Genomic DNA, 288,358 nt, shown 5'->3' with positions numbered 1-288,358 from the left:
AGAATATATAGAAAATAAAGATGGACATTAATAAATTAAAAGAAAAGATAATACATTAAACCCTTATGGTTGTGTTGTGAGTCAACAGGTAAGGCAAAGTACAGAGTCAGCAGGAGACACAGAATCAGCAGAAGAGACAGAGTCAGAATGAAAGGCAGAATGCACAGTCAGCAGGCAAGACAGAGTACAGAGTCTGCAGAAAAGGCAGAGAACAGAGTCAGCAGAAGAGGCAGAGAACAGAATCAGTTGGAGAGGCAAGTTGCAAAGTAAATTGGAGAGGCAAAGTACAGAGTCAGTAGGAGAGGAAAAGTATAGAGTTAGCAGAAGAGGCAGAGTACAGAGTCAATTGGAGAGGCAGTATACAGAGTCAGCTGCAAAGACAGAGTACAGTGTCAATTGGAACGGCAGAGTACAGAGTCAATTGGAACGGCAGAGTACAGAGTCAATTGGAGAGACAGGGTACAGAGTCAATTGGAGAGGCAGAGTAAGCAGAAGAGGCAGAGTGCAGAGTCAGCTGAAGAGGCAGAGTGCAATGTCAGCAGGAGAGACAGAGTACAATGTCAGCAGTAGAGGCAGAGTACAGAGTCAGCAGAAGAGACAGAGTATAGCATCAGCAAGAGAGGCAGAATACAGAGTCAGCAGGAAAGGCAACATACAGAGTCAACAGAAGAGGCAGAGAACAGTATCAGTTGGAGAGGAAATGTATGAAGTCAATTGGAGAGGCAGAGTACAGAGTTAGCAGAAAAGGCAGAGTACAGAGTCTGTTGGAGAGGCAGAATACAGAGTCAATTGGAGAGGTAGAGTATGGTCTCAATTAGAGAGGCAGAGTAGAGAGGCAGCAGAAGAGGCAGAGTACAGAGTCAGTTGGAGAGGCAGTGTACAGAGTCAGCTGCAAAGACAGAGTACAGTGTCAATTGGAATGGCAGAGTACAGAGTCAATTGGAGAGGCAGAGTACAGGGTCAATTGGAGAGGCAGAGTCAGCAGAAGAGGCAGAGTGCAGAGTCAGCAAGAGAGGCAGAGTAAGATGTCAGCAAGAGAGGCTGGTAAGGCAACATACAGAGTCAGCAGAAGAGGCAAAGAACAGTATCAGTTGGAGAGGGAATGTATAAAGTAAATTGGAGAGCAGAGAGTCAGCAGAAGAGGCAGAGTACAAAGTCAGTTCGAGAGGCAGAGTACAATGTCAGCAGTAGAGACAGAGTGCAGGGTCAGCAGGAGAGTCAGAGTACAATGTCAGCAGGAGAGACAGAGTGCAGGGTCAGCAGGAAAGTCATTAGCTTGAGATTCCCTGCAAGATTTATGCCATAATTATTTTCTGGATGTGTGTTATCTGGGACCTCACTGAAAGGAGAAGGAAGCACAGAGTGTGAGCCATGATTGTTACATTGTAAAAAGTTAGGAACTGCTCCATTCTGATAACTCTGTGATGCTTGGGACTGAAAAAAGAATTCCCTTAATTTTTTTTTCTAAATTTACAATAAATCACCAGCAGTGGCTTTTCAGTGGGGACCCTATGGAGAGGTTCCAGTCCTGGCTGCGAAACTTTGCAGGACTCCCTTTGGCATTTTTACATGCAAATGAGTGACAGATTTGCCCAGGGGTAATGGGACAGATGATGAGGGCAATCACAATATCAGATCCTTTGATCCTGGTACAGTTATAGATCACCTCTTTATTGTAGGACAACACATTTGATGGAGCTTGGGCTATGGTTTTACACACATACCTATCTAATAGAGGTCGAATTTGCAAGTAGCATACGGAGACGTCATCGATGCCAAGAGCCCGGCTGGGAAACCGACTCCCAATGTATTTGCCTGGAATGTGCTCTGTCCTTGTTTCACCGACCTTTCTTCCGAGGCTTTTATCTGCATTGTACATTAGCTGTGGTAGACGGCTAAATAAAACCAATTATCCCCCGTACCCTACTCTACTTAGTCGTCTACCTCATTGACGTAGCTCGGCTATTACTGATAAATTACCTTGGCCAAATTATCAAGAAGTATTATCATCTGCTTATTATTTCAAGCTAAAAAAAAAAATCAGGATTTAGCAGGAAAGATAAACTGATACGAACATCTTGTATTCGACTACGTCCTGGGTTACATTACAATTGTATTTGAAGTCTACAAAAAGTCTGGGACTTTTCCATTCATCTTCATCGCATCCCAAAGTCATCCAAGGATATAATCCGGTGGAAACGTGCCCAAACGCATTAAGCTTTTTCCATGACCACATATGATTTGCTCATCCTAAGACATGTAGAGGGACCAAAAATAAATCAGCCCTAAAGGACAATTGTCTTTTTGGCAGTCATGGACTTTTGTAAAGACATTACCGAAACAGCCCAGGAATTCTGGTGGGCTTTGACCTAGGGTTTACACTTCCAAAATAACTTGACTTTCCTAAAGTGGTAATTTCATTTTCATGATAATGTTAAACTCAAGCCACATGTCTTCTAATGTAAAGCAGGACTCCTGTAACAAGTCCTGCCAAAATACAATAGAGTAACATGCTTAATCTACTATCCTAGAGGCTCTTACTGAGGAGAATTTTTAAAAAGTTTGGGCTGATGGGCAGATACAGTAAAAAAAAGTTTTTTGTCTCTATAACTTTTATGATTTTCATGGAACTAAATCTTTAATTCAATCCTGTCTGTTCCCTGGGGGTGGGCTAAGATAATCGGGAGATCATGGGGACATGTTGTTTGCAAACATCACAGGTCTAATATAAAAATACGTAGAAAATACATGTTAAAGGACATCTATCACCACATTTAGGGGTGGTAGACTGTCCCCAACGTATACTTGTTACCTTAGGGGTGACGGGGGACCGCCGCTGGCATGCTTCTCTATTGAAATATGTGCTTTAAAGTTTATGCAAATGAGCTGGAGGCGCTCATCGTTCAGCAACCCGCGTGTCTCCTGGCTCCGTCGGAACATAATTTTTGCAAATATTTGTCAAATACTGTATGGGGCACATTTACTTACCCGTTCCCCGATCCGGAATGTCTGACCAGAATGCACATCTGCCGCGATTCAAGAAGATTGTGCGCCCGTTTTCCTGTATGTGTCGCTTCCCCTATCAATAAGGCACACCGGATTATAAGGCACATCTTCAATAAATGGCTTCTAAAATGTCTAGGTTCATATATAAGGTGCACCTGATTATAAGGATGAATGACCAGCAGGGGGCAGACCTGTGCACAGTACAAGGCAGCTGTTGTCTGTAAGTACGGTTCATATATAAGGCGCGCCGGATTATAAGGCGCACCTGATTATAAGGATGAATGACCAGCAGGTGGCAGACCTGTGCATAGTTCAAGGCAGCTGTTGTCTGTAAGTATGGTTCATATATAAGGCGCACTAGACTATAAGGCGCACCTTTGATTTCTGAGAAAATCAAAGGATTTTTTGTACGCCTAATAGACCAAAAAATATGGTAAGTGCTTGATCTTGCTACACAAATGGAAAGTTAAATCCCGCACTCAGTCCGAATAAGTGGGATCGTCCAACGGCATGCCTCCCGATTTCTGTCGCATCAAAGTCGGCGCCGATGTGCCAAAATCCGATCGCCTGCGACACAATCCCGCTCTAAATCACTGTCCTGGTGGCGCGATCCCCGAAAAGTCGGAAAAACCAACGAAAATGCGGCCGCAGAACCCTTAGTAAATAAGCCCATATTTGCCCTGTGGTGGCGCTGCGGGGAACTTGAAAACTTAATTCAAGCTATTTCATAATTTGAAGCTTTTTCATGAGATTCTAGCTGGGTTCAGGCTTATCTTGGAGAACTCTTCAGCTGGGAATTTGTAGACTTTTCTCCTCTAATGTTAACCAAGGAAAAAAATTACTTCAACTAATTACTCTAATAAGTTACTTATCGAATGTTTAATAATTATACAGTTCCTCGACAATGGAAAGTAAATGTAAAGGCTATGATTTGTGTTCATTTTTTTTTTTTCCCGGCATAGTAACCGATATGTTCTGTGGCAACAGCTATTACGACTAATTGCGTAACAATTTCCCAACGAGGATTTATTTAATTAGAATTTGCAATGAGTCAAGACTGATGGAAATGAGAGTAATTCTGCGGTGACATCCATGGATTTAGCCATAATTATTCTATTACAATTATAATTATTCCATATAATATTCCACAAGTTGGTTTATTTAATATCAGTCAGGGTGAGCGGAATAATTCAGGGATAACTGGTTGCTAAAGAAGGATTTCACATGAAAATGCAGAAAATGTATCTTCTAGAAGGTCCAATCTTTTAATATTAGAATTCCTAATGGTATGATAGAGGGTCTCAGTAATCAGCTTTGATTGATATAAATATTCCATTTCCCTACAGTGCCTCCAAAGGAGATATGAAGTATTACATGATGTTTAGTTAAATCCATGTGTAATACAAGCAGTCCCTGGGTTACATACAAGATAGGTTCCATAGGTTTGTTCTTAAGTTAAATTTGTATGTAAATCAAAACAGTATATTTTATAATTGTAGTTCCAGACAAAAACATTTTTTGTCCCAGTGACCATTTGAGTTTAAATTTTTTTTTTCTGTAATGAGACTAAGGATTCTCAATAAAGCTTCATTACAGACACCTTACAGCTGATTATTGCAATCTGGGACTATAGTAACATCCAGAGAGCTTCATCAGAGGTCACAGGGGGCAGAGGGGTCCGTAACTAGGGGTTGTCTGTAAGTCGGGTGTGCTTAAGTACGGGGCCGCCTGTATACAGATAAAGAAGTGCTGCCAAAAATGGGAAACTCCTTTCCCTTTAAAGTTATCGTCAAATAGAAGTTTTTCAATCTGAAAAATGATGCTCGGCCATAGTTACATCTCTCCAAAGAAAAGCATTATGGTGCCCATGGTGTCTCCACAGATGTTAAACCAACCTTTTCCAGATCTTGAATAGAAATTTTATTTAACCTGGTCACATGAAACTTTCCTGGCAAATCAGCTGATTGCCTAGAAGCCACTTTTTTAAGAGATTGGGGCACATTTACTAAGGGTCCGTCGGACACATTTTCGTCGGGTTTCCTGAATATTTCCAATTTGCTCTAAATTGCACAGGGGTTTTTGGCGCACACGATTGGATTTTGGTGCATCGTCGACGGCTTGCATGCGACACAAATCGGGGGCCTGGCTGTCGGACAACCTGACTGATTCGGACAAACCGCAGAATTTAATTCAAATTGTGTCGCAAAATCAGCACTCACATGCACCGGGAAGAAGATGGTGAACTCCGGCGGACCTGAGCGGGGAAGCGACACATTCAAGAAATCGGGCGCACGCTATAAGTGAATCACGGCAGCTCTGAATCCTCGCCGGACATTCCGGATCGGCGGCATCAACGGGACGGGCAAGTAAATGTGCCCCATTGTCTCCGATAAGGCAATCCCCTTAAGGGTTGGATGACCATTTAAACCTTCAGAAGTATGGTGAAACAATTGCTGTGGTGTCCAGGACCTGCATTAATCACTATTTTATAACATTAATTCCTAAGAGCTGCAAAATGAGGAATGAATTACAATGAGGACATGTGGAGAGATAATTTGCATCAAGGAAAAAATCTTTCAGGGCCAAATCCAGGAAATCTGTCTAATGGTTTCTGGCCAGAAGCTTTAAATTACGCATATTTGTTAAACTATACACACAGTAGTAAATTAAATTGTATTACTCTGCTCTAGACCTTCCCTAAAACCTCTTGGCATCCACAAAACTGAAGGAGTCGAACTCCAAACAGGGACAAGCAGATGTTTGCCAGTGATATACATATGCACGGTATAGACTAAATGTCTGGAGAACAAGGGTGTCTAGGGGAAGTTAAGCTTTGAGTAAGAAATGGTGGCTACTTTCATCTAAAAACAGCGCCAAATCTGTCTGCAGGTTGTGGCTAGTATTGAAGTTCATCCCTTTTCACTTTGTTTTTCGGGAATTGCCTTGGGCTGACGTCATTGGGGCCCGCTGATGCCAATATTTGGACACGGTGGGTCCTAGATTGCCAACACTCAGTAAGCAGATGGCTGTCCCAACACTGCAACGGAGAGCCAGAGTAGAGTAAGTACTTTTTTATTTCTTCTTTCTATTCGGCACCATGGGGTTTTCCAAAATTTGTTAGGACAGTCCATCTTTTTAATTGACGTGACGGCAAAAGTTTCCCAAAAAAGACCTTTAAAGTATTGATTAATACCCTACCTCAAAGTGAGTTGTTATTTCCTATTGATGGATGGAATTGGAGCAGGACATAAATATCCTGATTCTAAATGTCTAATTATAGCGTTAGTAACTATGAATTGTGCCTCGTAGTAAGTTCTTGTATTCTACAAATACTCTCTGTGCACCTTTTCTCTACACCCAACTTCCATGGACACCCAGATCCAAATTCCACACTGCTTTAATGTTATATATTTAGGGAAATTAATAATAAAGATACATGTGGGATCTGCACCTACTCCTCCTGGTCATCACCCAATTTTGCCAGAATGAATTTGAAGAAATAATCAGTTAAATGGGGGGCTACCGGCTCCAAACCCAACCCACAAGCAAAAGCCTCATTGTGTAGGAAGATTAATAAGCTTTCTATAACATACAGTGGGTTATGACACATCTAAACAGTCTGGTTTGGGCACATCCCAAGAATGTTATTTGCGTGTCCACATCAGTTTTCAGACTTTAAACCCAATACTGGATCTGGAATTCACTGTGACGAGTATACAAGCGCGCTACCTCTTGGAGTAGTCACAGGGTAGCTCACAGACAAAGGTCAGGTCAGAGGACGTCTGTGCAAGGCACCAGAGTGCGGACTAAGAATAGTCACAGATAGTCCTGTTTCGAAGCAGGCAGGGATCAAGTCCGAGTCCGAGAGTAAAACCCTAGGTCGGGGGAGGCCACAGACAGGTGGAATACATGATAAAAGTCAGAGGTTGCGGGCAGAAAGATATGAATCAGAAACAGGCCCCTTAAATCTTATATGACACTTAGAACCCAGATGCTCTTGGCCTGTGGCAGGGTGTTGAGTGCGGAGCTGAAGGGGAGGCAGCCTTACCAAACAAGAAGGGTGACACACCAATAGGTGCAGACCGACGCCATTACACTATCTATACCTTTCCTCTTCATCAATCTGTAATTTCAGGAAAAAATTCAACCTGCCGCTTGGTGGCCCAGGGGCCTGGCTGTGCCTGGGGGTGGCCCCATGTATTTTCTTTCTATGCTTCTGTGCACATTACAGCTCAGCTTTTGATACCACGATTGACATCCTTTGAAAAAAAGAAGGGCGTAGAAAGAAGAAAATGGGTGCACCAGAAGCCATGGCCCTGCCCTTGGTGCACCGAGAAGCTAATTTGCATAAACTTTATATGACAGATTTCTCTGAAACAATGGGGCAAATTTGCTTGCCTGGTCCTGTCGCGATCCCCGATTCGGACGCCCCACGCGATTCATGAAGCTTGTGCGCCCGAGTTCCTGCATCCGTCGCTTCCCTGCCAAGGTCCGCCGGAGTTCACCTTCTTCTTCCCGGTGCTTGTAGACACAATTCTGAGTGTGAGGTGATGTGGGAGTTGGAAAACTCCCTTTAAGGAGAAACTTTTGACCATATTGAAGAGGACATCTGAAAGATTCTTCTCCTCCCTAAATACAATCTTGTCTTATGACTTTTCTGCATGTGAAGGCTCATGGGATGTGTGTCACGTGTGTCAGGGATCGGATTTTACGTGGTAACTGTGGGTGTAAGTCATCTTTCCGCCTGCCCCGTGCAGCTTCACCACAACTTAAGGAAACTTTGCAGAAACTGTTTGTCCTCAATGTTCTTACAAATTCTCCAAGTCTTTGGCGGTTCCCTCATTGATTCGGCTGAGAAAGGGGCTTGGAAAAGTCAAATAATTGGTTTAACCTGATCCCCTGTGGCTAGGCTCTACCTTGTGAAAAGACTCTTGTAATCTTATTGTAAACATCATTATCCTAAGTAAGGTTTTCATTAATCTTAACCTAAACCACAGGCTGACATGCAGGGGGCTTGTTGTGTTCCTCCCGCACCTGTACGATCCGGCACTTGCCATAAACTTCTCATTTGTCTGCTTGGAGAACCCACAAACGCTGCAGCGTCCCCTCTGAATATTTATACCAACATTCCCCATAGGCATCAGATCTCTATCCATCTGCCTGCTGGGACAAGGGTGCAGGGTCAGGGTCAAGGGTAAGGTGAGGTGAACGCCACGTGAAATCTGCAATTAACCACTTATTAGTCACGGACTGGGGGCGAAATTGATGTCAAATGTAGCCGTGCTCATGAATATTAATGCGGAAGAGAAGAAATCCAAGTGTTTCAGATTGGATCACAGCAGAGGGTTTGTTGCAATGTAACAAATATAGCAGCAGTATAAATCTTTCTGTTATGCTGCCCATTAATAGTAACTACAGTACAGTACACCACAAAACCACATACGGTTTTACCACAATTTGCAGTTTTAATGAAATCCACCGGTGCGACGCTCCTGTGCACAAAATGTCTAGTTAGACGGTTAGAAAGTATTTTTTTCTTCTTCAGTAAGTGGATTATTTCAATAATCTGAATAAAATAATGAATAAATAAAAATGCTCAATAAAAAAAATTCTGTGTCATCTCCTTCCAAGAACGTAAGATTTTATTTTGACATCGTTCATTGTTCATGACAAAAATAATGCAACCATTGATTTGTTCGGGAGCAGTTGTATCTATTATGTCCCACTGTGATCTTTATCTTCTGTATTGCAGTGTATTACAGTGTACAGGCGGTCCCCTACTTAAGGACACCCGACTTACAGACAACCCATAGTTACAGACAAACCCCTCTGACCTCTGGTGAAGCTTTCTGAATGCTTTACTATAAACCCAGGCTGCAATGATCAGCTGTAGAGTTTCTGTAATGAAGCTTTATTGATAATCCTTGTTCCATTACAGCAAAAAATGTTTAAACTCCAATTTTCACTGGGGCCAATTTTTTTTTTTGTCTGGCTCTACAATTATAAAGTATACAGTTTCGACTTACATACAAATTCAACTTAAGAACAAACCTCCAGACCCTATCTTGTACGTAACCCGGGGACTGCGTGTATTTTACACTGTCAGGCAGCCTCCTAGACAACTCATTGAATAAGGGTCCTATTAGGCCTCCCTATATGTCAGATGTATATATGGTTTGCCATAGAGACTGTTGGATACAATAGAGAACCTCCTCCCCCCCAAAGCATTTACAATGTAACCATCAGCATTGACCGCCGGATCTAACAGGTTGAACACTCCGGATCACATATTCCTTCGACCCGGAATTGTTAGAGCAAGTGGAACTCTTCTTTCTGGCACTGGAGACCCATGAAAAACTAAGATTAATCATAATAATAATTCTTTATTTATATAGCGCACACAGAATATGCAGCGCTGCACATATCTTGACAAATCAGTCCCTCTCACCATGGGGATCACAATCGAATCCACCTACCGGTGTGTTTTTGGAGTGTGGGAGGAAACCAGAGGACCCGGAGGAAACCCACGCAAACACGGAGAGAACATACAAACTCTTTGCAGATTTTGACCTGGGTGGGACTTGAACCCAGGACCCCAGCGCTGCAAGGCTGTAATGTTAACCACTAAGCCGCCGTGCTGCCCCCTAAAACAAAGCTAAGGTCCTTAGTGACCACTGTATAAACATGTATTGGCATCACTAAAGGGTTGAAGAGCTGCTAGATGTGGATCCCAGGAGCAGGAGTTGCCTGCAAGAGGGTGCAAAGGTAGATACGGAGATGGGGGCCAGAGGGGGGGGGGGGTGACTGTAGAAGGTGAGGGGAAATAGGTTGCTACAGGGGGTCATCAGGTGGCAGAGTGGGGGGGGGGATCTGACTGTATAGCGGGCACATAGTTTGGTACAGGGGGTCATCAGGTGACAGAGTGGGGGGGCTGACTGTATAGCGGGCACATAGTTTGGTCCAGGGGGTCATCAGGTGACAGAGTGGGGGGGGCTGACTGTATAGCGGACACATAGTTTGGTACAGGGGGTCATCAGGTGACAGAGTGGGGGGGGCTGACTGTATAGCGGACACATAGTTTGGTACAGGGGGTCATCAGGTGACAGAGTGGGGGGGGCTGACTGTATAGCGGGCACATAGTTTGGTACAGGGGGTCATCAGGTGGCAGCATGTGGAGAGGGGCTGACTGTAGATGGGGGGAATAGGTTGCTACAGGGGGTCATCAGGTGATAGCGGGGGTGGGGGGGATCTGACTGTATAGCGGGCACATAGGGGGGCTATGAGCATGAGGGTTCCAGAGGTGATTTGTGCCTTATCAGTTATGACTTTTGACAAAATAAACCACCCAAACACAAATCTACCAGAGAAACAAGACAACAGTGAGAAATGACAATGTGCGTGGATGGCGGACAGACAGCCTAGAGCTCGGAGCAGACGCCACACAATGATAAACGTCCCCCTGTGACTGTAGGAATTTGTTGCTGTCCTGTGCGGTTTTCTTCTGATATTTTGTTTCATGTTAAGTCCTTTTCCAGGAAATGACAGATCGTCTCTTCAAAATCATAATAATCCACGGAACTGGAGGGTAAACATGTTGCCAGAGTTTATATTTGGATACCAGGAACCTGCTGATTCCCAAAAATCTGCTCCTATTCCTGACCGTCAACAGTGGTAATTTTACACAGGAGCCTTAGTGAATGAAGACAAATTCTGTGATTTGCTCATCTTGTCCTCGTCTTCCTATAGATAGATATACAAGAAGAGACTATTATTCTATAGTTCCCGGCTGTAATAATTTTGGTTATGTCTTTGGACCCCCTAATGCACAGCTCCACTCAGAATGCAGAGCAACTCTTTAAACTCTGTTGAAGTCATGACCCCACTTGTTTGGGGTCTACCCATGGGGGTGTCATCTAAATACAACCCTTCTTAGATGTTCCGGTTGTGTGTCGTTCCATTGCCCAGAGTGCATAACATTGCTACGCAGAATAGTTTTACATGGATTTGTTTAGAAATGGGTCGACTCGTTCTGAAGATCCATCTGTTTAAAGAGCCACCAATCCAACAGGTCACTTCATAAAACTTTTTTCCTAAATATTACTGAAAAGTGGAAGCGCATATGAACCACAGAAACTCAGCCACAAATTAGAGACTACGTGAGGTTACATAGCCAGTGCTTTGGAGCATAGCGGTTAAAAGTCTCAAGAACGCTCAACACTTCAAGTCTGGTTTCAACATTCGCACAGTGTTACTCATGATATGGGTTCCCATGGTTGGGTAGCTGCCTTCCAAGCATCAGCTGGACGGAGGTAAAGTGCAATGCCACCATAGGACACTGGAACGGTAGAGTTTTGTTCTTTGGAGTGATAGATCACAGTTAGAGTCTATAGAGCTATAGGTGCAAAAAGTATTGAGCATTGAGGTAGTATAGTAGGTTCCTACCAACTTCTTGGGGACAGTTTGGAGAAGTCACTCATCTGTTCCAACATTTTTATACCCACTGTGCCCAAAACAAGGTCAATAAAGTCATGGGTGGGGGTGGAAATTCTTGATTTAAAGGACATCTACCACCAGATTACTGGTGGTAGAGTGTCCTAAATAGACTGCTCGTTATGTCTATGTGATGGGGGGACTGTTTTACATTTATTTCAAAATAATAACCGAAATAATATCTTTGTAAAAGTGTTGGAGGCCCTGAGGCTCAGTGCTTCTCGGCTTCCATGGACATTGATATATTCACGTGCCCCCGCTGCAAGCCTCCTCCTGCTGATGGCTGGGGAACTAGGAGAGAGCACAACCCCGCTCTCTCCACGCCCCGGCTCTGACGTCCCTATCCGGATCCTAATTCCCCAGCCGGCGGAAGGCGGAGTCTTGGAGCGGGGGTCGTGTATCAATTAAAGTCCCTGGAAGCTAATAGGCGCTTGGGTGCCGTCAGCCTGAACACCTCCAGCACTTTTACAAAGGTATTATTTTGGCAACAAAGAAGTCGAAATACATGTAAAACAGGGTCCCCCCCTTCCTTTAGACGTAACAAGCAGCCTATTTATGTAATCAGGTGGTAGATGTCCTTTAAACCAGGACCTCAATCTTTTTTAACATCTTTGAGATGGACTAGAAAAGCAATTGTGAGCCAGGACCTCTGAACCAACATTCAAAATTCTCACAGACTTCCCAAAAAACTGGAAGCAGTGGGGAGACCAACTCCATATTAATAGCTATGGATTTAGAATGGAATAATGTCAATAAAAAAGCCCAGTACTTGCATCATATACATGGTTCATATACACGTAGTATATGTATAGTGAATTCCTGGCTGTAAACCTAAGGCCCACTGGTGACAACCATCATCATTGTCAACAGTCCCATATTGGTCAGGATTGTGCTGATCAACAAAATATGAAACAAGCAATAGTTAGTGGAAACCTTGAAAAAAGTGTGAATTTTGGGGCATGTTGGGGAGCAATTTTACCAAATTTGTAACTGTGCAACACTTTAAATGGATGTCCATCAAATACTTATTGAGACAAGAGCTGGACCTCCTGACAATGAAAATATGAGACTTGGAATCAGACAACAGAGGGTTTGTTCGCAGTCTGTTCCCATGAAGACACATGTGGGGCACACCTGACTGTTTAAGGAAGGTACCCCTAGACTGGGGGCTGACGTTATTAGATGTAAAAGGTTTAAAAGTTTGGGTACTATTGCACTTTAATAGGGTTGGGGATTTGTGCCTTTAAGATGTGTTATCACCCCTCCCGTGTTGCTTACCTCATGATATCCTCCCCTCCTGTATGGGGGTTTATATGGCTGATGACTTAATGTTAATCTCCCTCTTTGAGGGGACACTCAAGCTGTCCCTCCCTATGTTATTGAGATGTTATTTATTTATTTTTTTGTAACGTTTTACCTTTGTATTATATAGTTAATTTCAAGTCACAGCAGGCGGAATGGTGGAAGATTTGAGAAGGTGGTTGCTCGGTTGGCCGACTTGCCGGCTGGGAGGCCAGCTGGGCATACATTTTCTAGAGCTTAAAAGTTTGTGATTCTATCCCAAGTGCCTGATTTTGGATATTACAGATTAATATATAAAAAAAAAATAGAGCTGTGACATAAATTTCCACCCAACAAGAAGTGTCTGTTATATTTTGGAAATTAACTTATATGTTTAAAATTTACTGATATTTGTGTTATGAGTAATTTTTTGAAGTGCCCTTACAGGTGGTTTACATAAGGTGTTCTGTTGTATGACCTTCAGTCTAGTTCACTATACTACACTATTCTTTAATCCGGACTATTTAAGTAGATTATTGTATTTCTTATTTCAGATGTATGTGAGCAATGAAACCTTGGTTACTATGATGTACACACTCTTCAAAGATGGCTAATAAAACACGCAGGATCGGGAGCCATGTTTGCATTTGTAGAATAAATAGTGATGGCGGCGCAGACAGGCAGGGCCTTTAATAAGGGGTCAGTACAAATAACACAGAGTAATAAAGGCGCACTTATAAGTGCGGGTGAGGACGTGCCGAGGAGTGTGATTGTATGCGGATAATTGCTCTCCTCCGGAGCGCTGACCTCTCCGACACTCCAGAGCAAAACGAAATTATTCACTGGTAATTACACATCCCTCAAGTGTTGCACTTGTGTAAGTGGAGCAGCCGGTGGAGAGAAAAATGACACATCCTCGAAAATACACGTGTCAGGATTTGTTTACATAGAACGGGAGGGAGCGCGGCTCAGTGGAGACATCTCATGGCAACTAGTGGTCAGTAGTGAACTTCCAGGACAGGATTTGAACTGTAGGATATATAGTAGCAAAAGATTGGAAATCCAGCAACGGCCAAGTCCATATGAGTGAAAAAAGTTAAAAACACACTTTAATGAAAGTTTTTTTTTTATTAAAGTGTGTTTTTAACTTTCCCATTTTTTCTACCGTGAATCCCTGACTCCAACTCAGCTTGTCCGTGCACGAGGCAACCATAGGCGTCTGGATTGGGTGGGCTGAACAACGTCTTTTTTCAGTTTTTCTGTAGGATATATAAGAATCCAACAAGACTAAGGGAGCTAAGATTCTAAGATTGTCACATGAAAAGTCGCAATTCCCCCCCCCCCCCCCCAAAAAAAAGTCTCAAAATAGAACCAGGGTGGGGACTGGTGTAAATTTGTGCCAAAACGGAAATTTGTACAAAATCGTAAAACATCATGAATTCGGTCGTATTGTGAAAGACTTTAATAAATGTGGGCCTGTAGCGACACATGCAGGATATCGGGCGCACAATCTTAGTGAATCACGGCACAGTACATTATCGTCAGACAACGCACTTTTGGTGAACCACGGGTAAGTAAATGTGCCCCATTGCCTTTAAAAAGGACCTTTCCATTTCTCCACCAACCCAACTTTTCCATACTTTTATGAGATCTGCTTTGCTGGTCTCTAGTCGCCACCATTCCCAAGCAATCAGGGCTCTCAAGCAGTCAAGTAGGTGGCCATTCACATGCACACAGAGCCTGGCATTGCCCAACTACACAGTAGAGAACATAACAGGCATATTAAGCGCCTATTTAAACTGTGGCACTAATTGCTTGAGAACGGGGGGTGGGGGGTGGGGAAACTCCAGTGCACCACTCCACTGCTAGAGCTCCGTTGCCTGGGAATAACCCCACTACCACGCCCTTCCATCGTCACCTCACTGCTCGGCTCTTCAACCTGTGCCCACAGATACATGATAACTTCCCGCTCACTGCCGGAGATCCAAGGAATAGTCGGAATTTATTGTGTGTTAGCCGGCATGGGGTGAAGAGCGATGCAGGGAAGTGCGTTGCGACTTTAGAAGCTACAGGGCCATGGAGTAGCATTTGCTTCCAGCTTTTGGCCGCTTTCCCGTGAAAACAGAGAACAGAGGTCTTTTGTAACATGCCCATAGCCCTTCAGACTCATTAGCATAATTTTAAAAATTGATTTTAGAAGGTAGATGCTAGATTTCCTTGACATCTAAATAACTTCAACCCCATACCAGAAACTAAAATGAAATAACTTGTGAACATAGCACTTTCCCATCAGCTTCCAATCTAATTGCTGCCGCTCGAGGCACTTGGTACCACAGTAATGTATGAACAAGCCCTTAACACTTTACACAAACAGGATGTCAGTTCCGACCTACACGAGTTCCTGACATTCTTTTCTGCATCATTATAACAGAACTGGAGCTTAAAGAAACAGTTATTAATGTAATAACCATGAATATTTTATAGGCTTCAGAGCAATGGCTCCCAGCGGTCCTGTTAGTGCCGGGGTAGGGCCGGCCATCACTCAGGGTCTCCGAGCCCCAGGGCTTCACTCTGTTCATTTGCCCTCATCGGCCTCCTGGGTTTCAATTAATAGACATTTCGTAAGGGCATTTTTTTTTAATGACTCTTATTTTTTTCCAGCATATTTTTCTAATTTGGAACTTGACTGCCAAAGTGAACGCGGGCACGACGCCCCCCTCCTGACTCTTTCCAAACACAGAGATGTCAAAATACAAGCTGTTCCCTGGTCAAACATAATTTAGTGTGATTTTTGACAAATTTTTGTTTAACATTTTCTTTGAGTTTGGATAGGATAATTGGACATGTGCTTCTGGAGAAGATAGACCTTATTCCATTGTTATTGTTAGCACTGGTATCCATTGACTTGTGCCAACAGGTCTTTTTACTAGTGTCAGACCGGCCCCTCAGTACCAGAGGATCCTCGGATGGACCTAACTCTGGACCCCAGTGATACAACAGAAGACAGACGAAGGTACCAAAGTCCTACATGATTAGCCCCATGTTGGAGAACTCCTGGCACAAATGTAACCAAAACAACCAAGGTTGTTTCCGACCTTGGTCCGAAGTGGTCATATGTTGTAGTAGGGTATGAATTGGCAGTTATGGTAAATGTGGGCGAGGATAGTAAATGGTTATTGCCGCTCCCTTCTGAGACATTGTAAATATACTATAGTCTGAGGTCTCCCACATAATACATTCAATTTGTTAAACTCTGCAGGGAACTATTGTAAAGAGTGACACTAGCTCTGGTGAATTACCTACTACTGAATGATATATCATTTCAGCTATGTCCTCCCTGACCCTTTTACGTGCTGGTGTCTCCCTTTTTTATGATGTTCTGGTCAAAAAAATGGACTTTTAAAGGGGTTGTCCAGAGGATAGGGGATGACAGTTTGATCAGTGGGGTCCAACTTCTGGGATTCCCAAGCAATCATCAGGACAGAGCCCCACTGTTCACATGGACAGAGTCCTGATCTAATGTAAAGGAGCCACAGGTCAAGCATGTTTTGGAAATGACCAAGCCCTACCATTAAGAGGCGTAACTAAAAGAAGCAAGGCCCCATAGCAGACTTCTGAATGGGGCCTCCTACCTCCTATAAAATATTATACATATTTGTATGCTCACACATTTATACGCTTTTACACACTTGATGACTACTTTTGGGAAACAGATGGCCAGATTAGAGATGAGAGATCTCCAGCCCTGTCGTTCTGCTGTAACCTTCTTCTTCCCCTACATTTGTTATCTGAGCTGCTGATTCAGTGTAACGCTTGTGGGGACAAGAGTGGGGAAAAGTCTCTTTAGGAAAAGTCTGTGGACCCTCTGGACCACCACGGGAGTTGATGCTAGCCGCAACCTGGGACCAGAGTCTAAGTGGCACCTGGTCTTTGCCAGAACCCGCCGCAAAGCAGGATGGATTTGCTGCGGCAGGGTGCCACCAGGTTGTTCCGCAGGTGCAACTAGTCCCACGGTGGCAGTTAAGGTGGGATGCAGTAAAAACGGAGGCATATGGGAACGCTGGAGGACAGGACACACCAGGAGCGTATGGGAATGCTGGAGACAGGAGACATGGAGGCGCCTGGGAACACTGGAAGACAGGAAACACCAGGAGCGTATGGGAACGTTGGAGACAGGAGACACGAAGGCGTCTGGAAACGCTGGAGCGTATGGGAACGCTAGAGACAGGAGTGTCTGGGAACGCTGATGGGCGATCACTTCAACAGGAACCGCTGTGGGAAGCGTGGTGTAGAAACCTTGGAAGTTCCATTAGAATGCTGAAGATCCAGCTGGGAGTGAAGGGAGGTGCCGGATTATAAGGGCGTGGCCGGATTAGCAAACTCCAATCAGGAGGACGCTGGCCCTTTAAGTTTTAAAGAGACGGCGCACGCACGGCCTGGACGGAACCACAGCCTGGAGCCTGGAGAGATAAGTACGGGCTGGGGGGTTGCCGTGCTGTACCGGAGGGCACGGGTGTTCCCACGATCCATACCGAGGATCACGGGCACGGCCGTGACAGTCATGCTGTTTACTGTGGATGATGTGCATCAGGTTGGATGCTGGGGCCCCCTGACTCTGCAGACCCCATAGCAGCTGATGTGGCTAATAATGCTGTAACTATGCCCTTGCTACCACTCACTGCCTATGAGAGCACCGGAGCAATTTCCAACCATACCCACAGCACTAAATGTAGCAGCAGGGAGCATGCTTAAGTTCTATACCCAATTTGCTTAAATTGCTATACCCAATCCTGAATATGCACACAGGAAACATTTTCTTTTGAGGTTTTTGTTTCAGTGAGTTCAAATAAACCTTGAACATAAGTTTGTTCAGGTATCTGACCCCGAACACCCACCAGTAACAACTGCGATCAGTGCTGGCACTGATCATTGTTGTTGACCATCCAAATGCCACCGGCTTTGCCGGTAGCATTTATAGGAGTGGGTGTACTCATCACTAGTTAAGAGAAGTAAATGGTGCGGCCATGTTCTTGGGATTGTAGCCCCTGGGGCATTTGAAAGGTTAACACCCTGGTACCCATTGCGGGTGTCCGATCTCAGGTTTATTAGGAATAAGGTAGAAAATAAAAAATACTGTATATATTTTCATAAACTCTATGGGTAAAAAAACCCACATGAGCAAATGTTGATCCAAGTATTTTTGTCTCATGATAATCTTCTACACACACAACGAAATTTCTGCCAGTGCAAACTAACATAAACTCCTCCAAGTGAGCGACCGGAGCGCGGAGCTGAAGCCACGAGTTAATAAATATATGAAAAGACATTCTTCACATTCACAAATTATTTTTATTGCATAATTTGGCCGGGGGCCAGTTGTACGACTTCCAGTCACTGAAACGGGGCACTTTTGTTTTCAGAATTATTTTTAGTGGAAAATGTTTCCATTTCAAGATATTTTTCTAAGTGTTAGGCGTGATGAATTAAAAACAGAAAAAAAAACAAGCGCATTCCTGTGAAAACTGGAGTATTCATTGTTTTTGGTAACCAACTATTTCCAATAACAAAAAAATATCTAAAAATACCCGGGTGGCGTTGTAGCGGAGGGTCAAAGTTATCTGATTGAAATCAGATTTCGCAGTCTGGGTCCGGCTGTAGAGCAGTGTGATGGGCCAGTTGTTTTAGTTGAATCAGAAGGCAATGTTCTACAATTTGTAGGAACGATACAGTCAAGTCCTTGTTACAGGAAAATCTGCTTCTGCCTAGAATTATTTCACCTTCTTTTCCCATAAAAATTGCTTTGAGACATTTGCTATACCCTATACACGGTCATCAATCTTAGAGCTCCTCAATACACTATACCAGGTCATCAATCTTAGAGCTCCTCAATACCCTATACCAGGTCATCAATCTTAGAGCTCCTCAATGCCCTATACCAGGTCATCAATCTAAGAGCTCCTCAATACCCTATACCAGGTCATCAATCTAAGAGCTCCTCAATACCCTATACCGGGTCATCAATCTAAGAGCTCCTCGATACCCTATACCAGGTCATCAATCTTAGAGCTCCTCAATGCCCTATACCAGGTCATCAATCTAAGAGCTCCTCAATACCCTATACCAGGTCATCAATCTAAGAGCTCCTCAATACCCTATACCGGGTCATCAATCTAAGAGCTCCTCGATACCCTATACCGGGTCATCAATCTAAGAGCTCCTCGATACCCTATACCGGGTCATCAATCTTAGAGCTCCTCGATACCCTATACCAGGTCATCAATCTTAGAGCTCCTCGATACCCTATACCAGGTCATCAATCTTAGAGCTCCTCAATACCCTATACCAGGTCATCAATCTAAGAGCTCGTCAATACCCTATGCCAGGTCATCAATCTTAGAGCTCCTCAATACCCTATACCAGGTCATCAATCTTAGAGCTCCTCAATACCCTATGCCAGGTCATCAATCTTAGAGCTCCTCAATACCCTATGCCAGGTCATCAATCTTAGAGCTCCTCAATACCCTATGCCAGGTCATCAATCTTAGAGCTCCTCAATACCCTATACCAGGTCATCAATCTTAGAGCTCCTCAATACCCTATGCCAGGTCATCAATCTAAGAGCTCCTCAATACCCTATACCAGGTCATCAATCTAAGAGCTCCTCAATACCCTATACCGGGTCATCAATCTAAGAGCTCCTCGATACCCTATACCGGGTCATCAATCTAAGAGCTCCTCGATACCCTATACCGGGTCATCAATCTTAGAGCTCCTCGATACCCTATACCAGGTCATCAATCTTAGAGCTCCTCGATACCCTATACCAGGTCATCAATCTTAGAGCTCCTCAATACCCTATACCAGGTCATCAATCTAAGAGCTCGTCAATACCCTATGCCAGGTCATCAATCTAAGAGTTCCTCAATACCCTATGCCAGGTCATCAATCTAAGAGCTCCTCAATACCCTATACCAGGTCATCAATGTAAGAGCTCCTCAATACCCTATGCCAGGTCATCAATCTAAGAGCTCCTCAATACCCTATACCAGGTCATCAATCTTAGAGCTCCTCAATACCCTATACCAGGTCATCAATCTTAGAGCTCCTCAATACCCTATGCCAGGTCATCAATCTAAGAGCTCGTCAATACCCTATGCCAGGTCATCAATCTTAGAGCTCCTCAATACCCTATACCAGGTCATCAATCTTAGAGCTCCTCAATACCCTATGCCAGGTCATCAATCTTAGAGCTCCTCAATACCCTATGCCAGGTCATCAATCTAAGAGCTCCTCAATACCCTATACCAGGTCATCAATCTAAGAGCTCCTCAATACCCTATACCGGGTCATCAATCTAAGAGCTCCTCGATACCCTATACCGGGTCATCAATCTAAGAGCTCCTCGATACCCTATACCGGGTCATCAATCTTAGAGCTCCTCGATACCCTATACCAGGTCATCAATCTTAGAGCTCCTCGATACCCTATACCAGGTCATCAATCTTAGAGCTCCTCAATACCCTATACCAGGTCATCAATCTAAGAGCTCGTCAATACCCTATGCCAGGTCATCAATCTAAGAGTTCCTCAATACCCTATGCCAGGTCATCAATCTAAGAGCTCCTCAATACCCTATACCAGGTCATCAATGTAAGAGCTCCTCAATACCCTATGCCAGGTCATCAATCTAAGAGCTCCTCAATACCCTATACCAGGTCATCAATCTTAGAGCTCCTCAATACCCTATACCAGGTCATCAATCTTAGAGCTCCTCAATACCCTATGCCAGGTCATCAATCTTAGAGCTCCTCAATACCCTATGCCAGGTCATCAATCTTAGAGCTCCTCAATACCCTATGCCAGGTCATCAATCTTAGAGCTCCTCAATACCCTATACCAGGTCATCAATCTTAGAGCTCCTCAATACCCTATACCAGGTCATCAATCTTAGAGCTCCTCAATACCCTATGCCAGGTTATCAATCTAAGAGCTCCTCAATACCCTATACCAGGTCATCAATCTTAGAGCTCCTCAATACCCTATACCAGGTCATCAATCTTAGAGCTCCTCAATACCCTATACCAGGTCATCAATCTTAGAGCTCCTTAAAACCCTATACCAGGTCATCAATCTTAGAGCTCCTCAATACCCTATACCAGGTCATCAATCTAAGAGCTCCTTAATACTCTATGCCAGGTCATCAATCTAAGAGCTCCTCAATACCCTATGCCGGGTCATCAATCTAAGAGCTCCTCAATACCCTATGCCGGGTCATCAATCTAAGAGCTCCTCAATACCCTATACCAGGTCATCAATCTAAGAGCTCCTCAATACCCTATGCCAGGTCATCAATCTAAGAGCTCCTCAAAACCCTATACCAGGTCATCAATCTAAGAGCTCCTCAATACCCTATGCCAGGTCATCAATCTTAGAGCTCCTTAATACTCTATACCAGATCATCAATCTAAGAGCTCCTTAATACTCTATACCAGATCATCAATCTAAGAGCTCCTCAATACCCTATGCCGGGTCATCAATCTAAGAGCTCCTCAATACCCTATACCAGGTCATCAATCTAAGAGCTCCTCAATACCCTATGCTAGGTCATCAATCTAAGAGCTCCTCAATACCCTACACCAGGTCATCAATCTAAGAGCTCCTCAATACCCTATGCCAGGTCATCAATCTAAGAGCTCCCCAATACCCTATACCACGTAATCATTCTAAGAGCTCCTCAATACCTTATGCCAGGTCATCAATCTAAGAGTTCCTCAATACCCTATGCCAGGTCATCAATCTAAGAGCTCCTCAATACCCTATACCAGGTCATCAATGTAAGAGCTCCTCAATACCCTATGCCAGGTCATCAATCTAAGAGCTCCTCGATACCCTATACCAGCCCATCAATCTTAGAGCTCCTCGATACCCTATACCAGGTCATCAATCTTAGAGCTCCTCAATACCCTATGCCAGGTCATCAATCTAAGAGCTCCTCAATACCCTATACCAGGTCATCAATCTTAGAGCTCCTCAATACCCTCTACCAGGTCATCAATCTAAGAGCTCCTTAATACCCTATACCAGGTCATCAATCTTAGAGCTCCTCAATACCCTATACCAGGTCATCAATCTTAGAGCTCCTCAATACCCTATACCAGGTCATCAATCTTAGAGCTCCTTAAAACCCTATACCAGGTCATCAATCTTAGAGCTCCTCAATACCCTATACCAGGTCATCAATCTAAGAGCTCCTCAATACCCTATACCAGGTCATCACTCTAAGAGCTACTCAATACCCTATACCAGGTCATCAATCTAAGAGCTCCTCAATACCCCATACCAGGTCATCAATCTAAGAGCTCCTCAATACCCTATGCCAGGTCATCAATCTAAGAGCTCCTCAATACCCTATACCAGGTCATCAATCTAAGAGCTCCTCAATACCCTATGCCAGGTCATCAATCTAAGAGCTCGTCAATACCCTATACCAGGTCATCAATCTAAGAGCTCGTCAATACCCTATACTGGGTCATCAATCTTAAAGTTCCTGAATACCCTATACCAGGTCATCAATCTAAGAGCTCCTCAATACCCTATGCCAGGTCATCAATCTAAGAGCTCCTCAATACCCTATACCAGGTCATCAATCTAAGAGCTAGTCAATACCCTATACTGGGTCATCAATCTTAAAGCTCCTGAATACCCTATACCAGGTCATCAATCTAAGAGCTCCTCGATACCCTATACCAGGTCATCAATCTAAGAGCTCATCGATACCCTATACCAGGTCATCAATCTTAGAGCTCCTCGATACCCTATACCAGGTCATCAATCTTAGAGCTCCTCAATACCCTATGCCAGGTCATCAATCTAAGAGCTCCTCAATACCCTATACCAGGTCATCAATCTTAGAGCTCCTCAATACCCTCTACCAGGTCATCAATCTAAGAGCTCCTTAATACCCTATACCAGGTCATCAATCTTAGAGCTCCTCAATACCCTATACCAGGTCATCAATCTTAGAGCTCCTCAATACCCTATACCAGGTCATCAATCTTAGAGCTCCTTAAAACCCTATACCAGGTCATCAATCTTAGAGCTCCTCAATACCCTATACCAGGTCATCAATCTAAGAGCTCCTCAATACCCTATACCAGGTCATCACTCTAAGAGCTACTCAATACCCTATACCAGGTCATCAATCTAAGAGCTCCTCAATACCCTATGCCAGGTCATCAATCTAAGAGCTCCTCAATACCCTATACCAGGTCATCAATCTAAGAGCTCCTCAATACCCTATGCCAGGTCATCAATCTAAGAGCTCGTCAATACCCTATACCAGGTCATCAATCTAAGAGCTCGTCAATACCCTATACTGGGTCATCAATCTTAAAGTTCCTGAATACCCTATACCAGGTCATCAATCTAAGAGCTCCTCAATACCCTATGCCAGGTCATCAATCTTAGAGCTCCTCAATACCCTATACCAGGTCATCACTCTAAGAGCTCCTCAATACCCCATACCAGGTCATCAATCTAAGAGCTCCTCAATACCCTATGCCAGGTCATCAATCTAAGAGCTCCTCAATACCCTATACCAGGTCATCAATCTAAGAGCTCCTCAATACCCTATGCCAGGTCATCAATCTAAGAGCTCGTCAATACCCTATACCAGGTCATCAATCTAAGAGCTCGTCAATACCCTATACTGGGTCATCAATCTTAAAGTTCCTGAATACCCTATACCAGGTCATCAATCTAAGAGCTCCTCAATACCCTATGCCAGGTCATCAATCTAAGAGCTCCTCAATACCCTATACCAGGTCATCAATCTAAGAGCTAGTCAATACCCTATACTGGGTCATCAATCTTAAAGCTCCTGAATACCCTATACCAGGTCATCAATCTAAGAGCTCCTCGATACCCTATACCAGGTCATCAATCTAAGAGCTCATCGATACCCTATACCAGGTCATCAATCTTAGAGCTCCTCAATACCCTATACCAGGTCATCAATCTTAGAGCTCCTCAATACCCTATGCCAGGTCATCAATCTTAGAGCTCCTCGATACCCTATACCAGGTCATCAATCTTAAAGCTCCTGAATACCCTATACCAGGACATCAATCTTAAAGATAAGAATGTTATCTTTCAGATCCCATTATGGTTTCCCTTATAATTCTGTGATCTACAGAACTGGACAGGCAGTTAAGAATACGCAGGAACTGGACTTATGTGCAGCTTGCATTTCCAATTATGTCTTTAGATGTTTGTATCACCAATTCTGTAGTTCACCAATCCATAAGTCTAATGTGACCTATCAGATGAGAATTTTATCTTTTCTATGACACAAAAAGCATATTTCCAGGTCCTATAGATCAGAAGATACTTGCTTCTGAAGTGACACTGCTCCTGCAACCCCTAAACTTGACTCATCCCATGTGAAAATGAGGTGATAAGAGTCATATTTGCCTGACTTTGAGGGAAATTTTTTATAGGTACATATTTCACTAAGGAGGCTGGGTGCAATGTCTGTCTATTGTCACAGCCTCCACAGCTGGGTGGGATGTCAGAGCCTCCACCCAATATATAGCCTGCCAGTCCCCTGTCCCCCAGAATATAGCTTCCAGCCCCCTGCAGCCCAGTGTATAGCCTGCATCCTGCCCCCCAGTGTATAGCCTGCATCCTGCCCCCCCAGTGTATAGCCGGCATCTTGCCCCCCCAGTGTATAGCCGGCATCTTGCCCCCCCCAGTATAAAGCCTTCCAGCCACCTGCCCCTTTTATTACATGGTGCACAGAACCTTCTCTTGGATTGACTCGTCCTTCGTCTCTTCCGCCCTATTTTCCCGGGTTTCCTCTGTCGAGTACACTCCTAGGGGTATCTCTGACCGTTCTTCACTCCTGGTGACTTTTATGAGAGACCCTCCTGCTGCCATTAGGCTTAGGCGCTTGTACTCTGGGTGGTGACCTCACCTGTAGTATTTGCTGCAGTTAATACAACACACGCTGAATACTGGGCTGTCCCTGAAGAATACCCTGATCCCTTGGAATGTTGGGATGCTGATAAGGCTACTATTAGGGATGTTTGGCAGGGGTTGGTGTTCAACATAAGGTACACAATGCTAAAGGACAAGTATTAGTGGAAGAGGTTCAGGAAGCAGAGTGCTTTTTTGGCTAACGCAGAGGTGTCCGGAGGTCATGATCAACGTAAGTTTCTACATTTTGCAACGAAGTGAACAAGGAAAATATTGCTTGCCACTGAAGCATCTATTTTTAAATTTTGTGACAAGAATGGGAAACTATTGGCCTCTCTCTCCCAATCCAGAATGGCCTTCTGCTGCGGTCCCCTTGGTGATAACCGATGATGGGAGGGGGGGGGGGGGCATACTGACCCTGCTTAGATGAATGTAGTTTTTAGTAACTTTTATGCTGATCTATATAGGTCCAAGTATTAAACCCCTACTATGCCTTTCTAGATGATCTGCCTCTGTGGCTCCTTTTTGATGCCCAAGTGTGTGAGTTAGATGCTCAATCTCCCTCTCAGCTGGGAAGACCCTGTGTCTGGATGGACTGGGCGCCGATTAGTACAAAAGTAGATGTGATTCTCTCTTTCCTTGGTTGAAAGATCTATTTGCGAAAGCGGTGGAGAGGGGGGTCCACCCAGATTGTGATCCTACTAAAACTGGGTAAGAACCCTTCCTCCCCCGACTCCTGGCTAAAGTTTTGGCGACTTGCTTAGATAAAGTTATCTTATTCCTAGTCCACCCAGACTAGACTAGGGAAAGGGACAATATTGCAGTGGTGGATCAGGACAGAGATTCTTGATTTCTATCCCTGGACACTTGTAAAGTCTTTGATTCGGTTGAGTGGGAGCACCTATGGCTCCTCCTTGCTCGGCTGCATATTGGACCTCACTTTCAGGCTTGGATTCATCTGCTTTATCATGCCAGGGTGCGAACACACCTACAAATCTCATATCTGAGGAGCCCATGATGCCATTCCTAAGAGGAGATTAAAATAGGAGAACAACTTGCAAGTGGCCACCTTACATACCTTTTCTCACGAAGTGCAAAGCTCAATGAGGTTACTAAACCAATTAAGTGCTTCAGTAAGTCTTTAAAAAGTAGGAGTATTCAAATCAAGCAAATGATAAGGGTACCCATACTTTTCCACCTGTCAAATTTTGTTTTAATGCATATTGCACATTTTCTTTTAGTACAATAAACCTCATTTCAATCCTGAACTATTACTGTGTCCATCAGTTATAAGATTTATCAAACTGAAATAGCTGTTGCAAAAACCCAAATTTTGATAACTTAAAATGATTAAGATTAATAGGGGTGCCCCGATTTTTTCATATGACTGTATTAAAGAAGTAGAAATATAACTTGTTTTTCACATTCTTTAACAATGAAAAATGGACCACTAGGTGGCGCTTTATACTTAGTGGATTGAATCTGATTCATAGATATGAGTACAAAGGGCCAAATCCTAAACTAATTAGTGAATCCGGGTAATTAACACCCATCCAGTAGCACAGTTTAGTTGATCAAGCCCCAGTTCTAGGATGTAGACTATTTAAAGCCTCGCAGTTCCTGTCCTTCCACATGTTTAGACTGAGGATCGGTTCCGCTCTGTAAAAGCAATATTTTTCTATGCTATTAATTTCCATCCAAAACAATGTTTGTAGCAATTGGATTCGTCGTGAGAGTGGAACTATTTACCACAAATAAGTCATCCTGGCAGCGGGCGGCCGCATCCAGCTCCTTCACATCCGCAGCCACAAGTATCTCTGGGGTTATGTCACTGCTCCTCCTAGCATGAGGTCACTTCTTCCCCGCAGACCCCTTCATCAGCATCTATTTCACTATGACGCCATCGCACTAGTATGTGGTCAGTGACGGTGGCCTGGAACGGGGAGAAAAGCTTAGAGCAGGGAAATGGGAAGAGATAGAGCAAGCTGCTCCGGGCCGGGGGTAACGTTACACTGTAATAAGACTGGAATTTTGTTAATGGAATAAAAGTGGAAGAATTGTAAAAATGTGACATGAAAAATGAAGACACATATCCTACTTTTAGCATAGATTACATTAGGTCATATGATGAGTGGTAATGTGAATTCAGATTGCATGTCATTCACAAGGTCACCACCAGAGGGAGCTAAAAGAGTGACAACCGAGAAATGTTTAAAGGGAACCTGTCATCAGAAATTGACCTAATAAACTACTACCAGTATGCTGTCAAGCAGCTGAACACCTTCCAGATCATGTTTCTTTCGTGACATCCAGAAAATCAACGTTGAAGTGAGATGTAAATTGGTTGTATAAAGTCAAGCCATGTGAGGGGTTATATACAGAAGAGGATACAAGCCATGTGAGGGGTTATATACAGAAGAGGATACAAGCCATGTGAGGGGGTTATATACAGGAGAGGATACAAGCCATGTGAGAGGGTTATATACAGGAGAGGATACAAGCCATGTGAGGGGTTATATGCAGGAGAGGATACAAGCCATGTGAGGGGTTATATACAGGAGAGGATACAAGCCATGTGAGGGGTTATATGCAGGAGTGGACACTACTGTTAATTTAGGATTTGAGGCTGTGTCCTGCATTTTTAAGCATTTTAGTCACACCCCAGGGAGATGATGACATATGAGGCTGGGGTCACACGTTGCGTTTTGATTGCGTTTTGAAACCTATTACAACATCTGAGGAAAGGTGATTTGCCTAATTTCGTTACCATATTTAACATTTGCATTTACAAAACGCATAGTAAACGCGATGTGAACACATGTGTTAACATCTTGTTAACACAAGTGTCAATGCAAGTGTTAACAGCTGTTTAATTACGCAAATCTGAGCTTTGGCAATGCGTTTGTATACGCATGCGTTAAACGCAGCGTGTTACTTCACCCTCAGAAGTAACCAATACATTTAAAAAAAAATGTAAATGCAAAATGTGAATTTTCAAATAACAGGTTACTGTGCAAAATGTTAAACATTTAAAGCATGTGAAATAATTCCAATTTACATGTTAAAACAGGGTCCATGAAAAAAATACTTCCTTTGCACCTGCCCTGGACCAGGTGCAGATTTGCGCCTTAAAAGTCGCAAAAATAAGCAAAAAAAGTGACAGGTAAGTCGGACGGAACATCTGGAAAACAAAGATACATAAGGCACAAGGTGCAGACCAAGCGTACTTAAAAAACGACAGAGTAAAAAGATGCAAAAAAGTCACAGAAACGACAAAAAATGAGACAATTTGACAAGCAGAAATAATGATTCATGTCCCCCTTTTTCTTTAAATAATTTTTTTGCATCAAATTTGTAAATCGTTACAATAAATGTAAACAAATCTGGTAAAGTCACAATCATCAGACATATAGAAATATAGAATAAGACTAAAGGGACACATTTTATTTAAAAAAAAAAAAAAAAAGATGGTAGAGTAGTATGTTCTCCATCATCCCACAAAAAATAAAATAATAAAAGTTAATCAATAAATTTAGCGTAGCCAAAAATAGTGCAAAATACAACTCATCCGGCAAAAAACAAGCCATCTCAGGGCTACCTGAACAGAATATTAAGAAAAAGTTAAGTTCATGATAAAAAAGCAAGATCCCAAAGTGCTAAAGTAGTCCAAAAGGAGTTAACCCATGGGTTTTCTGAATTAGACAATCCCTTTGAGAATGTTTTTTATATTTCCCCAGCACCCTATCAAAACTTTATTGTTCCTTTTCAGTGCCTTGTCCAGTTTTCTGTTGCGGCTGGCGTTGAGTCGGACCATGTGCCACATTTCTTGCCACGACTCCACAGAATTGTGTCGCTTGCTCTATGTTAAAACGGCACCAAAAAAAGTTGGTGCCCACTCCCCGAGCAGGGGCCCCAGATTAATGTAGAACGTGCACGTAGTAGAGACTGCACTACTTTTGATAAATGTCACCCATTGGGTGACACAAATCAGGGGGCGTGGCCGTTGGACAACCCGACTGATTCGGACAAACTGCAGAATTTGCTATTCAAATTGTGTCGCAAGATCAGCAGTCACATACACCGGGAAGAAGAAGGTGAACTCCGGCGGAACTGAGCGGGGAAGCGACACATGCAGGATATCGGGCGCACGCTGTAAGTGAATCGCGGCAGCTCTGAATCCTCGTCAGACATTCCGGATCGGCAGACGCAACGGGACTGGTAAGTAAATGTGCCTCATTGTGTCCATAAGGTGGCTGGTTGAGCCAAACCTTGCCGTCAAAAAGGCTTGGATGGGTCTAGCGGCGGAGTTTAGGGATCTCTATTTAAAGGGATTGTCTGGGATTAAAAAAAATGTTTCATTTATGGCTCAGTAGAGGGTAAGAAAATAATAGAACAGGGACTCCTCTCCTCTGGCTATCCCAATCATCCATGGCACCACCCAACACTGTCAATCTCTGTGGATAGCCATACACCTGCTACAGCCTGAAACTCCTGCTGTAGCAGTGACACAGATACAGATGCAACATTTATAAAAGTTTTTTATTCCCAGACCAGACCAAGAGGGGAAGAAATGAAGTTGTTGTGGTACTTAGAGACTGTATCAGAAGCTTTGGAACAATGTAACAGAAGTGGAGAATTCCTTTAAGGATTTCTACGGAATTAAATGCTATATTTATAGTATTTTTGGAAGAGTTTCAGAGTTTAGAATATTCCATATCAGATTTTTAAAACTTATGAAGAAATATAAATCTTGAAGTTCACTAAAAGGCCTTAATATAATGTGAACTAATATATGAGGGAATAAATTGGACGCCACTCGCCTCCCCCCCCTATAAGTGAACCCCCTCCTCGCCCTCTGATACAGGGGACTATAGGCAGTCATGGCCGATGCTCAAATCCATATATTCATTCCCGTGAACTAAAAGGTTTTCTTTTTCACTTAAATCCGTAATCTCGGCCTAAAACGTATGAATGGAGCGCGGTCCTGAAAGGGGAGAGACTTCTGTTATTCTTCTAAATCCCCGCACTATAAATTGTGCAGCAGAAATTTACAATGTAATGAACTGAGAGGTTTTATATGGTCGTCTGTACAGCGACACGGTGTCAGCGGGAGGCGCTGCCGAACACAACCGTGTGAAGGGCAATGCAGAGTGACAGTATACAAACAGCCTGCCTCTTACCATTACAGAGGAACGGGATCCGGGATATTGTATATTGTTACATAACCCAAAGTATGGGAGACTGCAGTCCTACACCGTACACCAGGGGGCAGCTCATATACAGGAATGTTACATACATGCTGCATCAAAGAGTAAGTATTCTAACAGTACATTGGGGGCAGTATTATAGTAGTTATATTCTTGTACATAGGGTGCAGTATTATAGTACCGTATATACTCGAGTATAAGCCGACCCGAGTATAAGCCGAGACCCCTAATTTCAACACAAAAAACTGGGAAAACCTATTGACTCGAGTATAAGCCGAGGGTGAGAAATGCATTGGTTACAGCCTCCCAATATATAGTCTGCCAGCCCCTGTAGCATACAGCCTACCCAACCCCTGTAGCATACAACCTGCCCAGCCCCTGTAGAAGGAAAACAAATAACACTGTACTCATCTTTCCGACGTCCCCCATAGGTCCTCTTCTGTCCCAGACTGTCTCAGACAGAAGAGGACCTATGGGTGACGTCAGAAAGGTGAGTTTTGTCTTTATGTTTTAGTTGACTCGAGTATAAGCCGAGTTAGGGTTTTTGAGCACAAATTTTGTGCTGAAAAACTAGGCTTATACTCGAGTATATAAGGTAGTTATATTCTTGTACATTGGGGGCAGTATTCTAGTAGTTATATTCCTGTACATAGGGGGGCAGTATTATAGTAGTTATATTCTTGTACATAGAGGGCAGTATTATAGTAGTTATATTCCTGTACATAGGGGGGCAGTATTATAGTAGTTATATTCTTGTACATAGAGGGCAGTATTATAGTAGTTATATTCCTGTACATAGGGGGGCAGTATTATAGTAGTTATATTCTTGTACATTGGGGGCAGTATTATAGTAGTTATATTCCTGTACATAGGGGGGCAGTATTATAGTAGTTATATTCTTGTACATAGGGGGCAGTATTATAGTAGTTATATTCGTGTACATAGGGAACAGTATTATAGTAGTTATATTCTTGTACATAGGGGGCAGTATTATAATAGTTATATTCTTGTACATAGGGGGCAGTATTATAGTAGTTATATTCTTGTACATAGGGGCAGTATTATAGTAGTTATATTCTTGTACATAGGGGGCAGTATTATAGTAGTTATATTCTTGTACATAGGGGGCAGTATTATAGTAGTTATATTCCTGTACATAGGAGTAGTATTATAGTAGTTATATTCCTGTACATAGGGTGCAGTATTATAGTAGTTATATTCTTGTACATAGGGGGCAGTATTATAGTAGTTATATTCCTGTACATAGGGGGCAGTATTATAGTAGTTATATTCTTGTACATAGGGGGCAGTATGATAGTAGTTATATTCTAGTACATAGGGGACGGTATTATAGCAGTTATATTCTTGTACATAGGGGGCAGTATTATAGTAGTTATATTCTTGTACATAGGGGGCAGTATTATAGTAGTTATATTCTTGTACATAGGGGGCAGTATTATAGTAGTTATATTCCTGTATATAGGGGGCGGTATGATAGTAGTTATATTCTAGTACATAGGGGACAGTATTATAGCAGTTATATTCTTGTACATACGGGGCAGTATTATAGTAGTTATATTCTTGTACATAGGGGCAGTATTATAGTAGTTATATTCTTGTACATAGGGGGCAGTTTTATAGTAGTTATATTCTTGTACATAGGGGGCAGTATTATAGTAGTTATATTCTTGTACATAGGGGGCAGTATTATAGTAGTTATATTCTTGTACATAGGGGGCAGTATTATGGTAGTTATATTCTTGTACATAGGGGGCAGTATTATAGTAGTTATATTCTTGTACATAGGGGGCAGTATTATAGTAGTTATATTCTTGTATATAGGGGGCGGTATGATAGTAGTTATATTGTAGTACATAGGGGACAGTATTATAGCAGTTATATTCTTGTACATAGGGGGCAGTATTATAGTAGTTATATTCTTGTACATAGGGGGCAGTATTATAGTAGTTATATTCTTGTACATAGAGGGCAGTATTATAGTAGTTATATCCCTGTACATAGGGGGCAGTATTATAGTAGTTATATTCTTGTACATAGGAGCAGTATTATAGTAGTTATATCCCTGTACATAGGGGGCAGTATTATAGTAGTTATATTCTTGTACATAGGAGCAGTATTATAGTAGTTATATCCCTGTACATAGGGGGCAGTATTATAGTAGTTATATTCTTGTACATAGGGGGCAGTATTATAGTAGTTATATTCTTGTACATAGGGGGCAGTATTATAGTAGTTATATTCCTGTACATATGGGACAGTATTATAGCAGTTATATTCTTGTACATAGGGGGCAGTATTATAGTAGTTATATTCTTGTATATAGGGGGCGGTATGATAGTAGTTATATTCTTGTACATAGGGGTTAGTATTATAGCAGTTATATTCTTGTACATAGGGGGCAGTATTATAGTAGTTATATTCTTGTACATAGGGGGCAGTATTATAGTAGTTATATTCTTGTACATGGGGGGCAGTATTATAGTAGTTATATTCTTGTACATAGGGGGCAGTATTATAGTAGTTATATTCTTGTACATAGGGGGCAGTATTATAGTAGTTATATTCCTGTATATAGGGGACAGTATTATAGCAGTTATATTCTTGTACATAGGGGGCAGTATTATAGTAGTTATATTCTTGTACATAGGGGGCAGTATTATAGTAGTTATATTCCTGTACATAGGGGACAGTATTATAGCAGTTATATTCTTGTACATAGGGGGCAGTATTATAGTAGTTATATTCTTGTATATAGGGGGCGGTATGATAGTAGTTATATTCTTGTACATAGGGGTTAGTATTATAGTAGTTATATTCTTGTACATAGGGGGCAGTATTATAGTAGTTATATTCTTGTACATAGGGGGCAGTATTATAGTAGTTATATTCTTGTACATAGGGGGCAGTATTATAGTAGTTATCTTCTTGTACATAGGGGGCAGTATTATAGTAGTTATATTCTTGTACATAGGGGCAGTATTATAGTAGTTATATTCTTGTACATAGGGGGGAGTATTATAGTAGTTATATTCTTGTACATAGGAGGCAGTATTATAGTAGTTATATTCTTGTACATAGGGGGCAGTATTATGGTAGTTATATTCTTGTATATGGGGGACAGTTTACATATGTTATAACAACTGAAAAAAAGAAAATGGTAACGGCTCACCCCTGGAAGACTGCAATATCCTCCATAATGGATTGGCTGGGTGCATGAAATTCCCAAAAACGCTGGTCCAGAGATCCAGAGTAGAAAATGCTTGTAGCAAAAAAGAATGAAGAAACACATGGACAAACTGGAAATCCATCATCCAAAAAACATAACAAAAAGCTGTTAATACATAGCCAAAAATGTAATCTTCATATTTAAAACATATACATGGTGGATAAGACATGGACACAAGAAAAAAAAAACAACAAAATTACACAAGACAAAAAATAGCAGTGGTAACGCGTTGTGGACCAGTTATGATTAAGGACTAAGATGCAATAGTCCGAAACGCGTTAGCGCTGCTATTTTTTGTCTTGTGTATTTTTTGGGCGTTTTTTTTGTGTCCATGTTTTATCCACCATGTATATTTTTTAAATATGAAGATTACATTTTTTCTGTCTTAACAGCATTTTGTTATGTTTTGTTATGTTATGTATTTCCCATTTTTCCATCTGTTTCTTCATTTTGTTTTTGCTACATTACAGTTGTTGTATTCTTCTCTATAGAAGGCATCTGATGGTTGTTTAACCCAATAGTGCACACAGTAAGAAGGCCGCCCATGCACCAGAGCAGTACACAGACCTATTCTTACCTCCTATTTCCTCATAATGCAAAAATTCCTCTGTCTATATATAATCTAATTAGATTGACATTTTTTAGACATATCCATACTAGACAATTAAAAGTATGAATCCACTTTAAGGTGACTGAGGCCTCAACTGCACAGGTTGCACCAAAAGAATGGTGGTACAGGCAGTCCCTGGGTTATGTACAAGATAGGTTCCATAAGTTTGTTCTTAAGTTGAATTTGTATGTAAGTCGAAACTGTATATTTTATAATTGTAGATCCAGACAAAATCTTTTTTTTGCCACGGTTTGCCATCTTTTTGTTTTGCTGAAATGGGACCAAGGATTATCAATAAAGCTTCATTACAGACACCTTACAGCTGATCATTGCAGCCTGGGACTAACGTAATGAATCCAGAGGTCACAGTGGATCAATCTTTAACTAGGGGTCGTCTGTAAGTTCGGTGTCCTTAAGTAGGGGACTGCCTGTATTATAATAAAGTTGTAACTAGCTGCAAATGGTTCTCCGTTTTGCAGTAAATTGAACCGAGCTGTAATACCACACAAAACCAATAGGGTGGTGCTGTTTTTGAAAGGAAGCTGGATCATCTTGTCCTCTGGTGCCCTCTTTGAAAGATTGTAGGAACTACAACTTTTGCAAAATCTCAACATACCGTACTCAAGTTACCGTAATAAAGAATATATAGCAAAAATAATGGATATTAAGGCATTTGTATAAACACAGCAGCGCCGGGCAGCGATGGCTGGTAGCAGTGGAAATATACGGGAATGTGTTTACTTTCTCCAAAATTCATTTGTCAGGCCAAGACTTCAAGGGCAATTTAAGCTACATTCAACAAGACAGAGTCAAGAATCTGTCTCTCTTTGTACTTCCCCTCAGCTCCCGTGATCCAGTCTTTTTGGCAATGGCTCCAAATTTTTTAGAAAAACCTTACGGGGAGAGCGTAGACCCCCGGGCCAGGAGAAGGTTCTCGTTTAATAACGGCCTGTACAAAACGTGAAAGTGTTTTATGCATAAGATTAATAGGGATTGCATATTGTAAACTGAAAGGAAAAACACCGGCCAGAAATTACAAACATATGGAACTTCTCCGAATGGAAGAAATATCCAAAGCCGAGCAAGAATAACGTAGTCTTCATGGAGTTTTCAGCTTCGGGGGCAAGACTCTGTTTGGTAATCTGTCTCTAGCAAATACTGACACATACCGTACATACTCGAGTATAAGCCGACCCGAGTATAAGCCGAGGCCCCTAATTTTACCAACAAAAACCTATTGACTTGAGTATAAGCCGTGGATGGGAAATGCATTGGTCACAGTACCCCCAGTATATAGCCAGCCTGCCCCCAGTAGTATATAGCCAGCTAGCTCCCAGTAGTATATAGCCAACCTGCCCCCTGTTGTATATAGCCAACCTGCCCCCTGTAGTATACAGCCAGCCTACCCCCTGTAGTATACAGCCATTTTGCCCCCTGTAGTATACAGCCAGCTCCCTGTAGTATACAGCCAGCCCCCAGTAGTATACAGCCAGCCCACCCAGCACTTAAAAAAAAAAATTATATACTCACCCTCCGGCGGTCCCGATGCACAGCGTGGCTCCTCTTCTGTCTTCCCCGCGGCCCTTCTTCTTTCTTCTGTCTTCTGTAACAGCCAGCAGAGACGCAGCCATGTGCTCTGCCGGCAGGCACATACTATGACGCGGCCGCTGCTGACGTCATAGATGGCCGTGCCTATGCTGGCTGTTACCGAAGACAGAAGAGGAGCTGCAGGGAAGACAGAAGAGGAGTCGTGCCGACATCGGGGAGCCGCGCTGAGCATTGGTGCACCGGAGGGTGAGTATATAAGTTAATTTTTTTCATTGACTCGTTTATAAGCCGAGGGGAGGTTTTTCAGTACATTTTTTGGCTTATACACAAGTATATACGGTACTTACTTCCTCATTGTCTATTTCTAAAAATAGTTTAAAAAAAGCAAATACCAATTAACCCTCTGAAGACCAATGACAACTTGTGTAGAACTCGCTAAAAGAGAGAGAAGCGGAAGGAGGAATCACATGATCTGACGTAGCCGGAAAGTCCATCCATATGCCCATGATTTGCACTGAACTTGCACTGCTGGTAGCTATTACTCTATTAGTCTATGAAGAGGAAGACTAATTAGTTCATGGTTCCTGTAGCCCATGTGGGCTTCAGAATTGTACACGCAATAGATTTTAGAATACAGCAGGTATGATGATAACTTTGATGAAGCCTTGTGGCCATGTCCTAGCTACATTTCAAGTAGGAATTCCTTCCTCACCTATGGCCTTTCACCAAACCAGTTTCCTTTTGTGTACTGATGAGATGTAATTGCATTGAAACAGCACTGTCTACAGTGTTCTCCATTGATGGGGAGCGATAGCCCAGGAGTTCAGTGGTCTTGGTACTGCATGGTGGCTTACACATCCATTGGGACAAACAGGGATGCCTTAAAAAGGCGACCCTGCAAGGGTTCCCCTGGTGCACTACCAGCCGGTCAATTGGTGCGTAAATTACAGTAGTAGCAGCCACAATGGGGCCCACAGTGTGAGGGGGCCCTTGCATATGGGGTATGGGATTTGTGTGGTGTGTATATAATGTATGTGTGTATAAGCTGTATGTCTGTATATGGTATTGTATACATGTGTGTATGTATATGTGGTGTGTGTATACTATATGTTTGTTTATGCTGTGTATCTATATACTGTATATATAAGTATATTAAAATGTTTTTATATGTGTGTATACTAAGCATATTTTTTAAGTGTGGAAAGGGAGCCCGATTCAGAAATGTGCTATGGGGCCCAGGTTCTCTCATAGTTATGCCCTCTGGTCAAACGTTCCTGGCTGGTGCCACAAGAAATGTCTGTGATGGCCAATGCAAGTAGCCCAGAGACACAAGTAGAGACAGATGATTCCAACTTACAGTTCTTTATTCCAATACCAGAATATAACAGCAGCAACAATGATGCAACAAGTGCAGAATCTGTCTCTGGTAGAAAGTTGTGCTTAGGTAAAACTGGCTGCTTACAGGCCGTGGACTAGACCTTCTTCAGACTTGAATCACACAAAATCTCACAAAATCTCCCCTTCACTATGTGGCTGGATTAGTCTCCAGCTGTGAAAGTATGCTTGCTGGCTCTCTTAGTGTCCACACCAACTCTCCACAGCTCCTCTTCATCACTCCTCTAACACCACCGCCACGGAGGAACCTCTTTTACTAACCTTAGCTTCTCCCTTCTAGAAGGTTCTGGGAGGCCAGCCAATCAGGACGCCTGCCTGCAATAAGGTGACAGTTATAAATATTAATCAGCAAACATGATGGTTATGATGGCCAAAAGATGGCAGTGGTACTCACTCTGCTAGTGGCTTTGCGCTGAAATATCCTGGATGTGCTGACAGTTATTGTCAGGTGTGGGTAGATCCGGCTCCCTTCCCTGACACTTAGGCCGCAAGGGTTAGGCCTACAAGATCCCACCAATCTGTCTTCCAGGACATTGACAGTAGCACAATGATGGCCTTCTATATTCTGAAAAAGTCTCCTCCTACCTTCATTGATGTCTCATAGGCAATAAGTGTGTAGTTAAGAAAAATATGTGGACTGAATGCAGAGAATTCACATTTTTAATTTATATGCAAACAAGAATTGTGTTGGAACATGGGCGTGGCCACAGATCTGGAAAACCATGGGCGTTGCCACTTATCTGGAGAACCACGGTCGTGGACACAGATCTGGAGAACCACGGGCGTGGCCACAGATCCGGAGGTCACCCATGGGCATGGCCACTAATCTTGAGATCCACACTCTCTTCTACAGTTACAGTTACAGTTCACATCTGAGTGGATGCTGATTGGTGATGAAGAGAAGGTGCACTGGAACTCAGGGCCACACCCATGGGGCACTAAAGGTCAATTTGCATAAAAATTAAAGTGGAGAATTCTTAGCATTTAGTGCCAAAATTTCTCATGATTTGTTTATGCTATAGGACATATCACTTCCAGTGTTTAAGTTATGTGTGACCCAGTAGCTGACAGGTTCCCTTAAAGGGATATTGATCCATAGTTTATTCTCTACAGCAGAAGATGGTTTTGTAGCCATCAACATTTCGGTCCACACCATATGTTACCCAATGTTTAGTCTGTGGCACGAGCATGATGGGTAGAAGCAAAAAATAATAAATTCAACAAAACAAAAAAAATCTGAACCATAACCGCGGAAGAGAATAGGAAGCATGTGTTGTGCATTCATGGCTTCCATTCGGAACCTGTGAACCCTGAAAAGACACTATTTATCTTGACAGACAAACAGCGTTTTCCTACATCTTGATCTGCGGGACCATCAAGCGCTGGGAACTGTCCGCTTTCATCCGATGTGGCGTGCTCCAGCGTTGACGGTGCAGAACTCGTAAACCAAAACCAAGTATCAATATCCGTCCTAATGTGAGGGTAAACAGCGCTAATTTGACTTTGCAGCTGTTTATTGATTCAGCCATCGAGCCCAGTACACAGAACAGTAGCCAGTGTATCGGGGGCTTATGTTCTTTCCAGGGGGGGATGCATCGTACCGCCGCCAAACCGTGCACATGTTCTCAATACAGGAATGATACACACCATAAATAAGCCCAGGCGGACTGAAACCAGAACCAAAAAAACAAAAGCTCGCCTTATTCCACGTGTCCGCTGCTAACCCGCAGCCTAACAAGCTCATCCGCTGTGAATTCTCCTGTTTGGGGGTCTCCGTAGAGCCGTACGTCAAGCAGGCATATCATTTGTGTCAAAGCTTGTTACTACAGGAAAGGTCTTACCATATTGTGGGCCAAGCTGGCACCGGTCCTTCTTCCCCCACGCTTGCCAGACCGGTGTTCTGTGCACATGATGTGACTTTATAGGAAATTGCAAGAAAAATTAGAACGCAAATGTAAAAATGAGGAAGAAGGGGAAAAGTTATGAAAATATTGGTAGACCGATGTTCCATCCTGGTGTATGGATAGATAAAGACTGGCGTATGGATAGATAGGGACTGGTGTATGGATAAATAGGGACTGGTGTATGGATAGATAGGGACTGGCGTATGGATAAATAGGGACTGGCGTATGGATAGATAGGGACTGGTGTATGGATAAATAGGGACTGGTGTATGGATAGATAAAGACTGGTGTATGGATAGATAGGGACTGGTGTATGGATAGATAAAGACTGGTGTATGGATAGATAGGGACTGGTGTATGGATAGATAGGGGCTGGTGAATGGATAGATAGAGACTGGCGTATGGATAGATAGGACTGGTGTATGGATAGATAGGGACTGGTGTATGGATAGATAGGGACTGGTGTATGGATAGATAGAGACTGGTGTATGGATAAATAGGGACTGGTGTATGGATAGATAGGGACTGGTGTATAGATAGATAGAGACTGGTGTATGGATAGATAGGGGCTGGCGTATGGATAGATAGGACTGGTGTATGGATAGATAGGGACTGGTGTATGGATAGATAGGGACTGGTGTATGGATAGATAAAGACTAGTGTATGGATAGATAGAGACTGGTGTATGGATAGATAGGGGCTGGTGTATGGATAAATAGGGACTGGTGTATGGATAAATAGGGACTGGTGTATGGATAGATAGAGACTGGTGTATGGATAGATAGGACTGGTGTATGGATAGATAGGGACTGGTGTATGGATAGATAGGGGCTGGCGTATGGATAAATAGGGACTGGTGTATGGATAGATAGGGACTGGTGTATGGATAAATAGGGACTGGTGTATGGATAGATAGGGACTGGTGTATGGATAAATAGGGACTGGTGTATGGATAGATAGGGACTTGCGTATGGATAGATAGGGACTTGCGTATGGATAGATAGGGACTTGCGTATGGATAGATAGGGACTGGTGTATGGATAGATAGGGACTGGCGTATGGATAGATAGGGACTGGCGTATGGATAGATAGGGACTGGCGTATGGATAGATAGGGACTGGTGTATGGATAGATAGGGACTGGTGTATGGATAAATAGGGACTGGTGTATGGATAGATAGGGACTGGTGTATGGATAGATAGGGACTGGTGTATGGATAGATAGGGACTGGTGTATGGATAGATAGGGACTGGTGTATGGATAGATAGGGACTGGTGTATGGATAAATAGGGACTGGTGTATGGATAGATAGGGACTGGTGTATGGATAAATAGGGACTGGCGTATGGATAAATAGGGACTGGTGTATGGATAGATAGGGACTGGTGTATGGATAAATAGGGACTGGTGTATGGATAGATAGGGACTGGTGTATGGATAAATAGGGACTGGTGTATGGATAAATAGGGACTGGTGTATGGATAAATAGGGACTGGTGTATGGATAAATAGGGACTGGTGTATGGATAGATAGGGACTGGTGTATGGATAAATAGGGACTGGTGTATGGATAGATAGGGACTTGCGTATGGATAGATAGGGACTTGCGTATGGATAGATAGGGACTGGTGTATGGATAGATAGGGACTGGCGTATGGATAGATAGGGACTGGCGTATGGATAGATAGGGACTGGCGTATGGATAGATAGGGGCTGGCGTATGGATAGATAGGGGCTGGCGTATGGATAAATTGGGACTAGTGTATGGATAAATAGGGACTGGTGTATGGATAAATAGGGACTGGTGTATAGATAAATTGGGACTGGTGTATGGATAGATAGGGGCTGGCGTATGGATAGATAGGGACTGGTGTATGGATAAATTGGGACTAGTGTATGGATAAATTGGGACTGGTGTATGGATAACTAGGGACTGGTGTATGGATAACTAGGGACTGGTGTATGGATAAATAGGGACTGGTATATGGATAGATAGGGACTGGTGTATGGATAAATTGGGACTGGTGTATGGATAAATTGGGACTAGTGTATGGATAAACTGAGACTGGTGTATGGATAGATAGGGACTGGTGTATGGATAAATTGGGACTGGTGTATGGATAAATAGGGACTGGTGTATGGATAAATAGGGACTGGTGTATGGATAAATTGGGACTGGTGTATGGATTGATAGGGACTGGTGTATGTATAAATAGGGACTGGTGTATGGATAAATAGGGACTGGTGTATGGATTGATAGGGACTGGTGTATTGATAAATAGGGACTGGTGTATGGATTCATAGGGACTGGTGTATGGATAGATTTGTTTTCCATGGAAAAAATTAAAGGGGTTTTACAATTGTACTAGAAAACCCCTGGCCAGCCAGAATGGGGGTCTGTAGAAGAATACAACGTTCCCTCCTCACCGCAGCTGAAGATGTCAACAAGACAGGGGTGAACTGCTCTGCAGGAGAAATGTTCATCCAGCCTCATTCCTGATATATAAATCTGGAAAGCTGAGTTAAAAACTATGATTTTACAAATGCATTATTTTTTTTAAAAGGGGTATTCTAGCACTCCCACAATCAGCTGTTTGAGCTTCGTTGGCCAAGTATGACACCCACGTGTGTGCCCCGCAGAGGGTTAATAGATGCTAGTCAGGAGCTAGGAATGTGTGAGCACATGGTCTTGTGTGTGTCCGGTCACTGCATATATTCTATTTACTCCCAAATGCAGGCATCTGTCTTCTGGCTCTTTTTCTATCCATAAACTGCTTTTTCTATGATTCTTGCTTGTACTATTTGACTATTCTACTGCCTTACAATTTTGTACCTCGTTGTCATCTTGGTTTTCAATCATTTTGACTGACCTTGCTTTTTGTCTGTCTCTCTTATTTGTTTGTGTTACTGTTATGTGCACCAAGGGTAGGGACCGCCACCCAGTTGTCACCTGTAGTTAGAGTAGGGCCAGCAATTAGGCAGGGTTTTAGGTTGTGGGAAGAGCAGGACCCACATTTGACAACTTTAGTAAAATGAGTCCTCTGGCATCTACAAAGTCTACATCACACAGTGCTTTATGTTGTACAGTGGCTGTGCTTGGTATTGCAGCTCACTTGAAGTGCAATAAGATGTTAAAAGACCATGTGACCAATAGATGTGACATCACAGGCCTGGATAGCAGAAACCATACTCACAGATATGATATAGATCACCAGTTTTGAGGATAGAAGATCAGTAAGTAAATATTGGATTACCCCTTTAACTATGTTTTTATTTTTTATCTCAGTTATGAACACGGATGCAAATCTCCGACAATTACTTGCAGCAATTGAAGATCAACTAATAGAAATCCTCCAAACTTGTGCAGCTATTGTTGGCATAGTTGTATTTCTATGTACGTAATATTATATATTGGGGCAGATTTACTTACCCTGCCCATTCGCGATCCAGCGGCGCGTTCTCTGCGGTGGATTCGGGTCTTCCGGCGATTTACTAAGGTAGTTCCTCCGCCGTCCACCAGATGTCGCTGCTGCGCTGAACTTCCCTGAGGCCCACCAGAATGCCCTGAAATTCACCGGCCTATTCCTGGTGAAGGTAAGTGCAAGTTTCGCAACACATTTTTTTTTTTAAATGCGGCGGTTTTTCTGAATCCGTCGGGTTTTTGTTCGCCCACGCCCCCCCCCCCCCGATTTCCGTTGCGTGCCTGCCGGCGCCGATGCGCCAAAATCAGATCGCGTGTGCCAAAATCCCGGGGCAATACAGGAAAAATCAGCGCAAATCGGAAATATTCGGGTAACACGACGGGAAAACGCGAATCGAGCCCTTAGTAAATGACCCCCATTGTATTGTGCTGTCATATCTGCAATTCTGTATTATTAATTCATTCCTGTATTTTATTGTTTAATGTCATTGTTTGCATTTTTATATTATTATATATTGTTGCAATGTTATGTGTTGCAATACATTTGCGTTATAAGAATTTCTACTCAGATGTATGTTCAAGTATATTGCGATACATCTACGTATTATTGTCTTGTATTGTTACGGGTTGTACTATAATTTAATGTTCTTGTATTGATACTGTATGTGTTGTATAGTTCTATATGGCTGCATGATGTGTTGTACTAATTTGTATTGTTGCGCTGTTATATGTATTATAATTTTCTGTATATTGTTATATATCGTAAATATATACGTCAGTGCTGAGCATTGATCACATCATACATGTGATCACGTCATACATATTTTCCTACTCATAAGCTACTCCTGTTCACTTAAATCAGTTCTTTATGCTCATTATGTACTTTTAGGAAAGTGCTGACATCAGATACTACATGACAACTATTGAGCATAGAGGGGTCTGATTGCTCCACCATGCTATTCGATTAGAACTGAGCAAAGCACAAACCATAATTTACACTGAGAAGAGTTTTCACCCATTAATTCCTCATATGTCTGTTCCTGTTCTCAATACACATGTACAGCAGAGCCATTTCAGGACCTTTGAAGGTCCTCCAAAGGTCCTGAAATCACAGATTGCAAGCAGTTCTCTATTCCTCAAGGACCATTGATTCGAGACTTGTTGGAGCCATAATATTCATACAGCCCAGGGCCCTTAATCCACCCCTGGACCACCATAGTAACAGAGGATCCTGCTCCAGACTTATGATGTTAGGTAAATTTTTTGGATTTTGATTAACTACAGAATCATATTATCTGGTAAGCCCAACCAGATAGACCCTAGAGCCCAGCAATACCCTCCATATCCAGACATACGTGGCAATTACTGATGTTCTTTGCCTTTTTCACTCCCTTGATCTGTCCAATCTGTGGACAATATGATTGTGCCAATAGGCCCCAGCGTGTGAAGCAAGCCAGGAAGTCATCTGTTACCGGGCCAGGATGAAGCATGAGGGTGATTAGATGCAAATAGGAGCAGTTGGCAGAATTCACTCCACGTCTCCTCTCAGATGACAATTTGTTTTCAGTTCACTACAGTAAAAAAACAATAGTTTACAGAAATGTGTACGAAATAATGTAACACACATGAGAGACGTATAGTGCAGAGAAATCCAAGAATATAGGAGAAGGAACACAGAGAAAGTCTGGACATCTCTCTGCCGAAAAGGAGATAAGAAAGTATAAAGCGAAAGAAATATTTTTGTACATAGGGGCAGTATTATAGTAGTTATATTCTTGTACATAGGGAGCAGTATTATAGTAGTTATATTCCTGTACATAGGGAGCAGTATTATAGTAGTTATATTCTTGTACATAGGGGCAGTATTATAGTAATTATATTCTTGTACATAGGGGGCAGTATTATAGTAGTTATATTCTTGTACATAGGGGGCAGTATTATAGTAGTTATATTCTTGTACATAGGGGCAGTATTATAGTAGTTATATTCTTGTACATAGGAGGCAGTATTATAGTAGTTATATTCTTGTACATAGGAGGCAGTATTATAGTAGTTATATTCCTGTACATAGGGGGCAGTATTATAGTAGTTATATTCCTGTACATAGGGGGCAGTATTATAGTAGTTATATTCTTGTACATAGGAGGCAGTATTATAGTAGTTATATTCTTGTACATAGGGGGCAGCAATATAGTAGTTATATTCCCGTACATAGGGGGCAGTATTATAGTAGTTATATTCCTGTACATAGGGGGCAGTATTATAGTAGTTATATTCTTGTACATAGGGGGCATTATTATAGTAGTTATATTCTTGTACATAGGAGCAGTATTATAGTAGTTATATTCCTGTACATAGGGGGCAGTATTATAGTAGTTATATTCTTGTACATAGGGGGCAGTATTATAGTAGTTATATTCTTGTACATAGGGGGCAGTATTATAGTAGTTATATTCCTGTACATAGGGGGCAGTATTATAGTAGTTATATTCCTGTACATAGGGGGCAGTATTATAGTAGTTATATTCTTGTACATAGAGGGCAGTATTATAGCAGTTATATTCTTGTACATAGGGGGCAGTATTATAGTAGTTATATTCCTGTACATAGGGGGCAGTATTATAGTAGTTATATTCCTGTACATAGGGGGCAGTATTATAGTAGTTATATTCCTGTACATAGGGGGCAGTATTATAGTAGTTATATTCTTGTACATAGGGGGCATTATTATAGTAGTTATATTCTTGTACATAGGAGCAGTATTATAGTAGTTATATTCCTGTACATAGGGGGCAGTATTATAGTAGTTATATTCTTGTACATAGGGGGCAGTATTATAGTAGTTATATTCTTGTACATAGGGGGCAGTATTATAGTAGTTATATTCCTGTACATAGGGGGCAGTATTATAGTAGTTATATTCCTGTACATAGGGGGCAGTATTATAGTAGTTATATTCTTGTACATAGAGGGCAGTATTATAGCAGTTATATTCTTGTACATAGGGGGCAGTATTATAGTAGTTATATTCCTGTACATAGGGGGCAGTATTATAGTAGTTATATTCCTGTACATAGGGGGCAGTATTATAGTAGTTATATTCTTGTACATAGGGGGCAGTATTATAGTAGTTATATTCTTGTACATAGGGGGCAGTATTATAGTAGTTATATTCTTGTACATAGGGGGCAGTATTATAGTAGTTATATTCCTGTACATAGGGGGCAGTATTATAGTAGTTATATTCCTGTACATAGGGGGCAGTATTATAGTAGTTATATTCCTGTACATAGGGGGCAGTATTATAGTAGTTATATTCTTGTACATAGAGGGCAGTATTATAGCAGTTATATTCTTGTACATAGGGGGCAGTATTATAGTAGTTATATTCTTGTACATAGGGGCAATTTTTATTAGTAAAAAACAAACATAAATACAGAAATACTTTTTCCATCAAAATAAATCATACATATTCATAAAAATAAAATGTATATTAAATATAACTTAAGAGTCCATTTTGGCTGAAAGGGAAACAAAGAAAAAACAGAAAAAAAACAAAAACAAATGCATCCACATTATATAATCGGACATATTTCAGTCTAGATGGATGTTCCTCCAGAGTGTTACATTCTCCCCCTTTTTCCTGACCTCTAGTGACCGGATCCACCTGAGCTCGGACATTATGAGGCTTATGGCCTTATTATGATGGAATGGCTCGCTATGGATGGACACTCTGGTTCTCATGTGCCAGTGATAGTACTTGATGACCTGGATCACTATGTACATGGTCTCCCGGTCGATGTTACTTACAGTAGGTGTCACACCATAGAGGATCTCTGGGTACCTGAGGGACTGCAGTGATGGGATTCTTAGCTTGTTGGAAATGTCCTGCCAGATGTTCCGTCCACCCCAGCACTGAGAGATAAAATGGACCATAGTCTCCTCTGTCTGACACCCGAGGGGACACATACGATCAGTCACACTTAGGAACTTTAGATTTCCCCTGACAAACAGTTTCCCCTGTAATGAGAGCCAGGCGATGTCCCAGAACTTATAGGGCAGCCTCCGACCATTCATAAACCTCAAACTGTCCTTTAGGGTGGTGGTTGGACAGTCTGGAAGTGCCAGCTGCAGAGAGTAGAAGGTCCTACAGACTCTGGAGTACAGATCTTTCCTGGTCTTACTTTCAATAAAAGACTTGTCTATCCCCCATTTCCTTAAACACCTCAGACCATACTCCAGATACTGGGGGAGGAAGCCAGGAGTCCATCGGCCCCTCTTGAGACTGCCGCCTCGCATCCAGGATTCTGCAAAAGGCAATATCCAGTCCCTGACACTACTTACCCACAGGAGACCATTATTTGAGTCCAGGCTTCCAAAATTTACTTTCAGAAACATGGAGTCAAAAAAGACCCTTGGATTTAACATATCCAGTCCACCCTCTCTCCTCTGCAGGTAGGTGATCCCTCTTTTTACTGGGTTCAACCTGTTCCCCCATAAAAGCTGGAAGAACAGGCTAAAGAGCCTAGCGGAGAACGATTCTGGCAAAGGAAAGACAACAGAGACGTAGAGGAAGACAGGGACCAGGTAAGTCTTCAGCAGAGTAACCCTTTCTCTATAGGTCAGCCTCCAGTTCTTCCATCGCTGAACCTTTACATTTCCAGCTTCCAACTTTTTCTCCCAATTTAGTATGGAATTATCTTCCCTCCCAAATTTAACCCCAAGGATTTTAATATGGGTGGAGGCCTTGGCAAACTGTGGCAGATCAAAGCCAGGAGCAGTATCCAATGTCCAGAAAGCTTGACTCTTCTCAAGGTTAACCATAGACCCGGAGGCCTCTGAGTAACTTCTGATGGCTGCAGACAACATCTCCACCTCACGAGGTTCAGATATCACCACAGTCACATCATCCGCGTAGGCAACAACATCCAGGGGCAAGCAATGGGGGACCGGCACCCCCCGAAAATCACACCGCTGCAGTGATCTCAGGAACGGATCGATAGCGAACACATACAGCAGTGGACTCAGGGGACAACCCTGTCGCACCCCTGCCTCTACCCTGAAAGTGTCCCCCTGCCAACCATTGATCAGAGGAAAGCTCTTCGCCTCTCTGTACAAAGTCCTGAGCCAATCCACAAATTCTTCAGGAATACCGTACTTTGATAAAGTGGCCCATAGATAGTCGTGATCAACCCTGTCAAAGGCTTTAGCCTGGTCCAGACCTACAACATATCTCCCACACCTCAGAGCTTTACATCTCTCAAACATCTCTCTAATCGAGATGACTGCTCCAGAGATGTTCCGCCCTTTTACCGTGCCGTATTGAGAGCCTGCCAACAGTGCTGGGGACAAACAGACTAATCTAGAAAACAGAATTTTTGCCAAAATCTTCCTGTCAACATTCAAGAGGGCGATCGGCCTCCAGTTCTTGATGTCAGTAGGCTCTTTCCCTTTGGACAGCAGGATTAACGATGAGACTCTCATGGATGGAGGCATCAGGTGATTTTCTAGACAATTTCTGTAAACATCCACAAGGATTGGAGCTAAGAGGTCTCTGAACTTCTTATAAAATTCAGCTGTAATACCATCAGGACCTGGTGCCTTCTTCAGATTTAACTTATCAATGGCCTCTTTTATCTCCTCCACCGTTATTTCTGCTGTCAAAGGAGAAAAATCCAAATCTCTAGTATCAGGGCCTGGAGTTGCCTCCAAGAATTGGGTCACTTTTTCCTTATCCAAAGCTTTCTTCTGAAACAAGTCAGTATAGTAAGATCTCACCACCCCCAGGATACCCTCCCGAGACTCTTGTAAAACACCCTGGGAGTCAGTGAGACCTGCGATCAGTTTCTTCTCCACACGCTCCCGGCAATTCTCAAATGGATCCGGTGCCCCTCGGGTTCCATAGTCCCTTTCCACTACCAGGGAGGTGTACCTACTGTACTGATACTGCCTTATCTCAGATTTCAGCCGGTCAATCCTTTGTTGGTCATCCCCACCCGCCGAATAGAGTGACTCCAATTCTTTCCGCAGTCTCAGATACTGGCTGTACTTACTTCTCCCCTTCTTAATTGACAGTCTCTGCAAGAGGGACCGGATCTCCTCCTTGACGTCCTCCCACCAGTCGGCCATGTTATTATAAAAATCTACTCTGTCCAGTTGATGCTGAAAGAAAGAGGAAATGTATTCCTGGACAGAATCATCATCTAACAGACTAGAATTTAGTCTCCACAGCCCTCTACCAACATCAGGATACTTAGAGGCACCCAAACAAAAATATAAAGCTGAGTGATCGGAGTATGGGACCGTTCTTTCCCTTCTTTCTCCAATGGCTTCAGTAGGACTTACCAGAGCTAGATCTATCCTGCTGCTGCGTCCTGCACAGGTGTAAGTGAACTTGGGACTCCTACCACCCTCTACAAAAACATCGGACAGGCCAGCCTGCTGAATAATACTATTTAGGACTTTACAGTCCCTGGTAAGGGGTCTACTGTTCCTGTCCCTGGTGGTAGTGGTGGCATTAAAGTCCCCAGCCATGATGACTGGAATAGACGTGAACAGATAAGGCTTTACATCATTAAAAAGCTGAGTCCTTTCGGTCACTGTCTGTGGGCCATAGATGTTAATGAGCCGGAGTCTTCTACCTCTGATGGTGACCTCTAGCAGCAGGCACCGTCCCATCGATACCTCGGTGAGTCTGTGGACGGTGACATCATGGGTGTTAAACAAGATGGAGACTCCGGCATAAGGCTCCACAGCCAGCGACCAAAAGGACGGACCAGACTGCCAATCTCTCTCCGCCTCTCGTATGAGACCCAAGGTGTTTAATCGGGTCTCCTGTAAGAAGAACACATCGGCCTTGAGATACTTTAGATGATCATACACAACATGCCTGGTCCTTCTAGCTCTAATGCTATTCACATTACTGGTGACCACAGTAAGATGGAAGTGCGCCATCATAAAAAGAAATAGAAAGACCATCCCCATCATCATAGATCAGAGTCAGAGTTGTTTTCCTGACTACAAGTTTCCATATCCCAAACTGACTGAGACTCGGCATTAAGCGGTTTCCTTTTTGTGGGAGGATCTCCCCCTGGGTCGTCATCATATTCCTCCATCATACGTTGCAGCTCTCGATCTATCTCCTCCTCTCCATCTGACTCAGACAGTACACTGTACCTATTAGTGGTTACAGTAACATCAGCCTGACTCTGCACTTTCATTTTTGAGGGTTTTTGGACGGTGGTCCACGCACTCTCAGGTTTTCTGGTGCTTTTATCCTTCTTCCTCTTTTTAACACTATTATTTTCCCTTGTGGTTGGTATCAGTTCAGGGGAAGAGACGGGCGCTGGCTGCACTACAGGCTGCTCCACTACCTCCATGTCTCCCTCTGTGTTACCTGTCCCTGGATGGTCCGGGGCAGCACCACTAATATCTGGGGTCTCTGGTACTGTGCACACTGACCCTGACAATAGGGCCTCCTCCTCCTGCTCCTCCTCTGGTACATCTGCCCCTTCCATCAGGTCTTCATCGGGGAGGTCCCTACAGATGTTGTGCCAGGCATCAGGGCAGTCCCTATGGGGGTGACCGATCTGACCACAAAGGTTGCACCTGATGGTCTTGCAGTTGGCGCTCACATGGCCGAGGTCCCCACACAGGGTGCACTTCACTGCGGTGCAGTTACTCGCCACGTGACCGGATCTTCCACACTTAAAACATAACCTGGGCTGACCAACGTAGAAACACACACCCTTCTCTCTGCCGATAAAGAAGGAGTTGGGGAGGTGATGGGTGACGTTCTGGTTCTGATGTAATTTAACCAGGACCCTCCACCCCCCGGTCCAGATCCCATCCTCATCCCTGGTCTTGGTCATGTCTGACATGAGGGTGCAATGTCTCTTAAGCCAGGTAATGATATCCTGAGGGGGGACAGACTCGTTCCAGAACAGGATGGTGACAATTGCAGTATCTAGTTTGGAGATGGGAATAAAACTAAACTTACTCCATCCCTCAGTATCTCTGTAGCGGGGTTGTTGAGCCCAGAAACGGTCCAGATTAGACATCAGCTTGAAACTAATGTCATACCCCTGTCTGTCAGGCAGATTTATTACAGCCAGAATGTCGGCTGGCTGGAAACCCATCTGGGTGCACAACATATCCCTGACCACATACCTCCTGTCAGGCAGATCCTCCTTCGCCCCTCTATGCCTAAACCTGACAACATTCCTCCTCTTGAAGGCCTGGCCGGTGTAATGGGTGCTGGAGGAGAAAAATGGGGAACCGCGACTCCAAGCATTCCCCGATGACTGACCCCTGTCCTGCTGTGGGGGTTGTGTGGGCTGTGGACCATCTGCATTAGGGCCTTGCTGACCACCCGGACCATGGGGCTCTGCTGCCTGTGGTGTGACTAGTGGGGGGAATTCCTCAGCTGTAGATTGTCCCTCACCCTCCACAACAACATCAGTGCTATCTGTGTCACCAGCTGCCATAGACTGCACTGGAGATGACTCCTCAGCTGGGACATTATTATGCACAGAAACATCAGACATATCAGAAACACCAACCACAATATTAGGCACATCAGCAGCATCATTAGTATCAGCATTAACCCCTTGCACATCACAGTCCTGAATGTCCTCCCCAGAAACATCCTGCACAGCAAAGTCCTGTGGAGAAACACCCTGAGGTGCCATGGTGTTACCTTCAGGTGCGAGTCCTGAGTCCTCCTGCAGTTTGCCTTGTGGTGTTTGCACAACTTCACTGCTGTCATCAGGTCTGCTTACTGCTGGGACTTGTGGTGCCTCACCAAGGGTTGCTGGGACTTGTGGTGCCTCATCAAGGGTTGCTGGGTCTTGTAGTACCTCACCGTGTTGATATCTTCTTTTGTATACTTCTCCCTCCTCAAAAAGAAGAGTTGCCGGCTGCAGTACTGGCCTTACATGGGACTGCTGGGTCTCAGACCTTGATGTTGACGCAGACATCTTGTCAAACCTCTGCTGGTTCCTGTAGGTCTCTCCAACTGGTCCCATTTGGTCAATAACAGACTCCATCTCCCTCACAATGTCAGAGAGCTGTTTGGCCAGGGAGTCCAGCTTGTTATCCAGCAGGGCCTGCTTCCCCGGGTTTGCTGTCTTTAGCATATATGTACAATCTATTTGTTTTTGCAGGTACAGCTTTTGTTTTTGTAAAGCGTCCATCTTCCTCACCAGTGCTGGGATCTGAGCGGCCAGCTGGAGCTCCGGTGATGGCTCTGGGGGCTGCAGTTTGCTGCTTTGGAGTTGTTCTGACTTGGTTGCAGGCCTGGATCCTGTAGCCGCACTACCACCGCTCTTTCCTGGTAACAGACCCTGTGACTTTGGTGCAAAGTCCTGTGACTTCTGGTGTTTGGAAGCTGCTGTTACTGCTCGTGGGTCACAATCTCTTGCTGGGTGACTGGGTCCCAGAGGTCTTGCAGACACAACACTGGTAGCACCTTTGGGTCTTTCCTCATGGCCGCCTTGCATCTCCTTCCCAGCCTGCATTCCCCCAGACCTGGTGCGCTCAGCTGGTAACATCACTCGCTGCTTCAGGTTCTCCTGGATGGTCTGTCTCTCCAGCGATGTCCTCCTCTGCCTGCCCGGGGTGGAGGTGGATTGTCCACCTGAGGCCTGGGATGGAGGCTGCTGCACACTCTGCATGTTCCTTGCTTTTGGACTTTCAGGCACTTTAGCTTTACTCACAGGTTCTACAATCATACTTGCAGGTTGTTTCACCAAGTTCTGACCTGAAACTGCTGGTTTTTCCACATCAAATTTCTTTGTAAAACTGGGACTGTTCACATTTGTTCCTTTCACGGAGTCTTTTGAAATCACATTGGTTGCTTGCACTGGCTGAGTAGTATTCACCAGATTAGGCCTAGAAGCCTGGGCCTTGCATGGGGAGCTTCCCCACCCAGGGTGGCCCCGCCCTGGGCTAGCTCCAGACATCCAGAGAGATCAGGAGCTCAACTAGCACACAACCTCACCTCTAGGAGGCAGGATTATAGTAGTTATATTCCTGTACATTGGAGGCAGTATTATAGTAGTTATATTCTTGTACATATGGGGCAGTATTATAGTAGTTATATTCTTGTACATATGGGGCAGTATTATAGTAGTTATATTCTTGTACATATGGGGCAGTATTATAGTAGTTATATTCTTGTACATAGGGGGCAGTATTATAGTAGTTATATTCTTGTACATATGGGGCAGTATTATAGTAGTTATATTCTTGTACATAGGGGGCAGTATTATAGTAGTTATATTCTTGTACATAGGGGGCAGTATTATAGTAGTTATATTCTTGTACATAGGGGGCAGTATTATAGTAGTTATATTCTTGTACATAGAGGGCAGTATTATAGCAGTTATATTCTTGTACATAGGGGGCAGTATTATAGTAGTTATATTCCTGTACATAGGGGGCAGTATTATAGTAGTTATATTCCTGTACATAGGGGGCAGTATTATAGTAGTTATATTCTTGTACATAGGGGGCAGTATTATAGTAGTTATATTCTTGTACATAGGGGGCAGTATTATAGTAGTTATATTCTTGTACATAGGGGGCAGTATTATAGTAGTTATATTCCTGTACATAGGGGGCAGTATTATAGTAGTTATATTCCTGTACATAGGGGGCAGTATTATAGTAGTTATATTCCTGTACATAGGGGGCAGTATTATAGTAGTTATATTCTTGTACATAGAGGGCAGTATTATAGCAGTTATATTCTTGTACATAGGGGGCAGTATTATAGTAGTTATATTCTTGTACATAGGGGCAGTATTATAGTAGTTATATTCTTGTACATATGGGGCAGTATTATAGTAGTTATATTCTTGTACATATGGGGCAGTATTATAGTAGTTATATTCTTGTACATAGGGGGCAGTATTATAGTAGTTATATTCTTGTACATATGGGGCAGTATTATAGTAGTTATATTCTTGTACATAGGGGGCAGTATTATAGTAGTTATATTCTTGTACATAGGGGGCAGTATTATAGTAGCTATATTCTTGTACATAGGGGGCAGTATTATAGTAGTTATATTCTTGTACATAGGGGGCAGTATTATAGTAGTTATATTCCTGTACATAGGGGGCAGTATTATAGTAGTTATATTCTTGTACATAGGGGCAGTATTATAGTAGTTATATTCTTGTACATATGGGGCAGTATTATAGTAGTTATATTCTTGTACATATGGGGCAGTATTATAGTAGTTATATTCTTGTACATATGGGGCAGTATTATAGTAGTTATATTCTTGTACATAGGGGGCAGTATTATAGTAGTTATATTCTTGTACATAGGGGGCAGTATTATAGTAGTTATATTCTTGTACATAGGGGGCAGTATTATAGTAGTTATATTCTTGTACATAGGGGGCAGTATTATAGTAGTTATATTCCTGTACATAGGGGGCAGTATTATAGTAGTTATATTCTTGTACATAGGGGGCAGTATTATAGTAGTTATATTCTTGTACATAGGGGGCAGTATTATAGTAGTTATATTCTTGTACATAGGGGGCAGTATTATAGTAACAAACATATAACACTTTAACTACTTGGTAGAAAAAAGCGAAAAAAATGCAGGCTCACCCAACCTTAGGATCATCTGGGCTGTACACCTTCTGTGTGAATCTTCTGGTGCACGGAAAGACTAGTCTATAGCCGTATAGCACGTGCAGGAAGAAAATGGTAGTAGACCGGCACAACACGGAGACCATCACTTGGGTACGATGCAAAAAATATCCTTCTTTATTGTTAAAAATGTCACAAACACGGGAAGAAGATGGGTTAACGCGTTTCGACGGACACCGTCTTAATCATAACCTGTCTAACATATCAAAACAGCCGCCTTTTATGCTACTCAGCTGAGTAATAGAAGGGAGGGAACTCCCTCTTTACCTGACGTCACTCGGCTCCGGTCGCGCCCCCGAATCACATGATCACGACTCCTCCCCCTAAGTCACATGATCGGAGGTGCGTCTCGGAGCCGTACGATAGAGGTAAGTAAACAATCAGTTAAAAACACTTGTAAATACATAAAATAGACAATATGCTAGTGCTTAATACAAATTTTTGTATACAAAAACTGCAATGTTTAGGTACAAAAATAGAAATGTACCAGTGGGAACAAAACTATACTAAAAAATGGACTGAAACTAGAGCATCATAATGTTACAACATAGGACATATGCTTCATAACACAAGAATGCACTTGATGCCTGTTATAAAGCTAATATTAGGTGAATACCGAGGAGAATTCCAAATACAACAAACATTAATAACGCGTGATATTTTACGTATATAGAATGTCATATATGAATGACACGAGATATAACATGATGTGTGTATACACGATATGGTGCGGAATAGCACAAGATATACTATAATGTGTGATACAGAGTACACACAAACAACACATAATATCTTAGTACGTTAATATGATGTCCTGTCTTTTGTTCATACCTTGTGGTGTTCTACTTTCCATTACAAAAATCCAGTAACTTTCTCTATTTAAAAGTTTTCTCTTGATGCTACCCCCTCTAATTGGATATGAAACCTTCTCAAAGCCAGTCCATATGAAATGAGATGTAGACTTATTATGTATTTCTCTAAAGTGCCTAGAAGCCGCTGATATGCCACTTGATTCGTTGGTGATGTCTGACAAATGGCGGCGTATCCTGATTTTGAGAGGACCTGTGGTGTGGCCTATATATTGAATGTTACAACTTGTGCACTTGATGGAATAAATGGCATTGCTGGTATTGCAGTTGAGATATGATCGAATGGGATAACTTCTATTAGTGCTACTGTGTCACGTAATGCTTTGTGTCACGTAAGAAGGATGGGGTGACTCTGGTGATAGGCTGAAGGAAATGATCTAACCATTCGCCCAGTCTCTCTCCCACTCCTCCTATCCCTGCCACAATAGGTCTTAAAGGTGGCGGCAAGATGTTTTTATGAACTTTGGGGAGCGAATGAAAGACCGGCGTAATGGGGTCCTCCACAAACAAATAATCTTTCTCTTTCTGTGTGATAACACCCAGTGTTAGACCTTCTTCTAATATTTTAGACAAGCATTTTTGAACTAAACTAGTGGGATTAGACTCTAAGATACGATAGGTGTTACTATCACTCAACATTTCCTCATTGAGGAGCTTATAGAGGGCGGCATCCATAACTACTATGGCCCCCCCTTTGTCCGCCGACCTGATGATCAGATCTGACTCCTCTTTAAGCTGTTGCAGTGCCTCTCTCTCCCCTTTAGATAAATTCTGATGTCTATAATGAGGACCTTTTTCCTTAACCCTCTTGTGAAGAGCTACCAGTTCTTTCTCCACTATATCTTGGAAGTTATCCAGAACCGGAACCCGGGAGTTGATGGGATAAAAATCTGCATTAGAAATATGGTATTCACTGTTAACTGAATTATTAACTTCATACTGTTCACATGAGAGAGACCTTAATGTTAATATACTACCCTGATCTTGAAAGTTGCTGATATTTACATCGGATCTCATCAGGTCTGCTATGTAATCATTATTTTTATTGTCTACGGATACTAGATTCTCCATTGGCTCCTCTATATTTACACATGGCATGATTGGATCACTAAAATGTCTCTTAACAGTGATGTTACGTGCTAGTTTATTAATGTCCAGTAGAGTATTAAATAAATTAAAGTCCACCGTGGGAGAGAACTTGAGACCTTTGGCTAATATTTTTAATTGGTTGTCAGAGAGGATCCTACTAGACAAGTTTATGACAGACTCTGTTATTTGTCCTTCTTGGCCCGAGTTTTCACACCCGTGTTTCCTATGTTTGCGTCCCGACCGTCTGATCCGTTTTTTGACGGTGTATTACATGGTTTTTGATTCACTGCAGACTTAGACTTATTTGTGTTGTCTCTGATTTTTGGTCTTGCTCCACTCGATTCTGCCCCCTTGTGAGAAGACGGGAACAAGGGTCTTATACCAACACAAGCACGCCCAGGTCTATTCTAAAAAACCGCAATAAAAGAAGTAAAAAGAGAAATTATAATCCTCGAGTGAGTTTTTCAGACACCGATGACTCTATGGACAGTCTATCCTCAAGCCAAACGTCTTCTCACAAGGGGGCAGAATCGAGTGGAGCAAGACCAAAAATCAGAGACAACACAAATAAGTCTAAGTCTGCAGTGAATCAAAAACCATGTAATACACCGTCAAAAAACGGATCAGACGGTCGGGACGCAAACATAGGAAACACGGGTGTGAAAACTCGGGCCAAGAAGGACAAATAACAGAGTCTGTCATAAACTTGTCTAGTAGGATCCTCTCTGACAACCAATTAAAAATATTAGCCAAAGGTCTCAAGTTCTCTCCCACGGTGGACTTTAATTTATTTAATACTCTACTGGACATTAATAAACTAGCACGTAACATCACTGTTAAGAGACATTTTAGTGATCCAATCATGCCATGTGTAAATATAGAGGAGCCAATGGAGAATCTAGTATCCGTAGACAATAAAAATAATGATTACATAGCAGACCTGATGAGATCCGATGTAAATATCAGCAACTTTCAAGATCAGGGTAGTATATTAACATTAAGGTCTCTCTCATGTGAACAGTATGAAGTTAATAATTCAGTTAACAGTGAATACCATATTTCTAATGCAGATTTTTATCCCATCAACTCCCGGGTTCCGGTTCTGGATAACTTCCAAGATATAGTGGAGAAAGAACTGGTAGCTCTTCACAAGAGGGTTAAGGAAAAAGGTCCTCATTATAGACATCAGAATTTATCTAAAGGGGAGAGAGAGGCACTGCAACAGCTTAAAGAGGAGTCAGACCTGATCATCAGGTCGGCGGACAAAGGGGGGGCCATAGTAGTTATGGATGCCGCCCTCTATAAGCTCCTCAATGAGGAAATGTTGAGTGATAGTAACACCTATCGTATCTTAGAGTCTAATCCCACTAGTTTAGTTCAAAAATGCTTGTCTAAAATATTAGAAGAAGGTCTAACACTGGGTGTTATCACACAGAAAGAGAAAGATTATTTGTTTGTGGAGGACCCCATTACGCCGGTCTTTCATTCGCTCCCCAAAGTTCATAAAAACATCTTGCCGCCACCTTTAAGACCTATTGTGGCAGGGATAGGAGGAGTGGGAGAGAGACTGGGCGAATGGTTAGATCATTTCCTTCAGCCTATCACCAGAGTCACCCCATCCTTCTTACGTGACACAAAGCATTTGTTACAGATCATGAATAATTTTGAATGGCATAAAGAATACAACTGGGCGTCGTGTGACGTTACCGCTTTGTACTCGTCCATACCGCACGAATTAGGACTGCTGTTCCTACGCAGACATTTAGACAGCTACAGCACTTACAGTACAACATTGAAAGAGTACATAGTGCTCATTACTGGTTTTCTACTACAAAATAATTTCTTTTACTTTTACTTTTACATATTACTTGCAAGTGGAGGGGGCCCCGATGGGGGCCAAATTCTCCCCCTCCCTTGCTAACATATATATGTCACAATGGGAGGAGGCATATATCTTTTCATCTTCCAACCCACACCAGGCGTCTATAGTGTGGTTCGGTCGGTACATAGACGACCTGGTGTGGGTAAGGAAAGGGTCAGAGACATCCTTTGCAAATTTTGTAAGCTATCTTAATGACAATCACATGAATTTAAAATTCACGTCCATGTTTGGGGGAAACTCGATTCCATTTTTAGATGTAACTCTAATAGGAGAAGATAATAGGGTTAGAAGTATACCCTATAGGAAGGAGATGGCTAGAAACACCACCCTGTTGGCTTCCTCTTGTCACCCTCCCCATGTAATACAGAACATTCCGTATGGGGAACTGATACGTCTAAGAAGAAATTGTTCTGGCAATAACGATTTTGAAAAAGAAAAAACCAGACTTAGGGCTAGACTCCTTCAGAGAGGTTACCAAAACTACATTGAGAAGGCTGAGAGTAAGATTTCGAACATATCACAACAGGATTTACTACTAGACAAGAAAGACATAAAACATAAAGAAAACAAGGGTAAAAACGGGAGGGGAAAGGATATCTCAATAACACGAAAGCCGAAGGCCCCCATAATTTTCTCTACAGCCTATAGCAGGCAATACAAAGAAATTACTAAGATAGTTCAAAAATTCATTCCCATCTTATTACAAGATCCTAGCCTATACAAAATATTGGAGGGTGGCATCAAATGTGTAGCTAAGAGGGCTCCCATTTTAGGTAATGCTCTTTCACCTAGTCTTTTTAGAAGCCAAAACTCTGGGGGGACATGGTTAAACACTAAAGGCTGCTATAAATGTGGCCACACACAATGTAAAGCATGCAAATTTGTTGCGGTAGACACAAGCATTACATCCAGTAGCACCAATAGAAGTTATCCCATTCGATCATATCTCAACTGCAATACCAGCAATGCCATTTATTCCATCAAGTGCACAAGTTGTAACATTCAACATATAGGCCACACCACAGGTCCTCTCAAAATCAGGATACGCCGCCATTTGTCAGACATCACCAACGAATCAAGTGGCATATCAGCGGCTTCTAGGCACTTTAGAGAAATACATAATAAGTCTACATCTCATTTCATATGGACTGGCTTTGAGAAGGTTTCATATCCAATTAGAGGGGGTAGCATCAAGAGAAAACTTTTAAATAGAGAAAGTTACTGGATTTTTGTAATGGAAAGTAGAACACCACAAGGTATGAACAAAAGACAGGACATCATATTAACGTACTAAGATATTATGTGTTGTTTGTGTGTACTCTGTATCACACATTATAGTATATCTTGTGCTATTCCGCACCATATCGTGTATACACACATCATGTTATATCTCGTGTCATTCATATATGACATTCTATATACGTAAAATATCACGCGTTATTAATATTTGTTGTATTTGGAATTCTCCTCGGTATTCACCTAATATTAGCTTTATAACAGGCATCAAGTGCATTCTTGTGTTATGAAGCATATGTCCTATGTTGTAACATTATGATGCTCTAGTTTCAGTCCATTTTTTAGTATAGTTTTGTTCCCAATGGTACATTTCTATTTTTGTACCTAAACATTGCAGTTTTTGTATACAAAAATTCGTATTAAGCACTAGCATATTGTCTATTTTATGTATTTACAAGTGTTTTTAACTGATTGTTTACTTACCTCTATCGTACGGCTCCGAGACGCACCTCCGATCATGTGACTTAGGGGGAGGAGTTGTGATCATGTGATTCGGGGGCGCGACCGGAGCCGAGTGACGTCAGGTAAAGAGGGAGTTCCCTCCCTTCTATTACTCAGCTGAGTAGCATAAAAGGCGGCTGTTTTGATATGTTAGACAGGTTATGATTAAGACGGTGTCCGTCGAAACGCGTTAACCCATCTTCTTCCCGTGTTTGTGACATTTTTAACAATAAAGAAGGATATTTTTTGCATCGTACCCAAGTGATGGTCTCCGTGTTGTGCCGGTTTACTACCATTTTCTTCCAGTATTATAGTAGTTATATTCATGTACATAGGGGGCAGTATTATAGTAGTTATATTCCTGTACATAGGAGGCAGTATTATAGTAGTTATATTCTTGTACATCGGGAGCAGTATTATAGTAGTTATATTCCTGTACATAGGGGACAGTATTATAGTAGTTATATTCTTGTACATAGGGGGCAGTATTATAGTAGTTATATTCTTGTACATAGGGAGCAGTATTATCAGGGCCGGATTATAGGCGGGGCTCCCGGGGCTCGAGCCCCGGGGCCCCCACCATCTTGCCCCCCCCAGGGGGCCCCCACCAGATCACGCCGCCTGGGCCGTGGCTCCTCAGCCGCCACCTCCCAGAGCTGTCCGCCCGACCACGGCACAGGTGACCGCCTCCCCGCATATCCCCCTGCATGGCCGAGGCATCCGCCCCCCGCACAGGTTCCCACCTCCCTGCCCGCCCAACTCGCTGCATGGCTAGGCCTCCCCGCCCGCTCGTAACCCTGCTCGCGCTCGTCCTCCCCAGCCCGAACAAGCGGCCACCCTCCGCAACCCCCCCTCCCCCGCCTGAACAAGCGGTCGCCCTCCGCTCCCCAACCCCCCCCAGAAATGTGGCCGTCCTCCGCTCCCCAACCCCCCCAGAAATGCGGCTGTCCTCCGCTCCTCCCCCCCCCCACCAGCGGAACAAGCTCCCTTCCTCCGCTCCAAACCCCCCACCCCCGACCGAACAAGCGCCCGTCCTCCGCTGCAAAACCCCCGTCCCCTTCCCCCACCCCGAACAATCGGCCTTCCTCCGCTCCCCAACAACGCCCGAAAAGCGGCCGTCCTCCGCTCTCCTCCGCCCCACCGGCGGAATAAGCAGGCGTCCTCCGCTCCTCGCACCCCCCCCCCTCCACCGGCGGATCAAGCGGCCTTCCTCCGCTCGCATCCCCCCCCCCCCCCCCGCTGTAAGAAGCGTTCATCCTCCGCTCCTCTTCCGCCCCGGCGGAACAAGAAGCAGCGATCGCCCTCCGCTCTCCCTTCCCCCCCCCCGGCGGAACAAGCGGCTGCCCTCCGTTCGGACCGACAACCCCCCCCCCCCCCACGCTGGAAGAAGCGTCCATCCTCCCCCCGGCGGAACAAGCAGCAGCGGCCGTCCTCCGCCATTCCCCCCCCCCACCCCCGGCAGAACAAGCAGCTGTCGTCCTCCGCTCCCCCCCCACCTCCCGCGGAACAAGCGGCTGCCCTCTGCTCCTACACCCCCCCCCCCCCGGAACAAGCGGACGTCCTCGGCTTGATCCCCCTCACCCCCCCCCCTCTCCCGTCCAAACCAGCAACCGACCGACCCCACCACGCCGAAGACCCGCCTGACCCGACAGCCAGTCATCCTAAAAGGGTAAGTATACACTACATATGTATTTATCTGTGTTTATATATGATGTATATACTGTGTATATGTGTATATATGCATCTACTGTGTGTATATATGCATCTACTGTCTATATATTTATATACTGTGTTTATATGCATCTACTGTCTATATATGTATATACTGTGTATATATGCATCTACTGTGTATATGTGTATATACTGTGTATATGTGTATATATGCATCTACTGTCTATATATGTATATACTGTGTATATGTGTATATATGCATCTACTGTGTATATGTGTATATACTGTGTATATGTGTATATATGCATCTACTGTCTATATATGTATATACTGTGTATATGTGTATATATGCATCTACTGTCTATATTTGTATATACTGTGTATATGTGTATATATGCATCTACTGTGTATATGTGTATATACTGTGTATATGTGTATATATGCATCTACTGTCTATATATGTATATACTGTGTATATGTGTATATATGCATCTACTGTCTATATATGTATATACTGTGTATATGTGTATATATGCATCTACTGTGTATATGTGTATATACTGTGTATATGTGTATATATGCATCTACTGTCTATATATGTATATACTGTGTATATGTGTATATATGCATCTACTGTCTATATTTGTATATACTGTGTATATGTGTATATATGCATCTACTGTGTATATGTGTATATACTGTGCATATGTGTATATATGCATCTACTGTGTATATGTGTATATACTGTGTATATGTGTATATATGCATCTACTGTCTATATATGTATATACTGTGTATATGTGTATACATGCATCTACTGTCTATATATGTATATACTGTGTATATGTGTATATATGCATCTACTGTCTATATATGTATATACTGTATATATATGCATTTACTGTTTTTATACACACATATATTTGTATAAGCATATATATGTGCACATTTAAATATATATATATATATATATATATATATATATATATATATATGATGTATGTTTATGTTTATATGCTGTGTATATGGTATGTATGTATATGCTCCGTATACTGAATGTGTGTGAGGCGGCTGTATGTAGCTGTGTTACTGGAGAGGCATGTGTATGTAGCGGTGTTACTGGGGGGTGAGGCGGCTGTATGTAGCTGTGTTACTGGAGAGGCATGTGTATGTAGCGGTGTTACTGGGGATGAGGCGGCTGTATGTAGCGGTGTTACTGGGGATGAGGCGGCTGTATGTAGCGGTGTTACTGGAGAGGCATGTGTATGTAGCGGTGTTACTGTGGATGAGGCGGCTGTATGTAGCGGTGTTACTGGGGATGAGGCGGCTGTATGTAGGTGTGTTACTGGGGATGAGGTGGCTGTATGTAGCGGTGTTACTGGGGATGAGGCGGCTGTATGTAGGTGTGTTACTGGGGATGAGGCGGCTGTATGTAGCGGTGTTACTGGGGATGAGGCGGCTGTATGTAGCGGTGTTACTGGGGATGAGGCGGCTGTATGTAGGTGTGTTACTGGGGGCGAGGTGGCTGTATGTAGCTGTGTTACTGGGGGCGAGGCGGCTGTATGTAGCTGTAATACTGGGGGTGAGGTGGCTGTATGTAGCTGTGTTACTGGGAGCGAGGGGGCCGTATGTAGCTGTGTTACTGGGGGCGAGGCGGCTGTATGTAGCTGTGTTACTGGGAGCGAGGCGGCTGTATGTAGCTGTGTTACTGGTGAGGCGGCTGTATGTAGCTGTGTTACTGGGGGCGAGGCGGCTGTATGTAGCTGTGTTACTGGGGGCGAGGCGGCTGTATGAAGCTGTGTTACTGGGGATGAGGTGGCTGTATGTAGCTGTGTTACTGGGGGTGAGGTGGCTGTATGTAGGTGTGTTACTGGGGGCGAGGTGGCTGTATGTAGCTGTGTTACTGGGGGCGAGGCGGCTGTATGTAGCTGTGTTACTGGGGGTGATGCGGCTGTATGTAGCTGTGTTACTGGGGGTGATGCGGCTGTATGTAGCTGTGTTACTGGGGGTGATGCGGCTGTATGTAGCTGTGTTACTCGGGGTGAGGCGGCTGTATGTAGCTGTGTTACTGGTGGCGTTGCGTCTGTATTTAGCTGTGTTACTGGGGGTGAGGCGGCTGTATGTAGCTGTGTTACTGGGGGTGAGGCGGCTGTATGTAGATGTGTTACTACGGATGTAGCGGCTGTGTTACTACGGATGAGGCGGCTGTATGTAGCTGTGTTACTTGGGATGAGGCGGCTGTATGCAGCTGTGTTACTGAGGATGAGGCGGCTGTATGTAGCTGTGTTACTACGGATGAGGCGGCTGTATGTAGCTGTGTTACTGGGGGTGAGGGGGCTGTATGTAGCTGTGTTAATATGGATGAGACGGCTGTATGTAGCTGTGTTACTGGGGGTGAGGCAGCTGTATGTAGCTGTGTTACTGGTGAGGCGGCTGTATGTAGCTGTGTTACTGGTGATGAGGCGGCTGTATGTAGCTGTGTTACTGGGGGTGAGGCAGCTGTATGTAGCTGTGTTACTGGTGAGGCGGCTGTATGTAGCTGTGTTACTGGGGGCGAGGTGGCTGTATATAGATGTATTACTGGGGATCAGGCGGCTGTATGTAGCGGTGTTACTGCGTGGATAGTGAGCAGGAAGACGTGTATGCACACTGCACTCAGTGGGGGCCTCCACCAGATTTTGCGCCCAGGGGCCCCCACCAATCTTAATCCGGCCCTGAGTATTATAGTAGTTATATTCCTGTACATAGGAGGCAGTATTATAGTAGTTATATTCTTGTACATAGGGAGCAGTATTATAGTAGTTATATTCCTGTACATAGGGGACAGTATTATAGTAGTTATATTCTTGTACATAGGGAGCAGTATTATAGTAGTTATATTCTTGTACATAGGGAGCAGTATTATAGTAGTTATATTCCTGTACATAGGAGGCAGTATTATAGTAGTTATATTCCTGTACATAGGGGGCAGTATTATAGTAGTTATATTCTTGTACATAGGGGGCAGTATTATAGTAGTTATATTCTTGTACATAGGGGCAGTATTATAGTAGTTATATTCTTGTACACAGGGGGCAGTATTATAGTAGTAATATTCCTGTACATAGGGGCAGCATTATAGTATTTATATTCCTGTACATAGGGGGCAGTATTATAGTAGTTATATTCTTGTACATAGGGGGCAGTATTATAGTAGTTATATTCTTGTACATAGGGGCAGTATTATAGTAGTTATATTCTTGTACACAGGGGGCAGTATTATAGTAGTAATATTCCTGTACATAGGGGCAGCATTATAGTAGTTATATTCCTGTACATAGGGGCAGTATTATAGTGGTTATATTCTTGTACATAGGGGGCAGTATTATAGTAGTTATATTCTTGTACATAGGGGGCAGTATTATAGTAGTTATATTCCTGTACATAGGGGGCAGTATTATAGTAGTTATATTCCTGTACATAGGGGGCAGTATTATAGTAGTTATATTCTTGTACATAGGGGGCAGTATTATAGTAGTTATATTCTTGTACATGGGGGGCAGTATTGTAGTAGTTATAGTATTGTACATAGGGGGCAGCATTATAGTAGTTATATTCTTGTACATAGGGGGCAGTATTATAGTAGTTATATTCTTGTACATGGGGGGCAGTATTATAATAGTTATAGTATTGTACATAGGGGGCAGTATTATAGTAGTTATATTCTTGTATATAGGGGCAGTATTATAGTAGTTATATTCTTGTACATAGGGGGCAGTATTATAGTAGTTATATTCTTGTACATGGGGGGCAGTATTATAATAGTTATAGTATTGAACATAGGGGGCAGTATTATAGTAGTTATATTCTTGTATATAGGGGGCAGTATTATAGTAGTTATATTCCCGTACATAGGGGGCAGTATTATAGTAGTTATATTCCTGTACATAGGGGGCAGTATTATAGTAGTTATATTCCTGTACATAGGGGGCAGTATTATAGTAGTTATATTCTTGTACATAGGGGGCTGTATTATAGTAGTTATATTCTTGTACATGGGGGGCAGTATTGTAGTAGTTATAGTACTGTACATAGGGGGCAGCATTATAGTAGTTATATTCTTGTACATAGGGGGCTGTATTATAGTAGTTATATTCTTGTACATGGGGGGCAGTATTGTAGTAGTTATAGTATTGTACATAGGGGGCAGTATTATAGTAGTTATATTCTTGTATATAGGGGGCAGTATTATAGTAGTTATATTCTTGTACATGGGGGGCAGTATTATAGTAGTTATATTCTTGTACATAAGGGCAGTATTATAGTAGTTATATTCCCGTACATAGGGGGCAGTATTATAGTAGTTATATTCCTGTACATAGGGGGCAGTATTATAGTAGTTATATTCCCGTACATAGGGGGCAGTATTATAGTAGTTATATTCCTGTACATAGGGGGCAGTATTATACTAGTTATATTCTTGTACATAGGGGCAGTATTATAGTAGTTATATTCCCGTACATAGGGAGCAGCATTATAGTAGTTATATTCCTGTACATAGGAGGCAGTATTATAGTAGTTATATTCCTGTACAGAGGGGCAGTATTATAGTAGTTATATTCCTGTACATAGGGGCAGTATTATAGTAGTTATATTCGTATACATAGGGGCAGTATTATAGTGGTTATATTCTTGTACATAGGGGGCAGTATTATAGTAGTTATATTCTTGTACATAGGGGGCAGTATTATAGTAGTTATATTCCTGTACATAGGGGGCAGTATTATAGTAGTTATATTCCTGTACATAGGGGGCAGTATTATAGTAGTTATATTCTTGTACATAGGGGGCAGTATTATAGTAGTTATATTCTTGTACATGGGGGGCAGTATTGTAGTAGTTATAGTATTGTACATAGGGGGCAGCATTATAGTAGTTATATTCTTGTACATAGGGGGCAGTATTATAGTAGTTATATTCTTGTACATGGGGGGCAGTATTATAATAGTTATAGTATTGTACATAGGGGGCAGTATTATAGTAGTTATATTCTTGTATATAGGGGCAGTATTATAGTAGTTATATTCTTGTACATAGGGGGCAGTATTATAGTAGTTATATTCTTGTACATGGGGGGCAGTATTATAATAGTTATAGTATTGTACATAGGGGGCAGCATTATAGTAGTTATATTCTTGTACATAGGGGGCAGTATTATAATAGTTATAGTATTGTACATAGGGGGCAGTATTATAGTAGTTATATTCTTGTATATAGGGGCAGTATTATAGTAGTTATATTCCCGTACATAGGGGGCAGTATTATAGTAGTTATATTCCTGAACATAGGGGGCAGTATTATAGTAGTTATATTCCCATACATAGGGGGCAGTATTATAGTAGTTATATTCCTGTACATAGGGGGCAGTATTATACTAGTTATATTCTTGTACATAGGGGCAGTATTATAGTAGTTATATTCCCGTACATAGGGGGCAGTATTATAGTAGTTATATTCCTGTACATAGGAGGCAGTATTATAGTAGTTATATTCCTGTACAGAGGGGCAGTATTATAGTAGTTATATTCCTGTACATAGGGGCAGTATTATAGTAGTTATATTCCTGTACATAGGGGCAGTATTATAGTAGTTATATTCGTATACATAGGGGCAGTATTATAGTAGTTATATTCTTGTACAAAGGGGCAGTATTATAGTAGTTATATTCTTGTACATAGGGGGCAGTATTATAGTAGTTATATTCTTGTACATAGGGGGCAGTATTATAGTAGTTATATTCTTGTACATAGGGGGCAGTATTATTGTAGTTATATTCTTGTACATGGGGGGCAGTATTATAGTAGTTATAGTATTGTACATAGGGGGCAGTATTATAGTAGTTATATTCTTGTACATAGGGGGCAGTATTATAGTAGTTATATTCTTGTACATAAGGGCAGTATTATAGTAGTTATATTCTTGTATATAGGGGGCAGTATTATAGTAGTTATATTCCCGTACATAGGGGGCAGTATTATAGTAGTTATATTCCTGTACATAGGGGGCAGTATTATAGTAGTCATATTCCTGTACATAGGGGGCAGTATTATAGTAGTTATATTCTTGTACATAGGGGGCAGTATTATAGTAGATATATTCTTGTACATAAGGGGGCAGTATTATAGTAGTTATATTCTTGTACATAGGGGGCAGTATTATAGTAGTTATATTCTTGTACATAGGGGGCAGTATTATAGTAGTTTTATTCATGTGCATAGGGGGCAGTATTATAGTAGTTATATTCCTGTACATAGGGGGCAGTATTATAGTAGTTATATTCCTGTACATAGGAGGCAGTATTATAGTAGTAATATTCCTGTACATAGGGGCAGCATTATAGTAGTTATATTCCTGTACATAGGGGCGGTATTATAGTGGTTATTTTCTTGTACATAGGGGGCAGTATTATAGTAGTTATATTCTTGTACATAGGGGGTAGTATTATAGTAGTTATATTCCTGTACATAGGGGCAGTATTATAGCAGTTATATTCCTGTACATAGGGCCAGTTTTATAGTAGTTATATTCTTGTACATAGGGGCAGTATTATAGTAGTTATTTTCTTGTACATAGGGGGCAGTATTATAGTAGTTATATTCCTGTACATAGGGGGCAGTATTATAGTAGTTATATTCTTGTACATAGGGGGCAGTATTATAGTAGTTATATTCTTGTGCATAGGGGGCAGTATTATAGTAGTTATATTCCTGTACATACGGGGCAGTATTATAGTAGTTATATTCCTGTACATTGGAGGCAGTATTTTAGTAGTTATATTCCTGTACAGAGGGGCAGTATTGTAGTAGTTATATTCCTGTACACAGGGGCAGTATTATAGTAGATATATTCGTGTACATAGGGGCAGTATTATAGTAGTTATATTCTTGTACATAGGGGCAGTATTATAGTAGTTATATTCTTGTACATAGGGGGCAGTATTATAGTAGTTATATTCTTGTACATAGGGGGCAGTATTATAGTAGTTATATTCTTGTACATGGGGGGCAGTATTATAGTAGTTATATTCGTGTACATAGGGGGCAGCATTATAGTAGTTATATTCTTGTACATAGGGGGCAGTATTATAGTAGTTATATTCTTGTACATGGGGGGCAGTATTATAGTAGTTATAGTATTGTACATAGGGGGCAGTATTATAGTAGTTATATTCTTGTATATAGGGGGCAGTATTATAGTAGCTATATTCTTGTACATAAGGGCAGTATTATAGTAGTTATATTCTTGTATATAGGGGGCAGTATTATAGTAGTTATATTCCCGTACATAGGGGGCAGTATTATAGTAGTTATATTCCTGTACATAGGGGGCAGTATTATACTAGTTATATTCTTGTACATAGGGGCAGTATTATAGTAGTTATATTCTTGTATATAGGGGGGCAGTATTATAGTAGTTTTATTCCCGTACAAAAGGGGCAGTATTATAGTAGTTATAGTCTTGTACATAGGGGCAGTATTATAGTAGTTATATTCCTGTATATAGGGGGCAGTATTACAGTAGTTATATTCCTGTACATAGGGGGCAGTATTATAGTAGTTATATTCTTGTACATAGGGGGCAGTATTATAGTAGTTATAATCTTGTACATAGGGGGCAGTATTATATTAGTTATATTTTTGTACATAGGGGGCAGTATTATAGTAGTTATATTCCTGTACATAGGGGGCAGTATTATAGTAGTTATAATCCTGTACATAGGGGGAGTATTATAGTAGTTAAATTCTTGTACATAGGGGGCAGTATTATAATAGTTATATTCTTGTAGATAGGGAGCAGTATTATAGTAGTTATATTCCTGTACATAGGGGGCAGTATTATAGTAGTTATATTTTTGTAAATAGGGGGCAGTATTATAGTAGTTTTATTCTTGTACATAGGGGGCAGTATTATAGTAGTTATATTTCTGTACATAGGGGGCAGTATTATAATAGTTATATTTTTGTAAATAGGGGGCAGTATTATAGTAGTTTTATTCTTGTACATAGGGGGCAGTATTATATTAGTTATATTCTTGTACATAAGGGGCAGTATTATAGTAGTTATATCTTTGTACATAGGGGCAGTATTATTGTAGTTATATTCATGTACATAGGGGGCAGTATTATATTAGTTATATTCTTGTACATAGGGGGCAGTAATGTAGTAGTTATATTCTTGTACATAGGGGCAGTATTATAGTAGTTATTTTCTTGTACATAGGGGGCAGTATTATAGTAGTAATATTCATGTACATAGGAGCAGTATTATAGTAGTTATATTCTTGTACATAGGGGCAGTATTATAGTAGTTATATTCTTGTACATAGGGGCAGTATTATAGTAGTTATATTCTTGTACATAGGGGCAGTATTATAGTAGGTATATTCATGTACATAGGAGCAGTATTATAGTAGGTATATTCTTGTACATAGGGGGCAGTATTATAGTAGTCATATTCTTGTACATAGGGGGCAGTATTATAGTAGTTATATTCTTGTACATAGGGGGCAGTATTATAGTCGTTATATTCTTGTACATAGGTGGCAGTATTATACGTAGTTATATTCTTGTACATAGGGGGCAGTATTATAGTAGTTATATTCATGTACATAGGGGGCAGTATTATAGTAGTTATTTTCTTGTACATAAGGGTAGTATTATAGTAGTTATATTCTTGTACATAGGGGGCAGTATTATAGTAGTTATATTCTTGTACATAGGAGCAATATTATAGTAGTTATATTCTTGTACATAGGAGCAGTATTATAGTAGTTATATTCTTGTACATAGGAGCAGTATTATAGTAGTTATATTCTTGTACATAGGGGCAGTATTATAGTAGTTATATTGTTGTACATAGGGGGCAGTATTATAGTAGTTATTTTCTTGTACATAGGGGACAGTATTATAGTAGTTATATTCCTGTACATAGGGGGCAGTATTATAGTAGTTACATTCTTGTACATAGGGGGCAGTATTATAGTAGTTATATTCCTGTACATAGGGGGCAGTATTATAGTAGGTATATTCCTGTACATAGGGGGCATTATTATAGTAGTTATATTCTTGTACATAGGGGGCAGTATTATAGTAGTTATATTCTTGTACATAGGGGGCAGTATTATAGTAGTTATATTCTTGTACATAGGGGGCAGTATTATAGTAGTTATATTCCTGTACATAGGGGGCAGTATTATGGTAGTTATTTTCTTGTACATGGGGGGCAGTATTATAGTAGTTATATTCTTGTACATAGGGGGCAGTATTATAGTAGTTATATTCCTGTACATAGGGGGCAGTATTATAGTAGTTATATTCTTGTACATAGGGGGCAGTATTATAGTAGTTATATTCTTGTACATAGGAGCCAGTATTATAGTAGTTATATTCTTGTACATATGGGGCAGTATTATTGTAGTTATATTCTTGTACATAGGGGGCAGTATTATAGTAGTTATATTCTTGTACATATGGGGCAGTATTATAGTAGTTATATTCTTGTACATAGGGGGCAGTATTATAGTAGTTATATTCTTGTACATAGAGGACAGTATTATAGTAGTTATATTATTGTACATAGGGGGCAGTATTATAGTAGTTATATTCTTGTACATAGGGGGCAGTATTATAGAAGTTATACTGTGGTACATAGGGGGCAGTATTATAATAGTTATATTCTTGTACATAGGAGGCAGTATTATAGTAGTTATATTCCCGTACATAGGGGCAGTATTATACTAGTTATATTCCTGTACATAGGGAGCAGTATTATAGTAGTTATATTCCTGTATATAGGGGCAGTATTATAGTAGTTATATTCCTGTACATAGGGGGCAGTATTATAGTAGTTATATTCTTGTACATAGGGGGCAGTATTATAGTAGTTATATTCTTGTACATAGGGGCAGTATTATAGTAGTTATATTCTTGTACATAGGGGTAAGTATTATAGTAGTTATATTCTTGTACATAGGGGGCAGTATTATAGTAGTTATATTCTTGTACATAGAGGGCAGTATTATAGTCGTTATATTCTTCTACAGTACTATATTGTATAGTTGTATTATTGTATTTATAACTCGCCTCAGTTGCCCTGTTATACAGCCTTGGGGCAGTGGCTTGTCCTGAGAGTGATACCAGAAGTCTTAAAGCAGTTAATTGTGTGCAGGGCGATAACTTTGTCTGTAACAAAACTTTTGGCCGTTTAGGGGCTTACTACAGTGCTTTGTTCTGATTATTGTGTGGGTCCCATCAACTGGATTGTGTATTTAGGGTTCATGTTGTATATGGGGAAACTACTTTAGGATACAGTATTACATTTGCAAATGATAAAATACGGTACTACATAAATACTACATAAACAATTATTCTTCAGCCAATGATTTTATGACTATGAAAACTTGCAGCCTCTTTTCAGAGGGAGAGATTTCTGCATCTCATGCATCCTGGATGGAGTTTACAGGGCGGATGACAATAAATTCTGTAAATGCTCTAAACTTCAAGACTTGACTTTTTACAAAACACTTGAGGGTATCTCTAATTATCTTCCATATAGTGAAGCAATTGTGTAGACAACAACTTCAGGTATCTCTTGGCAATAGAATTATTATTGGTATTGCTCCCTAATATTGTAATAAGATCGCTGTCCGTGGTGCTGGAACAACAACAGCCTGTACATTAATCATAGCAGATCCACAAGAGACCATCATACAGAACATTTAAAGGAAACCTACCATTTGATGTTATGCATTATGAAGCAAACATACCTTGAGAATGCTGTAGCTACACTGATGCAGGATCATATGTTGGTAAATCCCTAAGCTGAGTTTTTTGCTGATAAACAGATATAACATTATAATAATTAAGCTCTGTCCCTTCTATATCTGCTCTGGTGCTTGCTTTGCCGCTTCTCATAGCAGGAGAGTTTCTCACTGATTGCATCATCATCCCCTACAGTTCTCTTCCTGACAGACAGAATAATCAATTGCTGCACCATCCCCCAGCTGCTGTGTATGAGTCATTCAGCTCAGGTTGATTAGTGCTTGACTAGTCATTGTTTACTTTCATCCATTTGTAATTCCAAGCTCCCGTATGATGTGTAAGCCAGTCTGTCCCAGCTTTCCCAAGGTTCTGAATGGTATAATTGTTTTTTTAGCAAAACCACTCAGCTCAGGGATTAACCAAGATATAATCCTGCATCAGTGTAGCTACAGTAGTCTCAAGGTATGTTTGCTCCATAATGTATCAAATCAATTGGTAGGTTTCCTTTAATAGACAGCATCATTGATGACTCTGTATTAAATATATTGGTCACATTTTTGGTGATAATTGTGCTTATTAATATCCTTAAAATTAGTTTCATGCTACAGACAGACTTTTGTGGGATTTCCCAAAATATTCAAGGAGCGGGCCATTAAATTTTCCATTGAAGTGAATGGAGAGATCTGCGCATGCGCAACCCCCTCGGAGCTCAGTCACAAATTAACGGTCAGCAGACCCCCCAATCTCAAAAGGGTCCCAGAGACTGAAGCCTTCTATTTATTAAATAATTTTGGCATTTTCTGGGTTTATGCCATAAATGTGTAAGAAAGGAATACCCCTTAAAGTTGGAAAAACTATTTATGGCTGGGCTTATATGGGTGGATGTAACAGTAATTGTAGGGCTCCCCAGTAATGCCACTGTTCATATAAGAGTAGTTACCTGGGAGACACCCTGAACTTCAGCAAAAGCCAATCACCGGCTGCTCAGGATGTTCTCTCCTCCTCCAGATCCGGATGATCCCACTGTATGAGCATAGGGTGGGATATGTCCTAACCATCCATACTTTGGGAATCCACCCCACAAATACTCACAACATAGGACTAAAACGAGATATGAATGTAGCCTTATAAGTGTTATCAGGGTGGAGGATCGATAGGGCCTTGGGGTCTCCCCAGCCGAGGGGATGTAATTACCTCTATGTTACTACAACCTTATAAGTAGAGATGAGTGGACCCGAACCACAATGCTCAGGATCGGGTCTGCAGAACATGAACCTCGAGTTCAATTAAAAGTCCGGGTACAGTTTACCCTCCACCAGTAACACCCGCGATTGGTGCTGGTGTTATCCTTTACATGGTACAGGAAAACCGCCTGCAGCCTGTAATTGCTGGCGGCGCATGTACATGCAAGTCAGTAGTTAACACCTGGTGCCAGCACCGACTGTGTGTGTTACTGGTGGGTGAGCAGACCCATTTAATCGGTTAACACCCGCTACTGATGTTCAAATTCTGGTTTGGCTGAACCCGAATACCAATGGGTTGTCACTATTATCACTATTTATAAGATGTATCTACATGAGCAACACGTGCACCCCCAATACGTTGGCCCCTGATGATGGATACATGAAGAGGCCATGAAGCTCCTCTACAACCTAAGAAGATGCCAGGAGCATAAGTCGCTCAGGGCTGTTACAGATTGTACATTGGGGCTTAGGAGCTTGGTGTTTCACTTCCCACTATGTTTTGGATGTGGTTTGCATGTCCGTGACCATAGCGGTTCTTTATCAGCTGCCCACTTCTACTATCAACACCCTCCACCTGCATCCTGGCTCTTTACTACCTGCTGTTATTTGTGCTCACCAAGACAATATAAGAACGTCTACAGGAGACATAAGCCAAGCTCTCACATAGACGCCACGTAGTATCTGCAGTGCCACGTCGTATGTGTAATACTGTATATGCTGCAATAACAAGATCTTCCATTATTAGATTTATCTCCCCTTCTATTAAATTATATGGACTAAAACCAGTCTCCTCGCTACATGAAGATCCTATGTTCCTACATAATGGAGCTCATCTACTAAGGGTCTGCTTAGGGTTTCCCAATGATTTCCGAGTTGTGCCGCATTTAGCAGGGGATTTTGGCTCTTGGGATCAGATTTTGGCGCATTGGCGCTGTCTTTCACGTGACACAAATCGGGGGGCGGGCCGCCGGGATTCGGACAACGTGCGGCATTTAACATTGGAAATTGTGACGCAAGACACGCACTTACAAGCACCGGGACAACTCCGGCGGACCTCGGCGGGGAAGCAATGGATGCAGGAAATCGGGCACATGAGCTACGTGAATCGCGCAAGACTTCATCTTCATCGGACTGTCCGAATCGGGCATCGCGACAGGACCGGGTAAGTAAATTTGCCCCAATGAATCAGAGATAATGGGGGAGTCATATGAGGGGTCACTGAAGAAGTGGACATATCTACCGCTATTCCTTTAGACAATGAAGACAATTCCTAAAAAGATAATAAAAAGAATGCAAAAATGTTAAAATTTTCCTTTCTCTTAAAACGGCAGAAATAATATTCTTTCTGAAGGGAAGGTTCTAGCTATGAAGGCTTTTTGTTTTGAAGATGGTTGTACTTTTAATCACACCAATGATTTTACCAATGTACCGGGAAGTGGGTAAAAATTATTTTTGGGGGAAAATTAGAAACTATGTCAATCCCTTCTTTCTGGGGTTGTTAACTGTTTGTGATAAAGTTGTCTCCAGTTACAGACAATACTGCCATATAAGAAAGCTACAATTGTGATTGAACCCATCAGCGAGTGTAAGATTTCCCTGTAGCGCCCCCACAGGGGATATGAAGAATTACACAGTTCCCATTTAATTGTATGGACATGTTGGGTTCTCAAGAATGAAGTTTATGTAACCAGCATAGACTGAATCTCCTATCATTTAAAGTAGTATAAGTGATTCTTATCCTCACACCCTGTGATCCAGTGACCACCCCGCTGTAATCCTTGTAGACATCCATGTGATTAATACTCCAGATACGTCATGTCTACACGTACCAGCCAGCGCTCCATAAAACCTTCACTCGCCCAGTATTGTTTATTGTCTTTTGTTACATGGCCTCTCCAAAATCATCAGTTTTTCTCTCAAACATCTTGAATGTGTTATGATTTGGTCATAAATACTTATATTGCACAGCGAAGAGAACATCCTGCAAATATATTCACTATGTTTATAAGATATCTCACAAACAGTAAAGCTTTGTCTCAGTCCATCAATATTCATCACCCACAGCTTTACTGTCAGGTTTACTGTAGCTCAGCTACCTATGTCTCCCATTGACAGGTTGCATGGTCTGGAGTGTCCATATAACAGTAAATTGGTCAAGTTGGCTGAACATTTAGTAACAGCAGTCTGGCTATGTAGTCTGGACCTCCCCCTATTACATCAGTCTGACTGTATAGCTTGGTCCTCCCCCTATAACAGCAGTCTGGCTCTGCAGTCTGGACCTCCCCTTATAACAGCAGTCTGGCTCTGTTGTCTGGACCTCCCCTTATAACAGCAGTCTGGCTGTGTAGTCTGGACCTCCCCCTATAATAGCAGCCTGGCTCTGCAGTCTGGACCTCCCCTTATAACAGCAGTCTGGCTCTGTAGTTTGGACCTCCCCCTATAACAGCAGTCAGGCTTTGTAGTCTGGACCTCCCCCTATTACATCAGTCTGACTGTATAGCTTGGTCCTCCCCCTATAACAGCAGTCTGGCTCTGCAGTCTGGACCTCCCCTTATAACAGCAGTCTGGCTCTGTTGTCTGGACCTCCCCTTATAACAGCAGTCTGGCTGTGTAGTCTGGACCTCCCCCTATAATAGCAGCCTGGCTCTGTAGTCTGGACCTCCCCTTATAACAGCAGTCTGGCTCTGTAGTTTGGACCTCCCCCTATAACAGCAGTCAGGCTTTGTAGTCTGGACCTCCCCCTATAATAGCGGGCTGGCTCTGTAGTCTGAACATTGCCTTATAACAGCAGTCTGGCTCTGAAGTCTGAACATTCCCTTATAACAGCGGTCTGGATCTGTAGTCTGGACCTTCCCTTATTACAGCAGTCTGACTCTGTAGTCTGGACCTTCCCTTGTTACAGCAGTCTAGCTCTGCAGTCTGGACATTCCCTTATAACAGCGGTCTGGCTCTGTAGTCTGGACCTTCCCTTATAACAGCAGTCTGGCTCTGTAGTCTGGACCTTCCCCTATAACAGCATTCTGGCTCTGTAGTCTGGACCTCCCCCTATAACAGCAGTCTGGCTCTGTAGTCTGGACCTTCCCTTATTACAGCAGTCTAGCTCTGTAGTCTGGACATTCCCTTATAACAGCAGTCTGGCTCTGTAGTCTGGACATTCCCTTATAACAGCAGTCTGGCTCTGTAGTCTGGACCTTCCCTTATTACAGCAGTCTAGCTCTGTAGTCTGGACATTCCCTTATAACAGCAGTCTGGCTCTGTAGTCTGGACATTCCCTTATAACAGCAGTCTGGCTCTGTTGTCTGGACCTCCCCTTATAACAGCAGTCTGGCTGTGTAGTCTGGACCTCCCCCTATAATAGCAGCCTGGCTCTGCAGTCTGGACCTTCCCTTATAACAGCAGTCTGGCTCTGTAGTCTGGACCTCCCCCTATAACAGCATTCTGGCTATGTAGTCTGGACCTTCGCTTATTACAGCAGTCTGGCTGTGTAGTCTGGATCTCCCCCTATAACAGCAGTCTGGCTCTGTAATCTGGACCTCCCCCTCTAACAGCAGTCTGGCTCTGCAGTCTGAACTTCCCCTTATAGCAGCAGAGGAACAAAAATAGAAATAGAGGATGGCATCTTGGGTAATAAAGTTAGGTACATGTATAAGATGTTCAGAAAATTGTTCACCTGGAGACTTCTTTGTTAGTTGCGTATCACCGTGTAAGGTTATGATAACGAGAGGGGATGTCTGATTCTTTAGCCAAGATCACTTGGATGGGTATCCTTGCAGCTGCCAGGCTCCAGTATACCAAAAACCATAGACAGCCTGGTAAAAGTAAAATGATTTGGAAGGGGAAAAAGTGCATTTTGATTAAAACAAATTTATTAATCCTTAAATTATGCATTTCGGGTCACTGAAACCCTTTTTCTTGTCCTTGTAGCAGCAGTCTGGCTTGATTGTCTTAGCCTCCCCCTATAATATCAGTCTGGCTCTGTAGTCTGAACCTCCTTCTATAACAGCAATCTGGCTGTGTAGTCTGGACCTCCCCCTATTACATCAGTTTGACTGTATAGTGTGGACCTCCCCTTACAACAGCAGTCTGGCTGTGTAGTCTGGACCTCTCTCTTTAACGGTGCTCTGGTTTTGTAGTCTGGACCTCCCTCTATTACAGCAGTCTGTCTGTATAGTCTGGACCTCCCTCTATAACAGCAGTCTAGCTGTGTAGTCTGGACCTTCCTCTATTACATGAGTCTAACTGTTTAGTCTGGCCCCCTCCCACTGTAACAGTAGTCTGGCTGTGTAGTCTGGACCTCCTCCTATTACATCAGTCTTTCTGTATAGTCTAGACCTCCCCTTATTACATCGGTCTGTCTGTATAGTCTGGACCTCCCTCTATAACAGCAGTCTAGCTGTGTAGTTTGGACCTTCCTCTATTACATCGGTCTAACTGTTTAGTCTGGCCCCCTCCCCCTGTAACAGTAGTCTGGCTGTGTAGTCTGGACCTCCCTCTATACCAGTAGTCTGGCTACATAGTCTGAACTTCCCCCTATTACATCAGTCTGATAGTGTAGTCTGGTCCTCCATATAACAGCAGTCTAATTGAGTTATATTAATCTATAACACTATTCTGGCTTTGTAATTAGAATGTGCACGGGAATTGCAGGATAACTGTGTAGTCTGGACTCCTTCTATTACACCAGTCCGAATGAGTAATCCATCCTATACCATACTGTGACTACAGTCAGAATTCTTTTATAGGTGGCGCTATTTAAGTTCAGAAATAGGCAGATTTTAAGTCCTTTCTTATGGCTCCTTCAAGTCCTCAGTGACTTCGGTATAGTTGCACAATCCGGCTGCACACATGATCGCCATCACCTCATCTTCCCCCGGCTCTATCAGCAGGAATTTCCTCCGATGAATTTTACAGCATCGCCTGAATACATGCTCCTTACAACTTCTTCACATTCTGTTGCGTAGGTGACCTTCATTTTAATACGTGGGCTGTTTTAGACTGTCGTAAGCAATTTCCTTGGGTCGTTCACAAGAAGGATGATGACTTTAACTCAGAGTGATAGGTCTGGAAAAAAATGGGATGTTTTGGCAGCCAGTCCTGGGCGTAATTCACAATAAGAATAAATAAGCCTCGGTGAAGGAAGCCTTGTTAAGAAAGAATGGGGTTTATAATGCAAACACAAGAAAAATATATTCCTCCAGCCGAATAAAAACCGCTCCGACTGGGATCTTCTTATATGTCCTGCCAGATTATCACAGACAATTATCTATTCTGTTGTATGGGCGCCAGACCGCCGTTTATTATTATAATTTCACTGGAGAGTCAACATCGGCAGACGGAGACAGAAGTTGGGAGTTACAGTTCATGCAAAGAATATGTGAAGCAAATTGATAAGACTTGTGTTCCTCTCATGTGATATGGTCTTCCTAAAGCAGGACCGAGGGAAACAAAAAAATAAATAATAATAAAGTGTACCTACCCTGCTCTGGCTCATGGTCCTAGTGTCATGGAGGTCTTCAGTTTCTTTCAACTCCCGGCTGGGCCATTCAGTGTGCTTAGGGGGACATGGTAACATAGATCAGGTGACATCAGCATGACCCCATGAAGCGCCATGACCACATGGTGACATAGATCAGGTGACATCAGCATGACCCCATGAAGCGCCATGACCACATGGTCGCATAGATCAGGTGACATCAACATCACCCCATGAAGCCCCATGACCACATGGTTACATAAATCAAGGGATGTCAGCATGAACCCATGAAGCACCATGACCACATGGTCGCATAGATCAGGTGACATCAGCATGACCCCATGAAGCGCTATGACCACATGGTGACATAGATCAGGTGACATCAGCATGACCCCATGAAGGGCCATGACCACATGGTGACATAGATCAGGTGACATTAGCATGACCCCATGAAGCCCCATGACCACATGGTGACATAGATCAGGTGACATCAGCATGACCCCATGAAGGGCCATGACCACATGGTGACATAAATCAAGGGACGTCAGCATGAACCCATGAAGCCCCATGACCACATGGTAACATAGATCAGGTGACATTAGCATGACCCCATGAAGCGCTATGACCACATGGTGACATAGATCAGGTGACATCAGCATGACCCCATGAAGGGCCATGACCACATGGTGACATAGATCAGGTGACATTAGCATGACCCCATGAAGCCCCATGACCACATGGTGACATAGATCAGGTGACATCAGCATGACCCCATGAAGGGCCATGACCACATGGTGACATAAATCAAGGGACGTCAGCATGAACCCATGAAGCCCCATGACCACATGGTAACATAGATCAGGTGACATTAGCATGACCCCATGAAGGGCCATGACCACATGGTGACATAAATCAAGGGACGTCAGCATGAACCCATGAAGCCCCATGACCACATGGTGACATAGATCAGGTGACATCAGCATGACCCCATGAAGCGCCATGACCACATGGTCGCATAGATCAGGTGACATCAGCATGACCCCATGAAGCGCTATGACCACATGGTGACATAGATCAGGTGACATTAGCATGACCCCATGAAGCGCTATGACCACATGGTGACATAGATCAGGTGACATCAGCATGACCCCATGAAGCGCTATGACCACATGGTGACATAGATCAGGTGACATCAGCATGACCCCATGAAGCGCTATGACCACATGGTCGCATAGATCAGGTGAAATCAGCATGACCCCATAAAGCGCTATGACCACATGGTGACATAGATCAGGTGACATCAGCATGACCCCATGAAGCGCTATGACCACATGGTCGCATAGATCAGATGACATCAGCATGACCCCATAAAGCGCTATGACCACATGGTCACATAGATCAGGTGACATCAGCATGACCACATGACCACATGATGACATAGATCAGGTGACATCAGCATGACCCCATGACCACATGATGACATAGATCAGGTGACATCAGCATGACCCCATAAAGCGCTATGACCACATGGTCACATAGATCAGGTGACATCAGCATGACCACATGACCACATGATGACATAGATCAGGTGACATCAGCATGACCCCATGACCACATGATGACATAGATCAGGTGACATCAGCATGACCCCATGAAGCCCCATGGCCAACCAGCAGAGCCAGAATATCAAAGACCTTAATGACCCCAGCATGAAAATGGGGTGAGTACACATTTTTTCTTACCCCATTGCTCGCCCCATGGATTTCTTGAAAAAACCTTACATACTAACTTATTCAAATTGGAGAATTCTCAAAAAGCTTGAAGAATGAAAAATCCACCAAAAATTCTCCAAATTTATCAAGTCAATAGAGGGTAAAATCAGTCAAAGCTATTGGCTGTTCAGGTTGACCACTCTTACTCATTCATACACCTACAGTACTCAAAGGGGCCAGGCAATAATGTATATGACGAAATTCTTATGGGAAATATGGGAAATTCTTCAAACTTTAAATCAGCACTGAGCCACCAATGGTTACAACCTCACTAATGGCCACCATTGGAGACTAGAGATGAGAGGACCCAAACTTCTGGTTCTGGCCCAGGGTTCAGGCGTGACATATTGCTGGATTGGCAGCCATGCAGCCAATCCAGCAAATTGATGCCCCACCTACTAGACATGCCTGTGATTGGTATCCCCATGGTCAATCATAGCCATGGCTAGTATGCAGGGGCCTCCCTTAGCCCTTATGACTTTGATCCTTATATGCCTGCCCCAACCTTTGGCCTTGACCTTGGAATCTTTCTACCTCTCACGTAAAGATATTTACCTGGATTCTGCTGAATTCCCACTTGACCTGACTACTAGACGGCCTTTGACTATGTTTGCCAGACCACCTGAGCCAGGTGCTATCTACACAGGACCATCACCAGAGGTAGTGGCCTTTCAATCTCTTAACAGCAAAGGGTTGAACGGGTAAAAACTGAGGTCCAGGGATAACGCCCTTATTGTGTGGCCTGAAGCCAAGCAAAGGGTTGTACGGGTAAAAACTGAGGTCTAGAGATAACACCCTTAGTGTGTGGTCTGAATCCAAGCAAAGGGTTGAATGGGTAAAAACCAAGGTCTTGGGATAACGCCCTTAGTGTGTGACCTGAAGCTAAACAAATGGTTGAACAGGTAAAATCCGAGGTCTAGAGATAACGCCCTTAGTGTGTGGCCTGAAGCCAAGCAAAGGGTTTCTATGGGTAAAAACCGAGGTCTAGGGATAACGCCCTTAGTGTGTGGCCTGAAGCCAAGCAAAGGGTTTCTATGGGTAAAAACCGAGGTCTAGGGATAACGCCCTTAGTGTGTGGCCTGAAGCCAAGCAAAGGGTTTCTTTGGGTAAAAACCGAGGTCTAGGGATAACGCCCTTAGTGTGTGGCCTGAAGCCAAGCAAAGGGTTTCTATGGGTAAAAACCGAGTTCTAGGGATAATGCCCTTAGTGTGTGGCCTGAAGCCAAGCAAAGGGTTTCTATGGGTAAAAACCGAGGTCTAGGGATAACGCCCTTAGTGTGTGGCCTGAAGCCAAGCAAATGGTTACTGACTACTAGACGGCCTTTGACTATGTTTGCCAGACCACCTGGGCCAGGTGCTATCTACACGGGACCATCACCAGAGGTAGTGGCCGTTCAATCTCTTAACAGCAAAGGGTTGAACGGGTAAAAACTGAGGTCTAGGGATAACGCCCTTATTGTGTGGGGCCTGAATCCAAGCAAGGGTTGAACAGGTAAAAACTGAGGTCTTGGGATAACGCCCTTAGTGTGGGGCCTGAAGCCAAGCAAAGGGTTGAACGGGTAAAAACCAAGGTCTTGGGATAACGCCCTTAGTGTGTGGCCTGAAGCCAAGCAAATAGTTGAACAGGTAAAAACCGAGGTCTAGGGATAACGCCCTTAGTGTGTGGCCTGAAGCCAAGCCAGATTGCTACTGCAGTGGGTCTACTACCTGCTGCTCGTAACACTATTTCTGATGACAAACAACAATTCATGTATTCTGAATTATACTAAATTATATGTAAATTATATCCTTATTCCATAAAGCCTTCCGTGTCTCTAAGGAATTCCATCCCATGCGACGCCTTCACAACCATCAGTTTCCAGTTGCCATTTTCTTGGACTTTGCACCTAGACTGAAGCGAAATGGCAGGAGCACTTGGGAAATCACGGTCTGTCGAGACATATTTGGAAGGCCGTACATAAACAGACGTTTTTCTGTGCCCCGACTCACAGATGCCTTTTTCTTCATCCCGACTTCTCTCCGGCAGCCTTTCCATACAAATAGTGTTGATATAATCCCAGCAGAGAACGCAAAACATATGGGCAGAATTCCCACCAAGAATCTTAATAACCGGCGCACATTGCTGACAGTTTAATAATGTGACAAAGTTCAGCTCATACAAAGTCCTGAGCACCTCGGCCTAACGCGGGGGCTCCCAAACCAATGGCGCGCTGGAACATAAACATTCGGCAGACGATTGTTCCCGTAGGTTCACCGCCAGGCGCACTGATAAAGACACATGCCACCATTAAGATGTTAAATTAAGTGGCACCACCAAACAAACCTCGAAGGGAGAACATTCATCTCTAGGAGATTTCTTTCCAGCAAATGTTTTAGGGGGGGGGGGATTTTGAAGATATTAAATTACGAACACAAATATACAGTCTGACCCAGCAGGGAAGGACGATATATCACACAGACACAGGGAAATCTCACGCAGCTTGTCCGACATAGAACCTTGGGCTCTCCTGCACATTTTTCAGGGAATATTATAAGAAAAATGCATAACTTTTATTTTTCCCATTTACAGAGCCCCAAGAGGGCTTGTTTTTTGCAGGGCATATTGGGGCAGATTTACTTACCCGGTCCATTCACAATCCAGCGGCGCGTTCTCTGCGGTGGATTCGGGTCCCGCCGGGAATCATTAAGGCAGTTCCTCCGACGTCCACCAGGTGGCGCTGCTGCGCTGAAGAGCATCGGAACGCACTCAAGTTCACCGGCCTATTCCTTGTGAAGGTAAGTGGAAGCTCCGCGACACATTTTTTTTTTAAATGCAGCGGTTTTTCCGAATCCGTCAGGTTTTTGTTTTGGCCACGCCCCCCAATTTCTGTAGCGTGCATGCCAGCGCCGATGCGCCACAATCCGATCGCGTGCGCCAAAATCCCGGGGCAATTCAGGGGAAATGGGCGCAAATCGGAAATATTCGGGTAACACGTCGGGAAAACGCGAATCGGCCCTTAGTAAATGACCACCATTGTGTTTCCTAGTGTCAGTATTTAATATTCCATGCAATGTACTCAGGGTCGATCCAGGTTTCAGTAGGCCCCTGGGTGACAGAGCCTCAGTGGGCCCCTTTGCAATGAACTCATGTGGAGGCATTAAAATTCTGAAACTAAAACAGTCTCCTGTTCCCTAAAATATTCCCTAGTTTATCATCCCAAACAGACCCTTTATATAAGCCCCCCTCATGGTTATTTAATATACAGCCCCCCTTACTCCGCAATGGATTCATTAGATACAGCCCCCCTCAGCCCCTATGAATTCATTAGATACAACCACCCTCATCCCTGGTCCCCAGCACTTGCCCGGGTATACATAGTACTGGTGCCGGCCTTGAATGTACTGGGACACTGTTTGCGCCATTTTCTTACAGGCTTTCTATTCCTGTGCGGTCAAAATGAGACCTAATCTTTATTTGTTTAAGTCACTATGATCACAGAGATACCCAATTTATATAGTTTTTGTATCTGATGCCTAAAAACCTTCAAATTTGTCAGAAATAACGGTGTCAAGAATTTTTTATACATTCTTTGGCAAGAATGTATAAGGTGTCACTTTTTGTGGGATGAGCTGATGTTTTCATTGTACAATCTTGTGATCACATGAAATGTTTGGTGTGGCCAATTGGTGGAAAAGTGACAAATTAGACATTTGTTTAATTCCCATTAGAGTACAGGGTTTCATTGCATAATTGCATAGAATAATAATTTAAACATTTTAATAGACCAGGCATATGGGAGATGGGAATATCCAACACGTTTATTATAATTTTTATTTGAAATTGAAATTATTAGAATTTTTTTTTTTTTAATTTAAAAAATAATTCTATTTTTAGGCCCCATGGGAGGGTTTGTGTCATATTGCACTATGTTAGCAATGTACTGGATTGGTTTTAGACCTTGCCTGTTGGTCTTATCATGTTCCTATACTAAAGGTGGAAGTGGCCTGAGTTGCAAAGATGTAAAACTAGACTAAAGACTCTTACATTATGCCAGCTTCATTATACATCATCACATTTATTATAAGTCATTAAAAGGACATCTAGCACCAGGATGAAGGATTGTAAACCAAGCACACTGACATACTGGTGCGTGCCCCCTCTTGCAGGATTCACTTTTCTTATGCCCTTGTTTTTAAGAATAAAAGGCTTTAAAAATTATGCAAATGAGCCAGAGAGGCTCCAGGCTTCTTTAACACCTATGAGGCCTGGATCCCCTCAGATCCCCTTTGCATAATTGTGTAACCTTTTGTTGAAACAACAAGGAAAGAAAGAAGAGCAGGTCCTGCCAGAGGGGCCGTGCACCAGTATGTCAGTGTGCTTGGTCTAGGATTCCTCATCCTGGTGGTAGATTGGGTGAATGTGTCTTCGAAAAATGAAAAAATACTGACAGCAATACTTTATGCATTAAAGGGATCGTCCACTTACAGCACATGATTGATATTGTTAATTAATGAAAAATTACATAATTTTCCAATATACTTTGTATATCAATTCCTCACAGTTTTCTAGATCTCTGCTTGCTGTCATTCTATAGAAAACTTCTTTGCTTACTTTCTGTTAAAAACTGGTACGTGGTCATGTGATGTCACACAGGTGCACGGCTTGTTAAATCGCTGGTCATGTGATGTCACACAGGTGCACGGCTTGTTATATCCCTGGTCATGTGATGTCACACAGTTGAGCGGCTCGTTATATCACAGAGAGTAATCAGAGCTCTGGGATATAACGAGCCGTGCACCTGTGTGACATCACATGACCAGGGATATAACAAGCCGTGCACCTGTGTGACACCACATGACCAGGGATATAACAAGCTGTGCCCCTGTGTGACATCACATAACCAGGTGTATATAAAAAGTTGTGCACCTGTATGACAACACATGACCAAGGACGTTGTAAGCAATGCACTTGTGTGACATTGCAATACCAGGAATATAAGAAACAGTGCATCTGCATAACATCACATGACCAGGAATAAAACAAGCTGTGCTCCTGTATGACACCACATGACCAGGGATATAACGAGTAACACACCCGAGTGACATCACATGACCATATAACAAGCCGAGCACCTGTGTGACATCACATGACCAGGGATATAACGAGCCGTGCACCTGTGTGACATCACATGACCAGGGATATAACGGGCCGTGCACCTGTGTGACATCACATGACCAGGGATATAACAAGCCGTGCATCTATGTGACATCACATGATCAGGGATATAACAAGCCGTGCACCTGTGTGACACCACATGACCAGGAATATAAGAAACCGTGCATCTGCATAACATCACATGACCAGGAAAAAACAAGCTGTGCTCCTGTATGACACCACATGACCAGGGATGTAACGAGTAACACACCCGAGTGACATCACATGACCATATAATGAGCCATGTACCTGTGTGACATCACATGACCAGGGATATAACGAGCTGTGCACCTGTGTTACATCACACAACCAGGATATAACAAGCCGAGCACCTGTGTGACATCACATGACCAGGGATATAACAAGCTGCACTCCTGTGTGACATCACATGACCAGGGATATAACGAGCCGTGCACCTGTGTGACATCACATGACCAGGGATATAACGAGCCGTGCACCTGTGTGACATCACATGACCAGGGATATAACAAGCCGAGCACCTGTGTGACATCACATGACCAGGGATATAACAAGCCGCACTCCTGTGTGACATCACATGACCAGGGATATAACGAGCCGTGCACCTGTGTGACATCACATGACCAGGGATATAACGAGCCGTGCACCTGTGTGACATCAAATGACCAGGGATATAACAAGCCGTGCATCTATGTGACATCACATGACCAGGGATATAACGAGCCGTGCACCTGTGTGACATCACATGACCTGGGATATAACGAACCGTGCACCTGTGTGACATCACATGACCAGGGATATAACAAGCCGTGCATCTATGTGACATCACATGACCAGGGATATAACGAACCGTGCACCTGTGTGACATCACATGACCAGGAACCAGTTGTTATCAACAGGAAGTAAACAACGAAACCTCATTTACAATGACAGCGCGCAGAGATCTAGAAAACCGTGAGGAATTGATGCAGAGAATATATTGGAAACTTGTAGAACTTTCAATGACACAAACAATATCAATTATGTGATGAAACTGGACGAACCTGTTTAGCTATTGTATAGTTACAATATGGTTCTCTTATCATAGTATCATAGTATATAAGGCTGGAAAAAGACGCAAGTGGAAATTATTGTAGTGGAAATGCTAGAAAACTGGAAAGCTAGAAAAATGACATCACAAAAAAATTACATTTAAGAAATCTGATATGTGCTGCCCTCTGGTGGTTATGCAAAATAACAATTTTTTGAACATTTTGCACTGTGGTATTAATAGAGGTGTGATGTTACTAAGTCATTAGGCAGCCGCCACCTCTATGGGGGGAAACAATTAGACGCTGATAATTTTAGGCTACAGATCTCTCTGGAAGACTTGCGGGGGTAGAACGAAACAGACGTGTAGGTTCTTTGTCCGTCTGTGTCGTACCTTGATATTGGCACATACAATGAATACCACCTGGCGGGGGGGGGGGGGGGGGGGGGGGGCTTATGATGAATAAGCTCATTCTCTCCCTCTCCCTGGCTACAGAATGTAAACCCAGGGCAAGAACAGGACTTGATCCGGAGCCAAACGACTGGGCCAAGAGGCTACATATGGAACCAGCAAATCACAGAGCCGTGAAGGATGTTAGTGATTTAAAGTTATGTATAGCAAAGTCCAAATGTTGAAAAGAATTCATAAATGGAAAGGTAAGTAACCGGGGGAGCAAAAAAATAGGAAAAAAAAGGGAATGACAGAGAAAAAGCTTCCCTCGTTTTTTTTTTTTTCCTCTCCCTTTCCCGAATTGCAGCGAGACCTGAGCCAAGATTCTGTCTCCTCGACTCCTGTGAGCACGACTCAGATCTCAGCGCAAAACCTTTCTACGTGAGAAAGAGAATTATTGTGTCAGCCTTACTTTTCCCTAATTTATTTCAAATCCATTTCTCTACAGGCTCTCATCCTCCAAAAAAAAAGAAAAAAAAAAGAAAGGGAGAAAAAAATTCTTTTCTAAAGTAAAAATAAACAACGTTTTAAATAGGAACATTCTATTTCAATTCTTTTTTCATTGTAAGGAGACTTTTTTAATGGCTTTTGGTTGCTGAAATCTGGTGAGTGATGTCCATATATTCATGAAATTAGGGCAAATAATAGTATTTAAAGAAATCTACCATCAAAATCAAAGTGACAGTGTAACAGCCTTCGAAGCTAAAGGACAGAGGGGCTTTGGTAACGCCCCTCAGGACCCTTCGGGTACAATAGAATAATTGTAAAAGTTGATTTTAGAAGGAAGGATGCCATAGATAACAACTATAAGAAGATACCACAGTCACGGTGTCTGGATCTATGAGTAATTTCCCTGGTTTATCAGGATGGATTTTGATGCTATATTTACTTTAAAGGAAATCTACCATTTGTTTTCATGCATTGCGAACCAAACATACCTTGAGAATGCTGTAGCTACACTGATGCAGAAACATATGTTGTTTAATCCCTGAGCTGAGTGGTTTTGCTCAAAAAACAATTATAAAATTCAGGACCTTGGGAAAGCTGGGTGGAGACTGCCTGCCGTACATGAACACATTACTCACAGGGCTTCCTGAACTGTCCAGACAGGACTAATCAACCTGAGTTGGATGACTCATACGCAGCAGCTGGGGGATGGTGCTGCGATTGATTACTTCTGTCTGTCAGGTACAAGACAGTGATGACGTATTCTCGGCTTATGCTGGGCAGGACAAGGCTGGAGCAGAGCCTCATTATCATAATTATTGTAATTGTTTTTTTTTAGCAAAACACTCGGTTCAGGGATTAAACAAGATATGTTGCTGCATTCTCAAGGTATGGTTTGTGTCATAATGCATAAAATCAATTGGTAGATTTCCATTAAAGTAAAGTTTCCTGTCCTAAGACTGGATATGCATTCATACATTTTCATCGTAAAAGACTACAAACAAATTCGGAAATTCTGGGGGACATTTATCATAATTATTTTGGGTCATTCTTGGCAGTCATTTTTTGGGCAATTTTGCAACTTTTTTAGGTGCACGCTAATCTACGGCACTTAGTAGTTTTGAGTCCCTGCGCCTTATCTGACGTAGTGAGTGGATGTGTTGCAGATGTGTGCGCGGCATCCATCACTATTTTACTCCTAGAAAGTCGCAAAAAAAAACCCCAAACTCACCTGCTCTGAGCAGCTGCACTTTAGAAAGAAAAAATCCCTGGATAAAAAGGTCTTCACTTCCCACGTAAAAAATTAACTGAATGTAACATGAAAAAATCCTTTAGCGCAGTTTTAAAATGTAAAATTTCTTAAGTAACGACTTCATCATTTTTTATAGGATGATATTTTCAAGTGGGATTATTGTCAATCTTATTGTACAGATGTGAGAATATTATCAGACTCCATTTCCTACACATTATAATTAAAAAGGCAAAAACTCATTTGAGCCTTTTAATTATTTTTTTTCCATATCTGTAACTATTAGTCCCTGCAGTTACATCACAATGTGGTCCGGAGCTTGTACAAGCTGAGACTTTATGTGCAGAGATGACGCCCTCTTCTCAGTCTCCTTTCATTATTGGTCACAAGTGAGATCTACTGTGTAGGGGAATTATTTGAGACAAATTAGGCGCAAAATTAGACGCAAAATTACATGACAAGAAAAGGAATGAACCAGGCGAATAAAAAAAGGCGAACCTGAGACACTGGGGCAGATTTACTTACCCCTCCCATCGCGATCCCCGAGGTGCGTTGTCCGACGAGGATTTGGATCTGCTGTGATTCACTTAGCTCGTGCGCCCGATTTCCTGCATCCGTCGCTTCCCCGCTGAGGTCCGCCGGAGTTCACCATCTTCTTCTCGGTGCATGTGAGTGCTTGTCATGCATCACAATTTGAATTTTAAATCTTGCGCTCAGTCCGAATCCATCAGGATGTCCGACGGCTACGCCCCAGATTTGCATCGTGCCAAAATCCGATCACGTGCACCAAAAACCCATGTTAAATGCGGCACAACACGGAAATTGTTGGGAAACCCGACGAAAATGCAGTCCGCAGACCCTTAGTAATTGAGCCCCACTGCGTGATTAATGTCCCCCTACGTGTCCCCAACTTCTTGCTTTCCTACAGAGAGTATGTTACTAACAAGTTAAGAAGAAATGAGATGGAAGGGATCTGTCTGATAACATGGGGCTTGTTTGAAGTCTATTACTCTAGAGCTTTACAGTAGATTTCCAAAAAAACGAGAGTAGATTTATTTTTATTTTTTTAAACTGGAGGTACAAAAAATAATTTTTTGGCCTTCCATTTAAAAGGAATGGCCACTTTACTTCATGTTTTTGTAATGTGAATATTAGGAAATTTACCGATATACATCTATTCATAGTTCTGCTCTGCTTTCTTGATATGTCTCATCAGACAGAGATTCCTGTCCATAAAATGGCCGCAGATGGAGGGTCATGTGATCTCTGACCATAAGCAACCGCCCTGCCAGGACCTAACATCAAGCTTCTGGCAGGGCGATTGTTCATGGACAGTTAGAGATCACATGACCCTCCATGAACAATCGCCCTGCCAGAAGCTTGATGTTAGGTCCTGGCAGGGCGGTTGCTCATGGTCAGAGATCACATGACCCTCCATCTGTGGCCATTTTATGATCAGGAATGTTTGGCTGATGAGGTAAAAGACAGGAAGACTTCACTGTACATATCAAGAAAGCGGAGCAGAACTAGTAATAGATGTGTATTGGTAAATTACCTAATATCCTGCCCCCACAACACTTACACACATATTGCAAATAATATAAGATAAAGTGGGCAACCCCTTTAATGCCTCAAGTGTAACAGACCTGACAGATTGTGCCCCTTTACTGCCCCCCTACATGCCTGGTAACCAATTGTAGCGAGTCCCCCGACTAAATTCTACCCCTGCCATGGATACAAAATAGAACAACAATCTTTGAAATAGAATTTATTAGTTGTACATCCTGCAATTTAACCAAGAAGGCGCAAACACTCTTTAATAAAAAAAAAAAAAGAAAGTGAATGCCTACAGATGGTTCTACAAGCCAGAAGGTCTCCATCTCCCGCAAGATCTTGAAGAAAATTGCAAAAAATAAGCAATAAAACAAGACACAGAGCACTCTGATGGATGGCAGAATCCTGGAGAAATAATCCTCTCGCCATAGATGTAAGAAGTAGCAATAAATCATATATATATATATATATATATATTATACAATTATCTATGATATAATACATTTTATAAATCACCTTTAAGGAGTGAGCTTACATTACAAAAATACTTCATATAGGATATTGCCTTCGGATCTCGGATGGAAATTATTGGCCGGTGGGCGTCGGAATCATTGTCTTTCATTTTAATATGATTGGAGAGAATAGCTTGAGGGTGGAGCTGCTTATCGGTGGGTATCTGGAAGCTCGGATCATGATGGCCAAACAGGAGGAGGTCCATCCTAAGGCTGCCAAGGGAGTAGTCTTTGTGTCAGAGAATACTATATGTGGTGGCGTGTCCTTAGTTGTTAGGATGTGGAGAGCCTCTTTGCTACGTCGGCGTAGGCCAGCTCTGTTTCTTTGTCCGCAGCGCATGTGTTGGTAAATTCGTCTCTGGCGTAGGCGTTCTTCAGGTATCGCCAAACTCCCGTCATCTCTGATGGGATTTCATACTTGCGGTACTTCTTGGCTACAATCTGAGAAGACAAGAGCATTATGGTATTACTTATTAATAGTAAAATATATATTTTAGCTCCTACTACAAATTTCCACAACTTCCTGTTTCCCACGGCTCCAGGTTCCTTCTGTACTGGTGTCCTGCTGCTGTCTATGCTAGTTGGGGGTGGGCATGCCACCTTCACCAGATTTCAAGGGCCAGTGCGCCTAAACAATGGGGGTAATTTACTAAGGGCCCGATTCACGTTTTCCCGACGTGTTACCCGAATATTTCCGATTTGTAACGATTTCCCCTGAATTGCCCCGGGATTTTGGCGCACACGATCAGATTGTGGCGCATCGGCGCTGGCATGCACGCGACAGAAATTGGGGGGCGTGGCCAAACGTAAACCCGACAGATTCGGAAAAGCCGCTGCATTTAAAAAAAAAAAAAAAGGGTCGCGGAGCTTGCACTTACCTTCACTCGGAATAGGCCGGTGAACTTGAGTGCGTTCCGATGCTCTTCAGCGCAGCAGCGCCACCTGGTGGACGTCGGAGGAACTGCCTTAGTGAATCCCGGGCCGGACCCGAATCCACCGCAGAGAACGCGCCACTGGATCGCGAATGGACCGGGTAAGTAAATCTGCCCCTATGTGTCCCCTGCAACCCGTGCCCGCTACTGGTGATGAAAGGCACCTCCCTATCTTCCAAAAGAAGATTACCAGTTCCCTAGTTTACCGCACAGGCTTGTCCTGCTGTCTGACCTCCACAATCCTGACCCCAGATTTTGGATGGTTCCATCACTGATCTTCATTCCTAATCTAGTAACTATTGTTGACTACCCAGCTTGACCTAACCTCAGCTTGTGCCTGACTATTCTCTGCCTGATCCCCTTGTACCCATGTAGGCCAGATGCCACCGACAGTAGGACAACTCCCAGATTCCTTATAAAAGGGTGTAAACCAACATTGTCATGCCCCATGCACACGCCGTATGGGGGCAGTGATACGGCCGAACAATTTCAGTTTTACAGCCTTGGAGGCCACAAGGTTCGGGCCTCACTTGGTAGTATCTGGAAGTCAACTTAGTTGGCAGAGTAGGGATACAGATGATTATTTATTGCCTTCCCTTTGACTTAGTACAAGCAAATTTAAGAGGACCTTGCTAGGAGCTCTAGGCCTTTGGTTTGGAAATCCCAACTGGATCCTCCATTACAGTCAAGTTGCACTATAAAATGAACAAGCTGGATCAGGTGAGAAGTCATTCCTGTTCTACTGACTACTGACTATTCCTGTTCTACTGACTAAAGGTGATGACCTGGATTGACCTGACCTTAAATCTATTCTGCCAACCTGTAGCTCGATTCCACCAGAACTTAGCCTGCCCTGACCTTGGCTTGTGTTTGACCATTCTCTGCCTGATCTCCTTCTACTTCCCCTTCTCTTGCTGCCACCTACAGCAGAACTATCCTCAGAGGTTGAGGCCTTGTGACCTGTCCCTGTACAGGGGCTATAGGGTGAAAACCAACTCTTGGATTGGCCGTAGCCAAAACACAATTCAGTAAGGTGCAAGAATGGATCCTCAACCGATTGCTTGTTACACTTCCTTCGTGCTGCAATTTCCTTTGACCAGAAGTCTCACTCCTAGTACAACCAGATTCGAAAGGAACCTGCCAGGAGCTTTGTGGCTGTAGCTTTTGTAGACACAGCATTGGCAAGCATGGTGGGAAGGAGACCATTACCTAATGGCTTCTTTTGATTTCAGATACATCGTTTCATTACTTGTCTGCTTGCACCACCATATCTCCCAAAATTTCTGCTAACACCCACTTTTTGCACATCTCAACTAACTTTGTGACAATCTTGTGCAAACTGGAGGCTTAGAAGTAACTCACCAGTAAGGAGAGTGCACTACATTATAGATTACATATATTAGCAAAGAGGGTTTAGAGCTCCACCTAGTGCTGGCTTCAGGAAATCAGAATTTGGAATTAGTTGCTTACTGGGAGGGCTGGGGATTGTGGGTGTATCAACAGTCTCTATTATCTTATGTTCCCAGGAGTAAAGTTAACTATACTACAAGTGCTAATTTCCCAGCAACACCAAGGCCTATTAAAAGCAGTGGTAATCCATTGACTTCTTCAGATACCGATGGTGGTCCGCAGCTTGGCCGTGCCAGACAACCCCTTTGATAAAGTTTCCCTTATTTTACTTGTACACTTGCTTTTTGCTATTTTTACACACATTGTGGAATACTCCCGAGATTTACATTTCCTAAATGTATCCAGGTCAACTGTATTTATAAAATAGTAGCAGTGCTGGGGGGGGGGGTGAACATAGGACTGGCCTGGGTGGTCTCAACCAGAATAAACACTTAAACATGTCACAAATCATATTTATTATTTGGCTAAGAAAATAGAAATGTTGGAAATAATGAAGTGTTTAATAATCTTCCCCGTCCCGCCGGTGAAAGCAAACATAGTTAACGCTTTAAGGTGAAGAGCCTGGAACCTGAGACTACTTTCTACTCTCATTAATTTGTCTTTTTTTAAATATTCCCTTAACCAGGGAGTGCAGTGTGACCTTCTCCATGACAACTTCAGCTCTGCTATGTCTGTACATACAATCATCCATGCAATGCTGACTCCCAATGACTCCTTTTAAAGGGAACCCATCACCAGATTTTACCCCTTTAAACTACTAGCCCACTTAGGTAGGGGGTGAAATGTCCTTTCTAGAATTCCCTCTTTTATGTGAAATCTCATTTGTTTCCCTTAAAAAAAAAATCTCTTCCAAAGTTGTGTGGAAATGAGAAGAGATGAGTCATATTTTGCTTGAGATGAGTCAAATTTAGTGGCTGCAGGGAGAGGGTTAGTTCAGAGATCCCTATCTTCAGTTCTATAGTTACTAGAAAAATTATACAGACGTTAAAGATAAGATAAGAATATCATCTTTTAGATTCAATCTGCTTCAATCTGCTTAACTCCTCCTGTTTCTGTGTTCTGTAATCTACAGAAACACTGGCAGTGAAGAAATATTGAGCTGCAGATAAATATCCAGTTCTCACTTTTATTCTAGGTGCTATAGAATCTAAGATTCTGAAATGACTCTCCCCCTGTAGCCTCCAAACTTGCCTCATCTCATACAAATGTGACTCTTTTTTGCTCACTGTCACTTGACTTTGGAGGAGATATTTTATAGGTAAATAGGTGAACCTTCACAAAATAGCGTCTCATATACAAATAACTTTGTGGTGACAAATCAATGATTTTATGGATATGCTTATCAGCCTGGAAGTGCACTAGGGGCGGGGCTGATTTGCAAGTTTTTCCGTCAGACAGGAAAGGCTGAAATGTGGATTAGAGCTAAAGGGAAGGGTGTTGGGTGGCAACTCTGTAGGAGACCAATTGTAGCTGTCTGTAAGTAAATATGGCAAATGAATCCCACCCCCAGTGCACTTGCAGACTCAATTGCAAGTCTATATGAAGATATGATGATATAGAAATCCATATGAAGATTATCCCTGCAGTGTCCCACCAGTATGTGGCAATCTCCATCATAATGAATGTGACTTTGGATGAACATATTGGGGGTTGTAGTCTTCTCTAGGTGTGTGTAACACTTATAATATGACTAGTTTCTAGCTTACATGAGACATATTTCGGCACAGTCATACCTTGACCACATGAAGCTTGGGTAGAAGATTGCAGTCGGCGAGGGTCAACTCATCTCCGTCCAGGAATTTCCTCCGAGACACTTTTTCTTCGTCTCGACTGTTCGCATCAATCTCCTCGGGGAGCGGGCTGTTCAGATAGTCATCCAGTTTCATCAGGGCTTTTGTCAACCCTTTCTCTAGAGCTGTAAGAAGACATACAAAGACCAACATGTCACTATAAGGTTCTGAAAATGCAAACTAACATTACAAGTAGAATGCTATAGAGCAGGAGGAGCCGTGGAGGCTGTACATAGTGTCCTATCTGCAGGCAGCATGTTATAGAGCAGGAGGAGCTGAGCAGATTGTACATAGTGTCCTATCTGCAGGCAGCATGTTATAGAGCAGGAGGAGCTGAGCACATTGTACATAGTGTCCTATCTGCAGGCAGATTGTTATAGAGCAGGAGGAGCTGAGCAGATTGTACATAGTGTCCTATCTGCAGGCAGCATGTTATAGAGCAGGAGGAGCTGAGCGGATTGTACATAGTGTCCTATCTGCAAGAAGCATGTTATAAAGCAGGAGGAGCCGTGCAGGTTGTACATAGTGTCCTATCTGCAGGCAGCATGTTATAGAGCAGGAGGAGATGAGCAGATTATACATAGTGTCCTATCTGCAGGCAGCATGTTATAGAGCAGGAGGAGCTGAGCAGATTGTACATAGTGACCTATCTGCAGGCAGCATGTTATAGAGCAGGAGGAGCTGAGCAGATTGTACATAGTGTCCTATCTGCAGGCAGCATGTTATAGAGCAGGAGGAGCTGAGCGGATTGTACATAGTGTCCTATCTGCAAGAAGCATGTTATAAAGCAGGAGGAGCCGTGCAGGTTGTACATAGTGTCCTATCTGCACGCAGCATGTTATAGAGCAGGAGGAGATGAGCAGATTATACATAGGGGGTAATTTACTTACCCGGTCCTGTCGCGATCCAGCGGCGCGTTCTCCGTCGAGGATTCGGGTCTTCCAGCGATTCACTAAGGTAGTGCGCCCGATGTCCACCAGGTGTCGCTACTGCGCCGAAGTCCGCCGAGGTTCGCCGGAGTTCACCAACCTATCCTGGGTGCATGTAAAGGGCGTGTCAAGCAACACATTTTTATTTTTTAAATACCACGGTTTTTCCAAATCTGTCAGGTTTTCTGATGGCCACGCCCCCCGATTTCCCTCGCATGCATGCCGGCGCCGATGCGCCACAATCCGATCGTGTGCACCAAAAATCCGGGGCAATTCGTTGCAAATCAGAAAAATTTGGGAAACCCGGCGGAAAAACGCGATTCGGACCCTTAGTAAATCTTCCCCATAATAGTGTCCTATCTGCAGGCAGCATGTTATAGAGAAGGAGGAGCTGAGCAGATTGTACATAGTGTCCTATCTGCAGGCAGCATGTTATAGAGCAGGAGGAGCTGAGAAGATTGTACATAGTGTCCTATCTGCAGGCAGCATGTTATAGAGCAGGAGGGGCTGAGCAGATTGTACATAGTGTCCTATCTGCAGGCAGCATGTTATATAGCAGGAGGAGCTGAGAAGATTGTTTATCGTGTCCTATCTGCAGGCAGCATGTTATAGAGCAGGAGGAGCTGAAAATATTGTACATAGTGTCCTATCTGCAGGCAGAATGCTGTAGAGCAGGATGAGATGAGCAGATTTTATACAGTGTTCTATCTGCAGGCAGCATGTTATAGAGCAGGAGGAGCTGAGCAGGTTGTACATAGTGTCCTGTCTGCAGGCAGCATGTTATAGAGCAGGAGGAGCTGAGCAGGTTGTACACAGTGTCCTATCTGCAGGCAGCTTGTTATAGAGCAGGAGGAGCTGAGGATAGTGTACGCAGTGTCCTTTCTGCATGCAGCATGTTATAGAGCAGGATGAGCTGAGCAGATTGCATATAGTGTCCTATCTGCATGCAGCATGTTATAGAGAAGGAGGAGCTGAGCAGATTGTACATAGTGTCCTATCTGCAGGCAGCATGTTATAGAGCAGGAGGAGCTGAGAAGATTGTACATAGTGTCCTATCTGTAGGCAGCATGTTATAGAGCAGGAGGGGCTGAGCAGATTGTACATAGTGTCCTATCTACAGGCAGCATGTTATATAGCAGGAGGAGCTGAGAAGATTGTTTATCGTGTCCTATCTGCAGGCAGCATGTTATAGAGCAGGAGGAGCTGAAAATATTGTACATAGTGTCCTATCTGCAGGCAGAATGCTATAGAGCAGGATGAGATGAGTAGATTTTATACAGTGTTCTATCTGCAGGCAGCATGTTAGAGAGCAGGAGGAGCTGAGCAGGTTGTACATAGTGTCCTATCTGCAGGCAGCATGTTATAGAGCAGGAGGAGCTGAGCAGGTTGTACACAGTGTCCTATCTGCAGGCAGCATGTTATAGAGCAGGAGGAGATGAGCAGATTGTACACAGTGTCCTATCTGCAGGCAGCATGTTATAGAGCAGGAGGAGCTGAGGAGATTGTACGCAGTGTCCTATCTGCATGCAGCATGTTATAGAGCAGGATTTGCTGAGCAGATTGTATATAGTGTCTTATCTGCAGACAAGATGTTATAAAGCAGGAGGAGCTGATTGCATATCTGCACCTCAGTTTTTAAAACTGCCCAGCTTCTGGTTTCAATCTTATGCCAGCTGGTCACCTACCGAGAATGGTTTTAAGTCTCTGGCATACAGAAGGTAGGTGACTGTGAGGTTCTCTATTATATACAATAGCCTGTGCTGACCACTGATAGTGGAAGCAACGGCCGCCAGCAGTCAGGACAAGCATTGCACCAGGCACAATACACTGACAGGTAATTACTAGAAAGGGGATGTGACTGCCAGGAATCTATGGGAGAGATCATGTAAGGAGACAATGCAGTGCGCGGGGATTGTGGGTGATACTGAATATTGTTTATCCACAGGATAATTATCCCCAGGAAGCTGAGGTTATGCCTAGAATTAAACAAATTTGCATACATTAAGCATTAAGTGTGGTCTGCATTCAGCAATATAAACGCCATCCCCGTACACTAACCAGATCTCCGACATTGTACAGGACCGGCCGCTACTCAGCACAATCATACACCGCATCACCGTTACACACCTACAGCTGTATACTGTTACTGAAGCAGAGAGACGCTGCAGCAGAGGTCTCCTACATAACATGTGTCTGATGGCTGTGCAACCCCTGTTCTTAGGGAAATAAATCACCAACATGCACCCTCAGCCAATCCAAATGTCTCTGTGTTCTGGGGACTCAAAGGAATAGCTGTTGGGGAAACAAACATTGTATCTATTGTAATTGTATTGTAACATTGTAATAATATATAGAAATAGATAGATAGATAGATAGATAGATAGATAGATAGATAGATAGATAGATAGATAGATAGATAGATAGATAGATAGATAGATAGATAGATAGATAGATAGATAGATAGGAGAAAGAGATAGATAGATAGATAGATAGATAGATAGATAGATAGATAGATAGGAGACTGGGAATGATGATCCCTGATCTCATCATCATCCTTTCTGTCTGGGATTGCACAGAGATAGAAGGATTGGAACAGTCTACATAGATATGAGATAGATAGATAGATAGATAGATAGATAGATAGATAGATATGAGATAGATAGATAGATAGATATATAGATAGATAGATAGGAGATAGATAGATATGAGGTAGATAGATAGATATGAGATATATAGATAGATAGATACTGGGAATTTTTCCCGTCCAAATCTCACTAGTGCTGAGATCTCTGCATTGGAGGAGCTGGCCCATGACGGCGACATTACCATCAAGCCCGCTGACAAAGGCGGTGCTGTCGTCGTCATGGATGCCAGCTCCTACCGGGCAGAGATCCACAGACAACTGTCGGATATTATGGTGTACCAAAAAATTTCCTCAGACCCTAAGTTTAATATAGCTAGAAAAATTAAGAACTTATTGGATACAGCAAGAATTGAGAACATCATTGATGAAGATATGTATAAATTCTTGGTCATCAAACACCCGACTACACCTGTGTTGTATACGTTACCGAAGATACACAAGAGCTTGGTCTCTCCTCCTGGGAGACCGATTGTCTCAGGGAGTGGATCAATCTTCTCTAACATCACCACTTTTTTAGATAAAGCATTACGACAATTTGCAGTATCAGGTCAATCTTATATACAGGACACAACAGAATTTATCAATAAATTGAAAGGGGCTGAGCCATATATTACACAGGACACCATTTTGGCGTCCTTCGACGTTGTATCGCTGTATACATCGATAGACCACCAACGTGGTATTAAAGCTATAGAACGGGTATTGGCTACAACAACATATGCACCCAGGACACAGAAATTTATTATAGATCTACTTGAACTTGTTCTTAGAAATAATTATTTTCTATTTGGAGATACTTTTTACTTACAATTAATGGGAGTGGCGATGGGTGCCAATATGGCACCCACGTATGCCAATATCGTCATGAGGGTGCTGGAGGAGGACGCCGTCTATGCCTCCACTCACTTCAGGCATTGCCTGCGGTGGTGGAGGTACATAGACGACGTCTTCCTCCTATGGACCGGTACTGAGCAGGAGCTTGCTGGATTTCATGCTTATCTTAACACAGTAGACGACTCAATAAAATTTACATTGGTGCATTCCAGGAAAGAGATCCAATTCCTGGATGTTCTTGTCACAATTGATGAGGGATCCTTGGAAACAAATCTCTATGTGAAACCAACAGATAGAAACACTCTGTTGAGGTATGAAAGCCATCATCCTCGGTCGATGGTATCTAAGTTGCCCTACAGCCAGCTGTTGAGGGTTAAACGTATTACGAGTGATCCCCAAAAGGTTGATACTAACCTACAAACTATGGCGGACAAGTTCTCCAAGCGAGGATATCCTCATAGGGTGATTAGGAATAACTTATTAAGAACACAACAGATAGATAGAGATGCACTTTTAACACCCACCAATAGGAGTCCTACACTAGATCGTATTCCCTTTGTATCGATATACAATGAACACAGTAACGCCATATCTAGCATTATCAGAAAACATTGGTCAAAGTTATCAGGCAGCCCGGTTCATGTTCCTGAATTCTGTAACCCACCTATTTTTTCTTACCGTAAATCACAAGCTATTAGGGACCGTATTGTTAAGTCGGATGTGGGCTCCATGCGGCCCAACAGACAAACTGGCATTTTTGGGCAGTTGAATAAGGGTTCATTCCCTTGTCGAAACTGTATTAATTGCAGACAAATGAACAAGGGTACATCCTTCATTCATAATGATATTGAATATAAATTGAAGCACTACTTGAACTGTGATAGTTGCTATGTTATTTACAAATTAAATTGCCCTTGTGGACTTTTATACATCGGGGAGACCACTCTTGAATTCAAAGTGAGATTTAATCAACACCGGTACACGATCCGTAGTGGTAGAAGAGACCTGCCTGTGTCCAAACACTTCTTACAAGCAGGACACACGGAAAGGGACCTTAAGTTCCAATTAATTGATCATGTCCCTCCCCTACGTAGGGGTGGTGACAGGGAACGGATTCTTAAAAGGTTGGAATTAAAGTGGATATATACCCTCGGGACACTCAAACCAAATGGCCTTAACGTTGATTTTAAACTGAGCAATCTCTGATGCATTGTGGTAATGTTGCCTTGATGTCCCCATTCTTGGGATCCCTCACGGGTCTATCTGTTGTATAGGCATGTAGTGATATTCCCCTATGAACATATTATAATTTTGTCTTTTTCTACTTTGTAGATCTCAAGATTACATTGAAGCCAGTCCGGGATGCCTCTCACCATCTCTACACCACCTGTGACATTGTTTCCATCCATGCGTACCACCACCAATTTTTTCCACAATGTTCTTGTCCTCTAGGTGATCACATCGCGAGTGTACTACCCTTTATTTCATTGGTGGCCATATTTTGTGCCAAGGGAGTGGCGACTTTATAGGTTCCGGTGGTTTCCACTAAGTGGTTGAACAGCACCAGCTTTAGAATCCCGTTGGGACCCAATGCGGTCATAGGGATATTAATGGTGCTATATGGGCTATACAGCCTTAATGATTCTGTTTATCTATTGTTCCACCCACACCTACATTATTGGAGAGCGTACTGCTACATGATACATTAAGCCCTCCTCTGTGCCATTGACCACCACCATTTTTACTATTTATGCTTGATCTAACCACTAAGATTCACCGCTATATAACGGCATACAGATACCCACAGCCGGTTAGGGAACGCTCTGGATGTCCGTGTTTTGTTTACACGTGACGTAGGCGATTCCCTTGACAACCGGACATGCGCATCGCTCTCTGGCCTGTTTGCGTTCCAGCTTTGCGGTTCATTGCAGCGGATGGTTGGCGCGCGCTCGGATGTGAGATCTCTGCCACAGGGACTCGTGTGATGGATGGTGAGACACCCGGTTCATTGTTTTAACTTGGTTTACAAAAAGCACAGTATGCACTTGTCACTTTATCCATATGCATTGCACTTGATGTTTAAGGATTAATAAAAAACAATGTTTTCTGCACTGGCACTTTATGATGATATGTCATATTTCTCCTGATTCTATGTATTTTGCACTTTTGTACAATGGAAATTGTTTTATATATATCATTACCATAACGGGATATGCTAATTAGGGGGTGGACACCACTTGGTCATGTGACTGTTTATCCATATGCATTGCACTTGATGTTTAAGAATTAATAAAAAACAATGTTTTCTGCACTGGCACTTTATGATGATATGTCATATTCCTCCTGATTCTATGTATTTTGCACTTTTGTACAATGGAAATTGTTTTATATATATCATTACCATGACGGGATATGCTAATTAGGGGGTGGACACCACTTGGTCATGTGACTGTTTGTATGAGTATATATATGTGTTGTTCACTGTTATCACTTGGCTTGAAAAAGGCTCCTTGGAGCCGAAACGTCGCTGTACTTCACTGTACTTTGAAGCATGGAATAAAAGAAACACTTTTTTCATCACTTAACCATTGCTGTTTTGGAGTGCTGCTTACTTTTCTGGAGTTTGCTATTGAAGGACCTGGGGCCTGGTCCCTGTGAGCGTGCACCCACTGCCCCTAGTGGACTTTACTTGAAGTGTGCTGTTTTTTGCATTTCCTGAAGTAGATAGATAGATAGATAGATAGACTTGGTCTCTGATCCCTGATCCCTGATCTCATCATCATCCTTTCTGTCTGGGATTGCACAGAGATAGAAGGATTGGAACAGTCTAACATCCACTGAAGATCTGTGCTTAGTCCTCCCAAATGTCTGGAACAACCTCCCTGCTGAGTTCCTCTGTGCAAAGGTTAAACTGAGGCTGTTTGAAGGCAAAAAATGAGGACACCAAATAATGATCCAAATTTAGATTTCTCATTTGTTCTTTGAGTTTCGTTCTTTGACTTTTACATTTCTTCCATACCTGCCTAAAACTTTTGCACGATTACCAAAGTCGATCAGATTACAAAGGCCATTAGGGAACATTACCAGACAGTCGTATTATGTTCTCAGCTCCATCTGAATGAACGTTTGTGTTGTGTCTATAGCTATAGTATTAGGCTCGTGCTGGTAGACTGGACCCCCACCCCCCATTATGTATTATCTGGAGACTGTCCGTTCCGAAATGTGCAAACATAACATGAAAACCCCATTTATCTTAACCTTATCCGTGACCCGTTCCAGATAGACCTGAGTTCTCTTGCCGCAGCAGACGTTTATCTAAGCGATATTAATACAAGAGCCGGGCTTGTACACAACTGGTTAATTTACAGCCCTCCGCTACATGTTGATTAAAGGGACGCGTAGCGATGCCAATAATTGCACGGCGCGAACAATGTCCGTACTGTGATTTCACACGTGCGCTCGCAGGGGTTACCTGTAATTACCCATAATTAGGTGTAGCAGAGAGGTTTTTTTTCGGTCTCTTGGCGCAGGCCGGCAATCATCTGTATACGAGTGGATGGATACACTCACCGATGAGAGCAGACAGGCCGTAAAGCAAACAACGCCGGGCGAGCCGCCTCCTGCGCGCACCACGCTAAAACAACACCGATTTCACGTCAGGAAGGGAAAACATTTCCTCCTCTTAAAGGGTTACAGGATCTCTGCTTATTTGTAAGAAAATACCGAGGAGGAGAACGAAAATATTAAAGGAACATTTCCAAAATATTTGTAGAAGGAGCTTTTTTTTTTTTTTTAATCATTATTTTTCATATTTTTTTTAGCATTTTTTAGCATGTTGATTTAAAAGAAAAAAATCTGAATCAAAGAAAGAAAATATTTGCCAAAAATTTTGACCTTTATTTTTTGAAAATATATTTCATTTATATATATATATATCTCATATTATTTTAGTCTTAGTAGCTGTGTAATATTTTGCAGGATTTTTTGACCTTTTTATGTATTTTATGAAAATTTGCGGGTTTTTGGGTGGAATATAAAGTGACTTCATAGACAATAAGGTAATTGTCCATTAGACAGTAACAATCTATATAATCAACCACTGATACCTGAAATATCAAATGTAACCCTTAACCAGAGCTGTAGTGTGTGTATTACTACCTGACATAAGCCACTTGACACCAGGGATATAACACACCTGAAATCTATGTAGACACCTTTAAAAAATCAACTCAGCTATATCTTATATCATCAGCAGTACAGAATACAACCTACACCACCAGGGCCTATACATATGTATATACTCAGATAAGATACAAGTCATACAAGTAAGTAGTAGTAATATCTGACATCATTAATCTTTACTCACAATCTACTACACATATCTCTTAAACCACTAGGAACCACAGATACACAGTATGTACTGAATCACTAGACACCAGGGTTATTGGTACTAAATTACTAGACCCTAGGGCTACATGTTCTGGATCACTGGATACCAGGGCTATCTGTAATGAATCACTAGATACCAGGGATATTTGTACTGAATCATTGGACCCTAGGGCTACATGTTCTGCATCACACCAGGGATATCTGTACTGAATTACTAGACACCAGGGCTAAATTTACTGAATCACTAGACACCAGGGATATCTGTACTGAAACATTAGACACCAGGGTTATCTGTACTAAATCACTAGACAGCACGGTTATCTGTAGTGAATTAGTAGACACCAGGGCTTAATGTACTGAATCACTAGACACCAGGGCTATCTGTACTGAATCACTACATACTAGGGTTATCTGTGCTGAATCAGTAGACACCAGGGCTAAATGTACAGAATCATTAAACCCTAGGGATACATGTTCTGCACCAGGCCTCCCTGTAAGGAATCACTAAACACCAAAGCTAGACACCAGGGATACTGAATCACTAGACACCAGGACTAAATGTATTAAATCACTAGGCACCAGGGATATCTGTACTGAATCACTAGACACCAGGGATATCTTTACTGACTCACTAGACACCAGGGCTATCAGTACTGAATCACTAGATACCAGGGATATTTCTACTGTATCACTGGACACCAGGTCTAAATGTAGTGAATCATTAGACCCTAGGGATACATGTTGTGCATCACTGGACATCGGCGATAAATGTACTGAATTACTAGACACCAGGGCTAAATGTACTGAATCACTAGACACCAGGGATATCTCTACTGAATCACTAGACACCAGGGATATCTCTACTGAATCACTAGACACCAGGGGTATCTGTACTAAATTACTAGACAGCATGGTTATCTGTATCAGTAGACACCAGGGCTAAATGTACTGAATCACTAGACACCAGGGTATCTGTACTTAATCACTAGACACCAGGGCTAAATGTACTGAATCATTAGACACTAGGGCAACATGTTCTGAATCACTAGACCCCAGGACTACCTGTTCTGAATCACTAGACACCAGGGCTATATGTATTGAATCACTAGACAACAGGGCTAAATGTACTGAATCACTAGACACCAGGGCTACATGTACTGAAACATTAGATGCCCTGGTGATGTGTACTGAATCACTAGACACCAGGGCTACATGTACTGAATCACTAATCACCAGGGCTACATGTACTGAAACACTAGATGCCCTGGTGATGTGTACTGAATCACTAGACACCAGGGCTACATGTACTGAAACACTAGATGCCCTGGTGATGTGTACTGAATCACTAGACACGAGGGCTACATGTACTGATTCACTAGATGCCCTGGTGATGTGTACTGAATCACTAGACACGAGGGCTACATGTACTGATTCACTAGATGCCCTGGTGATGTGCACTGAATCACTAGACACCAGGGCTACATGTACTGAATCACTAATCACCAGGGCTACATGTACTGAAACACTAGTTGCCCTGGTGATGTGTACTGAATCACTAGACACCAGGGCTACATGTACTGAAACACTAGATGCCCTGGTGATGTGTACTGAATCACTAGACACGAGGGCTACATGTACTGATTCACTAGATGCCCTGGTGATGTGTACTGAATCACTAGACACCAGGACTACATGTACTGAATCACTAGACACCAGGGCTACATGTACTGAAACACTAGATGCCCTGGTGATGTGTACTGAATCCCTAGACACCAGGGCTAAATGTACTGAAACACTAGATGCCCGGGTGATGTGTACTGAATCACTAGACACCAGGGCTAAATGTACTGAATCACTAGACACCAGGGATATCGCTACTGAATCACTAGACACCAGGGCTATCTGTACTGAATCACTAGATGCCCAGGTGATGTGTACTGAGTCACTAGACACCAGGGATATCGCTACTGAATCACTAGACACCAGGGCTATCTGTACTGAATCACTAGATGCCCAGGTGATGTGTACTGAGTCACTAGACACCAGGGCAGGACACATATCCCCAGCCCCATGCCCTGGATGAACCTGATGAATATGTAGCATGTATGTTATATTTTAGGACAAGTCCTCACATTTGCTATTAATTTTTTGTTACATTTTCCAAAAAGAAAAAAAAAACCCACCCTGACATCTCCCGACCGAGAGAAAGAGAACAGAAACTCCATTTGTATAAAAACTTGTGCAAGTAATTATATTCCTATTGATATATGTATATACAGGGAATTATAGGTGGCATGTACAATAAATCTGCGGAGCATGGCAGGGCTGATTAATCCCATATGTCCGCTCTTCCCAGGTTATGGGATTGACGAGATGCAGGGTTTAGGTTGCAGCTTACACGGGATTGTGTCTGTTCACACCGTTCCGTCTCTCTCCGTGCAGGTGTCACACACGGTAATGTTACGGGTTCACATCTGGGCAGCAGACGGGATTCTGAGAAAGGGCGAGGAGTGTATCTATATATTTACAGGACGGGGCGGGGGGCCCGGGGGTCTTTGGCTGCGGCTCAGAAGCCTGTGGCTATTTTGCACCATGGTGCTGCGTTGCTGACATGATTCTGAGAATTTCGCAGGATTCCACAGGTTTGATGAGTCTACAGTCTGAGCACAGTGCAGCCTTATAGATGCTATCCAAGGTTACAAGAGTGAATATACTGGAAAATGCTCTGTGAGCTAAACAGCCTGGACTGATACATTGTAGCATTGCATCACTAGACACCAGGGCTATCTGTATGAAATCACTTAACACAAGGGTTATCTGTATTGAGTCACTGTAGACCAAGAAATTTGACCGCACAATTATGAGAGTTGTAGTTACAGTGATGTAGTCAGAAGGGAGGGGGGATGGGGGAGCTGTGAGACTTGCAGCATACATTGTAGCCTTGAATCACTAGACACCAGGGCTATCAATACTGAATCACTAAAAACCAGGGCGATCTTTACTGAATCACTATAGAAAAAGGAATTGCTTCAACAGTTACAGTGACGTAGTCAGAAGGGAGGGGGCGATAGGGGAGCTGTGAGAGCCATTGCTGCATGATGTGCGGCATACATTGTAGCCTTAAATTACTACCATAGCTATCGGTACTGAATAACTAAACACCAGGGATACTTGTACTTACTCACTTAACACCAGGGTTATCTTTACTGAATCACTGTAAAAAAAGGAGTTGCTTAAACAGTTACAGTGTCGTAGTCAGAAGGGAGGGGGCGATAGGGGAGCTGTGAGAGCAGTTGCTGCATGACTTGCAGCATACATTGTAGCCTTGAATCACTAGACACCATGGTTATCGGTACTGAATTACTAAAACACCAGGATTATCTTTACTGAATAACTAGAGAAAAAAGGAGTTGCTTGAATAGTTACAGTGACGTAGTCAGAAGGGAGGGGGCGATAATGGAGCCTGATTGTTGCATGATACCTTGACTCACAGGATGGAAGGAAAGAACCACATGACTCAGGTTTTTGCTGGCAAGGATTGAGGCACTTTTTAAAATTTTTAACTTTTATGTGACAGTCACAATTGATTATTATTAGAACAGTGTCTTGGGGATTATTTGGAAAATTTCTGCAGGAACCTGTCATTAGGTTTCAAAGTGAAATCCTGACGACAAGTTTCCTTTAATGGAATATGACCATAGTTAAAAAAAATTTTACAATCCACTGAAATTCCTGGATTAATGGGGTTATGATGTCTAGTACCTACTACTGATGATGAGAATCGAGGTCTCATGTATATACAGTTCCGTAGTACTTTGGGGGCGTGTCCTCACACTGTTGTACTCTGTTCATTGTGCGGCTCTCCATAGCCCCTCCCCTCTGATTCTGATTAATTGCTGTAGTATTCAACCAGAAGCTTAAAAGATTTAAAAGAGCTTTGGAACAATTAAATGCAGAGAGCTAAGAGCAAAGCAGTGTGAGGGGCAGTAAAGGGGTTATCTTCTATGGATATTCCTTCCTTGCTAGAATGGGCTATTCAGAATAATTAGAATAAACTGATACTTTTTACTGCATAGAACCAACTTGGTTTCTACTCCTGCAGTTATTAGATCCTTTTTTGTGCATTTTTTCACTTCAGCGAGAAGAGAGAAGCCAGTATCACTCTATGAGGATATTAGGTATTCATTTTCCCTGCAGCGCCCCCCACTGGGGAAACTAAAGTATTACATCATGTCCATCCAAATCTGTTAAATCAGGTCTGACGGGTCTTCAAAACATGAGGCTCTGGTACAAGATTTCGGGATGGGAACTGGTTGATAAGTTGGATTTAAATAAAACTAAACTTTTCCCCAAAAATAATAAAAAAGAGTTATGTCCCGCAGATGAGATGTCTGTATATTGCGGTGCACAGAGAGGGTCCAGGTAGAGCTGTGCCTCTGGCTGCTCGCCGGGGTCCCCTGAGGTCAGGGGTATTTCTATGTACTATTTTCCACATGTTCTTCTGGGTAGATTAGGGTACCAGGCCCAGCGTCAGGAACGTGAACTTCTTGCTGGGGAATAGGATTAACTCTCTGAGCTATATAAACATTGACAAAACGCCTATCAGAAGGGAGCGCCGCAGCCAAAAAATCTCAGCCTGCACGATGCTTTATTACCAGAGCCAGAACAGACACATGCAGTCCAAGGCAGAAATCAAGTCCGCGCCATTGACCCGACGCCAAACGCGTGCCAGTCTTCATCCATTCACATCTGGGGCAATAACATGTGACAGCTGCCCGATTATAACAAAGCCTGCAGAGGGGGACGAGCAAACCCTCCCCGGGAGGGACAGATTCATAGAGAGACGTAACCCTGTATGTCCTGGCTGTGGCCACTAAACATAAAGTTACATGTAGTATACAATGTACATACAGACTGATGGTCTATATAGAGGTCATTGTACAGGGAGGGGGAGGAGATAAGCTGTGACATCATCTATTGTCAGTAGTGATGTAATGATGGGTCAGTGTTATCTATATAGAGGTCATTGTACAGGGAGGGGAGGAGATAAGCTGTGACATCATCTATTGTCAGTAGTGATGTAATGATAGGTCAGTGTTATCTATATAGAGGTCATTGTACAGGGAGGAGGAGGAGATAAGCTGTGACATCATCTATTGTCAGTAGTGATGTAATGATGGGTCAGTGTTATCTATATAGAGGACATTGTACAGGGAGGGGGAGGAGATAAGCTGTGACATCATCTATTGTCAGTAGTGATGTAATGATGGGTCAGTGTTATCTATATAGAGGTCATTGTACAGGGAGGGGGAGGAGATAAGCTGTGACATCATCTATTGTCAGTAGTGATGTAATGATGGGTCAGTGTTATCTATATAGAGGTCATTGTACAGGGAGGGGGAGGAGATGAGCTGTGACATCATCTATTGTCAGTAGTGATGTAATGATGGGTCAGTCTTATCTATATAGAGGTCATTGTACAGGGAGGAGGAGGAGATAAGCTGTGACATCATCTATTGTCAGTAGTGATGTAATGATGGGTCAGTCTTATCTATATAGAGGTCATTGTACAGGGGGGGCGGAGATAAGCTGTGACATCATCTATTGTCAGTAGTGATGTAATGATGGGTCAGTGTTATCTATATAGAGGTCATTGTACAGGGGGGGGGGATAAGCTGTGACATCATCTATTGTCAGTAGTGATGTAATGATGGGTCAGTGTTATCTATATAGAGGTCATTGTACAGGGAGGAGGAGGAGATAAGCTGTGACATAATCTATTGTCAGTAGTGATGTAATGATGGGTCAGTGTTATCTATATAGAGGTGATTGTACAGGGAGGGGGAGGAGATAAGCTGTGACATCATCTATTGTCAGTAGTGATGTAATGATGGGTCAGTGTTATCTATATAAAGGTCATTGTACAGGGAGGGGGAGGAGATAAGCTGTGACATCATCTATTGTCAGTAGTGATGTAATGATGGGTCAGTGTTATCTATATAGAGGTCATTGTACAGGGAGGGGGGAGGAGATAAGCTGTGACATCATCTATTGTCAGTAGTGATGTAATGATGGGTCAGTGTTATCTATATAGAGGTCATTGTACAGGGAGGGGAAGGAGATAAGCTGTGACATCATCTATTGTCAGTAGTGATGTAATGATGGGTCAGTGTTATCTATATAAAGGTCATTGTACAGGGAGGGGGAGGAGATAAGCTGTGACATCATCTATTGTCAGTAGTGATGTAATGATGGGTCAGTGTTATCTATATAGAGGTCATTGTACAGGGAGGGGGAGGAGATAAGCTGTGACATCATCTATTGTCAGTAGTGATGTAATGATGGGTCAGTGTTATCTATATAGAGGTCATTGTACAGGGAGGGGGAGGAGATAAGCTGTGACATCATCTATTGTCAGTAGTGATGTAATGATGGGTCAGTGTTATCTATATAGAGGAAAGGATAGTGTCATTTGCCATTTTAATTATCTCTGTGATATAAATTAAATGACAGCTACATAGAAATCCCCTATGGAATAATCGTGTTAATCTATTATTAAGTGGAGTTAGAATTTATTGACTTTTTATTAAACAAAGTGGAATGGAATTTAAAAAGTTTTCAATTTTTTTTCCAAAAAGTATTTTACTTAAAAAGAAAATATGGTAAAACCTTCCCTTTAACAGCTGTTGCTATCACATGTGACCACCTGCTTCTAGAATGTTTTGTCTCGGTTCTGATGTTCTTGATGGCTCTTCATACTCTTTATCTCACTTCTTTTTAGATGACCTTGTGCCAGACAATTCCTTGTCCCATTTCCTGACATCTGACAACCTTTCCCCAGATGATCTTATATATGACAACCTTAGCTTGGTATTACGACCCTTACAGATAACAACGGACATCATTAATGGCTCCAGACTAGACAACACTCTGAAGTCTAGAGTCTGGAGAAGTTGCTACACTGCAACAGATACTGTCAGCAAGCAGATGTACTGAACTAAGGCAACCATAGCCCCTGGATGGAAGCTACTATGAAGATATGCAGGGACTTATAGTTATGTATCATGTATGCAGACGTTTCTCTATGTACTGGTCATTGACTAAACATTTCTCAAACTTTGTAAACTGCAAATTTCATCCCTGTGTTACTGGTGGAGCGCTCCTGCCCTCTAGTGGCCAGAGTCGAGATTGCAGCCAAATTAACACATTACAGATAGTTGTGTTACTGGGACACCTAGGCACTTACTCATAGATCCAGGCACCGTGACTGTGATAATCTTCTTATATTTGTCATCCATGGCTTCCTTTCTTAGAAAATCAACTTTTAGTCCAAGGGGCTCTTGGAGTGTTACCAGAGCCCTTCCATGCTCTGGCTTCACAGACTGTTACACTGTCTCCACCACTACTACTACTACTACCACTACTACTACTACGGCCCGTTCCACACTTGCGAGTGTGATGCGATGAACTCGCATGCTGCCGGGAACGCCAAGCCGAACGCTGCACCACGGGAGTGAACTGACATGCTGAGTTCACTCCCGCAGTGCAGCGTTCGGGCCGTGCGTTCCCGGCAGCATGCGTTGCGAGTGTGATGCGAGTTCATCGCAACACACTCGCAAGTGTGGAACGGGCCTTCCACTACCACTACCACTACTACTACTACCACTACCACTACTACTACCACTACCACTACTACTACTACTACTACTGTTCAGGAAACAACAACAAAGTTACATTTAAGTGAATAAAGTGAATAGCGTTAAAGGGTAACTCTGACTTTTAATTGTTTGCTTATCCCTAGGAATGGTGACTACTAGTATCAGATTGGTTAGGTTCTACCACATAACACCTTACCTGATCAACCACTCCTACTTCCCACACTGTGATTAATGTTGAGTTGCAATTCTGAACACAGCCACTATACAAAGTTTGGCACTGTGCTTGCTGAGCAGTGCTGAATATGGGTTTTGGTAATAAGGAAACTAGGAAATAAGGCCCCTTCCCCACTTGCGTTGCAGATCACGTCAGACTTTGATCAGGGTGCGATCAGGGTTTGGTCAGTGAAAAACGCACATTTTGCATCAGAGTGCAATCAGTTTTCAGTCAGAGTTTGTTCAGTGTCTCAGTTTTCAATGCAATTTCAATGCGTTTTTCACGCACAGAAAATGCACGTGAATAGGACTCAGGGCTGAGCTCTATCTTTTCTATGGCAATTGATGCGTGAAAAACGCATTGCATGTGCATGTGTCTCAGAGTGCAATACGTTTTTGATGTGTCTCCATAGACTTGTATGGTGCGTTTTTCACGCGCGCGACTTGCAAAAGTAGAACATGTCGAGATTTAAACACGTGTGTGCGTGAAAAAAAATGCAAGTCTGAAAAGACCCATTGGTTACAATGGGTCAGAGTGCAATGCAAGTTCTGCACGTCAAAAGCACGCGCAGAAAACGCGCGTGAAAAACGCAGGTGTGAAAGGGGCCTAAGACAAGATGTCTCATCTACGTATAGCACATAACTAGGGCTATTGATAAGGAAGGGAAACTCCACTGCCAATGTGTCTCAAAAGGTAACCTGAAGGTGGCCTGGTCCTTTTAACTGTGGTAATCCGTATTATCTCCTTATATTATGTTTCCAAAATGATTGCAACTCTCCAGGACTCCAGTAAATCAATACTGATAACTGCCACTAGGAGGAGCCATGCGCTTATATATAAAAGCACCACAGCCATTGGTCTGCATTTTATATGCAGAACTGGTGAATTTGATCAATAATAATATTATAAAATATACATTAACAGCGAGGTGGCCGGGAGGGGGCTGCTAAAAAACCCAAAAAAGTGAACTTACCGAGGGGTCTGATGGGGTCCCAGTTACCTCAGTCTGACCCCTAGCTGCCCCGGGAGATTAAAGGGGATTTCCCACAAAGGCAAGTTAACCTTCTGAACAGTGGGGGTCTCAGTGCTGAAACCCCCGCAGATCGCGAGAACGCAGGGTCCGACCAACCCCTCGTCGCTCCTCAGACTAATGAAGAAGACGGCCACACATGACTATTCTGCTCCATTAATCTCTATGGAGCTGACGGAGATCACCAAGCGCGGTGCTCGGCAATTTCCATCGGCTCCATTGACAACCCGTTTAAAGGGGGTTTCCAACAAATCAAGTTAGGCCCTATCCACAGGACCCCTCGTTTTTGTGATCTGTGGGGGTCTCATAACCGATAAGCAAGTTAAGCCTTGTTAACTTTGATTGGGGTGGAAAACCCCTTAAAGGCTGCTGTGAGTACAGGCGGTCCCCTACTTAAGAACACCCGACTTACAGGTGACCCCTAGTTACAAACGGACCTCTGGATATTGGTAACTTACTGTACTTTAGCCGTAGGCTACAATAATCAGATGTAACAGTTATCAGAGGTGTCTGTAATGAAAATTTATTGTTACTCCTGGTTTTAATAACAATCCAACATTTTTAAAATCCAATTGTCACAGAGACCAAAAAAAATTTGGCTGGGGTTACCATGATAAAATATACAGTTCCGACTTACATACAAATTCAACTTAAGTACAAACCTACAGAACCTATCCTGTACGTAACCTGGGGACTGCTTGTATACACGTATCCCCTGAAGATAACATTGCATCGTCCCCCATAGGCGTCGTTTTTAAACCAGGACGTATATACAATATACTCCCCCAAAATTTGTAACCCCATTCATTGGAAAAATGTAAGCCCGTTTCTCAGTTGCCAGTCAATTCATATTAAAATATGACAATGACGCCTTCTTTTATGTAAATTCTGTCAATCCCCACCCACTTGGCAAAAAAAGGGACTATTAGGATAACGTGGGAGGACATCTATGTGGGACAGCGCAGCAGATCACGCTTTACTGCACAGGGTGGGTGATTACTGGTCACCCGGAGATATTTTACAATTAGACGCATGCATTCAATCAAGTATTGAAACCAGATGTAAAAATAAAGCCTTTCTGTAAAAAAAATTTGAATTCCCAGTGAATCAAAGTCATGTATTTTAGGCCTTTGAGGGTCTATAGTTGATGAACAGGATTATCGGCCATATTGTCTATAGTAGCCAATCATAGTTCAGCTTTAATTTCTACCTTGTGCTGAGAAAAGTGAAACTCAGACTCTGATTGGCTGCTATGAGAAAGAGAGTTTCCATTGGTTAAAACCCTCTGTACACAAACACAAAGTGAAAACTGTGCCCATAGCAACCAATTACCCAAATGCTTTAATTTTCTAATGGTTCCTAAAAAAAACTGGTTGCTATGGGAAACAAACACGGCTTCCTGCCTTATCCATGTGTTTTCCAATCTCTGACCTCACACATAACTGTCTTTCATCATTCCTCCAATGTTTCCTAAAAGACTCATCCAAAACAGACAAGACCGTCTCTCCGGTCACCAAAATGAAAAGACAGATAGTGTTCCTGAGGAAAGGGTGGGACACGACATTTTAGGAAAATCAAATTCCCTTAAAAGTTTATTTTCCAGGATGATGAGTCTTATACACGCTCCTAATAAATGCTGTACACACCAAACACAGATCTAACTCCCTTGACCGCACCCTGAACGGATTGCTACAACTGAAGGGAGATTTTGCCTAATTAAACAGCTGTTAACACCTGCATTTACAAAACGCATGTGTTAACCGCGATGTTAATGCATGCGTTAACAATGTGTTAACAACCACATGCGTTAACAATGTGTTAACACTTGCGTTTTGTAAACGCAAGCATTAACAGCTGTTTCATTAGGCAAATCTCCCTTCAGCTGTAGCAATGTGTTTTTAAATGCATGCAGTAAACGCGACGTGTGACCGCACCCTGAGGAAAATTGCCTGGATCATGATTGTTTTTGTCCTTAAAGGCAGTGGGATTGGTCTCTGGATACATGTTTCACTTTTATTTTTAGGAAAACATTAAAGGGGTTGTCCAGAGATTGAAAAACATGGCTGTTTTTTTCCAAAAAACAGCGCCACATCTGACCATGGTATTGAAACTCAGCTCCATTCATCTCTCTGCAGCTGCAATACCAGCACCAACCACAAAGTCAGGTGTGGCGCTGTTTTTTTTTTTTTTTTAAATAAGCAGCGATGTTATTGTGCCAAACTTATTGGAGAGAGTTGTTGGTGGCATGATTCCTGTCAAAGTTGCTTAAAGGGTAATGCCGCTCACAACACGTATCCTGTGGATAAGGGATAACTTGCTAATCGGTAGGGGTCCCAGCTATGGGACCTCACATATCATGAGAACAGGGGTGCATTGTACCTTAAAGGAATGGAGTCATCAGCTGTGCAGAGTGATAAGCTCCGTCCTGCTACATCTATACCATCCTATGCAGCACATAAATAATACTCCTACACTCTGCTTCACTCACCTGCATTATCCTGAGTCTTGGTATTTTTGATGTAAGCTGAGAATTTGGAGAAGATGTCAATTCCGGCTGTATTCGACTCCCGATGCTTTGCAGCAAGCTTGGGATATCTAAAGAATTAGAGATAAATCATGTATACTGTAAAATCTGAATATAGGAATGTTTGTATGATATGTACAGTATAGAAAGATAAAGGTCCTACAGGATCATCCAGGAATTCCAAATATTAAACTCCACAGCTATATTATACCCTGCAAATGTCACAATATGTATTCATGCATGTGACACACAAAGAATGGAAAGTGTTTCCAACGGTATTATAGTAATATATGTACATAGGGGGCTTCATTATAGTAGTTATATTCTTGTACATAGGGGGCAGTATTATAGTAGTTATATTCTTGTACATAGGGGGCAGTATTATAGTAGTTATATTCTTGTACATAGGGGGCAGCATTATAGTAGTTATATTCTTGTACATAGGGGGCAGTATTATAGTAGTTATATTCTTGTACATAGGAGGCAGTATTATAGTAGTTATATTCTTGTACATAGGGGGCAGTATTATAGTAGTTATATTCTTGTACATAGGGAGCAGTATTATAGTAGTTATATTCCTGTACATAGGGGGCAGTATTATAGTAGTTATATTCCTGTACATAGGGGGCAGTATTATAGTAGTTATATTCTTGTACATAGGGGGCAGTATTATAGTAGTTATATTCTTGTACGTAGGGGGCAGTATTATAGTAGTTATATTCCTGTACATAGGGGGCAGTATTATAGTAGTTATATTCTTGTACATAGCGGCAGTATTATAGTAGTTATATTCTTGTACATAGGGGGCAGTATTATAGTAGTTATATTCTTGTACATAGGGGGTAGTATTATAGTAGTTATATTCTTGTACATAGGGGGCAGTATTATAGTAGTTATATTTTTGTACATAGGGGGGGCAGTATTATAGTAGTTATATTCTTGTACATAGGGGCAGCATTATAGTAGTTATATTCGTGTACATAGGGGGCAGTATTATAGTAGTTATATTCTTGTACATAGGGGGCAGTATTATAGTAGTTATATCCCTGTACATAGGGGGCAGTATTATAGTAGTTATATTCTTGTACATAGGGGGCAGTATTATAGTAGTTATATTCTTGTACATAGGGGGCAGTATTATAGTAGTTATATTCTTGTATATAGGGGCAGTATTATAGTAGTTATATTCTTGTACATAGGGGGCAGTATTATAGTAGTTATATTCCTGTACATAGGGGGCAGTATTATAGTAGTTATATCCTTGTACATAGGGGGCAGTATTATAGTAGTTATATTCGTGTACATAGGGGGCAGTATTATAGTAGTTATATTATTGTACATAGGAGGCAATATTATAGTAGTTATATTCTTGTACATAGGGGGCAGTATTATAGTAGTTATATTCTTGTACACAGGGGGCAGTATTATAGTAGTTATTCTTGTACATAGAGGCAGTATTATAGTAGTTATATTACTGTACATAGGGGCAGTATTATAGCACTTATATTCTTGTACATAGGGGGCAGTATTATAGTAGTTATATTCCTGTACATAGGGGGCAGTATTATAGTAGTTATATTCTTGTACATAGGGGGCAGTATTATAGTAGTTATATCCTTGTACATAGGGGGCAGTATTATAGTAGTTATATTCTTGTACATAGGGGTCAGTATTATAGCAGTTATATTCTTGTACATAGGGGGCAGTATTATAGTAGTTATATTCTTGTACATAGGGGGTAGTATTATAGTAGTTATATTCTTGTACATAGGGGGTAGTATTATAGTAGTTATATTCTTGTACATAGGGGGCAGTATTATAGTAGTTATATCCCTGTACATAGGGGGCAGTATTATAGTAGTTATATTCTTGTACATAGGGGACAGTATTATAGTAGTTATATTCTTGTACATAGGGGCAGTATTATAGTAGTTATATTCTTGTACATAGGGGCAGTATTATAGTAGTTATATTCTTGTACTTAGGGGGCAGTATTATAGTAGTTATATTCTTGTACATAGGGGGCAGTATTATAGTAGTTATATTCTTGTACATAGGGGACAGTATACTATCCCTGTACATAGGGGCAGTATTATAGTATATTATTGTAACTATAGCTACTTTCTCTACACTTCTAGACTTGTCATTAATACAAGATAAACAAATACTTTGCTCCCTATGTCATTTGTGACACTGCTGCTCCCTCTCTGCGGTTTGTACTATTGGTGACATCTATGCAAAGCAGCTACATGACTACTCTATTTACACCGTGTAAGGTAACAAGGATGGAGGACAGTGTCCTATCCATCACATATTTAATTATAGTGTTGGAGTTATACATGACTTTCTTGTTTTACTGTTACATGGTATAATGTGAACAGCAGTGATGTGATGAAAGTTATAATATCAATATGTATTGAGGTGAAGGATTCAAAATAATGCACACAAAGTTATATATAGTGAAAAGGTAAGAACAATCGTGTCTGTCAACTGCAGGTGAGAACACAAAGCTCTGTATGCTTTACAGCTCAATAGAAGTAAAAAGGAGACACAAAGCAGCACCGAGCAAACATACAATAACAATATGTGACAATAAGAGGGTACACCTAGTGCACAGCTATAAAAAGAAGAGGCTACATCTGTACGGAAAGAATGGATAGATAGATAGATAGATAGATAGATAGATAGATAGATATGTATATATATATCATATCTATCTATCTATCTATCTATCTATCTATCTATCTATCTATCTATCTCATATCTATCTATCTATCTATCTATCTATCTATCTATCTATATATCTATCTATCAGCAGAGGTGATGTTGTATATTGCATGGCAGATACCTTGGTGGTGCCAGTGACTCCTCCAGAAATTCTTCTATCTTGTTGACATCTGTTTTTACCTCTCCATTGTAAGTCAGGAAAGGCGGGTGTGTGCCCGGGGCGAGGTTGTGCAGGTCCGCTGGTTTCCTATAATATGAATCAGATATGACATAAGAAGCTGGAGATACGAATGAAGCCCTTCCTAAATATATCATAAACTCACAAGACCAAAACTATTTGCAATTATTTAACACTAGGCTACAGGCATGACATCTATGTGACAATGTGACTTCTATTACCCTCTATGGACAGTAGTTTGGTCCATCTAGTGCTAAATATATTGGGGCACATTTACTAAGGGTCTGCAGACCACACTATCGTCGGAAAATACCCGATGATTTCCGATATGCGCCGCATTTAGAAGGGTTTTTGGCACACGCGATAGGATTTTGGCGCATTGCCGCCGGCTTTCACGCAATACAAATAGGGGGGGGGGACTGGCGTTGGACGATCCGACGGATTCGGACAACGCACGGGAATTAACATTCAAAATTGTGTCTCAATACATGCACTTACATGCACCGGGAAGAAGATGGTGAACTCCGGCGGACATGAGCGGGGAAGCGACACATGCAGGAAATTGGACGCATGATCTTAGTGAATCGCGGCAGCTCCGAATCCTCGTTGGACAACGCACCTCATAAGTAAATGCGCCCCATTGTGTTGTTGTGTCTAGGTTGAGTCCTGATAACCAACCATTACCATGTAGGATTGTGTTGGGAGGATCTTTACCTCTTCAGGTCCACTGTGGTCACATTGAAGACAACTCCTTTCAGCCAAAGGATCATGAAGAGACGCTGAGAGAAAGGACAATTCCCAATACTTTCTCCATCACTTCCAGCCTGGAAAATAAGACAAATTGATCTTCAATAGGAGTTTCATTTCAACCAGATGTAAAAAAAAATGTATGAATATTATGTACTGTAACTTCCATGGAAGAAAAGTACATTTCGATAGACTTAGATGTTTTCACCAGTAGAGCACCATATTTAAAGGTGCCACCCTTCCCGGCAACATTATGAGTTTAAATCTGGCAAAGCAATATGGCCTGATTCCCGACAGCAACCCGAAGTTGCTGATTGGCTGTTCACAACTAACTTCCTGTAATCTGATAGTGAAGAAGGAAGTATGTATAGAGCAGATTGGTGCCTCTTACCACCATGGGCTGTACACTAAGAATATGCTGAGAAATTGTAACTATAAAAATAAAAACTATGACTTAAAGGTTCTGTCTTCTCTTTGCCTTTCCGTGCACATGCCCATCTGATTTTGGCAGGGAATCTGTGACCCAACTAGACACTTTCTATGCAAAATAACAATATCAAGTGGTGGCTGTTCCAATGAAAGACCATCCATGCAGTACAAGGGTATCTTGATTTTGACAGAATAAGAGATGATTGTACAATTCTTAGGTGACCTCCAATCTGCGATGTCACCATATTTAAAGGTCTTTTCAACTCATTTAAAGTAGTTTACAAAGGATTTGAATTCTGATGGGTTATCCTTAAGATAGGTATGTATAATATACAGTCTAAAGAGTATATAGAGCTGGAAGGAGACGGACATACACTGTATGGTGGTCAAATCATGGTACTGCAGCTCAGCAGCATTCACAATGCATATAACAGTGCTGTGGCTGCTGATGTCAGCTGATTAGTGGCCAAGTCACCGGTGGGACCCCCACTGAGCTGATATTAGTGATCAAACCATTGGACATCGATAGTAGAACCCTGGAAAACCTATTAAAGTGTATGACTAAATTGAGTTTATATCACTTGTGTACACAGATTATGGGGCACATTTACTTACCCGTCCTGACGCGTTCCCCGGAAGTGCATTGTCCGACGATCATGCACTGTGCCGTGATTCACCAAGATCGTGCCCCTGATATCCTGCATGTGTCGCTTCCCCGCTCAGGTCCGCCGGAGTTCACCTTCTTCTTCATGGTGCATGTAAGTGCATTGTCTTCTGACACAATTTGAAAGATAAATCCTGCACTCAGTCCGAATCAGTGGGACCATCTGACAGCGCGCCCCCCGATTTCTGTTGCATGAAAGCAGCGCAGCTGCGCCAAAAAACGATTGTGTGTGACAAAATGCAGTCCCCTGTTAAATACCTGTCACAGCCGTACAAAATCTGAAAATGTCGGAAAGTCCTATGAAAGTGCATGCGCGGACCCTTAGTACATAAGCTCCTACATGTGGAATTGCATCTCGTTTCCCTTCAAGTCATTATGACTGGACTCAACCTGTGTATCTCCTGGGAACATGTTCTTGATCATTTCAAATCAATTAGAAGGCAAATAGGTTCTCTGAGATTTAAGGAGCCCCCTATGGCCAGTTACAGGTAAGTATTGACAATATATTGTTAATTGAGATGTTGAAAGTAACTTTAGGGCATCTTTCTTCACTACTCAACCCATTTCCTTCCAAAACATGGCAGAAATATCACAATCACCAGTGACAGGACTACAGGGTGTAGTCTCCTTAGGAAAAGAAAATCCAAATGTCACAATTGTTTTTAATGACTATTTTAGGTAACCTGTCAGAGTTATTTTCTTCCCTCCATCAGTCCCGCCCTTTCCTTGAAGGAAATTTACAATCAAAATCCATCATAATAAAGCAGGGGCACTTACTCCTAAATCCAGGCACAGTGACTCTGGTCATCTTCTTATAATTTCTATCCATGGCCTCCTTCTTTTTTTAAATCAACTTTTAAAATTATGCTAATGAGTCGAAAGGGCTCTAGGGGATTACCAGAGCCCCTCTGTGCTGCAGGGTGTTACACTGTGCAGGAGCCCTTTCCCCCCTCCCATGGTCCGCGGACTGCATTTCCATCGGGTTTCTCAACTATTTTCGATTTGCGCCGCATTTAACGGGTTTTTGGCGTACGCGATCAGATTTTGGCCCAATTGCACAAACTTTCATGCGACATAAATCGGGGCGTGGCCGTCGGACAACCCGACTGATTCGGACTGAGCGCGGGATTTAAAATTCAAATTGTGTCGCAAGACAATGCACTTACATATACCGGGAAAAAAATGGTGAACTCTGGTGGACCTGAGCGGGGAAGTGACACATGCAGGATATCGGGCACAGGATCTTAGTGAATCGCGCCGGACTTCATCCTCGTCGGACAATCCGGATCGCGACAGGACCAGGTAAGTAAATGTGCCGCCCCAATGATTACAGTACATTAGGTGGTGGTGATGAAGCAGAGGTTAGGGGAGACAGGGGGGGTAGTGTAACAGCCTTTTAGCTAAAGCATGCAGGGGCACTGGAAACACCCCCAGGAGCCCTTGAGACTCATTAGCATAGTTCTAAAAGTTCATTTTAGAAGGAGGCCATGGATAATTACAGTCATGGTGCCTGGATCTATGTGTAATTATCTTTGGTTTATCATGATGGATTTTAATGGTGGTTTTCCTCTAAAAGGAAAGTAGTAATGCAGGAAAAGAGGGACTTTCTGGGGGAACTTGTGCACCTCCAGTTATATACTTTAAGGTCAAGTCATTCCTGACTTCTATTCACTAAACCAATAGAGCATGATGGTAACATATCTGCAGAATTAGTCAATGCCCGACCTTTTACCAGGTCTTGCACTACAAGTGGAGAGCTGCAAAAAATTACACCCAACTCTGGCTGTGGTACTACAGGGTAAATGTACAAGCAGCTTTCTTTCCTGCAGAAACAGTGCCGCACTTATTCACAGGATGTATTGGGTATTGCAGCTTGGCTCCATTAATATGTTGCACACAGATTTACAATCCCTCACACAACCTCTAGGCAGGTGTGGCGCTGTCTTAGCCAAATAAGTAGCCATGCTTATATACAACCAATATGGCTCTTATAAAGCTCCAGTAAATGGGTAAAATCTCAATTTGTTTTTATTTCTGAGACGTTGTCTGACACATACTGGGGTTACACCTTATTATAGCTTGAAGTAGCAAATGTAGAATGATATGCTGACACTATGCTGATCAGTAGCTGGGAAAGCTGGGTAATGATCACTATAATATTGTTATATGGCAGCGGTTATTGTCACCATCTTACATACAGAGCACCTACAGTATGTGGGCACAGACTCAGCCATACAGAGGAGGATGCTCGTCAGGTGTTGAAAGTTAACCTCGCTGTGAAACACAAGACGCAGCTAAATTATTCATTGAAATTCCAATACTCCAACGTAGAAAAAGGGGAAAAGCTGCTGCGCTTGCAATTTGTTAACGTGCGTCCTCCTCCCCTGCACATCCTCCCTACATACATTACATATAATAACGTCATCTGCCCATGCAGCCGCTACCAGGAGCCTTAGGGGTTACATAAGGTTACTCGTCCCCATACCAGGAGACCAGTACTATAATACATTATAGATTTTGCACACCTATGTCGGCCGATCATGGGGGGTCATGATGTAGGAATCCTAAATAGTATTTAAGATTCCAACATCAGGACCCCCATGATCGACCGACATAGGTGTGCAAAATCTATAATGTATTGTAGTACTGGTCTCCTCGTAAATACTACGTATCAATATTCCAAAATGATTTGGATTTCACAGAAAAGTAATACAAATCTTCCAAGGATCCCCCCAGGAAATAAGGGAATCTTTCACCAGTTGCATCGACTCTACGTCATTGCATCCCGGCACCGATTCGGGCATAGTTGGAACTATTTCCGCAGCCCCCACTGTTTCTGAGTAATCAATATAATTGTGTACATACTGCCAGATGGGCGGTGCCAGACTGAGCCGGGACCACCCACCTGATAGCTGATTCCCTAATTAGCATACTGATCACTGAAACTATTCTCTTTTGTCAGATGGGTGGTCATGAGCTGCAGCATGGATTCGCCCATCTGACAGAAGAGACCAGAAAATAATTCAACTGATTAATGCATAAAGGAGGGGGTTATTATCAAGATAGAAGATCAATAAATAAATCATATTTAATTGTGGGAAAATACAAGTTTACAGTCTTTTGGCTAAAAAATTGTCACCATTTCTGGCACCTAGCATTTTACACCAAATATTGCAACCTATTCCTTTTTACACTTGAAGGGTTGAGTATTCCTATTTAAAAAAAAAAAAAAAATGGGGTGGGGCATAGGGAAGGGCTACAAAATTTTGATCAAATTCCAGACATAAAACATAATACATTTAAAGATTGCATAAATAATACCTGGAGACTAATTTCAATTAAGGCACAATGATGGGCACGGTGTGCGCCTCTGTTATTAGCACCACTACACTGCTTAATATTGGGGTAACATGTGACACCGGTGAGAATATTCTAAATCTTAGAGCAGTGATGGCGAACCTTTTGGAGACAGAGTGCCGAAACTACAACCAAAACCCACGTATATGTCACAAATTGCCAACATGACAATTTAAGCAGTAACTTATTGATCCCTGCTGTATCACAGCTTTTAATCGTATTGGGGTCCTGAGTTCACCAATACTATAGAAGGATGATGAAGAAATTTGGATTGAAGCTTTCCTCCAGGGTCTCCTGAAGAGGAAGAATCAGGGGACCCAGAGCAGGAGCTCCAATGACAATCCATCTCTATCCAGCCCTTCCCGCTCCTCCAGTAGTCCTGGCAGCCAAGGATGTCACTTTAAAAAAGCGCTGAGCTTGGCACGTCCTGGGCTGGCTTGGACCGCAGGAAGAAGCCTTGAGTCCTATCTGGCAAACTCTGCGCTGGGGTAAAGACCTGGGTGCCAACAGAAAGGGCTCAGAGTGCCCCCTCTGGCATAGGTTCGCCACCACTGTCTTAGAGTATATGGAGACTCCAGATTCTATGCTAGAAAAATTCCGGAATAAGAGAATGTTTGGATTATTGGATGCCAATGAAATGGGTAAGAGAAGGGTATGGAGTGAGGTAAGTTATAGCCCCCACCTCCACACGGCAAGCCGCCACTAGACGCGTTTCCTACCCTGATATTTAATCTCATGTGTCTGAATTAAGCTGCCCCATTCAGCCAGCAAAAGCAAAATAAAAGGAGTAACACAATACACCACTGGATCAACAAAGAGGCTTATGAGTCCAGAATATACAGGCAAACACAATGGAAATCATGTGGCTGTGGCTTTGCTACGCCCGGACTTTTATCTGCTTCATTGTCTGTAGATAATATACAGGTACTGTCACAACTGGCTGCAGTATTATCAGATACAACGTTACTAGAACATCAGCCCGGACACATCACAACATTGATACATAATAGCAATCCTGTGACCCATAGGGGTCATATAAAGCCCCAGAGCCACTTCTGTAAGTGCAAAATCTGTAAGAGGGAGCCACCTACCACTAATATTACTATTTATGAGGCTTTAGCACCCCCTCTGGAGGCAGAGGTTTGGAGTGGCTCCTAGGCACTATGGGATGCCTAGGGCTTCTTGGGACTCAGTGCTGTAAAAGCTACATGTAAATATTCCCTGACAGTGCCATTCATCAGGCCGCGGACATAAATCCTATTCAGTGGTAGCTTCCTAGTCCTTGTCTTGGACTGTTATGGTCCTGGGATCCCTGTGAGTATCTTACTGTCTAGCTCTTGCCTCGGACTGTTATGGTCAGGGGCATAACTTGAGGGTGCAGAGGGTACGGTCGCAACCAGGCCCAATACGCTTAGGGGGCCCTTAAGGAGTCACTTTCCCATATGAGAAGACTAGTACCATAAACCATACATTATAGTCAAGGGCCCAGCACAGACTTTGCACTGGGGCCCATCATCTTCAAGTTGTGCCACTTGTTATGGCCCTGGGGTCCCAGTCAGTATACTGCTTACTGCCCCCTGCTGACTGTCCCTTACTGATATGGCCCTTGGAACCCTGTAAGTAGCTTGTCAGAAACCTCCTGACTGGCACTCGCTTTGGACTGTTATCATCCTAGGATCCATGTGAGTAACCAGCTTTTTAGCCTTTGCCTCAGACAGTTAGGGTTCTTTAGTAACCTGCTGACTAGCTGTGGCCTTGGACTGATATGCTCTTGGGATCCCTGTCAGTATCTTGCTTACTGGCCCTTGCTTTGGACAGTTATGGCCATTTGATGCCTGAGAGAAACCTGCTGTCTAGCTCTTAGAGTTATGGGATCTCTGTCAGTAACAAGCTGAATACTCCTTACCTTGGACTGTTATGGTTCTTGTATACTGTTATTATTCTGCTGACAATCCCTTGCATTTAACTGTTATGGTCCTGCGATCCCTGTCAGTAAGTTGATGTCCACCCCTTGCCTCAGACTGTTATAGTTCAAGAATCCCTGTCAGTAACCTGCTGACTAGCCTTCACCTTGGACTGTTATGATCTTGGGATCCCTGTCAGTATCTTGCTGACTGGCCCTTACCTCCCATTTTATGGTCTTGGCACCCCTGTCAGTAACCTGCTGACTGGTCATTGCTTTGGACTGTTATTGTCCTGGGATCCATGTAAGTAGCCTGGTATGGAGTCACTGCCTCAGACTGTTAGGGTTCTGGAATCCCTGTCAATATCTTGCTGACTAGCCGTCGCCTTGGACTGATATGATCTTGGGATCCCTGTCAGTATCTTGCTGACTGGCCCTTGATTTGGACTGTTATGGTCATTGGATCCCTGTCAGTAACCTGATGACTAGCCCTTGCCTCAGACTGTTATGTTTCGAGAATCCTTGTTGGTAACTTTTGCCTCCAACTTATACCCTTAGAGCTCTGTGAGCTAGGAATACATGCCCACACAACAGCTGTCCTCCGACAGCAGCACGGTAATTGGTGATTAAGGCCCCTTGTTCTGATTGAGAAGGTTGGAGCCCAGAGACATTGCATCTAGATGTCATTTTTGTCATCCAATGTATCTACAGTAAAGAAAAATAAAATTGGAAGGTTGTTCCACAACCTCCCCATATTATTTTATGACTATTTAGGATGTTAGAAATGCTGTATACAGAATTTCTGTATGAAGTTCTCTGTGTGCAGCACTAAAGCAGACCCGGGGGCCCACCTAGCTGAGGGCCCAGTAATGCCTGCTGTCCTATTGGGGTGACATGCTTAATGATGGAGGACTCAGAATACTCATGCATTACACAGAAAGCCCATTGATTCCCATATCAGCTAATAGTTGGGAGTAGACATCCCACACCTTGGAGAATCACTATAAAACCATCTCCCTAATACCCAAACCTGTTCCCTTCTCTTGGACTAAAGTTCGCCCAGACATGGCAGCATAGACTCACACACAGAACCCAAATTAACGACCATAGTTAAAGTGGAATTACTAAATATTAAATAACTTAAACTTTTTAAAAAAGGGAGAACCACTAAAAGATAAAGAAAACAATGCAACAATGCTGTGCCCCACTCTAGATGTGCTTAGGCCCCTTTTCATGGTTTCATATACTTATTGGCCCACTTTCCCTGTACATATACAAACTTCCATGGCTACAGTGGACTTAAGTCACTGCCACTAGCTCCTGTGAGAACACAGGATGGGGCATGTTGAGATCAGCATGTCCATTCTTTCTTTTTTTATATGGTGCCATCATATTCTGTAGTGCTTTACATGATATCTTCAATTAGGGGAGAGACTCAGGACACCACTATAAACATTAGATGGGGAGTCCTTCAATATGACAGGCTATCAGGGCAACAGCTCCTTCTACCATAGACAAGCAGTGGTCTCCTAGATGGATCCTATGTGATGCTTTCATTGTAATGGATCACCCTCCATGCTCTTGCTGCATAATGACACTATGGTGGCTGCAATGTCATCATATTATTTCCTTAAGGGTCCAGAACACAAATACAGGCGGTCCCCTACTTAAGAACACCCAACTTACATACAACCCCTAGTTACAAACGGACCTCTGGTAATTGGTAATTTGCTGTACTTTAGCCTTAGGCTTCAATAATTAGCTGTAACCGTTAAATGTGTCTGTAATGAAGCTTTAGTGTTAATTCTGGTTCTTATGACAATCCAACATTTTTAAAATCCAATGTGACAGAGACCAAAAAAAATCTGGCTGGGATTACAATGATAAAGTATACAGTTCCGACTTACATACAAATTCAACTTAAGAACAAACCTAAAGAACCTATCTTGTATGTAACTCGGGGACCGCCTGTACAAGGGAGGCAACTAAGCTGCCAAACAGCCAGGCAACAACTAAAGGTGCATCATCTGACCCTTCTCCAGCCACAGGCATTAGGGGTCGGAAGTAGTAACCCAGATTTTTGGTGTTAGCAGACTGTCCATGGTAATGTCTCCATGCCTGATTCAATGATATTCATAGGGGGCCTTTGGGTGGTCTTAAAGGGAACCCATCATCAGAAATTGGCCTTCTAAACCACTAGCAGTACGTTGTCAAGCAGATGAGCAGCTTCTAGATGATGTTTCTTTCATGGCCTAGTGTGGTGGCATCATCCAGAAAATCAATTTTGAAGTGAGATCTAAATTAGTTTTATGAAGTCAAGGAGGCGGAGAGTTCAACACTGAAGTCAAGCTCTCCCTGCCTTAAAATGCTGCCTTCACTGTAATTGATGGTCCTGGTTCACCCATAGACATCATTGATCAGATCTCCTGAAGTCGGGTGCATGATATCAATCACATGGGAGGAGGTGTTTAGAGGAGGGGAGGGCTTGACTTTATTGTTAAACTCTCCGCCTCCATGACTTTATACATCTAACTTCAAAGTTGATTTTCTGGATGATGCCACCAAGCTGGGTCATGAAAGAAAGATGATCTGGAAGGTGTTCAGCTGCTTGACCACATATTGGTAGTGGTTTATTAGGCCAATTTCTCATGACAGGTTCGCTTTGGGGTGTTGGTCCAAATTAGTTGGATAAAATAGAATAGCTTTTACCTTTAATGCAGAGTAAACCTACTTGAATACCTTATAGCAGCTGTCTGTAATCTTTGGCCTATACTATAAATAGAGATAAGGGGATGTCCATCACTATTCCGCACGGCACAACTGAAGGGAACTTTAAACATCCCGCAGCAGATTTTGGAGCTGCCCAAACTGATTCCCAAGCCTTAATAATTTTTGGATTCGGAAAGGGATGACTCAGGATGTTTTCCTGAGCGGCTGGGAATATGTCACTGTTTAATCTGGCGTCATGCCTGACACGTTAATGAAGAAGCCATCACAAGACTTCCCGCCTCAGTGATACATTCCCACATTGGGAGATCATATGTTTTGTATGTGAAATTTTCCCTTGTGTTCAGCAGCTGACATCAGCATTTTTTTCTGACTCCCTCTCTTAAAGGGGTATTCCTGTGTCTTATCCACAAGGTTCCCTCTTGACACTTACATACATGTAGGAGAGGGTGAGCCAATGCTATATCACTCCATTCAAAGTCTATGAGACATGATGTTTTTATTCTTGATCATGGATGACATCACCTACTCATCTAAACCCCGTTTTAAGAAATTATTTTACTGCATGTATTACTATGTTTACACGCATGACATGATGTACTGTGCCCTTAAATGACTTGGGGCATAGAGATAACTGCAAACAATTCTGAGATAACATCAAAGATCCCAATGCCAATCCAGAAGTGGACCTGGACCTGGTCTCATTACTCACTACCACGAGTGGGATGTGCACACCCTAGGTTTTGAGTAGAACCTTGTGGAGATGGATAATACACAAATGGAGGCAACATTGATGAAGTATTATACTTTCCTGAGGCTCAGTAAAATTACCATTTTCTCCCTCAGACATCTTAAAAGTCACCATAAATGTTACATACCTCCCTGATGCACCATAAGAATTTCACACCTCCCTCAGGTACAATAAAAGTACCAAACTTCCTTGATGCACCACTATAAATGTTCCATGCCTCTGTAAAAGTACCATCTCTCTGAGGCACTTTAAAAGCCCCATTCTCCCCTGAGGCACAAGCAATTACCATACCTTAGAGTGTAACTGTAAAGTTATAATGATTTTACTAAATATACTCAATACTCAGAATGATGCCCATATTGTGCTGCTCCTTTTCTTTCCAAAGTTATGGCATTTTCTGTCATTAAAGTGTTTGACAAAAATCTTTCTCACTAGTGGTGAAGTTGGCAGAGACTAACCTCTTCCTGTACTTGCCCTGAAGAGGAGTCCAATTCAATCAGCCCACAGATCCCTTGGTGTCTTGTGTTCTCTCTCAAAGTAATTTAGCATTAAATCCATTTAGTTTTCTACAAGTAAATCCACTGAGCGCTGCACAGTGCTCATACAGGATGTATATGGTGACAGCATGGCAGCTTCCATCACATGGAGGAGCAGGGGACATGTTATAAGTGAAAGAAATCATAAGTACCGTATATACTCGTGTATAAGCCGAGTTTTTCAGCACAAAAATATGCTGAAAAAACTCCCCTCGGCTTATACACGAGTCAAGTAAAAAATAAAAAACTTAATACTCACCCTCCGGTGTCCGGATCGTTGGCGCGGGTCCCGATGTTCAGCGCGGGTCCCGGAGGCTCCTCTTCTTTCTTCTCTGCTCTCTCGCCGGCAGAGTCGCATCCATGTGATCTGCGGCGGGCGCACACTATGATGCGGTGACACCGTCATCAGAGGCGACACCATCGCATCATAGTGTGCGCCCGCCGCAGATCGCATGGATGCGACTCTGCCGGCGAGAGAACAGAGAAGAAAGAAGAGTGAAGAGGAGCCGCCGGGACCCGCGCCGAAGATCGGGAGCCGCTCACTGAACATCGGGACCCGCGCCAATGATCTGGACACCGGAGGGTGAGTATTACGTTTTTTATTTTTTTTGGCAGGGGGCTGCCTGGCTGTATACTACATTGCACAATAAGAGTTATTATACTTAACTGAAGCACCAGTAAAGTATCATACTTTCCTGTGGCACCCATAACTCCCTGAGGCACCATAAGTTACAATACCTTACTGAGGCAACATTAAAGTGCTGCACCTCCCTAAGGCATCTGTAAGGTTTTGTACACACCTGAGACACCTTGGAAGTACCATACATGTCTGCGGCACAATAAATGTATGATACCACCCTGTGGCACTCTTAGAGCACCCTGAGAAATCAAAAAGGTGCAGTATCTCCCTATGGCACTATATGTTTCTGATACCCTCTTGAGACACCAAAATAGTTCCTTTTTGCGCAGGTTTCTGATTAGCGCCGCATTTAACAGGGGTTTTTGTCACACGCGTTCAGATTTTGCCGCATCGGCGCCGGCTTTCACGCGACACAAATAAGGGGGGGCGGCCCGTCGGACGATCCGACGGATTTGGACAACGCGCAGGATTTAACATCGTAAATTGTGTCGGAAGACATGCACTTACATGCACCGGGAAGAAGAAGGTGAACTCCGGCGGACCTCAGCGGGGGAAGTAACACATGCACAATCTCGTGCGCACAATGTTGGCGAATCACGCCGGACTTCATCTTCGTTGGACCGCCTGGATCGGGGATCGCGATAGGACCGGGTAAGTAAATGTGCCCCATCATCTTTGACAATTAAGAAGCATTGATGTTACCAATTTCTGCTATAATTGGAAGTGCCTGAGGTGCTGCAGCGTAGTGTGGGCGCTGCGTATAATACATGTCACGGCGGGCAGCAGCTGTCCCTACCTGTCCTGCCACTTACTATTTGCAGCGCAGTATCTGGTGACAGAGTTATGCGGTGACACATTGTAACGACACGTTCTTCTCCTTAGGGAACATTTAAGGTGGTTATAGCCGTGACGCTTCAGACTTTGTGACACCAAAATGTCACATGTATCTTGTGACAGGGAGGATAAAATTAGCCCCATGAAGCAGCGTCAGCTCCAGGACCTGGCACAGGACGCTCGGCACCGGGTTAGGGCGCTATTCCTGCTGCTCCCATGGCGCTCCTGCACAATGATGCCATAAAGTCGTGACAGCAAAGTGATGAACTTCACGCCTGAAATAACCCAAGATCCACAAGACATTTATGTCTACAATAATTTCCGTGCAACAGCACAAACATCTAAAGTTTTGTAGTCATTTTGCAAAAAGAAAAAGAAAAAAAATGTTATCAATTCTTTATTTCTAGAGATACAAAAGGACCATTCTATTAATAGTAGAGTCCTCCACATCTAGGAATCTCAGTAATCGTGCAGTGATCCCAGTCTGGAGGACTCCAGTAATAATGCATTACATGGCTGCCGCTTTATTGAAATGGACATCATGCAATACCACATTTCGCCTACAGTGGGCAATGTAAGAAAAACATGCCGTCACTCATAAATTTCTTGCAGCAACAACAGTTCTCCATGGATCAGCCAAACAACAATGGTTCTTTAATTACAATCTTATTTGCCCAGTTTGGACAATCCCTTTAATACTAACTGTTATCACTACAATGAAAAGCTAATGCAATGTTATATTACTCCTGGTCTGGAGGACTCACAGTGATGTTATATTACTCCTGGTCTGGAGGACTCACAGTGATGTTATATTACTCCTGGCCTGGAGGACTCACAGTGATGTTATATTACTCCTGGCCTGGAGGACTCACAGTGATGTTATATTACTCCTGGCCTGGAGGACTCACAGTGATGTTATATTACTCCTGGCCTGGAGGACTCACAGTGATGTTATATTACTCCTGGTCTGGAGGACTCACAGTGATGTTATATTACTCCTGGTCTGGAGGACTCACAGTGATGTTATATTACTCCTGGTCTAGAGGACTCACAGTGATGTTATATTACTCCTGGTCTGGAGGACTCACAGTGATGTTATATTACTCCTGGCCTGGAGGACTCACAGTGATGTTATATTACTCCTGGCCTGGAGGACTCACAGTGATGTTATATTACTCCTGGTCTGGAGGAGTCACAGTGATGTTATATTACTCCTGGCCTGGAGGACTCACAGTGATGTTATATTACTCCTGGTCTGGAGGACTCACAGTGATGTTATATTACTCCTGGTCTGGAGGACTCACAGTGATGTTATATTACTCCTGGCCTGGAGGACTCACAGCGATGTTATATTACTCCTGGTCTGGAGGACTCACAGTGATGTTATATTACTCCTGGTCTGGAGGACTCACAGTGATGTTATATTACTCCTGGTCTGGAGGACTCACAGTGATGTTATATTACTCCTGGTCTGGAGGACTCACAGTGATGTTATATTACTCCTGGTCTGGAGGACTCACAGTGATGTTATATTACTCCTGGTCTGGAGGACTCACAGTGATGTTATATTACTCCTGGTCTGGAGGACTCACAGTGATGTTATATTACTCCTGGCCTGGAGGACTCACAGTGATGTTATATTACTCCTGGCCTGGAGGACTCACAGTGATGTTATATTACTCCTGGTCTGGAGGACTCACAGTGATGTTATATTACTCCTGGCCTGGAGGACTCACAGTGATGTTATATTACTCCTGGTCTGGAGGACTCACAGTGATGTTATATTACTCCTGGTCTGGAGGACTCACAGTGATGTTATATTACTCCTGGTCTGGAGGACTCACAGTGATGTTATATTACTCCTGGTCTGGAGGATTTGCAGTGATCCTCATCTAGAAGACTGATATATATTACACCTTCTGTGGAGAACTGAAAGTGATTTTTTATTACTCCTCCTCTGGAGGACTCACAGTGATGTTATATTACTCCTGGTCTGGAGGACTCACAGTTATGTTATATTTTTTCTAGATTGGAGGACTCACAGTGATCTATATTACACCTTTTGTGGAGGACTGAAAGTGATCTTACATTACTCCTCGTCTCACAGAGATTGTTTATTAATTTTAATAGACATTATGTAATACCACGTTCTGCCTGTAGTGGCCACTGCAGGAGAAAACTACAGCCGCAGAGGCAATCAATGCGATGAGAATCGGACGATTCTTTATTTACAAAGTCAGCATCCGGAGGACACACCCATAAAGCTTCCCACCAAAGCCAGTTTTCACCTCTGAGACCAGGCTCTATCTTTTGGAACGCTTTAAAATATCCAGGTGATTTTGAGATAGTTTTGAGATTGAATGGAAATTTGGCAAAATTTCTGTCTGAAATGTTCTGCTTTCCGGGCAGATAGTCAAACCACACAAATAGCTTGATAACTAACATTACCCGAATGTCTGTTTTATGATAACCGGGCTTTTTATGCATCTTCTTATTTTTCTAGGATGTTAAGAGGCCTAGAACCAGGGCCGGCACTAGCACTGTGGGCATACCTGGGTAAGTGCCGGGGCCCAGAGCTGCTGGGGGGGCCCACATAAGGAATCCATGGGATGAGGGGGGCTGTATCTAATGAATCTATAGGGGGTGATTGTCTAATCACCCCCTAATTTTATAACTTATTGATTAAATTCTTAACTTTTAGACAGAAAAATAATATAATGGGGCTCATTTACTAAGGGTCAGAACACTGCACTTTCGTTGGGTTTCCCGAATCTTTCCGATTTGCGCTGAATTGCCCCGAGATTTTGGCACATGCGATCGGATTTCACGCGACAGAAATCGAGGGGCATGGCCGTCGGACAACCCGACGGATTCGGAAAAACCACAGAATTTAAAAAGCGATTTGTGTCGCAAGATCAAGCACTTACATGCACCGGGACGAAAAAGGTGAACTCCGGCGGACCTCAGCGCAGCAGCGACACCTGCAGGATATCGGGTGCACGACCTTAGTGAATCCCGGCAGACCCGAATCCTCGTCGGACAATGCCCAATGGGGCAGATTTACTTTCGCGATCCAGCAGCGCGTTCTCTGCGGTGGATTTGGGTCTTCCGGTAGTTCCTCCGACGTCCACCAGGTGTCGCTGCTGTGCTGAAGAGCATCGGAACACACTGGAGTTCACCGAGCCATCCTGGGTGAAGGTAAGCGCGTGTCCCGCAACACTTCTTTTTTTTTTAAATGCAGCGGTTTCTCCGAATCCATCGGGTTATCGTTCCCCCCCCCCCCCCCCGACTTCCGTCACGTGCCGGCCGGCGCCGATGCACCACAATCCGATCGCGTGCGCCAAAAACCCGGGGCAATACAGGGATAATCAGCGCAAATCGGAAATATTCGGGTGACATGTCGGGAAAACGCGAATCGGGCCTTTAGTAAATGACCCCCATTGTCTTTATTCTCTGGTTCACTGTGAGTACGGCGATACATCATTTATATAGTTTTTCTCATCTTTCTCTTTATCACATTTGTTTTAGTAGAACCAACTTTTCCGAGGTAGAACTTCTGTATTTTGCTGTTGACAGATCTGGTTGAGGGCTTATTTTTTGTGAAAAGAGTTGTGCTTTTCAGTGGTACTATTTTGGGTCACGTAACAATTTTTGATAGTTTTTTTTAGAATATTTAGGAGGGAGTGCTGAGGTAGAAGGGTACTGGGGGAGGGCGAGACAGTGTAACAGCCTGTGAAGCTACAGCATGGATGGGCTCTGGTAACATCCCCAGGAGCTCTGCATATGCCTGGATCTACGAGTAAGTGCCCCTTCTTTTACATGCTTGATTTTGATGGTAGATTGATGCTAGAGTTACTTTGTTAAGCCCCAAAAACTTCTTTAAGCACCAATAACATTTAACCAGAGTCACAAGATCCTGTGATAACTAGTGAGATTGCACCTCTATATAGCATATGGGGGCTTTTGGAAATGTACTTTGCATTATGGGATTGTACAAACCCAAACCTGACTCCTGCAGTAGAATTGCAGGCCTTGAACAAGCAGGGGATGCAGTCGATTTGAAGTCTATGAAGCTGCCGTTGCTAGTATGGTACAATAAATAAATAAAGATACAATTGTAATAAATAAAATATTATTATTGTATACCATAAATACAATAATAACAATAATAATAATATTGTAATAATTACAATTAAGACCTTAGCTGTGTGAATTTTATAGCCCCTACAAGTCTAAAATTCACTTCCTACATATAGTACAAGAATTAAACTTTTTGGAGATTGTGTCCCTCCAGCTGCTTTCAGTCTGTGGTTTCAGGAGCTTTAAAAGAATTGGTGGGCAGTTTGTGTGGCCAAGGGCCCCCCTAGAGTGCTTGGGCCCTGGGGTGCAGCCCAAACCGCCTGAATTATAATCCTCTACTGGTGGTACTGTAGGTTTCCCTGCTCCTGGCTGATACGCCTGCCACACTTCCTCCTGATAACTGGTACTTTTCTTCTTGCTTTGCTCATTTCCTTTAAAGGGCACCTACCACCACAAATCTACCTATAAAGGTAGATTGGGTGGTAGGTGGATCATTGGGACGTGAGGATAGCCCTTTTAAGGGCTAATCCTCACGTCCCTGCACTTTTTTGAGAACTTTAATTTGATATTTATTCAAATTTACTTATGTGGCTACCGGGGCGTGGAGTAGCCGCATATGAGATTACAGGAGGCGGCTACTCCACGCCAGGTAGCCACTTTACCCCTCCTACTCACCCATCTTCGGCGCGCAGCTCCGCGTAGCTGCGCGCCCTCGTCCGGCGAGCCTGCCGTCTGCGCATGCGCAGAAGAGCAGGCCCGCGCCTGCGCGGTCACAACTCCGAAACAGGCGCGGGCCTGCTCTTCTGCGCATGCGCAGACGGCAGGCTCGCCGGGCGAGGGCGCGCAGCTACGTGGAGCTGCGCGCCGAAGATGGGTGAGTAGGAGGGGTAAAGTGGCTACCGGGGCGTGGAGTAGCCGCCTCGTGTAATCTCATAAGCGGCTACTCCACGCCCCGGTAGCCACATAAGTAAATTTGAATAAATATCAAATTAAAGTTCTCAAAAAAGTGCAGGGACGTGAGGATTAGCCCTTAAAAGGGCTATCCTCACGTCCCAATGATCCACCTTCCACCCAATCTACCTTTATAGGTAGATTTGTGGTGGTAGGTTCCCTTTAATTCTGCCTTTGATTTTTCACACAATTTCCAGAACGTATCATCGGTGGCCCGGACTGGCATCACTGCGTTATCTTATAGAGGACGAGGCCCGATCTATAGCTGCCGGATGTTTGTTACACCCATACACAAAGATGGTGCCAGTGTTACCAGGGAGCTGGGCATCACCCATCATCCTGCATGAACATTGTATATACATTACCGTATTTTTCGGACTATAAGGCGCACAAAAAAATCCTTTGATTTTCTCAGAAATCAAAGGTGCACCTTATAGTCCAGAGCGCCTTATATATGAAGCGTACTTAAAGACAACAGCTGCCTTGTACTGTGCACAGGTCTGCCACCTGCTGGTCATTCATCCTTATAATCAGGTGCGCCTTATAATCTGGTGCGCCTTATATATGAACCTAGACATTTTAGCAGGCATTTATTGATGGTGCGCCTTATATTCCGGTGCGCCTCATAGTCCAAAAAATACTGTACTCTTACTGTTCTGCATTAATAACTCTGCATAACAGAAGTTCTAATCCTCTGCATCCCCTGCTTGTTCAGGCAGACCTAATGTGTTCTTGTTCAGCTTATGAGATGTACAACAGTTCCACTATTTACCCCATAATGTTCCTTTTGTGTCTACATCATCTCTTGTCTGGAACATTTTTAGTGATTCCTTTCTGTGACCGCATCCCCGCATTATCCCGTTAAACTGATGAATGTGACACATTTGGGGGCATTTATTAATTTGTGCTATAATTTTCAGTATGATTTAAGTTTATGGCGCAAAGGATTAGTGATTTGGCGCACAAACCAAAAGATTAAAGGGAACCTGTCACCAGGGACCTCATTTTCACTAAAGACAGGTTGCAGAAGCCTATCACACCTGCAGTGCACATCTGCCTTTCTGCCTTTTCTAAGCATTTGCATTACTATATAATTGTGTGTTATAACTTACCTTGCATCCTGACAAAATCCTGCTGTAGTCACAGGGGTTGGGCTTTGGTTTGGATGCATTTCAAAAAACAACATGTGACTTGTCTGTGTTACTCACTCCTCAGATCTTAGCCCCCATCTTTGTGCTCCTGTACAGCTCCACCTCCTGCTCTTTCTAAGAGGGCATAGCCTGGTGAGATGACATCAGTGGGGGAGGGACAAGCTGTACAGGAGCACAAACATGGAGGACAGCCTGCAGCTCAGACAAGTCACATGTTGCTTTTTGAAATGCATCCAATCCTAAGCCCAACCCCTGTGACTACCCCAGGATTTTGTCAGGATGCAAGAGTAAGTTATAACACACAATTATATTGTAATGCAAATGCTTAAAAAAGGCAGAGAGGCAGATGTGCACTGCAGGTGTTCCCTTTAAGTAGCGTCTCCACGTTCAGGGAGATGAAATAGAACTCCCTAGACTTGCGTTTGGCTGCTCTATTTTTGCGCCACTAAACAAGTGGGAAAAATAGAAGCGCCAGAAAAGTGTCAGATTCACAAACAGAGACACAATTTTGTCCCCAAAAACAGAATAATCGGGAGTGTCAGAAAAGCAGCAATATTGCGACGCTGTCACTTCATAAATAAAGCACAGAGAGGAAAAAAAATCTCCGTTAATTTTCCGATTGAAAGTCGATAATAAATACCCCCCATTGTTTTCCGGTGATGGAATAGTGCACATTATATAAGTAGTAAGTCATCACTGATTAACATGTAACATCTGTGCTACAAGATTGTTATGTAAAGCATTCTTTGGACATCACTGTGTGTATTATCCCTGTACTGTGACATCACTGTGTGTATTATCCCTGTACTGTGACATCACTGTATGTATTATCCCTGCACTGTGACATCACTGTGTGTATTATCCCTGTACTGTGACATCACTGTGTGTATTATCCCTGTACCGTGACATCACTGTGTGTATTATCCCTGTACTGTGACATTACTGTATGTATTATCCCTGCACTGTGACATCACTGTGTGTATTATCCCTGTACTGTGACATCACTGTGTGTATTATCCCTGTACCGTGACATCACTGTGTGTATTATCCCTGTACTGGGACATCACTGTGTGTATTATCCCTGTACTGTGACATCACTGTGTGTATTATCCCTGTACTGTGACATCACTGTGTGTATTATTCCTGTGATGTGACATCACTGTGTGTATTATCCCTGTACTGTGACAGCACCGTGTGTATTATCCCTGTACTGTGACATCACTGTGTGTATTATCCCTGTACTGTGACATCACTGTGTGTATTATCCCTTCACTGTGACATCACTGTGTGTATTATCCTGTACTGTGACATCACTGTGTGTATTATCTCTGTACTGTGACATCACTGTGTGTATTATCCTTCTACTGTGACATCACTGTGTGTATTATCCCTTCACTGTGACATCACTGTGTGTATTATCTCTGTACAGTGACATCACTGTGTGTATTATCCTTCTACTGTGACATCACTGTGTGTATTATCCCTTCACTGTGACATCACTGTGTGTATTATCCCTTCACTGTGACATCACTGTGTGTATTATTCTTGTACTGTGACATCACTGTGTGTATTATCCCTGTACTGTGACATCACTGTGTGTATTATCTCTGTACTGTGACATCACTGTGTGTATTATCCTTCTACTGTGACATCACTGTGTGTATTATCTCTGTACTGTGACATCACTGTGTGTACTATCCCCTGTACTGTGACATCACTGTGTGTATTATCCCTGTACTGTGACATCACTGTGTGTACTATCCCCTGTACTGTGACATCACTGTGTGTATTATCCCTGTACTGTGACATCACTGTGTGTATTATCCCTGTACTGTGACATCACTGTGTGTATTATCCCTGTACTGTGACAGCACTGTGTGTATTATCCTTCTACTGTGACATCACTGTGTGTATTATCCCTTCACTGTGACATCACTGTGTGTATTATCTCTGTACTGTGACATCACTGTGTGTATTATCCGTCTACTGTGACATCACTGTGTGTATTATCCCTTCACTGTGACATCACTGTGTGTATTATCTCTGTACTGTGACATCACTGTGTGTACTATCCCCTGTACTGTGACATCACTGTGTGTACTATCCCCTGTACTGTGACATCACTGTGTGTATTATCCCTGTACTGTGACATCACTGTGTATATTATCCCTGTACTGTGACATCACTTTGTGTATTATCTCTGTACTGTGACATCACTGTGTGTATTATCTCTGTACTGTGACATCACTGTGTGTATTATCCCTGTACTGTGACATCACTGTGTGTATTATCTCATGTACTGTGACATCACTGTGTGTATTATCTCATGTACTGTGACATCACTGTGTGTATTATCCCTGTACTGTGACATCACTGTGTGGATTGTCTCTGTACTGTGACATCACTGTGTGGATTTTCTCTGTACTGTGACATCACTGTGTGTATTATCTCATGTACTGTGACATCACTGTGTGTATTATCCTTGTGCTGTGGCATCACTGTGTGTATTATCCCTGTACTGTGACATCACTGTGTGTATTATCCCTGTACTGTGACATCACTGTGTGTATTATCCCTGTACTGTTACATCACTGTGTGTATTACCCCTGTACTGTGACATCCCTGTGTGTATTATCCCTGTACTGTGCCATCACTGTGTGTATTATCCTTGTGCTGTGACATCACTGTGTGTATTATCCCTGTACTGTGACATCACTGTGTGTATTATCCTTGTGCTGTGACATCACTGTGTGTATTATCCCTGTACTGTGCCATCACTGTGTGTATTATACCTGTACTGTGACATCACTGTGTGTATTATCCTTGTGCTGTGACATCACTGTGTGTATTATCCCTGTACTGTGCCATCACTGTGTGTATTATCCCTGTACTGTGACATCACTGTGTGTATTATCCTTGTGCTGTGACATCACTGTGTGTATTATCCCTGTACTGTGACATCACTGTGTGTATTATCTCTGTACTGTGACATCACTGTGCATATTATCTCTGTACTGTGACATCACTGTGTGTATTATCCCTGTACTGTGACATCACTGTGTGTATTATCTCTGTATTATGACATCACTTTGTATTATCCCTGTACTATGACATCACTGTGTATTATCCCCTGTACTGTGACATCACTGTGTGTATTATCTCTGTACTGTGACATCACTATGTGTATTATCTCTGTACTATGACATCACTGTGTGTATTATCCCTGTACTGTGACATCACTGTGTGTATTATCCCTGTACTGTGACATCACTGTGTGTATTATCTCTGTACTATGACATCACTGTGTGTATTATCCCTGTACTGTGACATCACTGTGTGTATTATACCTATACTGTGACATCACTGTGTGTATTATCCCTGTACTGTGACATCACTGTGTGTATTACCTCTATACTGTTACATTGCTATAGGCATTTATCCTATGTTATGACATATATCACATAGCTGCGATTTCTCAGAACAGCTGATGTTTTGTTACACTGTACACCATCCTTTTAAGTGCCCCTTAAAAAGTCAAAATGCAGCACATATAGTCCTTCTGCGCGGTCTGGACCTACACCGGAACACCCCATTAGGTGCAGAATTTTGTGTTGCATCGGTGTAGCCACTTTATAGATACACGTGTGAGCGGTCTGCACGTTGTTTTCAGTGTAAAAAGCTAGAAAACTGGCGCAGACGCTATAATAAATGTGTCCCAGTGACTGGCGAGCAGCGGGGCTTGTCGCCATTAACCCTGCGGTGGCCGGTGTGCCTCCCCTCCTATTCCCCTCCATGTAACCCTGTGATGTTGTTGTCATAGATGGAGGAAGCCTCATCCCTGATAAGACACCGGCAGAAGGTATCGGCTGATAAGAGAGGCCGGGCTGAGGCTCCCTGTACATGAGCTGCAGTCCAGGGTATTACACATGGCGGCTCTGCCTCTGCTAGATTACAGCCATGACCTCATCTTCTATATATATATATATCCTCCCCTATACCCTGTAGGTGTAGAACACCTACATAGAAGACTATTTTATAAAATGTTTTTGATAATGAAGACTATTTGAAGACATGACTAAGCAATTCCTCAGGTCTGACCTGTCTCGTATGTAACCAGTGCCTGGAGGTGATGTCACTAGTATGACATCACTACTACCAAACCCAATACAGTGACCTTCTATAGGACCAGGTGGTTACATACAGAATTCTGACCAAATGAATAAGGGCATGCACAAGACAGGGGGACACTAGGACATTACATAGGACATTATGTACAATCTGCTCAGCTCCTCCTGCTCTATAACATGCTGCCTGCAGATAGGACACCGTGTACAATCTGCTCAGCTCCTCCTGCTCTATAACATGCTGCCTGCAGATAGGACACTATGTACAACCTGCTCAGCTCCTCCTGCTCTATAACATGCTGCCTACATATAGGACACCATGTACAATCTGCTCAGCTCCTCCTGCTCTATAACATGCTGCCTGCAGATAGGACACCATGTACAACCTGCTCAGCTCCTCCTGCTCTATAACATGCTGCCTGCAGATAGGACACCATGTACAACCTGCTCAGCTCCTCCTGCTCTATAACATGCTGCCTGCAGATAGGACACTATGTACAACCTGATCAGCTCCTGCTGCTCTATAACATGCTGCCTGCAGATAGGACACTGTGTACAATCTGATCGGTGCCTCCTGCTCTATAACATGCTGCCTGCAGATAGGACACTATGTACAACCTGCTCAGCTCCTCCTGTTCTATCACATGCTGCCTGCAGATAGGACACCATGTACAATCTGCTCAGCTCCTCCTGCTCTATAACATGCTGCCTGCAGATAGGACACCATGTACAATCTGCTCAGCTCCTCCTGCTCTATAACATGCTGCCTGCAGATAGGACACCATGTACAACCTGCTCAGCTCCTCCTGCTATATAACATGCTGCCTGCAGATAGGACACTATGTACAACCTGCTCAGCTCCTGCTGCTCTATAACATGCTGCCTGCAGATAGGACACTCTGTACAATCTGATCGGTGCCTCCTGCTCTATAACATGCTGCCTGCAGATAGGACACTATGTAAAATCTGCTCAGCTCACCCTACTCTATAACATGCTGCCTGCAGATAGGACACTATGTACAATCTGCTCAGCTCACCCTACTCTATAACATGCTGCCTGCAGATAGGACACTATGTACAACCTGCTCAGCTCCTCCTGCTCTATAACATTCTGCCTGCAGATAGGACACCATGTACAACCTGCTCAGCTCCTCCTGCTATATAACATGCTGCCTGCAGATAGGACACTATGTACAACCTGCTCAGCTCCTGCTGCTCTATAACATGCTGCCTGCAGATAGGACACTGTGTACAATCTGATCGGTGCCTCCTGCTCTATAACATGCTGCCTGCAGATAGGACACTATGTAAAATCTGCTCAGCTCACCCTACTCTATAACATGCTGCCTGCAGATAGGACACTATGTACAATCTGCTCAGCTCACCCTACTCTATAACATGCTGCCTGCAGATAGGACACTATGTACAACCTGCTCAGCTCCTCCTGCTCTATAACATTCTGCCTGCAGATAGGACACCATGTACAACCTGCTCAGCTCCTCCTGCTCTATAACATGCTGCCTGCAGATAGGACACTATGTACAACCTGCTCAGCTCTTCCTGCTCTATTACATGCTGCCTGCAGATAGGACACTGTGTACAATCTGCTCAGCTCCTCCTGCTCTATTACATGCTGCCTGCAGATAGGATACTATGTACAATCTGCTCAGCTCATCCTACTCTATAACATGCTGCCTGCAGATAGGACACTATGTACAATATGCTCAGCTCCTACTACTCTATAACATGCTGCCTGCAGATAGGACACTATGTACAATATGCTCAGCTCCTACTACTCTATAACATGCTGCCTGCAGATAGGACACTATGTACAATATGCTCAGCTCCTACTACTCTATAACATGCTGCCTGCAGATAGGACACTATGTACAATATGCTCAGCTCATCCTACTCTATAACATATGGTTTCAACATAAGTTTCAGCTTGCTAGGTTCTATATGTATATATTTAGAGCATTTTGTCTCACTACCTTTTTCTCAGTATTTTGGGAAATAAGCCTCTGCCACCTCCACCAGTTCCTTAAATGCATCATCTGAACCTGACACTTTATTAAGTTTCTCTTCGTTATTGGGATAATGGGGGTTTTCGCTGCTGGATCTGTCCGTTATGTACATGAACTGTGAAAATGGATGGACCCTAATGCTGATCGTGTAAGACATGGGCACATTATGTGACGCCTAAGGGTGGGGGTGCAATACACAAATTTGTCATTGTGACCTGCATCATGTTGTTAAATTCTTGTGATCTCCTTTTTGGGTCAAAAATACAGAACAAGGCGCTAAAAGTGACCACCAATAGGGTGTAAATGGACTCTCCTGTGATTCTCTTCCTGGCCGACACCATCAGGTCCTCACAATGTAGTTGGGAGCAACATCTAATAGATATTAATAGCTTATCCATGAGCAGAGATGAGCTGATCCAACGTTCCCATTCAAGTTTGTGATTTGGGCGCACGACCTGGACACCCTTGGCCAATCATAGCCATGGCTAGTTATTAGGGGCTTCAATTTGCTGTATTGGCTATTCGGCCACCAATCCAGCAATATGTGGGGGTCACACGGCCAAACCCGACCGGGAACTTCAAAGCCACTCATCTCTATTAAGTCATTTCACAAATTACCTGATAAGTTGCAAAAAATATTTTTCAGCCCTTTGGAGACCCTTATTTTCAATGTTTTTTCCATTCAAAATCTGTAGCAGAGCCCCTTATACCATATACTGTATAATACTGGTGTATTCTTGTATAGCAGAGGGACTTTGGTCACCCTCAAGCAACAGGTCCAAGTACACATTGTACTTCTGAAACCCCCTATAGTTTTACCCATGTACCACCCAATTCTGCCATTATCAACAAGGTCGACGTTAGGGGGAGGCAAACCGGGCATTTGTCCAGGGCTCCCTGTCATAAAGGGGACCCCTGCATGTGGACTTTTGTGGGCAGGGGATATATTGCTCCTTTAATAATGCCTTGGTTGAAGTTGCTTATCATCCATCTCCTGTCTATAGCTCTACCATCTATTTATCTAGTTAGCTATCTCCTATAATTTGTCTATTTATCTATCTATATATCTTCTATCCATCCATCTATTAATCTATTAATCAATCAATCTTCTATATCTCTTCTTCTGTATCTATCTTCTATCATCTATCTACTTTATATTTATCCATCTATAAATCTGTATCATCTTTCCTATTTCTCTTCTATCATCCATCTCCCTATCATCTGTCTCCTATAAATTTCTCCTATAATCCCATATTACAGATACTTACCTACTACTGTGTGTAACTACAAAGTGTTATTATTGTGCAGGGTAAAGGAGCCTCTTACTGACTGTGACTGCTCATAAAATAGTTTTATTTTGGGGTCCCATTTTTAGTTTTGCTCAGGGCCCCATTTTGTCGAAAACCGTCCCTGACTGTCAACACATATTAGGTCATCACCTGGGTGGCATCACCCTCTATGCACAGAGTCGTCGGCTGATCAGGTTGTCACTGTATTTCCCTATCTCCCTGGTCACAGAACCATTCAGCGGGGTATAACCCAAACCTGACATGTCTACTATGGAATAGAAAGTTACGGGAAGGATTCCAGCGCATTGTTTCTCCATTGTCACATCACCTCAGTAATGATTCATGAGTGTTTGTGCAGGAGGTGGAACAGGGCTGTGTCTGACCATAAAGCCAGAAATAGGCTGCCGCTGTACTGCTCCTTAAAGGGGAACTCCGAGTCTGCTATCCACGTCTGCTATCCGACTATCCTACTATTGTATCATTGCAGGGAGAGAGTTCTGCACAAATGTGCATCTATCTACATTATAACCGGTGTAACTGGGGGGACGTGGAACCCCCTATATCTTACACCAACTATCAGACATCTGTGGCACATGATGTAATAGAAATATTGCAGATTTTCCAAAAAGAATGTGCACGCCACTACCGTGGAGTTTCCACAAAGATTTTGTGTGCAAAATGCAAAACTACAATGTTTAAGAATCAAGAATGAGGATTCACAGCAGAGTTTTCAGCACCACGTGCAGCTGCCATTATGGCACAACTATAGAAATCTTCTGCATGTACATCTCCTGTAGCACTACAACTCCCAGTATGCACACTTGGGTTGTTCTCTGAAATTCTATTAAGGTGAATAGGGAATGATGGGAGTTGAAGCTTCGCCATAGAAAAAAGTGAATGGGAAATACAAAATTTCTCTATATGCTATACAGGATTTTGGCTTTAAATCTGATCATTTCTGGGCACGTTCTCCTATGTGTCCGGAGCTGCACCTGTGTGTAATGTAGAGAAGTTTCCTGTTATGCCTCAGACATATCGCATGAGGTTCACAAAATGCGATAGAGGAATTTAATCTGGAGACATGTCAGGATATTGTGAAGCTAGTCCGGGTGCAGAGGATATACTTTTCTGAATCAATTCTACAGGAGATGAGAGGAGCAAATAGATGTAAGTCACCTATCAGAGGAGAAGAGGGTGCAGTCACATCAGGGGGCCCAAGACCCCCATAAGCTATATAGGGAAATTACTACTATCAATAGCCCAAAGGAGTTTTTGAAAATGTTCTATTAGAAGCCCAGTTCTAGAGGGCCCATGATCACCCACTAAATTTTATATTCAGAAGGACCTTCAACTATGAAATCCTCATACATCTGTTCCCGCTCTCAATACACATGAAGGTCCTCCAAAGGTCCAAAAACTACAGAATGAAATCAGCCAGAAGGACACATCCTTCATTACCCAAGAAGTTGATTCTAGTACCAGATGTAGGAAGTGATTCCAGACTTGTAGGGGCTATAATATTCATACGGCCCACGGCCCCTGACAGCAGAATGGGGCTTGTGTACGCTACACCTCACCCTCCTCCTCATCAGTCTCATTTAATTATAGCAGAACAACAGGATCAAATGGAAACTGGTTTAGGTTTAAATAATTACAGGGTAATCTCCCCTGTATATATCTGCATCAATGCCCCAAAATGCCAAATTTCATGGGACAATACAGGGGGGCGTAACGTAAAGGAGGTGCAGATTCTGTGGTCACATAATGTCCCCCAATAAGGTGTCTCTACTCATATGAGATCAGAACAGTTTAGGGCCCAGTATAGATATTGCTTTGGGGCCTTATTTACACCTCTGCCTGTAAAAAAAAGTGTAAGGTTCCCTTTAAATTTTTGTAATATGGAGCAAGGAAAGGGAAATGTCCTGGAAAATCTGGATACAGTATTGTCTGATATTCCCCCAGAGATGCCCTGCATTATTATTACTGTATTGTTCTGTATTACTACATGTATTACTAGACAAGGGGAATATTTTGTAGATTCAATATACTGTAACAGATCTGTCAGGGAAACTGAGCACCTGCAAAACACTTCGGAAAAGTCTTAAAAAGTAGCAGATCATGTGACTTGCAAACCACACCCACACAAAAATAAAGATATTTAAATTCTTTATTCTTCGCTGACTCGCAACAGTGTATCAGATGATTCCCTTGTGCCAAACACTACAAGTGTACAAGCAACAGAGGTTACAGTATGGATTACAGTGTAATTCCCCTCTTCACCTTTGGAGGCGCCGCCCCCTGCATAGGGTGTCCACATAGATTACAGAGGGATACCCTGTTCCAGATTCTCATCCTGATATACAAAGGACATCACTCTCCCTGGAGAACCCAACAGGCCATGTAATACCTTATTTTCCCTGTGGGGGCACTGCAGGATATTGGAGAACGTTTTATACAATGCAGCAAAGTCTCTATGAACCCACTAACTTTACCTTCAGGGAAAGGCAAAGCAAAGACAAGCACAATGGTATTAGAGAAGTGAAAATCACAAAGTCATACCCTGACCTTACACGCTACACACAAGGTGTTTCATCATTGACCTCCAAAGAGAACGGTAACACTACAACCTGACAATTCTGATCACATGATTGACTCCGGCTAATGATACCATTGTTTCTTATCAGCTCAGCAGCCTGTGTAATATTACTTATAACAATATACACACGTGTTTAAGGACAACCTGACAGGTGATTGTAGAGAACAGGATTTGAGAGAGGAACAAAATTTAAGAAATGTAGAGTAAGGGGATTAACAAACAAGATTTCTGAGAAAAAGGAGTAAATACTGAGAGGACTCAAAGGAGAGACAGCGAGAGTCCTGATAACCCCGCCCACACACCATGATTGACACTGAAAGAGAGTCCTGATTACCCCACACACTATGATTGACATTGAGAGAGTACTGATTACCCCGCCCACACACTATGATTGACATTGAGAGAGAGTCCTGATTACCCCGCCCACACACAGTGAAGGTTTTGATTGCCCTGCCAAAACAAATTGATTGATAGCGAGTCTAGATTGCCCCACCATCACACAGTGATTGACAGCGAGTCTAGAATGCCCCACCCACACAAAGTGATTGGCAGCGAGTCTAGAATGCCCCACCCACACAAAGTGATTGGCAGCGAGTCTTGATTTCCCCACCCATACACAGTGTTTGACGGTGAGACTCTCACTCTCTGACTCTCACTGTTAATCACTGTGTGGGGGCGGGAAAATCAAGACTCAGGGCTGTCAATCACGGTGTGTGGACGGAGTAATCAGGACTATCATTGTCAATCACGGTGTGTGGGCGGAGTAATCAGGACTATTATTGTCAATCACTGTGTGTGGGTGGGGTAATCAGGACTCTCACTGACAATCACTGTGTGTGGGAGGGGTAATCAGGACTCTCACTGTCAATCACTGTGTGTGGGAGGGTTAATCAGGACTCTCACTGTCAATCACTTTCTGTGGGTGGGGTAATCAGGACTCTCCCTGTCTTTCCTATGAGTCCTATCAGGATTTGCTGTGCTTTATAAACAGAAATTCTGCCCTATTCCATGCAATCCAATATTTCAGCTTCTCTCGCTATATGCTGATTTGTGATTGGACAGCAGACGTCACCTGACCCATTCCCATAAATAAAACCAACGAGCCACAATTAATGAGCATAAAGCCTCTCTATTCAGTAACACCTAGAAGTGTACAGCACCTCGTGCACCTCGCACCTGACCAGGGACATGGCTTTGAATCCAGTCCAAATGGGAAAACTAACCAAGCTCCAAAAATGCATGGATCCTACATGTACATAGAAGACATAAAGCAACACTACAACATAGCAAAACCCTGAAACCATAAACTGTACAAAATCAATACAATATTCTTACTAATCCAGTGTCCATGACGTAAAGTCTTTAAGTATCCTGATTTACATCAATCCTAACAATCCGGCATTTGATAATCCAGAAAGTCTGATAATCTGCCACACTGCACTTAAATATAAAAATCAGATGTCCAAAAGTTAGTTAGGGGATAGAATTTAGAATCTTCTGCATCCCTCAAACCCCATTGGTAGGTAGAAGAAATTGTACTGGACCCATGTAAAGTAATACACTATGATAGCCCAAAATGATTATATAAGTATTTTTTGTAAGGTTCTTATATTTTGTGAGACTAATATATATTTTTTACATATGTCATTTTTCAGTTTTATTATATGGGGCAGCATGGTGTCTCAGCGGTTAGCATTACAGCCTTGCAGCGCTGGGGACCTGGATTCAAGTTCCAGGATCAACATCTGCAAAGAGTTTATATATTGCGTGGGTTTCCTCCGGGTCCTCCAGTTTCCTCCCACACTCCAAAACATACTGGTAGGTTGATTAGATTGTGAGCCCCATGTTGACAGGGACTGATTTGGCAAAATCTGTGCAGCGTTGCGTAATCTGTTGGCACTATATAAATAAAGCATTATTATTTATTAATTATTATCAAAAATGTACTTTTTTTTGTTGAGTTCCCATATTTTGATGCATTACTATAATTTTTTTTAAATAGTTTTGTGTTTTTATTATTATTATTATTATTATTATTATTATTATTACTATTATTATTATTATTATTGTGTGTTTTGCTGTAAATTGCATTAGAAAAATAAAATGACATATTAGCAAATTGCACCATTCAGGTAAATCAGAAATATTCAACAACAAAACGTATGAAATTTACAAACCAATTCCAAAAAAAATATTGTATAAAATGATTCATTATAACAAAAGGTATTAATTACATACAGTATACGCAGAGCACCTGCATATAAACCCTCGGTGACCCCTGTCTTCAGGGTCCTGAGCCAAGACTGCTCTTGTCTAACGTGTAATTAAAATTCTAATGAGCCTAGAAACAAGCAGAACGCGCCGCAAACAAGAGGACATCAAAACATTACGCAGCAAAAAATAAAAAAATTTAAAAAAAAAACACTTAATCCACAAAATTTAGGAAACAATGAGAATTCTTGTACATTTTCCCAGTGGGTCAGCAAAGACCTTTCCCTATCATTGACCCAACCTCCGGACACCCATAGGACTTACCTTTACAAACAACTCAATTTCTGGGTCCTTGTGGTCTCCATTAGAAGAAGCGCTATCGGACATTTTGGTGAAATGTTTTTTGGTGTTTTTTTTTTTCTTCTTGTAGGCGCACAAAAATTTTTAAATAAAAATGAATGAAAAATGAATATCACTGGAGTTTCTGTAATAAATTATCCTCGTTGCAGGTGGAATTTGGGAGACATCCTCTGGGTTTTTGGGGATCAGAAGGTGTAAATGTTTTGCAGGAGAGAAGACATGATCCAGTTCTGTTTCACTTCACAATCTAAAGAGAGCAACAAGTCCCCGGCTGGATACTGTATCCTCATGTGTCAGTGATCACTTCACACTGACAGACCAAAATAGCCCGAAGCGAGAGAGCAGAGGAGTGGCTACAGCCCTGGGGCCCGCCCCTGTGTCAACCCTGGCTCCTCCCCCAGTGTGCAGAGCCCGCCCCGACACACTCTACTGATACTGACAGCTACAAAGTTACTAACAACAATCAATGAACATTTTGCACAATTGCAAATCACTTACATTTGTGCGGAATTTAAAGTATACAAAAATATTTTGCAACATTTGTAAGAAGAAAGAGACAAATGTATCATCATGGAAGTTCTGTAACTAATATTAACCATTCTGTATCACATGGATGTCTGTGGAGTAACAGAAATTCTACAGTAAAATCTGCCAAAATGTGAATTTTGATGTTCTGCAACACCTACGGTGTGATATGTGGGTTACTGCAGCAACTGAGATATGTATGATGATGTTCTGCAGCAGCTGAGGTGTGTGTTATAACATTATGCAGCAGCGGAGATGTGAATTAGAATGATCTGCAGCAGCTAATATATGTATTATGATGTTCTGCAGCAGCTGTGGTGTGTGTATAATGAAGTTCTGCAGCAGCTGAGGTTTGTATTATAACATTATGCACCAGCTGGGGTGTATGTTATGAGGTTCCGCAGCAGCTGGGGTGTGTATTGTGATGTTTCACAGTTGCTGAGATGCGTATTATGATATTCTGCAGCAGCTGAGATGTGTATTATGATATTCTGCAGCAGCTGAAGTGACTATTATGATGTTCTGCAGCAGCTGTGGTGTGTGTATAATGAAGTTCTGCAGCAGCTGAGGTTTGTATTATAACATTATGCACCAGCTGGGGTGTATGTTATGAGGTTCCGCAGCAGCTGGGGTGTGTATTGTGATGTTTCACAGTTGCTGAGATGCGTATTATGATATTCTGCAGCAGCTGAGATGTGTATTATGATATTCTGCAGCAGCTGAAGTGACTATTATGATGTTCTGCAGCAGCTGTGGTGTGTGTATAATGAAGTTCTGCAGCAGCCGAGGTTTGTGTTACAACATCATGCAGCAGCTGAGGTGTGAATTATGATGATCTACAGCAGCTGATATGTGTATCATGATGTTCTGCAGCAGCTGTGGTGTGTATAATGAGGTTCTGCAACAGCTGAGGTTTGTATTATAACTTTTATGCACCAGCTGGGGTGTATGTTATGAGGTTCCGCAGCAGCTGGGGTGTGTATTGTGATGTTTCACAGTTGCTGAGATGCGTATTATGATATTCTGCAGCAGCTGAGATGTGTATTATGATATTCTGCAGCAGCTGAAGTGACTATTATGATGTTCTGCAGCAGCTGTGGTGTGTGTATAATGAAGTTCTGCAGCAGCCGAGGTTTGTGTTACAACATCATGCAGCAGCTGAGGTGTGAATTATGATGATCTACAGCAGCTGATATGTGTATCATGATGTTCTGCAGCAGCTGTGGTGTGTATAATGAGGTTCTGCAACAGCTGAGGTTTGTATTATAACTTTTATGCACCAGCTGGGGTGTATGTTATGAGGTTCAGCAGCAGCTGGGGTGTGTATTGTGATGTTCAGCAGCAGCTGAGATGTGCATTCTGATTCTCTGCAGCAGCTGAGGTTTCTATTATGATGTTCCGCAGCAGCCAAGGTGTGTGTTATAACATTATACAGCAACTGCAAAGATGTGTAATATGAAGTTCTGTATCAGCTGAGCTGTGAATTAAGATGTTCTGCAGCGGCTGAGTTGTGAACTATGATATCTCGCAGCACCTGAGACATGTATTATGATGTTCTGCAACAGATGAGATGTGTTTTATGATGTTCTGCAGCAGCTGAGGCGTGTGTTAAGTTGTTCTGTACTAGATGAGGTGTCTTGTATGAGATTCTGCAGCAGATGTGGTGTGTATTATGATGTGTCAAAGCAGACAAGATGCATATTATTATGTTCTGCAGTTTATGTATTTCTCCTGGTTCCTCTTCTATACTGCTCTTGGTTCCTACACTTCCATTGTTCTGCACATGGACCCACTTCTTCTATAGTTTTCTGTATTTCTAATGACCCCTTACACATGAGGGAGTGTGATGCGTCCAACTCGCAGCGAGTGCTGGCTGCACTTTTCCGACTTGTCCGACTAATGGGATGTGGCCTTCGGGAAAGTGGGCGTGGCCTTGTAAGAAAAGGGCTTGGTCTTAAATAATAATGAGGTGTGGTAGGATTATGTACTAGAATAATTCCCCTTACTCATAGGCTTATCATATACATTTTTAGAAAAATGACACTATAGACCTGCAAACTATTCCAAAATCTTTGCTTCTTTCCCCTGAATGAGGACACGCTGCCTATAGTGCGCAGAGCTACGGTTGGCATGATATTTATGTTGGCGAATCCTCTGGTCTAGGGGAACACCCTAAGAAGTTTTTGAGAACTTTTGTCTGGTGCCGCTTATCTCCACCCATAGGACTGTTTGGCTTGGACCTTGTAATAAAGGAGTCGCTGTAGATTGTTGCCTTCTGCTGATGACAATGAAACTTTACTCTGTTACCAGCGCCACAAAAGAGATGACAGGTCTTTGTGTGTGACAATGGATTGAACGTGAACGGTTAGCTGAGATGTTTGTTAAAGAGGTAAGGACTGCAGAACGCGCAGAGATATGTCCGGGTTTCGCAGCCCCATTCCAAACCGCAGATAATACACTATGGAGTCATCATGAGTCATTCCCAAAAACAACATCGCGACCAACTCGGCTCTGCTACTCCGACGTGATGCTCGGTGCTGGAGTGATACCCACTTATCCAAGACCTTACAGTATAGCGCGTGTTCAGCCAAATCCAATGCCGATTCAGGTTTTCCCCTATAACATACTGGGGGTCATTTACTCGATTTCCCGATGTGTTACCCGAATATTTCCAATTTGTGCCGATTTCCCCTGAATTGCCCCGGGATTTTGGCGCACGCGATCGGATTGTGGCGCATTGGCGCTGGCATGCACGCGACGGAAATTGGGGGGCGTGGGCGAACTAAAACCCGACGGATTCGGAAAAACCGCTGCATTTTTTTAAAAAAATGTGTCGCGAAAATTGCACTTACCTTCACTCGGCTCCGTGTATTCCAGTGTGTTCCGATGCTCTTCAGCGCAGCAGCGCCACCTGGTGGACTGCGGAGGAAGTACCTTAATGAATCCTGCTGGATCGCGAATGGACCGGGTAAGTAAATCTGCCCCACTGTGTGGTGGTGGTCCGATGGATCACGAGAATGGGGGTCTGCTGCACATACACTCCATGCTCTATTCATTTCTGTGGTACTGACAGAGATTGCAATAATAGTGAATGGAGCAGCAGTGCGCATGTCCGACCTGCCGCTCCATTCATTTGAGGTACAGCAGACCCCCATGATCCAGGGTACCACCAGGATCAGCATGTTATCTCCTATTCTGTGGATAGGAGAAAACATAACGGGGCTTATTTACTAAGGGTACGCGGGTCCCACTTTCGTCTGATTTTCCAACGGGTTTTGCGTGGCTGTTACAGGTATTTAACCGGATATTGTGGCGCAGTTGCACTGGCTTTCATGAGATATAAATTGGAGGGGCGTGCTGTCGGACGATCCAACTGATTCGGACTGAGCGCCGGGATTTAACTTTCAAATTGTGTCGGAAGACAATGCACTTACATGCACCAGGAAGAAGAAGGTGAACTCCGGGGACCTGAGTGGGGAAGTGACACATGCAGGATATCAGGCGCACGATCTTAGTGAATCGCGTCACAGTGCATTGTCGTCGTCGGTGAACTACTCCGGACAGGTAAGTAAATGTGCCCCATTGTTTCACTTGATGTGGCTGGACAACCCCTTTAAGAATGCACAATGCACTTCATACACATTCCACCTATGACAATGGCGCCCTCCTTAGACATTCTTATGTCATGACATGAAACCAGAGCAGCACCCACAGAACAGGCATCAGCTATAAACCTTGAAGGGTGCACATTTTTTCTGTCATTACACTATACACTGGCTACTACTACAATACACTGGCTAGTCATGAATATTGCTTTGCAATGTACTGCTCTGAACGCTGGCAATAGGCCACATATGAAAAGTAGTGTAGAAACCTGACCTATTCCGTCTGTCATTTATGCAAAGTTCATGAGTTGTGTCCTTTTTGTCACCAGGGACCGGTTGCAGAAAGCTGCAGTGCAAATATGCCTTTCCACTTTCTCAAAACTTCTCTAAACAGAATCCTCTGTGTAGTCCCAGGGGTTGGGCTTTGGTTTGGATGCATTTCAAAAAACAACATGTGACTTCTCTGTGCTGCAGACTGCTCAGATCTCACCCTCCACCTTTGTGCTCCTGTACAGCTCCTCCCTCCTGCTCCTTCACAGGGGTCACAGCCTGGTGAGCTGACATCAATGGGGGAGGGAGTAGCTGAACCCCTGAAACTAAACAGGAGGAGTCTTTCAGGGTGCAAGATAAGTTATAAAACACAATTATATTGCAATGCAAATGCTTAGAGAAAGCAGAAAGACATATTTGCACTGCAGCTGTAAGGGGCTTCTGTAACCTGTCATTAGTGAAAATGAGGTCCCTGGCGACAGGTTCCCTTTAAAAAGAACCATTAAACTAGCAGACCCAATCAGGGTATGAAATGTTCTTTCTAGAATCCACTCATTTATGTGACATTTTACCTATAAAAATATCTTCCCCAAAGCCATGTGAAAATGAGCAAAGAAGAGTCATATTTTTCCTGAGATGAGCTTAGGCACTGGAGGGAGCGGCGTCAGTTTAGAGGTCCCTATATTCGCTTCCCTATCACCTAGATCCATGCTTTTGTGTCATATTAAAGATAAGAATCTCATCTTTCAGATCACAGTAAGCTTGTGATCTATAGAACCAGAGATACAGGCAGTTACAAAGTATAAAATGTGAGATACAGATAAAAATCCAATTCCCATCATTTCCTTAAGTGTATTTCCAATTATTTACATCACAGAACCAAGAGCCGGAATTCCTTCATTTATGTGAAATTTCAGCTATAAAAATATCTCCCTCGAAGTCATGTGAAAATGAGCAGAGAAGAGTCATATTTTTCCTGAGATTAATCACTTTTATAGGTTGCAGGGGGAGATAAGATCAGATTCTCATCTTTTAGATTGTATTAGGCCCCTTCCACACTAGCGAGTGTGATGCGATGAACTCGCATCACACTCGCAACGCAAGCTGCCGGGAACGCACGGCCCGAACGCTGCACCACGGGAGTGAACTGACATGCTGAGTTCACTCCCGCGGTGCAGCGTTCGGGCCGCGCGTTCCCGGCAGCTTGCGTTGCGAGTGTGATGCGAGTTCATCGCATCACACTCGCTAGTGTGGAAGGGGCCATAGGCTTGTGGTTCTGTGATCTACAGAACCAAAGATACACTTAAGGAAAAGAGGATAATTGAAGTTTTTATCTTCATATAAAATTTTAAATTTTGTCTGTAACTGCCTGTATCTCTGGTTCTGTAGATCACAAGCCTATTGGGATCTGAAAGATGAGATTCTTATCTTCAATATGACGCAAAAGCATGGATCTAGGTGATAGGGAAGAGAAGATAGGGACCTCTAAACTGACGCCGCTCCCTGTAGTGCCTGAACTCATCTCACGCAAAAAATGACTTTTCTCTGCACATTTTCATATGACTTTGGAGGAGTGAAACTTCACATGAAAGTGGGAATTCTAGAAAGGACATTTCATACCTGACCTGAGGGGGCTGGTAGTTTCATTGGGGTAAAATCTGGTGACAGGTTCCCTTTAAGCAGACCAAATAGCTGAAATACCCTTCCTATTGTTATCCCTTTAAGCCACAGATTTTGATGTTTTGGTCCTGGGGGGCCTTGGGAATGTTTTTAGTAGCAGTAGGACTGTGAACAATTTTATTAAAAAATCAATTAATACGGAAGCTTACAGATATTGTAAAAAACAAGAATTAGATACGATTGAAATGACCATTCCCCGTACCTGTGTTTCCAGTGAAAACCACTAGAGGGCAGTGCTGTCTGCAGAACAGAAGATTCAGCACTGATACACTGTTCTATCTTGTAAGACACTTTAACCCCTTAATGACCTGGCTCTATTTTGTGTTTTCATTTCCATTTTTCACTCCCCACCATCAAAAATCTATATCTTTTTTTTATTTTTACACCTATAGAGGCTGTGTGATGGTTTGTTTTCTGCGTAACAAATTGCGCTTCATAGTGATGGTATTGAATATTCCATGTCGTGTATTGGGAAGCGGGAAAAAAATTCCAAATGCAGTGAAATTAGTGAAAAAATGCATTTGCACTGTTTTCTTTTGGGCTTGGATTTTACGGATTTCATTGTACGTCCCAAATGACAGGTCTACTTTATTCTTTGGGTCGGTACGACTGCGGGGATACCAAATTTGTACAGGTTTTATAATGTTTTCATACATTTACAAACATTTAAACTTCCTCTACAAAACAGTTTTATTTTATTTTGCCATTTTTTTTACGCTAATAACTTTTTCATACTTTGGTGTACGGAGCTGTGGGTGGTGTCATTTTTTGCGACTTTTGATGATGTTTTCAATGTTACCATTTCTAGGACTGTACGACCTTTTGATCACTTTCTACAGAATTTTTTTATGTTTTTCAAAATGGCAAAAAACTGGCATTTTCAACTTTGGACGCTATTTTTCACTACCGGGTAAAACGCAGTGAAAAACGTTATTATATTTTGATAGATCGGGTATTTGCGGCGATACCTAACTTGTTTATTTTTACTGTTTATTTATATTTATATCAGTTCTAGGGAAAAGGGGGTGATTTGAATTTTTAGGTTTTTTTATTATAATTTTTTTTTAATTTTTTTTATTTTTACTATTTTTCAGACTCCCTAGGGTACTTTAACCCTAGGTTGTCTGATCGATCCTACCATATACTGCCATACTACAGTAAGGCAGTATATGGGGATTTTCCTCCTCATTCATTACAATGTGCAAATCGCACATTGTAATGAAAGGGTTAAAAAGAGACCGTCATGGCAACTGATCACCGCTCCCGGATGACGTCATGAGGAGTGACGATCTTCACCAAGGTGGCGGCGCCCATGCGATGTACGGTGTAATACTAGCACCAATCGCCGGTGTTACTGGTAAGTGTTTGCTGCGGTATGCAGCAAACACTTACCGGCTATGGAGAGGGCTCAGTTTCGTGAGCCTTCTCTATGCACCCGCACCTGGCATGTGACGTAGTATTACGTCACATGTCAGGAAGGGGTTAAAGGAAATCTTTCGAATCCATCATGATAACCCGGGGATATAGATCATAGACCCAGGCACCGGGACTGTGGTATCTTCTTGTATTTGCTATCCATGGCCTCCTTCCTTCTAATATCTACTTTTTTCTCTTTCCTCCCTGATTCCTGCTGGTCCCTGGAGTCCTGTGATGTTATGTTGGATGCTTTATGGGGAGAGCCGCCCCTGCTTCCATGTATTGGGGTTTTCTATATTTCTGCTGCTTTGTGTGGTGTGAGGCTTTACTGCACTATTCTTTTTATTGCTGCTTTATTACTACATTACTGTCGATTATTTTAGCAATGTGTGTATTTTACTGCCTGAGTCACCTTCACCTTTTGATCTACGTTGATCTATTTTTCATGGGGTTTATGTTTTCTTTATAACATTAAGTCTGGTTTACGGGTGTTTTACCTATTTTTACCTATGAAACTCTACTTTCCATTCCAAGTTGACTACGTTATATACCTTTAAATGCTGTCAGCTATTTGGCCACTGCACATGGCTATGTCAGATCCCAGAACACGGACCTACAAGGCCATATTTCTGTGCACTAGTTGAGTCATAGTTGCCTGTTCTGTAAAGTGTTCATGTAATCAGTAGATGACTATAATCCTGTGATCCTAGCTTCAAAGGCTGTTACACTGTGCAGGAGCAATTCCCACCTCAGACTGTATATTGAAACTTCCTGTGCTGCAGTGACATTACATCAGACAGGGGGAGGGGGAAACAGTGTCTGTGAAGCTACAGCATGGAGGGGCTCTAGTAACACCCCCAGGAGCCCCTCTTGCTCATTAGCATGATTTTAAAAGTTGATTTTAGAAAGGAGAAGGCCATGGATAACAAATATAAGAAGATTAAATGTATCACCACATTGCACCATGACCAGGACTGTGCGCCTTTCCCTTTCTGGGTGACATTAATTTACAGCTCCTGCTTTAATAGCTTTAATTAATTATCAGACCAGCATACACTTATCAGTTATTATACCTATTATTATGACTCACTTCATCATAAGAACATGGACATTGTGTATAAAGGAATTCTACAGAAATTGTTTTAACCCCTTAGCCCTTTTTCGCTTTTCCGTTTCTATTTTTTACTCCCCTCATTCCTAAAGCGGGACAAATCGTACTTTTTAGTGGCGGTATTTAATATTCCATGCAATGTACTGGAAAACTGGGAAAAAAATTCCAAGTGCAGTGAAATTGACAAAAAAAACCCCACTATTGTAGCGTTTTCTTGTGGGCTTTGTTTTCATATAATGAGGCGAGGCTGCTTTGTATTTCATTTGTTGGGAAGGCTGTTGGACATTTCATTAGTGAGGGGAGGCTGCTGGGCATTCCATTAATGAGGAGAGGCTGCTGTGCATTTCATTAGTGAGGGGAGGCTGCTGTGCATTTCATTAGTGAGGGGAGGCTGCTGTGCATTTCATTAGTGAGGGGAGGCTGCTGGGAATTTCATTACTGAGAAGAGGCTGCTGTGCATTTCATTAGTGAGGGGAGGCTGCTGTGCATTTCATTAGTGAGGGGAGGCTTCTGGACCTTACATTAGTTCGGAGGTTGCTGCTTGGCATTTTATTAGTGAGGGGAGGCTGCTTGGCATTTCATTAGTAAGGGGGGCAAATGCATTTACCACACTAGGCTTATACTCAAGTCAATAGGTGCAATTCATTATTGCTCCTTGCTCCTGTACCAAAAAAATAAAAGATGATTTGCGGCAGAAAAACATTCTAAAAGACCTTTGGGCACATTTATAAAGGCTTTTAGATGATTTTTGTCCCTTTTCCCTTTCGTCCAACAAAGGTTCATAGTCTCCCAAAGGGGGGCGTGGTGTTCTTGAAGCGGGGGTTTTAACGGGTTGAAAATAGTCCATGCGGCAAAAAACTAAGGAGGGGGCACCACATTGTGGTGCACAGTTTAGACCAGTTACAGCAGGTCTAAAAGTAGAACTGTACAGTCTTACAAGGTCACACTGATGAATCACAAGGTCACAATGATGAATCTGGTGCAGCAATAGACTAGTGATGTCTTGCGAGACATTAATGACCATGTGACACATTAATGAATTCCCCAATCATTTTTCAACTTTTTTTGTGGTGCCTCAGCGAATATTCTGGTCAGCTTATACTCACATATATACTGTATATCATTACTGGTGGCTACATAGATGCTCCCACCACTTATTAGTCAGACCCTATTATCAAGCATTTGCCTACAAAGTTACCTTTAAAATGGGTCATCTTCTGTATTTTGGGGGCATTGACTACACTGCAGGCAGTCCCCGGGTTACGTACAAGATAGGTTCCATAGGTTTGTTCATAAGTTGAATTTGTATGTAAGTCGAAACTGTATATTTTATAATTGTAGATCCAGACAAAAAAATTTTTTTGCCCCAGTGACAATTGGAGTTTTGACATTTTTTGCTGTAATGGGAACAAGGATTATCAATAAAGCTTCATTACAGACACATTACAGCTGATCATTGCAGCCTGGGACTATAGTAATGTATCCAGAGAGGTCACCAGAGGTCACAGTGGGCAGAGGGGTCCGACTTTAACTAGGGGTCGTCTGTAAGTAGGGGGCCGCCTGTATATGATTTATGACTATCCTACTAACCTTGTGATCATGCAGTACGCTCCAAGGTCTATTCAAAAAGAGACACTAAAAATATATTTTATATGTTTTTTATGTTTTCATTACATTATAAGGCTTTATCACCATATGTAGTTACGATATATGATGTTACTATATATTCTGTAACATTATAGGTTTAGGTGCTGTATAACTTATACAATACTCCCACTTACCATCCTCCATAGGGAAAGTTTTCAAGCAATTAAAGAGCTTCCTATGAGCGGTTTGTACATTGCGGTTTGTTCATTGTCTTTTTTCAAGTAGAGACACTTTAAATTTTGGAGAAAAAGAAGCCACTGCTGTGCTCTTAGCTGTCTGCAATGACCTGCTTGAAGACTCTTTCCCTCTGCTCTGAGTAAATGCTGTAGCAGGCTGATAGCAGTCTCTCAGAGCAAATGGATTTTTAAAGAACCTAAAGTATATATGTTCAAACTGACAGAGTCAACATACAGAGCTTTATATCTCAGCTTCCTGCATCTGTGACGTAAGTCAGAGTGGGGCACTGGGTTTGTACCCAAAAAATTTTTTTTGTTCTCCAAAAATATCCCAAAAATGCCAAATACCAGGTTCTTTTTGAAATCTTAATCGTATATGATTAGATATTGAGCAAGGAACAGCCCTGGAGGATTTCATGTCAGATCTGATTTGGCCAGTCTGTGCAACATTCTCTGAAACGTATATTTTTTGTGAAAAATAATTTTCAGGGGAAAAGAAATATTTTTTGTACTGCAGAGGCATAACGTGAATCTATGGGGCCAGGGCTGTAACTAGGAGAGGCAAGGCCCCCATTCCCCCTTAAAAAATATACATATTATACACTCATATAATACACACATTAATATACTTAAATATACAGTATTTAGACATACAGCATAAACACACACGCAGTACCGCCCACACTTATGCAGCATATACACATCACATGTACACACATACACCAAATACACACATACATACCATAGCATATACAGATATACAGCATACACCAAATACACACCTAATACAGGCGGTCCCCTAGTTAAGAACACCTGACTTACAGACAACCCCTAGTTAAAGACGGACCCCTCTGCCCACTGTGACCTTTGGTGAAGCTCTCTGGATGTAACTATAGTCCCAGACTGCACTGATCAGCTGTAAGGTGTCTATAATGAAGCTTTATTGTTAATTCTTGGTCCCATTACAGCAAAAAATTTTGAAACTCCAATTGTCACTGGGGCAAAAACATTTTTTTGTCCGGATCTACAATGATAAAATATACAGTTTCGACTTACATACAAATTCAACTTAAGAACAAACCTATGGAACCTATCGTGTACGTAACCCGGGGACTGCCTGTACTGGGGTTCTCTCACACTGTGGGCCCCATAGATGGTTGCTACCACTGTAGTTACACCCCTGTACGCGACCCTGATGCAAAGTCTGTACCTGGACCCTATTATGTATTGTTTGTTCTAGTTTCCTATGGGAAAGAGACTCCTTGGGCCTAGGTGAGACCATAAACCATATATCCCCTCAAGTTATGCACATGATAACCAATCACAGTGAAACTTTCATTTTATATTCTGCTTTGGAAAAATAAAAAACAATTGGTTGCTACAGACAAGACAGTTTTTATAAATGAGGCCTACTGTGTCTAAATTAAACTTGGTCTTTGTTGTCCATAGTTACCAATCACAGGGCAGCTTTCATTTCATATTCTTCTCTAGTAAAATGTGAAATGCACTGTGATTGGCTGCTATGGTCAAAACAGAAATGTTGTGATAAATGAGGCCTAATATGTCACAAAGGGCAAAATATATAAGTCAAGGACAATTCCAGTTTTCACATCATGCAGAAATCATTATTCATAGCATGAAAAACAAATTTTAGGCTGAATTATAAAGTGTATTATTTGTGTTCATTTCATGAATTAAACATCTGGACCAAGGCCTCCTTTCATGTCTCGTCAAATAATTGGTTACCATGGTGAACTGGGCCCTCTGATAGAAAATTTATGACAAGGCTTTGATGGAACCTAATTTTGGGCCTCTAACTCCGAACAGTCCAGGCCCTCAATACCTTGTCACCATGGCGATGTGTCCATTGTGGCCATTTACGTTCGGGCTCTGGGTAATGGGTTTGTTTTCATGGTTTTTAACATTGCGGTGCCTCATTCAACAACGTTATTAACATAACAGTGACTGAGTCACCACATCTCTGACCTTGGAGGAAATACAGTAAATCCATTTACAGATATGGCAGAACTGATGTTTCGTGTTTCGTGTTTCGCTATGAGCGCTTTATCGCTAAAGCACTCATAGCGAAACACGTGTCGGGGCACCTCTCCATGTGTGGCTTGTCTTGGTATGGTATTTGCTTTCCATTTCAGTCATTTTTTCTATAGGACTTGGCTTTGTACCTGTTTAACCCTACTGTTTTATGCATGTATGTTTAGGGCATTGCTACATGACTGTCTCCACCTACCTATATGCTCAGTAATAGCTATTTATTGTACCGCACATGGCTTTTAACCCATTGTAGTTCGTCTATTGTTTTGCCTTAATTATATGTATATCATTAATAAAGATTGTACTTTTTACATTTACTTACTCTGAGTGTTATATCACTGGTGACCAAATTGTTAGTTTTGCTTTAAACCCGATTGTGGCCGGTCTATATTGTCCACATTTATTGGGTATAACAACTTTTGTGGTGTTTTAGTTTTATTGCTGTTTTAGCTCCTATCACTCAGTGACGGTCAGTGTAAGATTCCTGAGCGTGGGCGGGGTCTCTCTAAGCAGACACTTCATGATTCCTGTGTGCTATGAGATGCTGTGTGCTGACAATGTGCTTAGATTATCAGGGTACAGGGTTTATCGACACTTTAATTTAGCTTCTGAAGATTCTACTAGTATCTGACACATAGAAAGAGAGGTGAGACAAATCAGATGAGTTATGAGATAGATATACAACACAATGACACACTCAGCTCTGCTATCTCACATATAACACGAACAAAGTCAGGACTACTATATACCTCCCTCCCAATAAATATCTTATCTGTCTGTAGCCTGCTGAGAAAGTCTCGGCTTACTGTTAGGAAGTGTCTTTGTCTGAGCTGGTCTTGTAATACAGCGGGGGAGGGGCAGGAGGGAGAGAGCACTGTGGTGTGCACACATGAGAAGCTATTCATGAGAAGAATCCGGCCTTAGACAGAAGGTTTACAGTCGTATCCAGGGACAACCAATATTGTGTACACCATGACTGATGGAATTATATTTGTGAAATGCTGTATTTTTGTTAATAACAGTGAATTAGAGAATGTGTTATTCTGTGATCCTGAGTATATGGAAAAATCTTGTCTTCATGGTAATCAAAACCTCTGTCAGTACTAGCTATGGCCTCAAAGGGTAGTCCTAGTGTTTTGCAGGACAAAATGGCGCGCTGTGCAAAAGCTTGTAGTAATTACATATTTCCCGTATATTTTTGGGTCCCTTATCTGAACCTCTCCCTGGGATACATTTCCTTTAAGCAAATATTCAGGCCTCATTATATGATGGTTTCTACTCTGTTATGAATTTGGGGATAATTGAGATACAAATTCTGGTAGTAACGTCTCTCTAACAGTACAGTATGTAAAATTATTGTGATAGAATATAACCCTGACCTCAAGTAGACTCTGCCTCATAAATCTAACCCCTTTGAGGCAGTTCCTAAGACACTCCTTGAAGGGATTTGCTGTTCTGTAATGAAGATATTGCTAAATATATATGTATTTATAGTTTTCAATAGTTTACTTCAGAGCTGCATTCACAATTCTGCTGTTGAAAATTAAACGTTATTGGTATACTTGTTATCAAAAATACAGCCATTTCCTTGTCTGATCAGCTTTCAATAAATAGTGTAAAAGGGAACATTGTCCAAAATTCAGATCACAGACACTGAATAGATTTAAGCCCTGAAATCTACAGAATTGTGAGTTCAGCTCTGATATAATAAAGGTTATATGTGATGAATGTGCCCATTTATCCAACTAGCAAATAATGAGTGCCGCTCTGGGGTATAATACAGGATGTAACTCAGGATCAGTACAGGATAAGTAATGTCATGTATGTACACAGTGACTGCACCAGCAGCAGAATAGTGAGTGCAGCTCTGGGGTATAATACAGGATGTAACTCAGGATCAGTACAGGATAAGTAATGTCATGTATGTACACAGTGACTGCACCAGCAGCAGAATAGTGAGTGCAGCTCTGGGGTATAATACAGGATGTAACGCAGGATCAGTACAGGATAAGTAATGTCATGTATGTACACAGTGACTGCACCAGCAGCAGATTAGTGAGTGCAGCTCTGGAGTATAATACAGGATGTAACTCAGGATCAGTACAGGATAAGTAATGTCATGTATGTACACAGTGACTGCACCAGCAGCAGAATAGTGAGTGCAGCTCTGGAGTATAATAAAGGATGTAACTCAGGATCAGTACAGGATACGTAATGTCATGTATGTACACAGTGACTGCACCAGCAGCAGAATAGTGAGTGCAGCTCTGGGGTATAATACAGGATGTAACTCAGGATCAGTACAGGATAAGTAATGTCATGTATGTACACAGTGACTGCACCAGCAGCAGAATAGTGAGTGCAGCTTTGGGGTATAATACAGGATGTAACTCAGGATCAGTACAGGATAAGTAATGTCATGTATGTACACAGTGACTGCACCAGCAGCAGAATAGTGAGTGCAGCTCTGGAGTATAATACAGGATGTAACTCAGGATCAGTACAGGATGAGTAATGTCATGTATGTACACAGTGACTGCACCAGCAGCAGAATAGTGAGTGCAGCTCTGGAGTATAATACAGGATGTAACTCAGGATCAGTACAGGATAAGTAATGTCATGTATGTACACAGTGACTGCACCAGCAGAATAGTGAGTGCAGCTCTGGAGTATAAGAAAGGATGTAACTCAGGATCAGTACAGGATAAGTAATGTCATGTTTTAGGATGTGACTTAATATAATAAACTGTGTAAAATGTCTATGGCTCAAACATGGAAGGAACTGTGTACGGGAATAACAAAAGTTTTTTACAAAACACACAGTTCCACCCTTAGCCTCTAAGTCGTCTTTACTTCCACAACAAATATTCCTTAGTAATTCCTTGGTATATTTGCCGTGGCTACATTGCACAGGTAGAGCGCTGCAGGGGATGACAGGTGCATGTTCTGACTTGTTTGTGTTACCATATTGCCGGATTATTTATATTGTATGTGCAATCCCAGATAATACAATTCTATTTGATATAATCAGGGACATTAGCAGAGCACATAAACAGCCGCTGATACGGAACCATCCATTCATCAGGGGCAACGTGTTCATTGTATCAGAAACAAGTGATGTCATTCCAATGGTGATAGATAGGAGAGAAAGTGATTTCACAAGATGCTGTTATAGTCATAGTCACCAGTGGGTTGTCACCCTCTCAGGGGTCCAAGATTTGTTTTCATGGAGAAACCCTTTACTTTCTTGTAACTTCTGCACCAGAAAACCAAATCTGTGCTGCCCATGAGCTGCCACAGTTCCCAGTGTAATATATACCATAATAAGTACATTATTTTTCAGACAATAAGGCGCACCGGAGTATAAGGCGCACCATCAATAAATGCCTGCTAAAACGTCTAGGTTCATATATAAGGTGCACCGGAGTATAAGGCGCACCTTTGATTTCTGAGAAAATCAAAGGATTTTTAATGCACCTTATAGTCACAAAAATACGGTAGTTGGCCCATCCCCTTTAAGCCTGGCCTAAATTTTGGAAAAATAAAATTATTATTTTAATAAAATAAACATATATATACAAAAAAGCACTTTTTTGCACAAAAGCTATGACTATTTAAGGACTACATAAATTACCCTTATATCTAGGCTGAAGACTTGGAAGGGAGGGATCCAAAAAGAGGAAATAAATTAGACTTAAAAGTTAAAAGGTCAACACAAAGAAAAGTTTTTCAAATCTTTTGTTTTCTCTACTACAAAAAAACACGCAACCCAATGCTTCAGAATACTACATATCTACAAAACTGCACTTCCCCAGAAGTTATCTCTCCAGAACTTTGTTCCCCCTGACATTTACAAGGTATCTGTCAGGTTATAAATAGTAATATACAGCCATATATTGGGCCTAATTTATGAAAAGCAACAAGAGCAATAACAAATCACACCCATCTGCACTGTGACTGCCACCAATCATTGGTAAGGTGGGGAAAACCTTGTAGTAATTGACCTATTTCCCTGCAGCGCCCCCACAGGCAAATTTTGGAATTACACAGTGTCCATTCACAGCAGTGGGTTATTTGTGTAACACACAGAAGTGGATTATAATATAGGTGGTTTGTGCGGTAGCCTGGGGCCCAAGCCTTCTAGGGGGCCCAAGGCCACCCAAACAGCCCACCAAATTTTATACTGAGAAGGGCCTTCACTTATGAAATTCTCATACATCTGTTCCATCTTCAAAGGTCCTGAAAGCTGAAGGGACACGTCCTCCATTCCCCAAGAAGCTGATTATAGTACCAGATGTAGGAAGTGATTCCAGACTTGTCAGGGCCCATAATATTCATACAGCCCAGGGCCCATGGCAGCCTTATACACCCTTGGTAACACACATGGCAGGACCTCCAGAGTGTAAGTGATCTTCAGCCAAAAGGTTAAGATCTCGCACTGTTCTAGTAACTGATTTACCCCTCAGATGGTAAATTATAATAAGTTTCCTTAACTGGGCAAATTTCATTATGAGTTCCTTGTTTACCCCTTGGCGTAAGGGGACTAAGAACTTATCAAGACATTAGAAGGTTGCACAGTAACATAGTGATGACCAGTCCTTAAAGGGGTTGTGCCATGTTTAATTGTTATCAGCTTTCCACAGGATAGGGGATAACAATCTGATTGGTGGGGGACCAACGGCTGGGGCCTCAACCATTCACGAGAAATGGAGTCCCCTACACACCAATTTATGAAGCAGCAGGATAAGCATGCATGGACTTAGAGTTGTCTGTCCCATCAATATAATTTTCAGTTGGCGGGGGGACTAAGTTGATGGGGCTATGAAGAACGTTTCTGATAGTTTCCCCAATTATGGACCTCATGCCGGCCACATTTTTTATTGCACACAACCAACAAAAAAACATGCCCATAATGCATATCCTTTCAACTTTTTTAGTATGTTTTTGGTTTTGCTGGGCGATTCTTACCTCTTGAGTTTTGTTAACTTTCGCCTACATGACCTGACCATAAAAGGAGCCAAAAAGTCTCATGTTCCAAAAACTTTATGAATATTCGCACCTAAAATGACTCTACAGGGCCAACAAAAATATCAGGAATGAAACATTGAAAACTAGAAATTGCTATAAATGCTGATTTTGGAGATAAAGTGGACCCAAAAATTCATTCAACCTCAAACTTTTTAAGAGCAATAAGGTACACCAGAAATATTCTAACTTCTTAAAGAAATCTGCCTTCGAAAATCCATCATGATAAACCAGGGACATTACTCATAGATCCAGGCACTGTGACTGTAGTAATCTCTTATATTTGTAATCCATGGCCGCCTTCCTTCTAAAATCAACTTTTATAATTATGCTAATGAGCCTAAGAGGCTCCAGGGGTAGTAACCAAAGTCCCTCAATGCTATAGCTTCTCAAGCTGTTAAACTGTCTCCCCCTCTGCTCCCTCAGAACTTCCCCTCTCCCTCTGCCTGATGAAATTTCACAAAGTGGGAGGGGGGAAGTGCTAACAGCCTGTGAAGCCAAGGCACGGAGGAGCTCTGGTAACACAAGAAGGTCATGGATAACAAATATAAGAAGATGACCACAGTCTCGGTGTCTTGATCTATGTCCCTGCTTTATCACAATGGATTTTAATGGTAGATTTCCTTTAAGTTGGACCGTGTCTATGTGAGGTCGGACATTGTCCAATCAGGGCTGCCATAAATACAGAAAAAAACGGACACTCTACCGCAGGTAACACCCGGCTGTCAACTAAAAACATTAGAAGGCACAAGACTGGAATCATATAACATACAATTATGAGGAGAGATGCTCCAGAATGCTTATATCACAAGGAATAGAATTTTTTTCTATGGACGTTTGACAGGAGACGGAAGATATGCAAAATCTACGGTGATATTTAGACATAAGTAAAACTATGAATATTCAGTCTACAATAACCGCGTGCTCCATGCCGACGTTATAAAGATTATTTATTCTCTATATTATTCTATAAAGGTAGATTGGGTGGTAGGTGCATCTATTAGGGCTTATTCTCACGTCCCCGTAATCTTTAAATAACTTTTATTTGCCTAATATGTAAATTTTCTAAAGAGGCTACTGGGGCGTGGAGTAGCTGGAGCTGAGGCTACACGGTGCGGTTACTCCACGCCCCAGTAGCCTCTTTGATCCTCCTACCAGATGTACCGACTACGCATGCACAAAACAACAGGCCCGCGTCTGCACGGTCACTGCTCCGAAGACTGCTGTCCTGCGCATGAGCAGTCAGCAGACTTTGCGGCCAAGGACGCGCAGCTACGAGGAGATGCGCTCCGAAGACGTCTGGTATTAGGATCAAAGAGGCTACTGGGGCGTGGAGTAGCCGCGCCATGTAGCCTCAGCTCCGGCTACTCCACACCCCAGTAGCCTCTTTAGAAAATGTACATATTAGGCAAATAAAAGTTATTTAAAGATTGCGGGTACGTGATGATTAGCCCTTATAAGGAATGGAGAAAGCCACAGCACCCGGTACGGTTCAGTTCCAAAAAATCTCTATTGTATCATCATCCAAGCATAAAAATTGCAACTTTTCGATTCCAGTTGAATCTTTCTCAAGCATTCCTCTTCCTCCTACCCTCACGTCCAATAGATGCACCTACCACCTGATCTTCCTTTATAGGTAGATCCGTGGTGCTAGGTTCCCTTTAATAGCCCTCACAGGGTCCCACTATGGTTACAATGTCTAAGAGATGCCATAACTACGAGCAAGGAGGTCATCAAATAAAACAATGACATCAAATACATTTCAAAGAGAATTTAAATTCAGTCTATCATTAGTTTTTACCATGTAATGTTACTTAGGTTTGTCCTCACACTGATGAGCTTCACAGTAGTTCAATGCACAGAGCTAAGAGCACAGCAGTGTGAGGACACGCCTCCAGAAGCTACAGTTCTGGAATATACATAGTGTGCTATGAACAACACACACAATGGTTTCAAAGATCTCCAGGGTCAATATTTCACACTGTCTACAGTCTGCATAGTCAAAACGGCACATAGACAGATTGCCTTTAAGAATTTTTAAAGGGTTATCTTCACCCACAATAGATACGTTATCTACCTTGACGTAGAGGGAGATGTTTTCAGACGCCTCATTGTCAACTTCATCAAAATTTTGATGGTTGTTCAGTTGCCCGGTGGGGTCCAAGACTCGAGTGTGAAGACCAAGCGGTGGAATGTACTCCCCTGGAGAAGTTGGAGATGTTGGGTTGGATGAAGAATTGATGCTCATTGGAGAAAACGGTGATTTTGAAGCATAAGGAGATGTTGGAGTTGTGGACAATGGAGAAAGGGGTGACATGTGGTTTGAGGGATTCTTCTCAAGGACCAAGTGCAAATCAGGTTTGGTGGTGGAGCCGTTCTCCATGACTTTATACGTATCATCTCCTTCGGGTTGAGAAGATAGATTGGTTGAGGCGCTGCTTTGAGGACGCTCGGGACTCAGATCCATACTGTCCGGACTACTAGGGACGGAGTAGATCTTCTCATTGTCCATCCACTGTTGGGGCATTACCGATTCGTACAGATGTTCTGTCTCCTGCATGATGGATAGCTGCTGACGGATCCCAGTCTTCAAGTCAAGCACAAAGTATGGAAGCACAAGGCTTAAGGCTCCTGTTACCTGAGGTTTCACGCTACAGCTGATCCAAGAATCCTGGTTATATCAAATAATCATTGACAAGCGCCCACTTCTCCTCCGCCTCTGGAGCTACAGAGATCAATGTGCAAAGAAAAGGCTGACTATGCTGACGATGGACTGTGCCCAAGGGAGGGGCGAGCCTAGGAGCTGGGCACAGTCCGACCGTACAACACACATAAACAAGCACTCGTACCTGCTCATCCGGGCAGCACTCAGCCTCCCTACTGCAACAGTTGCTATGTGTGTGTGTGAATATATTAATTACAAGGGCTCTGATTGCAATTATGAAACATCAAGGGAGCAAGGCAGGAAGTAAATAAGTCCAGAGAGTGCAGAACAAGCATTTACTGATATATACAAGTCAGTAATAGACTGATTAACATGTAAATAATGTTCCATCTTGATAGTTCTTGATGGCCTATAATAATAATGGAGACCCCAGAGTAGAAAATAATAATGGAAACCTCAGATCAGATAGTAATATAGACCCCCAAAGCAGAAAATAACAATTCTGAAGACCCCAGGACAGATAATAATAATAATGGAGACCCCAGAGCAGACATTAATAATACTGGAGACCCCAGAGCAGACAATATTAATACTGGAGACCCCAGAGCAGACAATATTAATACTGGAGACCCCAGAGCAGACAATATTAATACTGGAGACCCCAGAGCAGACAATATTAATACTGGAGACCCCAGAGCAGTAAATAAGAATAATGAAGGCCAAAGAGCAGACAATAAATACTAACGTTTTATCTTTCCTCTTCTGTTCCCTGTCTCACGCTCCACTTTCTTCTATGATGTATGTACCAGCAACAGAACCTTGAACAGGAGAGGACCTGGAGCAGTTAGTACTGTACAGCTGACATGTTCTCACTGCTTATAGGTCTTCTCCAGCCCTGGGAGTTGCTCTGCTATAGGCCCATCCTGCATTAAGAGCCAATGCATAGCAGCGGGAGAGGACCCCATAGTGGTGATTACTTGTCAGATGGACTCACCGATACTCGGGCTCCTGCGCCAATGAGAAAGGCTATCACTGATCCCTTATGCTTCCACTGTTGAGAAGGAGGGTGCAGACAGGGTCGGCGCAAGCACTGGGCATACCAGGCCATGTGTCGGGGCCCAGAGCTACTGGGGGGCCCCACACAAGGAAAGGAATTGTAAAGGGGGGCTTTATATAAAATAACCGTATGGGTGGGTGTTTGATATGATAAACTAGTGAATATTTTAGGAAACGGGAGAATGTTTTAGTTTCTGAAATTTTAATGCCACCATGTGAGTTCACTGCAAAGGGGCCCACTGAGGCTCTGTCACCCAGGAGCGACTGATACCTGGAACCGACCCTGGGTGCAGACCACAGGAGAGGTGCTACAGTGTGCATGTTGCCTGCGGCAGGGAAGTTCTTCCAGTCAACTTGGAGAACTAAGCACAGATCTGCTGGGATGCAGGAATGTTCAGCTCCTATTGTCTCTACCTGTTATTCTATAGAGACTGGATGATGATTTAGGAGCCATAGGGGCAGAGCTTCATTATTATAATGTTATATCTGTTTTATCAGCAAAACCACTCAGCTCAGGGATTAAGCAATATATGATCCTGCATCAGTGTAGCTACAGCATCCTCCAGGTATGTTTGCTTCATAATGCATCCAATCAAATGGTAGGTTTCCTTTAAAGAGAACCTGTCCCCAGGTTTTACCCTGCTTAACTACTAGCCCCCTCAGGTAGGGTATGAAATGCCCTTTCTAGAATTTTCGCTTTCATGTGAAAAACAATCTCTGCCAAATATGACTCTTCTCACTTCATTTTCACATGAGACGAGTCAAGTTTAGTGGTTGCAGGGGTAGTGTCACTTCAGTAGCTTATATCTTTTGTTCTGTGGAACCTAAAAACATGTTACTGGTGTCATATTAAAGATAAAAATCTCATGTTTTGGATCACCTCCCTTATGGTTCTGTAATCTACAGAACTGGACAAACAGGCAGTTAGAAAAGGCAGGATCTGGATTTTATCTGCAGCTTGCATCCAACTATACCTTAGGCTGCCTGTATCTGTAGTTCTGTAGCTCATAAAGCCAAAAGCCTGATGTGATGGGAAAGTTGAGATTCTTATCTTTAATATGACATAAGTTACATGTTTCAGGTACTTCTGAACAAATGATAGGACCTTCTGAATTGACACTACCCCTGCAACCTCGAAACTTGACTTATCTTATGTGTAAATGAGGTGAAAAGCGTCATATTTGCCTGACTTTGGAGAATATTATTTATAGGTAAACTGTGAGATTTCACAGAAAAGATGGAATTCTAGAAAGAACATTTCACTCCCGACTTTAGGGGTTTGTAGTTTAATCCGGTAAAATCTAGTGACAGGTTCTCTTTAAATTACATCCACCACCAGAATGAAGGATTATAAACCAAGCACACTTACATACTGGTGTGTGCCCCCTCTGGCAGGATCTGCTCTTCTTTTAGCATCTTATGCCCATATTCTTAAGGGAAAACATGGCTTTAAAAATTATGCAAATTAGCCTGAGGGGCTCCAGGCTCCATTAAAACCTATGGAACCCAGAGCCCCTCAGGCTCATTTGCATAATTTTAGGCCTTTTTTGCAAGAAAAAAAAAAGAGCAGATCCTGCCAGAGGGGGCACACTCCAGCATGTCAGTGCACTTGGTTTACAATCCTTCATCCTGGTGGTAAGTTTCCTTTAAGTATTTTTTTGAAAGTGATTGTATTTAGTGATTTTTTTCACAAATTTCCCTCTGCTACATCTGTCTTAAAAAAAGGCGATTTATAGGAGTTGTTGTATGTAGTGATAATTACTATATACATGACCTGGCTGATTATTATCAGGTCTTATCTAGTTCCCAGCCCTGTCTGAACTTTGAGTCGATGTTTATGGAGCTTAATTATTATTATTGTCCTGGTGCCGAGGTAGATATTAACAGTGCTGTATACTCTGCCCCTACGTGCCAGGGACTGACCTTGGGCACCGCTGTGCTGCCACACCATAAAAAGCAAAGGGATTTTATGACCTCCAAATGATGCTGCTAATTACCCTTGTATTAGATATTCATTCTCCAAGGTGCATTCTTCAGGGTTAAGCAGCGGTTACCAAAAAGTGGTGCTCGAAAATGGGGTTTTATAGGGAGGTCTTCACTCCATACAGTAATGCAGACGCAGGGCATTTCCTTCTAAGGACCGACCAGTCTCTAGTACATTAGTAGTTATATTACTCGTTAGTGCCCTTGTTTCTATCAGAACCCTGTACTGCTGCCTGTTTGCTGAACCAGTATGTATAATAATGATTCTTTATTTATATAGCGCACGCAGATTCCGCAGCGCTGCACAAGACTTGCCAAATCAGTCCCTGTCCCCAATGGGGCTCACAATCTACCAGTAAGTTTTGGAGTGTGGGAGGAAACCGGAGGACCTGGAGGAAACCCACACAAACATGTAAAGAACATACAAACTATTTGCAGATGTTGACCTGTATGGGACTTGAACCCAGGTCCCCAGCACTGCAAGGCTGTAGTGCTAAGCACTGAGCCACCGTGCAACCCCAGCCCTGTATATTTTCCCTATTATCCATCTGCTATCTGGCAATAACTAGATGAAATAAAAACCCCAATTCATATCTCAGCTAAATACCTCCCTCATTTTTTTTGAAAATAAAAGGAAAATAAGGATATACTAGACCAGGATGCTTTCATCATTTGTATTCCTATTACTTGTATATATTATTAATATGAATGACTTGCTAGAGCTGAAACCAAAACTCTTTAATTCGGTATATATGATATATATGGGGGGGGCAGCACATAGAGGTGTCTGGTGTTTCACATATGATATATCATATGTATATATGTGCATCATCCCCCACCGGGGCCTAGCCTTTTCTTGGGGCCTGGAGGCAGCCGGGGCCCAGAATACCGGAGTGGCTGGCGGTTGCGGCCTAGGCACGCTGATGTCACGGTGCTTGGTATGGGGACCGGAGGGCTGTCCCACAACCTGGCAGGTCTCCAGCAGGTGGTGTGTGCAAGAAATATGTAGGGAGAGGCTGTGGTACTGGTTCTCCCTGGGGCAATTCCTTTCATGTCCGTAGTATGAGTCCCGGTGTAATTGATAGGGCGACCTTGATGGTACAGCCGTATATAGGGACCAGATGGAGGCAACGTTCTTTATTCGAACAACAGCAGGGAACGAGCCAAACGATCTTGTACAGATGGCGGATTGTTGAAGATTCCGGATCACTGGAGTGGTCATGGAGAGTGATCCTCAGGAGTAGATTCACCAGCCTGGTAGTAGGTGCAGGCTGGGAGGTAGCTGTGTCCAGGTATGGAAGCTGCAGCTTTGTCCTGGGTGTTCTGTGTGTGGCACTAGAGGTGTGACACACTATCTCTGTGGTCACTGACAGTTTGTGCTCTATATTCAGAGCTGAGGCCCAGGAGCTCCTCATGTGGTGAGAGCTGGGCCTAAAGAGATGTGTGCTCTCTAGGAGAGCTGGCTGGTAAGATGACTTGCCCCTTCCTGTCCAAGGGTTTTGTCATTCCCTGGTCAGGTGGTGCTCACTCTCCAATCACACTCCAGTTCACATGAAGGAATATCATTGGATAACAGTAAATCAAAACACATACCCTGTTAACACTTGCTGTACAGGCAGGGTCTAAAACTACTGAGGCCTTCCACTGACTGCATTCTCCCTGAGGCCTGTTGCACAGGCTCACCTGCTGGGGAGATACAGATAAAGGGCCTCATTCGCAACACTCCACTGTCCATACGTTGGCAGGGGTGTTGCATATGATATATACAGGGGACACAGTGTGGTCAGTTATGTTGTGAGTATATGTTATTTAGAAACACATTGTGGAACATACTTGTTACCCAGGTGACACTATGCTGTGACTGTGGTATTTTTAGGGTTGCAGTGTGGAGATGTGCTGCAAAGCACTGAAAACAACAGGCTTCAAATTCTGCAACAATAAGTTATGGTCAGGAGAAGTCATAATGATGTCACATAATGCCAGGTGTCATCTGTGATTTGCTCAATGCCACTTCTGCCCGTATCTGATCAGTATTGTAGTCACTGACTGCAACTACAACACTGAACTGGCTAAATATTTGCTGAATGAAACCGTGGGATGATCCTGTATGGGACGTACCGCTCCCTTGCTGATGATATACTGTAGGTAGACTGCAAGGGATAGACAGATTCTTCACATATTTTACATTCACTTCCCATAGTAAATACCAAAGTCCATAGCATCGATGGCTGGTCCCTGAGGTCAGCGGATGATATGGTGTATAGTAGTTCTCTCCTGCTGACGTGCATAGGGAGGTTAAACATGTTACTGATTTCCAGAAACTCTACCCCAAAATTATAGTTTAATGATACAAAGTGCAAAATGTGTTTACACCCCATTATTCTAATAATGGGGAGATTACCTGGTGATATAGCAGAAAGGGGGAATAATCTGATACAGGGGATACATTCGACATAGCTTAAAGACACATTATACAAAGGATATCACCTGAATATAATATATATATATATATATATATATATATGTAAAAAGAAAATGGCAGCACTCCGAGATTCAAGCGGAACGTACTGATTTATTCCAACATGTGCCAAGCTACATTTTGGCTCCTGAAGCCTGGAGCCTTCTTCTTCAAGCCTATATATATATATATATATATATATATATATATATATATATATATATATACATATATACTGATAATATGTATACCTTCATTATATCATACATCTATCACATATATCAGATATAGCACATGTCATGATATAATAACTCATGAATAACCTAGTGATATAGTTTATAATCTTATGTTATCAGAGGGATACTGATATCGACCTGCACACTGCCCTTAGAGAACCGTCTACTGTATGCAGAAAATATTCACTAATTATCTACACTGAATAATTAGCTTGATACTAGGATCAGGTCTGTACAACACATGGATGTTATTTGCAGGTGTGTAAATTATATGGTGGCTCAGTGGTTAGCATAACAACCTTGCAGCGCTGGGTATCTGGGTTCAAGTCCCAGAGTCAACATCTGCAAAGAGTTTGTATGTTCTCTCTGTGTTTGTGTAGATTTCCTCCGGGTACTCCGGTTTCCTCCCACACTCCAAAACATACTGGTAGGTTGATTAGATTGTGAGCCCGATTGGGGACAGGGACTGATTTGGCAAACACTGTGCAGCGCTGCGTAATCTGTGTGCGCTATATAAATAAAGGAATTATTATTATTATTATTATTATTATGAGCAGTGTATAGTGATTCCTCATCAGAAATTTCCATATGTGCTGGTGCACCATCTAGTGGCCAAAAATGAGTAATGCAAAGTGACTCAAAAATAAACCATTCTAAATGTAGAATACAATTTTATTTTGATATTGATCGTATTTAATACTGCAGGTGCACACATCACACTATACAGAGCATTCAAGTCCCATGTATTGTGTATGCATCACATAGACACCTAATAATAAAATCTTCATGCCCTGCCTTCAACCTAACACAAAGGGTCCTAGGGAGATGAATAAGAAAATATGATTAGACTCTGATACTGGATAGATAGAATTTTGTATTTTGTATTGAGGGGACGAGGAATTCAGCAAGTTCATCTCATAAATGTATTAATACAGTCCTAGGGTTTAATCCCCTTTTCCACCTTATTTATATTGATAATATATCCATGGGATAACATTAATTTCAGAACTACACAGAGAAGAAACTTAGAGCAACAGTGCCACTGTCTAAATAGTGTCCAGGACAGGTCATTGCATCTTAGCACCCATTCACATGAATAGGAGCTGAGATGCAGTAGCACAGCGGAACACTACAAAGAAAATGGAGCTGTTCTTCTGTGTGATTGTTTTTGTAGCCTGTGAACCTCTACCAATCTGTTATTAATAAGGCAGAAAAGCCCTTTAAAGTATTTGTTGAATTTTTAGCAATTTCTTGTTTTAGTTTGAAAAGTTTGACCCAGTTCATCATGGGTTTTTAGAACCTGGGACTTCACTTTGCTGATACTGAGCTCCAAATCTCCTCCATAGACGTTAAAGGAAACTTACCATTTGATTTCAGGTATTACAAAGCAAATATAACTTGAGAATGCTGTAGCTACACTGATGCAGGATCATATCTTGTTTAATATAACATTCAGGACCTTGGGAAAGCTGGATCAGCATGGCTGCCTCGATCAACACATTACATACGGGAGCTTGGAATTACAAATGGAGGTTAGTCAAGCATGACTAATCAACCTGAGGTGGATCACTCATACACAGCCGCTAGGGGATGGTGCAGCAATTGATTATTCTGTCTGGCAGGGAGAAAAGTGATTACATTATCATCTCCTGCAGAGAAAAACTCACTGGCTAGGAGAAGCGCGGAAGCAAGCGCATGTAGGAGCCATAGAAGGGAAAGGGCTTCATTATTATAATGTAATATCTATTTTTTTCAGCAAAACCACTCAGCTCAGGGTTTTTCCAAGATATGATCCTGCATCAGTGTAGCTACAGCAGTCTCAAGGTATGTCTGCATACTGCATGATGCATCAAATTAATTGGTAGGTTTCCTTTAAGTTAACTGGTCAGTGACTTTTTAATAAACTTTCCATAAATCATACCACAAGTATTACATAAATCATAAGTGATCACAATAAACTTTGTATTATATCAGAGGAAACTGATTTTTTTATCCTTCCCTCCCAATCTGCTTTTTACTGTGGAATCTCTACTGGATTCCATCTTGAGAGCAACAAGACAGAATCTTACTGAGGTGTTGGATTACATAGCAGCTCTATGGAGAGGGGAGAGGGAGAAGTGAGTCACAGGAGCAATGTCTTCTCCCAGCAGCTGTGACACAATAGTAAACTCACATGTAGACACTACATAGATGAGAGATCCTGGATAATGAAGATTGCTGGACAGAGAGAGTGATACTCCTAATGGAATATGGATTGCTGCAAAGTTTGTTGAAAGTTAGGAAACTCCTTAATTAGTTAGCCTACAGCTACCACTAGAGGGAGCTCAGGAGCCTATTATTGTCTAATTCTATATTCAGTCTATATTCTATATTGTCTAATTGTCTAATTCAAAGATATATTAAACAGTCTTAAAATTTGTCAGAATTATCACAGTGGCTGATGCTGCATCTGCCATGTCCTATCATACCCTTTCTAACTTTGCACCTCTTCGTTGGCCTATTTTGCAAGAAAAACCTAGCCACATCTCTCTTTTTCAGATCTGGAGAAAAACTTGTAACACCAATATTAAATATGGCACGAGGCATGTATGTTTTTTAGCGCAATTCTGGTACACATTGATTAGTAAATCTGCCCAAGTATGCAGTTAGTTAATAAAGCTCCCTCTGGTGGTTGCTGTAAGCAGAATTAATTTTATCATTTACCTTTACGTCTTTATGCAACAGCTTAAACAATTGATGCATAAATCACTAGTAGTGTGTGTGTGAAAATGACGTGTTTCTGGCTGTTAAAAATACAGCAAACAGGTCATATAATAGTTTTCCCCCTGTAGGATCTTTTTCTAATTTTCAGGTGTCTCTGAGCAGGTGACTGGGCATTAGCTGGTGTCATGTCTCCCACATAGTACACACAGAAAGTACAGAAGACTCTGCTCACCCACTCAGTTCATGCTCACTCCTCCCCTTCCCTTTTCTACAGACTTGAAAATGAAAATGTTAAGTATTTTTATGTGTTTAATGAAAATGCTTTTATTTTTGCTGTGGATGAAGATTGATAACAGTGTGATAACACTCTCCTGTGCAGTGAAAAGAATGTGGGCTTTCGCTGATTTACAAGTCTGCCCACTCCAAGGAGAACAGAGACTTTGTTTCTGCGATGCCCATGTGATAATTTACTAACCAATGAACTATGGACATTACTTCTTACCTTTAACTAACCAAGCCCAGGTCCTGCCTCACTGAAAGTTCTGTATAATCCTTTGTGACACAAATGAAGTTTCTCACATCTGCCTAGCCTTTCATGGCAACACTGTTCCACACAGATTGAGATATTATACCATACGTTGTCTTGGTGTGATTTCTTTAGAGCTCACTTTGTGAATTTTATTAGTCATTAGAGAACCTGAGGTTGTGTAAACAGGGGCAGAACTTGACAAAAATCTAATACATCTAGGAGCTGCAGTCTGCTTTGGACTAAGCAGAGGGAAATCAGAAGTCTTATTTTCTGATAACAAATATCACAAAGTTGTATTCTCTTGCACCATGAATTCTTGCAACATTATTAGTGTTAACTATTGTACTATGTATCAAGAATCCTATTGTTGGTCTTCTGTTGTATCGGAGCTGTTCCCTTGTTATAGTTTAGTGACGACCTCTAGTGTGGATGCAGCATTGTCCACAGCCTGGATGGCGATGGTTAGTTGGTGGTGGACAAGATCCCAGTCATGTCTCAGGTCACTTTCGATGGCCGTCTGATAGGCATCTGCTAGACCTGGGAAGGTGGCCACAGAGGAGCTGAGACGGGTGGCCCAGAGGACGTGGCTACATGGGAAAGTAAAGTAAGAAAGTTATTATGTGGTTATTACAATCAGTGGAAACAAATGGTAAAGATCTTTGTGGGAGGATGAAGGTTATGGTCAACCATATGTTATATAGTGCCTATAGACATACATCCATCACACCCTGGTGGGATCCTTATCTTCTCAGACTGTAGGACTGGCGGCCAGTACAAGAGATACAAGTCTGAACTGGCAAAACTTGAGCATCACAAACCACAGTACTATATATTCATTAAGAGGTGTGTTTAATCAACAGCCAGGGGTGTAACTTGAGGGGGTGTAGAGGATACAGTTGCAAACCGGGTATAAGAGGCTTAAGGGGCCCATAAGGTGTCACTTTCCCATATGAAAAGACTAGTACTAAAAACCGTACATTATAGTCAGGGGCCCGGCACAGGCTTTGCACTGGTGGCCCTGGTCAAAATGGATCCCTTGAGATTATAAATGTGTGCTCATTATAATCACCATATCATGGGCGTGCTACTGGTGACCCCACAAATACAGAGCATCAAAGAGACATGAAGGTGAATATAGAATAACTTTGTTGGTGGTTGTACCTGAAGTACAGGCGGTCCGGGAAAGCAAAGCTGTTTGTGAAGGCTCTGTCCAGTAACATAAGCTGGTCATTGATCATCCGTATCTTCAGTGGCCTGTACAGACACAGAAGAAAAGTGAGTCAGGGTAATAGAGAAGATCATATGTATAGGGACAGTCCCACTACTAGGACTCAATGTACATTGAATGAATCCCTAATCAGTGCATTTATACCCAATAGGACTAGTGGAGATAGATTCTTTAGTGGTCCAGTAGAAGTGGATGGGATTTCTACACCTGTGAAACCATTTCAATTATTAAAGGGGACACCAGTTTTTGCAAACAATGGAGTCAACAAATTATCCCCTATTTAGGTATAGGTATATCCTCTATCGTGGATACGTGCATGAGTGAGCTATCTGGGTCAAAAAGTTTAATTTGGGGGCCCATAATTGGCTTAAGCTGTAGTTCACTTCCCTTTTTTGGCACTCAGTCCTGATCAAGAGATTGGGACCAAGCTATTTAACCAGTGTGACATTCCATACCGCTAGGGGTACTCAAGAATTAGAGCCTGGACACAGAAGTTAAGGGGGGCACACGGAGTGAGAGATAGGACCTCCGGTGTCGCACACCACTCATTCACAATCCATGTGTGAAAAGTCAGTCCCAAAGCCCTTTGAAGCCGAACTTCCTGGAGCACCCAGTTTGCAAACAATACTACGGAAGGAAGGGGGGGATTGTCCTACGCTTATATATAAAGTCCCCTTATACATAAAAAGAGAGACACCAGTGCAGTCAGAGAAAACTTACGACATATCTTTTGCTGAAAGATTTTTTATGGTCTCCTCCAAAGATTCAGCTGCGGCCTTGTAGCGATTAATGGCCTGCTTCAATGGCTCTAATAAGACACAATAATTGACATTATAGAGGGATATAAACGCATATAGAGAGAGCCATTGTATAATTCTGAATGAGACATGAGATATAGACATTCTGGTTATCATTTATGCATCCTGACCAGTGCAACGACCACCCACTGGGGCTTGTCCTTAGTTAGGGGGAATCTGCATACCCTAATACCTGAGTGGCTGGCTTAATATGTGCGGCCTAGCGCCAGAGTCACGGGGGGCATGGTCTGGGTAAATAAACCACATCCAAGCCCATTGGGGTCAACAAGGCCATGCAAGAAGATGGGGGCTGCAATGGAATGGAAAGTTCCCCCTGGGGCACTCCAACTGTACATGTAGTGGAGGATCCCTAGGGAGATAGTATAGGGAGGTCTTTGATGGCAGCAGCAGCCAGGGATCACACATAGAGACTGGCATAATGAACTAATAACTTTTTATTCAGCAGACAATACAAGACTGCAGTGAATAACAAGCTGAGATAAAGGCTTCTTCTTGAAGGTTTCCACAAGGCAGTGGTTGATTGGATATATAGGGGCAGATTTACTTACCCGGCCTATTCGCGATCCAGCGGCGCGCTCTCTGCGGTGGATTCGGGTCTTCTGGTGATTCACTAAGGTAGTTCCTACGACGTCCACCAGGTGGCGCTGCTGCGCTGAAGTTCCCCGAGGCCCGCCGGAATGCACTGAAGTTCACCAGCCTATACTTGTTGAAGGTAAGCGCGAGTCCCGCGACACTTTTTTTTTTTTTTAAATGCGGCGGTTTTTCCGAATCCGTCTGGTTTTCGTTCGGCCACCCCTCCCCCATTTCCTCTGCATGCATGCCGGCGCCGATGCGCCACAATCCGATTGCATGCGCCAAAATCCCAGGGCAATACAGGGAAAATCTGCGCAAATCGGAAATATTTGGGTAACACATCGGGCCCTTAGTAAATGACCCCCATAGTCTGGGAGAATGTCTCAGCCCTGGTCCTGTAGCTTGGGGCTGGATAGTAGTTTAGGCAGTAATCTGGTGCAGGCTCTGTGAGATTAGACACACAGAGCTCCTTATCTGGCAGAAGAGTATCCCCCTGAAGTGAGACAGCTGCTACAGGCTGATAGAAAGACCCAGAAATCCAGCCAGAGGGAATATTTACAGACTTCCACTCCCGGAGGATTTCAAAGTCTCCAACCAATGACTGACCTCAGGCTGCAGGGAAGAATAACATAGTGAAACATTTAAATGTAAACAACAAGAACTTAACCCTTCTAACGCAAGAAAACTCACATCAGCTGCCGTACCGCAGATAGTGTCTAGGTGAGTGTATTGGATAAGGATTGCGTCCATTGGCAAAAGATAAAGATAATTACTGCCTAGATCTAATGACTCATGGAGGGTATTAGTGACCATAATCCTGACAGTTGTGGTGCAAAGAAATGGGGACTGTTATAGAGCAGGTGTTACCTAGAGAGATGTGGTACTTGCTGAGGTTGGTCTGGAAGCGCTCTGCCTGTGTATAAAACTCATCCAATGTTTCTCCGTAGTCTCTGGCCCCCAGGGGCAGGAGGAGGCTGTCTGACAGCCGCAGCAGGACGTTCCCGGCAGTGCGAGCCACCATCTGATGGCTGGTGAAACCTTAATATAACAATCACACAGGTCACCAAAGTAAAAATCCTGGAGAATCCCTATGAGGCACTCTTATATGAGGAGCCATAACAAGGCATAATATAAAATCTATAGAGTTACCTGGGTCTATATGTCTATCTGCGTAATCAAAAGTGTCGAACGCAGTGTGGTAGGCGGGATATATACGAGCGGACGTCAGTTTCTGTAAGTTATAAAGAAAACAGGAGAACAATACATTGTATTCCCAGTATTTTAGTAGTTATAATCTTGTACATAGGGGGCAGTATTATAGTAGTTATATTCTTGTACATAGGGGTCAGTATTGTAGTAGTTATATTCTTGTACATAGGGGGCAGTATTATAGTAGTTATATTCCTATACATAGGGGGCAGTATTATAGTAGTTATATTCCTGTACATAGGGGGCAGTATTATAGTAGTTATATTCTTGTACATAGGGGGCAGTATTATAGTAGTTATATTCTTGTACATAGGGGGCAGTATTATAGTAGTTATATTCTTGTACATAGGGGGCAGTATTATAGTAGTTATATTCTTGTACATAGGGGGCAGTATTATAGTAGTTATATTCTTGTACATAAGGGGCAATATTATAGTAGTTATATTCTTGTACATAGGGGGCAGTATTATAGTAGTTATATTCTTGTACATAGGAGGCAGTATTATAGTAGTTATATTCCTGTACATAGGGGGCAGTATTATAGTAGTTATATTCTTGTACATAGGGGTAGTATTATAGTAGTTATATTCTTGTACATAGGGGGCAGTATTATAGTAGTTATATTCTTGTACATAAGGGGCAGTATTATAGTAGTTATATTCTTGTACATAGGGGGCAGTATTATAGCAGTTATATTCTTGTACATAGGGGGCAGTATTATAGTAGTTATATTCTTGTACATAGGGGGCAGTATTATAGTAGTTATACTCTTGTACATAGGGGGCAGTATTATAGTAGTTATATTCTTGTACATAGGGTGCAGTATTATAGTAGTTATATTCTTGTACATAGGGGGCAGTATTATAGTAGTTATATTCTTGTACATAAGGGGCAGTATTATAGTAGTTATATTCTTGTACATAGGGGGCAGTATTATAGTAGTTATATTCTTGTACATAAGGGGCAGTATTATAGTAGTTATATTCTTGTACATAGGGGGCAGTATTATAGTAGTTATATTCTTGTGCATAGGGGCAGTATTATAGTAGTTATATTCTTGTACATAGGGGGCAGTATTATAGTAGTTATATTCTTGTACATAGGGGGCAGTATTATAGTAGTTATCCATATTAAAACATGGCGTACACATCAGAGGAGGGTTGTGCATAGGGATGCGTTATTTCGTTCAGGGACGAATCGGTTCGCGCATAAGTTAGCGCTTCATCTTGCCTGCAAGAAGAAGCGCTAACTTATGCGCGAAACGATTCGTCCCTGAACGAAATAACGCATCCCTATGCACAACCCTCCTCTGATGTGTACGCCATGTTTTAATATGGATAAATAAAGAAACAGAAGTTTTACAAAAGGCGGTGAGTGCCAACTTTTTCTTTTCTCTCATGAAGCTCTTGTATATGACTATCTATTATCGTTAGAGCACCACGCCAAAAACCTCAAGTCTTACGGTTTGAACTCCTCACTGACTCTGGATCAGAGCCCCTATTGCCACAAAGACATAGGAATCTTCTCAATAGTGCCCCCGATCTCCCCTCTCTTTTCTACTATTATTATAGTAGTTATATTCTTGTACATAGGGGGCAGTATTATAGTAGTAATATTCTTGTACATAGGGGGCAGTATTATAGTAGTTCTATTCTTGTACATAGGGGGCAGTATTATAGTAGTTATATTCTTGTACATAGGAGGCAGTATTATAGTAGTAATATTCTTGCACATAGGGGCAGTATTATAGTAGTTATATTCCTGTGCATAGGGGGCAGTATTATAGTAGTTATATTCTTGTACATAGGGGGCAGTATTATAGTAGTTCTATTCTTGTACATAGGGGGCAGTATTATAGTAGTTCTATTCTTGTACATAGGAGGCAGTATTATAGTAGTTATATTCTTGTACATAGGGGGCAGTATTATAGTAGTTATATTCTTGTACATAGAGGGCAGTATTATAGTAGTTATATTCTTGTACATAGGGGGCAGTGTTATAGTAGTTATATTCTTGTACATTGGGGGCAGTATTATAGTAGTTATATTCTTGTACATAGGGGGCAGTATTATAGTAGTTATATTCCTGTACATAGGGGGCAGTATTATAGTAGTTATATTCTTGTACATAGGTGGCAGTATTATAGTAGTTATATTCTTGTACATAGGGGGCAGTATTATAGTAGTTATATTCTTGTACATAGGGGGCAGTATTATAGTAGTTATATTCTTGTACATAGGGGGCAGTGTTATAGTAGTTATATTCCTGTACATAGGGGGCAGTATTATAGTAGTTATATTCCTGTACATAGGGGGCAGTATTATAGCAGTTATATTCCTGTACACAGGGGGCAGTATTATAGTAGTTACATTCTTGTACATAGGGGGCAGTATTATAGTAGTTATATTCTTGTACATAGGGGGCAGTATTATAGTAGTTATATTCTTGTACATAGGGGGCAGTATTATAGTAGTTATATTCCTGTACATAGGGGGCAGTATTATAGTAGTTATATTCTTGTACATAGGGGGCAGTATTATAGTAGTAGTTATATTCTTGTACATAGGGGGCAGTATTATAGTAGTTATATTCTTGTACATAGGGGGCAGTATTATAGTAGTTCTATTCTTGTACATAGGGAGCAGTATTATAGTAGTTATATTCCTGTACATAGGGGCAGTATTATAGTAGTACTTATATTCTTGTACATAGGGGGCAGTATTATAGTAGTTATATTCCTGTACATAGGGGCAGTATTATAGTAGTTATATTCTTGTACATAGGGGGCAGTATTATAGTAGTTATATTCTTGTACATAGGGGGCAGTATTATAGTAGATATATTCTTGTACATAGGGGGCAGTATTATAGTAGTTATATTCTTGTACATAGGGGGCAGTATTATAGTAGTTATATTCTTGTACATAGGGGGCAGTATTATAGTAGTAGTTATATTCTTGTACATAGGGGGCAGTGTTATAGTAGTTATATTCCTGTACATTAGAGAAATCTTCTACTTTATAGAGGTAGCATTACAATTGTTATTACTGTGTAGTAATGCTATTGAGTTTTAAGTGTTGCTAAATGGATTGTGAAATGACAATTCCTTCGCTCTTACTGGTTGTCACTTGCCCTTTTGTTCTTGACAGCTCATTCAAAGCAAATTACTCAGTAGAAAACAGCAATGAGCTTAAAATACAATATCAGTAGCTTGTTCTCCCCCCCCCCTGTGATATTTAGATTTACCGTGTCATAGGTATATGCAAGGTCCATACATGTTATACCCAAGTAATGTAAAAATGGGGCAAAGTCGCTGCCGATTCCCAGTGTTCCAATTCTACAAAGAAAAGAAATGTTAATTCTGCCATTATTGTATAGTAAAACATTACTTAGGATATAGTAAAGGGGTTGCAGTGCAGGGTTGCTCTATTGATCTATCCCCCAAACATATCCCTTTACGTTGCAAAATTAGATTTTTTTTTTTTTTAAACTTTAAAAATATATAACGCAGAAGATCCCTTTAATCAGAGGAAGAGATAAAATATGAAAGTAAGATATAGATATATAATAGAGAACGTACCGGGGAATGACGCCATGCAGGGCACTGGAGCGGTTGGAGTGACTTCTCCAGTTGTCATAGACTGTGAGGTCCTGCGGGGTTTTCACCTGTGACAAAAGAAAATTATACACATTATGAATTATTTATTGTGTTGTATGGCACTATGTCATAGATGGTTGATAGCTCTGCCTTCCTCTCATCAGATAGTGTACTTACCTCTTTAGATGCTGTAAATACGACGCTTTGGGCCGGAGGAGTCCCCTGAACCCTCAGTGTTGCATTAGCTGAAAATCAGAATTATTTGTCATATTGCCATGTAATAAAACCGGTCTATCTGCAGCACATATGCCAGAATGATGAAGGGTTACACCACATACATGGTGGCTGTTGCCCATGTGCCTGTACTGAATGTTTGTCAAGTGATTCAGCAGTCCTGCTACTTACTTTTTTGTACCCATTGCTGGGGGGGGGGGCTTGTCAGACATCTATCGCTGTGGGGGGCAGCTGTGGGGGACATCCATTGCTGGGGGGGGGCTTGTCAGACATCTATCGCTGTGGGGGACATCCATTGCTGGGGGGGGGGCTTGTCAGACATCTATCGCTGTGGGGAGGGGGTGGCTGTGGGGGACATCCATTGCTGGGGGGGGGGCTTGTCAGACATCTATCGCTGTGGGGGGCAGCTGTGGGGGACATCCATTGCTGGGGGGGCTTGTCGGACATCTATCGCTGTGGGGGGGGACTGGCTGTGGGGGACATCCATTGCTGGGGGGGCTTGTCAGACATCTATTGCTGTGAGGAGGGAGGCGGCTATGGGGGACATCCATTGCTGGGGGGCTTGTCAGACATCTATCTCTGTGATGAGGGGAGATGGCTGTGAGGGGCATCCATTGCTGGGGGGGTTTTATGGGACATCCAATGCTGGGGGGGGGACTGTGAGGGACATCCATTGCTGGGTGGGGCTTTGGGAGACATTAATTGCTGGGGGCCCTGTGGAGGATGTCAATTTCTTGGCGGGCTATGGAGGACATAAATTAGTGTGGGGGGATGTCGGGTGACATCAATTGCTGGGAGGGATGTGGGGGACATCTATTGCTGGGGGGAGGCTGTGGGGGACATCCACTTCAAGGGGTGGGGGGGTGGCTGGGGATGACATCAATTGCTGGGAGGGGCTTGGCTGGACATCAATTAGTTTTGGGGGCTGTGGGGGACATCTATTTTGAGGGGGGGGCAGCATAGGACATCAATTGCTTGGAGGGTTGTTGGGGACATTATATACAGGGGTTTGGGAGTCTCTGGATGGAATAGGTAGCGATTTTTCATGTATTTTCAATTAGTTTTGGCAGAAGCTCATTATAGGTGGGTTATGTAAAGGAATGATCACTAGTAATTCAATACCAATCCATTGGGGCCTGTGCCCCAAATCTTTTACAATCCTAGCAACGTCCCTGACAATAAGACTAGCACAAGTCAGAGCTCAGGGGGAGTAAGCAAATGGTTAGTCGGTGCCATCCAGAGAGCTTCACCAGACGTCACAGTGGGCAGAGAGGCTTGTCTGTAACTATGGGTCGTCTGTAAATCAAGTGTCCTTAAATCTGGGACTGCCTGTACTCACCAAAAACGGAGATGTCCACATTGATATAGGCCACCGTTCTCTCCCTTAATTTGCTGTAGTAATCCTTCAATTACACCACGAAAGATTCTTACTAAATATAAACATCTTACAGAACATTTCTAGCGCTGATGCGAATCTAATATCATGAAGTTACCTCAGCAAACTCAGTGGACCCAACAAGTCCAAACTCTTCTGCCCCCCAGCTTCCAAAAATGATGGTTCTACGAGGACGCCACTCACCTAAAATAGGTCGAGAACATGAACATTCGCCGGAATTAATATAATGGAGAAAATGAATTTGTGTACCAAATCTTCTCATTGTTTTAGTCTCATCGAAAGGGGAGTGGTTTATTTAAAAAGTGGGTGTGGTTTATTGGAAAAGGGATGTGCCATTGTGCACCAAATACTGCAGGTGAGGTAGATACAACAGATTTATCAACCAAAGTTGGCCACTGTAATAAATCTGATGCACGTTTACACTTGGCCGAACAGCCAATTCAGTAATTGACCACCCTAGCAACTAGCCATAGTTATGACTGGATGGGAGGAGGGGGACCTTCAGGTCAGCTCATCTCTAGTGGTGGTAGTGTCCACACATTCCACGTCGTGATAATCTCACCCGCCTTCAAGGCTCCTCTATTACATGTTATTAGTACATACGCCCCATTGACTGAGAATTTAAAGAACCATACCACTTTTTAGCTTTCCGCCCAAAATTCTGGTTATCTCCAACATGACTGCGGTTCCACTGCTTGGGTCGATGGCTCCATGGACCCAGCTATCCCTGTGGTTGCCGTAGATAACATACCTGTCTGGATATATAGGGATTGTTGTTAGTAACTGATGTATACTAGGTGTATAGCAGCCAGTGAATGGTAACACAGAGTCTCCCTTATCTATATTGGCTGGCTGTTATATAATTGACACTCTTATTGACTCATTTGCACAACGTGTCCACATCGTGATAATCTCACCCGGCTCAACGGCTCCTCTGATGAGTCCCATCACATTTGCAGAAGATCGTATTGTGCGCTTGTTGTAAACATTAACTTGGACTTCACTGAAACAGAAGTTCAAAGGTGATGATAAGAAGAGCATTATACACGGGTGATATAACAGGTTTTTATGTATTAGCACCTATGTGGGGATCATCCTATGTTCAGTATGTTGGGTATTTGTGGTGCAGACTTCTACTTCTTTCTAATTAACCAACAAGAATACATTCAGAGATGCTGCAGAAGGACCTGCACGTGGTCACATGAACTCTGCAGGTCCTCAAGCCACAGAGACGGAATGTGAAGGTGTGAGATACATATATTGTATGGAAGCTTCCTATAGTTAGTATTTATACTTTGCATAATGAAGACCTTTTTGTATACCAGAACAATAGACAACAGGGCGTGTATTAAACTAGGGTTCGGGAGGAGGAAGAAGGATGGAGGGGCATAGGGACAATGGGGAGGTGGAGGTAATCCGAGATGTAAGTCAAGTTTCTGGTGCACCAACAGCCTCATTTTAAAGCTCTTTTTGGAATATTTGGAGAAATATGGACCATTATAAAGTTACAGTATATTTGTATTTAGGCCTCAAACTAGGGAACGTGATTCCTTCTATGCGGCCCATCTGTCATCTCACCACCAATGACAGTAGGACTAGGAAGAGGCTGCCCTGGCTACAAAGACAAGCAGAAATAGGACCTGCTCTATCTTTTGTGGACTGAGCAGTTGGCTCATCCACGGGATGAAGGGTATTTGCATAAGTCCAAAGAAAGAAACGTGGACTTGCTCTAGCCGTGCAAATGGCTAACACATGGTCCTAAAACATGTGGCCTACTCTGAAGGGCTGTGTATGGGAGAGGATGCAGCCTATAAGTGTTTGGGTTGGTGGTTAGAGATGAGAGGACCCAATGGTTAGGTTCGGCTGTCTGACCCGGACATTTTGCTGGATTGGCTAATTCAGCAAATTGACACCCCTAGCATCTAGCCACGGCTATGATTGACCTGGGGTGGTCAGCTCATCTGTAGTGGTGGTAGACTCTCTATAAAAGGACCTACTCTGAGGTCTGAGTTTGTGATCCGGAGACAGTAGTAACTTATGGAGTCAATGTTATATATTTCAATGTTAAAAATGTATTCCTGGGTCTTTGTTTATCCCATTTGAGGTCTATTTTATATGTTACATCCATTAAATACATTATCTGGACATCTCAGGGTGATACTATATAAGCATTAGAACTAGTCTATCAATGTGAAAACACTAAACTACAATGTGTAGTAACGTACCTGTTATGAAATTTACCGGGCCGGAAGCCTGGTCCTAAGTTATAGTCACATCCAAGACCTCCTTGCCAGTTGTCTGGTGCTCGTGGTCCATCTAATTCACTGTGGAAATTATTTTAAAACATTGTATTACTCAAATATCTAAAAATTCCTGATGACTATTTTACTTCTAAGATGCTCCCAATTGAGGGTGAAAATAGAAACTATCACCCAGTAGATCCACATTTCTTTGTACAGACTATGGGAAGTTATACAAGCGCCATATGTAATACACAAAGTCACATTTTATTGAAATAGCCCAAAATGGAGAAGGTAACTTTATATGGACAATGGTGGATAAGCCAAAGAATACGCAGACCATAAGCTTTATCTGCGTAACATTGTTATATAACGGGGCAGATTTACATACCCGGTCCATTCGCGATCCAGCGGCGCGTTCTCTGCGCTGGATTCGGGTCCGGCCGGGATTCATTAAGGGTCCGCCGTCCACCAGGTGGCACTGCTGTGCTGAAAAGCATCGGAACGCACTAGAGTTCACCGAGCCGGGCTGATTGAAGGTAAGTGCAAGCTCCGCGACAGATTTTTTGTTTTAAATGCGGCGGTTTTTCCGAATCCGTCGGGTTTTCGTTCTGCCACGCCCCCCGATTACCATCACGTGCATGCCAGCGCCGATGCGCCACAATCCGATCGCATGCGCCGGAAATCCCGGGGCAATTCAGGGGAAATCGGCGCAAATCGGAAATATTCGGGTAACACGTCGGGAAAACGCGAATCGGGCCCTTAGTAAATTACCCCCAATATGTCATGTAGAGGTTCTTTCAGTATCTGTCTCTACTGATCAGTTATTGTTGTTGTATTACCATATCAAGGTCCGCGCATCTTCAAACCCAATTGGCTGTGCCGGGATATGGGAAATGCCTTTTATCTCAGACTCTGGAATTCTGTAAGTAAACTCTAAGAAAAACATATATTAGCGTGAGATATAATTGAGAAAAGGAGCGAATGCAGAATTCAGGCAGTCCCCGGGTTACGTACAAGGTTCTGTAGGTTTGTTCTCAAGTTGAATTTGTATGTAAGTCGGAACTGTATATTTTATAATTGTTACCCCAGACAAAATATTTATGGTCTCTGTGACCATTGGATTTTAAAAATGTTGGGTTGTCATAAGAACCAGGAGTAACACTAAAACTTAATTACAGACATCTTTAAAACTGTTATAGCTGATTTTTGTAGCCTAAAGCTAAAGTACAGTAAATTAACAATATCCGGGGGTAACTAGGGGTCGTCTGTAAGTCGGGTGTTTTTTTAGTAGGGGACTGCCTGTATTCAAGGCTAAGGCAAAGGGTTAAGATTAGGCAAGGAAGTCAATGGCTCCTGTAATGGAGTTTGCCCACAATTCGCTAAAATCGCGAACCATTCGATCTATAAGTTATTAAATGTACATTTTAGCCGTGTACAATGTACATTTAACTTTACATATTTCCTATGTTTTGTGCTTTAACAAAGGTGATTGCAATTCAGGAAAACTCCTTTGATCATGGCATAAAAAGGGGTGGGTCCAAAGAATACTCCACCTGATGTTCCCAGATGGGAATTGGGCATATCTGGGAAGTGACTTAAAAAAAGGTTTTTAACAATTCAAAAACTGCATTTTCATGAATTAAAATAACTTAAAAATAATATTTTTTTTCACATCAGTGATTTTTCTACTGAATCCGTTTTGGCTTATGGACACATACAGATTGGTTTTCTCTTCCTGGCTTCAGTGATTTTTTTCACTGATGTCTTACTGACCCATTCATTTCAATGGGCTTTTTCACACATCAGTTTTTTTCCGCTGATCAGTGGTAATTTCTTTTTGTGTTCACTGACAGCATTGGATCAGTGGAAAAAACGGAAGTGTGAAAAAGACCATTGAAATGAATGGGTCAGTAAGACATCAGTGAAAAATCACTGAAGCCAGGAAGTCAAAACCAATCTGTACATGTCCATTAGCCAACACGGGTTCAGTAGAAAAATCACTGATGTGAAGGGAAAAAAAACGCCAATGTGAACCCAGCCCTAGAATGATAGACCCATTCCCTTGGCACAATTACCTTTAGCTGGATAGTAAGGAGTGAGCTGGTCTCCAAAGTTCTCCTTGAATGAGCCCCGTTCGACACCAGACGGGGGCATATACCAGGAGTTGGGGTAGGTTTCACTAGGACTGGACTTTCCATCATTGATATCTTTGGGATCCGTGTATATGATTACACCAATTACTCCAAATTTGGCAGCATTTATTGCCTGAAAATCCATTAAAAGACGCAAGCTTTAGTCCCTTCGGTGAAAATGATGTTGTGCGTCTGCAGAAATGGACTGAGGACCTCCCTAATATATTGCTCCTAATAGATAACTATATTACGGTAAGCAGTGACGGTAATAGGGGTAACCTTGCTAATGTAATAGGGTCTCAATTCTCTAGGAGCTTCTTACATTGACTGCTATGTTATAGGTAAAGTAAAGTTGCAGCCCAGTCACCAGTTACTGTTTGTACAAGGCTTCTAGCTCCGAATATATTTCACTTTCCTTTTCATTCTGAACTTTTTAGATAGATAAAAAGAAAGTCTGCTTTAATTAGTGCTGATGCTGCTGTAATCACAGGAGTTCACTACATGAACACACAGACAGCTTATGCCTCACTGCCTTTTGTTTCCTTTCTACATTTCTCCTACATTTAAAAGCAAAAGAAAGCCTTCTTGAATCAATGCTGATGCCTCTGTAATCACAGGACTACATTAGTTATGTTTTCTCTAGGGACACATAGACAGTTGACATTTAATGCTTTCTTTTATATCCCTTCTTACATTTAAGCCTTCTTGAATTGGGGTGTTGATGCTGCTGTAATCACAGGAATTTATTAGCTTCATTTGCAGTGAGCGATAGTTTGTCAGTCGCTGCTCTTAGTTGCCTTTCTAAATCCAATTTTACATTTAAAAAATGAAAGAAAGCTATAGAATGAAAGTCTACTGGAACCGTTGCTGCTGTAATCACAGGACTACATTAGTTATGTTTTCTCTAGGGACACATAGACAGTTGTCAATTAATGCTTTTTATCTCTTCTTTATCCCTTCTTTCATTTAAGACAGATAGAAAGCCTTCTTGAATCGGTGTTGATGCTGCTGTAATCACAGGAATTTATTAGCTTAATTTGCAGTGAGTGATAGTTTGTTGTTTACTGCTTTTAGTTGCCTTTCTAAATGCAATTTTACATTTGAAAGAGATAGAAAGCTATAGAATAAAAGTCTACTGGAACCGCTGCTGCTGTAATCACAGGACTACATTGGTTATGTTTTCTCTAAGTGCACACACAGAGTCTGATTTTGGTTTCCTATCCATTGTACATCCCCTCTTACATTAAAGAGAGAAATAAAGCCTTAGAAAACTGTTGTAATCAACAGACTTCATAAATTATATTTTCTTTAAGGACACACAGACAGCTTGCCACTCACTGCATTTGGTTTTCTTTCCTTTCTACATCCCCTGTTGTATTTAAGAAAGAAAAAAAGCCTTAGAATGAAAGTTTATTTGAATATGTGCTGATGCTGCTGTGATCACAGGACTTCATCATCATATTTTTTTCTTTGGACATACAGGAAGCTTATCATTTTTTACCTTTTGATTTCCTATTACTTCTACATCCCCTCTCACATTTAAGACAGAAAGAAAGCCTTGGTATAGCTTTAGAAAAAAAGCCTTAAAGTAAAAGCCTACTTGAATCTGTGCTGATGCGGCTGTAATCACAGGACTACATTAGCTTAATTTTGTCTAGGCCTTTCTCTAGGGCAGTAGTGGTGAACCTATGGCACGGGTGCCAGAGGTGGCACTCAGAGCCCTATCTGCGGGCACTCAGGCCATTACAGAGTTTGCCAAACACTGAATCTTCCTGCAGTCCCAGGCAACTTAAGAGATGCTGCTCTCAGCGCTAATTTAAAGTGACACTGGAACTGCGGGAAAAGTGAGAAGGTGTTGATAGAACTGCATTATCTTTGGAAGTCATCCTAGTGGACAAACCCTTCTTCCTGTACAGACATCCTGGAGAGAAACTACAATGATAGTCTGAATGTGCTCTGCCTTCTTTCACCTGTATTGGTTTCTTCAGGGGGCCAATACGTAAAGATGTGGAAGAACAGGTAGCAATAAGTTACTGCTTAAAATTCCATGTTGGCACTTCACGATAAATAACTGGATTTTGGTTGTAGCTTTGGCACGCAGTCTCTAAAGGTTCGCCATCACTGCTCTAGGGACACCGATACAGCTTGTTGACCGCTTAAGCACACATGAAATAAATTCAAGGGTCACATGGGAAAAAAAGGGTCACAAAATTCTCATTTCTTTTTTGATAACTACATTAAGATTAATCTCTTTTTACAACCTCTTTCAGATTCAAGATAGAAAGAAAGTCATAGAATGAAAGTCGGCTTGAATCAGCGCTGATGCTGCTGTAATCACAGGACTTCATTAGCTATGTTTTCTGTGAGAACATACAGGTAGTGTATCACTCTTTTTTTGGTTTCCTCTCCACATCCTCTCTCTCATTTAAGAAAAAAAGAAAACCTGGGAAAGAAAGCCTACTGGAATTAGTGCTGATGCTGCTGTAATCACAGGGATTTATTAGCTATGTTTTCTCTTAGGACACACAGACAGCTTGTCATATACTGCTTTGGCTCACATGCAATTAATTCACACATCACTCGAATATACTTTTTTTGTTTTAGATAAAATAAATTCAGATATATCTCACCTTATTTACTCTGCCTATTCCTCCATAGCGGACAATTGCAATGGTGCCATTCAGATTTATACTGGCAGCCAGATACTGAAAGTCACTTATCCTGCCTTCATTAGCAAAAACAAGTTGCCCCTGAATGATAAAATAAAAAAAATTGAATAAATGGTAGAACACAAGGCAAGATCCTTGTACCGTTTTATGTATACAGCTCATATGCCAAGTAATGCATCTCCATGATGACAGAATATAATGAAATACTGAATTTCATGTGTTACTTTCTTTCATCTGCCACTTCCTCTAATATCTGAGCATGAAGCCCAGAAGACACATTCATATCCTGGACCTACCTTAACAGTACCATTAGGAGCATATGCAAGAAATGGCTGGAGAATATTTGGGTCCGTCTGGTCCGTAGTCAGTTCAGATTCTTTTTCTTTTGATGTGAATGAGGTGGTTCCGTCTTGGTTCACTGTGGAAAATAAAAGATGAAAAAATAATAACTGCTTTGTTATTAACCACATATGATGGTACTCTAGGATTTCCATACTAATTATCTATACATAAATATCACATGAAATAAAATACCAGATTTGTGAAGGTCTCACACCTGACACTGGTTTAGTATTACTAAGATTTTGACACTATTTTTGGGGAATAGTGTGGTGACTTAGACCACGCCCACTTATATGGCAGCCACGCCACACTCTTTGTCCTTTTGTCCTTTTCAAACCAGTCATTAAATTCGATTAATGAGTAGGTAAATCCCCATATACTGCCATACTGTAGTATGGCACTATATGGTAGGATCAATCAGACAACCTTGTGTTAAAGTACCATAGGGGGTCTGAAAAATAATAAAAATAATATGAAGTTTAAAAAAAATTTTAGAAAACAACCCTTAAAATTCAAATCACCCCGTTTCCCTAGAACTGATATAAATATGAATAAACGGTAAAAATAATGAACACATCCAAAAATGCCCGATCTATGAAAATATAATAACGTTTTTTCACTGTGTTTTTCACTCGTAATGGAAAATAGAGTCTGAATTCAAAAATTGCACTTTTTTGTAATTTTGAAAAATATAAAAAATACAATAAAAATTGATCAGAAGGTTGTACAGTCCTAAACATTGAAAATGTCATCAAAAGTTGCAAAAAATGCAAAACAAAGTATGAAAATGGCAAAAGATGGCAGAAGATGGCAAAATCCCCCCAAAAATTTTGTACAGGCTTTAATTTTTCTAAATGTATGAAAACATTATAAAACTTATACAAATATGTTATCCCCGTAATCTCACCGACCCACACCGGCGCACAGTGAAAGTCGTAAAATCCAAGCCCATAAGAATACGGCACAAATGCATTTTTTCACCCAAATCACAACATTTGGAATTTTTTTCCCGCTTCCCAGTACACGCCATGGAATATTAAATAACATGAATATGAAGTGCAATTTGTTACGCAGAAAACAAGCCATCACACAGCTCTTTACGTCTAAAATTAAAAAAAGTCATAGATTTTTGATGGTGGGGAGTGGAAAATGGAAATGACAAAACCAAAAAGGGCCAGGTCGTTAAGGGGTTAAAGGGATTACTCCAAGTTACATTGTCTTTCTCTATCCTCTGATTGGTGAGAGTCCCCCATTGATCACGAGAACAGGTCTACACTCTCCCTATCGATGTTGGATGCTTGATTGACCCATCACACTATTAGTAAGACTGGGGCCATGTCCTCATAATCGTGGGGGGACCTGATAGTCCCAAAGACATTGCATAGAGGCAAACAACGTCCATGTGATCTCCATTATATGAGTCAACTGCTCTCATGATTGCGGGAGGTCTCTGGGACCAATTCTCAATGGTCATCAGATTTTATGTCCACCGCACATGCTGGCGGCTTCACTTACACACTTTGACGCTGTTGGGCTGGTTCTTATCTGGAAACGACAGGAACACGTGATATCTTTCCTCCTTGGCTTCATCCAGACCAAATTTTGCGTCGTTCCAGCGAGACAGCAGCAGTTGTACCAGAGATTCGTCTGCCTCGCTCGTGGCGAAATGGGGCTTTTCTGACAGGATTCTTCAAAACAGATGAGAAATAATTTACAGACAAAAGCGGGAGCATTTCTAGAATGATAATATATGATCTTTCTATAGGGAAATAGGAGAAAGCTGCTGCTCAGGCCTTTGTCCTAAATAAACCATAAACATCCAAAAAGGCATACACATGGGTAAAAGGAAAGAATGAGATAAATAGGAACAAGGTAAAAGAATATTCTTGAAATAATGAAATTATACTACCTATTCACATGGCACAAAAATATAACCACTTTAATACCATCATCTATGCACAATTATACAATTACTATAATACTGCCCCCTATGTACAAGAATATAACTACTATAATACTGCCCCCTATGTACAAGAATATAACTACTATAATACTGCCCCTATGTACAAGAATATAACTACTATAATACTGCCCCCTATAAACAAGAATATAACTACTATAATACTGCCCCCTATGTACAAGAATATAACTACTATAATACTGCCCCCTATGTACAGGAATATAACTACTATAATACTGCCCCCTATGTACAAGAATATAACTACTATAATACTGCCCCCTATGTACAAGAATATAACTACTATAATACTGCCCCCTATGTACAAGAATATAACTACTATAATACTGCCCCCTATGTACAAGAATATAACTACTATAATACTGCCTCCTATGTACAAGAATATAACTACTATAATACTGCCTCCTATGTACAAGAATATAACTACTATAATACTGCCCCCTATGTACAAGAATATAACTACTATAACACTGCCCCCTATGTACAAGAATATAACTACTATAATACTGCCCCCTATGTACAAGAATATAACTACTCTAATACTGCACCCTATGTACAAGAATATAACTACTATAATACTGCCCCCTATGTACAAGAATATAACTACTATAATACTGCTCCCTATGTACAAGAATATAACTACTATAATACTGCCCTCTATGTACAAGAATATAACTACTATAATACTGCCCCCTATGTACATTAATATAACTACTATAATACTGCCCTCTATGTACAAGAATATAGCTACTATAATACTGCCCCCTATGTACAAGAATATAACTACTATAATACTGCCCTCTATGTACAAGAATATAACTACTATAATACTGCCCCCTATGTACAGGAATATAACTACTATAATACTGCCCCCTATGTACAAGAATATAACTACTATAATACTGCCCCCTATGTACAAGAATATAACTACTATAATACTGCCCCCTATGTACAAGAATATAACTACTATAATACTGCCCCCTATGTACAAGAATATAACTACTATAATACTGCCCCCTATGTACAAGAATATAACTACTATAATACTGCCCCCTATGTACAAGAATATAACTAATATAATACTGCCCCTATGTACAAGAATATAACTACTATAATACTGCCCCTATGTACAGGAATATAACTACTATAATACTGTCCCCTATGTACAGGAATATAACTACTATAATACTGCCCCCTATGTACAGGAATATAACTACTATAATACTGCCCCCTATGTACAGGAATATAACTACTATAATACTGCCCCCTATGTACAAGAATATAACTACTATAATACTGCCCCCTATGTACAAGAATATAACTACTATAATACTGCCCCCTATGTACAAGAATATAACTACTATAATACTGCCCCCTATGTACAGGAATATAACTACTATAATACTGCCCCCTATGTACAAGAATATAACTACTATAATACTGCCCCCTATGTACAAGAATATAACTACTATAATACTGCCCCCTATGTATAGGAATATATCTCCTATAATACTGCCCCCTATGTACAGGAATATAACTACTATAATACTGCCCCTATGTACAAGAATATAACTACTATAATACTGCCCCCTATGTACAAGAATATAACTACTATAATACTGCCCCCTATGTACAGGAATATAACTACTATAATACTGCCCCCTATGTACAAGAATATAACTACTATAATACTGCCCCCTATGTACAAGAATATAACTACTATAATACTGCCCCCTATGTATAGGAATATATCTCCTATAATACTGCCCCCTATGTACAGGAATATAACTACTATAATACTCATACTGTATAATATATAAAAGCAATGTCCACGAAGTTTACTAAAAGAAGTGTATCTGATAATAGAGTTTTGGTAGACGCCAAGTGTTGTTACTGACCTGAGATTGTCCCTGATCCTCTCCGCCTCAACCTCCTTCATGAATTGTTGTATAAATTTTTCATCAAGGTCCTGATCATCAATACCCTCAAAGCTCTCGGGCTCAGCATCACCTGTAATCCCAAAATGACCAATTAAGAGTCCAATGGCCAATATCAACGCAGCTCCAAAAACAACCCCTACCACCTTCAACCAATTCATGGTCCCTCAGCCTAGGAGATGTCTCGGGACTGTGGATTACTCTACATGCCTCCCCTTTATGGTTGCCCTATGGTCTCTTATCATCAGCAGATCTTCATAAGAACTTGGTTAAATATTATCAAGATGAATTCCTAGGTCACATTAATGTGCCCTTTGCACACTGGCAGCATAATTATTGAAGGTAGGTTAAGCTAATTATTCAAGGATAATCATTTTATGGGGATAAAAGTGATGAGATACTGTATCCAGAAAACAATGGGTACCCACTGATTAAGCCAAGGGGTGAGGCAAGGACTATCCAGGGACACCACCATCAGCAAGATCTGGTCACCTGGCAATGTGATGTCACCGGCTGCGGGAAGAAGGAAAAGACCATTCCAGTTGGGTCAGTTGTTGGAAAATTGTTTGAAACTAGCAAGGACCAACACCAGGGCCAGAGAAGGAGACATCTGGTCTCCTTAGAACTTGGCACAACCATTGTCCGAAGCCAAGATTGCGCACTCAAGAATCAAACATATGGAAGTTTCTACAGATAATTCTTTTAGCCTAAACTCATGGCAATCCCCCATATATATATATACTCACAGGGACTCTCATTGTTTTGAAAATCCACAGAGGTTTTAAGATGCTTTATGACCAGGGCCGGCATAAGGGGCGCTAAACTGGGCATTTGCCCAGGGCCTCCTGCCCCTCTGCATGTGGACTTTTGTGGGCAGAGGATATATTGCATTCTATTTTGTTATAGCTATGAACAGTTATCTCCTTTCCAGGCCAGCGCCGGGATCTACAACTATTTTAATATATAAAGCTGAGTGTATGTATGTGTGTGTGTGAATGTCCGCTATAGGAATCTGCATAGTCACGGTTACAATCACTAAATTTTGCACAGCCGCATTGTGTGGTCTAGGAAACGTCATAGACTCGGTTTTGAGCCCACGCTTTCCAAAATACACTTATTAACCACCATATACAGGAGCCGTTGTCTGCTGCTGCTGTGGCAGTTATAAGCTGAGCCGTGATTGGTTGCTGTTTTGCCACAGGTCATTAATATGAGCTCCGAGCTTTGATTGGTTACTATAGGCAATAATTGTAAGACAGCTTATGTATGAGGTAAGATGGATAGGGATAGAGACAGAGAGAGTGAGAGATTTGCAGGGAGAGTGAGATTGAGAGACAGGCAGGGAGAGTGAGAGACAGGCAGGGAGAGTGAGAATGAAAGATAGACAGGGAGAGTGAGGGACAAGCAGGGAGAGTGAAAAAGAGGCAGGGAGAGTGAGAGACATGCAGGGAGAGTGAGAGACATGCAGGGAGAGTGAGAGACAGGCAGGGAGAGGGAGAATTCCAGATAGCCAGGGAGAGTGAGAGACAGACAGTGAAAGTGGGAGACAGACAGGGAGAGTGAGAGACAGGCAGGGAGCGTGAGAGCCAGAGATAGGCACGGAGAGTGAGACAGGCAGGGAGAGATAGATATTAAATATTTTTTTGTTAACTGATCCTATTTTGCTATAGCTAAAAGCAGTTAATAGCAACCCCGGGATCTACAGCTAGTACAATATAAAATTCTCCTACAGTCCCATATTACAGATTGTCTTACCATTCTACTGTGTGTAACTTACAAAGTGTTATTATTGTGCAGGGATAAAGGAGCCTCTTACTGACTGTGACTGCTCATAAAATAGTCTTATTTTGGGGCCCCACTTTTAGTTTTGCTCAGGGCCCAACTTTGTCTAAAATGGCCCTGTTTACAACACATGAATATGATGATTATGGCAATTTGAGGTTATGATAAAACAAGCTGTAAAGGGCGAATAAAAAGAGTCAATTAGGATAATAGATAAAGAAGAAACAGACTGTGATGAAAGAGTAGGGTAAGATAAAAAGGAAGGTGATGCCACACCACAAGGTGCCGCATTGCAGAATGTCCCATCTATGCTGCTTCTGTGGTTAATGCTCCCCATTGACTTCAATTAACACTACAGCAATAAACACAGTACTAATACTCCTATCTTGTATACATGGGCACAGCACAGTACTTCTACCCCTATCCTGTATATATGGACACAGCACAGTACTTCTACCCCTATCTTGTATATATGGGCACAGCACAGTACTACTACTCCTATCCTTTATATATGGGCACAGCACAGTACTACTACCCCTATCCTGTATATATGGACACAGCACAGTACTTCTACCCCTATCCTGTATATATGGGCACAGCACAGTACTACTACTCCTATCCTGTATATATGGACACAGTACAGTACTACTATTCCTATCCTGTATATATGGACACAGCACAGTACTACTACTCCTATCCTGTAGGCAGATCTATCACCTTCACTTGGGTTTCCTCCGGGTCCTCCAGTTTCCTCCCACACTCCAAAACATACATATAGGTTGATTAGATTGTGAGGGGGACAGGGACTGATTTGACATGGGAGGTTTATGCCTTTTTCACTCCTGTCTGGTCCAGCCTATCATCACATATCTGACCCAATCAGCCCCAATCTTGGTTCTGGTCTTTCATATAGTGCAAGTCCTGGTGGATCTTAGTACTGATCCTGCTGTGGGTGACCCTGTGCCTGAGGACAGACGGCTGCACAATGTGGGAGCGGTTTGTTCCTAGGAATTTATTGAGCTGTAAGCAACATCAGTGCGGAGCAATGCGATCCTCACATCCCAGAAATTCCATACCATACGGAATACTGTGTAAACATAGGAGCTGTCAGACCGGTCACCCCAGCTTATCAATAACTATGACGGCGCTGCTAACATGAAGTATGTCCATGACCACACGTGTAATAACCCGGACGTATTGGACTACACTGTGACTAGGCTTTATATGGGTTTTATTGTGTTTTAATACCTTTAAAAAATGTAAACATTCTGTACAAAAAAAAAATTCTTCACTTTGCCGTGTTCTGGCGCTATTAACGTTTCCATACTCCGCTGTACGGAGCTGTGCGACGTCTTGTTTTTTGCGGCATGAGCTGACGTTTTCATTGCTACCATATTGAGAACCGTACAGCCTTTTGATCACGTTGCAAATGGTGAAAAAGTTGTTTTTTTTAGACATTTTGGCCGCTATGGGAACAAAGTGTGAAGTAAAGTTTCAGGGAAAGTTCTAAAATAAAACAATTGGAAACAATTTCGATACCATTTTAAAAACTTTGTATTTTAGTAAAAGTATATTTTAGAGTGAGCTCTCTCTGACTGCGGTGAGGGAGTAGTCGGAGCGCTGTGTGGTGACGCATCTGGTGACACCATGAGCTGTGGACACGCCCTGTCACTCTCCTGTCACGGTACACGGTGACGTCATCACCCGCGTCACGTGCCCACAACACAACCCGTTGTCCATCGCACTATCCCCGGGCGGCGAAGACGTAATCGAGTCTTCTCCAATCAGAGGAGAGTCTCTGGCAGCTCCCCGCCTCCCGGCTGTGAGGCCCCGCCCAGTGAGGTAGTTGCTGGTGTAGTTGTGCGGTGGCCGGGGTCTGGCGGGTGATGTGAGTATACGGAGCGTACATTGTATATATCAGTGTGTATGACCTGCAGCTGCCATGACTGGGAAGGGGGCGCTGTGTAGTGTAATAGATGGTGCGCAGTGAGTGGCGCAGCAGAGTTGTGTTTGTTGTTACAGGTCAGTGTGCTGCGCTAGAAACAGCTTCCTATGGCTCTGCAGTCATTGCATTGCACTAAGTTACTGTACACGAACAGGTGAAGGGCCAATGCAAAACTGCACAAGAACATTACAGGGGCCACACATTATACACTTTAGGAGATTCCCCCCACAAGGACAGTACAGGGGCCACACACTATACTATAGGGGCCCCTCGCTCTATAGGAGGCAGCCCAGGTGCACTTCCTTATTTCCATGATCTTGTGACGCAGCCTCACCTTCCCCTTTATCTCACCTTATCATGTGACCCAGGAGTCAGCACCACGAGTGGCGGAGCTGTGAATGTACACAGGTGCACATGTAGCAGTGCCAAATAATATAACTGGTGGCACCACCTGTCTGGTTCTGCTTGTCCCAGTAAGTACTACATGTATGGTTCTGGCTTGCCCCAGTTAGCCCTTGATGTATTGTTCTGGCTTGTCACAGTAGGTACAAGATTTATGGTTCTGGCTTGTCCCAGTAGGCACTTCATATACGGTTCTTGCTTGTACCATTAGATACTAGATGTACGGTTCTTGCTTGTCCCAGTAGGTACTAGATGTACAGTTCTGGTTTGTACCAGTAGGAACTTTATGTATGGTTCTGGTTTGTGCCAGTAGGCACTTCATGTATGGTTCTGGCTTGTCCCAGTAGAACCTTCCTGTATGGTTCTGCTTTGTCCCAGTAGGCACTTCATGTATGGTTCTGGCTTGTCCCTGTAGGCACTTCTTGTATGGTTCTGGCTTGTCCCAGTAGAACCTTCCTGTATGGTTCTGCTTTGTCCCAGTAGGCACTTCATGTATGGTTCTGGCTTGTCCCAGTAGGCCCTTCCTGTATGGTTCTGGCTTGTCCCAGTAGAACCTTCCTGTATGGTTCTGCTTTGTCCCAGTAGGCCCTTCCTGTATGGCTCTGCTTTGTCCCAGTAGGCCCTTCCTGTATGGCTCTGCTTTGTCCCAGTAGGCCCTTCCTGTATGGTTCTGCTTTGTCCCAGTAGGCCCTTCCTGTATGGTTCTGCTTTGTCCCAGTAGGCCCTTCCTGTATGGTTCTGCTTTGTCCCAGTAGGCCCTTCCTGTATGGTTCTGCTTTGTCCCAGTAGGCCCTTCCTGTATGGTTCTGCTTTGTCCCAGTAGGCCCTTCCTGTATGGTTCTGCTTTGTCCCAGTAGGCCCTTCCTGTATGGTTCTGCTTTGTCCCAGTAGGCCCTTCCTGTATGGTTCTGCTTTGTCCCAGTAGGCCCTTCCTGTATGGTTCTGCTTTGTCCCAGTAGGCCCTTCCTGTATGGTTCTGCTTTGTCCCAGTAGGCCCTTCCTGTATGGTTCTGCTTTGTCCCAGTAGGCCCTTCCTGTATGGTTCTGCTTTGTCCCAGTAGGCCCTTCCTGTATGGTTCTGCTTTGTCCCAGTAGGCCCTTCCTGTATGGTTCTGCTTTGTCCCAGTAGGCCCTTCCTGTATGGTTCTGCTTTGTCCCAGTAGGCCCTTCCTGTATGGTTCTGCTTTGTCCCAGTAGGCCATTTTTGTATGGTTCTGCTTTGTCCCAGTAGGCCCTTCCTGAATGGTTCTGCTTTGTCCCAGTAGGCCCTTCCTGTATGGTTCTGCTTTGTCCCAGTAGGTCCTTCCTGAATGGTTCTGCTTTGTCCCAGTAGGCCCTTCCTGAATGGTTCTGCTTTGTCCCAGTAGGCCCTTCCTGAATGGTTCTGCTTTGTCCCAGTAGGCCCTTCCTGTATGGTTCTGCTTTGTCCCAGAAGGCCCTTCCTGTATGGTTCTGCTTTGTCTCAGTAGGCCCTTCCTCTATGGTTCTGCATTGTCCCAGTAGGCCCTTCCTCTATGGTTCTGCATTGTCCCAGTAGGCCCTTCCTCTATGGTTCTGCATTGTCCCAGTAGGCCCTTCCTCTATGGTTCTGCATTGTCCCAGTAGGCCCTTCCTCTATGGTTCTGCATTGTCCCAGTAGGCCCTTCCTCTATGGTTTTGCATTGTCCCAGTAGGCCCTTCCTCTATGGTTCTGCTTTGTCCCAGTAGGCCCTTCCTCTATGGTTCTGCATTGTCCCAGTAGGCCCTTCCTCTATGGTTCTGCATTGTCCCAGTAGGCCCTTCCTCTATGGTTCTGCATTGTCCCAGTAGGCCCTCCCTCTATGGTTCTGCATTGTCCCAGTAGGCCCTTCCTCTATGGTTCTGCATTGTCCCAGTAGGCCCTTCCTCTATGGTTCTGCATTGTCCCAGTAGGCCCTTCCTCTATGGTTCTGCTTTGTCCCAGTAGGCCCTTCCTGTATGGTTCTGCATTGTCCCAGTAGGCCCTTCCTGTATGGTTCTGCATTGTCCCAGTAGGCCCTTCCTGTATGGTTCTGCATTGTCCCAGTAGGCCCTTCCTGTATGGTTCTGCATTGTCCCAGTAGGCCCTTCCTGTATGGTTCTGCATTGTCCCAGTAGGCCCTTCCTGTATGGTTCTGCATTGTCCCAGTAGGCCCTTCCTGTATGGTTCTGCATTGTCCCAGTAGGCCCTTCCTGTATGGTTCTGCATTGTCCCAGTAGGCCCTTCCTGTATGGTTCTGCATTGTCCCAGTAGGCCCTTCCTGTATGGTTCTGCATTGTCCCAGTAGGCCCTTCCTGTATGGTTCTGCATTGTCCCAGTAGGCCCTTCCTGTATGGTTCTGCATTGTCCCAGTAGGCCCTTCCTGTATGGTTCTGCATTGTCCCAGTAGGCCCTTCCTGTATGGTTCTGCATTGTCCCAGTAGGCCCTTCCTGTATGGTTCTGCATTGTCCCAGTAGGCCCTTCCTGTATGGTTCTGCATTGTCCCAGTAGGCCCTTCCTGTATGGTTCTGCATTGTCCCAGTAGGCCCTTCCTGTATGGTTCTGCATTGTCCCAGTAGGCCCTTCCTGTATGGTTCTGCATTGTCCCAGTAGGCCCTTCCTGTATGGTTCTGCTTTGTCCCAGTAGGCCCTTCCTGTATCGTTCTGCATTGTCCCAGTAGGCCCTTCCTGAATGGTTCTACTCAAATGTTTTCAACCTGGCCCGGTTCATGAGTTCAGGGCACTGTCCACACCAGTCAGCGTTTTATTTTTTACAAAACATTTTTATGGACCTTGATGAACATTGTAGAACATGTGGAAAAGTATGGAACTGTCTCAGACAATGACTCTTCTTTAATAATGGGTACCACTGTACTCCTTTAAGCGTCCACCAAAACCAGGTATTCCCATCACAAGGGTAGATGGCGAGGCCTGGCTCCACTGCTCCATGCCGGCCAGAACTTGAGGGCCTCTGATTTGTGGATGTATTTGAACCCAACCTTTGACAATCTTAACGAATGTTCTCCATTTGATCTTCCTTGGGTTCAGGAGATTTACCAGAGGAGGTGCCTTTATATTCTAGGCCATGTAGTCCTCTGTATGATCGTTTAATTAGAGTATGGTCGACTATTGCCCATAAGTATCCTCTAAACCCATTGGTAGATGGTAAGCTATAACTCGCCTGCTCCACGCTGGTAGATGGTAAGCTATAACTCGCCTGCTCCACGCCAGCCAACTCTTGAGGGCCTCTGATTTGTGGACAGGATCGAACCAAACCAGGTGGACATATCTCCTAATGAAGTTGCTTCTATGGTTGGTCAGGAGGTCTGTAACCCATTTATTAGATGGGTTGTGTTGATATCTTGGACCATGTAGTCCTTATGTGATTGACTCAGTGTCGCTATACTCCCCCAGACTATCCACCGAATCCAGGTTTGACGTTGATATAATTTCCATGGGGTAAGGAGTTCTGAAAATCGGCTATGAGATGGGATAGCTTTATCTTTGTAGTTATTTGTGTTATTGGTTGATGAGTATACGGTAAACTGTAGCCACCAAGTGTCCATCACATTGGTAGATGATAAGACGTAGCTTCATTTCTCCACATCACCCAACACGTGAGGACATCAGGCTGGTGGACATGTTTGAAGGCCACAGACTGTTTTCCTGCTGAAGTTTTTTCAGGAGGTCTGATGGATATTGATATTTTTGGCCATATCGTCCTCCCACTTGATCCGTCTCTGTTCCTGTAGCAAGTTGTTGGGCGCTTAATGTGTTGGGCCAACAGGTCACACGTTAATGAGTTCATGCCACAATCGAGCCAAGTCTGTAACAAGTTCTGTCACGTGGAAGCAGACTTGTTCCGGTTATAGTCTGCTCCTCTGGATTAGTGGATCAACTGGATTTGCCAGGTTTGTGGAGCAGCATGACCGCCAGGTAACCTGACACCAGCACATTGTTACTTCTCTTCTATCTTGTGGACAATGCTTTTCACGCTCCGGAAAGGTGTTTGTAGAGTTTTCTTGTCACAGTATATTTATTCTTGACTTACAACCATCTGCTATATACTACAACTCCCAGAATGCCCTAACACTTCCTTTAGCTAAAAATTGTTTTGCTTAAATCCACATAAATCACCTTTTATCTTATATTACCTGGCATCAGAGGGGGCGTGTCCTGCTTGGTGGGCACCTCCCATCTAATACTCCCCATGTCTTATGCCTCCTTACTGGTAACAGTACATGTCATGTGACCAGAGTGACATCATTTCAGGTCCTTTAGCCTCTTAATAATAGCAAACTGTGCCCCATGTATGTATCTGACCACATGAAGTCACAGCAGCCTCTATGGACTTCTACTCCTTTCCATCCTCCATTGAGGCTGCTATGATCTCATGTAATCACATACATGGGGTACAGTTTGCTATTCTTAGAAGGCTAAAGGACCTGCGTAAGGCACCGTGTAAAAAAAAAAATTAAAAAAAATGACACAATATTTCCAATCTGTACATAGAGGTTATATGTCTGTTGTAATGGGGTGTGGCTCACTGCCAGCCTAAGAGAGAGAAGAGTCACAAACACCAGACATGAGTCAGAAAAGCGAATTTGCATGTCAGAAAAAAGTCTGTAATTAAGGTACAGTACATAACTGGCTGCTAATTTTAGGTGATATAGGGAGGACTTGTGACCCTTTATCAGCTGGCATTGTTAGTCAGGGTGGTCAAAATCTGGTGACATCTAGAATGATTATGATATAGATATGGGGGAGATTTATCATGATGTAGGCCGAATTTTCATACTTTACACATTCATTGTAGATGTTGAGCGCACACTTTACACACTCATTGTAGATTCTCAGCACACACTTTACACCCTCTTTGTAGATGTTGAGCGCACACTTTACACACTCATTGTAGATTCTCAGCACACACTTTACACGCTCTTTGTAGATGTTGAGCACACACTTTACACCCTCTTTGTAGATGTTGAGCACACACTTTACACGCTCTTTGTAGATGTTGAGCACACACTTTACACCCTCTTTGTAGATGTTGAGCACACACTTTACACCCTCTTTGTAGATGTTGAGCGCACACTTTACACCCTCTTTGTAGATGCTGACACACACTTTACACCCTCTTTGTAGATGCTGAGCACACACTTTACACCCTCTTTGTAGATGTTGAGCACACACTTTACACCCTCTTTGTAGATGTTGAGCACACACTTTACACCCTCTTTGTAGATGTTGAGCACACACTTTACACCCTCTTTGTAGATGTTGAGCGCACACTTTACACCCTCTTTGTAGATGTTGAGCACACACTTTACACCCTCTTTGTAGATGCTGAGCGCACACTTTACACGCTCTTTGTAGATGCTGAGCGCACACTTTACACGCTCTTTGTAGATGTTGAGCGCACACTTTACACCCTCTTTGTAGATGTTGAGCGCACACTTTACACCCTCTTTGTAGATGTTGAGCACACACTTTACACCCTCTTTGTAGATGTTGAGCACACACTTTACACCCTCTTTGTAGATGTTGAGCACACACTTTACACCCTCTTTGTAGATGTTGAGCACACACTTTACACCCTCTTTGTAGATGTTGAGCACACACTTTACACCCTCTTTGTAGATGCTGACACACACTTTACACCCTCTTTGTAGATGTTGAGCACACACTTTACACCCTCTTTGTAGATGTTGAGCACACACTTTACACCCTCTTTGTAGATGTTGAGCACACACTTTACACCCTCTTTGTAGATGTTGAGCACACACTTTACACCCTCTTTGTAGATGCTGAGCGCACACTTTACACCCTCTTTGTAGATGCTGAGCGCACACTTTACACGCTCTTTGTAGATGTTGAGCGCACACTTTACACGCTCTTTGTAGATGTTGAGCGCACACTTTACACACTCTTTGTAGATGTTGAGCACACGCTTTACACACTCTTTGTAGATGTTGAGCACACGCTTTACACACTCTTTGTAGATGCTGAGCACACGCTTTACACACTCTTTGTAGATGTTGAGCACACGCTTTACACACTCTTTGTAGATGTTGAGCACACGCTTTACACACTCTTTGTAGATGTTGAGCACACGCTTTACACACTCTTTGTAGATGTTGAGCACACGCTTTACACACTCTTTGTAGATGTTGAGCACACGCTTTACACACTCTTTGTAAATGCTATGAATATTTAATAGTATAAGCTGGACATCTCGAATAAATGTGTGAACTAGATACTGGATAACTTGAATGTGTATGTGATGATTGGGATTTGAGCATTGAGAATGAGTGTATGTTGGTTGTGAGCAGAGTGTCGGAATGAGTGTGTAATGTTTTAGCTTAGCATTTACAATAATTTTGAGATACAATGAGTTGGGCATCTGGATTCGATGTGTAATGTGTGAGCTGGGATCTAGAATACATTTGTAATCTGTGTGAGCTGGACATCTAGAACAAGTGTATGAGATGAGTATCTGGAATGAGTATGGAAAGGGCAAGCTAAGCAAAGACCATATATTTAATGTGTATGAACTGGGGGTCTAGAATGTACATGGAATTCTAGAATACATATGTAATGCTTATGAGTTGCCTATCTAGAATAGTTATGTAATGATCTGGCCATCTAGAATGAATGTGGCTTTCATTCTAGATTCTCAAAGTTTAAAAATTCTCAAACACTTTTTTTTCCAGATAAACATCCCTAGAAGAACATTCAGGATGTACATGTTGGTGTTGGTGGTGGCCCTGGTCCATGCAGCCATAGTGAGCTCTGTGGACTCTGGTAGTAGTTCTGTACCCCGGTTAATTCTTGTGTCCTTTGATGGATTCAGAGCAGACTATTTGTTGAACTATTCCTTCCCCAACCTCCAAGGACTTTTTGATGATGGCGTCCTGGTAAGAGAAGTCAAGAATGTCTTCATCACAAAGACCTTCCCGAATCATTATTCCATAGTGACTGGACTGTATGCCGAGAGCCACGGGATTGTAGCCAACTCCATGTATGATAAATCCAACAACAAGGTCTTCAGACTAGATGATTATAACTCAACGCATGACCCAGGGTGGTGGAATGAAGCCACTCCTATCTGGGTGACCAACCAACGTGCCGGACGGAGGAGTGGCGCTGCCATGTGGCCGGGGGCTGACGTGACTATCCAGAACGTCACCCTCAATGACTCTCTACAGTATAATTCCTCTGTATCTTTTGAAGAACGAGTAGATCACATCACCGCATGGTTCACCAGGGCGGACAACCCCATCAATTTTGCAACTCTATATTTTGAAGAACCTGATGAGAGCGGACACCGATTCGGACCGGAAAACAAATTAAATATGTCTGAAGTCTTGGGTGTTATAGACAAGAAAGTTGGGTACTTGGTGGCCCAGCTTAAAAAGTTTGAGCTGTGGGACACGGTCAATGTGATAATCACCAGTGACCATGGGATGGCCCAATGCTCGCCCAATAGAGTCATCGCCTTGGATAAGTGCATTGGTCGGGGGAATTACACACTGGTGGACTTTACTCCAGTTGCAGCCGTACTACCCCTTGAAGGTATGTGATTGGCCGATTGGTTGTTTCCTTGTGGGAGGGACCAGGAAGTAGAAAGCAGTTATTATCTCTGCATGGCTTCATTGGTTTGTGGCCACACAGATATCGGTCTATGCTTCTGCTAAAACATTTGGTTGTAGGAATTTAATGATTAGAACAGTTGCTGGTCATATAGAACCTCTATGACGCTTGTACAGGGAGTACTGCTCCTCGAAAATGATCAATGGGGATAAATCTGCTTTGGATTATTCCCTCTCCCTCGAACGGGCTTCGAACGGTCACCTCTTCCAGTCCAATCTTTGCTGCAGCTCACGGCCCGCCTGCCATAGTCCGATCATGGGGGTCTGGGGCGTCAGCCAAAATCTGGACGTAGGAAGTGGGGAGGGGGTCTGAGACGTCAGCCACAGCTTGGACCGGGGGGGGATGGGGACCTGGGGCACCAGCCACAGCCTGGACAAGGGGGTTCAGGTGCGCCAATCACAATCTGGACAAGGGATGGGGTTTGGGGACAAGAGCCATAGTGAGGTCAAGGGAGTCTAAAGGGGGTTAAATAAAATGTGCACTTTTGGAAACTCCCTTACCTGGAATAGTAACGGCTGATTAGTAAGACATTTCATGTTCAGTATTGAAAGTGATTGTCACTTAAAGGGGTTGTCCATTTCAGACTAGTTCAGCTCTGCTACAACTGTATTGTAGATATAGATCAGTACAAGTCTGCTAATATTTTGTCTCTGATTTCCAGATACAAACCTGGTTTACAATCTGCTGAAAAACTGCAGCGATCACATGAAGGTCTACCTGAAAGAAGACATCCCGGATGACTACCACTACAAGCACAACAGCCGCATCCAGCCCATAATCCTGGTGGCTGACGAGGGCTGGGCCATAGCGCAGAATGAGTCCTCCCCTATAACCTGTAAGGTTCTATTTGTATTAGTGTTATGTTGTACACAGCGCCATACACATTATAGTGACTGTGCTTGGTATTGCAACTGAGCCCAAGTCGCCTGAATAGGATTAAGCTGCTACCAGGTCATTTCACTAATGGATGTAAAAATCAAAGGTGTCTGCAGACTGAGGCGCCCCTGCCTCTTCAAGCAGCAGATTATGCGGTGTGTTCCACTTCGGGTTCCTGCCATATTAATACATTGATGTCTGGCATCCCTACAGAGCAGGCAGGTGCAGTGAATAACCCACCAGTGTATAGCCTGCAGCCCCTGACCACCAGTGTATAGCCTGCAGCCCCTGACCACCAGTGTATAGCCTGCAGCCCCTGACCACCAGTGTATAGCCTGCAGCCCCTGACCACCCGTGTATAGCCTGCAGCCCCTGACCACCCGTGTATAGCCTGCAGCCCCTGACCACCAGTGTATAGCCTGCAGCCCCTGACCACCAGTGTATAGCCTGCAGCCCCTGACCACCAGTGTATAGCCTGCAGCCCCTGACCACCAGTGTATAGCCTGCAGCCCCTGACCACCAGTGTATAGCCTGCAGCCCCTGACCACCAGTGTATAGCCTGCAGCCCCTGACCACCAGTGTAATAGCCTCAGTCCTCCCCCCCCCCCCAGTATATAGCCTGCAGCCCCTCCCCGAGGAATGCCCAGCCTATAAGACAAAAAAATGCGTACTCTCCTTCCGATGTTCCCCCGCAGGTCCTCTACTTTCCATCGATGCTTCGGCTCCATGTCCCTGCACTTTGCCATCGTATGCAGCATGACATCAGTCGCTCGCTGACATCATAGTGTGTTTCTTCTTGTTAAAAAGTACTTGGTGTAGTCCAGAGAATTACAGTAATTTAAATAAAATACAGTAAGAATGATTTTTAAATAAGGGCAGAAATGGTGCAAAATTATGATAATAACCAAAAGGGAAAAAAAACACAAAAAATTGTCTGATCAGGAAGATAGACGGTTATACGGCGCAGTCCTGAAAATTGTCTTCTCTTGCAGTGGGGAACCATGGCTATAACAACAGCCTGCGCAGCATGCACCCCTTCCTGGCGGCCCACGGACCGGCCTTCCACAAGAACGTCAAGATCAACACCATAAACAGTGTAGACATCTACCCCATGATGTGCACGATCCTCGGCTTACAACCCGAACCCAACAACGGCACCCTGTCCAGCACCAAGTGCCTGCTGGCCGATCAGTGGTGCATCCAGGTCCCGGAGGCCATCGGGATCGTCCTGGGTGGGATCCTGGTCCTTGCCACCATCAGCTGCGTCATCATCATGCTCCTGAAGAAGAAGCTGCCCTCGCCGCGCCAGTTCATGCGACTGCAGTTTCAGGACGACGATGACCCTTTAATTGGCTGAAGATCGTTAGTCACAAGTAAACGTAGACCTGATGACTTAACCCTTGCTAAACTGAATGTGGTCAGATGTCCTGTATAAATATTCAAAAATTTGAAGGGGGGGTTCATAAATCTAAATTACCCCAAATGTTAAATTAAACAATAGGACAAAATTGCTAATTCAAATCACTTCTGGGTTGGTTGGATTGTTTAGAGGGGGGTTTTCCATCAATACCTAATAATTACCTATCCCAACTGTGGGACTGACAGAAGTGATTAACTATGTATATTATAAATACGGACGAGTGGAACACCCCTTTAATTAGGCACTAAAATTAACTGGCCAAGATCACCTTTATGGGTGATATTAATGCAGCACAGCTTTCTAAGGCTTAAAGGGGATGTACTGCTTGTTAGATTAGTGGCGGACTGACTGCAGAGACCCCGCCCATTGGTAGGCATAGGATGAGTGTTAAAGGATCAAAAAAAAAATTCTGCTGATAAAGTTGATAAATTTTGTCACAATATGACATTAATAATATAGTTATTGGAAAATTTCAGCTCTGAAGCATGAAGAATAGTGAGCGCAGCCGAGTCAGGCCGTCACCCGTATTCCAAGTAACGACCGTTTTGTTTCTATGGTACACAACATTAGACCTCCAAGGTAGACTGCGGCTTACGGATGCAAATGTTGAGGTCTGAAGAAACCCCCATGTACCCGTTATCGTTTCCTAACCTTCCTGAGAACAAGCAGAAGTTTTCAGCTCACTCATTTATAAGAAGCAATAGCGCCCTCTAATCCAGCTTCAGTAGAACATCCTAGAGGTTTTCTGATTTAAAGGGGTTGTCTAAAATTAGATTCTGTTGGGTTGCCTTTAGAATGGGTGGTGTCAGATTTTTGAGTTTATCCTAATCCTATAAAGTTAATTTTCACAGATTTATAATGTTTGCAAGAAAAGTGCCTTTTGTAACTTGCATCCGTCCTACAGCGCCTGAGCTGAGGGGGCACAAACTTATTCAGATGTAGAGAAGTAAGAGCAGCTGACTCTTCACTCCTAGCCCATCTACTGCCATTAGCTCTTGGCTGTCCGTTATGGATGCCGGCCACTGCTGCCATCTGACGTATGGTAATTTATTGTTGCGTTACAGTGTGTTTCGGCTGTGATGCAGCTCATCTGTCTATGTGCTGTATGTAGAATAAGAAGTTACCGCCATCTTTACTTGAGTTCTAACTGCGGTGATAGCTTTTGCACAGAAACATTTTGCACTTTTTGGATGATACTACTACTCCCAGCATGCTCTGCTATTATTGTAATAGGAAATTGTATGAAATTATCCCTCATGCACTGATGTATTGTTCTCTCGAGCAGTTGTGTTCTAGCTGATTTTTAGGAGAACTTTATTTTAGGACTTTGTGTAGAGGTCTGGAATCTGTGGGTCTTCCATGGGTTGTGTCTGGTTCTGCAGCTCCGCTCTATTCAATAAGATAAAATGGAGCTGCAATACCACATGCAACCTGTAGTCAGGGGTAGCGCTGGTTTTTAATATAAAGCATCCAAATCCTATTTATAGACAGTCATACCTGATCTTTATAAGTTGCGGACACTTTTATGTTTTTACTGTAAGGACTTTGGGTTATTACACCTGCTAAGGCATCGTCACGCAATGGTCCTTTTGTTATTAAAATCTTTGTTAATTCATTATAGAAATAATAAATTATCTTTGTTAATAAATATTGCGTCGAAGAGGTTGCACGGCGACTTTATAAGTGCAAAGTTCTTGTTAATGGTTCACATTACAGCTTTTAGCGAGTTAAAACGGGCAGACAAGCTGACCCCCACCTGCAGAGAGGAGATGCAACTTCTTACACGGACAGGACTATATATTAGGGTGCATCCACACGAATATGTGGCTACACGGCAACGGGTGCGATGGAGAGGAGGAGAAGCGAGCGCTGCTTGCCCCTCCCCTCTCCATAGAGAATAGTGGCGCACGCCGTGCTTACAGCTAAAAGATAGAGCAGGTCCTATCTTTTATGTGGCCACGCGTCATACCGAGCCCAGGTGCCTTAGACAACTAGGGGGGATGTAAATGCAGCTGTAAATTTGCAGCCGTATATACGTCCCCAATACGTTTGTGTGCATGGGCCCATACAGCGCAAAAAACTGCAGATTATAAATAACTGATGTCACTTATAGATTCTTTGTCTTTGGCTAGATTCACACGATTTGTGCCCGCCGTACCGTAGCACAGCAGGCACATGGCGCCAGGGAGAGGAGGAGGGGTTGAGCGCCTCTCACCTCCGCGCCTCTTTGTAGTGATATTGGCGCACGGCACAATATTCCTGGGAAAGATAGGACATGTCCTATCTTTCTCCCGGCTACAGAACGGTATGGTGCAGCATGTACGGCGTACAGCTCCCGTACGGCGCTGTGTGCCTATTGCCGTCTATGGGGGACATATATACTGCGTATATATAAGTTCCCCATACGTTCGTGTGAATGTAGCCTTAAAATGCATTGAAATTGCAAATCTGTGACTATTTTCTATCTGTACTTGTAGGTGGAGGATAACCCGTGAGTCACAGACCACTGCCTTGGCACCGTGCACTTTGTGTAGATTATATGGATATAGCTTGTATACATAGTCAGCCATATCTTATGTCAAGAAATGAGAATCCACTAGACTGTACATAACAATCCACATGCTATAGATGTACGGCCAATGCACTGAGGCCCAAAATGATGGGTGCCTGCGGTTTTACTTTGTTGATAACCCAGATAAATATCAGGGTACATTCATGGCCTGTAGTTGTGATTTTGGGGTGTAGCACCTCAGCCCATTCAAGTCAATGGAGATTAGAGTTGTCAGGCTGATACATTACTATAGTGAAAGAGGCCCCAGTGTTCTGGGGGGTGGCGGGGTCCTGGGGCAGGAAGGTGGGATTCATTATCGTTTTTATAAGAGGATTTATTAGAGAAACATCTGGATCAGACAGTAAGGCAGCGAGGGGCAGTTTTTTTCTTCATAGATTTACATAGAAAGTCTTAATAATTTACAGCAAAAAGAGGAAAATCCTTTTTTATTTTAAAATATATTGCCCCTTATATTTCTAGTCTGAGCGAGGTATTGCAGCACTTCAAAGAGAAGTAGATTTAGGTTAGGCCTATATGATTTAGTTCAGGCCTTGTTGATCACTACTGGCCATAGCAACCAATCACCGAACAGCTTTCATTTTTCCTCAGCAGGTTATGAAGTGAAAGCTGAGCTCTGATTGGTTGCTATAGACACAGTACTGCAGGGACAGCTTCTGAATGGCTGCTATAGGCCTTTTTATATGTTAGTTTTTCTAAATGAGGCCTAATATCATTACAGGCTCTATTTATTAAGGCTGTACATTTATATTCCAGAGAATTTGAGGTTTTCATAAAAAACATTGTCTTCAATTTTGCCTTCTGGCCTGTACAATTGAATCCATAGGTTATATTTCTATGTAAAACACCTTATAATTGCATCAAGTCAAAGTCCCATGAGGGCGTCTCCTTAAATAAATATATTGGTATAAAAAATACAAACAATTGTTAACTGATCCCCTAAAATCTTTTAGTCCTTTATGAATCTTTTAATGAGAAAAAAAAAATCTATTTACGATTATGTGATTCTAGCGCCAGATGACTTGTAATTAACCTCTAATATTCTGCGGGATGTAGCAGCACCGCTCCGATCTGGGGTACATAATGCGGTGGCGGGTTCTACTCTTTATATGTTCAGTGTCGTAGAGGATGGAGAAGCACAAATACTGTAGACTGTCTATATGTTTTCTATGGTGAAGAGCTTTACTTTTCGGGAATTAGATGTAACCACTCCAGATTTTCAGACATTTTCTGATTTATTTTTTTAATAAAAATGTAACTTATTCAATGTCTTTTGTGTTATTCATATTAAGTTATTGTAGATGAAAAGATCTAAGATGGCAGGAAAAGGAGTCCACAGATCAGTTCTACTGTTTTCCATGGAAAGATTGTACCAGTTACATTTCTGTACATAGGGGAGGGACAAGATTCTACTAGTCACATTTCTGTACATAGGGGAGGGACAAGATTCTACCAGTCACATTTCTGTACATAGGGGAGGGACAAGATTCTACCAGTCACATTTCTGTACATAGGGGAGGGACAAGATTCTACCAGTTACATTCCTGTACATAGGGGAGTGGCAAGATTCTACCAGTCACATTCCTGTACATAGGGGAGGGGCAAGATTCTACCAGTCACATTCCTTTACCTAGGGGAGGGGCAAGATTCTACCAGTCACATTCCTTTACCTAGGGGAGGGGCAAGATTCTACCAGTCATATTCCTGTACATAGGGGAGGGGCAAAATTCTACCAGTCACATTCCTGTACATAGGGGAGGGGCAAGATTCTACCAGTCACATTTCTGTACATAGGGGAGGGAATATATTCTACCAGTCACATTCCTGTACATAGGGGAGGGGCAAGATTCTACCAGTCACATTCCTGTACATAGGGGAGAGGCAAGATTCTACCAGTCACATTCCTGTACATAGGGGAGGGGCAAGATTCTACCAGTCACATTCCTGTACATAGGGGAGGGGCAAGATTCTACCAGTCACATTCCTGTACATAGGGGAGGGGCAAGATTCTACCAGTCACATTCCTGTACATAGGGGAGGGGCAAGATTCTACCAGTCACATTCCTGTACATAGGGGAGGGGCAAGATTCTTCCAGTCACATTCCTGTACATAGGGGAGGGGCAAGATTCTACCAGTCACATTCCTGTACCTAGGGGAGGGGAAAGATTATACCAGTCACATTCCTTTACCTAGGGGAGGGGCAAGATTCTACCAGTCACATTCTTGTACATAGGGGAGGGGCAAGATTCTACCAGTCACATTCCTGTACATAGGGGAGGGGCTAGATTCTACCAGTCCCATTCCTGTACATAGGGGAGGGACAGGATTCTACCAGTCACATTCCTGTACATAGGGGAGGGACAAGATTCTACCAGGTACATCCCTGTACATAGGGGGATGTATTATGGCAGCAACTTGCTTACCAAAATTTCCCTTCCCTTGGATCTGTTTGGTAGCACACATTGGTTTTGTTCCGCTTGGTACAACTCAGAAGGGAACAGGTTAACAAGCAGTAGTAGACACCACCGTGGCTGCCATCATAGTGTGTGGACGCGTCTCTGCCCGCTTTGTTACGACTGAAAGAGAAGGGAGCCAGCACGAAATCCTGGTATTGTACAGTTTTACCCCTTTTAAAACCCAAAAGGTACTGGAATTTTGATGCATTGTGCAACCCCATTGCCTCAGCTTTTACTTCAGTATATTTGGTTCTTCTTCTATGTTACCAGAATTATTTGAAGGTGAAGATTCAGAACTTCTTTGAAAGTAACCAGTCATCCAGGTATGGAGCTATTAATGTTCACTGTAAACGCCTATATACTGTATATTAATATTCCCATAAGGCCTCTATGGGGATTCCCATGATTATCCCAAATAGCAAGCAAAGCGACTGGCAATGCAGCACTATCCGTGAGGTACTTCCGGTGTGGAGGCAGGATGGAATAATTATTGGAGGCCTCTTTCTATGGCCAACTAGAAGTGACTTAAAGTGCATTTGGCATCATAATATGCAACATCCCCCTCCGGGGCCTGGCCTGGCTTCGGTGGCTGGTTTATGTGGCTTTAGACACACTATGGCAGTGATGGCGAACCTTTTAGAGACCGGGTGCCTAAATTTCAACCAAAACCTACTTATTCACCATCGAGTGCCAACTTGACAATTTAAACAGTAACTTATTGCTCTCTTGTTCCACAACAGTCAATCGTATCAGCCCCCTGAGGACACCAATACAGTTGAAAGCAGGAAGGCAAATTCATACATCATTGTAGCTTCTCTCCAGGGTCTCTCTGTACAGGAAGAATCGTGGGGCCAGTAGTAGGACCTCCAAAAATATTGTGTCCCTGTTCACACCATCTTACTCTTCTTGCAGTTCCAATCAGTCAAGGATATGACACTTTAAAAGAGTGCCAAGAGCTGCATCTCAGTTGTCTAGGACTGCAGGAAGATTTAAGTCCTGTCTGGTGAACTTTGTCCTGGGGCAACAGCCTGGGTGCCCACAGAAAGGACTCCGAGTGCCACCTCTGGCACCCGTGCCATAGGTTCGCCATCACTGCACTATGGTCTTGGTGCTTGGTATTGTCACCAGAATGGAGGGAGAGGCTTATTTATTCGTTTCTCCCTGGGGCAAACCCTGAGGTGTGTGAAGAGGTCCCTGAGTGATGTAGGTTGGGGAGCCCATGGAGGTGAAGCAGCCTGAGTCAGGGATCACACAGAGGCACGTGGGTGGAAAATAACCCACAGTTTCTTTATTAAAGGGTAAACTTTAGGCAATGGCCTCAGATCACAGCAGCACATCAGCAGGCTGGAAAGATGGAAGGAGAGATGGTCCGCAGGAAGAGTTGCTCACAGCCTGGTAGTAACTTCAGGCTAGGCTATTGGAGCCGAGTCCGGACAGTGGACCTCTGCTCTGGGGCTGAGTCTCCTGACTGCCCCTAAGGTGTCAGATGACACCTTGCTTCCTGGAAGTATGGCTGGGTGGCAGCTCTGCAGGAGCTCCACATTGGACCTTGCTTCTTCCTGCTGCACAGACCATGAGGTCTCACTCTGACCCGGCAGCACTGAACACTGACCTTAGGGCTGCCATAGGAACGATCGCCACCCCCCCAAAGATGGCACAGGGGGCAATCGTGGCGCAAAGACCCCCAGAAGGCAGTTAAAATTCCACGGGCGTGCTGACCACGGCATTTAAGGGGTTAAACACCCAAGACCGGAACCCACTCCAACTGCGGGTGTTACACTGGGATGTTGCCTGTTACGGCCGGCACCCCGTGTATCCGTTGCCGGCCCAGCTCCGATCTCGAAATGAACCGGCATCAGCTTAGCGTTCGATATATCACAGCATTAAAGCCCAGCACTGTATACATGCAGAGATCTCTATACAGCAGGAGAGGCGGTATTATAGTAGTTATATTCTTGTACATAGGGGGCAGTATTATAGTAGTTATATTCTTGTACATAGGGGGCAGTATTATAGTAGTTATATCCCTGTACATAGGGGGCAGTATTATAGTAGTTATATTCTTGTACATAGGGGGCAGTATTATAGTAGTTATATTCTTGTACATAGGGGGCAGTATTATAGTAGTTATATTCTTGTACATAGGGGGCAGTATTATAGTAGTTATATCCCTGTACATAGGGGGCAGTATTATAGTAGTTATATTCTTGTACATAGGGGGCAGTATTATAGTAGTTCTATTCTTGTACATAGGGGGCAGTATTATAGTAGTTATATTCCTGTACATAGGGGGCAGTATTATAGTAGATATATTCTTGTACATAGGGGGCAGTATTATAGTAGTTCTATTCTTGTACATAGGGGGCAGTATTATAGTAGTTCTATTCCTGTACATAGGGGGCAGTATTATAGTAGTTATATTCCTGTATATAGGGGCAGTATTATAGTAGTTATATTCTTGTACATAGGGGGCAGTATTATAGTAGTTATATTCTTGTACATAGGGGGCAGTATTATAGTAGTTATATTCTTGTACATAGGGGGCAGTATTATAGTAGTTATATTCTTGTACATAGGGAGCAGTATTATAGTAGTTATATTCTTGTACATAGGGGGCAGTATTATAGTAGTTATATTCTTGTACATAGGGGGCAGTATTATAGTAGTTATATTCCTGTACATAGGGGGCAGAATTATAGTAGTTATATTCTTGTACATAGGGGGCAGTATTATAGTAGTTCTATTCTTGTACAAAGGGGGCAGTATTATAGTAGATATATTCTTGTACATAGGGGGCAGTATTATAGTAGTTCTATTCCTGTACACAGGGGGCAGTATTATAGTAGTTATATTCTTGTACATAGGGGGCAGTATTATAGTAGTTATATTCTTGTACACAGGGGGCAGTATTATAGTAGTTATATTCTTGTACATAGGGGGCAGTATTATAGTAGTTATATTCCTGTACACAGGGGGCAGTATTATAGTAGTTATATTCTTGTACACAGGGGGCAGTATTATAGTAGTTTTATTCTTGTACATAGGGGGCAGTATTATAGTAGTTATGTTCTTGTACATAGGGGGCAGTATTATAGTAGTTATGTTCTTGTACATAGGGGGCAGTATTATAGTAGTTATGTTCTTGTACATAGGGGGCAGTATTATAGTAGTTATGTTCTTGTACATAGGGGGCAGTATTATAGTAGTTATATTCTTGTACATAGGGGGCAGTATTATAGTAGTTATATTCTTGTACATAGGAGGCAGTATTATAGTAGTTATATTCTTGTACATAGGAGGCAGTATTATAGTAGTTATATTCTTGTACATAGGAGGCAGTATTATAGTAGTTATATTCTTGTACATAGGGGGCAGTATTATAGTAGTTATATTCTTGTACATAGGGGGCAGTATTATAGTAGTTATATTCTTGTACATAGGGGGCAGTATTATAGTAGTTATATTCTTGTACGTAGGGGGCAGCATTATAGTAGTTATATTCTTGTACGTAGGAGGCAGTATTATAGTAGTTATATTCTTGTACATAGGAGGCAGTATTATAGTAGTTATATTCTTGTACATAGGGGGCAGTATTATAGTAGTTATATTCTTGTACACAGGGGGCAGTATTATAGTAGTTATATTCTTGTACATAGGGGGCAGTATTATAGTAGTTATATTCCTGTACACAGGGGGCAGTATTATAGTAGTTATATTCTTGTACACAGGGGGCAGTATTATAGTAGTTTTATTCTTGTACATAGGGGGCAGTATTATAGTAGTTATATTCCTGTACACAGGGGGCAGTATTATAGTAGTTATATTCTTGTACGTAGGGGGCAGTATTATAGTAGTTATATTCTTGTACATAGGGGGCAGTATTATAGTAGTTATGTTCTTGTACATAGGGGGCAGTATTATAGTAGTTATATTCTTGTACATAGGGGGCAGTATTATAGTAGTTATATTCTTGTACATAGGGGGCAGTATTATAGTAGTTATATTCTTGTATGTAGGGGGCAGCCTTATAGTAGTTATATTCTTGTACGTAGGAGGCAGTATTATAGTAGTTATATTCTTGTACATAGGGGGCAGTATTATAGTAGTTATATTCTTGTATGTAGGGGGCAGCCTTATAGTAGTTATATTCTTGTACGTAGGAGGCAGTATTATAGTAGTTATATTCTTGTACATAGGAGGCAGTATTATAGTAGTTATATTCTTGTACATAGGAGGCAGTATTATAGTAGTTATATTCTTGTACATAGGGGGCAGTATTATAGTAGTTATATTCTTGTACATAGGGGGCAGTATTATAGTAGTTATATTCTTGTACATAGGGGGCAGTATTATAATAGTTATATTCTTGTACATAGGGGACAGTATTATAGTAGTTATATTCTTGTACATAGGGGGCAGTATTATAGTAGTTATATTCTTGTACATAGGGGGTAGTATTATAGTAGTTATATTATTGTACATAGGGGGCAGTATTATAGTAGTTATATTCTTGTACATAGGGGGCAGTATTATAGTAGTTATATTATTGTACATAGGGGGCAGTATTATAGTAGTTATATTCTTGTACATAGGGGGCAGTATTATAGTAGTTATATTCTTGTACATAGGGGGCAGTATTATAGTAGATATATTCTTGTACATAGGGGACAGTATTATAGTAGTTATATTCTTGTATGTAGGGGGCAGTATTATAGTAGTTATATTCTTGTATGTAGGGGGCAGTATTATAGTAGTTATTTTCTTGTATGTAGGGGGCAATATTAGAGTGACTTCTATGACTGTGGTGAGGAAGTAGTTGGAGCACTATGTGGGAGACACATGTGATGAGAATATGATCTCCTGTCACTCATGTGCACAACACAACCCCCTGTCCATCTCACTTCTCCGGTTAGATGAGAGTCTCTGACATGCTTCCCGCCTCCGCTTGTGAGGCCCCACCTGGTGAGGTAGATGCTGGTAGGTACTGGTGTAGCCGGGGTCAGGCGGTGGATGTGAGTATACGGTGAGTACATTATATATCAGTGTGTATTACATGTAGCTGGTGGCGGCTGCCAGTACTGAGTAGAGGGTGATGTGTGTATAGTGGGTGTATGATGTATAGTGGGTGTATGATGTATAGTAGGTGTATGATGTATAGTGGGTGTATGATGTATAGTGGGTGTATGATGTATAGTGGGTGTATGATGTATAGTGGGTGTATGATGTATAGTGGGTGTATGATGTATAGTGGGTGTATGATGTATAGTGGGTGTAGGATGTATAGTGGGTGTAGGATGTATAGTGGGTGTATGATGTGTAGTGGGTGTATGATGTGTAGTGGGTGTATGATGTGTAGTGGGTGTATGATGTATAGTGGGTGTATGATGTGTAGTGGGTGTATGATGTGTAGTGGGTGTATGATGTATAGTGAGTGTATGATGTGTAGTGGGTGTATGATATGTAGTGGGTGTATGATGTATAGTGGGTGTATGATGTATAGTGGGTGTAGGATGTGTAGTGGGTGTAGGATGTGTAGTGGGTGTATGATGTGTAGTGGGTGTATGATATATAGTGAGTGTTGAATGTGTAGTGGGTGTATGATGTGTAGTGGGTGTATGATGCATAGTAGGTGTATGATGTGTAGTGGGTGTATGATGTGTAGTGGGTGTATGATGTGTAGTGGGTGTATGATGTGTAGTGGGTGTAGGATGTGTAGTGGGTGTAGGATGTGTAGTGGGTGTATGATGTGTAGTGGGTGTATGATATATGGTGAGTGTTGAATGTGTAGTGGGTGTATGATGTGTAGTGGGTGTATGATGCATAGTAGGTGTATGATGTGTAGTGGGTGTATGATGTGTAGTGGGTGTATGATGTATAGTGGGTGTATGATGTATAGTGAGTTTTTGATGTATAGTGGGTGTATGATGTGTAGTGGGTGTATGATGTATAGTGGGTGTATGATGTGTAGTGGGTGTATGATGTCTAGTGGGTGTATGATGTATAGTGAGTGTATGATGTGTAGTGGGTGTATGATGTATAGTGGGTGTATGATGTGTAGTGGGTGTATGATGTATAGTGGGTGTATGATGTATAGTGGGTGTATGATGTACAGTGGGTGTATGATGTACAGTGGGTGTATGATGTGTAGTGGGTGTATGATGTATAGTGGGTGTATGATGTATAGTGGGTGTATGATGTGTAGTAGGTGTATGATGTATAGTGGGTGTATGATGTATAGTAGGTGTATGATGTATAGTATGTGTATGATGTATAGTGGGTGTATGATGTATAGTGGGTGTATGATGTATAGTGGGTGTATGATGTATAGTGGGTGTATGATGTATAGTAGGTGTATGATGTGTAGTAGGTGTATGATGTATAGTGGGTGTATGATGTATAGTGGGTGTATGATGTATAGTGGGTGTATGATGTATAGTGGGTGTATGATGTGTAGTGGGTGTATGATGTATAGTGAGTGTATGATGTATAGTGGGTGTATGATGTGTAGTGGGTGTATGATATATGGTGAGTGTTGAATGTGTAGTGGGTGTATGATGTGTAGTGGGTGTATGATGCATAGTAGGTGTATGATGTGTAGTGGGTGTATGATGCATAGTAGGTGTATGATGTATAGTGGGTGTATGATGTATAGTGGGTGTATGATGTATAGTAGGTGTATGATGTATAGTAGGTGTATGATGTATAGTGGGTGCATGATGTATAGTATGTGTATGATGTATAGTGGGTGTATGATGTATAGTGGGTGTATGATGTATAGTAGGTGTATGATGTATAGTGGGTGTATGATGTATAGTGAGTGTATGATGTATAGTGGGTGTATGATGTATAGTGGGTGTGTGATGTATAGTGAGTGTATGATGTATAGTGGGTGTATGATGTATAGTGGGTGTATGATGTACAGTGGGTGTATGATGTATAGTGGGTGTATGATGTATAGTGGGTGTATGATGTGTAGTGGGTGTATGATGTATAGTGAGTGTATGATGTATAGTGGGTGTATGATGTGTAGTGGGTGTATGATATATGGTGAGTGTTGAATGTGTAGTGGGTGTATGATGTGTAGTGGGTGTATGATGCATAGTAGGTGTATGATGTGTAGTGGGTGTATGATGCATAGTAGGTGTATGATGTATAGTGGGTGTATGATGTATAGTGGGTGTATGATGTATAGTAGGTGTATGATGTATAGTAGGTGTATGATGTATAGTGGGTGCATGATGTATAGTATGTGTATGATGTATAGTGGGTGTATGATGTATAGTGGGTGTATGATGTATAGTAGGTGTATGATGTATAGTGGGTGTATGATGTATAGTGAGTGTATGATGTATAGTGGGTGTATGATGTATAGTGGGTGTGTGATGTATAGTGAGTGTATGATGTATAGTGGGTGTATGATGTATAGTGGGTGTATGATGTATAGTGGGTGTATAATGTATAGTGGGTGTATGATGTATAGTGAGTGTATGATGTATAGTGGGTGTATGATGTATAGTGGGTGTATAATGTATAGTGGGTGTATGATGTATAGTGGGTGTATGGTTTCTTTCAGTTGGCACCACCTGTATGGGCCAGTGCATGGTATCAGCTTGCACCACATATTTAGCGGCACATCATAGACTTCAGCTCTAGAAAGCATCTCTCAGTCCTTGTCTTAATCCATTCTCCTCTTCTGGGATATCTAAGAGCCTAGATTTTAGGATTTGTCCTCATTCAACGTAAATGTCAAGCCCTGGAGAGCGGTCCTCATGTTATTCCATGTGATTGACTGATGGGAGTACGGTATCGCCACACTCCCTCGAATATTCGCCGGACCAAGCTTTGCTGTTGATGTTCTGATATGATACTACTTCCATGGGATAAGGAGGCCTGACACCCATCCACTATATGGGGTGGCTTTATATTTTCAGGCATTTAGTCCGCCAATGTGATTGGTTGATGAGAATATGATAAACTGTAGTCACCAAGTGTCCACCAATCCTCTATGTATCATAGTTTTTCTCTTATGTGGTAGCAGACGTTTTCTGGTTATAAACGGACTCTCTGTTTTCTCCTTTGGATTAGTGGATCAACTGGATTTTCCAGTCTTCATAGGTTTGTGGAGCAGCGTGACTGGTTGGTAATCTTACACCAGCACATTGTACTAAACTTCTATCTTTTGGAAAACGTGTTTCATGCTCCAACTGTGAAGATGTTTGTAGAGTTTTCTTATCACATGATATGTCATTCTGTACAACCTTGACCTACAACCATCTGTGATATACTACAACTCCCAGCATGCCCTAACACTGGCCTGACATGTTATAGCTGTTACATGTGACACACTACAATGAGTGTGTAACGCCTTAGCTTACGTTTGTATTTATCCGTAGTGTGGTATTGGCTACAGTCGTGGTCAAACGTTTTGGGAATGACACGAAGATTATATTGTCACATGATCTGTTGCCCTCTGGTTTGTCAGATGTTTTTATCACATACAGAGATACAAGTGCAATCATATTATGGGGAACAAAAGCTTTTATTGTCAGTGAGAAGGAGTTACTGCAGCGAGTCAGTATCTGCAGGACCTCTGCAATTCTCCCTGGCAGCTCTCAATCACCTTCTAGCCCAAATCCTGACTGATAGCCGTCCATTCCTGCACAATCACTGCTGCATTTTGTCACAATGTGTTGGTTTTTGTTTGTCCCCCCGTCTCTTGATGATTGACCACAAGTTCTCAATGGGATTCAGATCTGGGGAGTTTCCAGGCCATGGACCATGGACTCTATGTTTTGTTCCCTGAGCCATTTAGTTATCACAAGAGATGAGCGAGCACTAAAATGCTCGAGTGCTCGTTACTCGGGTCGAACTTTTCCCGATGCTCGAGTGCTCATATCGAATAACGACCCCCATTGAAGTCAATGGGAGACTCAAACATTTTTCACCGAAAGAACACATTGAAAGAACACTAAAGAAGAACACATTACAGATGTTTCCGTACATCAGATGTTTCCATACATCTGCAATGTGTTCTTCACACATATTGTTCTTCACATCCTATTGTGAAGGACACCTTTCTGCACTAATGTCTTCTGATAAGTTAGCAGATGTACGGAAACATCTGCACTGTGTTCTTCACTGTGTTCTTCACTTAAATGATCCTGTGTTCACTGTGTTCACTGTTTTAATTGTATTCTTTACTGTTCTTCAATGTCTTTTCTTAATTAAATTCTCAATCTCGAGCAGGGGAAATACTCGTCCGAGCAACGAGCCGTTCCGAGTATGCTAATACTCGAACAAGCATCAAGCTCGGACGAGTATACTCGCTCATCTCTAGTTATCATCTTTGCTTTATGGCAAAGTGCACCAACATGCTGGGAACGGCATTGTTGATCACCAAACTGCTCTTGGACGGTTGGGAAAAGTTGCTCTTGGAGGACATTCTGGTCCCGTTCTTTATTCATGGATGTGTTTTTAGGCAAGACTGTGAGAGACGATGAATAATTGCAGGAGGCTTCACAGGTGGCATGAGACAAGACTGGTGGTATCGCTCACCTTGTCTTCTCCCAACAAGCTGTTTTCCAGATGTTCCAAACAATCGGAAAAGGGATTCATCAGAGAAAATGACTTTCCCCCAGTCCTCAGCCGTCCACTCCCTGTACCTTCTGCAGAATATCATTCTGTCCCTGATGTGTTTTCTGGAGAGAAGTGGCTTCTTTGCTGCCCTCCTTGACACCAGGCCTTGCTCCAAGAGTCTCCGCAGTGTCACAGTGCGTGCAGATGCCTCACACCTGCCTGCTGCCATTCCTGAGCAAGCTCTGCACTGCTGGGAGCCTGATCTCCAGGCTGAAACACTTTTAAGAGACGGTCCTGGTGCTTGCTGGTCCTTCTTGGGTGCCCTGGGGCCTTTTTGGCAACAATGGGACCTCTCTCCTTGAATTCCTTGATGATGCGATAGATTGGTGACTGAGGTGCAATCTTTCTATCTGCGATACTCTTCCCTGTTAGGCCAGTTTTGTGCAGTGCAGTGATGACTGCACATGTTTCTTTAGAGATAACCATGGTTAACAGAAGAGAAACAATGATGCCAAGCACCAGCCTCCTTTTAAAGTGTCCAGTGGTGTGATTCTTACTTAACCATGACAGATTGATCTCCATCCCTGTCCTCATCAGCACCCGCACCTGTGTTACTGGAGACATCACTGACCCCATGTGAGCTGCTCCTTTCAAGGCGCCTGCAATGAAGTTGAAATGCATTTTGGGGGAAAAGTCCATTTTCTAGGCATTTTGCTGTTAAGCTGATCCCTCTTTATAACATTCTGGAGTATATGCAAATTTCTATTATAAAACCTGATGCAGTAGACTTTGTAAAAATTAACATTTGTATCATTCTCAAAACTTTTGGCCATGACTGTATATCACATTTGATTAGATCTATACCATCAGGACCTTTTACCTGGCGTGTATTCATTCTCCCTGAGATGTACTCATTTTAGATATATTTTATCATTTCTATGCTTAATAAAGATTGTTTTTCCGGTTATCATTTGTTATATTTGAAAAGGCTTTTTTGGCTTATCTGGTATATTTCACTAGTTTACGATCTATATAATATGTTATAGAGCGATTTTCTCTATATATTTGTATCTACAATGAGTGTTGTGTTTGCTTAGCATCTACAATGAGTGTGAAAACTGAGCTTTGAGCATCTAGAATAAGAGTATATTGGTTTTCGAGAAAAGTGTTGGAATAAATGTATATGGTGTTAGCTTAACATTTACAATGAGTTGGTGATAATTAAGTTGGGCGTCTAGAATCGATGTGCGAAGTGTGAAATGGGATCTAGAATACATTTATCTACGTGAGGATGACATCTAGAACATGTGAATGAGATGAGTATCTGGAATGAGTATGGAAAGGGCAAGCTAAGTATAGAATATATAGTTAATGTGTATGAACTAGGTATAAAGATTGTATATGATGGTTTCCTAAAATAAATATGAAGTGAGTCTAAGTTGGCTATCGAGAATGGTTATGTCATTTGGTTTTTATTCTAGATTCGTGAAGTTTTAAAATACTCAAACTTTTTTTTTCCAGATAAATACCCCTAGAAGAACATTCAGGATGTACATGCTGGTGGTGGCCCTGGTCTATGCAGCCATAGTGGACTCTGGTAGTAGTTCTGTACCCCAGTTAATCCTTGTGTCCTTTGATGGATTCAGAGCAGACTATTTGTTGAACTATTCCTTCCCCAACCTCCAAGAACTCATTGATGATGGCGTCCTGGTAAGAGAAGTCAAGAATGTCTTCATCACAAAGACTTTCCCGAATCATTATTCCATAGTGACTGGACTGTATGCCGAGAGCCACGGGATTGTAGCCAACTCCATGTACGACAAATCCAACAACAAGACCTTCAGACTAGATGATGATAAGTCTACTAATGACCCAGGGTGGTGGAATGAAGCCACTCCTATCTGGGTGACCAACGAACGTGCCGGACGGAGGAGTGGTGCTGCCATGTGGCCGGGGGCAGACGTGACTATCCAGAACCTCACCCTCAAAGACTCTTTACGCTATAATTCCTCATTATCCTTTGAAGAACGAGTAGATCACATCACCGCATGGTTCACCAGGGCGGACAACCCCATCAATTTTGCAACATTGTACTTTGAAGAACCTGATAAGAGCGGACATCTATTTGGACCTGAAAACAAATCAAAGATGTCTCAAGTCTTGGGCGTCATTGACAAGAAAGTAGGGTACTTGGTGGCCCAGCTTAAAAAGTTCAAGCTGTGGTACACGGTCAATGTAATAATCACCAGTGACCATGGGATGGCCCAGTGCTCGCCCGATAGAGTCATCGTCTTGGATAAGTGCATTGGTCGGGGGAATTACACACTGGTGGACGTTACTCCGGTTGCAGCAATATTGCCTCTTGAAGGTATGTGGTGATATAGTATTATTACAATACTGCATTTGACTTTATTGTTTAATTGGTGATGGAAGCATGTTATCTACAATTTAGATATTGGAGAGGTGGCCAGCGGAGAAATTGAATCATATAATCTCCTGTGCATAATTACTGTTTTTTTAAAAAATTTTTTAGAAAAGTAATTTTTTAAGCTAGTAAAGTGATGGTTGTCCAGACTCCTACTCTGAGATCCATCCTCTTATATCTATCAGCCCCAGCAGTAAAATCCTCATCAGCTTCTCCTGAAGTGGATGGGCACTTCCTGGCTGTGACATGAGCTAAGGCATACTATCCAACCGCACCAGATCCAGCAGAACAGTCTTGGTTTTCGGGCTCTGTACTGCCTGGCAGGAGGTATGTGTAACACCCCTGGTAATGCACAGGCTAGGTGGTTGTTGCGAATAGCGCCCTCTCCTTGTCAGAAGCTATCAGGTGATCCTGAGCTACTCACCCAGCAGCTACTACTCTGCTAAACTTTGTAATCGCAGCTGTAAGTCACCGCCTGGTAAGACAAGAGTAAACATGTAAAATGTTATTACCACCTGTCCAGGGGAATATAAAAACTCCTGGTGGGTGGGAGCACATGGTCAGACTGGGTTAGTGAGTGAGAGCAGAGAGTCAGACCTCATGGTTCGAAGTTCTAGCAAGTTCCAGTAAGCAGAGGGAGAGCAGCACCCATGTCTGTGCTGCAGAAGCCAGTGTCCACCTCCACCGGGAAGTGGAGGTGTCTCAGGCCACTGCTGGACACCCTGGGCAAGTCAGGAGACTAAGCCCCAGAGCAGAGGTCCACTGTCCGGACTCGGCTCCATCTACCAGCCCAGCCTGAAGCTATTACCAGGCTGTGAGCAACCCTTCCTGCGAACCAGCTATCTCCTGCCAGCATCCAGCCTGCTGAATCCACTGCTCATGTTTGGCCGTTGCCTGCCATTTGACGTTCAATAAAGAACTGTAAGTTGATTTGCACAACGTTGCCTCCATCTGATCCCTGGATCCATGCTGCTTACCACCACGGGCTCCCAATCCATCACCCAGTGATTCATCCTACAGATACCTCAGAAATTGCCCTATGGAGAAACCATTGCATGAGACTCTCCCTCCATATTTCTTGCACACACCACCTGCTGGAGACCTGCCAGGCTGTAGGACAGCCCTCCAGTCCCCATACCAAGCACCGTGACCACAGCGTGCCCTAGGCTGCAATCGTCAGCCCCTCAGGTAATCTGGGCCCTGGCTGCCTCCAGGCCAACAAGAAAAGGCTAGACCCCGGTGGGGGATGTTGCAAATGGCGTCACAAACAGGATGATCTACTTGTGTGCCTTATTCTGGCACTTTTGAACTGTTGTTTTATTTAACTGTGCTGCCTAACCCTGCTGCCTTAGGGGTTAAGGCCCAAGTGTGATTGGACTTTGCAAGACAGACTGTGTAATATTGCTGCCACGTGCTGTTGAGCGCCGCTCCACCTGCTGGAGACCTGCCAGGCTGTAGGCCCATCCTCCGGTCCCCATACCAAGCACCCTAACCATAGGGTGCCCAAAGCCGCACTAGCCAGGCACTCCGGTATCCTGGGCCCCAGCTGGCTATAGCCACCCAAACAAGGCCAGGCCCCGGTGGGGGATGTTATAATAATAATAATTCTTTATTTATATAGCGCTCACAGATTACGCATTGCTGCACAGAGTTTTGCCAAATCGATGTTGCATATGTGTCGGGACATCAGCTCCGCTACATCTGTATTGTAAATATAGATCAGTACAAGTCCGCTAATATTTTGTCTCTGATTCTCAGATAAAAACCTGGTTTACAACCTGCTGAAAAACTGCAGCGATCACATGAAGGTCTACCTGAAAGAGGACATCCCGGATGACTACCACTACAAGCACAACAGCCGCATCCAGCCCATAATCCTGGTTGCTGACGAGGGCTGGACCATAGCGCAGAATGAGTCCTCCCCTATAACATGTAACGTATTTTTGGTGATGCATTACCCCATCTGTGTATAGACCATGCTCAGTGATTGCTGTGTACATGGTGCAGGGAGCTGCACTGGTGCTTCATATGCCCAGCCCAGTGATCCCCGGATCGCCACCGAGCTGCTGCGTCTTAGAGGGATTCATTTATATGGAAGCATTTCCACTTTAAACAGATTTTGTACGTCCATTCACACACACAGCTCTGCCGTGTCCATTCACTCACACACACACACCTCTGCCGTGTCCATTCACTCACACACACAGCTCTGCCGTGTCCATTCATTCACTCACACACACAGCTCATCTAGATTCACTCACACACACAGCTCTGCCGTGTCCATTCATTCACACACACACCTCTGCCGTGTCCATTCACTCACACACACACAGCTCATCTAGATTCACTCACACACACAGCTCTGCTGTGTCCATTCATTCACATAGACAGCTCTGCCTTGTCCATTCACTCACACACACACAGCACGTCTACGTTCACTCACACACAGTGGTGCTGAGTTGATTTACTTACACATTGCTCTCTCAGAGATCAGGTGAAATACTTTGTCAGCGCTTCACCTGATCCCCAGGACAGCGGTCACATCCTCCAGACTGGTTTATAAGATGCAGGTTTTTTTCTTGCAAAAGAGTAGGTAATATAGTGTGAAAAAATATGGTAAAATAGAATACGCTAAAAATGAAATATAAATAAGGCATAAATAACAAAAAAGGCAATATTTGGACAGGAAGAGGGTATATGGCACAATCCTGAAATTCGTCTTATATCTTGCAGTGGGGAACCACGGCTATAACAACAGCCTGCGCAGCATGCACCCCTTCCTGGCAGCGCATGGACCGGCCTTCATCGAGAAGAGCAAGATCGACACCATAAACAGTGTAGACATCTACCCCATGATGTGCACGATCCTCGGCTTACAACCCGAACCCAACAACGGCACCCTGTCCAGCACCAAGTGCCTGCTGGCCAAACAGTGGTGCCTCCACGTAGCCGATATCATTACCATCGTCCTGGGCGGGATCGTGGTCCTTATCCTCATCGTACTAGTCATCGCCATGATCCGGCACAATAGTTTTCCCTCGGCGGGCGAGTGCATGCACATGCTGTTCAAGGGCGGTGACTACAATTCCATTGGCTGATGGTCGTTAGTAACAAGTAAACGTAGACATAATGACTTAACCCTTGCTAAACTGTATGCATTGAATGTGGTCAGATCTCCTGTGTAAATATTCAGATAATGTGTGTGTGTGTGTGTGTGTGGGGGGGGGGGGGGGGTGTTTGCATAAATCTAAATTACTCCAAAGGTTAAATTCAAAGAACAATAGAACATATTGCTCATTCATATCACTTCTGCATGGGCTGAAATGTTTATAGGGGGGGTTTCCCATAAATACACAATAATTACCAGTCCCAATACAAGATGTAACGCAGTGACCCCCGCATTCCACCAAGTCATGCAGATGTAGAGGAGGGGGAGCGGCGGACTCTTCACTCCAAGCCCATCTACTGCCTATTAGTTCTTAGATGGCTTTGAGGGTGTGTTCACACGTTCAGTTTATTATTATTATTATTATCATTATTATTCTTATTTATATAGCAGTATTACTTTCATGCAGGGGCGTAACTGCAGCGGTAGCAGCCGCTATGGGGCCCACAGTATCAGGGCGCCCCGTCATCCGACCTGACACTAAAGAATGAAGAATGTGCACCATTATATACATAATGGGGCACATTTACTTACCCGGTCCATTTGCGTTCCAGCGGTGGCTTCTCGGACGAGCGTTCGGGTCTTCCGGCGATTCATGAAGGTCCTGCGCCCGGTGTCCACCAGGTGTCGCTGCTGCGCCGAGGTCCGCCGAGTTGCCTCGGAGTTAACTGATCTCTTCCTGGTGCATGTGAGTATGGCCCGTGCAACCAATTTTTTGTTTTAAATGCGGCGGTTTTTCCGAATCCGTCGGGTTTTGGTTCGGCCACGCCCCCGATTTCCGTTGCGTGCATGCCAGCGCCGATGCGCCACAATCCGATCGCGTGCGCCAAAAACCGGGGGCAATTCAGGGAAAATCGCCGCAAATCGGAAATATTCGGGTAACACGTTGGGAAAACGCGAATCAAGCCCACAGTAAATGACCCCCATTATGCTGCACATTGTGGTATATATATTGTTTATGTGTGTGTATATGTGATGTGTGTATGGTGTGCAAATACAGTACGTTATGTATGTAAGCTGTATGTCTGTATATGGCACTGTATGTGCGTATGGGGGGTGTATATACTTTATATGTGTGTAACAGTGTATAAATTTGTATGTGCAACATCCCCCACCGGGGCCTAGCCTTTTCTCGGGGCCTGGAGTCAGCCGAGGCCCGCAGTACCTGAGTGGCTGGCGGTTGCGGCCTAGGCACGCTAGTGTCACGGTGCTTGGTATGGGGAACCGGAGGGCTGTCCTACAGCCTGGCAGGTCTCCAGCAGGGTGGTGTTGGCAAGAAATGATGAGGGAGAGACTGCTATAGCGGATCTCCCTGGGGCAACCCTTTGGTGTCTAGAGTTTGAGTCTCTGGGTAGTGGACAGGGTGCCTGTGATGGTGACAGCCGTAGTAGCAGGGACCAGACGGAGGTAGAGGTTGAACAAAAACAACTTACAGTTCTTTATTGGAACCGACAGGAACTTCAGCAACGTGCCTTTAGCAGAATGGTGGAGTACTGAGATGCAGTTGGAGGAAGCCACAGGAGGTAGATCGCCAGCCTGGATGTAGAGGGCAGGCTGGGAGGTAGCTGTGTCCTAATAGGAAGCTTCAGCTTGTCCTGGAGTGCTTCAGGTATCACCCTTGAAGGTAGGATGATACCCCTTTCCTCACTAACTCTTATCTATTAGCTCCACTCTTCAGAGGCAGGGGCTAGGTTCTTCCTGCTCCGGTATGGTATGCTGGCTGGATAGAGTCCGGACTGGGATAACCCAGTCTGCTTCTTCTGATCTGAGCTAGGCTAAAACTAGTCTCTAGCTGTTCTGATCTGAGCTGAGCTCAGACTAAGCTGTTCTGGTGTCCTGCAGACCCTCAGGTCTGACTAGAACTGCTCTCTAGAACATTCCTGGCCAGGGGTTTTGTAACTCCCCTGGTCAGGTGGTGGCTGCTCCTCCAATTACATCTCAGCTTACATTAGACAGAATGCAATACAAGTGATTGGACGACAGATCTTGAATCATACAAAACACTTAACTCCTGCCCTGCCAGGCAGGAGCTACCACTGCAATGTCCCCTGTGTGATGTGATGACATGCTGTGGGACGTATTCGCAAGCACTCCTTCGCCATTGCATCGGTGAGGGTGTTGCATATGTATGAGTGATGAACTGTATGTTTATGTATATAAGAATGTAATATATGTATAGTTTTAAGCTGGCAGGGGTCCCCTTCAGAAGTCTGCCATGGGGCCCACTGCTTCCATGGGGCTGTACAATCAGTAGGGGGGTCACATATATTACATTAAGCAAAAACAGGTGCAAGTACAAAACACAAAACTACAGAGATCAGGAGACAAGTGGGAGGAGGACCCTGTCCCTGAGGGCTCACCATCTATAAGGGGGAAAGGAGACATGAGGTGAGGGAGCAGAGTAGTTATTGTGTGATGTAGATCCTGAACAGGAGGGTTTTCAGGTTACATTTGAAGGATTGGAATTTGGGGGACAGTCTGATAAATTCACTAAGATCGTGCACCCGATATCCTGCATGTGTCACTGCCGGACTTCACCTTCTTCTTCCCGGTGCATGTAAGTGCATTGTCTTGTGACACAGTTTGAAAGTTAAATCCCACACTCAGTCCGAATCAGTCGGATCGTCTGATGGCCTGGCCCCCCGATTTCTATCGCCACAAACCGGTCGCGTGCGACACAATCCCAGCGCAGACACCTGATAAATAGCTGCCAAAGCTGCACAAATCCTGGAAACCGTGAACAATCCGACGAAATTGTGATCCACAACCCTTAGTAAATAAGCCCCTATGAGTTCTGTTTTTGTCCATGTTAAGTATTAGAAAACGGGAATAGGAGGAGGATATGGCTGATAGACACTCTGGAATTCTGGGTAGAAGAGAGGAGACATCTGGACCAGAAATATAGATCTGTGTCTCATCTGCATATGAATGGTATTGGAAGCCATGGGAGCTGATGAGTTGTCCTAGGCCAGAGGTGCAGAGGGAGAAGAGTCGGGTCCCAGGACAGAACCCTGAGGGACCCAACAGAGAGGGAGCGAGGTGAAGAGGAGGTGTGAGAGTGATGGACACTGAACGTCCGGTTGGAGAGGGATGAGGAGATCCAGGAGAAGGTCCGGTCAGTGATACCAAGAGAATATTAGCGTCTGCAGCAGGAGAAAATGGTCAACAGTCTCAGAGGCAGAGGACAGGGCAAGGAGGAGAAGAACAGAGTAGTGACGTACTAGTGACGTAGTAGAGACATAGTAGAGATGTACTAGTGATGTAGTAGTGGTGTAGTAGAGACGTAGTAGAGATGTACTAGTGATGTAGTAGTGACGTAGTAGAGACGTACTAGTGAAGTAGTAGTGATGTACTAGTGATGTAGTAGAGATGTACTAGTGATGTAGTAGAGATGTACTAGAGATGTAGTAGTGATATACTAGAGATGTAGTAGTCATGTAGTAGAGATGTACTAGTGATATAGTAGTGATGTACTAGTGATGTAGTAGAGATGTACTAGTGATGTAGTAGAGATGTACTAGAGATGTAGTAGTGATATACTAGAGATGTAGTAGTCATGTAGTAGAGATGTACTAGTGATATAGTAGTGATGTACTAGTGATGTAGTAGAGATGTACTAGTGATGTAGTAGAGATGTACTAGTGACGTAGTAGAGCTGTAGTAGTGATGTAGTAGTGACGTAGTAGAGCTGTACTAGTGATGTAGTAGTGATGTACTAGTGTAGTGATGTACTAGTGACGTAGTAGAGACGTACTAGTGATGTAATAGAGACGTACTAGTGATGTACTAGTGACATACTAGTGACGTAGTAGAGACGTACTAGTGATGTAGTAGTGACGTACTAGTGATGTAGTAGAGATGTAGTAGGGACGTAGTAGAGACGTACTAGTGATGTAGTAGTGACGTACTAGTGATGTAGTAGAGATGTAGTAGGGACGTAGTAGAGACGTACTAGTGATGTAGTAGTGACGTACTAGTGATGTAGTAGAGATGTAGTAGGGACGTAGTAGAGATGTACTAGTGATGTAGTAGAGACGTACTAGTGATGTAGTAGAGACGTACTAGTGATGTAGTAGAGACGTACTAGTGATGTAGTAGAGATGTAATAGTGATGTAGTAGTGACGTACTAGTGATGTAGTAGAGATGTAATAGTGATGTAGTAGTGACATACTAGTGATGTAGTAGAGATGTACTAGTGATGTACTAGTGACGTACTAGTGACGTACTAGTGATGTAGTAGAGATGTAATAGTGATGTACTAGTGACGTAGTAGTGATGTAGTAGTGACGTAGTAGAGCTGTAGTAGTGATGTAGTACTGACGTAGTAGAGCTGTAGTAGTGATGTAGTAGAGATGTAGTAGTGATGTAGTAGAGATGTAGTAGTGATGTAGTACTGACGTAGTAGAGCTGTAGTAGTGATGTAGTACTGACGTAGTAGAGCTGTAGTAGTGATGTAGTAGAGATGTAGTAGTGATGTAGTAGAGCTGTAGTAGTGATGTAGTAGAGCTGTAGTAGTGATGTAGTAGAGATGTAGTAGTGATGTAGTAGAGATGTACGAGTGATGTACGAGTGATATACTAGAGATGTAGTAGTGATGTAGTAGTAAGTAGAATAGACCCATTCTGATCCACACTAGATATTGGCTTCAAATACTGCATCTAAAATCTGAAGGTGTGAATGCAGCCTTATAGATACCATCCACTGGTACCATCGGATGTATGGTCATTTATTGTTGCGTTACAGTGCGCACAAACTTCTTACATGAACAGGATCTTATATTGTAGCAGAAAAAAGTGCAGATTGTAAATAACTGATGTCATTTATAGATCATTGGTCCTAAAATGCAATGAAATTCTAGATTTGTGACAATTTTCCATTTCTGGTGGTATAGTAGTTATACTCTTGTACATAGGCGGCAATTTTTATTAGTATAAACAAACAGAAAATATTACAATTAGCAGACAATTATTTAACACATATCATACAGATCAGAAAATAATAAATTCATAATAATCTTCAAAAAGTCCATCACTGGTAAAAAGAAAATGTGGAAATTAATATAATTACTTGAAGAATTACCCCAGACATATGTTCCTCAATAACTTAACATTATTACCAGTTTTTTTAACCTCTATGGATCGGATCCACCTCAGCTCTGATAATATTTGGGTTACAGCGTTCATAGGCTGGAAGAACTCGCTGTGTGCAGACACTCTGGTCCTGGTGTGCCAGTGGTAGTATTTAATTGTACTGATGATCAGGTACATGGTCCCTCGGTCTATGCCGGCTACCTGTGGTGTCACCCCATAGATTATGTCCGGGTAGGTCAGAGACTGCAGTCTTGATATTCTGAGTCTGTGAGACACCTCCTGCCATATCTGCCTCCCTCCCGGGCACTCAGTAGTAAAATGCTCCATGGTCTCCTCCTGCTGACATCCCAAGGGGCACAAACGCTCAGAGAGACTCAAGAATTTTAAATTTCCCCTGACAAAGAGCCTCCCATGTAAGGACAACCAGGCGATATCAAAGAGCTTTGCAGGGAGTCTCGGACTATTGAGGAACCTCAGATTCTCCTGCAGGGTGGCCGTTGTGCAGTCCCTCAGAGCTGGCTGAACAATATAGAAGGTCCTACAGATATTGGTATAAAGGTCCTTCCTGGTCTTACTCTCCAAAAATGTCTTGTCTAACCTCCACTTTTTCAAACACCTAAGACCATACTCCAGATATTGGGGGAGGAAGCCAGGAGTCCATCGGCCCCTCTTGAGACTGCCGCCTCGCACCCAAGACTCTGCAAAAGGCAATATCCAGTCCCTGACACTACTTACCCACAGGAGACCATTATTTGAGTCCAGGGAACCAAAATTAACTTTCAGAAATATGGAGTCAAAAAATACCCTTGGATTTAACATATCCAGTCCACCCTCTCTCCTCCGTAGGTAGGTTATCCCTCTTTTTACTGGGTTCAACCTGTTCCCCCATAAAAGCTGGAAGAACAGGCTAAAGAGCCGAGCGGAGAAAGATTCTGGCCAATTTAGTTTGGCATTATCTTCCCTCCCAAATTTCACCCCAAGGATCTTAATATGGGTGGAGGCCTTGGCGAACTGTGGCAGATCAAAGCCAGGAGCAGTATCCAATGTCCAGAAAGCCTGACTCTTCTCAAGGTTGACCAGAGACCCGGAGGCCTCTGAGTAACTTCTGATGGCTGTGGACAGCATCTCCACCTCACGAGGCTCAGATATCACCACAGTCGCATCATCCGCGTAGGCAACAACATCCAGGGGCAAGCAATGGGGGACCGGCACCCCCTGAAAATCACACCGCTGCAGTGATCGCAGAAACAAGTCTATGGCAAACACATACAGCAGTGGACTCAGGGGGCAGCCCTGTCGCACCCCAGCCTCTACTTCAAAAGTGTCCGCCTGCCAACCATTGATCAGAGGAAAGCTCTTCGCCTCTCTATACAAAGTTCTCAGCCAATCTATAAATTGTCCCGGAATACCGTACCTTGACAAAGTGGCCCATAGATAATCGTGGTCAACCCTGTCAAAGGCTTTAGCCTGGTCCAGACCTACAACATATCTCCCACACCTCAGAGCTTTACATCTCTCAAACATCTCCCTTATCGAGATGACTGCTCCAGAGATGTTCCGCCCTCTTACTGTGCCGTACTGAGAGCCTGCCAACAGTGCCGGGGACAAACAGACTAATCTAGAAAACAGAATTTTTGCCAGAATTTTCCTGTCGACATTCAAGAGGGCGATCGGCCTCCAGTTCTTGATGTCACTAGGCTCCTTACCTTTAGACAATAGAATAAGGGAGGACACTCTCATGGATGGAGGCATCAGGTGATTTTCTAGACAATTAGTAAATACATCCACAAGGATCGGGGCTAAGAGGTCTCTGAACTTCTTATAGAATTCACATGTAATACCATCAGGACCTGGTGCCTTCTTCAGACCTAACTTATCAATGGCCTCTTTAACCTCCTCCTCTGTTATTCCTGCTATTAAAGGAGAAAAATCCAAAATCTCTAGTGTCAGGACCTGGAGTTGCCTCCAAGAATTGAGCCATTTTCTTTTTATCCAAAACCTTCTTCTGAAATAACTCAGCATAGTAGGATCTCACCACCCCCAGGATACCCTCCCGAGATTCCTGTAAAACTCCCTGGGAGTCAGTGAGACCTGTGATCAATTTCTTGGCCACACGTTCCCGGCAATTTTCATACGGATCAGGAACGCCCAGTTTTCCGTAATCTCTCTCGATCACCAGGGACGTGTAGCGGCTGTACTGATACTGCTTTATTTCAGATTTCAGTCGGTCAATATTTTGTTTGTCATCCCCGCCCACCGAATACAGTGACTCCAATTCTTTCCCCAGCTTGAGATACTGGCTGTACTTACTCTTACCCTTCTTCACTGACAGTATCTTTAAGAGGGACCAGATCTCCTCCTTGACGTTCTCCCACCAGTCAGATATGTTGTCATAGAAGTCTACTCTCTGGAGCTGGTCCTGAAAAAGGGAGTGGATACAATTCTGGACATAGGCATCATCCAGGATGCTAGAATTGAGCCTCCATAACCCACGACCAATATCCGAGCGGTTAGTGGCTCCTAGGTATCATAGTATAGTATATAAGGCTGGAAGGAGACGCAAGTCCATCAAGTCCAACCTTTAAGAATTAAATAAATGTTTTATCCCCATAACCTGTGATATTTTTTCTCTCCAGAAAGTCATCCAGGCCTCTCTTGAACATGTACATAGAGTCGGCCATAACAACCTCCTGCGGCAGAGAGTTCCACAGTCTCACTGCTCTTACAGTAAAGAACCTTTGTCTATGGTGATGGTAGAATCGCCTCTCCTCTAGGCGTAGAGGATGCCCCCTTGTCCTGGTCACAGGCCGAGGTATAAAAAGATCTTTGGAGAGATCCTTGTACTGTCCGTTCAGGTATTTGTACATTGTAATGAGGTCTCCCCTCAGTCGTCTTTTTTCTAAACTGAATAATCCCAAATTTTTTAATCTGTCAGTGTATTCTAGTTCCCCCATTCCACTAATAATCCTGGTTGCTCTCCTCTGCACCCGTTCCAGCTCTACTATATCCTTTTTATACACTGGTGCCCAAAACTGTACACAATATTCCATGTGTGGTCTGACCAGGGATTTGTATAAGGGCAGAACTATGTCTTTATCATGAGAATCTATTCCTCTCTTGATACATCCCATTATTTTATTTGCTTTAGCAGCAGCCTCCTGGCTCTGTCACTAAAATTAAGTTTACCATCCACCAATACCCCCAAGTCCTTTTCAGCTTCAGTTTTACTAAGTAATTGACCGTTTAGAAGAGGGGTCTCAAACTCATTTTACCTGGGGGCCGCTGGAGGTAGATTCTGGGTAAGGCTGGGCCGCATCAAGTTTTCCACACAAAATGCGCTTACAAAATATCATTATTCAGATTAAAATGTCATGGCGTCTCCCAGCGCAAGGAAAGCCCCGAGCGGGGAGACGTGTTTTCTCTATGAACGCGTCCTGTGCACCGAGGGGTCCCAAGCTCCTACCGCACTGAGCCCAGTCAGGGACACTCCATCCCCCCCCTCCCCCCCGGTACTTGCCTCCCCATGTCCCTCCCATCGAAGAAGATGAAGTCGCCGCTCTGACCTTCACCAAGTGGGTTCAGAGCGGCGACTTCATCTTCTTCAAGTACCGGAGGGAAGGGGATTAACCGGTTACGGGCCCTTTCCTGTTTTTTCATGTCCATTTTTCACTCCCCACCTTCAAAAATCTATAACTTTTTTATTTTTACACGTAAAGAGCTGTGTGACGGCTTGTTTTCTGCGTAACAAATTGCACTTCATAGTGATGGTATTAAATATTACATGCCATGTACTGGGAAGCGGGAAAAAAATTCCAAATGCAATGAAAATGCATTTGCGCCACTTTCTTGTGGGCTTGGATATTACGTCTTTCACTGAGCGCCCCAAATGACATGTCTACTTTATTCTTTGGGTCGGTACGATTAAGGGGATACCAAATTTGTATAGGTTTTATAATGTTTTCATACATTTACAAAAATTAAAACCTCCTGTACAAAAATTATTTTTTTTGATTTTGCCAACTTCTGGCGCTAATAACTTTTTCATACTTTGGTGTACGGAGCTGTGGGTGGTGTCATTTTTTGCGAAATTTGATAATATGTTCAATGATATCATTTTTAGGACTGTTCGACCTTTTGATCACTTTTTATAGATTTTTTTATATTTTTCAAAATGGCAAAAAAGTGCCATTTTCGACTTTGGGCGCTATTTTTCGTAACGGGGTTAAACGCATTGTAAAAAACGTTATCATATTTTGATAGATCGGGCATTTTCGGACGCGTCGATACCTGATGTGTTTATGATTTTTACTGTTTATTTATATTTATGTCAGTTCTAGGGAAAGGGGGGTGATTTGAAATTTAATGTTTTTTTATTATTTTTTTTTTACACTTTTTTAAATTTTTATTTATACTATTTTTCAGACTCCCTAGGGTACTTTAACCCTAGGTTGTCTGATCGATCCTATCATATACTGCCATACTACAGTATGGCAGTATATGGGGATTTTCCTCCTCATTCATTACAATGTGCTATCAGCACATTGTAATGAAGGGGTTAAAACGAAATAGCCTCGGGTCTTCGGAAGACCCGAGGCTACCATGGAGACGGATCGCCGCCCCCCGATGACGTCACGGGGAGCGGCGATCCCAGGTAAGATGGCGGCGCCCATGTGCCGCTATCTTTTTGAGGCTGCCGGCAGCTTTGCCGGCAGCCATCGCTGTGAAAGCACCCGCGATCGGTGCTAGCACCGATCGCGGGTGTTACCGGTAAGCCTTTGCTGCAATATGCAGCAAAGACTTACCGGCTATGGAGAGGGCTCAGCCCGTGAGCCCTCTCCATGCAGCGCGACCCGACCGCCGCCGTGAATACACGGCGGGCGGTGCTTTTCCAGGTGGGGGCCGCAAAATATTGTCCCGCGGGCCGCAGTTGGCCCGCGGGCCGTGAGTTTGAGACCCCTGGTTTAGAACATAATTATACTTTTTGTTTCCATGGCCCAAGTGCATAACTTTACATTTATCTACATTAAACCTCATCAACCATTTCTCTGCCCATCCCTCAAGCTTCCACAAATCCCTCTGTAATGCTAAACTATCGACCTCAGTATTTATTACTTTACACAGCTTAGTATCATCTGCAAATATTGAAACTTGACTGTGTAAACCCACTACAAGGTCATTAATAAAAATATTAAAAAGAAGTGGCCCCAATACTGACCCCTGTGGCACTCCACTGGTAACATCAACCCAATCTGTGAATGTGCCATTAATGACCACCCTCTGTTTTCTATCACTAAGCCAATTACTTACCCAAATACACAGATTTTCTCCTATTCCCAGCAGTCTCATTTTATGTACCAACCTTTTATGTGGCACGGTGAAACAGTAGGACAAGGTGGTCAGAATATGGGACGACCTTCTCGCTTATACCACTAACATTCTCTGAGGGACTCACAAATGCCATATCGATCCTGCTATGCCTGTCAGCACACATATAGGTGTACCGAGGCTTCCTCCCGTCCAAGGTAAATACATCACGTAGATGGGCCTGTGATATTATGCTCTGTAGGACCTTGGAGTCTCTAAGCACTGCTCTGCCGCGGACCGATCACCTGAAGTCATGACAACATTAAAGTCGCCCGCCATTACTACAGGGATAGAGGTAAATAAATGCTGCTTCACCTCATTGAACAGCTGGATTCTCTCTGTCACTGTCTGTGGGCCATAGATGTTCATCAGCCGGAGCCGCCTACCATGGATGGTCACCTCTAGCACCAGGCACCTCCCCATAGCGACCTCCGTCAGCCTGTGCACTGTCACGTCTGTGGTGTTAAACAGTATGGCGACCCCGGCGTACGGCTCCACAGCCAGTGACTAGTAAGAAGGACCAGACCGCCACTCACGCTCAGCCTCACGGAGGTGCCCCAAGGTGGTCAGACGGATCTCCTGCAGGAAGATGACATCAGCGTCCAAATATCTCAGGTGGTCATATACTGCGTGTCTGGTCCTTCTTACTTTAATGCTGTTGACGTTGCTGGAAGCAACTTTTAGAGAGAACCCAACCATTATAACCAAAAAAAGCAAAGCAGCGACCCCCATCATCATGAGTCAGAGTCATCCTCCCCCTGTCTTCCACCTGTCTCCATGTCTGACTCCTCCGCGGTATCTACAGGAGGGGGCTTCTTCTTAGTTGGAGGATCCCCTGTATCCGCTTCACACTCATTTTGAATGCGCTGTAACTCTCTCTCATAATCCTCATCTGACTCTGACAGAGCATCATATCTGTTAGATAGGACCATGATCCCGGCATCACCACTGGACTTTCTCCTGGTTTTTGGGCCTAAATTACAATCTTCCTCAGGTTTACGAGAGGATTTATCTTTTTTTTCCTCTTGTTCTTCTTTGACTCCTCAAATTCAGATGTTGTTACAGAGGTGGCTGCCTGAGGCTGGCCCCGAGTGACCATCTCCATATTCCCCTGATTGCTGTCTGACTGCTGGGGTTCTGGTACTGTCTCACCTGAGCCCTGCTGTACCTCCCGCCTGGTCAGAATTTGCCCCGACACCAAGGCCTCCTCCTCTAAGGCATCTGCCTCCTGCACCATTTCATCATCTGAGAAGTCCCTGGCGATGTTATGCCAGGCCTCCGGGCAATCCTTGTGTGGGTGCCCAATCTCTCCGCAGAGGTTACATCTGACTGTCTCACAGGTGGCACTGAGATGGCCGACCTCCCCACACAGGTTACATTTTGCCACTGTGCATACTTTGGCCACATGACCGATCTTACCACATCTAAAGCACTTTCGTGGTTGTCCGGGATAGAAGCAGACGCCCTTTTCTCTCCCTATATAGAAGGAGTTGGGGAGGTGTAGGGTGATGTTGTTATATTGGCGCAGTTTTACCAGCACCTTCCACCCCCCAGTCCAGATACCGTCGGTGTCTCTATTCTTAGTGAGGTCTGACACAAGATCACAATGGCGCCTGAGCCACACTAGAACATCCTGAGGGGGAACTGACTCGTTCCAGAATATTACATTGACCACCACGGTACCTGGCCTGGATATGGGAACAAACACGAACTTGCTCCAACCATCAGTGTCCCTGAACCGGGGGAGTTTATCCCAGAACCTGTCCAGACTAGACATGAGCTTAAAGCTGACATCGTAGCCCTGTCTGTCTGGAAGGTTTATGACCGCCAGGATATCATCTGGGGAGAACCCCATCTGGCCGCACAGGAGATCCCGCACCACAAACCTCCTATCTGGGAGATCTTCCTTTGCGCCTCTGTTTTTAAAGCGCACCACATTCCTCCTCTTAAATGCCAGCCCTGAGTATTGTGCGCCGGAGGTGAAGGAGGGAGCGCCGCGGCTTCAGGCGTTTTTAGGAGGTTCCTGACGGGCCTCACTACGGGAATTGGGGGAGGGTCTGATCTAGAGGGACCTGACTCTACTAAGGGGCTCGATGTTAAAGGGGGGAAGTCACACACATTAATTTGTATAACCCCCTGCCCCCCATCCACTTCTATGTTATCCTCCGGTGGCTGAACATCCCAGATAGACTGAGGGTCCCCTCCATCCCTCGACTCCTCAGGTATAGCAACAGTATCCCCAGTCTCAAGCACATTAGAGTTCTCCTGGGTCACCGCATCACCCTGACCCATAGATGCAAGTTCACCATCCTGCTGCTGCACTGACACTGCTGGGACTTGTGGTACTACAGGTCCATGCACCTGCTCTGGGACTGCTGCAGAGCTCTGCGCCTGATCTGGTGTCTGTCCCTTCTGGAACGAGAAGCTTGCAGGCCTGAGAAACTGTGTAACACGTGGGGGTACATCTGGGGGCATGGGTCCTGCTTGTGCTGTAGGGGCCCGGGGCCCAGAGTCACAGCTCTGCCTCTGCTGGGAGAAGCGCTCCTGGTTCCTGTATGACTCGGCCAGGGGTCCCATCCTCTCCAGGACACAGTCCATATCCCTGACCACCTGTGCCAGCTCTATGCCTAGTCCCTGCAGCTTGGAGTTATACAGGGTGCTGCTTTCAGGGTGTGCAGTTCTAAGAGAGTACATACAGTCTATTTGCATCTGCAGCATTTTCTTGTGATTAGTCAGCTCCCCCATCCTCCTTACCAGAGTCGGTATCTCCTCCGCCAACTGCAGCTCCGGTGCCCGTGCGGTCTCCTTCCCCTGCTGTGCTGGTCGGGGTGCAGCTCCAGATGGTTTTGGTGCACCCGTCTCCTTCCCAGGCTTGTGGCTTGCACTTGCAGGGGCCTGTTCACACTTAGCAGTGCTCATGGTAACAGTCTGCGGCTTTACTGCTGACCTGGTGCGGCCTGTGCAGGCCATGCTGGACACCACATCCCTCTGCTGCAGGTTCTCTCGCAGGGTCTGTCTCTCCAATGATGTTCTCCTCTGTCTGGGTGCAGGAGTGGGGGGCTGTGCACCTGCTGCTTGTCTCTCACTCTGCTGCATCACCTGAGCTCCTCCACGCTGGCTGCTTATAGAACTTGCTGCTTTTACTGCAGTATTCACGTTCAAATCTTTCTCTTTGTTCAATACAGCGACATCATGTCCACAATCTTCACTCTTCATGACTTTGGGATTTGCATCCCTAACAGAAAGTTTTTGGGAGTTCACTCCCGGTGTAGGCCTGAAAGCCTGGGCCTTGCTTGGGGAATATCCCAACCCAGGGTGGCCCCGCCCTGGGCTAGCTCCAGACATGAGGAGGGTCAAGAGCTCACACCACACACAACCTCAACTCTAGGAGGCAGTATTATAGTAGTTATATTCTTGTACATAGGGGCAGTATTATAGTAGTTATATTCTTGTACATAGGGGGCAGTATTATAGTAGTTATATTCTTGTACATAGTGGGCAGTATTATAGTGGTTATATTCTTGTACATAGGGGGCAGTATTATAGTAGTTATATTCTTGTACATAGGGGCAGTATTATAGTAGTTATATTCTTGTACATAGGGGGCAGTATTATAGTAGTGATATTCCTGTACATAGGGGGCAGTATTATAGTAGTTATATTCTTGTACATAGGGGACAGTATTATAGTAGTTATATTATTGTACATAGCGGGCAGTATTATAGTAGTTATATTCTTGTACATAGCGGGCAGTATTATAGTAGTGATATTCCTGTACATAGGGGGCAGTATTATAGTAGTTATATTCTTGTACATAGGGGGCAGTATTATAGTAGTTATATTCTTGTACATAGGGGGCAGTATTATAGTAGTTATATTCTTGTACATAGGGGGCAGTATTATAGTAGTTATATTCTTGTACATAGGGGGCAGTATTATAGTAGTTATATTCTTGTATATAGGGGGCAGTATTATAGTAGTTAGGGGGCAGTATTATAGTAGTTATATTCTTGTACATAGGGGGCAGTATTATAGTAGTGATATTCCTGTACATAGGGGGCAGTATTATAGTAGTTATATTCCTGTACATAGAGGGCAGTATTATAGTAGTTATATTCTTGTACATAGCGGGCAGTATTATAGTAGTGATATTCCTGTACATAGGGGGCAGTATTATAGTAGTTATTTTCTTGTACATAGGGGGCAGTATTATAGTAGGTATATTCTTGTACATAGGGGGCAGTATTATAGTAGTTATATTCTTGTACATATGGGGCAGTATTATAGTAGTTATATTCTTGTACATATGGGGCAGTATTATAGTAGTTATATTCTTGTACATATGGGGCAGTATTATAGTAGTTATATTCTTGTACATATGGGGCAGTATTATAGTAGTTATATTCTTGTACATAGGGGGCAGTATTATAGTAGTTAGGGGGCAGTATTATAGTAGTTATATTCTTGTACATAGGGGGCAGTATTATAGTAGTTATTTTCTTGTACATAGGGGGCAGTATTATAGTAGTTATATTCTTGTACATAGTCGGCAGTATTATAGTAGTTATATTCTTGTACATAGGGGGCAGTATTATAGTAGTTATATTCTTGTACATAGGGGGCAGTATTATAGTAGTTATATTCCTGTACATAGGGGGCAGTATTATAGTAGTTATATTCCTGTACATAGGGGACAGTATTATCGTAGTTATATTCTTGTAGATAGGGGGCAGTATTATAGTAGTTATATTCTTGTACATAGGGGGCAGTATTATAGTAGTTATATTCCTGTACATAGGGGGCAGTATTATAGTAGTTATATTCTTGTACATAGGGGGCAGTATTATAGTAGTTCTATTCTTGTACATAGGGGGCAGTATTATAGTAGTTATATTCTTGTACATAGGGGCAGTATTATAGTAGTTATATTCTTGTACATAGGGGCAGTATTATAGTAGTTATTTTCTTGTATGTAGGGAGCAGTATTATAGTAGTTATATTCTTGTACATAGGGGGCAGTATTATAGTAGTTATATTCTTGTATGTAGGGGGCAGTATTATAGTAGTTATATTCTTGTATGTAGGGGGCAGTATTATAGTAGTTATATTCTGGTACGTAGGGAGTAGTATTATAGTAGTTATTTTCTTGTATGTAGGGGGCAATATTAGAGTGACTTCTATGACTGTGGTGAGACAGTAGTTGGAGCACTATGTGGGTGACACATGTGATGAGAATATGATCTCCTGTCACTCATGTGCACAACACAACCCCCTGTCCATCTCACTACTCCGGTTAGATGAGAGTCTCTGACATGCTTCCCGCCTCCGCCTGTGAGGCCCCACCTGGTGAGGTAGATGCCGGTAGGTACTGGTGTAGCCGGGGTCAGGCGGTGGATGTGAGTATACGGTGAGTACATTATATATCAGTGTGTATTACATGTAGCTCGTGGTGGCTGCCAGTACTGAGTAGAGGGCGATGGAGCAGATTTACTTACCTGGTCCGTTCGCGATCCAGCGGCGCGTTCTCTGCGGTGGATTCGGGTCTGGCCGGGATTCATCAAGGTAGCTCCTCCGCCGTCCACCAGGTGGCGCTGCTGGGCTGAAAAGCATCTGAACGCACTGGAGTTCACCAGGCCGGACCAAGTGAAGGTAAGCGCGTCCCAAGCGACACATTTCTTCTATTAAATGCGGCGGTTTTTCCGAATCCGACGGGTTTTCGCTCGGCCACGCCCCCCCAATTTCCGTCGCGTGGATGCCTGGCGGCGATGCGCCACAATCCGATTGCGTGCGCCAAAATCCTGGGGCAATTCAGGGGAAATCGGCGCAAATCGGAAATATTCGGGTAGCACGTCGGGAAAACGCGAATCGGACCCTTAGTAAATGAACCCGATGTGTGTATAGTGGGTGTATGATGTATAGTGAGTGTATGATGTATAGTGGGTGTATGATGTGTAGTGGGTGTATGATGTATAGTAGGTGTATGATGTATAGTGGGTGTATGATGTGTAGTGGGTGTATGATGTGTAGTGGGTGTATGATGTATAGTGGGTGTATGATGTATAGTGGGTGTATGATGTATAGTAGGTGTATGACGTATAGTGGGTGTATGAGGTATAGTAGGTGTTTGATGTATAGTGGGTGTTTGATGTGTAGTAGGTTTATGATGTATAGTGGGTGTATGATGTATAGTGGGTGTATGATGTGTAGTGGGTGTATGATGTATAGTGGGTTTATGACGTGTAGTGGGTGTATGACGTATAGTGGGTGTATGACGTGTAGTGGGTGTATGACGTGTAGTAGGTGTATGATGTATAGTAGATGTATGATTTATAGTGGGTGTATGATTTATAGTGGGTGTATGATGTATAGTGGGTGTATAATGTATAGTAGGTGTATGATGTATAGTGGGTGTATAATGTATAGTGAGTGTATGATGTATAGTGGGTGTATGATGTATAGTGGGTGTATGATGTATAGTAGGTGTATGATGTATAGTGGGTGTATGATGTATAGTAGGTGTATGATGTGTAGTGGGTGTATGCTGTATAGTCGGTGTATGATGTGTAGTAGGTGTATGATGTGTAGTGGGCGTATGATGTGCTGTGGGTGTATGATGTGTTGTGGGTGTATGATGTATAGTGGGTGTATGTTGTATAGTAGGTGTATGATGTATAGTGGGTGTATGATGTCTAGTGTGTGTATGATGTGTAGTAGGTGTATGATGTATAGTGGGTGTATGTTGTATAGTGGGTGTATGATGTATACTGGGTGTATGATGTGTAGTAGGTGTATGGTGTATAGTGGGTGTATGATGTATAGTGGGTGTATGATGTGTAGTGGGTGTATAATGTATAGTGTGTGTATGATGTATAGTGAGTGTATGATGTATAGTGGGTGTATGATGTGTAGTAGGTGTATGATGTATAGTGGGTGTATGTTGTATAGTAGGTGTATGATGTATAGTGGGTGTATGATGTGTAGTAGGTGTATGATGTGTAGTGGGTGTATGATTTATAGTGGGTGTATGATGTATAGTGGGTGTATGATGTATAGTAGGTGTATGATGTATAGTGGGTGTATGATGTATAGTAGGTGTATGATGTGTAGTGGGTGTATGATGTGTAGTAGGTGTATGATGTGTAGTGGGTGTATGATGTGCTGTGGGTGTATGATGTGTAGTGGGTGTATGATGTATAGTGGGAGTATGTTGTATAGTAGGTGTATGATGTATAGTGGGTGTATGATGTCTAGTGGGTGTTTGTTGTATAGTGGGTGTATGATGTATACTGGGTGTATGATGTGTAGTAGGTGTATGGTGTATAGTGGGTGTATGATGTATAGTGGGTGTATGATGTGTAGTGGGTGTATGATGTATAGTGTGTGTATGATGTATAGTGAGTGTATGATGTATAGTAGGTGTATGATGTATAGTGGGTGTATGATGTATAGTGGGTGTATGATGTATAGTAGGTGTATGATGTGTAGTGGGTGTATGATGTATAGTGGGTGTATGATGTGTAGTGGGTGTGTGATGTGTAGTAGGTGTGTGATGTATAGTGGGTGTATGATGTGTAGTAGGTGTGTGATGTGTAGTAGGTGTATGATGTCTAGTGGGTGTATGATGTATAGTGGGTGTATGATGTATAGTGGGTGTATGATGTATAGTAGGTGTATGATGTATAGTAGGTGTATGATGTATAGTGGGTGTATGTTGTATAGTAGGTGTATGATGTATAGTGGGTGTATGATGTCTAGTGGGTGCATGATGTATAGTGGGTGTATGATGTGTAGTGGGTGTATGATGTATAGTGTGTGTATGATGTATAGTGAGTGTATGATGCATAGTGGGTGTATGATGTATAGTGGGTGTATGATGTATAGTGGGTGTATGATGTATAGTAGGTGTATGATGTGTAGTAGGTGTATGATGTATAGTGGGTGTATGATGTGTAGTAGGTGTGTGATGTGTAGTGGGTGTATGATGTATAGTGTGTGTATGATGTATAGTGAGTGTATGATGCATAGTGGGTGTATGATGTATAGTGGGTGTATGATGTATAGTGGGTGTATGATGTATAGTAGGTGTATGATGTGTAGTAGGTGTATGATGTATAGTGGGTGTATGATGTGTAGTAGGTGTGTGATGTGTAGTGGGTGTATGATGTATAGTGGGTGTATGATGTATAGTAGGTGTATGATGTGTAGTGGGTGTATGATGTATAGTAGGTGTATGATGTATAGTGGGTGTATGATGTCTAGTGGGTGTTTGTTGTATAGTGGGTGTATGATGTATACTGGGTGTATGATGTGTAGTAGGTGTATGGTGTATAGTGGGTGTATGATGTATACTGGGTGTATGATGTGTAGTAGGTGTATGGTGTATAGTGGGTGTATGATGTATAGTGGGTGTATGATGTGTAGTGGGTGTATGATGTATAGTGTGTGTATGATGTATAGTGAGTGTATGATGTATAGTAGGTGTATGATGTATAGTGGGTGTATGATGTATAGTGGGTGTATGCTGTATAGTAGGTGTATGATGTGTAGTGGGTGTATGATGTATAGTGGGTGTATGATGTGTAGTGGGTGTGTGATGTGTAGTAGGTGTATGATGTATAGTGGGTGTATGATGTGTAGTAGGTGTGTGATGTGTAGTAGGTGTATGATGTCTAGTGGGTGTATGATGTATAGTAGGTGTATGATGTATAGTAGGTGTATGATGTATAGTGGGTGTATGATGTATAGTAGGTGTATGATGTATAGTAGGTGTATGATGTATAGTGGGTGTATGTTGTATAGTAGGTGTATGATGTATAGTGGGTGTATGATGTCTAGTGGGTGCATGATGTATAGTGGGTGTATGATGTGTAGTGGGTGTATGATGTATAGTGTGTGTATGATGTATAGTGAGTGTATGATGCATAGTGGGTGTATGATGTATAGTGGGTGTATGATGTATAGTGGGTGTATGATGTATAGTAGGTGTATGATGTGTAGTGGGTGTATGATGTATAGTGGGTGTATGATGTGTAGTAGGTGTGTGATGTGTAGTAGGTGTATGATGTATAGTGGGTGTATGATGTATAGTGGGTGTATGATGTATAGTGGGTGTATGATGTCTAGTGGGTGTATGATGTATAGTAGGTGTATGATGTATAGTAGGTGTATGATGTATAGTGGGTGTATGATGTATAGTAGGTGTATGATGTATAGTAGGTGTATGATGTATAGTGGGTGTATGTTGTATAGTGGGTGTATGATGTCTAGTGGGTGTATGATGTATAGTGGGTGTATGATGTATAGTGGGTGTATGATGTCTAGTGGGTGTATGATGTCTAGTGGGTGTATGATGTATAGTAGGTGTATGATGTATAGTAGTTGTATGATGTATAGTGTGTGTATGATGCATAGTGAGTGTATGATGCATAGTGGGTGTATGATGTATAGTGGGTGTATGATGTATAGTGAGTGTATGATGTATAGTGGGTGTATGATGTATAGTAGTTGTATGATGTATAGTGGGTGTATGATGTATAGTGGGTGTATGATGTATAGTAGTTGTATGATGTATAGTGGGTGTATGATGTATAGTGGGTGTATGATGTATAGTGGGCGTATAATGTATAGTGGGTGTATGATGTATAGTGGGCGTATAATGTATAGTGAGTGTATGATGTATAGTGAGTGTATGATGTATAGTGGGTGTATGATGTATAGTGGGCGTATAATGTATAGTGGGTGTATGATGTATAGTGAGTGTATGATGTATAGTGGGTGTATGATGTATAGTGGGCGTATAATGTATAGTGGGTGTATGATGTATAGTGAGTGTATGATGTATAGTGGGTGTATGATGTATAGTGGGCGTATAATGTATAGTGGGTGTATGATGTATAGTGGGCGTATAATGTATAGTGAGTGTATGATGTATAGTGGGTGTATGATGTATAGTGGGTGTATGATGTATAGTGAGTGTATGATGTATAGTGAGTGTATGATGTATAGTGAGTGTATGATGTATAGTGGGTGTATGATGTATAGTAGGTGTATGATGTATAGTAGGCGTATGATGTATAGTGGGTGTATGTTGTATAGTAGGTGTATGATGTATAGTGGGTGTATGATGTCTAGTGGGTGCATGATGTATAGTGGGTGTATGATGTGTAGTGGGTGTATGATGTATAGTGTGTGTATGATGTATAGTGTGTGTATGATGTATAGTGAGTGTATGATGCATAGTGGGTGTATGATGTATAGTGGGTGTATGATGTATAGTGGGTGTATGATGTATAGTAGGTGTATGATGTGTAGTGGGTGTATGATGTATAGTGGGTGTATGATGTGTAGTAGGTGTGTGATGTGTAGTAGGTGTATGATGTATAGTGGGTGTATGATGTATAGTGGGTGTATGATGTCTAGTGGGTGTATGATGTATAGTAGGTGTATGATGTATAGTAGGTGTATGATGTATAGTGGGTGTATGATGTATAGTAGGTGTATGATGTATAGTAGGTGTATGATGTATAGTGGGTGTATGTTGTATAGTGGGTGTATGATGTCTAGTGGGTGTATGATGTATAGTGGGTGTATGATGTATAGTAGGTGTATGATGTCTAGTGGGTGTATGATGTCTAGTGGGTGTATGATGTATAGTAGGTGTATGATGTATAGTAGGTGTATGATGTATAGTGTGTGTATGATGCATAGTGAGTGTATGATGCATAGTGGGTGTATGATGTATAGTGGGTGTATGATGTATAGTGAGTGTATGATGTATAGTGGGTGTATGATGTATAGTAGTTGTATGATGTATAGTGGGCGTATGATGTATAGTGGGCGTATGATGTATAGTGGGCGTATAATGTATAGTGGGTGTATGATGTATAGTGGGCGTATAATGTATAGTGAGTGTATGATGTATAGTGAGTGTATGATGTATAGTGGGTGTATGATGTATAGTGGGCGTATAATGTATAGTGGGTGTATGATGTATAGTGAGTGTATGATGTATAGTGGGTGTATGATGTATAGTGGGCGTATAATGTATAGTGGGTGTATGATGTATAGTGGGTGTATGATGTATAGTGGGCGTATAATGTATAGTGGGTGTATGATGTATAGTGGGCGTATAATGTATAGTGAGTGTATGATGTATAGTGGGTGTATGATGTATAGTGGGTGTATGATGTATAGTGAGTGTATGATGTATAGTGAGTGTATGATGTATAGTGAGTGTATGATGTATAGTGGGCGTATGATGTATAGTGGGCGTATAATGTATAGTGAGTTGTGTTTGTTATTGTTGTTACAGGTCAGTTTCATGTGTTATAAGCAGCTTCCTCTCATCTATATCGGCTGAAGTTTTGTACTTTTGTAGACAATGATTGCATTTCACTAAGTTTGAATTTACCGCACATGAACAGATGAACACAGAATCTATAGTGTCCCCCGCACAGGAACACTATAGGGGCAATACACTATGGGGCAGATTTATCAAGCTGTCTGAAAGTCAGAATATTTCTAGTTGCCCATGGCAACCAATCACAGCTCCCCTATGAAATATTCATGAGCATTGGTAAAATGAAAGCTGAGCTGTGATTGGTTGCCATGGGCAACTAGAAATATTCTGACTTTCAGACAGCTTGATAAATCTGCCCCTATATGCTACAAGAGCCCTCCACATGAATCCTATAGGAACACTATAGTAGCCCTTACATTACAATTATATAGGGGCCCCCACACAAGAACACTAGTGGGACTCCTACATGAGATCACTATAGAGACTTCCATATACTATAACACTATAGAGGCTGCTGTATGGTAACACTATATGACAGTGATGGCTAACCTATGGCACTGGTGCCAGAGGTGGCACTCAGAGCCCTTTCTGTGGGCACTCAGGCCATCACCAGAGAGGACTCCCGGTATCTTCCTGCAGACCCAGACAGCCCAGGACTTGCTGTGCACAGAGCTATTTTAAAGTGACAGCTATACCTGGGACTATTTTCTGCTTTATTGGTGTCCTCAGGAGCTGGTATCAATGAAAACTGTGACGGAGAAGGGAGTATAAATCACAAATAGAATTTCTGTGTTGGCACTTTGCGATAAATAAGCGGGCCTTTGTTGTAATTTGGGCACTCGGTCTCTAAAAGGTTTGCCATCACTGCTATATGAGCTGGCGCAGGTTCCCTAACGTATATATGTGATCGTGTGCCTATTGTCTCATATGACTGTTACTACTCCGTAATGTCTTATTTTTTTTGTTCCCCAGAAATTGTAAAGCGCTATGGAATATTACATTATATATATATAAGATTAGTATTACTATTATTATGTACCCCTCTATCTCACCTTATCATGTGATCCTGGAGTCAGCTACAGGGAAGTGAGGGGACAGGAGTCACATGTAAAAGGGCTGAATGGTTATGCACGGCTCTGTCCCAGTAGGCACTTCATGTACGGTTCTGGTTTGTCCCTATGTGTCCGGTTAGTCCCAGTAGGCACTTCATGTACGGTTCTTGTTAGTCCCAACAGGCACTTAATGTACAGTTCTGGTTTGTCCTAGTAGGAACTTCATATATTCTTTTACTTAGTCCCAGTAGGCTCTCCAGTTATGGTCCTGGCTTGTACCAGTAGTTGTTTTATGTAGGATTCTGTTTTGTCCCCTTAAGCTTTTTATCAATGGTTCTGTAGGTTCTGTAGGCACTTCACGTATGGTTCTGCTTTGTCCCACTATTCGCTTTATGTTTGGTTCTGCTTTTTCCCAGTAGGCACTTTATGTATGGGTCTGCTTTCTTCCAGTTGGCACCACCTGTATGGGCCAGTGCATGGTATCAGTTTGCACCACATATTTAGTGGCACATCATAGACTTCTCCTCTACAAAGGATCTGTCAGTTCTTGTCTTGATCCATTCTCCTCTTCTGGGATATCTGAGAGCCTAATTTTTAGGATTTGTCCTCATTCAACGTAAATGTCAAGCCCTGGAGAGCAGTCCTCATGTTATTCCATGTGATTGACTGATGGGAGTACGGTATCGCCACACTCCCTCGAGTATTTGCCGGACCCAGCTTTGCTGTTGATGTTCTGATATGATACTACTTCCATGGGATAAGGAGGTCTGACACCCATCCACTATATGGGGTGGCTTTATATTTTCAGGCATTTAGTCCTCCTGTGTGATTGGTTGATGAGAATATGGTAAACTGTAGTCAGCAAGTGTCCACCAATCCTAGGCTTGTCCATCACATTGTTAGATAGTGAGACATAACTTCATGTCTCCACGCCAGCCAACACTTGAGAGCCTCGGGTTGGTGGACCTGTTTGAACCCAATGGACTGTTCTCCTGCTGAGATTTCTTATCCACTTGATAAGAGTGTAGTTATATTTTCGGCCATATAGTTCTTCTTCTTGATTCGAGTTGGGGCGCACTTAATGTGTTGGTCCTACAGGTTAATGAGTTCATGTCATAATTGAACATGAAGCTGAGTGCGGCCGCCTTCTCCCAGTTCTCTCCCGTGGTAGCAGGTAGTTCCAAGTATAAACGGACTTCTGAAAATACAATCTCTGTTTTCTCCTTTGGATTAGTGGATCAACTGGATTTTCCAGTCTTCATAGGTTTGTGGAGCAGCGTGACTGGTTGGTAATCTTACACCAGCACATTGTTACTAAACTTCTATCTTTTGGAAAACGCGTTTTACGCTCTCACTGTGAAGATGTTTGTAGAGTTTTCTTATCACATCATATGTCATTCTGTACAACCTTGACCTACAACCATCTGTGATATACTACAACTCCCAGCATGCCCTAACACTGCCCTGACATGTTATAGCTGTTACATGTGACACACTACAATGAGTGTGTAACGCGTTAGTTTAGCATCTACAATAAGTGTGATGACTGTGATTTGAGCATCTAGAGTATATTGTTTCGAACAAAGTGTCGGAATAAATGTTTAAAGTGTTAACTTAATATTTACAATGAGTTGGTGATAATTAAGTTGGGCGTCTAGAATCGATGTGTGAACTGGGATCTAGAATACATTTATCTACGTGAGGATGACATCTAGAACATGTGAATGAGATGAGTATCTGGAATGAGTATGGAAAGGGCAAGCTAAGTATAGAATATATAGTTAATGAGTATGAACTAGGTATAAAGATTGTATAGTGATGGCTTCCTAAAATAAATGTGAAGTGAGTCTAAGTTGTGTATTGAGAATGCCTATGAAATTTGTGAGCTTGTCATCTAGAATGTGTAGGTTATCTGTTTAATTTCTATTCTAGATTCTTGAAGTTTTAAAACCCTCAAACACTTTTTTTCCAGATAAATATCCCTAGAAGAACATTCAGGATGTACATGTTGGTGGTGGCCCTGGTCCATGCAGCCATAGTGAGCTCCGTGGACTCTGGTAGTAGTTCTGTACCCCGGTTAATTCTTGTGTCCTTTGATGGATTCAGAGCAGACTATTTGTTGAACTATTCCTTCCCCAACCTCCAAGAACTCATTGATGATGGCGTCCTGGTAAGAGAAGTCAAGAATGTCTTCATCACAAAGACCTTCCCGAATCATTATTCCATAGTGACTGGACTGTATGCCGAGAGCCACGGGATTGTAGCCAACTCTATGTATGATAAATCCAACAACAAGGTCTTCAGACTAGATGATGATAAGTCTACTAATGACCCAGGGTGGTGGAATGAAGCCACTCCTATCTGGGTGACCAACCAACGTGCCGGACGGAGGAGTGGCGCTGCCATGTGGCCGGGGGCTGACGTGACTATCCAGAACCTCACCCTCAAAGACTCTTTACGCTATAATTCCTCATTATCCTTTGAAGAACGAGTAGATCACATCACCGCATGGTTCACCAGGGCGGGCAACCCCATTAATTTTGCAACATTGTACTTTGAAGAACCTGATAAGAGCGGACATCTATTTGGACCGGAAAACAAATTAAAGATGTCTCAAGTCTTGGGCGTCATAGACAAGAAAGTAGGGTACTTGTTGGCCCAGCTTAAAAAGTTCAAGCTGTGGGACACAGTCAATGTGATAATCACCAGTGACCATGGGATGACCCAGTGCTCGCCCGATAGAGTCATCATCTTGGATAAGTGCATTGGTCGGGGGACGTACACACTAGTGGACATTACTCCGGTTGCAGCAATATTGCCCCTTGAAGGTATGTGGTGATAGTTATTGTTACAATACTGGGGTAGATTTACTTACCCGGTCTTGTTGTAATCCCGCGGTGCGTTGTCCGACAAGGATTCAGGTCCAGCACGATTCACTAAGCTCGTGCGCCAGAGTTCCTGCATCCGTCGCTTCTCCGTCGAGGTCTGCCGGAGTTCATCTGCTTCTTCCCGGTACTTGTAAGTGTGACATGCAACACATTTTTAAATGTTAAATCCCTGGGCAATTTGTCACAAAACGGAAATTGTCGAGAATCCTTGGCAAAAATGCTTCCGACGAGACCCTTAGTTAATGAGCCCCACTGTGACTTTGACTTTATTGTATAATTGATGATGAAAGCATATTATTTCAAATTTAGATATTGGAGAGGTGGCCGGGGAGAAATTGAACCATATAATCTCCTGTGTATAATTACGGTTTGATATTTTTTTAAAGATATAATTTTTTAAGGTAATAAATTGATTGTTGTCCAGACTTCTACCCTGTGATCCATCCTTGTACATCTATCAGCCCTAGTTGTAAAATCCTCATCAGGTTCTCATGAAGTGGGTGGGCACTTCCTGGCTGTGACATCAGCTTAGGAACACTACCCAACTTACCAGATCCAGCAGGACAGTCTTGATTTTTGGGCACTGTCCTGCCTGGCAGGAGGTATGTGCAACACCCCTGCCAATCCATAGGCAAGGTGGTTGTTGCAAATAGTGCCCTCTCCTTGTCAGAAGCTATCAGGTAAGCCTGCACAACTCACTCAGAAGCCACTGCCCTGGTAAACTTTGTAATTGCAGCTGTAAGTCACTGCCTGGTAAGGCAAGAGTTAACATGTAAAATGTTATTAACCAATGATATCCTATGTGCCATTGTAAATCAAGCTGGGAGCTGATTGGAGGGTGCTGCCACCTGAGTATAAAATCCCTAGTGCAGTGGTTGCCAACCTATGGCACGGGTGCCAGAGGCGGCACTCAGAGCCCTTTCTGTGGGCACCCGGGCCATCACCCCAGCACACCAGACAGGACACTTCCTGAAGTTCTAAGTCATATTTGGATACTTACTTCGCTACTTGGGACTGTAGGAAGAGGGAGAATGAGTAGACAGGGCCGAATTATCTTTGGAGGACCTCCTGCCGGCCCCACGATTTTCTGTGTACAGAGGGACACTGGAAAGAAGCTAAAATGATGCAAATTTTCCATCTTTCTACTATGTTGCTGTCCTCAGGAGGCCAATAAGATTGAAAGCTGTTAAAGAACAGGGAGCAATAAGTTACTGCTTTAACTTTTGGTTGGCACCATGCGATTAATAAGGGGGGTTGTGGGTTGCAGTTTGGGCACTCAGCCACTAAAAGGTTCGCCATCACTGCCCTAGTGGGTGGGGGCACATAGTCAGACTGGGTCAGTCAGTGAGGGCAGAGTCAGACCTCATGGTTCAAAGTTCTAGTAAGTTCCAGTAAGAAGAGGGAGAGCAGCACAAGTCTGGGCTGCAGAAGCCAGTGAGGCTCATTTACTTACCCGGTCCAGTCCCAATCCTGCGGTGCGCTGTCTGACGAGGATTCGGGTTCTGCCTGGATTCACTAAGATCATGCGTCCGAGTTCCTGCAGGTGTCGCTGCTGCACCGAGATCCGCTGGAGTTCACCATCTTCCCGATGCATGTGAGTGCTTGATCTTGCGACACATTTTGTTTTTAAAATTCCGCAATTTTTCCGAATTTTGTCCGATGGTCACGCCCCCCATTTCCGCTGAAATCCGATCGTGTGCGCCAAAATCCCGTCGCAATTTGGCGCACAATGGAAAAATTCGGGAAACCCGATGGAAATGCGCCCGTAGAGCCCTTAGTAAATGTGCCCCAGTGTCTTAATACCAGGAAGCAGATGTGTCTCAGACCACTGCCGGACACCCTGGGCAAGTCAGGAGACTAAGCCCCAGAGCAGAGGTCCACTGTCCAGACTGGGCTCCATCTACCAGTCCAGCCTGAAGTTATTATCCGGCTGTGAGCAACCCTTCCTGCAGACCAGCTATCTCCTACCAGCGTTCCAGCCTGCTGAATCCACTGCTGATGTTTGGCCGTTGCCTGCCGTTTGAATTTGAATAAAGAACTGTTAGTTGATTCATACATCGGCCTCTGTGTAATCCTTGGATCAGGCTGCTTCACCATCACAGGTTTCCCAATTCTCCATTACGAAGGGATCCAATATACAACTCGGGGGATGCTCCAGGGAGAAACCGTTGCATCAGCCTCTCTCTCCACCTGCCGGAGACCTGCCTGGCTGTAGGACAGTCCTCCGGTCCCCATACCAAGCACCGTGACCACAGCCTGCTCAAGGCCGCACTAGCCAGCCACTTAGGTATTCTATTCTGGGCCCCAGGTGTCTACAGCCCTTGAAGAAAGGCTAGGCCCCGTGGGGGGTGTTATAAGTGGCATCACGAACAGGAATATCTACTTCTTTGCCTTATGCTGGCACTTGTGAACTGTTGTTTTATTTAACTGTACTGCCTAACCCTGCTGCCATACGGGTTAAGGCCCAAGTGTGATTGGACTTTGCAAGACAGACTGTGTAATATTGCTGCCATGAGCTGTCTAGCACCGCTCCACCTGCTGGAGACCTGCCAGTCTGTAGGCCCATCTTCCGGTCCCCATACCAAGCACCCTAACCATAGGGTACCCAAAGCCCCATAAGCAAGTCACTCCGGTATCCTGGGCCCCGGCTGTCTACAGCCACCGAAGCAAAGCTAGACCCTGGTGGGGGATGTTATAATAATAATAATAATAGCGCACACAGATTACGCATCGCTGCACAGAGTTTTGACAAATCGATGCTCCATATGCGTCGGGAAATCAGCTCTGCTACATCTGTATCAGTACAAGTCCGCTAATATTTTGTCTCTGACTCCCAGATAAAAACCTGGTTTACAACCTGCTGAAAAAATGCAGCGATCACATGAAGGTCTACCTGAAAGAAGACATCCCGGATGACTACCACTACAAGCACAACAGCCGCATCCAGCCCATAATCCTGGTGGCTGACGAGGGCTGGACCATAGCGCAGAATGAGTCCTCCCCTATAACATGTAATGTATTTTTGGTGATCTCACATCTCTGCCGTGTCCATTCACTTACACAGTTTATCTACGTTCACTCACCCACAGCACATCTACGTTCACCCACACAAACAACTCTGCTGTGTCCATTCACTAACACACACAGCTCTGCTATGTCCATTTACTCACACACAGCTCTGCTATGTCCATTCACTCACACACAGCTCATCTACGTTCTCTCACACACAGCTCTGCTATGTCCATTCACTCACACACAGCACATCTACGTTCACTCACACACAGCTGTGCTGAGTTGATTCACTTACACATTGCTCTCTCAGAGATCAGGTGAAATACTTTGTCAGCGCTTCACCCGATCCCCAGGACAGCGGTCACATCCTCCAGACTTTAGTTTATAAAATGCAGTTTTTTTCTTGCTAAAAGTAGGTAATATAGTGTGAAAAATATGATAAAATAAAATACACTAAATGATATATAAAGGCATAAATAATACAAAAACGCATTTGGACAGGAAGAGGGTATAGGGCACAATCCTGAAAATCGTCTTATATTTTGCAGTGGGGAACCACGGCTATAACAACAGCCTGCGCAGCATGCACCCCTTCCTGGCAGCGCATGGACCGGCCTTCATCAAGAAGAGCAAGATCGACACCATAAACAGCGTAGACATCTACCCCATGATGTGCACGATCCTCGGCTTACAACCCGAACCCAACAACGGCACCCTGTCCAGTACCAAGTCCCTGCTGGCCGACCAGAGGTACCTCCAGGTCCTGCAAATCATCAGCATTGTCATGGGTGTGATCTTGGCCCTTTGCGTCATCGTAAAAGTCATCTGTTTCAATAGTTTTTCCTCACTGGGGGATTGCGTCACCTACAATTCCATTGGCTGATGATCGTTAGCGACAAGTAAACGTAGACAGAATGACTTAACCCTTGCTAAACTGTATGCATTGAATGTGGTCAGATCTCCTGTGTGAATATTCAGATAATTTGGGGGTGGGGGGTTCATAAATCTAAATTTCCCCAAATGTTAAATTCAATGAACAACAGAACAAAATTGTTAATTCATATCACTTCTGCATTGGCTGGGAATGTTTATAGGGGGGTTTCCCATCAATACACAATAATTACCAGTCACAACTGGAAGAAAATATGGAAGAGTGAATGGGAATACCCTTTTAATTTGGCACTCAAATGAACAGGCCATGATCACCTTTATGGGTGATATTAATGCAGTGCAGCTTTTTCAAGCTTAAAGGGATGTACAGATTGGGGGACTGACTGCTAAGACAATCACCCCTTCATTGGTAAGCATAGGATAGTTGTTTATGATCCCTTTAAAGGATCTGAAAATTTACTGGTGATAGAAAGTTGATAAACGTTGTTACAATATTACATAGTATAGATTTCAGCTCTGAAGCATAAAGAATAGTGAGCGCAGCTCTGGAGTATAATACAAGATGTAACCCAGTGACCCCCGCATTCTACCGGTGGACTCTTAATTTCTAGCCCATCTACTGACTATTAGCTTCTAGCTGGCTCTTTCTTGGCTCTGTAGCTCTTTTTAAGCGGAAGTGTGAACAGAGCTCTATACTTGAAGACTCACACTCTTCAATAACAACTTAGTATTATGCAAACAAACAAGACTATCCAAAGTATTTTTGCAAAATATTCACCATGTATCACCAGTCTTCTTTTTCCTGGAAAGTAATTGTCCATTGTTTAAAGTTCACACTGCTCTCCCGGCTTCTCCGAGACCATGAACGTACTAACTGTGCTGTGACGTTTCGGAGGTAACTCCTCCTTGAGTAATCTGATCAGTTTTATGCCCCTCCTTAGCATATATATCATTTAAAAACAATGTTAGAAATGCAACACCCCTGCCAACGTATAGGCAAGGGAGTAGTTGCGAATAGCACCCTCTACCTGTCAGGATCCATATAGTGAGTGTGATCAACTCACCTAAGGTATAATGCAGGGAGATCTCAGGTAATGGCAGCTGTTGCTCCTGCCTTACAGGCAATAGATACAGGCTCTTGGACCTCATGCTTCTTCTCAGGAGCCTGCTCTTTAGAATCTGCCAGCAGTTCAGACCACAAGGACTGAGTGAAGAGAGTCAGTGTTCAGTACACATTCAGTGCTGACACTTAACTTAATCCCAGGGCCAGGGTCAGGAGACTCAAATCCAGAGCTGCAGCTTCCACAGTTTGGACACAGCTGCATCCAAATTCTTCCAGCCTGCATCTACTACCAGACTGGTGCACTATTCCTGAGGACCCCTCTCCATGACCACTCCAGTACCAGAATCTGCTGTTGATCGTTTAGGCCCGTTGCCTGCTACATGTTGTTCAATAAAGAACCGTGAGTTGATTTGCACAACGTTGTCTCTGTCTGGTCGCTGGATACGGCTGTAACCACCACGGGCTTCCCCATCCATCACCCAGAGACCTATCTTACAAACACTCAGGGGTTGCCCAAGGGATAGCCAATACATCAGCCTCTCCCTCCATATTTCTTGCACACACCACCTGCTGGAGACCCACCAGGCTGTAGGTCAGCCCTCCGGTCCCCATACCAAGCACCGTGACACTAGTGTGCCTAGGCCGCAACCGCCAGTCACTCTGGTATTCTGGGCCCCAGCTGCCTCCAGGCCCCAAGAAAAGACTATGTGGGGGATGTTGCAGAAACATTATACAAATAGTCTACAGAAAATAGACATCTATCCTAATTATAAATACTACAAAAATAAATTAAAATTACACTATTCATTTAACCCACGAGGAAACAAAGTATCAAGCTCAGGTATTAAACGGATGAAGATGTTTAAAAAACTGAAGACATTAAAAGGGTTAAACAATAAACAGGAGTAGCAAGGCATTTCAGAGAGGCGAGACACAAAGGGCCACATTTACTTACCCGTCTGGAGGAGTTCCCGAAAGTGCGTTGTCCGTGTATAATGCCCTGTGCTGCGATTCACTAAGATCGTGCGCCCAATATCCTGCATGTGTCACTTCCCCGTTCAGGTCCGACAGAGTTCACCTTCTTCTTCCTGGTGCATGTAAGTGCATTGGTTGTAAGTGTATTCCGTGCTCAGTCCGAATCAGTCAGATCGTCCGACGGCACACCCCCCCGATTTCTGTCGCATGAAAGCCGGTGCCGCTGCGACACAATCCCCTTCTATATACCTGTCCACCTGTCCCAGGAAGCAGGATGCTTTGTATGCTCCTCCTTTTCTGCTTTTCTATATAGACTTGACGTTCATATTCCCGGAATACCCCTTTAAACAATGGACAATTACTTTGATGTACTATTGTATTGATATTCCACTACATTTGAAGAATATAAATTAATATTTTTCAAATATACTTCGGATGGTCTTGATTGTTTGTATAACTCTGAGGGTGTGTTCACACGTTCAGTTTTTTGGATCCAGTTTCTGAAGTCCAAATCAGAGAAGGAAAAGGTTCTCTCAATGATATGTCCTCACTCATTTTATTATTATTATTATTATTTATAGAGCAGCATTACTTCCATGGGGCTGTACAATTAGTAAGGGGGTCACATACTTTACATTAGAGGGGTATTCCGGAAATATGAACGTCTGATACAAAAACCCATAATGCTATAAATAAATGAATGTTGCAAAACTTAATGTCATTAGTCACAAAATGGAGCTTTAATGGTTTGATTTTATGATTCACAAAATTTTATGGCCTCTCTAAAGTTATCACCAAGATGGCTGACACTGGAAACTACAAGTCCCATGATCCTTTAGTTCTCAGTAACTCCTCCTCCCTCTTATGCTCTGCTCCCAGTGATTATCTAACAGGTTTTCTAACAGGACCAGGAGCATTTTAATTCTTCATTACAGTCTATGTCATCAAAATTTTCTGCTAACGGGAGCAAAATTTTAAATAACATCTCATTTCATATAAGCTTATATTCTAAGGAACCATTTGTATATGAATTATGCCTGGAATACCCCTTTAAGACAAGAGCAAATGCAAGTACCAAAAAACAACTACAGAGATCAGGAGACGCTGCCCCTGAGGACAATCTATATGGGAGGATGGAGACATGAGGTGAGGGAGCAGAGCAGTTATTGTGTGATGTAGATCCTGAACAGGAGGGTTTTCAGGTTACGTTTGAATGATTAGAAGGTGGGGGACAGTCTGACACGTTTTGGTAGAGAGTTCCAGAGGATGGAGGGAGCACGGGAGAAGTCCTGGACGCGATTGTGAGAAGAGAGGATGGTAATAGAGTGAAGCTGAAGGTCCTGTGAGGAGCGGAGATTGCATGTAGGACAGTATTGGCTGATGAGGTCAGAGATATATGGAGGGGACAGGGTGGGGACGGCTTTTGTAGGTCATGGTTAGTATTTGTAAATTGAATTGGCTATACAATGTGTAACCAGTGGAGAGACTGGCAGAGAGAAGCCAGGAGACAGATGGATGAGCCGGGCAGCAGAGAGGAGAGGCAGAGGAGAAGCCAGGAGACAGATGGATGAGCCGGGCAGCAGAGAGGAGAGGCAGAGGAGAAGCCAGGAGACAGAGGGATGAGCCGGGCAGCAGAGAGGAGAGGCAGAGGAGAAGCCAGGAGACAGAGGGATGAGCCGGGCAGCAGAGAGGAGAGGCAGAGGAGAAGCCAGGAGACAGAGGGATGAGCCGGGCAGCAGAGAAGAGAGGCAGAGGAGAAGCCAGGAGACAGAGGGATGAGCCGGGCAGCAGAGAGGAGAGGCAGAGGAGAAGCCAGGAGACAGAGGGGTGAGCCGGGCAGCAGAAAGGAGAGGCAGAGGAGAAGCCAGGAGACAGAGGGATGAGCCAGGCAGCAGAGAGGAGATACAGTGGAGAAGCCAGGAGACAGAGGGATGAGCCAGGCAGCAGAGAGGAGAGGCAGAGGAGAAGCGAGGAGACAGATGGATGAGCCGGGCAGCAGAGAGGAGAGGCAGAGGAGAAGCCAGGAGACAGATGGATGAGCCGGGCAGCAGAGAGGAGAGGCAGAGGAGAAGCCAGGAGACAGAGGGATGAGCCGGGCAGCAGAGAGGAGAGGCAGAGGAGAAGCCAGGAGACAGAGGGATGAGCCGGGCAGCAGAGAGGAGAGGCAGAGGAGAAGCCAGGAGACAGATGGATGAGCCGGGCAGCAGAGAGGAGAGACAGAGGCGAAGTCAGGAGACAGAGGGATGAGCCGGGCAGCAGAGAGGAGAGGCAGAGGAGAAGCCAGGAGACAGAGGGATGAGCCGGGCAGCAGAGAGGAGAGGCAGAGGAGAAGCCAGGAGACAGATGGATGAGCCGGGCAGCAGAGAGGAGAGGCAGAGGAGAAGCCAGGAGACAGATGGATGAGCCGGGCAGCAGAGAGGAGAGACAGAGGCGAAGTCAGGAGACAGAGGGATGAGCCAGGCAGCAGAGAGGAGAGGCAGAGGAGAAGCCAGGAGACAGAGGGATGAGCCGGGCAGCAGAGAGGAGAGGCAGAGGAGAAGCCAGGAGACAGATGGATGAGCCGGGCAGCAGAGAGGAGAGGCAGAGGAGAAGCCAGGAGACAGATGGATGAGCCAGGCAGCAGAGAGGAGAGGCAGAGGAGAAGACAGCAGACAGATGGATGAGCCGGGCAACAGAGAGTAGAAGCGAGGAGAAGCCAGGAGACAGAGGGATGAGCCGGGCAGCAGAGAGGAGAAGCGAGGAGAAGCCAAGAGACAGAGGGATGAGCCGGGCAGCAGAGAGGAGAGGCAGAGGAGAAGCCAGGAGACAGAGGGATGAGCCGGGCAGCAGAGAGGAGAGGCAGAGGAGAAGCCAGGAGACAGAGGGATGAGCCGGGCAGCAGAGAGGAGAGGCAGAGGAGAAGCCAGGAGACAGAGGGATGAGCCGGGCAGCAGAGAGGAAAGGCAGAGGAGAAGCCAGGAGACAGAGGGATGAGCCGGGCAGCAGAGAGGAGAGGCAGAGGAGAAGTCGGGAGACAGATGGATGAGCCGGGCAGCAGAGAGGAGAGGCAGAGGAGAAGCCAGGAGACAGAGGGATGAGCCGGGCAGCAGAGAGGAGAGGCAGAGGAGAAGCCAGGAGACAGAGGGATGAGCCGGGCAGCAGAGAGGAGAGGCAGAGGAGAAGCCAGGAGACAGAGGGATGAGCCGGGCAGCAGAGAGGAGAGGCAGAGGAGAAGTCGGGAGACAGATGGATGAGCCGGGCAGCAGAGAGGAGAGGCAGAGGAGAAGTGAGGAGACAGAGGGATGAGCCGGGCAGCAGAGAGGAGAGGCAGAGGAGAATCCAGGAGACAGAGGGATGAGCCGGGCAGCAGAGAGGAGAGGCAGAGGAGAAGCCAGGAGACAGATGGATGAGCCGGGCAGCAGAGAGGAGAGGCAGAGGAGAAGCCAGGAGACAGAGGGATGAGCCGGGCAGCAGAGAGGAGAGGCAGAGGAGAAGCCAGGAGACAGAGGGATGAGCCGGGCAGCAGAGAGGAGAGGCAGAGGAGAAGCCAGGAGACAGATGGATGAGCCGGCAGCAGAGAGGAGAGGCAGAGGAGAAGTGAGGAGACAGAGGGATGAGCCGGGCAGCAGAGAGGAGAGGCAGAGGAGAAGCCAGGAGACAGAGGGATGAGCCGGGCAGCAGAGAGGAGAGGCAGAGGAGAAGCCAGGAGACAGAGGGATGAGCCGGGCAGCAGAGAGGAGAGGCAGAGGAGAAGCCAGGAGACAGATGGATGAGCCGGGCAGCAGAGAGGAGAGGCAGAGGAGAAGCCAGGAGACAGAGGGATGAGCCGGGCAGCAGAGAGGAGAGGCAGAGGAGAAGCCAGGAGACAGATGGATGAGCCGGGCAGCAGAGAGGAGAGACAGAGGCGAAGTCAGGAGACAGAGGGATGAGCCAGGCAGCAGAGAGGAGAGGCAGAGGAGAAGCCAGGAGACAGAGGGATGAGCCGGGCAGCAGAGAGGAGAGGCAGAGGAGAAGCCAGGAGACAGATGGATGAGCCGGGCAGCAGAGAGGAGAGGCAGAGGAGAAGCCAGGAGACAGATGGATGAGCCAGGCAGCAGAGAGGAGAGGCAGAGGAGAAGACAGCAGACAGATGGATGAGCCGGGCAACAGAGAGTAGAAGCGAGGAGAAGCCAGGAGACAGAGGGATGAGCCGGGCAGCAGAGAGGAGAAGCGAGGAGAAGCCAAGAGACAGAGGGATGAGCCGGGCAGCAGAGAGGAGAGGCAGAGGAGAAGCCAGGAGACAGAGGGATGAGCCGGGCAGCAGAGAGGAGAGGCAGAGGAGAAGCCAGGAGACAGATGGATGAGCCAGGCAGCAGAGAGGAAAGGCAGAGGAGAAGCCAGGAGACAGAGGCATGAGCCGGGCAGCAGAGAGGAGAGGAAGAGGAGGAGCAAGGAGACAGATGGATGAGCCGGGCAGCAGAGAGGAGAGGCAGAGGAGAAGCCAGGAGACAGAGGGATGAGCCGGGCAGCAGAGAGGAGAGGCAGAGGAGAAGTCGGGAGACAGATGGATGAGCCGGGCAGCAGAGAGGAGAGGCAGAGGAGAAGCCAGGAGACAGAGGGATGAGCCGGGCAGCAGAGAGGAGAGGCAGAGGAGAAGCCAGGAGACAGAGGGATGAGCCGGGCAGCAGAGAGGAGAGGCAGAGGAGAAGCCAGGAGACAGAGGGATGAGCCGGGCAGCAGAGAGGAGAGGCAGAGGAGAAGTCGGGAGACAGACGGATGAGCCGGGCAGCAGAGAGGAGAGGCAGAGGAGAAGTGAGGAGACAGAGGGATGAGCCGGGCAGCAGAGAGGAGAGGCAGAGGAGAATCCAGGAGACAGAGGGATGAGCCGGGCAGCAGAGAGGAGAGGCAGAGGAGAAGCCAGGAGACAGATGGATGAGCTGGGCAGCAGAGAGGAGAGGCAGAGGAGAAGCCAGGAGACAGAGGGATGAGCCGGGCAGCAGAGAGGAGAGGCAGAGGAGAAGCCAGGAGACAGAGGGATGAGCCGGGCAGCAGAGAGGAGAGGCAGAGGAGAAGCCAGGAGACAGATGGATGAGCCGGCAGCAGAGAGGAGAGGCAGAGGAGAAGTGAGGAGACAGAGGGATGAGCCGGGCAGCAGAGAGGAGAGGCAGAGGAGAAGCCAGGAGACAGAGGGATGAGCCGGGCAGCAGAGAGGAGAGGCAGAGGAGAAGCCAGGAGACAGAGGGATGAGCCGGGCAGCAGAGGGGAGAGGCAGAGGAGAAGCCAGGAGACAGATGGATGAGCCGGGCAGCAGAGAGGAGAGGCAGAGGAGAAGCCAGGAGACAGAGGGATGAGCCGGGCAGCAGAGGGGAGAGGCAAAGGAGTAGCCAGGAGACAGATGGATGAGCCGGGCAGCAGAGAGGAGAGGCAGAGGAGAAGCCAGGAGACAGAGGGATGAGCCGGGCAGCAGAGGGGAGAGGCAAAGGAGTAGCCAGGAGACAGATGGATGAGCCGGGCAGCAGAGAGGAGAGGCAGAGGAGAAGTGAGGAGACAGAGGGATGAGCCGGGCAGCAGAGAGGAGAGGCAGAGGAGAAGCCAGGAGACAGAGGGATGAGCCGGGCAGCAGAGAGGAGAGGCAGAGGAGAAGCCAGGAGACAGATGGATGAGCCGGCAGCAGAGAGGAGAGGCAGAGGAGAAGTGAGGAGACAGAGGGATGAGCCGGGCAGCAGAGAGGAGAGGCAGAGGAGAAGCCAGGAGACAGAGGGATGAGCCGGGCAGCAGAGAGGAGAGGCAGAGGAGAAGCCAGGAGACAGAGGGATGAGCCGGGCAGCAGAGGGGAGAGGCAGAGGAGAAGCCAGGAGACAGATGGATGAGCCGGGCAGCAGAGAGGAGAGGCAGAGGAGAAGCCAGGAGACAGAGGGATGAGCCGGGCAGCAGAGGGGAGAGGCAAAGGAGTAGCCAGGAGACAGATGGATGAGCCGGGCAGCAGAGAGGAGAGGCAGAGGAGAAGCCAGGAGACAGATGGATGAGCCGGGCAGCAGAGAGGAGAGGCAGAGGAGAAGCCAGGAGACAGAGGGATGAGCCGGGCAGCAGAGAGGAGAGGCAGAGGAGAAGCCAGGAGACAGAGGGATGAGCCGGGCAGCAGAGAGGAGAGGCAGAGGAGAAGCCAGGAGACAGATGGATGAGCCGGGCAGCAGAGAGGAGAGACAGAGGCGAAGTCAGGAGACAGAGGGATGAGCCGGGCAGCAGAGAGGAGAGGCAGAGGAGAAGCCAGGAGACAGAGGGATGAGCCGGGCAGCAGAGAGGAGAGGCAGAGGAGAAGCCAGGAGACAGATGGATGAGCCGGGCAGCAGAGAGGAGAGGCAGAGGAGAAGCCAGGAGACAGAGGGATGAGCCGGGCAGCAGAGATATTGATGGATTGGAGGGGCAGGAGAGAGTAACCCAGGAGACCACAGAGAAGAATGTTGCAGTAGTCCCAGCAGGGAGATGATGAGGGTCTGGACTATAATGGATAATAGCATCTTATTAGTAAACATATCGGTGGGGTAGATACACTGGAATATAGAAATATCAGGGCATGGACTAGCGATTCTTGAGATGGAGGCGGCAGGTTGTAGTAAGGACCTGCATGTGAGGCTTAAAGGATAAGGCAGAGTCAAAGATGACTCCAAGGCAGCGGACTTTAGGGACCGGGGAGAGTGTGGGCCATGAATTGTGATGGTTAGGTCTGGTAGGAGGGATGTGTTAGATAGAGGAAAGATTATGGGGGAGATTTATCATCAAGTTTCTGAGGTAAAACTGTTCTAGTTGCCCATGGAAACCAATCAGAGCTCAGCTTTCATTTTATAAATGGCTGTGGGAGAATGAAAGCTGAGCTCTGATTGGTTGACTTGGGCAACTAGAACAATTCTGCTCTAAGAGACTTATAATAAATCTCTCCCTATGAGTTCTGTTTTTGTCCATGTTTAGTTTTAGAAAACGGGAATAGGAGGAGGATATGGCTGACAGACACTCTGGAATTCTGGGTAGAAGAGAGGAGACATCTGGATCAGATATATAGATCTGTGTATGAATGGTATTGGAAGCCATGGGAGCTGATGAGCTGTCCTAGGCCAGAGGTGCAGAGGGAGAAGAGTCGGGTCCCAGGACAGAACCCTGAGGGACGCCAACAGAGAGAGAGCGAGGTGACGAGGTGGTGTGAGAGTGATGGACACTGAACGTCCGGTTGGAGAGGGATGAGGAGATTCAGGAGAGGGTGAGTGATGCCAAGAGAACATAGCGTCTGCTGCAGGAGAGAATGGCCACTAGTGTCAGAGGCAGAGGACAGGGCAAGTGTCAGAGTAGTGATGTACTAGTGATGTAGTAGAGATGTAGTAGAGATGTAGTAGTGATGTACTAGTGATGTAGTAGTGATGTAGTAGTGATGTAGTAGTGATGTAATAGTGATGTAGTAGAGATGTAGTAGAGATGTAGCAGTGATGTAGTAGTGATGTAGTAGTGATGTAGTAGTGATGTAATAGTGATGTAGCAGTGATGTAGTAGAGATGTAGCAGTGATGTAACAGTGATGTAGGAGTGATGTAGTAGTGATGTAGTAGTGATGTAACAGTGATATAGTACAGATGTAGTAGTGATGTAGTAGTCATGCAGTAGTCATGTAGTAGTGATGTACTAGTGATATACTAGAGATGTAGTAGTGATGTACTAGTGATATACTAGAGATGTAGTAGTGATATACTAGAGATGTAGTAGTCATGTAGTAGTCATGTAGTAGTGATGTAGTAGTCATGCGGTAGTGATGTAGTAGAGATGTAGTAGTCATGTAGTAGTCATATAGTATTGATGTAGTAGTGATGTAGTAGGGATGTAGTAGTGATGTAGTAGAGATGTAGTAGTGATGTACTAGTGATGTATTAGAGATGTAGTAGTGATGTAGTAGTGATGTAGTAGTGATGTAGCAGTGATGTAGTAGAGATGTACTAGTGATGTAGTAGAGATGTAGTAGTGATGTAGCAGTGATGTAGCAGTGATGTAGTAGTGATGTAGTAGTGATGTAGCAGTGATGTAGTAGAGATGTAGTAGTGATGAAGTAGAAATGTAGTAGAGATGTAATAGTGATGTACTAGTGACGTAGTAGTGACGTAGTAGTGATGTAGTAGCGATGTAGTAGCGATGTAGTAGCGATGTAGTAGTGATGTAGTACAGATGTAGTAGTGATGTAGTAGAGATGTACTAGTGATGTAGTAGAGATGTAGTAGAGATGTACTAGTGATGTAGTAGAGATGTAGTAGTGATGTAGTAGCGATGTAGTAGCGATGTAGTAGCGATGTAGTAGTGATGTAGTAGAGATGTAGTAGAGATGTAGTAGAGATGTAGTAGAGATGTAGTAGAGATGTAGTAGTGATGTAGTAGAGATGTAGTAGTGATGTACTAGTGATGTAGTAGTGATGTAGTAGTGATGTAGTAGAGATGTAGTAGAGATGTAGTAGTGATGTAGTAGAGATGTACTAGTGATGTAGTAGAGATGTAGTAGAGATGTAGTAGAGATGTAGTAGAGATGTAGTAGAGATGTAGTAGAGATGTAGTAGTGATGTAGTAGTGATGTAGTAGAGATGTAGTAGTGATGTAGTAGAGATGTAGTAGAGATGTAGTAGAGATGTAGTAGTGATGTAGTAGAGATGTAGTAGTGATGTAGTAGTGATGTAGTAGTGATGTAGTAGTGATGTAGTAGAGATGTAGTAGTGATGTAGTAGAGATGTAGTAGAGATGTAGTAGTGATGTAGTAGAGATGTACTAGTGATGTAGTAGTGATGTAGTAGTGACGTAGTAGAGACGTACTAGTGATGTATTAGTGATGTAGTAGTGATGTAGTAGTGATGTAGTAGAGATGTAGTAGTGATGTAGTAGTGATGTAGTAGTGATGTAGTAGAGATGTAGTAGTGATGTACTAGTGATGTAGTAGCGATGTAGTAGCGATGTAGTAGTGATGTACTAGTGATGTAGTAGAGATGTACTAGTGATGTAGTAGAGATGTACTAGTGATGTAGTAGAGATGTAGTAGAGATGTAGTAGAGATGTAGTAGTGATGTAGTAGAGATGTAGTAGTGATGTACTAGTGATGTAGTAGTGATGTACTAGAGATGTAGTAGTGATGTAGTAGTGATGTAGTAGAGATGTAGTAGTGATGTAGTAGAGATGTAGTAGAGATGTAGTAGAGATGTAGTAGAGATGTAGTAGTGATGTAGTAGTGATGTAGTAGAGATGTACTAGTGATGTAGTAGTGATGTACTAGTGACGTAGTAGAGACGTACTAGTGATGTATTAGTGATGTAGTAGTGATGTAGTAGTGATGTAGTAGAGATGTAGTAGTGATGTAGTAGTGATGTAGTAGTGATGTAGTAGAGATGTAGTAGTGATGTACTAGTGATGTAGTAGTGATGTAGTAGGGATGTAGTAGTGATGTAGTAGAGATGTAGTAGTGATGTACTAGTGATGTATTAGAGATGTAGTAGTGATGTAGTAGTGATGTAGTAGTGATGTAGCAGTGATGTAGTAGAGATGTACTAGTGATGTAGTAGTGATGTAGCAGTGATGTAGCAGTGATGTAGTAGTGATGTAGTAGTGATGTAGCAGTGATGTAGTAGAGATGTAGTAGTGATGAAGTAGAAATGTAGTAGAGATGTAATAGTGATGTACTAGTGACGTAGTAGTGATGTAGTAGCGATGTAGTAGCGATGTAGTAGCGATGTAGTAGCGATGTAGTAGTGATGTAGTACAGATGTAGTAGTGATGTAGTAGAGATGTACTAGTGATGTAGTAGAGATGTAGTAGAGATGTACTAGTGATGTAGTAGAGATGTAGTAGTGATGTAGTAGCGATGTAGTAGCGATGTAGTAGCGATGTAGTAGTGATGTAGTAGTGATGTAGTAGAGATGTAGTAGAGATGTAGTAGAGATGTAGTAGAGATGTAGTAGAGATGTAGTAGAGATGTAGTAGTGATGTAGTAGAGATGTAGTAGTGATGTACTAGTGATGTAGTAGTGATGTAGTAGTGATGTAGTAGAGATGTAGTAGTGATGTAGTAGAGATGTAGTAGTGATGTAGTAGAGATGTACTAGTGATGTAGTAGAGATGTAGTAGAGATGTAGTAGAGATGTAGTAGTGATGTAGTAGTGATGTAGTAGTGATGTAGTAGTGATGTAGTAGTGATGTAGTAGAGATGTAGTAGTGATGTAGTAGAGATGTAGTAGAGATGTAGTAGAGATGTAGTAGTGATGTAGTAGAGATGTAGTAGTGATGTACTAGTGATGTAGTAGTGATGTAGTAGTGATGTAGTAGAGATGTAGTAGTGATGTAGTAGAGATGTAGTAGAGATGTAGTAGAGATGTAGTAGTGATGTAGTAGAGATGTACTAGTGATGTAGTAGTGATGTACTAGTGACGTAGTAGAGACGTACTAGTGATGTATTAGTGATGTAGTAGTGATGTAGTAGTGATGTAGTAGAGATGTAGTAGTGATGTAGTAGTGATGTAGTAGAGATGTAGTAGTGATGTACTAGTGATGTAGTAGCGATGTAGTAGCGATGTAGTAGTGATGTACTAGTGATGTAGTAGAGATGTACTAGTGATGTAGTAGAGATGTACTAGTGATGTAGTAGAGATGTAGTAGAGATGTAGTAGAGATGTACTAGTGATGTAGTAGTGATGTAGTAGTGATGTAGTAGAGATGTACTAGTGACGTAGTAGTGATGTACTAGTGATGTAGTAGTGATGTAGTAGTGATGTAGTAGAGATGTAGTAGTGATGTAGTAGAGATGTAGTAGTGATGTAGTAGTGATGTAGTAGTGATGTAGTAGAGATGTAGTAGTGATGTAGTAGTGATGTAGTAGAGATGTAGTAGTGATGTACTAGTGATGTAGTAGCGATGTAGTAGCGATGTAGTAGTGATGTACTAGTGATGTAGTAGAGATGTACTAGTGATGTAGTAGAGATGTACTAGTGATGTAGTAGAGATGTAGTAGAGATGTAGTAGAGATGTAGTAGAGATGTAGTAGAGATGTAGTAGTGATGTAGTAGAGATGTAGTAGTGATGTACTAGTGATGTAGTAGTGATGTAGTAGTGATGTAGTAGAGATGTAGTAGAGATGTAGTAGTGATGTAGTAGAGATGTAGTAGAGATGTAGTAGAGATGTAGTAGAGATGTAGTAGTGATGTAGTAGTGATGTAGTAGAGATGTACTAGTGATGTAGTAGTGATGTACTAGTGACGTAGTAGAGACGTACTAGTGATGTATTAGTGATGTAGTAGTGATGTAGTAGTGATGTAGTAGAGATGTAGTAGTGATGTAGTAGTGATGTAGTAGTGATGTAGTAGAGATGTAGTAGTGATGTAGTAGTGATGTAGTAGCGATGTAGTAGCGATGTAGTAGTGATGTAACAGTGATGTAGTAGAGATGTAGTAGTGATGTAGTAGAGATGTAGTAGAGATGTAGTAGAGATGTAGTAGTGATGTAGTAGTGATGTAGTAGAGATGTAGTAGTGATGTAGTAGAGATGTAGTAGTGATGTAGTAGTGATGTAGTAGAGATGTAGTAGTGATGTAGTAGAGATGTAGTAGTGATGTAGTAGAGATGTAGTAGCGATGTACTAGTGATGAAGTAGTGATGCAATAGTGATGTAGTCGTGAGTAGAAAAGACCCATTGTGATCAACATTTGATTTGGGCTTCAAATACTGCATCTGAAAAACTGAAGGTGTGAACGCAGCCTTATAGATACCATCCACTGCTACCATCAGATGTAGAGAAGTAAGAGCAGCTGACTCTTCACTCCTAGCCCATCTACTGCCATTAGCTCTTGGCTGTCAGTTATGGATGCCGGCCATTGCTACTATCAGATGTATGGTAATTTATTGTTGCGTTACAGTGTGTTTCGGCTGTGATGCAGCTCGTTCTGTCTATGTGCTGTATGTAGAATAAGAAGTTACCGCCATCTTTACTTGAGTTCTAACTGCGGTGACAGCTTTTGCACAGAAACATTTTGCACTTTTTGGATGATACTACAACTCCCAGCATGCTCTGCTATTATTCTAATAGGAAATTGTATGAAATTGTCCCCCATGCACTGATGTATCGTTCTCGCGGGCAGTTACTTTCTAGCTGATTTTTAGGAGGATTTTATCTTATGACTTTGTGTAGAGGTCTGGAATCTGTGGGTCTTCCATGGGTTGTGTCTGGTTCTGCAGCTCCGCTCTATTCAATAAGATAAAATGGAGCTGCAATACCACATGCAACCTGCAGTCAGGGGTGGCGCTGTTTTTTAATATAAAGCATCCAAATCCTATTTATAGACAGTCATACCTGATCTGTTGCGGTCACTTTTATGTTTTTACTGTAAGGTTTATTACACCCGCTATGGCATCGTCATATCCTGGACCTTTTGTTAATTGTTAAATTGTTCAATTTTTGTTAATTCACTCGAGAAATAATAAATTATCTTCCTTATTAAATATTGAATGGCAATCTATATCATTAATATCATATTAAAAACAACAACAACTTTATAGAGCATCTACCACCAAGATGAATGACTGTATGCAAATGAGCCTGAGGGGCTCTAGGCTCCAATAACACCTACAGAGCCTGGAGCCCCTCAGGCTAATTTGCATAAATCCTTCATCCTAGTGGTAGATGCCCTTTAAGGGCAAAGATCTTGTTAATTCTTTCACGTTACAGCTCTTACAGAGTTAGAAATGGAGAGACAAGCTGACCCCCTCGCAACAAGGACAGGACTTTCCATCTCTGGTGGCATGCAAGTACTTGTAGGTTGAGGATATCCCGTGCATCACGTTTAACCTGTTTAGCTTTAGATAATAGATGTAACCACTCCAGATTTTACATAGGGGACAGTATTATAGTAGTTATATTCTTGTACATAGGGGGCAGTATTATAGTAGTTATATTCTTGTACATAGGGGGCAGTATTATAGTAGTTATATTCTTGTACATAGGGGGCAGTATTATAGTAGTTATATTCTTGTACATAGGAGCAGTATTATAGCAGTTAAATTCTTGTACATAGGGGGCAGTATTATAGTAGTTATATTCCTGTACATAGGGGGCAGTATTATAGTAGTTATATTCTTGTACATAGGGGGCAGTATTATAGTAGTTATATACTTGTACATAGGGGGGCAGTATTATAGTAGTTATATTCTTGTACATAGGGGGCAGTATTATAGTAGTTATATACTTGTACATAGGGGGGCAGTATTATAGTAGTTATATTCTTGTACATAGGGGCAGTATTATAGTAGTTATATTCATGTACATAGGGGCAGTATTATAGCAGTTAAATTCTTGTACATAGGGGGCAGTATTATAGTAGTTATATACTTGTACATAGGGGGCAGTATTATAGTAGTTATATTCTTGTACATAGGGGGCAGTATTATAGTAGTTATATTCTTGTACATAGGGGGCAGTATTATAGTAGTTATATTCTTGTACATAGGGGGCAGTATTATAGTAGTTATATTCCTGTACATAGGGGGCAGTATTATAGTAGTTATATTCTTGTACATAGGGGGCAGTATTATAGTAGTTATATTCTTGTACATAGGGGGTAGTATTATAGTAGTTATATTCCTGTACATAGGGGGCAGTATTATAGTAGTTATATTCTTGTACATAGGGGGCAGTATTATAGTAGTTATATTCTTGTACATAGGGGGCAGTATTATAGTAGTTATATTCTTGTACATAGAGGGCAGTATTATAGTAGTTATATTCCTGTACATAGGGGGCAGTATTATAGTAGTTATATTCCTGTACATAGGGGGCAGTATTATAGTAGTTATATTCCTGTACATAGGGGGCAGTATTATAGTAGTTATATTCTTGTACATAGGGGGCAGTATTATAGTAGTTATATTCTTGTACATAGGAGGCAGTATTATAGTAGTCATATTCCTGTACATAGAGGGCAGTATTATAGTAGTTATATTCCTGTACATAGGGGGCAGTATTATAGTAGTTATATTCTTGTACATAGGGGACAGTATTATAGTAGTTATATTCTTGTACATAGGGGGGCAGTATTATAGTAGTTATATTCCTGTACATAGGGGGCAGTATTATAGTAGTTATATTCCTGTACATAGGGGGCAGTATTATAGTAGTTATATTCCTGTACATAGAGGGCAGTATTATAGTAGGTATATTCTTGTACATAGGGGGCAGTATTATAGTAGTTATATTCTTGTACATAGGGGGCAGTATTATAGTAGTTATATTCTTGTACATAGAGGGTAGTATTATAGTAGTTATATTCCTGTACATAGGGGGCAGTATTATAGTAGTTATATTCTTGTACATAGGGGGTAGTATTATAGTAGTTATATTCTTGTACATAGGGGCAGTATTATAGTAGGTATATTCTTGTACATAGGGGCAGTATTATAGTAGGTATACTCTTGTACATAGGGGGCAGTATTATAGTAGTTATATTCTTGTACATAGGGGGCAGTATTATAGTAGTTATATTCTTGTACATAGGGAGCAGTATTATAGTAGTTATATTCTTGTACATAGGGGCAGTATTATAGTAGGTATATTCTTGTACATAGGGGCAGTATTATAGTAGTTATATTCCTGTACATAGAGGGCAGTATTATAGTAGTTATATTCTTGTACATAGGGGGCAGTATTATAGTAGTTATATTCTTGTACATAAGGGCAGTATTATAGTAGGTATATTCTTGTACATAGGGGCAGTATTATAGTAGTTATATTCCTGTACATAGAGGGCAGTATTATAGTAGTTATATTCTTGTACATAGGGGGCAGTATTATAGTAGTTATATTCCTGTACATAGGGGGCAGTATTATAGTAGTTATATTCCTGTACATAGGGCCCAGTATTATAGTAGTTATATTCTTGTACATAGGGGGCAGTATTATAGTAGTTATATTCTTGTACATAGAGGGTAGTGTTATAGTAGTTATATTCTTGTACATAGGGGGCAGAATTATAGTAGTTATATTCTTGTACATAGGGGGCAGTATTATAGTAGTTATATTCTTGTACATAGGGAGCAGTATTATAGTAGTTATATTCTTGTACATAGGGGCAGTATTATAGTAGGTATATTCTTGTACATAGGGGCAGTATTATAGTAGTTATATTCCTGTACATAGAGGGCAGTATTATAGTAGTTATATTCTTGTACATAGGGGGCAGTATTATAGTAGTTATATTCTTGTACATAGGGGGCAGTATTATAGTAGTTATATTCTTGTACATAGGGGGCAGTGTTATAGTAGTTATATTCTTGTACATAGGGGGCAGTATTATAGTAGTTATATTCTTGTACATAGGGGGCAGTATTATAGTAGTTATACTCTTGTACATGGGGGCAGTATTATAGTAGTTATATTCTTGTACATGGGGGCAGTATTATAGTAGTTATATTCCTGTACATAGGGGGCAGTATTATAGTAGTTATATTCTTGTACGTAGGGGGCAGTATTATAGTAGTTATATTCTTGTACATAGGGGGCAGTATTATAGTAGTTATATTCTTGTACATAGGGGGCAGTATTATAGTAGTTATATTCTTGTACATGGGGAACAGTATTATAGTAGTTATATTCTTGTACATAGGGGGCAGTATTATAGTAGTTATATTCTTGTACGTAGGGGGCAGTATTATAGTAGTTATATTCTTGTACATAGGGAGCAGTATTATAGTAGTTATATTCTTGTACATAGGGGACAGTATTATAGTAGTTATATTCCTGTACATAGGGGGCAGTATTATAGTAGTTATATTCCTGTACATAGGGGGCAGTATTATAGTAGTTATATTCTTGTACATAGGGGGCAGTATTATAGTAGGTATATTCTTGTACATAGGGGGCAGTATTATAGCAGTTATATTCTTGTACATAGGGGGCAGTATTATAGTAGTTATATTCTTGTACATAGGGGGCAGTATTATAGTAGTTATATTCTTGTACATAGGGGGCAGTATTATAGTAGTTATATTCTTGTACATAGGGGGCAGTGTTATAGTAGTTATATTCTTGTACATAGGGGGCAGTATTATAGTAGTTATATTCTTGTACATAGGGGGCAGTATTATAGTAGTTATATTCTTGTACATAGGGGGCAGTGTTATAGTAGTTATATTCTTGTACATAGGGGGCAGTGTTATAGTAGTTATACTCTTGTACATAGGGGGCAGTATTATAGTAGTTATATTCTTGTACATAGGGGGCAGTATTATAGTAGTTATATTCCTGTACATAGGGGGCAGTATTATAGTAGTTATATTCCTGTACATAGGGCCCAGTATTATAGTAGTTATATTCTTGTACATAGGGGACAGTATTATAGTAGTTATATTCTTGTACATAGAGGGTAGTGTTATAGTAGTTATATTCTTGTACATAGGGGGCAGTATTATAGTAGTTATATTCTTGTACATAGGGAGCAGTATTATAGTAGTTATATTCTTGTACATAGGGGCAGTATTATAGTAGGTATATTCTTGTACATAGGGGCAGTATTATAGTAGTTATATTCCTGTACATAGAGGGCAGTATTATAGTAGTTATATTCTTGTACATAGGGGGCAGTATTATAGTAGTTATATTCTTGTACATAGGGGGCAGTATTATAGTAGTTATATTCTTGTACATAGGGGGCAGTGTTATAGTAGTTATATTCTTGTACATAGGGGGCAGTATTAAAGTAGTTATATTCTTGTACATAGGGGGCAGTATTATCGTAGTTATACTCTTGTACATAGGGGGCAGTATTATAGTAGTTATATTCTTGTACATAGGGGGCAGTATTATAGTAGTTATATTCTTGTACATAGGGGGAAGTATTATAGTAGTTATATTCTTGTATATAGGGGCAGTATTATAGTAGTTATATTCTTGTACATAGGGGGCAGTATTATAGTAGTTATACTCTTGTACATGGGGGCAGTATTATAGTAGTTATATTCTTGTACATAGGGGGCAGTATTATAGTAGTTATATTCTTGTATGTAGGGGGCAGTATTATAGTAGTTATATTCTTGTACATGGGGAACAGTATTATAGTAGTTATATTCTTGTACATAGGGGGCAGTATTATAGTAGTTATATTCTTGTACGTAGGGGGCAGTATTATAGTAGTTATATTCTTGTACATAGGGAGCAGTATTATAGTAGTTATATTCTTGTACATAGGGAGCAGTATTATAGTAGTTATATTCTTGTACATAGGGAGCAGTATTATAGTAGTTATATTCTTGTACATAGGGGGCAGTATTATAGTAGTTATATTCTTGTACATAGGGGGCAGTATTATAGTAGTTATATTCTTGTACATAGGGGGCAGTATTATAGTAGTTATATTCTTGTACATAGGGGACAGTATTATAGTAGTTATATTCCTGTACATAGGGGGCAGTATTATAGTAGTTATATTCCTGTACATAGGGGCCAGTATTAAAGTAGGTATATTCTTGTACATAGGGGGCAGTATTATAGCAGTTATATTCTTGTACATAGGGGGCAGTATTATAGTAGTTATATTCTTGTACATAGGGGGCAGTATTATAGTAGTTATATTCTTGTACATAGGGGTAGTATTATAATAGTTATATTCTTGTACATAGGGGGCAGTATTATAGTAGTTATATTCTTGTACATAGGAGGCAGTATTATAGTAGTTATATTCTTGTACATAGGAGGCAGTATTATAGTAGTTATATTCCTGTACATAGGGGGCAGTATTATAGTAGTTATATTCTTGTACATAGGGGGCAGTATTATAGTAGTAATATTCTTGTACATAGGGGGCAGTATTATAGTAGTTATATTCTTGTACATAGGAGGCAGTATTATAGTAGTTATATTCTTGTACATAGGAGGCAGTATTATAGTAGTTATATTCTTGTACATAGGGGGCAGTATTATAGCAGTTATATTCTTGTATATAGGGGCAGTATTATAGTAGTTATATTCTTGTACATAGGGGGCAGTATTATAGTAGTTATATTCTTGTATATAGGGGCAGTATTATAGTAGTTATATTCTTGTACATAGGGGGCAGTATTATAGCAGTTATATTCTTGTATATAGGGGCAGTATTATAGTAGTTATATTCTTGTACATAGGGGGCAGTATTATAGTAGTTATATTCTTGTACATAGGGGGCAGTATTATAGTAGTTATATTCTTGTACATAGGGGGCAGTATTATAGCAGTTATATTCTTGTATATAGGGGCAGTATTATAGTAGTTATATTCTTGTACATAGAGGGCAGTATTATAGTAGTTATATTCTTGTACATAGGGAGCAGTATTATAGTAGTTATATTCCTGTACATAGGGGCAGTATTATAGTAGTTATATTCCTGTACATAGGGGGCAGTATTATAGTAGTTATATTCTTGTACATAGGGGGCAGTATTATAGCAGTTATATTCTTGTATATAGGGGCAGTATTATAGTAGTTATATTCTTGTACATAGGGGGCAGTATTATAGTAGTTATATTCTTGTACATAGGGGGAAGTATTATAGTAGTTATATTCTTGTACATAGGGGGCAGTATTATAGTAGTTATATTCTTGTACATAGAGGGCAGTATTATAGTAGTTATATTCTTGTACATAGGGGGCAGTATTATAGTAGTTATATTCCTGTACATAGGGGGCAGTATTATAGTAGTTATATTCTTGTACATAGGGGGCAGTATTATAGTAGTTATATTCTTGTACATAGGGAGCAGTATTATAGTAGTTATATTCTTGTACATAGGGGCAGTATTATAGTAGGTATATTCTTGTACATAGGGGCAGTATTATAGTAGTTATATTCCTGTACATAGAGGGCAGTATTATAGTAGTTATATTCTTGTACATAGGGGGCAGTATTATAGTAGTTATATTCTTGTACATAGGGGGCAGTATTATAGTAGTTATATTCTTGTACATAGGGGGCAGTGTTATAGTAGTTATATTCTTGTACATAGGGGGCAGTATTATAGTAGTTATATTCTTGTACATAGGGGGCAGTATTATCGTAGTTATACTCTTGTACATAGGGGGCAGTATTATAGTAGTTATATTCTTGTACATAGGGGGCAGTATTATAGTAGTTATATTCTTGTACATAGGGGGAAGTATTATAGTAGTTATATTCTTGTATATAGGGGCAGTATTATAGTAGTTATATTCTTGTACATAGGGGGCAGTATTATAGTAGTTATACTCTTGTACATGGGGGCAGTATTATAGTAGTTATATTCTTGTACATAGGGGGCAGTATTATAGTAGTTATATTCTTGTATGTAGGGGGCAGTATTATAGTAGTTATATTCTTGTACATGGGGAACAGTATTATAGTAGTTATATTCTTGTACATAGGGGGCAGTATTATAGTAGTTATATTCTTGTACGTAGGGGGCAGTATTATAGTAGTTATATTCTTGTACATAGGGAGCAGTATTATAGTAGTTATATTCTTGTACATAGGGAGCAGTATTATAGTAGTTATATTCTTGTACATAGGGAGCAGTATTATAGTAGTTATATTCTTGTACATAGGGGGCAGTATTATAGTAGTTATATTCTTGTACATAGGGGGCAGTATTATAGTAGTTATATTCTTGTACATAGGGGGCAGTATTATAGTAGTTATATTCTTGTACATAGGGGACAGTATTATAGTAGTTATATTCCTGTACATAGGGGGCAGTATTATAGTAGTTATATTCCTGTACATAGGGGCCAGTATTAAAGTAGGTATATTCTTGTACATAGGGGGCAGTATTATAGCAGTTATATTCTTGTACATAGGGGGCAGTATTATAGTAGTTATATTCTTGTACATAGGGGGCAGTATTATAGTAGTTATATTCTTGTACATAGGGGTAGTATTATAATAGTTATATTCTTGTACATAGGGGGCAGTATTATAGTAGTTATATTCTTGTACATAGGAGGCAGTATTATAGTAGTTATATTCTTGTACATAGGGGACAGTATTATAGTAGTTATATTCCTGTACATAGGGGGCAGTATTATAGTAGTTATATTTTTGTACATAGGGGGCAGTATTATAGTAGTTATATTCTTGTACATAGGGGACAGTATTATAGTAGTTATATTCCTGTACATAGGGGGCAGTATTATAGTAGTTATATTCCTGTACATAGGGGGCAGTATTATAGTAGTTATATTCTTGTACATAGGGGGCAGTATTATAGTAGTTATATTCTTGTACATAGGGGGCAGTATTATAGTAGTTATATTCTTGTACATAGGTGCAGTATTATAGTAGTTATATTCTTGTACATAGGAGGCAGTATCATAGTAGTTATATTCTTGTACATAGGGGGCAGTATTATAATAGTTATATTCTTGTATATAGGGGCAGTATTATAGTAGTTATATTCCTGTACATAGGGGGCAGTATTATAGTAGTTATATTCTTGTACATAGGGGGCAGTATTATAGTAGTAATATTCTTGTACATAGGGGGCAGTATTATAGTAGTTATATTCTTGTACATAGGAGGCAGTATTATAGTAGTTATATTCTTGTACATAGGAGGCAGTATTATAGTAGTTATATTCTTGTACATAGGGGGCAGTATTATAGCAGTTATATTCTTGTATATAGGGGCAGTATTATAGTAGTTATATTCTTGTACATAGGGGGCAGTATTATAGTAGTTATATTCTTGTATATAGGGGCAGTATTATAGTAGTTATATTCTTGTACATAGGGGGCAGTATTATAGCAGTTATATTCTTGTATATAGGGGCAGTATTATAGTAGTTATATTCTTGTACATAGGGGGCAGTATTATAGTAGTTATATTCTTGTACATAGGGGGCAGTATTATAGTAGTTATATTCTTGTACATAGGGGGCAGTATTATAGCAGTTATATTCTTGTATATAGGGGCAGTATTATAGTAGTTATATTCTTGTACATAGGGGGCAGTATTATAGTAGTTATATTCTTGTACATAGGGAGCAGTATTATAGTAGTTATATTCCTGTACATAGGGGCAGTATTATAGTAGTTATATTCCTGTACATAGGGGGCAGTATTATAGTAGTTATATTCTTGTACATAGGGGGCAGTATTATAGCAGTTATATTCTTGTATATAGGGGCAGTATTATAGTAGTTATATTCTTGTACATAGGGGGCAGTATTATAGTAGTTATATTCTTGTACATAGGGGGCAGTATTATAGTAGTTATATTCCTGTACATAGGAGCAGTATTATAGTAGTTATATTCTTGTACATAGGGGGCAGTATTATAGTAGTTATATTCTTGTACATAGGGGGCAGTATTATAGTAGTTATATTCTTGTACATAGGGGGCAGTATTATAGTAGTTATATTCTTGTACATAGGGGGCAGTATTATAGTAGTTATATTCTTCTCTATATCTTTGTATCCCTCCTGCCCGCTCTCTTTGGTTGCCTTTGTGATCCCGTCACATACAGGTGCAGCGTCCTGTGATCACCCCACACTGGGAGTCGTCTTGCTGGACACGTGCCGCCTGTTCAGAGGAGAAACTGTAATTGAAATCAAAGCGTCTACATTGAAAAGAGCAGAACAAACACAGATGTCTGCTCCATCTGCTCACAATTATTTCCCAGTTTTGAACCAATTATAGTTAAACAGAGAAGCGGCAGCACGGCGCTCAGTATTGCGCTGTTCTATATCGCTGTACGTCCATATTCATACATGGTTTATTTCATGGAGATTTATGAAGCACTGAAATAGATTACAATGCTTAATCAAAAAAAAAATACATTGTGTCACACAGCATACTGTGTACACACGTTATTATGTTTGTCTAATTGTCAGATATTAGGGAGGCAAAGCATAGTCATCCTGAGAAAAGATGGCCACTTCTGATCTGGGGTTAAGGTGGAGGAGATCACTTTCTGTGCTGTCTATTAAACTTTCCTTTACATTAGGTAACAGGACCATGCTCATGCATACAATATATTATTATATGGCTGCCATAGGGCAGTGATGGCAAACCTATGGCACGGGTGCCACTCAGACTGCTCTCTGTGGGCACTCAAGGTACCACCCCAGCACAGAGTTTACCAGACAGGACTCAAAGAATCTAACTGCAGTTCCACGCAAGTCAAGACTTACTAATCTCAGTACTATTTAAACCCTTTATAATTACCAAGGACTTATCACATATGTCCCCTCAGTGGCCAAGCCTTTATGAGATACATCTTAGCAGGGTCGGACTGGGGTGCCAAGGGCCCACCAGTGAAATTAATTCTGGGGGCCCACCAGCTGCTTCATGGATACGTGCGAGCCACCCCCATGTATATTTTCATTGCGTTTCTGAACGTGCTGCAAATGCAAGGTGTGAATGCCGCCTGTGGCCATGTACACACATTCCGTTTTTTGTTGCGTTTTCAAAGCTTAGGAAACATGATCTGTTCCTCTTCCATTTGAATGCATGTCTTTTTGCCATTCAGCAGACAAACTTTAAATTTTTGCAACATAAAAAACGTAATGTGTGAACACAGCCTCAGGCTTTCTGCACATTACACTTGTGCAGCTCTTGGGATGCAAACAATGGTCCCATGGAATGATGTTTGATGGTTGCTTGTCACCGGGATGTAAGTACATAATAATAGCCTGAACCGCAAACATGGTTAGGACCTGCTCTGTCTATTGCAGCTCAGGCAGTTGGCTCATAAACAGGGCTGTGAAATTCACACCCATGTGCAGGATCCCATAGAAGTGAATGAGGACGTGTAAAACAATCCTGCAGAAAACAGGCCTCAGGCCCCATGCACACTTAGTTTTTTTGATGAGTTTTAACTGCATTGAAAACTGCAAAAGGCAGGGGCTTTGTCAGAACACATATGTCTTTCTACTGAAACACTTTTGTTCTGGAATGAGCCCCTCCCTGTTGCGTTTTTAAATGGAAATAAAACAGATCAAGAACTGCAACGTGTGAATGTGGCCTGAGGCTTGTTATCTGCCGGACTGTTTAACTTCCTGGAATCAGTATTTAACATTTATCACCAGGATGAAGGATTGTAAACCAAACATACTGGTGTGTTCCCCCTCTGGCAGGATCTTCTCTTCTTTAAGGTGGTTATGCCCTTGTTTTTAATAAAAAAGGGCTTTTTAAAAATTATGCAAATTAGTCTGAGGGGCTCCAAGGAAGCCTGAGCCCTTTTTTTTTTAAAACCAGGGAATAAGAAGCTAAAAGAAGAGCAGATCCTGCCAGAGGGGGCGCACACCAGCATGTAAGTGTGCTTGGTTTACAATCCTTCATCCTGGTGATGGATGTCCTTTAAGGACTGCCCATGGTACATGTATGCCCTTAACAGGTTTCAGGTACAGGTGGTCCCCTACTAAAGGACACCCGACTTACAGACAACCCCTAGTTACAGACAGACCCCTCTGCCCACTGTGACCTCTGGTGACCTCTCTGGATGTTACTATAGTCCCAGGCTGCAATGATCATCTGTAAGGTGTCTGTAATGAAGCTTTATTGGTAATCTTTGGTTTCATTACAGCAAAACAGTCACTGGGACAAAAAAAAATTTTGTCTGGATCTACAATTATTAAATATACAATTCCTACTTGCATACAAAGTCAACTTAAGTACAAACCTAAGGAACCTATC

General features: G+C 42.8%; 5 protein-coding genes across 8 annotated transcripts; 3 read left to right on the top strand and 2 right to left on the bottom strand.

Annotated features, from left to right (window-relative positions):
• Positions 1–90,391: 90,391 nt before the first annotated feature.
• On the bottom strand, positions 90,392–169,588 carry CLIC5 (chloride intracellular channel 5). 2 transcript variants are annotated; one of them, XM_072143726.1, is made up of 6 exons: positions 168,920–169,588; positions 118,676–118,785; positions 117,905–118,030; positions 115,021–115,127; positions 94,778–94,959; positions 90,392–91,143 (listed from the first exon to the last, which is right to left on the bottom strand). In XM_072143726.1, exons 1-6 carry the CDS (start codon positions 169,400–169,402, stop codon positions 90,976–90,978), a joined length of 1,176 nt encoding a protein of 391 aa, XP_071999827.1. In that variant the 5' UTR covers positions 169,403–169,588; the 3' UTR covers positions 90,392–90,975. The 2 variants fall into 2 exon arrangements, with proteins under 2 accessions (XP_071999827.1, XP_071999828.1); XM_072143727.1 differs by lacking the exon at positions 168,920–169,588 and adding an exon at positions 149,300–149,658.
• Positions 169,589–177,819: 8,231 nt separating this feature from the next.
• On the bottom strand, positions 177,820–199,015 carry LOC140120714 (aminopeptidase NAALADL1-like). Its single transcript, XM_072139667.1, has 19 exons — positions 198,790–199,015; positions 196,429–196,601; positions 194,868–194,989; positions 194,533–194,652; positions 191,846–192,035; positions 190,610–190,703; positions 189,753–189,851; positions 188,445–188,530; positions 188,163–188,282; positions 187,625–187,710; positions 187,471–187,534; positions 186,075–186,142; positions 185,880–185,965; positions 185,546–185,636; positions 182,241–182,322; positions 181,959–182,129; positions 180,421–180,508; positions 179,634–179,726; positions 177,820–179,059 (listed from the first exon to the last, which is right to left on the bottom strand). Exons 1-19 carry the CDS (start codon positions 198,987–198,989, stop codon positions 178,873–178,875), a joined length of 2,220 nt encoding a protein of 739 aa, XP_071995768.1. The 5' UTR covers positions 198,990–199,015; the 3' UTR covers positions 177,820–178,872.
• A 3,354-nt stretch (positions 199,016–202,369) lies between these two features.
• LOC140122640 (bis(5'-adenosyl)-triphosphatase enpp4-like) lies at positions 202,370–262,995 on the top strand. The gene is made up of 4 exons (XM_072143725.1): positions 202,370–202,498; positions 257,856–258,711; positions 261,609–261,782; positions 262,332–262,995. The coding sequence occupies exons 2-4, from the start codon at positions 257,883–257,885 to the stop codon at positions 262,664–262,666; spliced, it is 1,338 nt and encodes a 445-aa protein (XP_071999826.1). The 5' UTR covers positions 202,370–202,498; positions 257,856–257,882; the 3' UTR covers positions 262,667–262,995.
• On the top strand, positions 202,371–215,199 carry LOC140122638 (bis(5'-adenosyl)-triphosphatase enpp4-like). Of its 3 annotated transcripts, none has more exons than XM_072143723.1 (4): positions 202,371–202,452; positions 209,649–210,510; positions 211,250–211,423; positions 212,457–215,199. In XM_072143723.1, the coding sequence occupies exons 2-4, from the start codon at positions 209,676–209,678 to the stop codon at positions 212,819–212,821; spliced, it is 1,374 nt and encodes a 457-aa protein (XP_071999824.1). In that variant the 5' UTR covers positions 202,371–202,452; positions 209,649–209,675; the 3' UTR covers positions 212,822–215,199. The 3 variants fall into 3 exon arrangements, with proteins under 3 accessions (XP_071999824.1, XP_071999822.1, XP_071999823.1); XM_072143721.1 differs by having other exon boundaries at positions 202,402–202,498; XM_072143722.1 differs by lacking the exon at positions 202,371–202,452 and adding an exon at positions 202,611–202,632.
• Positions 229,011–233,063, top strand: LOC140122639 (bis(5'-adenosyl)-triphosphatase enpp4-like). Its single transcript, XM_072143724.1, has 3 exons — positions 229,011–229,854; positions 231,670–231,843; positions 232,645–233,063. Exons 1-3 carry the CDS (start codon positions 229,035–229,037, stop codon positions 233,007–233,009), a joined length of 1,359 nt encoding a protein of 452 aa, XP_071999825.1. The 5' UTR covers positions 229,011–229,034; the 3' UTR covers positions 233,010–233,063.
• Positions 262,996–288,358: the final 25,363 nt, after the last annotated feature.

Source organism: Engystomops pustulosus, chromosome 3 (assembly GCF_040894005.1).
Source record: "Engystomops pustulosus chromosome 3, aEngPut4.maternal, whole genome shotgun sequence".
NCBI classification, from domain to species: domain Eukaryota; kingdom Metazoa; phylum Chordata; class Amphibia; order Anura; family Leptodactylidae; genus Engystomops; species Engystomops pustulosus.
The sequence above is the reverse complement of the archived record's forward strand: the minus strand, read 5'-3'. Positions and strand labels throughout refer to the sequence as shown.

What these genes read in the sequence shown, in the direction of transcription:
- LOC140122639 (XM_072143724.1), top strand. Translation starts at nt 229,035, where the DNA reads ATGTACATGCTGGTGGTGGCCCTGGTCTATGCAGCCATAGTGGACTCT. An exon ending in AGCAATATTGCCTCTTGAAG is followed by an intron (nt 229,855 to 231,669) that starts GTATGTGGTGAT and finishes TCTGATTCTCAG; the next exon opens with ATAAAAACCTGGTTTACAAC. An exon ending in TGAGTCCTCCCCTATAACAT is followed by an intron (nt 231,844 to 232,644) that starts GTAACGTATTTT and finishes TATATCTTGCAG; the next exon opens with TGGGGAACCACGGCTATAAC.
- LOC140122638 (XM_072143723.1), top strand. Translation starts at nt 209,676, where the DNA reads ATGTACATGTTGGTGTTGGTGGTGGCCCTGGTCCATGCAGCCATAGTG. An exon ending in AGCCGTACTACCCCTTGAAG is followed by an intron (nt 210,511 to 211,249) that starts GTATGTGATTGG and finishes TCTGATTTCCAG; the next exon opens with ATACAAACCTGGTTTACAAT. An exon ending in TGAGTCCTCCCCTATAACCT is followed by an intron (nt 211,424 to 212,456) that starts GTAAGGTTCTAT and finishes CTTCTCTTGCAG; the next exon opens with TGGGGAACCATGGCTATAAC.
- CLIC5 (XM_072143726.1), bottom strand. Translation starts at nt 169,402, where the DNA reads ATGCAGGAGACAGAACATCTGTACGAATCGGTAATGCCCCAACAGTGG. An exon ending in ACCACAGTGGACCTGAAGAG is followed by an intron (nt 118,031 to 118,675) that starts GTAAAGATCCTC and finishes TTCATATTATAG; the next exon opens with GAAACCAGCGGACCTGCACA. An exon ending in CAAGACTCAGGATAATGCAG is followed by an intron (nt 94,960 to 115,020) that starts GTGAGTGAAGCA and finishes GTCTTCTTACAG; the next exon opens with CTCTAGAGAAAGGGTTGACA.
- LOC140120714 (XM_072139667.1), bottom strand. Translation starts at nt 198,989, where the DNA reads ATGAATTGGTTGAAGGTGGTAGGGGTTGTTTTTGGAGCTGCGTTGATA. An exon ending in CCCGGTAAATTTCATAACAG is followed by an intron (nt 188,531 to 189,752) that starts GTACGTTACTAC and finishes CTTCTGTTTCAG; the next exon opens with TGAAGTCCAAGTTAATGTTT. An exon ending in CTGCATGGCGTCATTCCCCG is followed by an intron (nt 185,637 to 185,879) that starts GTACGTTCTCTA and finishes TTTTCTTTGTAG; the next exon opens with AATTGGAACACTGGGAATCG.
- LOC140122640 (XM_072143725.1), top strand. Translation starts at nt 257,883, where the DNA reads ATGTACATGTTGGTGGTGGCCCTGGTCCATGCAGCCATAGTGAGCTCC. An exon ending in AGCAATATTGCCCCTTGAAG is followed by an intron (nt 258,712 to 261,608) that starts GTATGTGGTGAT and finishes TCTGACTCCCAG; the next exon opens with ATAAAAACCTGGTTTACAAC. An exon ending in TGAGTCCTCCCCTATAACAT is followed by an intron (nt 261,783 to 262,331) that starts GTAATGTATTTT and finishes TATATTTTGCAG; the next exon opens with TGGGGAACCACGGCTATAAC.